This window comes from Capricornis sumatraensis, chromosome 8, assembly GCF_032405125.1.
Source record: "Capricornis sumatraensis isolate serow.1 chromosome 8, serow.2, whole genome shotgun sequence".
Taxonomy (NCBI): Eukaryota; Metazoa; Chordata; class Mammalia; order Artiodactyla; family Bovidae; genus Capricornis; species Capricornis sumatraensis.
The window spans coordinates 65328660-65611841 of NC_091076.1; the positions used below are offsets into that span (position 1 = coordinate 65328660).

A 283182-nucleotide genomic window follows, 5' to 3' on the forward strand; every position below is an offset into this window, starting at 1 on the left:
CAAACATCATTTGAACTGTAGCTTTTACGTAGATAATCTTTACCAGACTAAAGGAGTCTCCTAATTTTAGTTTACTGAAATTTTTATCATGAGTTGTTTAATTTTATCCAGTGTTTTCCCTGCCTCTATTAAAAGAATCATTTTTTTCCTCATTCTGTTAATGTGCTATATGGAAATGTGATGCATGCTAGACATATCAGAGTCGTCTCTGGGAATTTTGCTGGGTCACTGAGAATGATCCTTTCTCTTCTCTTGCATAATTATGAACTATAACAACTGTGTAGGAATTCCCTGGCGGTCCAGTGGTTAGGACTCTGTGCTTTCACTGCCAAGGACCCAGGTTCAAACCCTGGTCAAGGAACCCACAAGTCACGGGGGAAAAAAAAAATAAATAAACTATGGAAATCTGGAGCTTTCCAAAACTATGGAGCTTCTGGGGACTATCTCACCACATGGAAAGAGCTTGCCAGAAATTACGCCCTACCCAGAGGAAATAAAAACCAAGATGTGGGGGGGTGAGAGAAAAAAAAGAATATGGGTGACAATGTTTGAACACTAGTTCTAACAACGTCAGCTCTTTCCCTGTATTGACAAAATATATGAACAAATGAATTTCTTTTCACCTGAAGTACTTTGAGTTGATCTTATTTATATTCATCACATCCATCTTGCTTAGAAGATTTCCCCAAGCAAATTGCAAAAGTCACGTCAGACTATTGAACATCAGCTGTATTTCCATCATAGTTAGGTGAAAGGAATGCACACAGGTCTGGGACGGGCGCTGCCGCTGAAACATGAAGTTACAGGCAGCCCTATTCAAACAGCAGGAGAGACAGGGTATAAACACCAGACAGACCAGCATCCAGGTACACCAGCACTAACCTTTATAGTCACACTACTTTACATATTTATAGTAGGACCTGTCAGCTCCTACTCCACCACACAATCCAGTTCCAAAATGTAAAGAACTCCAGTCCATTATCCCGGCCTTTGGAATGGGTACAGAAAGAATTATCCAACCTGCCTTCCTAATCACAGATGAAAATTATTCTAGGAATTTCTGGAACTTGACAGATGTTAAGGAGCAAGAGAGCTAATGAAATATGCAAACTTTCCTAGAACAAAAGGGAAGATGTACAACTCAGGGAACAATCCACAGTCCTTTTACATGGACACCTCATCGTGGCTGCAAGGATCCCTAACGGAACTGATACCCCAAGAGTTCTCAGCTCAGAACTCTGCACAGTTACAGGAGCAGCCCCAGTTTCCCTCTGGGCCCCTGTCTAAGACACTGGTTTAATGAAGCCATAATCCATGCATTTGACAAGACATTCCCGAGCTGTCTGAACCACCGCTGCCCGCTTCTCGTCTGGCTCTTGCTTGCCCACCACCGTCAGGATCTCCAGCAGCTCACTCTCCACCAGCTTCTTGGCCAACTCAGCATCAGCCGCCAGCAGGTTGTAGGCAATGACCAGGCCCCGGTGTTGAACTGACAGCCGGTCATGCAAGCAAAGCCGCTGTAGAATCTCCAACCACTGAGTTGTCTGGAGGCGGGGAGGAGGATAAAGACAGATTGGAGGAATCAGTGGAGGGGACAGAGAAAGGAGATTCTGGACAAAATAAACAAAGACACTGGCCAAGCCCAGATTCTGAACTCTGAAAGGGCAAGTGTATATCTGATTATCTCTATGGTCTCAGCGTATGCCCAGCTGAGGCTCTTGGAACTGGCTGGATGATGCCCATCTCCTTACCAGGGCAGGAGCTGGAGAATTAGAAGAGACGTGAAATTATCCAGTCCTTTTCATTTTGTAAGTGGAGGGACTGAGGTTCAGGGAGAGGAAGTAACTTAGCTACAGTCACACATCTGGAAATAGTACAGAATAAACATCCACCCATCCACTTAATTTTTAAGCATCATGAGAAGCAGAGGGACAGGCCTGCTGCATGCCTAAGCGGAATGGGGATGGAGGGTGTGCAGAAAGGAGGATTCTAACTCTGGGCACATGCACAACGGCTGCTTCTGCCAACCCATGTGCCCTGAGAAACGCTACTTTAGCGCAGCAGCCTGTGGTCCCCAGGCTGGAAGCACCCCGCCTCTGACCTACTCAGTCAGAATTATCCTGGGGAAAGTTTTTTAACCAGCCCTCCAGATGACTCTTACACACCTTACAGTTTTGAGAAACCTGCCTTATGGAAAAGGCTGAAGGCCAGGGACCAAGCAGGATGAGCTATATCCAGGAAAGAGACACTCTCCCGGCGCCAGGAGAGTATAAGCCTCCATGGAACTTAGAAAACACACACACACATACATAGCCCCACCTTGAGCTGGCTATCTAAAAGAGCTTGCCTTTTATTCTTTTTTTAAATATATATTTTTTAAATTAGAGGATAATTGCTTAATAATATTGGGATGTTTTTTGACACTCCGCAACACGAATTGGTCATAGGTATTCATATGTCCCTTCCCTGTTGAATCCTCCTCCCAACTCCTCCCCATCCCACCCCTCTAGGTTGTCACAGAGCACCGAAGAGCCTGCCTTTAAAGCAGACTTGCTTTAATACATTTGAATTGAGATGTTTACATCTTTTCACCATCAGTTTTTCACAAACTTCAGTTTGGTGAAATAAGGAAAGTTTCATTTTGCACCCCTATGTTTGCAGCTATGTCGGTTATCACTCTCATTACACCTGCAGAGATGGCCACAGTCCCACAAAGGGTCTGGCCACCATGTGCTCTTAAGAGAATCTAAGAGCCTCTTTGCCCAACTGTGAGCTCCTATGGTACCCCATCCTCATCCCCACTGCTCTTGAAGAGCTTATGGACTCCATGGCAGTAGTTACTGTTGTTATTATTGTTATTATTCTTGCGTAATGAGTGATGAGCACGACCAAAGTGAGTTCGCACATTTAGGGTGTCCAGATAAGGAGTGTAGAGGTCGCAGCATGAACATCCCCCTCTTGCGTTGGCAGGAACAGACACCCCGGGGCTGGCCTTCCCCGCAGAGGATCACACAGGGCAGTGTGGTCTGGGGCTGGGGGTCCCCAGGGCCTGCTCTCACCACTTCAGTCATCTTGAAGCACAGTTTCTTATGCGATGCTGTCAGCATGGCCAGGGCCCCCGCAGCCGCGTTCTGCAGCTTGTCGTCATCCTCACCACAGAGCAGCACCACCAGCTTCAGCCGGTCGTTGCCATCGGCCAGGAACCTCTCCTGTACCTATGGGAGGCAGGTACGCGGCTCAGAGAAAAAAGCCCCCACCTGCCCAGCCCGGGGAGGGAAAGACGCATCTGGAGCCATGTTCTCTGACTCAAGATCACTCAGAGCTTTGCTTTGAGCAAAGCACTCATTGACACCTCCTCCAGGAAGTCTTCTCTGACTAGCTAGATGAAAAGACTGCAGACTCCTCCAGTTTAAACGTTATAGAGAATAAGGAATTCCTTACATAGCATTCGCTGTCACCTCTGTTTGCATTCAGCTCTCCACCCTTGGGGAAAGGGCAGGTACAGACTCCTGAAGGGTGGATGTTGCCTGTAGAGCCCCATCTCTTCCCTTTGGAGAAAACTGGAATGTTTCTCCCACAACAGAGGGGCCTTCATGTCTGCCATAAAATGCCTTTGGGGTCCCTGAAGGCACAGAGGCTTGGCAAGAGCATCTCTGGGTAGTTGGGTAGTTTGCACGGTAGTCAAGAGCTGCTGTATCATTTACCAGGTGGGGGATGAGGCTTCCCAAGGTGCCCAGAGCCAGTAGAAGAGCCTCCTGCCCCTCTGCTTTGCATTAAAACCTGGTTGGTTAAGTTTAAGGGCATTTTTGCTGGGCGGCGTGTCCTAGAAGTGAAATGCTAAAAGGAGTCAAAGGTCACAGCTGCTCAGGTTATAAACCTCTACCTGCACGAAGCTGGAGCAGTGGTCCTCAGAGGTAAGAGTGCAGTGATGCTCAGTACAGTCCCCTCACAGGGACAGGTGGGACAGGGAAGCAGCTGCCCCAGAAGAACTACGTGCCCACCTCTTGCACTAACTGTGGCCAGGACCTTGCTCTCATCACAGGACGTGAAGGGAAGTGATGTGTCACTGCTAGGCCACCATGGCAGAGTGCTAGGGGAGTCTCTCCCATGGGCTGTCTGCCCATCCCCATCTGAGTGGAGACCACTCCCAAGGGGCAGCGGGGGAGACAGTCCTTTCTTTCTTGGATGAGGGCAGGGTGACGATCGAACAAACCTGCACCCCCAAGTCACTGCTTGGAAGTAAGCCACCTGACCCCAACGTGAGCAAGAAATGATGTGAAATGAATCAAGATTGCCGGGAGAAATATCAATAACCTCAGATATGCAGATGACACCACCCTTATGGCAGAACGTGAAGAAGAACTGAAGAGCCTCTTGATGAAAGTGAAAGAGGAGAGTGAAAAGGTGGCTTAAAGCTCAACATTCAGAAAACTAAGATCATGGCATCTGGTCCCATCACTTCATGGCAAATAGATGGGGAAACAGTGGAAAGAGACTTTTATTTTCTTGGGCTCCAAAATCACTGCAGATGGTGACCGCAGCCATGAAATTAAAAGACGGTTGCTCCTTGGAAGAAAATCTATGAGCAACCTAGACAGCATATTAGAAAGCAGAGACATTACTTTGCCCACAAAGGTCCGTCTATGGTTTTTTATAGTCAAAGCTATGGTTTTTTCCAGTAGTCATGTATGGATGTGAGAGTTGGACTATAAAGAAAGCTGAGTGCTGAAGAATTGATGTATTTGAACTGTGGTATTGGAGAAGACTCTTGAGAGTCCCTTGGACTGCAAGGAGATCCAACCAGTCCATCCTAAAGGAAATCAGTCCTGAATATTCATTGGAAGGACAGATACTAAAGCTGAAACTCCAATACTTTGGCCACCTGACGTGAAGAACTGACTCACTGGAAAAGACCCTGATGCTGGGAAAGAAGGCAGGAAGAGAAGGGGATGACAGAGGATGAGATGGTTGGATGGCATCACCAACTCAATGGATATGAGCTTGAGTAAGCTTTGGGAGTTGGGAATGGACAGGGAGGCCTGGCATGCTGCAGTCCGTGGGGTCGCAAAGAGTTGGACATGACCGAGCAGCTGAACTGAACTGAACAGAGAAATGAACGTCCATCCTGTTGGGACCAGCATTCATTTGGTTGTTCGTTGTGACAGCTGGTCCTCCCTGGGGGAAAGCTGCTCCCCTCCCATCACTATCCCCTCTGCTGTCTTTGGACACACTCTCTTCTCCCGTGCGGCTGCCAGGCCTCCAGCCCAGCCTCAGACCAGCTCCCTGGTGGACCATGGTAGCTTTCTTTTGACTTTAAAAGGTTTTCATGGATCAAGTTTTCCTCCTTTAACAGTGAGAACGTCTAGGACTTGAATTAAGAATTGAGGGGCGGGACTTCCCTGGCGGTCCAGTGGCTAAGACTCTGCACTTCCAATGCAGGGGGCGTGGGTTCAAGCCCTGTTTGGGGAACTAAGGTCCCACATGCCACAGGACACAGTCAAAAAAGTTAAAAAAAATTAAGGGGGAACGAAGTGGGTCTCACACTTGGACCCAGGAGGGCCACTTGGCCAGGATGTCACATTCACAAAGGGCCTCAGATTTCAACCCTGTTGTTACCTCTAATGAGGTTCAACCTACCAGCACAGCAGTGCTCTGCCAGGATGGAAAAGAAGAGACATTCGTTCATCATGTGGTGATGATTTCTCCTAGTACTGGACTGTGAAGCCATTGATGTGTTCTGAATTCATTGTATTTTTACAAATTCTATAATTAATCTGCGACAAATGGTGTTATAATGCATTGCAGTTTCTATGGAAACAGTGATCTGTCATTAAATGTTACCATTTAACATAATCCAAAATTGCTTGCAACTTGTTGCATTTCTTCATTTTTTTATATGTGTGGCACTTCAACAGCTGCAAATGGTCTAACCTCTCTTGACTTCCAAGAGACCCTGGCCTCGTCTTTTGCTATGAGACTATTTAGTAAATAACTTGGGGAAATGGGACTCCCCCCGCCCCTAGTCCTGCCCAAGCTTTGGGATCCAAGCTTCAGCTAGGGATAACATCACTTTGCATATTTTCCTTCGTCTCCTTTGGGGCCCCTCAGGGAGGAGAGCTGTCATCTAGGCCCCGCTTTCCACGCTTTGGTCACGTGCATCCTGAGCCCCCTCACCTCCTTGTTCACCACCATGTTGCACATGCACTCAGTGGCCGCCTGCCGCAGCTGGTCATGGTTCTCAAACATGTAGTTCTCAATGTCCGGCAAGGCCTTCTCCTTAAAGATCTTCTTCCTAAGGTGTGAGGGGTGGAGGCAGAGAGCCTGCTGAGTCCTCTGTAAAGACCACTTGGGGTTTTAGCCATCCTCAGCCAGCACCGTTTAGATAGTGATAATCCCACCCCTGGGCTTCCCTGGTGGTTCAGTGGCGAATAATCTGCCTGCTAGTGCAGGAGATGCAGGTTCGATCCCTGGATTGGGAAGAGCCCCTGGAGAAGGAAATGGCAAGCCACTCCAGTATTCTTGCCTAGGAAATCTCATGAACAGAGGTGCCTGGCAGGTTATAGTCCATGGGGTCTCAGAAGAGTTGGACACGACTTGGTGACTGATACAATACCAACAATCCCACCCCCAGGAGGGGTCGCCAGTGACACAGCACAGCATCCTGGCCATAGCATTGGGATTTCGGATGAACATGTCACCTAGCTGGCGATCCTCCTATATTATCGCTGGAGAATGTCTTTCTCTCTTCTGCTGGAGATAAAACCATGATGTGAGGTCTGGAGTAACCCTCATGTGATCATGAGAAAGGGGAAAAGTCTGTCTGAGAATTAAGACGATACAGACAGCAGAGGGGGAGAGAAGTAGATTCTGGGACAGCTTTGTAACCCTGCATCAAGCTGCCCGAGTCTGGATTATCCTAGAGGAGACATTATGACTCCCAATATCCTGAATCATTAAATTCCCATTATGCTGAGACCACCTGGAGTTGAGTTTTCTGCCACTTAAAAATTTCAGCCCAATTCCACCACCTCCTTGCTTCCAAGGAGGAATACACTTTATCCCACCCCTCATCCACCTGATATCTCTTTTACTACTTCAGAAGGACGTCTTTCCAGTCGCCTTTGGCTTTGCACCTTCAACTGCTGTTTCTCCAAGCGCTAACTCACATCCTTCCCACCACCATTTCTACCCACGGCCTTCCAGCTCATCCTCGTAGGCGCGCGCACACAGTTCCTGGGACATTTCCGACACTTGAGGCGACACCGCTCTCCACCCGTCCCCTCCACGCCCCCACTCACCGGAGCTTGTCACTCCGCCCAGATAGGTTGGTGAGGCCTAGGAGAGCCTCATAGTTCTGGAGGCCATCCCTCTGTGTGTTCAGGAGACTCACGAGGGGCCGCACCACCTCGTACACCTACGCGGAAGGGGTCGAGGCGCCGTCAGATGGAGCCCATCTCCACCAGTCATTTTCAGGTGCCCGGCTCTGGAATTTCCTATGCACTTGCCCACCCTTGCCTGATTCCACCTCCACAATGATCCTGAGGGGTGGGGTTATTTCCTTTACTTTGCAGCCTTGTTTGTCAGAGCCAGGGCTGGAATCCATGCCCCTCCAACTCATCGCCCTCTTTGTGATGGCACCGTGCCCCCTCCCAAGCCAGGGGGAGGTGATAAGGAGAAAGGCCCCTGGGAGCAGACTCCTCCCATCACCTCCCCGCCCCTCACCCCCGGCCACCCACCCGCTCCCCGGGGAAGGCGATGTCTGGGTTGGAGACCGCGGCGATCTTCGCTAGGCCGTGGGCTGCCTTCACCTTGCCCACATCTGTGCCCTCCAAAGCCAGGGGAATCAGGGCCTGCAAGGAAAGGGCAGAAGCACTCCTCGGTCACATACATAGAAACCTCTCTCCCCAGCCTCCCTGGCCAGCCACTGTCTGTTCCATCAGAAGTTCAAGAAGACTCAGCAACAGATTCAACTCCCAAGCATCACAGGAAACAGTTAAATTCTTAATCATCGATTCACTCCCCCTGGTCCCCAGCGCACATGGAGGTCTCTGCAGGCACTCTCCCCAACCCACATACATTCATTTGGCTTTTGGAAAAATCAAGACGCTGATGTTTTCCTTTCTGCCTAAGTCAAAGCTAATCATAAGAGCAGCCATTCACTGAGCACCTCCCATGAGCCAACACTTTTAAGTGTATTTTCTCTAATCCTGTGACATTCTACAATATGACTGTAGGATGTTTTCCCTTGTTTTACAGAGAGGAAACTATGACTCAGAGAGATAAGTAATTTGCCCAAAGTTGTGCAGTTAAAAAGGGACAAGCAAGGACTCAATGACAAGCCTCCCACACCAACGCCCATGGTCTCTATCTGCACTGTTTGCTTCCACTAGCAAGGAGGATAAATGGGATTCCACAGTAAATCCCATGACACATCACAGACTCAGGCACAGACAAGACAGGTTCCTGAATAACCGTATCCCAAGAGGTCGGGCAGGGGCAGGGGGTGCATTATTTTTGGGCCAGGCAAAGATTATGCACACACACATACACACAGATTACACACATGCACAGACACAGACACAGACACACACACACAGATACACACACAAACACGTGAGAGAGCTCCTCCCCAGTGGAGCACCTTCTTGGATGGCAAGAACCTTATCCCTCTCAATTACCTTACCACCACCTTGAGCCACAATGGTGCCTCGGTCCTTTGGGTTGTCACACAGTGCCAGGAATACCCTGGAGGGCAAGGATACAGGACATGCAGGACGTGAGCACACCCTTCCCAGGCATCAGCAGGCCAACCAGTGAGACCCAGTAAAACCCTGGAAAGCATTCCCACTGTGCACCTGCCCCAGAACTAACCTTGGGAAGATACTGCCGTGGACCTGAGTGGCTGGGGAGGAAGAGAGGCCAAAGGCAGCTGCAAAAAGTGGCCCCATCCCTGCTTAGGGAGATACCAAATGGCTCACTAGGCTTGCCTGGTGGCTCAGATGGTAAAGAGTCTGCCTGCAATGCAGGAGACCCAGGTTCAATCCCAGGGAAGATCCCCTGGAAAACGAAATGGCAACCCACTCCAGTATAATTGCCGGGAAAATCCCATGGATAAAGGAACCCTTCAAGCTACAGTCCATCACCCAGGAAAAATTCTTTTGCCTGGAGGGAGCCCGGAACTCCATGATCTGGCCCTTGCTTTCCTCTCTGGTCTTATCTAGCACCACCCTCCCCTGTGCACTCCATGCTCCAGACACATTCCTGGAGAACTGTGACCTCATTCATTCCTTCTCCCTCTATCCTCAGGGTCTTTGCATATGCTGTTCCTTCCACCTGGAACCCTTCCCACCGCTGCATGTGAGCAGCTTCTTTCTTTCCTCCAGGGTTCCCTTGAGTTGTCACATCCTCTAGGAGGCCTTCTTGGCTGCCCACCTACATACCCTCCCCTCTAGCCAGTGGGCTGCCACTGCTTGTCTCTCTTTATCCCCATCACGGCACCCGCTGTGTTGTAGCTGTGAACCTGTCTGCCTCCCCATCAGGCTGTATGGAAACTGTGCCTTTCCCCTCTGGCATGTCAGGGTCTGGGAACCAGGTCACCAGAAAGGACAGTGACCTCCTTCCTCCCAGTGCAAATTTGCACCCGGGAAGGCCCACCCTGACACGTCACTCTTCCATGTGGATCCCGTTCAGCCTCCTCTCCAGGCCCCAGTGGCTCCCTTCCTCCCTTACTCCCCCAGCCATCGCTATGTCCCCACCCAGCCTCCTGCCTGCAGGCCCTCAGACCCCAGCTCCGGACCACCGCAGCAGCACCTGGCCAGCAGCTCTTTGGTCTGGTCGGTGAGGATGGCATTGTCAGCTTTCACCATGCAGACCAGCGCTGAGGTGACGCCGGCCTTCAGAAGCCGCTTCACTCGCATGTCCACGAAGTCCTTCTTGTCCTGGGGAGATGAAAAGGTGGCAAGGAGATCAGTCCTGGAATAAGGAAGATCATCCCAAACAGTAGATGACCTGTGTGTTCCTTTTCTTGCCAAAGGCTGGCTTTTCATTAGGCTATGCGTGGGGGCAGAGTGAGAGGGTAGAGAGAGCAGATAAAACCGACAAAACAATGGATTGGATTTTGCCAGAAACCCAGAGTCAGCCTCAGGGTTGAATAGTAAATGTCAAACCACTCCAGTACTCTTGCCTGGAAAGAGGATCCTGGTAGGCTACAGTCCATGAGGTCGCAAAGAGTCGGACTGAGCGACTTCACTTTTCACAGATAATCCTCAGAGTGTCTGAGAAGAGGCTGCTGACAGCTGTGGACCGTCTCTGGTAGCCACATTTGAACTTCACAGAGGCAGAACATGCTAGCTATACGCCCTTGCTTGCGTGAAATCCTATGCAGCTTTGAAAAATTATTCAGGGACTTCGCTAGTGGTCCAGTGGCTGAGTCCGCCTGCCAGTGCAGGGGGCGTGAGTTCAATCCCTGGTCCAGGAAGATCCCATATGCTGAAAGGCAGCTAAACCCCTTAGCCACAACTACCGAAGCCCATTGGCCTAGAGCCTGTGCTTTGCAACAAGAGAAGCCACTGCAATGAGAAATCTGTGCACCACAGTGAACAGTAGCCCCCCGCTCGACACAAATAGAGAAAGCCTTGCACAGCAACAAAGAGCCAGTGCAGCCAAAAATAAATGTTAATTAATAAAAAAAAATTATTCAGTGGGACTTCTAGTGGTTAAGACTCCAAGCTTCCACTGCAGGGGGGTTTGGGTTCAATCCCTGCTGAGGAAACTGAGATCCTGCATGCCTAAAGACCTGAAGTATTTCCCCCAAACTGGATACAAGATGATAGATACATTCTGATTATAACTTTTTTTTTTTTTAAGCACACAGGATAAAAGCCTCTGGTAGTTAATGCAACACACCAAAATCCAGATATCCCAGAAAATAAAATCTGCATGAATGTTGAAAACATGAACTATAACAAACTGTCTTGTGTCCGTGAAATCAACCACATACGTTGCAAAACATCCATCGTGGCTTCCTTTGGTTTCCCAGACTATAAATTGTTGATTCCCCCTCCACCTCAGTGGAACATTTAAACTAAGAAAAACACAAGTGCCACCTAGTGGGGGAAATTGACCATGCTCCTCTTCAATTTATCTGCATGCCTGTGTGCGTGCTGTTACTTCCATCTGTGTCTGACTCTTTGCAACCCTTTGGGCTGTAACCCGCCAGGCTCCTCTGTCCATGAAATTCTCCAGGCAAGAATACTGGAGTGGGTTGTCATCTCATTCTCCAGGGGATCTTTAAAACCCGGGGATCAAACCCGGGTCTCCTGTATTGCAGGTTTTTAACCATCTGAGCCACCAAGCCTGCACTTTATCTGCATCATCTGCCAAATCCTCCCAGACACACACACACACGCACACACACGCATACACACACGCACACACACACACACCACCCAAATATCACTAACTTTCCGTCCCACCTCTCTGGTGGTCCGGTGGACAGCCTCCTCCCCCTCTCGGCTGTCCTCATCCCCACCTTGGGGTGCTCCTCAGGCACATGCTGCTTGGAGAACTTGGCCAGCTGCACCAGCTCGGGGATGACCTCCTTGACATCGTAGCTGTTGGTGCAGTTCACCAGGGTGGTGGCCACTGAGTACAGGATGGTCTTGTCGGGGGTCTGGAGACAGAGGTGGTGGATGGTGGGGCGGGGGGGGTGGAGACAGGAAGAAAGGAAACCTGAGAACAAACCACTGCTTCCCAGAGGCTCCCTCGCAGGCAGGCTGCTTTGGGAGGAGCGTGGCTGGTGAGGCCCCAAGGCAGAGGAACTGGCTCTGCTCGCATGAATTTCTCCTGCCCGCCTCACCAGCACCCAGAGCATGCATGGACATCCTCTGAGTGTTCCCATTGCTTTGTGCTCCTTTCAAAAGCCCAGTGGGATGGGGTGGGACCTGGACAGCCTCTGATGGAAATGCCCTCCCACACTTCTGCCTTTTGTGGTGAGAAAGAGCCATTGGTGGGGGACACGGGGTCCAGTGGTGGTCCAACAGAGGAAGAAAGGCATCTGGGAGGGACTGGGAAAGAGGGAAGGGGCCAAAAAAAGACCTCTTGGTCCCTGAAGACCTCACTCCCCGAAGGGGTTCCAGGGAAAAAAGACTACCGCCATCTTACTCACCCTCCCACTGCCTGGAAGGCATGAGGAGCTGTGAGTCCATTTCACGGTCAGGAAAGATGAGGACCAGACAGAGGGAAATGACCAACCCAGGTTTACATGATGAGAAGGGGGTGGAGTCGGGATGAGGAAGGGAGGACGTCCAATTTCCCAGGCTCAGCAGACAGCCCGCGGGCCTGAATCCAGCAGATCCCGGGGCCAGAGGTCAGGGCCACACTTGCCTTGGCCAGCTCGAACATGGCCTGCAGGGCAGGGATGTCCTGAACAAAGTCGTCCTTCACGTCTGCGTCCAGCGTGAGGTAGGCCAGGCCCTCCACTGCCCATTTCCGGGTCCGGGTGTCTATGGATGCATTGCACAGCCACCTGGGGGAAGGGAGGCACTGGGGAAGGGTCCCGAGGCTCGGGCAAGAGCGAAACTATCCAGGGGAGCAGGCAGGTGGGCGGTCTTTCAGGATCTGGCGTCCACTAGGGCACATCCCTGAGAGGAGATGGTGGGCTTGGGGAAAAACCCTTACTTGCGACACTGTTTGGCCAGCTTTTCTGTAGAGCCTTCAGCAAACTGCCTGAGAGCGTAATCTGTGCCGCCCGCCGAGCCGAGTTTACAGAGTCCCTGGGGAGGAGGAGAGGATTGCAGGATTAAAGACACCAGGCTTGGGGACCAGGCCCTGCTCAGACACGTCCCTGAGGCTGGAATATTTTGCCCCCTTGCTTTGCCTGGATCAACCTCTCTGCATTCTACAGAACTCTGGTCAGGTGGCACCTCTCCCAGGATGCCTTCCCTGAGGCTTCCAGGTTAGGGTGAATGCCCACAAAGCTGGAGGCTTTTACTCTATCCCTTGCCCCCTGCTCACTATTTTGTCCCCATAGGTGCTTCGTGTCGTGTCGTTTTGAAAAATTAGCTAGGATGATACTAGTGTTAGTCGCTCAGTCGTATCCGACTATTTCCAACCCCATGAACTGTACCCACCAGGCTCCTCTGTCCATGGAATTCTCCAGGCAAGAATACTGGAGTGTGTAGCCATTCCCCACTCCAGGAGATATTCCTGACCTAGGGATTGAACCTGGGTCTCCTGCCTTGCAGGCAGATTCTTTACCATCTGAACCACTAGGGAAGCCCAAATATTAACACAACTGAAACCTCAGTGATAAAACTTATGGCACAAAACCTGGTCATGAAATCACTTTGGTGGGGGGAAGATTCAGATGTGCAGATTTTTACCCAGGAAAAACTGGACTCTTGCTGGGGAAAACAAAAGTCTGTCTTCCATAAGAGAAAACTCACAATGGTAGAAGCTAAAATCAGTTTTTTTTAAATAAAACTGATATAAACTAAAAAAGAAAAACAGATCAATGACTCAAATCTTCACTGTAATTGTTGACAAGAAAAAGGTCAATGAAAGTGATTTCTATATAATTAAAATGGGAAAAAATGCAATAGGTTTAACTGTGCTATATAGAAACCAAGTAAGGAAACTGAGTTTTTGGAGTCTGCACTGAAAGTACTTGCTGGACAAAGGCTCATCAGTGTTTGAGTCATTCAATGGCGTCGAGCAGGGACTTGTTGGTGATCCAATGGTTAAGACTCTGCTCCCAACGCAGGGGGCATTTGATCATTGTTGGGGGAACTAAGATCCTGCATACCCCATGATAAAAAAAAACAAATTAAGGAGACAGTCATTATACAGCATGGTTTCCCATTCTGAATCCACATTCTCACAGTCTTCTGCTTACCACTCTGCTCTGCAGAGGCCTGTGGGTGGGTCTGGGTGCCTACAGCTTGGTTTCCTCAAAGACAGGGGCCACATGCCATTCATTCTGGCATCCCTGGTACCTGGCGCAGGGTCTGGGACCCAGCCCACTCACCACCAGTGCGCGGATCTTGATCTTCTCGTTTTTGGTGGTCTTGTAGATCTCTTTGAGCAGTGACACACCGTTGGTGATGATGAAGGTGGCGCGGCTAAGCTTGGTGGAGGCGTGGATGAGGGCCTCCACGGCCACCAGCTGGTCCGTCTCACGCTCCGAGCCGCACAGCGCCACCATCATCTCCATCACACCTTTCAGTCCCAGCAGCTGATTGCCCAGGTCAAAGGGGCCCTGCAGGATCCCCGACACCGTCTGGATGGCAATCACGTTCTTGTCCGTGTCCTGGGGGTCAAACGTGCCCCTAAAACGGAAGGCCAGTGTGGTCAGGGGAGTGGGAGATTCGGGGGCAGGCAGATTTGGTTGTGCATCCTAGATCCACAACTCATATGCTGTGTGGCCTAAGGCAAGTCACTGAACCTCTCTGAGCCTCAGCTCTTGATCTGGACACTGAGGATAGCACTACTGCTTCTCAGAGTTATGATGAGGATAGATGACAAAACGGATGTGCCAGGCGTTGTGTTCCTCAAGAATCCCACCCAGATGAGGACTGACACTCAGGACGTTTGTTAGGGAGAGAGCTCGGGATCAACGCCTGTTGGGAAAGGGAAGAAATCAGGACTGGATGGAAGGAGGCGCTGGACTGAGATGCAGTCATGACGAAGCCTCAGCTTGCAAAGAGTTCCAGAGCTGAGAAACCATTCAAAGTTGTTCCAGGTTGGAGAGAGGGATGAACCACTGGGTGCTGGCTGCCCTGGGAAGGTGAATAGCTGTCCTTAGCTGAACCAAGTCCCCAAAGAGAGGTGACAGGTGAGAGCTGTCAGCCAAGAGGCTTCCCAGAAGCTGGGATGTCTGGTGGGACAGGACAGCAGCCAGGGCTACCAGGGTGGCTGGCACACCACCGGCCTCCCCGATGCGGCTGAATCATGACGCCGCCTGGCCCAGTCGCTCCCCTGTCTGGTCCTAGTCTTTCTCCCGTTGAGTTAGGGGGAGGGGTTGGACTAGAAGAGCTGGAAGGTTCTGTGTTGCTTTCAAAATCCACTATCATCTACTCTACAGGAAGACCTCTGTCTGGGGACACCCGATCCTTCTGAGATCTGCCCAGGTTTGTTCGTTGTAGGGGATCAGGGCAGATGTACACAGTGTAAAAGCAGAGGGGTATAAGTGAAAGGAGAACATGGCGCAGGAGTCAGAGACCTGGGCTCCGGTCCCACCTCTGCCTCTGGCTGGGCGAGTGGGTGGGTCCTTCTAGGGGAGAGGGGCAGGCTTTGGGAGCTCCGAGAGCCCCTCCAGCCCAGAGAGTCCATGCCCTGTGCTTCATCTTCCTGCTCGGTGCTGGGGCACCCAGAGCCCTTCCTGGTTGTGGCCTCTGTGCCCCAACTAGCGCTGGTGCTCTCGAGCCTGAGAGCCGCACTACTGAGGAGCCCCACAAGGAGGAGCCCAGGCTTCACAGCTAGAGAGCAGCCCCCGCCTGCAGGAACTAGAGAAAGCCCGCACGCAGCACCGAAGACCCGGTGAAGCCATGAACAAATAATTTAAAAAAATAATAAGGAGTTGAGGTCTGCCCTTTAAACCAATGCCAGCTGGCATCTGAACTTCCACCCAGCCCCTGGCCCCTGACAAAGCACCCCCAGGGGGTGGGAGGTGGCAGCCTCAAGCTCCACTTGTTGAAGGTGGTAATCCCCCGACTCAGTGTCAGGTGACCACAGAGGCAGCATTCACAGGCAAACCGCTATCCAAACTTAACTGGCTGGGAGATAGTTACTGGAACTCAGCTAGGGCCTTCATGAAAGACTCAAGTTAGCTGCAAACACTGAAGCTGAGGTGGAAAAAGACACTGAGAAGCCCTGAGAAGCCTTAAAAGTGACTCAAAGTCGGGATCAGGAGAAACGATGGGATTGAGCCAACTTTGTTGGGCCTTGGATCCAGGAAGCTGAGAACGTTTTTTACATTTTAAAGTAGTTTTGTTTATTTTCTTTTTCATTGTGTTAGAGACCTACATGTTTCATAAAACCTAAATGCACTCGCTGGCCCTTTACAGGAAAAGTCTGCCAACCCCTGGAATAGAGAAAGGAAAGCAGAGTGAAGGGAGAGTTTCCACCCTCCCAAGACTCCCCGAGTGCTTTTAAAACATGCAGCTTCCTGAGCCACAACCCAGACTACTGAGTCCCAGAAATCTGAACAGTTTCCAAGTTTGAGGATTATTGGAGTAAAGGAAAAGAGAAGCCAGCTACCGTGAGCAGAGATCCACACGGGGAGGAACCGTGGCTTCCGCCCAAGAGCGAGCACCAGTGTGCCAGCCACTTTGATGCAACGTCTTGGAAGGTCTCCCAGCCCCGGTCCAGCCTTCGGATGACAGTAGCCCAGGACAACATGTGGCTAATGTGTAAGCCCCAAAGCCAGAACCCCCCAGCCGAACCTCTGCCAAATTGCTGTCCTATTGTGAGATAATAAATTACGTTTCTTGTTTTACGCTGCTCAATTTGACTAATACAGAGCCCGACTGAAATGGAGCAGGACCCTATGGTCCTTCCCCACCCTGTCTTCAACCTGCCTTTGGTCTGTGGAAAAACTCTAGCCGAACAACAAATTTAATCAGAGAAGTGGGAAAATGCAGTCACAAAGGAAAACAGTCAAATGAAACCAAATAATAATAGTTTAGTCATTAAGCTAAGTCAAGGGTTTAGTTTCTCCTCAAGGGTCACAGATAATATTCTGAGCCATATCTTGTGAGCTGTCTTAAAGATACTGAAACCCTTGCCAGGTGGAAGAAGTCAATTACGTGATGACTGGACTGTGGCCGTGATAAATGCTGCCACGGTTCTGAGAACTGACCTCAAGGAAATGGGAACAAACTGACCCTAAAGACTAACTGGACTGAGCAAGATGATGCTGGTCAGACCGCTGATGACCAGTTTCCAGGTGACTGTCAGAGCTGACTGTGCCGTTTCTGTGTGTAGCACCCCTCCTTCCATCTCTAAAAATTCTTGCCCACTGATTGTCAGCAGGGTGGTGGTGGGGCGGGAGGGGAGGTCAGCCTTTGGACAGGAGTCCACCCTCCCCTCCACCCCCAGGTTGCCAGCCTCTGAAGTAAAGCAAGCTTTCCTTCCCACCAGCCTTGCCTCTTTATTGGCTTTTGAAAGGCCAACAGCCAGACCCCCACTCGGTTACATGACCCTCCAGGAGACTCACGTGATGTACTCCTCGCAGATCTTGCGGAAGTGGTCGCGCTCAGGGTCACAGCGCAGGTCATCGTAGAGCTTGTTGATGAGGATCGAGGCCAGCATGCGGGTGTTGTCAGTCAGGGGCAGGCAGGACGGCAGATCTGGGACCTGCCCCACCACCTTCAGGATCTTCCTTAGGCCTGCAGGACAGATAGCAGCAAGTGTAAGATGCCGGCCAGGCCCTGTCCTCACAAACATCCCTCCTCGCCCAGCTCTCTGCAGCCCGCCTTCTGGCAGCACGCGGCTCATCCAGCGTGAAGGGCACTGAGATGCAGCCTAGAGACCCAGGCTCCACACCCGCCTCTGCCCCTACCTGAGCCATTCACCTCCCATCAGGGGCCTCATTTTCACATTTACACAGTCAAGACTAGTTGAGCTCAGAGGACTCTACATGGCATCACCGACTCGATGGACAAGAGTTTGAGTAGGCTCCGGGAGGTGGTGATGGACAGGGAGGCCTGGCATGCTGCAGTCCATGGGGTTGTAAACAGTCGGACACGCCTGAGCGACTGAACTGACTGACCAGCGCTAACGTTATAATCTTCTTCAAATACTGTTTTATATTCTCTTTTCCCCAGGCTTCAATATCTTTTTTTGTAAAATGGGAACGATACTACCTACCTCATAGAGTTTGAGGATTCACCAAGATAATGTACGGAAACATTGGCCTAGTGCTAATCTAGACACATCATGACACTAAATATATATTAATTATTTAGCAAATAGGATATTTACCATTATGGTTATTATCCCTTCTCCTGTTGAAGAATCTTCAAAGGCTTCCTATTACCCACCAGGCTAATTCAGCCATTACATATTTGTCGAATAAAAGAATGAATGAGTAAACGAGGTGCTAGCTACCAAAATAAAGGACAACCCTGATGTCAAAAAGCTCACAATACAATAGAGAAGACAGATGTATAAAGATTACAATAAGGTAATCTTACTGTGTGCCAAGAGCTTTCTACACGCTATCTCACTTAATCCTAACATTGACCCTACTGGTGAGCAGAAATTAATATTGCCATTTTTCAGAGCAGAAAACCAAGACATGGAGAAGTCAAGTAACCTGCTCAAGACCACAATGCTGGCAAGTGACATAGCAGGGACCCGCTCTGATGTAAAAGACCACGATGTTAACTGTGAGGCTCCACTGCCTCGGGGACGATAGCTTGATTTCAAAGCCAGGTCGTAGTGGTGCCTAGGAGCTGATCAGACCTAGGGTAGCACATGGTGAACACTGGGCGGCATGATACCCTGGCCCAGGGCAGAGGCAGTGAATGTGCCTGGCAGTAAACTTTGTGCTCTGTGTTTAAGCACACACACACAGAAGCACTGGCAAGACTGGGCCTGATGAACCAACCCCACCTCCCAGCCTGGCTCTCCAAAGCCTTCAGCAAATGCAGCTGCTCCACGTCCCCAGCCTCACCTCCTAGCTTTCCCTTCAGTCGGCCCTCATCTTGAGCATCTCATTTCTCTTCTGCTAGAACACCCTGGACCTCCCCTTTGTCCGTGTCTGCCCCTCCCTGAACCCAGAAACTCACTTCAGTCTTGACATCCTGGGGACTCCCCTACCCAAGTCCCCCAGCCCAATTTTCACAACAAACAACTTCCACATTGCAGCTTTTCACCAGATACCTAGATATTTTAAAGTCTACACTATTTTTAACCTAAATGCTATTCATTTCGGTGCCTAGAATAACAGATACTGCTCCTCACCCACTCTGTCCCATAAACCGTGTTGCTGGGCCTAGATCCTAGTGCAGAGAGAAGTATATTGTCAATGCCCAGCCTTTGTGATATGTGCAGAGAAGACCATAGCTGGGATGGGGAGGGAGGGGAGTGTTGAGTGGAGGAGGCTTAAGCGCTAGAGTAATATGTTCAAGTCTAAGCACATGAACTTTGCTGAGATCTGTGAAAACCAAACAAGAGAAGTGCTGTATCAAAACAGAATAAAGGTCAAGGTGATAAAAGCTGGCTTGAACATTTTAGAAAAGGTATGGTCTAAATGTCATGATACCTCTGGGAGAATTTATCACAGCAGATCATAAAGCCATAAGTATGATTCCTGAACAACTGAAAGTGATTTAGGGTATCTCCGGGGTGATGCCCTGGAGCTGACGAATTTAATGGATGTTTTCTGGAGCACTCTTATTGATCTTTGTATAAAGTACACGGATGCCATTTCTCCCTTCTGGAAGGCCTGCATTTTGCCAGCATGAGACTTCAGAAACGTTACTCCCATTGGTGGAGTTTGGTTTGTTTTTTTGGTGCTTGCCATAGGAAACTCCGCCCAGATGTTTTTGACTGTGTTCTGTGTGCGTTCAGGCTCTGAATTCAGAGCCAGGACCTACGCCTTCACCAGCCCACTGGTGGATCCTAACATGCTAATGTCTTTTCCTGGCTTTTCAGCTGGGAATGAAGACCTCTCTCAGACAAGAGCCACACTCCTTCCACCTTCTGCTTGTTGCCTGGTTCCCCAGTGCCCACTGGAAAGGTTGGCGTGAGCCCCAGACCCTCCCACCTCCTCACCATTATCAACCACGTAGATGGTGCGGGAGTTGTCGTGAATGGCGAGGTCCTTCCTGGGGACGTTCTTATTGAGCAGGTTCAGGGCCTGATCCCTACCCTGGCCAGACACCTTCTTACTGACCAGCATGTCGAGCAGGTGGTTGGTGATCTGCTTCAGGTCCTTCTTGGAGTCTGAGTAAGGAGAGTTCAGGGGTGAATGGAGAGGACTAGGGCGTCTGAGGTATATAGGACCAGGGATGGCTGGGGCTTCTGGAAGGACTCTGGAAATATCGAATCCACTGCTTCCCAGATCCTGGAATTTCCCGGGAGAGTATCCTGTATCATTCCAAAGAAGGCAGGGAGGATTCTAGACAACACCCCCAAGGGTGATCAGAAAGGGTGTGGCAGAGGATGAGATGGTTCAATGGCATCATCAACCCAATGGACGTGAATTTGAGCAAATTCCAGGAGATAGTGAAGGACAGGGAAGCTAGCAGGCTGCAGTCCATGGGGTCACAAAGGGTCGGACATGACTTAGCGACTGAATAACAATATCCAAGTTGAATTCCAGCTTCATTAAATAGATATTTATATGAATGGATAGGAAAAACAAAAGACTGGAAAGGGACTTCCCAGGTGGTACAGTGGATAGGAATTGGCCTGCCAATGCAGCGGACACAGGCTCAACCAGACATCTTACTGGGAAGGTCTGGGAAGATCCCACATGCTGAGAGCAACTAAGCCCGTGCGCCACAATTAATGAGCCCCGGTCTAGAGCCCGCGACTCCTAAAGCCCATGTGCCTAGAGGCTGTGCAACAAGGGAAGCCACTGCCCCGCAACGAAGAGCAGCCCCCACGCACCACCGAAAGCCCGTGCACAGCAGTGGAGATCCAGCGCACCCAAAAATAAAATTAGGAAGCTAAGTAATGTGAAAAATGTGTTTTTAAAAACAGAAAAAAGACTGGAAAGTTTCACATGGCAGTGATGATAGTAGTTATCTGGAGGGATGTTTACAGGTCACTGGGTTGTTTTTTTTTTTCATTTTACATATTTCTAAAATTTTCCAAGTTTCTCCAATAAGCCTCTGTTACTTTTAAAAATAATTTCGTTTGTTTTTGGCTGGGCTAGGTGTTCGTTGCTGCGTGAGCTTTTCTCTAGTTGGGGTGGATGGGGCCACTCTATAGTTGCCAGGTGCAGGCTTTGCTTTGCTGTGGCTTCTCTCGTTGCAGAGCACAGCCTCTAGGGTGTAGAGGCTTCAGCTGATGCAGCTCCCAGGCTCTAGAGCACAGCCTCAATAGTTGCTCCAAGGCGTGTGGGATCGTCCTGGATCAGGGATCAAACCCACGTCTCCTGCACTGGCAAGTGGGATCTTCCCCACTGAACCACCAGTTACTTTTAAAAACTTTTTCAAGTTGCAAAACTGAAATTCCCATTAAACAACTCATTTCCTCCTCCCCCCGTCTCTGGCAACCACCATGCAACTTTCTGTTTCTATGATTTTGACTGTTTTAGAAAACACAAGGAATTGCTTGGTGGTCCAGTGGGTTGGACTCTATGCTTCCACTGCATGGGGCACGGGTTTGATCCCTAGTCAGGAAACTAGGGTCTGCAGCTGAAAGAAAAACAAAGAAAAGAAAAGAAACCTCCTATATGTGGCATATACAGTATTTGTGTTTTTGTGACTGGGTTATTCACTTAACATAAGGTCCTCAAGTCTCATCCATGTTGTAGCTTGTGTCAGAATTTCCTGCCTTTTTAAGGCTCAACAATATTCCATTGTAGAGACACACACCACCTTTTATTTCTCCATCCATAGAGGGGCACTTGAGTTGCTTCCACATTTTAGCTCTCGTAAATGTGACTGTGCCTCTGTGACTTTTATAGTAAAAAAAATAAATGGAAAAATATAACCGGGCCACCTCCACATACACGAATGCTCAGTCTGAGGTAGTAACTGGCACTTCTTTGCCCCCAGCCCCCCGAACCAAAGCTGAAAACCGTCTCCTACCCAGAACCAGGGCCTCTTCCTTCCCCCGATGCTCCTGCTTGTCCTCGCCAGACAGAGCGTCGATGATGGCCTGCAGCAGGTTGCAGACGGCCAGAGACATCTCCTCGCTCTCCACCGCCATGAGGCTGCAGATTCGGTCTATGCGGACTGCGTGGAGGATCGCTGTGGCCTAGACGCCCCCAGCGGGAAGCACATGGTCAGTTGACTGCCCCTCCCTTCCAGCTGCCGTGCAGGTTAGGGAGCGGGTGAGGGCCGCCCCATGCAGTCGGGACAGAAGCCCAGGCAGCCGGTGTCTCACAGGGCCTGTGGCCCCAGCAAGCCCCGGACTCAAGCCATGCCCCTTTCCAGAGGGATAGAGCTGCGCCCTCCAGTACCGTGGCCTCTGGCCCCAGGGGGGGCACTGAATGTGCGTAACGCAGCAAGTTCACACTGAGATGGGCTGTGCATGTAAAACACACACTGGGTTTTGAAGATTTAGTATGAAAAACAGTGAACAGTCACAGCCATTGCATTCAGCTCTTCCACAGAAACCACTTTCAATAAACTCATCTTTGTTTAAGTGTGAAAGCGTTAGTCACTCAGTCGTGTCCGACCCTGTGACCCCATGGACGGTAGCCGGCCAGGCCCCTCTGTCTGTGGAATTCTCCAGGCAAGAATACTGGGGTGGGTAGCCATTCCGTTTTCCAGGGGATCTTTCCAATTCAGGGATCGAACCCGGTTGCCTGCGTTGCAGGCGGATTCCTTACCATCTGAGCCACCAGGGAAGCCCTTATTCTTTGTTTAGTCAGACCCATTCTCAGCTCAAAGAAACAAACCAGAGGATCAGTCTCCGCTGAATCTGGGACCATACAATCGAGGTTGAGGGGGGCCGCTTTAGACGTCGTATCAGCGTCTATCCACGCCAGCCATGCCCTGCCCACAGGTCAACGCCCCATCCTCAGGCTGGCAGCCCTTTGCTCCACGAGCCCCGCCCCTGCCCTCACCCTAGCTTGGTGGCTACTGCACATGCCCGACAAGGTCCGCACGGCAGCCAGCATCAGCTCAGGCCTCTTCGTGTCCAAAAGCTGCATTAGCAGGGCCATGCCGTTGTTTTGGAAGATCCTTTCGGCCCCCGCTCCCTCACGACTGAGGACAATGAGATTGTTGGCGGCCTGAAGGTGCAAAGGAAACAAGAAAGGTCAGGAGCGAAGTCTGGCTACTGAGGCCTTGACCATGAGCCAAGTGCAGGGGCTGGGGCAAGGACCAGGTCTTCAAAACTTCTTTATATTCTTTTGCCCTATAACCCTGCTCCTGGGAATGTAGCCCAAGAACATAATTCAGAACAAGAAACAAAGTAACTTGCAGTAAAGACCAGCTGGATGAAAATATATTGCAGCCATCAAAGACATAAATGAGAAGACTCAGAGGCAACTTGGAAAAAGCATTGGTTTGCAGAAACAGAATTGCAGGTTCACGCTGATGGCACTTTGGGTAAAATAAAACTGTGCGTATCTGCTTGTGGGTAAGGATTTATAAAAGGTAGGAAAGGGACTTCCCTGGTGGGCCAGTGGTGACGACTCCACTTTCCAATCCTTGGGAGGGGAACTAAGATCCCGCACTAACCCTAACCCTGGTTGGGGAACTAAGACTGCACACGCCGAGGAGCAACTGAGCCTGTGAGCTGCAACAAAAGACCCCACATGCCGCAACAAATTTCCCGTGGGCTGCAACGAAGACCCAACACAACCAAATAAAATTTTTTTTAAAGAAAAGGGTAGGGAAATGTTAAGTTAATTAATCAAGGAACCCATTAGTCTGAAGTGGCTTCAATGCCTAAGCAACTAAGTAAGAAAACCCAAACCACACTTTGCTATACAGCAGAAATTAACACAACCTTGTAAATCAACTGTACTTCAATTTAAAAACAAAACAACAACTAAACTAAAAAACCCTAACCCTGTATTGTCTCAAGGTTAAGACACTGAAGGACAACCTATCACAAATAGCTAACGAGCCTTTCCCAAATAATGCTAACTGCTTAAGCTATAGCCCGAGCTTCCCAGGTGACCCTAGTGGTAAAGAATCCACCTGCTAAAGGAGACACAAGAGATGTCGGTTCGATCCCTGGGTCAGGAAGATGCCCTGGAGAAGGAAATGGTAACCCACTCCAAGTATTCTTGCCTGGAGAATTCCATGGACAGAGGAGCCTGGCAGACTAGTCTCGGGGGTTGCAAAGAGTTCGACATGACTATATATACTATGTATGTATATATATATATGTATATAAAGTATATCCTGAATATTCATTGGAAGGACTGATGCTGAAGCTGAAGCTCCAATACTCTGGCCACCTGATGTGAAGAACTGACTCACTGGAAAAGACCCTGACGCTGGGAAAGATTGAAGGCAGGAGAAGAAGGGGACAACAGAGGATGAGATGGTTGGATGGCATCATCGACTCAATGGACACGAGTTTGAGTGGGCTCCAGGAGTTGGTGATGGTCAGGGAGGCCTGGTGTGCTACATTCCATGGGGTGGCAAAGAGTCAGACATGACTGAGTGACTGAACTGAACTGAGGATATAAAAGAAGGATATAAAACCTTCCACCTTGAGGATGCATTCACAATCTTCCCTCAGTATCCACAGGGGATTGCTTCCAGGACCCTGGTGGATAACAAAATCTACGGATGCTCAAGTCCCTTACGTAAAATAATGTAGTACAGTTGGCCCTCCGAACTACAGGCATCCAATTGTGTGTTGAAATCCTTTAAAAGGCTCCAGATCTAGAGAGGAGGGCTTGAGGAGGACCTGAGACCCTGAGATTGGGCAAAGAATTCATGATGCAAGAAAAGGAGGAGGTGGGCAAACAGGCAGAGAGTAAGAGGTTGGTGCGCATGCTTAGTTGCATCTGACTCTGCGACCCCATGGATTGTGCTGGCCAGACTCCTCTGTTCACAGGATTCTCCAGGCAAGAATCCTGGAGTGGGTAACCATTCCTTTTTCCAAGGATCTTCCTGACCCGAAGACTGAACCCCCTTCTCCTGCATTGCAGGCAGATGCTTTACCATCTGAGCCACCAGGGAACCCCCCAAGAGGCTGGGGAGCAGGCTGATTAAAGAATTTCAGGCAAGCATGAGCAGAACCATCATCACTCTATCAGTCAAGGGCTTTGTACTTTTCAGGGTACAAAGTACTGCTTTCATATATATATAACAACTCATCAAGTCCTCATAAGAGTTTGTTATAAAATATACTTGCATATTAAAAAATTTTTTTGATTGCACCTGCCACATGTGGGATCTTAGTTCCTCAACCAGGGATCAACCCCAAGCTGCCTGCATTGGAAGGCAGAGTCTTAACCACTGGACCACTAGGGAAGCCCTGATATTTGCATATTATATGATTACTGATCATAAAACTAACAAAAATTCCCCATGCATCTCTGTTAAATTCTTATATTCATATATTCATTTTTTCCCTCTGAAGGAGGAAAAAAGAAACATTTAAAAATGCAGCAAATTTGGTTAAGAAGATATTAGGAATAAATATCCTCATAATTCAGAATCATGCTGCAGAATGATCTTCATAATTCAGAATGATGCTGCTCCATTTTGAAATGGAGTAAAGCATTATTTTGACGTGTCATTGTTTCTCAGGCCCAAAACTAGGGTAAGGCAAGTAAGACACTTACCTTGGGTGCAGATTTTACGGGGTACAAAAAACTTCTGTAATCAAGATAAATGGTATTGAATGCAATGTTTTAAAATATCAAAATCCATGCACTGCAAAAAACAATACACGCTGAACAGAAGAGCAGAAATACAAAGACAGGATTCAACCCTCATCGTTCTAACTGTTGAGCATGACTCAACACGAGCACCTCCTCGTGTTGCACATGACTCTCTTCGTCGTTCTCACCCTCTCCCTGGCCCTTCTTAGAGTTCACACTGTTGCCTAAAGTGCTTATCGTTTGGCCCATCTTTGTCTCCCTTCTCCAAGGAGCCGCCCACCGGCGCGAGTCGGGGACGTTACGGTCCGGACACAAAGGCGGAGTCCGCAGAGGAAGCAGTTACCTGCGCGCCCCGAGAGCGCCCTCCTCTGGTTCGCTGCTTGCCCAGCACTTACCTTCTCCAGTTTATCCGCTTCACTGTTTCTGTCCAGGAGAATCTCAAACATCGTCTGAACCCTCGAATCAGTGGAGAACTGCACACGGAGCTGAGGAGAGAGGAGGGGAGTGGGGAAGAAGGCAGGCGGGCATCCCATCATTTCAGTCAACTCCACTCAAAGGTCATCTCAGGTAATATTAGGGTATGCTCTTCGTGCCGGCCTCCATCACTCTTTCATCCATCCAACAATCATCTAACTGAACTGTTATTACTACGGGTGGGACGAGAACAAAACTAAGTCTTTGCTCCACAAAGCTTACAGTTTAATTACATTCGAGGTCCCATTTAGTCTTCACAAGTCTTGGAAGGCAAAAAGATCATCACCCCAATTTTGCAGCCTCACTGTTAGACATTTAAATATGGGCTAAAACAGGAAAGTATCTCCAGGGTCAGAGACATGAAGCAGCTTTCAAGTACCACTTGAAACAAATGTAAACCATTTTTTCCTTCTTTATTCCTTTTTAAACGTTCATTCATTCATTCTCTTGGTTGTGCCCAGGTCCTAGTAGCAGCAGCACACATGATCTTTAGTCGCAGCATGTGGGATTCAGTTCCCTGACCTGGGATCGAACCCAGGCCCCTGGATTGGGACCGCTGAGTCTTAGCCACTGGACCACCAGGGAAGTCCCTAAACGGTTATTTTGGAATGTCTCCATCCCTCACTCTCCCAACCCCAACCCCAACCCCAGTGCTCTGAGCGTTGCTCTGCTGGGCCACAGTGCCACCTATTTCCCCCCTGCGGTCATTTCCTTTCAGGAAGTCGCTCAGTCACCACCCCTTCACTGATCACTCGTTGGTCTGTATTTTGACAGCTCTGGAGTCTGCACTCTGGACAGAACACTGTGGTCCCTGCATGGGGCTGCCGCAGGCATCCAGACGTCACTGCGACCCGGAGCAAGGAGATGCGTGATCAAGTTACCCTTCTGCTCTCAGGGTAGGGAAGCCGGCACCCCAAGGCGTCCCTCAGAAAACTGGCAGCTAAGTGAGGACAGAGGGTGCAGGACCCTTATCTCTGGTCGCAGTTCCCTGAGGCCACTCCATTTTCCTAGGAAAGAGCCCCTGTTCCTGCTGGTTCCTGGCTCTCCTGCATCCCCCAGCAACATCCTCCCCCCAGTTCCCAGGTTTCTCACGCTGCCTTTGTCCTCCTAGAAAGAGAGGAAGATCATAGTGAAGACATAGTAAGTTGCAATTTGTTTTTTAAGCCTCCATCTGGAATTGAGAAGACTGGTATCCTAGTCCGGTCTGGCTTGTACCCTTGAACAAGCATCACGGCGACTCTGATCCTCACAGACAGGGGCACCGGCCCAGCTGTTCTGTGCCACGTGACCACTCCATCCAAGGGAGTGGAGGTAGGCCAGCCCTGGTGTCCCGCTGCCCTAACTGGTCCCTACTAGGAATGGGGAGAGGTGGCCGAGGCTTGTAGGAAGGGCCACCTTCTGGATCCAGCTCACCTTCTCCTGGATGCTGGTGTTGAGCCTCCTCAGTGTCTCCTGGAAGCTCTGGTTCTGTGGCTCCAGAGTGGCACAGCGCTGCACATCCTTGAAGGCCTGGTCCAGCTTGCCCAGGTGCTCCAGTGCCTGGCATCGCCGGTACAGAGCCTTGATGTCCGAGGAGTTGATATCAATGGCTAGCGAGGGAAGCAGGCAGAGTCTCAGGGGGCCGGGAGGCAGACCACCTTCCTTCCTCCCCCACAACACCCCCCCAACTCCAGGGCTTCCGTCTCTCCCTTGGAGAGTGTGCTTCCTTGTAGACCAGTTTCGTGGAAGGCAATTTTTCCACGGACTGGAAGTGGGGTGTGGTTTGGGGATGATTCGAGTGCATTACATTTATTGTGCACTTTATTTCTATTATTATGCCATCAGCTCCACCTCAGGTCATCAGGCATTAGATCCCGGAGACTGGAAGTCCCTGAGGTAGACCATCTGGTCCTAGGCTCCCCTTAGTTAGGGAGGTGGTAAGAATCACTGTCTCAAGGTTGGAAGGGAGCTTAAGGGCCATCTCATTCAATTCCTGACTCTCCAGTCTTGGCTCCTTGATCCCTGCCAAGTACCAATCCAGTTGGTGCTTGCATACCTCCAGCTGTGGGGAGCACCTTCCATCTCGAGGCAGACAGCTCCTTCAGAAAGCCCTTCCCTCCTCCAACCTGAAATATATCTCCCTGTAACTTTGCCCTTTTGTCTTAAGTCCAGTCCTGGAAACTTTGAGATGAAATCCAATCCTTCTTCCTTGTGACAGCCTTTCAGGAATTTGAAAGCAGCTCCCTGTCCCACCTGGGAGTTCCTTCTCTGAGCTAAATATTGCCACTTTTCTGCTCTTCACAGGATGGGTTTCCAGTCCCCTCTCCAGTTAAGTCCTTCCCTTCGGAACTCACTCCAGACTATCTCTGTCTCTCCTTAAAAATTAGTGACCCGATCAAAAGCCAACACAGACCTATGCAGAGGAGAATCCCCTTCGTTCTGCATATTATAACCCTAAAAATGCAGCCAGAAGTCTTCCCATTTTGATCATGCTCTTAAATCTAAGTTCTCCCAGAACCTGAGGCACTCTGAAAATAGTGTTGATGGGTGTTTATTTCTCCTAGTGTCTGTGGAATAAACTAATACCTCCCTCCTTCCCTCAGGAAACCCAGTCCCCACAGAGTGGTTTTAGGGAGCAGCCCCTCCCCCAGGAACATATCCTCACCTCCACCAAAGTGCCTGTGTCCTTGCTGTGACAAAAGGATTTCCAGGAGCGGCCCCAGCACATTTAATGTGTAAAGATGTGACTTAGGGATGGCTTTCCTGGAGCATCCTTTCACACAAGGTCCATCTGAAACCCTGCCTACAATGTCCAGGATAGCATTTATACAATCTGTGAGTGTCGAGAGCCTCTTAGACTAAACAGGGATGCTGAGGGGGAGGGAAGGAGGGCAAGATCAGAGAGCGTGAGGGCTCACCTCTCGAGGCATCAGAAGCCGCCTGAACATAGCTCTCCTGAGAAACGGGGAAGGAAGACACTTGGTTAACGTCGGCCCAACACAGAGACAGCCAGAGAGGGTCCCGGAGGTGAGGAGACAGGGCTTGCTGGCCACTGCCACTGTCAGAGGCCAGAGGTTCCTTGCTGAGCGTGGAGAAGTGGGCACACATCGGGCACACTCAGGCTTGAACCTGGCTCTGCTGCTGACTGAGGAGGGCGTGGCCACCCGCTCCAGTATTCTTGCCTGCAGAATCCCATGGACAGAGGAGCCTGGCGGGCTATCATCCATGCGGTCGCAAAGAGTCAGACACAACTCAAGTGATTTAGCATGTACACACTGCTGCTAACTACCTAGAGCTCTTGGGGAAGTTACTGAGCCCTCCTCTTGAGTCTTGAGCTTCCTATCTGCAATATGGGCACAAGAGTAGCAGCGACCTTGTGGTCTGTGGCTAAGATGCCATGAAATAAGCTCTGGAAAGCCCTGTCCGGACGCCAGTTCCCACGAGATGAGAACTGTCTCCATGGATGACTTCCCCATCTCCCAGAGGAGTGGGTCAGGCGATGGGTACCAGAAAGCAGGGGAGGCTCTCTGCTCCAACCTGAGGGCTCCAGGAGAGAGCACTGGGAGGACAGGCGTGACTGTCAGGAGGAGGGAGCTGCCCCCTCACCTGCATCCCAGTCCCGCCCTCAGCTCTCCACCCCTCTCCTTCCCAGACCGTTTTCAGGCCACAGGCTGCCCGGTTCCGATAGAGTGTGGCCAGCAGGGCCTTATCCTTGGTCAGCTTCAGGGCCTGGCTGTAGCTCTTGGTGGCAGCCTTGTAGTCCTGGAGCTGGAAATGCTGATTCCCCTCCTCCTTCAGCTGCATCGCTTCCGCCTCGGCCATCTGTCAGGACAGGAGAGCTCCCTCCAGACCTGGGGCTGGGCTCCTGGTCTGAGTCTGGAGCTCCAGGGTCCCCACCTACCGGGATGGAAGGGGGGATGATGCCCATCCTCTCAACCCCCGCCAATCCACTGCCCAGGAGGACATCACAGCGTCTGCTAAGAGTGGGGCCCAAGTTGAGAGGGGTCTCAGAGTCTCTGTTCCTAGGGAACCCTGCTCAATATTATGTAACAACCTAAACAGGAAAAGAATTTGAAAAATAAGGGGTTTCCCTGGGCAGTCTAGTGGCTAAGATTCCATGCTTCCAATGCAGGGGGCCTGGGTTCCATCCTTGGTCAGGCAGCTAGATCCTACTTGTTGCAAGTAAGACCTGGTGTGGCTAAATAAATAAAAATAAATATTTTTTTTTAAAAAAGAATAGCTATATGTATAACTGAATCACTTGGTACACCTGAAGCTAATGCAAAATTGTTAACTATACTCTGATTTTTTTTTTTAAGAAGAGTCCCTCTTCCTCCCTCCATCTCCCTCCCAGCAGGATGGGTATAGCCACCACACCAAGGGCCTGAATTCTCATTGCAGGCCTTAAAATGTCTGGGTCCCCCCCTCCCCCGCCCCGGTCCCAGGAACACTCCAGGCCAGCTCACTTTCTCTCAAGGACAATGTTCTTGGTCCGTCCTCCTGGGGTGCAGCTCCTCTGTGTGTGAACCCCCAGCCGGCCAGCGTCAGTCTGCCCCTCCCAGCCCCCACCCAGGAGACTTTATCACCCCAGCCAGTGGCTCCAGACCATATTTGGCCACAGGGGCAGGTGCCCCTGGCATCTGTCATTGATACTCCGGGACCTCCCCCTCCCCAGACTGGACAGTCATTACCACGTGGAGGTTCCAATGAACCTCTGTCCCCGCATCCCACTCGGGGCCAGTCCTGGGGGCACAGGGGCTCCTAACTCCCCAAAGAATGATAGAAAGATCCAGAGGGACAGGAGCACCCCCAGCAGACCCCCGCTACCTAGGCACAGCTCGGACGCCCCCTTCTCCACCTCCTTCCCAGATAAACAACCTCCTCTCCCCTCCCCCCACGCCTGCTATTTTGGGAGCAGAGTGACAGCTGAGGGGCTGGCAGGCTTGGACATGCAGAGCAGCTGCCCAGGTCCCAGGCCCGCTGGAGACTTCCAGAAATGCCCTTCTGGAGGGAAGAGGGAAGAGGAGGGAGGGAGGAAGTTTCCTTCCCCTCTTCCCCTTGTCCACAACGCCCCCACCCCTTCCACCCATTGAAAACGTCCTTGATTTTCAGAAAGATCCATGGACTTGCTGTCTCACTTGAGTGGAAGTGGGTGGTTTGTTCCACTCTGCACATCTTCGGCGGCTCTTCCCTGTCTGCACGGAGGGGCTGTATTTGGTCTCCCTGCCCCGGCCCAAGGCTAGGAGCTCCCTGAGGATGGGCTCTGTATGTCCCCCACCGGACTGAATCTTCTCCCAAAGACTCCCAGGAAGCCTGGGAATTCCCTGCAACCAAGGACTGTGCCCACTAACTGACTGGGACTTGCTGAGTCCCCCTCATCAGAGGGGCGGGGGTGGGGGCTTCCTGGGACGAGAACTGTATATTCACTAAGAACTACGAATCACTGTGTTGCACACCTGACACTTATACACTATTGTAAATCAACTATACAGTGATGCTGAAATTTTAATTAAATTACAAATTCTTAATTAAAAAAAAACAACATCACTACATACTTGCCACCAGAGAGGGTCTCCCCTGGAACAGGAATTGTTTCTCCTTATTCAACTGAGACAAATTTATGAGGTTGTCCCCCACTTGGATTTAAAATTCTCCCAGCTTTCTGTGTCTCTGAGACTAGGCGGTGAGTGCCCTCCCAGAGGACAAGTACAGCGTCTCGTGCAGTTTGATTTTCCCTGGCACAGAGCCTGGAAGAATCAGTGCCCAATGCATGTTCTTAAATGAATGAATGAACGAATGAGTTTTCCGTGCTGACGCTTTGCTTCACATCACTACCATTCTGACCCCCTCTCCCATATTGCTTCAAACTGACCTGACCGCAGCTGAGAAAAGACACTGAAGGAAAAAAGCGTAGGCGGGATCACTCACACTAGATTCTGCTCTTAGCTCTGTGACCTTGAAAACACAGCTCTGTGACCTTGGACAAGTCCTACTGCCCTGCTGGACACAAAGTCCAGCCCTGATAAATGTTTGTTGGCTGAATAAATGAATGAATGGATGGATGGGTGAATTCCCTGCCCTCATGGTGTCGCCAACCCTGAACCCCTTTGCGGACAGCTCTCTGTAGCAGTGACATAAAATGTTACAGGATCCTGCTGTTGGTGGAGATTGACTTCAAGTCCAGGGGACTGTGGATTAAAATCCTGATTCAGTAATTCATTCCACAAGCATTTCTTAAGCATTTGCTATCTGCCAGGAAATCCCTTGTAGCTCAGTTGGTAAAGAAATCTGCCTAAAGTGCCGGAGACATGGGCTCAACTTCTGGGTCGGGAAGATCCCATGGAGAAGGAAATGGCAACCACCTCCAGTGTTCTTGCCTGGAGAATCCCATGGACCGAGGAGCCTGGCGGGCTACAGTCCATGGGGTTGCAAGAGTCGGACATGACTGAGCGACTATACCACTATCATGTACCAGGAACTGTGAATGATTACGGAAGCAGCAAACACTCCTGGGCGTAAGGATTTGTGTGTTTTGTTCACTCACACATTCCAAGTGTCTGCAACAGTGTGTAGTATGTAGCGGGTGTTGTCTTAGTCGCTAAGTCACCTCTTTTGCGACCCCAGGGACTGCAGCCTACCGGTGCCTCTGTCCATGGGATTTCCCAGGAAAGAATAGTGGAGTGGGAGGTACTAGGTGCTCAATAGCATTTGTTGAATGAGTGCATGAAAGAATTCCATGTATCTGTGATTTCTGACGTATACCAAACAGTTTTCAAACCTTACAATCAGGAATCATGACATTATTTCAGAGAAAGTTTCCCTGAGGAAATGATTAAATGAGTTAACATATGTAGAGCTCCTAGAACAATGTCTGGCAGAGACCTTTGTTAAATGATTGAACGAATATTTAAGGCAAGACCTGAAAAACAAGGAACTATTTCTGCATGTGATCGTCAGCTCAGGCTGCCATTAACAAAGTACCACTGATTGCACAGTTGCACTCATCTCACACGCTAGTAAAGTAATGCTCAAAATTCTCCAAGCCAGGCTTCAACAGTATATGAACCATGAAATTCCAGATGTTCAAGCTGGATTTAGAAAAGGCAGAGGAAACTGCCAACATCTGCTGGATCACTGAAAAAGCAAGAGAGTTCCAGAAAAACATCTATTTCTGTTTTATTGACTATGCCAAAGCCTTTGACTGTGTGGATCACAATAAACTGGGGAAAATTCTTAAAGAGATGGGAATACCAGACCACCTGACCTGCCTCCTGAGAAATATGTATGCAGGTCAGGAAGCAACAGTTAGAACTGGACATGGAACAACAGACTGGTTCCAAATAGGAAAAGGAGTACGTCAAGGCTGTATATTATCACCCTGCTTATTTAACTTCTATGCAGAGTACATCATGAGAAACGCTGGACTGGAAGAGACACAAGCTGGAATCAAGATTGCTGGGAGAAATATCAATAACCTCAGATATGCAGATGACACCACCCTTATGGCAGACGGTGAAGAGGAGCTAAAAAGCCTCTTGATGAAAGTGAAAGAGGAGAGTGAAAAAGTTGGCTTAAAGGTCAACATTCAGAAAATGAAGATTATGGCATCCAGTCCCATCACTTCATGGCAAATAGATGAAGAAACAGTGGAAACAGTGTCAGACTTTATTGTTTTGGGCTCCCAAATCACTGCAGATGGTGATTGCAGCCATGAAATTAAAAGACACTTACTCCTTGGAAGAAAAGTTATGACCAACCCAGATAGCATATTCAAAAGCAGAGACATTACTTTGCCAACTAAGGTCCGTCTAGTCAAGGCTATGGTTTTTCCTGTGGTCATGTATGGATGTGAGAGTTGGACTGTGAAGAAGGCTGAGCGCCGAAGAATTGATGCTTTTGAACTGTGGTGTTGGAGAAGACTTTTGAGAGTCCCTTGGACTGCAAGGAGATCCAACCAGTCCATTCTGAAGGAGATCAGCCCTGGGATTTCTTTGGAAGGAATGATGCTAAAGCTGAAACTCCAGTACTTTGGCCACCTCATGCGAAGGTTGTGGAAGGTGGAGTCTTGCCTACATGAAATGGGGGACAAAAAGGCCTCTGTGCCTGGGAGCCCCAAAGGGCCCTGCTTGGTGTCAGTGTGCCAATGGAGATGGAGGGAACAGATTCTAGGTAGGGTAATGAGGCAGCCCTGGAGGAGCTTGGCACGCCCTGGATCCAGGGGAGGAAGAGAGACAGGGACGGAAGTGGGAAGGAAGGAGACAGAGAGAGAGAGAAGCTGACCGAAGATCCTAGGTTTCCAGTAAGAGTTCTTCTGGTCTGTCTCTGCTTCAGTGCCTCATCTGTAATATGGGGTGAAAAGAGTCATGAGGATTAAATGAGTTACATATGTAAAGCACTTAGAACAATGCCTGATACATTGCTATTATTATTATTTGTTGTTGTTATTATAATTGTTAATAACAATACATATTGTTATTATTATTATTATAGCTGTACACTGTTGAAGACTGCAGGAGTTTTTTGCTTCTATACTCACGTATTATTAATTTATTTCAGCCATTTAAAAAAGAATACTAGGACTTCCCTGGTGGTCCATTGGTCAAGAATACGCCTGCCAATTCAAGGTGACGGGTTTGATCCCTGACCTGGGACGATTCCACATGACTTGGAGCTACTAAGTCTAAGCACCACAACTACTGAGCCTGCGCTCCTGAGCCCATGAGCCATCACTAGAAAAGCCACCACAAAGAGAGGTCTGCATAGGGCAATAGAGAGCAGCCCTCGCTGGCCTTAACTAAAGAAAGCCCATGCGCAGCACCCATTACCCAGAGCAGCCAAAAATAAAAATTAATTATTTTAAAACTTAAAAGAATCCTAATTTCTGCCTTCAATCCTATGGGCTCTGGTTTTATAAGCCATTCCCATTTCCTATCTCTGTGATCTCAGGGGAAATCAACTGGCCAGAGCCTTGAATTACTCATTGGTAAAACTGGGGCTCCAAAATCACTGCAGATGGTGACTGCAGCCATGAAATTACAAGACGCTTACTCCTTGGAAGAAAAGTTATGACCAACCTAGACAGTATATTCAAAAGCAGAAACATTACTTTGCCAACTAAGGTCCGTCTAGTCAAGGCTATGGTTTTTCCAGTAGTCGTGTATGGATGTGAGAGTTGGACTGTGAAGAAGGCTGAGCGCCGAACAACTGATGCTTTTGAAGTGTGGTGTTGGAGAAGACTCTTGAGAGTCCCTTGGACTGCAAGGAGATCCAACCAGTCCATTCTGAAGGAGATCAGCCCTGGGATTTCTTTGGAAGGAATGATGCTAAAGCTGAAACTCCAGTACTTTGGCCACCTCATGCGAAGAGCTGACTCATTGGAAAAGACTCTGATGCTGGGAGGGATGGGGGCCGGAGGAGAAGGGGACGACCGAGGATGAGATGGCTGGATGGCATCACACACTCGATGGACATGAATCTGAGTGAACTCTGGGAGTTGGTGATGGACAGGGAGGCCTGGCGTGCTGCGATTCACGGGGTCGCAAAGAGTCGGACACGACTGAGCGACTGAACTGAACTGAACTGAACTGAACTGAAAACTGGGGCTCAGTCCTGGGTTTTCATTCGAAGGCCTGATGTTGAAGCTGAAACTCCAATACTTTGGCCACCTGATGCGAAGAACTGACTCATTTGAAAAGACCCTGATGCTGGGAAAGATTGAGGGCAGGAGGAGAAGGGGACAACAGAGGATGAGATGGTTGGATGGGATCACCGACTCGATGGACATGGGTTTGGGTGGACTCCGGGAGTTCGTGATGGACAGGGAGGCCTGGCGTGCTGCGGTTCATGGGGTCGCAAAGAGTCGGACATGACTGAGCGACTGAACGACTGAACTGAACTGAAAACTGGGGCTAAGAATCGCTATTCTGAAAAGACTAAAGGTTGTCAGTATCCTGCAAAGCACTGGGAGAGATTGAACGCCGAGGCGGCCACCTGTCGGCCAAGGGTAGGGTGTGGAGGCGGGTACCAGCTGAGCCCACGCCCAATGCCAGAGGCCTGGCGGGGCGCGGCACTTCCCCGCCGCGACACCAGGGGGCGATGAGGCGGGCTGCGGCGCCGCTGAACCACGGCAGCGGCGCTCCATCACGCCGGAGTTACCTCCTCCACGTGGGGACGCAGGATGGCGGCCACGGCCGAGGTGGGTGTGCGTGAGTGCGGGCGGGGCCCGCGGCCGGGCTCTCGCGCCCGCTTTCCCGAGGCCGGAGGGAGGCGGGAGTGGTGGCCCTCGGGTAACCGAGCCGCGGGAGTGACGCCCACCGCGCTTGTCCGTACAGGACGAGGCGGCGACGCGCGACGTGCAGCGGCTGCTCGTGCAGTTCCAGGATGAGGGCGGACAGCTGCTGGGCTCGCCGTTCGACGTGCCGGTGGACATCACCCCGGACAAGCTGCAGCTCGTATGCAACGCTCTGCTGGTCCAGGTGAGCTTCGGGCACGCGGGGGATCGGAAGGCCGAAGGTCTTGCGTACCAGGGCCCCCTCCGCTCCCCCGAAGTGCTGACAACCCGGCCTTGCGGTCTTCCCTTGGGGAGGGTCGGAAGATGTGATTCGAGTGAGCGATTTACACGCCCATCTTCAGGGCCCACCTGCGGAGAACACATTGGGCGCATCATCAATCACAGTGATTCCTTGTCGCAGCCCCCCACTGTCTCCCCGTTGTCATTAATTTCCCCATTTTACAGTGTTCAGTTCGGTTCAGTTCAGTCGCTCAGTCGTATCCGACTCTTTGCGACCCCATGAATCGCAGCACGCCAGGCCTCCCTGTCCATCACCAACTCCCGGAGTTCACTCAGACTCACGTCCATCGAGTCCGTGATGCCATCCAGTCATTTCATCCTCGGTCGTCCCCTTCTCCTCCGGCCCCCATCCCTCCCAGCATCAGAGTCTTTTCCAATGAGTCAGCTCTTCGCATGAGGTGGCCCAAGTACTGGAGTTTCAGCTTTAGCATCATTCCTTCCAAAGAAATCCCAGGGTTGATCTCCTTCAGAATGGACTGGTTGGATCTCCTTGCAGTCCAAAGGACTCAAGAGTCTTCTCCAGCACCACAGTTCAAAAGCATCAATTCTTCGGTGCTCAGCCTTCTTCACAGTCCAATTCTCACATCCATACATCACCACAGGGAAAACCATAGCCTTGACTAGACAGACCTTAGTCGGCAAAGTAATGTCTCTGCTTTTGAATATACTATCTAGGTTGGTCATAACTTTTCTTCCAAAGAGTAAGCGTCTTTTAATTTCATGGCTGCAGTCACCATCTGCAGTGATTTTGGAGCCCAGAAAAATAAAGTCTGACACTGTTTCCCCATCTATTTCCCATGAAGTGATGCCTACAATCATTCGATTGTGTGTAAGATGCTGTGCCGTAGGTGGTAGATTTGGAGTTGGAACTCAAAACGTCAGACTCAAAACTTCTGCTCTCCTAAGCTGCTCAGTCAGCTCAGTTGTGTCTGACTCTTTGCGACCCCATGGACTGCAGCACGCCAGGCCTCCCTGTCCATCACCAACTCCCGGTTTTTACTCAAACTCATGTCCATTGAGTCGGTGATGCCATCCAACCATCTCATCCTCTGTCGTCTCCTTCCCCTCCCGCCTTCAATCTTTCCCAGCATCAGGGTCTTTTCAAATGAGTCACTTCTTCGCATCAGGTGGCCAAAGTGTTGGAGTTTCAGCTTCAACATCGGTCCTTCCAATGAATATTCAGGACTGATTTCCTCTAAGCTGCTGCTGCTGCTAAGTCGCTTCAGTCGTGTACGACCCCATAGATGGCAGCCCACTAGGCTTCCTCGTCCCTGGGATTCTCAAGGCAAGAACACTGGAGTGGGTTGCCATTTCCTTCTCTAATGCATGACAGTGAAAAGGGAAAGTAAAGTCGCTCAGTCGTGCCCAACTCTTGGTGACCCCATGGACTGCAGCCCACCAGGCTCCTCCGTCCATGGGATTTTCCAGGCAAGAGCACTGGAGTGGGACGCCACTGCCTTCTCCACCCTAAGCTGCTAGTGTTTATCAAGATGCTGCCCTCTGTTGGCAGTGGGCTTCTCTGGTGGCTCAGTGGTAAAGAATCAGCTTGCAGTGCAGGAGACATTGGTTCGGTCCCTGGGTCAGGAAGATCCCCTGGCAAAGGAGATGGCAAGCCACTCCAGTATTCTTGTTTGGAGAATTCCAAGAACAGAGGAACCTGGTGGGCTACAGTCCATGGGGGCCCAAAGAGTCAGACAGGATTTAGCAGCTCAACAACAACAACAACGACATTGGAGGTGGGGGAAATTGCTTAAAAATGCAGTACCTGGGCCCCACCCCCACTTACTACACCAGACCCAAGGGTGAAGCAGAGAGTCTGCATTTTCAATCAGCTTTTTGAATGCTTCTTGCACATTATAGAGCCTGGTGTGGTGGTTTAGAAAATGCCTTAAATGCTATATACTAATTCTAACCCTGGACTTCTGTCTGAAGAACCTGAATTAGTCATTAGCAGTAGGACATTGGGCGAATCACTTGGTTGCTCTATTTTTTCAGTATGAATGCCTATCTGTCAGGGTGGTTGTGAGATGCAGATAAAGGATTCTAAAGTGATTTGTAAATATTCTGGAGGTGATCTTGAAGGACTGAAAAGGTCTTGCTCAATGGGTAATAATGGGGGTATCCCAAGCAGGGTGGCTGAAAAGAAGGCTTTGCCTGCACACAGCTTGCAGAGGGTGGGGCGGGGAGGGTCCCCCGGTGGAGGCTGCCCTGCCCATCCTTTGATAGGGGGTTTCCCTTTTCTGTTGTCCTCCAGGAGGATCCCCTGCCACTGGCTTTCTATGTCCATGATGCCGAGATCGTCTCCTCGCTGGGGAGGACCCTGGAGTCCCAGGCGGTGGAGACAGAGAAGGTCTTGGACATCATTTACCAGCCACAAGCTATCTTCAGGGTTCGCGCTGTGACCCGCTGCACCAGCTCCTTGGAGGGTCACAGTGAGGCGGTCATTTCCGTGGCCTTCAGCCCCACAGGAAAGTAAGGACAGCTGCAGAGTCATGGAGGGGAGTATGGGTGCAGCTGTTGGCTGGGGTGGGGGGACCCCCAAGTTATGCTCAGTGGGGCCTCTGGCTGCCTTTCCTTGACCCAAGCTCTGGGCTCAGGGTGTAAGTAAGTGACTCATCCACTGAAATTTTGTCCCCAAAGGCCAAGGACACCTGCCTTGGAGGAGCCCTTCCTGGACTTGCTCTCAGAAGAGCTGAGCTGCAAGCTCACCTCTGCCCCTTCCTTGCTTTGTGACCTCAGCAAGTCACTTAACCTCTCTGAGTCAGTTGTTCCTCTGAGAAACAGGGTTTATTTGCTTCTCACAATCCTCTGAGGATAATAAGAAGCTTAAACTGGTTATGGTTGTGGCCATTCCTTTCAGGAAGGACAAGGAGAGAAATTACCTCCTAGAGTCTTCTCCCAGATGGCCTGGGTATTATAGTTCTCCTTTTCAGAAGAGAGAGAAATTTCCGCTCCCAGATTCTGTTCCCAAAAGACAACTGAATAGGCCGCTGGAATGTACATGTGCAGTGTTTTGAGTGGGGCCAAACCCAACCCCTTGTCCCCAGTGCAGAGGTCAGGCCACCCCTCTTCTTCCCCAGGTACCTGGCCAGTGGCTCCGGAGACACGACAGTTCGCTTCTGGGATCTCAGCACTGAGACGCCACACTTCACATGCCAGGGTTGGTACGCACGCAGTTACCCACAGAGCGGGGGTTGATACAGTGGCAGGCTGGTGATTCGTTCAGCTCTTTAATTCCTGGGAGGCCCAGAGCACAATCCAGCCTGTTAACATCCAGTTAGTGGTTGCCAGTTCCTAGGTTGAGACTTTACCCTTGAGCCCCACTAGCCACTTACAAACAAGCAGAGACTGGACCCAAAAGTCAGTGTGAGGATGCGGGCAGGGACTGGCTGGCTGGTAGCAAGGAGAACTGGGCTTAAGTCCGGTCTCTGCCATAGTAGTCCTTAAACTTGAACATGCATCAGAATTACCTAGAGGGCTTGTTAAAATACAGATTTCTGGGAACCACCCCCAGAATTTTTGTCTCCTCCGGTCTGGGATGTGGCCTGAGAATTTGCATTTCAAGTTCCCGGGTGGTACTCATGCTGCTGGCCTGGGAGCCTCACACTAGTGAGGTGACCTGTGTGTAGGCCTCGCTTCCTTTCTAAGCTTCAGTTTTCTCATCTGGAAAATGGGAGTCATACTTATTGCATTGTCCCATACTCTAGAGTTTCGTGAGAATTGTAAGGGGGCTGACGTGTGCAAGAATTTTATACCACGTGGCACGTGAGGAGCTGTTAGAAAGTGGTGGTGTTATCTGTGCAGCAGGTGCACGGCTCTAGCCCTTGGGGAGGGTTTGCCATTTGCCTAGGGAGTCTCATCCCTTCGATCAGTGTTTCAGCGTTCATTTATTTGGCAGCTAGCTGTAGCGCTTTCTGCAGTATGCCAGGCATTGCTGAGTGTTTGGGATAAAGACAGGTGTGGCCCCCCTCTCTCCCCTCCCTGCTTTCCTAGGACACAGACACTGGGTCCTTAGCATATCCTGGTCCCCAGACGGCAAGAAGCTGGCTTCAGGCTGTAAGAATGGCCAGGTAGATGATACTTGGGGTACTTAGGTGGGGACCCTGGAGTCCCTTCCTGGGAGTACCTCAGAATGAGGTACTGGGGTCTTCGGGGAGGGGTGCCTGGGGGCTATGGGCAGGGGACCCTGGGTGGGGCCAGGGGAAGGTTGCGGAGGGTTATTTGATGAGCTTCTGTCCTGCAGATTCTCCTGTGGGACCCAAGCACAGGGAAGCAAGTGGGTAGGGCGCTCACTGGCCACAGCAAGTGGATCACAGCCCTGAGCTGGGAGCCCCTCCACGCGTAAGTGACACTGACAATTGGGGTGAATGGGGAGCCAGGGGTTCAAAGCTGTACCCTACCCGTGCTCGGTGCAGAGGAGTCTTAGGGGACAGGGTGGGGGCTCTGACTGGCAGTGACAGCGTGGCAGGCAGCGGGGAAGGTTGTCTGCACCCGGGGTGGGGGTGGTGGTTGCTCATCACAGGCCCGGGGAGCCACCTTGCAGCGCCACCAGATGGTGGGGTCAGGAAGCCGTCGAGACGTTATCCCCAGCCTTCGAGCTGGGCATCGGGAGGCAGCATGGGAAGACAGGCATTGCCTGCTCAGAAGTGAGGACCCGTCTCTTCCTCTCCAGCAACCCCGAGTGTCGCTACGTGGCCAGCAGCTCCAAGGACGGCAGCGTGCGGGTCTGGGACACGACCGCAGGCCGCTGCGAGCGCATCCTCACCGGGCACACACAGTCAGTCACCTGTCTCCGGTGGGGAGGGGACGGGCTTCTCTACTCAGCCTCCCAGGACCGCACCATCAAAGTCTGGAGGGCTCATGATGTAAGAGCTGGGAAGGGTCCGGAACCAGCCTGGGGAAGTCACTGGTCAGGATGTCAAACCAGTGTTTCCTGAACTTGTTCCGGGAACTGCTCAGGGAGGTGCTTTTGAACAGTGGGTCCTGGGGTCGGTGCCACGTTATAGCGGAGAGTCCAGGGCCCCTGCGCATGGTCAGGCTCTGGAATTTCCTGCTGTTGGAAGCCTATTTAGGTTTGTCAGGCCTGCTGTATCGCAAACTTACTGGACTAGAGCCCTTTTTCCCTGACATTTCTCTTCTGTGAAACATACTTTCAGAAACACTGATCCAACCAAAGGGTTTGAGTTTTGATTCTGATCACAGTGAGTGATCTGATGGGTGATTTGATTCAGATCACAGTGAATGAGGACCCTGCTTCTGAGTCCTGTGGGCATCCCCGTCTTCTGGGGCTGACCTGGACGTTCATGTTCCCAGGGGTGCAGACTGCTCTGTGGGCATCTGACCTGTCTCTGTCCACCCTAGGGCGTGCTGTGCCGGACTCTGCAAGGCCACGGCCATTGGGTGAACACCATGGCCCTCAGCACCGACTACGCCCTGCGCACAGGGGCCTTTGAGCCCGCCGAGGCCTCAGTGAACGCCCAAGACCTCCGAGGGTCCTGTGAGTGAGCGGGAGGAGGCAGGGAGGAAGGGCTGCTTGAGAAGGAGCCGGCTCTCTGGCTTCACGTGTGAGGGGCCAGCCTCGGCTGGGTGGGGGGGTGCTTGCTGTCCATGTTGAATTTTCTCATCAGCCTTGTTCCTTCTTCCCTTTGGTGCCTGGTCACAGTGCAGGAGTTGAAGGAGAAGGCCCTGAGCCGCTACAACCTCGTGCGGGTGAGCATCCCCAGCACCCCCAGCTCCATGCGGGGTTTCTCCTCGTCCCCCAAACCCCAGACCCTGCACAGGCTCAGGCCCCTCTCCCTTCTAGCCCCAGTACATAATATACTGTTCCCCCAAAGTTCTTCCTTTACAATTCTAAAATCTTAGTGTGCTGGGGATCATTTTATTTCACTTTGGTTTTTTTCTTTTTGCTTATCTATTTATTTGTGATTCTAAGGTACCTCTGTTTATTTATTTTGGCCTCAGAATTCAGGCTCTTAGTTCCCCAGTCGGGGACAGACCTCCTGTCCCCTGCCTTGGGAACATGGAGTCTTAATCACTGGACACCAGAGAAGTCCCTCTCTTTTTAAAATTTCATTTAGTTTCAGTAACACATTCAGATAGTCTAGGGTTCAAAGAACACAAAAAAGGAGGTGGTGGAGAGCCTTTCATCTCTGTGGCTCCTTCTGGAAGCATCCAGAGCTCCCAGTGTCTCGTGTCTCCTTTCCGAGACTTCACATACACGTGTATGTGTACACTACACACAGTGCAGACAGACACGTACACAAGCCCACATATAAAACCCTACCCCCTTTTAAGATACCACTGTGGGACGTCCCTGGCGGTCCGGTGGTTAAGAGCCCGCGATTGAGCAGACAGTGGTGTGTTCGCCTCTGAGGTCGGGTCTCCTCCCTGAGACTGTGTGCGCTTTCTTGCCTCCGCAGGGCCGGGGCCCAGAGAGGCTGGTGTCTGGCTCAGATGACTTCACCCTGTTCCTGTGGTCCCCGGCAGAGGACAAGAAGCCCCTGGCACGGATGACGGGGCACCAGGCCCTCATCAACCAGGTGGTCTTCTCCCCAGACTCCCGTATCATCGCCAGCGCCTCCTTCGACAAGTCCATCAAGCTGTGGGACGGCAGGACGGGCAAGTGAGTGGGGGGTGTGGGCCCGGAAGGAGGGGCGCTCCCCCTCCGGACGGAGCTCGGCTCTGCTGCTTTCTCGCTGTGTGGCTCTGGCAAGTGGTTGGATTTTTTTTTTAATATTTATTTATTTCGTTTTTGTTTTCGGCTCTGCTGCACCTTCGTTTCCGCTCGCGGGCTTTCTCTAGTTGCAGTGAGCGGGGGCCACTCTCTAATCGTGGCGTGCGGGCTTCTCATTGCAGTGGCTTCTCTTGTCGTGAAGCAACAAGAGAAGGTTCTAGGTGGGTGGGCTGAGTAGTTGTGGCACGCGGTGTGGGCTTAGCTGCCCCGAGGCATGTGGGATCTTCCCAGACCAGGAAAGAAGCGAACCCATCCCCTGCGTTGGCAGGCGGATTCCTAAGCACTGGACCACCAGAGGAGTCCCTGGATTTTCTGAGCCTCTGTTTCTTCTTCTGAGTGTGCAGACCCCTTACTTTTCAGCCTTATCACAAGGATTAAAGGAGGTGGTATGTTCAGCACCCTCACTAAGCGGAGGTGGAAGATGGCTAGTTCATTGTACGCCTAGGGAGCGAGATGGTCTGAAAGCCGGCCAAGGGCCGGGGATGCAGCGGGTAGTATAGGCCTGTGGTCTAGTCGTTATCTGGCCCTCCTTACAGTGGAGTCCACAGATCTGACAGTGTGTTACCTGTCTGGGAGCTTGATGGACTTGCAGAACCCTGGGCCCCAGCCCAGAGCTTGGGGATCAGAACCCGGCACTTAAGGCCACCTTTCAGGCTGAGAAGCAGTGGTGCGATGAAGCGCAATGCCCTTGCAGCTGACAGGGGGCGAGGTCGAGGCGTGGGTTGGGGGAGGAGCGGGGAAACACTCCTGAGGCCAAAGGGGGACTTACGTGTCCGTCTCTGTGTATCTCCACACCGAAGTCCTTGAAATGGGCTGTTCGGTTCCCTTTTTTTTTTTTTTTAATTCATTTACTTGGCTGGGTTGGGTCCTAGTTGCAGCGTGAGGGGTCTTCATTTCGGCATGTGGCCTTCTCTACTTGCAGACTTGGGCTCAGTTGCCCCATGGCGTGTGGGATCTTAGCTCCCCAGCCAGGGATCAAACCCGAGTCACCTGCATTAGAAGGTGGATTCTCAACCCCTGGACCCCCAGGGAAGTCCCCAGCTCCTTTTTAAGACAAGGAAACAGTCTCAGGCCCAACGACTTGCACCAGCAGACACAATCATTCTGTCCTGACCAGGTCCCAGTGGCCCGGCCCACTGTTCCTCCACGCCACCTGTCAGCAGGCACCTGCTGGGGTGGGCAGAGCGGGGCGTGTCGTGCAGATCGGCCAAGAGATGGGGGCATTGGAGTCCAAGGCTTGCAAAACTGAGCAAGCGTGGAGGCCCGGCAAGAAGCATCCTAGGAGCACTTTTACAAAATCGCAATGACCAGCAGAGATTAAATTGATCCGGGGTGGGGGCCAGGCAGTGAGATTTTATACAGGTTCCCAGGTAATTCTGACATGCAGCCACAGTTGAGAACGACTGCTGGGGGCCTTGAGGACCCTTCAGACGTGTTCCAAGGTCTCACATCTGTCCTCATCCCCCTCCCCCCGGCCCAGGTACCTGGCCTCCCTGCGCGGCCACGTGGCTGCCGTGTACCAGATCGCGTGGTCGGCCGACAGCCGGCTCCTGGTCAGCGGCAGCAGCGACAGCACGCTGAAGGTGTGGGACGTGAAGGCCCAGAAGCTGTCCACGGACCTGCCGGGCCATGCGGATGAGGTGCGGCCGACCCTCGTGGGCTGAGCGGGGGACTGAAGCCTGCCCCCCAACCCCAACCCTGCTCACTGCACCGCTATCTCCCTCCCCTGTTCAGGTATATGCTGTCGACTGGAGTCCCGATGGCCAGAGAGTGGCCAGTGGTGGGAAGGACAAGTGCCTCCGGATGTGAGTTTGGGGGTAGCGTGGGGCGCAGTGGTGGCCGGTGTGCTTGGCTCTCCCGCCCTTGCCCTCGTGGTCGTCCCCCGTGGTGGAGAGTTCCACGGGCTCTCCACCTGCCCAGGCTCTCCCCCATCGTGGGCTCCTGGGACTGTGCGGTGCCTCCCTTTCCTGAGCTGGGGTCACCATCCCATTCCCTGCCCTTGTTCACAGATGGAGGCGATGAGAAGCCCCCCAGGTCTCTGGGATCCCCACCTGGACTCAGCCTCCGCCCGCTGCCTGCTCTGACCGGAGGCCTCAGGCTGGGCGATGACCTTGAGAACGAGCGTGGCCTGCTGTCCTCGGTCAGACCCCACGGGGGTCCCTCCGCAGAACGGGAGGTCGAAGGTCGCAGGATGTCGTCACTGAGCCCAGTCCTTGGCCATCATTTAGTACCTTGCTGGCGCAAGCAGCTGTGAAAAGCTGGGCGATGGCCAGCTGCTGCCTTTTCTAAATGCTGTCTCTCTTCAGGGTCAGGCCCCGGATTCTGTGACCAAATAAATAATTTATATTTTGTGTGTTTGGGTTATGATTCCTGTCCTCAATGCCCAGGGGTCCACGCTGGGTCAGTTCATGCAGCTGGGCTACTCCAGTACCATGCTGAGCAGGAAGCGACCTTTCCTTTCTTGCCACTGTGTCTACGAGGGAGAGGCTGGGGTGACCTGCTGAGGCCCGTCTCGTAGTAGCCAGAGGAGGCTCTTAAGGCTGTGTTGTCCCTTTTGGCGGCATGAGCCGCGTGTAGCTGTTTGCGTGAACTAGAATTCAGCCCAGTTAGAAGTGCACTTGTCGCGCTAGCTCGAGGCTACTTCCTGGTCTGGACTGCACGGGGTGAGGACGCTGTGACCACCACAGGGACTTGTGCCAGCCCTGCTGCTCTGGAGGGCTTTCCCTGACCTCATTCAGGGTCACTGGGCTCTCGGGGTTCAGAGAGGCGGTCCCCGAGGGCTCCCCCTAATGGGCCGTGCAGTGGTGCAGGCTCGGGCAGAAGGGATGGTGTGATGGGGAGGGTGGCTCTGCCCCCCAGAGACTCACAGGGAGAAGGGAACCCCCACCAGGACGTGCTCAGACCTTGGAGCAAGGTCTTAACCCCCGCTCACTTCTCTTCCAGGATCAGGTGCCTCTACCCGGGTTGAATTCCAGCCATCCTTGTATGGAGCACTCGGGGCCACAGCCTTGTTTGACTTCTTGGTCCTCCTCCCCCTCCCCCACCCACATCTGTGTTTTTATGATTTTGCACCTTGCCTGGCTCTGGTTCTCGGCTTCCACCTGCCTGGTCTCTGCAGTGGGACTGCGTGTGGGGTGAAGGGAGGCAACGGGCTCTGAGGTCCCACTCTGTGCCAGGCTCCCTGCTGCTGGGCTCTCACTTGAGCCTCACAGTGACCCTGCAGCCGTGCCTGGAAGGACCATGCCACGTCCCCAGGGTGGGGTACAGATGTGAAGAAACAAAGAGCCAAATAGGTTTCTAGCCTTCCTTAGTATTCCTTGGACACGTGATGAATGTAATTCACATAGGAGGGGAGGGGCATTTTGTCGTCAACCGCTTGGGAAATGCTGGCTAAAGCCAAGTAAAGCAGGTTTCTGTGCTGTCACCGCCCCTCCGCCCCAACCTTTTCTTTTTGGCCACGGCACACAGCATGTGGGATCTAGTTCCCTGACCAGGGATTGAACCCTCACGCCTTGCATTGTAAGTGCAGCATCTTAACCACTGGACCGCCAGGGAAGTCCCACATCCCCGTACTTTTGATGAGGAAATCCAGCCCCAGAAGCGTGAATGGTTTGTCTGAGCCGTCACATCCAGGAAGAGCCGAAGTGAAACAGAAGGGATTAAACCCTCCCATCAGAGCTCGGGCACTTTGCCCCATGTCCCCATGAGCTCAAGTCGGGCTGACAGTATGCAGGCTGTCACTGCCTCTGTCCAGCATCACTGTTTTTCCTGGCGAGCGCTGTAGTCTTTGGGGACCATCTCTTTCTCTCATGGGGAAAGGGTGATGGCATCTCATGACCCCATGTCCCCTTGACCCACCTGGACTCTTGGTCCTGGCAGAAGCCAGAAGGGTGAGGGGCCGCGGCTCAGCTGAGGCTGTCACTGGCACGAAGCAGAATCTCAGGGTGCTGGGTGACCTGCAGGTTTTAATGAGGGACCTGGACCAGCCCAGATCTGGGGAAGGAAGCCTAGCAGCTACGGGCAGTGGAGGCTGATCTGGCCTGGCCTGCAGAGGCTCCGGATGAGCGGAGCTCCCCTCTAACCTCGGCCCCAGGCCTGGGACCAGCAGGGTGGTCGGTGGTTCCCTGGCTAAGGGCTGGTGGTACATCTCGTGGTTCTGACTGCTGAGGGCCCTGGGCCGAAGCTGAAGGTGGGTGAGGGGCTTCCTGGGGCCCTCTCCCTTAGTAGGGAAAGAGGTGTTCCAGATCTTCGAGCCTGCGCATGTCCTCCAGCCCGAGGGACACGGTCTTCCGCTGGGGCTCCTTGCGCTGCACGGTAATCTGGATGGGGTTGTTCTCGGGGAAGCTGTTCAAGTCAGTGGCCACGGTTGCAAACTGAAAGAAACGAAAGTCCTCAGAACTCCTTGGCAGAGCTGACCCTGACCTCACCTCTTCCACACTGCCACCCCCTCGTCTGTGAAATGGGGTCCCCGAGTGCCCTCCAGCCTACTCACTGACATCTGTTTCTCCCTGGTTGTGTGCTGTTTCCAAGCTCAGCAGTGTCTACTCGGGCCTGCCCTGCCACCCCCAGGCTCTTCCCTGCTTTGCCCCCTGTTAGCCTCTTCCCTCTGTTTTTCCCTCGGTGCCCTTGACTTCCCAACCCACTCACAATCATTGATACCTAAGTTGAAGAATCCAGAAGCCACTGGCTTTGAGAGACACACATTAGGGATGAATGAACAGGTCAATTTCCAGGGGGCCCCAAAGTGACTTACTCCTTAACCCTCTCCAAGGAGAACAGCCTGGAACTGAGGCTTATCTGCCCAGGGAGAGGGAAAGCCAGCAGGAGGAGAGGTCCTGCGGGTACAGGGGTGTTCCCAACCTCTAGGGCCCCTGACCCTCAGGCCCCTCTTCTCCCAGGGCTCACTTTGTAGGGCTTGCACCATGTCCCCACCCCAGCGGTGTTAGCTGCACGGACAGTGAGGCAGTAACTCGTGTTCGGCTTCAGCTCCATCAGCTTGACGGTGGTGCCCAGGATCTTATTGAAGATCCAGGGGCGGTTCTTTGCCTTGGGCATCTCACCGCTGTTTTTCCTGACCACCTCCTGTAACAGGACCTGGTAGAAACTGACCTGCTGCTTGCCAGGGGCATAGGTCCAGGAAATCTAGAAGGAGAGAATCCCCAAGGCTTCCTCAGACCTGGCCTGGCCTGGCCTCCCCTCACCACCCAACCAGCCCCTCTGCAATGTGCGTCAGAAGACCCCATTCCCACCCCTGCTCCCGCTGGAGCTGAGGCATGTGTGTCCGAGGGTGGTAGGCACACCTCACGTTAGATGAGGCCCCACCAGCCCAAAGCCTGAGCCATTCTCCAACCGCAGCCGCACCAACCTCAGAGGGTACCCTCAACTCCATACTCTATAGACTGTGTGTCCGTTGAAAGGGACCTTAGCAATCATCTCGTCCACCTCACTCATTGCAGATGGGGTTACAAGTTCAGAGAGAGCAAGTGCCCGGCCTGCAGCCACACAGCAGTTAAGTGCCGGAGTCAAGGTTCAGATCAGGAGCTCCTGAGTCCACTTTGTACTACCGCCATGGCTGCCAAGCCAGGCTAAGGACTGCAGAGGGCTTTTCTAACACTGCAGGTTCCTGGCCCTGCTGCCACTTGCCTTGTCTCCCATTTCCAGTTTCTCCTCCATCTAAGCTAGTCGTTCTCAAACTTTGGTATGCATCAGAATACCCCAGAGGACTTGCTAAAACAAGGACCGCTGGCCCCTGTGCCCAGTTTGATTCAGCAGGCCCAATCAGGAGGGTGGGGAAAGCAAGGATTTAAATTTCTTACAAGTTGCCATATGATGCAGATGCTACTGGTGGTCTGGGGACCACACTTTGAGAAACGCTGTGCTGGCCTATCCAACAATGGTCCTTCCAGATTTATCTTCCAAAGTAAGTGAAGTCACTCAGTCAGGTCTGACTCTTGGCGACCCCATGGACTGTAGTCCACCAGGCTCCTCCGTCTGTGGGATTTTCCAGGCAAGGGTACTGGAGTGGGGCGCCATTTCCTTCTCTAGGGGATCTTCCCGACTCAGGGGTCAAACCCGGGTCTCCTGCATTGCAAGCAGACTCTCTACTATCTGAGCCACCAGACGGTATTTTCCAATATGTAACTCATATCACATCTCTCACCTGATAGAAAACTTTGCACAGAGCTAGTCCTCTTTGCTTACTGAAAAATCCATACAGTAGCCTAACATTCGGAGAAGGCAATGGCACCCCACTCCAGTATTCTTGCCTGGGAAATCCCATGGACGGAGGAGCCTGGTAGGCTGCAGTCCATGGGGTCACTGAGTCAGACACGACTGAGAGACTTCACTTTCACTTTTCACTTTTATGTATGGGAGAAGGAAATGGCAACCCACTCCAGTGTTCTTGCCTGGAGAATCCCGGGGACAGAGGAGCTGCTGTCTATGGGGTCACACAGAGTCGGACATGACTGACGCGACTTAGCAGGAGCAGCAGCAGCCTAACATTATAGGACCTCTGGAAAATGACCCCCTCCTGCTGTTCCCTTCCTGTATCCAGAACAACGCTACTCAGCATGTGGTCCGTGGGCCATCAGCACCTACTGGGAATGTGTTAGCAATGCAGAGTCTCAGGCCCCACCCCAGACCTACTGAGTCAGAACCTTGAGGAATGAGGAATCTTCTTGGTAACATGATGATCAGATCTGCAGGTGCCAGAAAGTGTGAGCAACCCTGAATTAGGACATGGATGTTTCCTCCCACGTCCTTTGCTAGTGTCAGTCCTGCACAGAATGCTTTTCCTCATCTCTAGATGTTTAAGTCCCAGCTCAAATGTCACTGAACGCCACCAAAGCTTACTCCCTGCAGCTGGAAGGAACGTTTCTTTCCCTCTGAATCCCCAGTGGCACTTGGTTTGAACTTTCCCTACAGCACTGAACCTTCTCTAGCTTGCACTGGAGTTCTTTACAGACACGCCCTCTCTCCTAACCCATGCACTAGAGCTAAGGATGCAGGCAGTAGGCATCCACACGCTCCCCAGTGAGCTCAGCTCAGTGCCGGGCATGTGGAGGGGATGGAGGGGGCATCAAGCCTTTGCCAGATGCACCTGGGGGGAAACTCACCACAGCTGTGGAGTCGCTGACCGTGTGTTCACAGATGAAGGGTGCCTCCGGCACATCCAAGACCACAGAGGACTCCGAGGGCGTCGAGGATGTGTCTGTGTCCACCTCAGGGTTGTCGAGGTCCAGCAGGCCCCCAGGGGCCATCTGGGACTTAGACTGGGGGCAGAGGGCCAGGTGCCCCTTCTCTGTGCTCTTGGCTATCGAGGAGAGGCTGAGTTTGTTCAGCTCGCCCTCCAGCATGCCCGCAAAGAAGCTGCTGTTGGGCTGGGTCACGGCCAATTTGATGGGATTCAACAAGGTGGATGACATGGGGGAGATGCTGGTGTCATCGGAGCTGCATTCGGAATCCTCCATTGGCATGTGCTTCCTGGAGAGGGAGGGGAGAGGGGAGACAGATGGAGGCAGCTGCCCCAGCCCCTGCCGCCTGGAAGCTCCCAGTGGCAAGCAGGCCTTGGGCAGGACTTACCAGCGCCCTCAACTGCTTTTGAGCTGCTCAGAACATTCTTGCTCTGCAGCAGTGGGTCACACTCACCAGGACACTTACTAGTGGAAAATGCACATTCCTGGTCCCTGGTCCCCAGCTGGGATGGCACTGGGGAAGCTGCTAAAGCATCTTTCATAAGATCCTCAGATGATTCTGATGCAAGTGTTCTGAGAACCACAGTTTTAGAAACACCACTAAAGCTCCAAGTCCTTCCTCCAAGGTAGGGTGCAGACACCCCAGGGAATGACCATAACGATCTACTGGGATATGGAAAAATATCTAAAAGTATCTAAAAGAAAAATAATGAGTTTTATTAAGTATTTATTTACTGTTGTTTAATATGTAATTACTACACTTATTTACTTAGATTTTTATGACACATCAATATGTATTAATATACAGCATGTAAAATTAACTGCACAGATAAGTATATATTTATTGGGGTGAATGCTCAAAAACTTTTCTTCCATTCTAATTTTTTTATTTTTAAAAGTTATTTCTTCATGTATGTATTTTTGGCTGTGCTGGGTCTTCATTGCCGCACGGGCTTTCTGTAGTTGCAGAGAGCAGGGGCTACTCTAGTCGCGGTGCTCGGCTTCTCAACGCGGTGGCTTCTCTTGTTGCGGAGCACAGGATCAAGGGCGTGGGGGCTTCAGCAGTTGCAGCTCCTGGGCTCTACAGCACAGGCTCATTAACTGTGGTGCACGGGCCTAGCTGCTCCGTGCCATGTGGGGTCTTCCAGGACCAGGGACTGAACCCATGTCTCCTGCATTGGCAGGTGGATTCTTTACCACTAAGCCACCAGGGAAGTCCTCTAATTTTTTTTTTAAATTATGAAATATTTCAGTCTCATTCAAGATATCAAGGATAACATGTTCATGGGGACGTAATGTACAAAGTGACACGACTTAGTGACTAAACCACCACCACCACACCAATGCACAAAGTGGTGGCTATAATGAACAATATTGTATTGTATATTTGAAAGTTCCTAAGAGACTAGGTCTTAAAAGCGCTCATCTCACACACAAATATTTGTAACTGTGTGGTGATGGATGTTAACTAAGCTTATTAGGGTAATGATTTCACAATACATACAATTATCAAATGATGTTGCATACTTTAATGCAATGTTAAATGTCAACTGTGTCTCAATAAAACTGGAAAAAATGATCATATTATATTAAGCTTCCATTTAGCTTCTATCCAACTCAGAACTAAAGCTGTATCAGTGTAGCTAAAGCCCCTTGTGTACTCTGCTCCCCTACCCCTCTCCTGATCCTCTCCCTCAGAGGCAGCCTGAGCAGTAAATTTAAAATTTTGTGTTTATTATTCCCCATGTGTTTTTATAGGTTTGTTAGATGTGTATGTTATTTTGCATAATTTAAACTTTATATAAATAAATGGCATCATTCAGTACATATTCATGTGCAGTGAGGCTGTTATTTTACTTAAAACATTGTATTTTTTAGATTAATCTGCTCTGGTTCAGTCACTAACTGTTGTATAGTGTTCTGTTACATGGATATTTGTATTGTTACCAATTCTTTGCTGTTACAAAAAAAAAAAACCTTGCCCATGTTCCCCCACTGTTTAAAATTTTTTGCTGATGAAGTACAGGATCAAAAAAAAAATTAACTTTTAGGCTTCCTTGGTGGCTCACAGATTAAAGCATCTGCCTGAGATGTGGGAGACCAGGGTTCGATCCCTGGGTCAGGAAGATCCCCTGGAGAAGGAAGTGGCAACCCACTCCAGTATCCTTGCCTGGAGAATCCCATGGAGGGAGGAGCCTGGTGGGCTACAGTCCATGGGGTCGCAAAGAGTTGGCCACGACTGAGCTACTTCACTTTCACTTTCAAGGTAAGAAGGAGGGAACACAGCTCTACCCATCCACAGAAAATTGGATTAAAAATTTACTAAACATGGCCCTGCATATCAGAATAAGACTTAGTATCCCCCTCAGTCAGTCTATCCCATGGAAGCTGTCATAAGCCTCTTATCCTTCTCCATCAGAGGGCAGACAGACTAAAAACCACAATCACAGAAAACTAACCAATCTAATCACATGGACCACAGCCTTGTCTAACTCAGTGAAACCATGAGCCATGCGATGTAGGGCCATGGTGGAGAGTTCTGACAAAATGTGGTCCACTGGAGAAGGGAAAGGCAAACCACTTCAGTATTCCTGCCTCGAGAACCCCATGAACAGTATGAAAAGGCAAAAAGATAGGACACTGGATGATGAATTCCCCAGGTTGGTAGGTGCCCAATGTGCTACTAGAGATCAGTGGAGAAACAACTCCAGAAAGAATGAAGAGATGGAGCCAAAGCAAAAACAACACCCAGTTGTGGATATGACTGGTGATGGAAGCAAGGTCTGATGCTGTAAAGAGCAATATTGCATAGGAACCTGGAATGTTAGGTCCATGAATCAAGGCAAATTGGAAGTGGTCAAACGAGATGGCAAGAGTGAACGTCGACATTCTAGGAATCAGCAAACTAAGATGGACTGGAATGGGTGAATTTAATTCAGATGACCATTACATCTACTACTGTGGGCAAGAATCCCTTAGAAGAAATGGAGTAGCCATCATAGTCAACGAAAGAGTCTGAAACGCAGTACTTGGATGCAGTCTCAAAAACGACAGAATGATCTCTATTCATCTCCAAGGCAAACCATTCAATATCACGGTAATCCAATTCTATGCCCCGACCAGTAATGCTGAAGAAGCTGAAGTTGAATGGTTCTATGAAGACCTACAAGACCTGCTAGAACTAACACCCCAAAAAGATGTCCTTTTCATTATAGGGGACTGGAATGCAAAAGTAGGAAGTCAAGAAACACCTGGAGTAACAGGCAAATTTGGCCTTGGAATGCGGAATGAAGCAAGGCAAAGACTAATAGAGTTTTGCCAAGAGAACGCACTGGTCATAGCAAACACCCTCTTCCAACAACACAAGAGAAGACTACACATGGACATCACCAGATGGTCAATACCGAAATCAGATTGATTATACTCTTTGCAGCCAAAGATGGAGAAGCTCTATACAGTCAACAAAAACAAGACCAGGAGCTGACTGTGCCTCAGATCATGAACTCCTTATTGCCAAATTCAGACTTAAACTGAAGAAAGTAGGGAAAACCACTAGACCATTCAGGTATGACCTAAATCAAATCCCTTATGATTATACAGTAGAAGTGAGAAATAGATTTAAGGGACTAGATCTGATAGACAGAGTGCCTGATGATTTATGGATGGAGGTTCATGACATTGTACAGGAGACAGGGATCAAGACCATCCCCACGGAAAAGAAATGCAAAAAGGCAAAATGGCTGTCTGAAGAGGCCTTACAAATAGCTGTGGAAAGAAGAGAAGTGAAAAACAAAGGAGAAAAGGAAAGATATACCCATTTGAATGCAGAGTTCCAAAGAAGAGCAAGGAGAGATGAGAAAGCCTTCCTCAGTGATCAGTGCAAAGAAATAGAGTATAAGAACAGAATGGGAAAGACTAGAGATCTCTGCAAGAAAATTAGAGATACCAAGGGAACATTTCATACAAAGATGGGCTCGATAAAGGACAGAAATGGTATGGATCTAACAGAAGCAGAAGATATTAAGAAAAGGTGGCAAGAATACACAGAAGAACTATACAAAAAAGATCTTCACGACCCAGATAATCATGATGGTGTGATCACTCAGCTAGAGCCAGACATCCTGGAATGTGAAGTCAAGTGGGCCTTAGGAAGCATCACTACAAACAAAGCTAATGGAGGTGATGGAATTCCAGCTGAGCTATTTCAAATCCTGAAAGATGATGCTGTGAAAGTGCTGCACTCAGTATTTACTGCCAGCAAATTTGGAAGACTCAGCAGTGGCCACAGGACTGGAAAAGGTCAGTTTTCATTCCAATCCCAAAGAAAGGCAATGCCAAAAGAATGCTCAAACTACTGCACAATTGCACTCATCTCACACGCTAGTAAAGTGATGCTCAAAATTCTCCAAGCCAGGCTTCAGCAATACGTGAACTGTGAACTTCTAGATGTTCAAGCTGGTTTTAGAAAAGGCAGAGGAACCAGAGATCAAATTGCCAATATCCACTGGATTATGGAAAAAGCAAGAGAGTTCCAGAAAAACATCTATTTCTGTTTTATTGACTATGCCAAAGCCTTTGACTCTGTGGATCACAATAAACTGTGGAAAATTCTTCAAGAGATGGGAATACCAGACCACCTGACCTGCCTCTTGAGAAATCTGTATGCAGGTCAGGAAGCAACAGTTAGAACTGGACATGGAACAACAGACTGGTTCCAAATAGCAAAAGGAGTATGTCAAGGCTGTATATTGTCACCCTGCTTATTTAACTTACATGCAGAGTACATCATGAGAAACGTTGGGCTGGAAGAAGCACAAGCTGGAATCAAGACTGCCGGGAGAAATATCAATAACCTCAGATATGCAGATGACAGCACCCTTATGGCAGAAAGGGAAGAAGAACTAAAGAGCCTCTTGATGAAAGTGAAAGAGGAGAGTGAAAGAGTTGGCTTAAAGGTCAACATTCAGAAAACAAAGATCATGGCATCCAGTCCCATCACTTCATGGCAAATAGATGAAGAAACAGTGGAAACAGTGTCAGACTTTATTTTTTTGGGCTCCAAAATCACTGCAGATGGTGACTGCAGCCATGAAATTAAAAGACACTTACTCCTTGGAAAAAATGTTATGACCAACCTAGACAGCATATTCAAAAGCAGAGACATTACTTTGCCAACAAAGGTCCGTCTAGTCAAAGCTATGGTTTTTCCAGTGGTCATGTATGGATGTGAGAGTTGTATTGTAAAGAAACCTGAGCACTGAAGAATTGATGCTTTTGAACTGTGGTGTTGGAGAAGACTCTTGAGAGTCCTTTGGACTGCAAGGAGATCCGACCAGTCCATCCTAAAGATCAGCCCTGGGAGTTCTTTGGAAGGAATGATGCTAAAGCTGAACCTCCAATACTTTGGCCACCTGATGCAAAGAGCTGACTCATTTGAAAAGACCCTGATGCTGGGAAAGATTAAAGGTGAAAGGAGAAGGGGACGACAGAGGATGAGATGGTTGGATGGCATCACCAACTCAATGGACATGAGTTTGTTTAAACTCTGGAAGTTGGTGATGGACAGGGAGGCCTGGCGTGCTGCAGTCCATGGGATTGCAAAGAGTCGGACATGACTGAGCAACTGAACTGAACTGAAAGTAAGAAATACATATTTCTTGACAAGCTAGTACACGAATGCATGTAACCGCATGGACTGTAGCCTGCCAGGATGCTCTGTGCATGGGATTCTCCGGGCAAGAAAACTGGATTGGAGCACCATGCCCCCTCCAGGGGGTCTTCCTGATCCGGAGATTGAACCTGAGTCTCATGTCTTCTGCATTGGCGGGTGGGTTCTTTACCACTAGCGCCACCTGGGAAACCCCAGTGTATGCACACACACACACATGAAACTAAAATGTTTCACAAATCAGTACTAACTGGTTTTTCAAACCCATACTTACTGTGTGTGTGATGTACACTGGAATTTAAATTCTATTTCGCTCATTTTTGTAATACTAGTCTCCATCAACTCAGATGAGTTCCTGACACATTCATAGGTCACAGCCCTCAGCTGGAAGAGCCCTGTCTAGAGAAAGTGGCCACAGGGCCTGTGGACACCAAGCACCTTGACTGAGGTCACCTTGGTAGTCGATGGCAGAGCTGGAACCAGAAGCCGGATCTCCTGGGCCCCATACTACACAGCTCCTGTCTGCCCCTGGTGCTTTCTGGCTCCCCTCCCCTGCTTCCTTCCCCACCTCCCCCGGCTGCTCTAGCCAGATCCAGTGACCCACACATACCCCTAGATCCCTCACACCCGGCCAGCCTCCAGCTTTGAGGTTGATTGATCAAGGCCAAAGTTTTCCTCCCTGAGCCCCAGCCCCATCAACTTCCTCCTGCAAAATCCTGATCAACCCAAACCTCCTATACTAGCCCTTGGTGGACGCTTGAAATAGATGACTCTCCCTCCAAGGCCCTTCGTAGGCCCAAGAGTCTGGGTATGGATGTCAGTTATACTATAGATTGTCCTGTGCTATGTGCTAAGTTGCTTCAGTTGTGTCCAACTCTTTGTGACTCTAAGGACCATAGCCCCCCAGGCTCCTCTCTCCATAGGATTCTCTGGTCAAGAATACTGGAGTGGGTTGCCATGTCCTTCTCGAGGGGATCTTCCTGACCCAGAGATTGAACACGAATCTTTCATGTCTTCTGCATTGGCAAGTGGGTTCTTTACCACTGGCGCCACTTGGGAAGTCCATAAACTGTCCTTCAGTTCAGTTCAGTTCAGTTGCTCAGTCGTGTCTGACTCTTTGCGACCCCATGAATTGCAGCACACCGGGCCTCCCTGTCCATTACCAACTCCCGGAGTTCACTCAAACTCACGTCCATCGAGTCGGTGATGCCATCCAGCCATCTCATCCTCTGTCGTCCCCTTCTCCTCCTGCCCCCAATCCCTCCAGCAGCAGAGAGTTTTCCAATGAGTCAACTCTTAGGAATCTCTATTTTACTTTTTTATTATTTTTTAAAAAAATTATTTATTTGGCGGCACCAGGTCTTAGTTGCAGCATGTGGGGTCTTTAATTGCAGCTTGCAGACTCTTACTGTGGCATGTGGAATCTAGTTTCCCAACTAGGGATCACACCCGGGCCCCTCTGCATTGGGAGTATGGAGTCCTAGCTACTGGAACACTCGGGAAGCCCCAAGGAATCTCTACTGAAGATTTACTTGTTGGAAACACCAGTGCTGAAGGGGCAGCCAGGCATTGGACTACACGCTGGAGAAAAACTCCTTGTGATCGTCACAGCAGCCCTGCTGGATGGTGCTGGTCTCGTTTTACACATGGGGGACCAAGGGTCCCTGATCTTAATGAACTTGTCTATGGTCATATATCTAAGTGGTAGAACTTGGATTAAAACTTGGTTCCCAGTCTAAGACTTTCTTATACCAGGAAGTTTCCTACTTGCATCTGCCACTTTAGCCATACCTATTTACTGACAGGTACCTAAGGGAGTAACCACTGTATCCCCTTTCACGTCATCAGGACCAGCTACATAATTTGTGGGGTCCCTTCTTCAGAAATTATTAAGACCTTCAAAACAGTAACATCCAAGCATTAAACTAAACAGGGTCCTTCCAAGTGTCAGGCTGTGTTTAATTGCACAGGTCACATACCCGTGAAACTTCCTGACAGACAGTTCCCTCAGCCCACGTCAACCCACCCCTCTGTCCTTCCACTGGCTAACTCCTTCCCTTCCTCTGAGAGTCACCTCCTCCACGAAGCCTCCCTTAACTTCACCCCCTCCCAAACTATACTAAATTCCCTCTGTTTCCTCCAGTTGTCCCTGTCATAGCACAGACCATGCTGTAATAGCCTCAATTCTTGTCTGACAGCCCCCCACCCCAACCAGCATACACACACACACACACACACACACACACACACACATACACACACACACATACCCCATGCTGGGAACTCCTTGAAGGTAGAGACTGCTTTCCAGCTCTGCATTCCCAGAACTTAACCTTGGACCAGGTACCTTGTAGGTGCCCAAAGAGTTTTGTGAAATGAAGTGAAGGAAACCCATCATCACTGAGGAGGAACACAGACCTCAGTCTGAAGGCAGGCAGGCTCCTGGGGGTTGGGGGGAGGACATAACCAGGCTCCTTTCCATGAGCAAAAGAACCATGGCGAGAGGAGAGGGGCTTCATGGTGAGGACCAGATAGGATGACGAGCACTGCCAATCCATCTACAGTTAATCCCAGAAGGCTTCCCGGAGCTGGAGGCCGGCATGTCTCCAAGAACTGATTTGGGGTCAGGAATCCACAGGCAACCTGCTTACATGCTCTTCCCTGGGAGTCTCGACTGGGATAGGTCAAGGAGTGGCGCCTCTTCAACACCCTCTTCCCCGCGCCCCCTCCCCCCCTCCCCAACTCCTCCGCCCATCCAGCTCTGGTCTTAGAAAGCAGAAAAGGACCAGACTCGTGTCTTACGGTAGATTGATGGCATCCTCCTCTAAGAAGTTCACCAAACTGCCCCTCGAGGAAAGTGGGAGGCCTTTGGTCGTGACGGTCCTGTTCATTGACTTGGGGTTTGGAAAGGTCTTCGGCATTTGACTGAGCGCATTCAAGACATTGAGGGTTTCCTTCCTCAGCATGGCCTCCTCCCCATCTCCCACTTTGTAGAATGTCTCTGATGCCATTGAGTTTGTTTGGGACCGCAGCCGGCACCATGGAGGACAACCAAGCTGACAGGAAGCAGAGAGAAACTGGAGGCAGCAGACACACCCTTAGTTGCGTGGGATGGGGGTGTGATGAGCTGACTTCATAATTATCACAGAGTGTAACAATTAGGGCTACGCTCCCCCTTGACCGGGGGCTGCTGCAGCCCAGGGCCAATGTCAGGAGCGCGCAGAGCCCCAGAATAGTCGACGACACCACTTGGGCTAAGGCTCTGTGGTTACAGCAGCCCTGCTCTTCTCTGAAGATCTCAAAATGCTCACCACCTGTGCCCTTCTGATCTGCCCTGAGAAGGAGGAGGTGGATGGTGAGACAGTGGTGCCTGGGCGTGGAGGGAGCAGGCAGTACTGGATGGACTGGGTCCCTGGGAGTGGGACACCTTGCTGATAGAATTCTGAGACTTCATATCCAGACATCGGAGGCAGCAAACCCCGTGTCCAGCTGTGTGGGCACAGGGAAAGCTGGGATGGCTCATGGGGTTTAGAGCGCCCACATACCCAGGTTTTACTGCTGGAATTCTAAATTCTGTCTGACCTCCACTTCAAGCGTCTTCAGGTACTGAGTGACCACGGTGGGTGCAGAGGCATACAGAAATCGGCCAGAGGTTGTTTCTGTTCTCAGGGAAACCATGTCACAGGGACGAAAACATACACATAACTTTGTGGGGTGAGGAACCCGGCAGCTGTTAAAACAGCAATGGCTTTGCACCTGGGTGGGGATTCGTGAGCTCTTCAGTCCAGCTCTACCCACAGCTTCCTAGGCTGTGAAGCCTTTGACAAATGATTTCACCTCCGAGCCTCATTTTGCTCATCTGTAAAACAGGGATAAACATAGCACCTACCTCACTAGATGGAGAAGGAAACGGCAACCCACCCCAGTATTCTTGCCTGGAGAATCCCATGGACAGAAGAGCCTGGCCGGCTCGCCAGTTCATGGGGTCGCAAGAGTCAGACCCGACTTAGCGACTAAACCACCACCACCGCCGCCTCACTAGACTGTGCGGAGCCAACCTTGTAAAGTTGTTTCTTCCAGAGGATGAGGTCCAGCCAAGGACGTTTAAAATTCGTATGTGTGTGTGTTTTCTATACACTCAGGGGTTTTATCGTTGTATACGTAAAAATTCTTTTGTTTGGAAACTAGAGAAGCAGATGCCCTCTCTGTGCTCTCCTGCGTTTTAGCAGCCATCATAATCTCGGTAATTATCTGATTTATTTGATTTGCTCTTTATTGCCTTCTTTCGCTAACAGGTAGGTCCCTGGGCGTAGGGATGGCCGATCCGATAGAACGTCCTGGCCCAGCGTTCAGAACCGAAAGCCGCACCGGGGGGCGTGGCCCAGGAGAAGGCGGAGGCGCACGCGGGCCGCGACCCTCCGAGCCGGGCGCGTTGACCTCTGCGCTGGGAGCCCGGCTTCACGCAGCCCGAGCTGTCTCCGCCCCGACCGCCCGGCCTGCGCGTCCGCGCCGCAGCCGGCAGGTGGCGCCGCAGGCCCGATCCTGGCGCCTGAAAGCCGGAAGCGGCGGCGTGGCCGGGGCGGGCTGGCCCTGGGTGCCCGAGCTCCCGAAGGGTCCGCCTTCTCCGCGCGGTCGCTGCCTCCCGGATTCCTCGCCCGTCCAGAAAGGGGCGCCGGGGGCGGGGTGGGGACGACTGGAGAGGGCCCCACGGATGCCCCTAGGACGAGCGGCCCTAGGCCCCCAGGGAACATGGGCGTGCTCCGGGCGGGACTGTGCCCGGGCCTCACTCAGGACATGGTCCAGCTCTTGAAGAGCGGCGGGATCAAGACAGGTGACCGCGGGCGCGCGCCAGTGCGGGCCACAGGGCTGGCCCCGGCACTCCCGGAGGGGCCCTTCCCCTCCCTCCTGCGCCCCCGGGGAGCCCGGAAACGCGGGCGTGGGCGAGCCACGCCCCTGGGAGGGTAGAACCCCCCACCGTGTGCCCGGCACCGCGCCAGGTCCCACGGTTCCGCCAGTACGCGCGGGCGCGGGAAAGTCGAGTGCGGACGCCCCGGGCCTCCCTTCCTGCCTATCAACCCCACGTGTTTCGTTTCCAGTGGTGGAGCTGGTTTCTGCAGATCTGGAGGAGGTCGCCCAGAAATGTGGCCTGTCTTACAAGGTGAGCTGACCGTCTCCACGCTCCACACCTGGGTGTCTCTAAATGCCCATCCCTGAGCAGAGGGGTTCCTAAGGATTGATAACGGCGGCGTTTGAGACCCTGGGAGGCCCCCTCCTTTGACGGGTCGTTGCCAAACACTTTTGGGCTGCTGCAGCCCGGATCCTGAGCTGCCCCGCCCCTTCCGCAGGCCTTGGTCGCCCTGAGACGAGTGCTGCTGGCTCAGTTCTCAGCTTTCCCTTTCAATGGCGCTGATCTCTACGAGGAACTGAAAACCACCACGGCCATCCTGTCCACCGGCATTGGAAGGTTTGTGTGTGTACGTGCGGGACAAAGTCAGAGGCAGGGAGACCTGACTGCCTCTCGCTGGGCTTTCGATGCTGGAGTCTGGAGCCAGCAGGCCCTTTCAGACAGTGCTGAGAACTTCTAAGTTCTCTTACCCTGTAAGAACGTTTCTCGTAACTCCTAACTTTGGGGGATGCAGAATTATTGGGGTGGGAGGAACCTGTCCTGCGTGTTTAGTAGGTCATTTGGCAGCTTCCCTGGCCTCTGCCTGCTAGATGCCAGTAGCACCTCCCTTCTCCCCTTGTCTGATAGTCAAAAATATCTCCAGCTGTGATCCCTGGGTGGGCTGGGGGCAAAATCTACACTGGTTGAGAACCACTGAAACACAAGATGTCAGTATTTCATTATTATTCAGCAAATCAGAGCCACTCTTCTCTGGCCCTACCGCCCTGTCCACTTAAGGATGGATGGGGCAAGAGAGTGTGGCAGGACTAGGTTAAGTACCAGCCATTGACACGTAGTAGATTATACAATGAAACACTGAAGAACTGATGCCTTCAAACTATGGTGCTGGAGAAGACTCCTGAAAGTCCCTTGGACAGCAAGGAGATCAAACCAGTCAATCTTAAGGGAAATCAACCCTGAATACTCATTGGAGGGACCAATGCTGAAGCTGAAAGTCCTGTATTTTGGTCATCTGATGCAAACACTTGACTCATTGGAAAAGTCCCTGATTCTGGGAAAGGTTGAGGGCAGAAAGAAAAGAGGGCATCAGAGGATGAGATGCTTGGATGACATCACCAATGGAATGAACATGAACTTGGGCAAACTTCCAGAGACGGTGAAGGACAGGAAGGCCTGGCATGCTGCAGTCCATGGGGTCACAAAGAGTCGGACACGACTGGACAACTGAACAACAACAAGGTTATACAATAGGTTGTATAATCTCTTCGTGATCCTGTGAGTTCGTGATTATTAACCCCACTTGAGTTTAGCACAAGAGGAGCTAGGGGCAGTGGTGGGGCTCCAGCCCTGGGGTACTTGTTCCTGAACTTGGTTCACTCCTTGTACGCTGCAGCAGGAAGGGGTGAGAGTAGTTTCCTTCTGCAGTGTTTGGAGAGAGAAAGAGTTGGAAGAAAACAGGTGGCTTCTGGCCAAGGGAGGCTGACCTCTTCCCTGGCTTGTTTGTGTGGAATTTGATAAAGAACTCTGCCACCACGAAGGTCTTTGGTCTCTGTTTCCAAAACACGCTGTCTTGGCAGGGTTCACACAACACAGTGCTTGCTTTCCCTGGGTTGAGGGTTCAGGCCTGTCATTCATCAAGCACTAGCCAGTGTCAGGCATGGGTACCGGAGATGGGCATGGGTGAGGCCCCTGCATTTAAGGAGCCTGGGGTCCACTGGGTAGACAAGAGCAGGTGGACATGAGAGAGGTGTGAGCATGTGTGCAAGCAGCTAAGGAGGGGGTGATTAGCAGGAAGCAGGCCTGGCCTTTGGGAGTTTATAAAGCCAGCATATACAGAGAGAGTGGTCAGGTGGTAAACTGGCAGGATGGCAGCCACCATGGGTCACTGCAGAGGAGATCAGAGAGGTTCAGGACCGCTCTGTGCAGCGAGGAATGGATGGGCCTTCTCTGAGTGCTCATCAGGAAGCAGGCACTGTTACTCTAGGTACATTATTTCATTTATCTTCACTTTATCTTATCTTCTTCATTTATCCATCTACTTCCCTGATGGCTCAGTGGGTAAAGAGACACAGGAGATGCAGGTTCAATCCCTGGGTCAGGAAGAGCTCCTGGAGAAGAAGATGGCAACCCACTCCAGTATTCTTGCCTGGAAAATCCCATGGACAGAGGAGCCCGGTGGGCTGCAGTCCATGGGGTCACAAAGAGGCGGACACGACTGAGCGGCTAACACTTTGACAACTACAGTGAGCCTGTTGCGATGAAAATCACCATCCTGGGGCCTCGCTGGCAGTCCAGCGGTTAAGACTTCGCCTTCCAGTGCAGGGGGTAAAGGTTCAATCCCTGGATGGGGAGCTAAGATCACACATGCCTTGGGGCCAAGAAACCAAAACATAAAGCAGAAGCAACATTGTAGCAAATTCAGTAGCGACTTTAAAAATGCTTCATTCACGTCAAAAAATCTTTAAAAAGAAATGAAAGCCATCATCCTGTAGATAAGGAAACTGGGACTCAGGTTAAGAGACTTGCTCAAGATCCCCCAGCTAGGGATTTCCCAGGTGGTCCAGTGGTTAGGACTCCTGTGCTTCCACTACAGTTTGACCCCTGGTTCGGAAACTAAGATCCCACAAGCGGGGTGGCACAGCCCAAGGGAAAAAAAAAAAAGATCTTGCAGTGGGTAAGTGGCGGACCAGGCCCTTGAGGTCACACCTGTCACACTGTTAAGCCTAAGAACTCAGCTCTAAGGCATCTGCCCTGTTGCTCCCTCCAGGCAGGAGGCTGTGTTGTGAAAGTAGAGTTACAGTTAGAGGTGGGCGGGGTGGATGGGGCAGGGGAGGCTGGCAGGAGAGGCCCAGGAGGATACAGCAGGGGAGGGTGTTGTGAGCGGATCTGGGGTGGGAGACAGCAGGAGGCATACTGCAGAAATGCTCTGAGCCTTCCTGCTGGGGGGATGCGAAAGTGGCGAATCAAAGATGACCCCTAGGCTTCTAGTCTTTGTCATAGTGGTCTTTGGACACTGATGGGTATTAACTGACACAGGAGGGGAGGGGAGGGGAGTTCTATAGTCAACAGCTCACCAAATGCTGGTTAACCAAATGAAGCAGGTTTCTCTGTTGTTTTTTTTTATAGGCCTTTTTTTTTTTTTTTTTTTGGTCATACCACTTAGCATGTGGGATGTTAGTTCCCCAACCAAGGATTGAACCTGAGCCTCCTGCCTTGGAAGCAAGGAGTCTTAACCACTTGGGCCACCAGGAAAGTCCCTCTGCTCTAGGTCTTCTCACGGCCTGTAGTGCTGGGGACATCTTTACAAGTGGGAGAGCAGGCAGCAAGCCTCGGAAGTAGCTGTATTGACCGGGGAAGAAGGGTGGTTCCTTGAAGGCCCGAGCTGTGTCTTGTTCATCTCTGCCTCCGGCTTGTTTTAGAAAAAGGCCTTTAGGAAATGTGAGACATTCAGGCGATGTTTGAATGAGTGACTGAAAGAATGAATGAAAGCCAGTTTGGGGGGAAGGTGGAGGATAAATTCCAGACAGCACTTGTGTTCAAAATGGGGTTAGGCTCAGTTGTACTTCTGTTCCACAATGCAGGTGGCAGGGGGGCGGGGAGGGGGTCTGTCCATGTCGAGGTGGATTTGGGAATTCCTTATGGAGATCCTCATGGCCAGGAATGCAATTGATTCTTGATTGTAGAGTCCAGACCTGTGGTTTAGCCCAGGCTGCTCATTAGAATTATTTGGGAAGCTTAAGAAATATTCATGCTTGGGTCTCTTTAGAAATTCTTTGTTTTTTGGCCACGCCATGTGAGATCTTAGTTCCCTGACCAGGTATTGAACCTGTGCCCCCTTGCATTGGGAGCGCAGAGTCTCAACCACTGGACCGCCAGGGAAGTCAACATTCTTGAAATAACATGATAATAATGGAGAACAGATTAAGCAGTTGCCAGGGCCTGGCTAGGGATTTAGGGGTGAGTGTGGTTATAAAAGGGTGGCACAGGGAGCCCTGCCGAGATGGGAATGCTCTGCCTCGATTGCAGTGGTTCCATAAACCCACATGTGGGGTGAAACGGCAGAGAACTGCGCGCATGGACGCACGTGGAAGGAATGAGCTGCAGCTCTCTGGACTGCACCAGTGCTGTTTTTTGCTGTTGCACTAAGATGTGGTACAAAACATCTTAGAGTGAAAGATGCTACAGTTGGTGAAAACCAGCTGAAGGGTACACGGGACCTCAAGACATGGTTTTTTTTTGGTTTTTTTGCAACTTCCTGTGAATCTATAATTATTTCAAAGTTTAAAACATGACAAATTATGGGCAGTGCTATCAAGGAAACCCAGAAGGGGCTGTGATGGAGATTGAGAGGAGAACCATTGAATGGGGCAGCGAAGAGACCTCCGGAGAGAAGTGATTACCCAGAGGTGATCTTTAAGGCGAGAGTGAAAGGATGAGGGGCCAGAGGGGGAACACTCGGCCGTGCCGGCTTTCCCCAAAGGAGACTCCACAAGGAGGAGCCTCCTGGCCAGAGATATCAGAGAGTCTCTGGACAGAACAATGCTTGGAAGGAATGTCTTGCTGTTCCTCCATCCCTCCTTTTCTCCCACCCGTCCAATCCCTTCCGTTGATGCTCTTCCCTCCTCTTCTGCCATCAGCCTGGACAAACTGCTAGATGCTGGTCTCTACACTGGAGAAGTGACTGAAATTGTAGGCGCCCCGGGTAGCGGCAAAACCCAGGTACAGCTTCAGCCAGCAGCCAGGAGGGTTGAGGGAGGTGGATGCACAGTCCTGGATCTCTGGGGAAGCTTCTGCCAGGATCCTGTGATTTCAGAGCTTGGAAGAGAGAAGACAGGTGGTGAGGAGTGGGACTTGAACTCGCGTCTCAGGGCCCATTCGCGCCTCTGGGATCTGGATGAGATTTGGTGGGGGGCTCCCGTTCTGGGCCCTTCTTGAGGGCTCAGGTTCACCCAATGGCCCGTCTCTACTCAGGTATGTCTTTGTGTGGCAGCAAGCGTGGCCTATGGCCTGCAGCAGAACGTCCTCTACATTGATTCCAACGGAGGGCTCACAGCCTCCCGCATCCTCCAGCTGCTTCAGGCCAGGACCCCGGACGAGGAGGAGCAGGTAAAGGGCAGGAAGGGTGGGTTTCTTGGAGGTTCTGACACCATAAGACCCATTATCTAACACGGCAAGAATTTGGACCATTTGGGTGACTAGTCATTTCTGGCTTTGAAACTTGCTGTTCCACTAATGTTTCCTGTATTGTAAAGCCTCCCCTTTATGACGTCATCCCAGTTGGATGCTACCCACAAGGATCCTTCCTAGAAACCCAACCCCTGGCATCCCCTCTGTGTTTCTCCCCCATATCTTGCCCAGGGGAGACACACAGATCACTGCCACTCCTTCCCATGGAGCTCTGCCTTGGCTCTGCAGCTCAGCACCCAGGAGCCAGCATGTTGTGAACTGGCCCAGCAGACAAAGCCCACTGCCATCTGTACCTGAGTCCTTGTGTCTAAGCGCCTCTTCTCTCTCAACCTCAAAATCCCTCTTCATCGTGCGCGACCCCCGGCTCTTCTTCTCCAAGGCCCTCCCTTCTCTCTCCTGCCCCCTCAGGCAGGAGCTCTCCAGAGGATCCAGGTGGTGCGTGCGTTTGACATCTTCCAGATGCTGGGCGCGCTGCAGGACCTGCGAGGCGCTGTGTCCCAGCAGGTGAGCCTGACCTTCTGCCTTCCCTGCTCCCCGCAGCCCACCTATGCTGTCTGAGTGTGGGCAGGTGTGCAATCTGGTGACTCTAGCTGTGCCTGCCATTCCCAGGATGGGTCTGGATGCTTAATTCTTTCTTTCCTCAATTCTTTGCCTCCTCGTTCACAAGCCCATCTTCCCCACTAAAGACTAAGCCCCTTCCTTGAGTTCAAGGATCAGTTCCTGTTCATCTCTGTATTCCAACTGGGTCCATTCAGCTGCACATAATAGTCTATCTGACAGACACTTGAACTTGGAGGACATTTAATTATCTCACATAAGTCTGGAGGTTGGCACACCCATAATATCAGGGCTCTACGTTGGTGTGCTTGATTCTCTGGCTCTTCCCCCTTATGATTGCAGAGTGGCTGCCGTGGCTCCGAGCATCATGTCTTCACACATCCATATCCAGGGCAGTGATAGATGCCTCTTTTCTGTACCTCTTTCTCTGGAACCCACCATTGCACTTCTCAGTTCCCTTTACATCTAACTGGAAAAAACTGAGTTATGTTTTTATGTCCTAGTCCAGAGGTTGGGTGCACCTTCCCTGATGTCAGATTTTCTGCCCAGTGCTTGAACACATTCAGAGGCCTGTTGACAAGGGAGAGAGGTTAGGAATGGCATTTGCGTTGGTACCCTGATATACCTGATGGGTGCTTGGATAGGATATGGTGCATGATATATATACCTTTACATTTGGGAGAAACCTTAGAGAGACTAGTTTAATTTATCTTAAACTTTACCTCTCACCCAAAGGATATCATGTTTCCCATGGGCATACCTAGGGTTGTATGTAACATAAATCGTTTTAACAAGCTTTAGACCATATAATGGTTGAACGAATACTTGGCATAGGAATCATAGCAGGTTATGCCTCCCCATGTGTTGAGACGTGAAGTAGTCCTGACCTAATCCAACCCTCTTGTTGGAATCGAGCAAAGTGGGGGCCAGAGACATTCAGTGCGTTGCCCACAGTCACCGCATATTTAGGATAAGAACAAAGCTTAGGGACTTCCCTGGTGGTCCAGTGGTTAAGACTCTGCACTTCCATTGCAAGCGGCACAAGTTTGATCCCAGGTTGGGGAACTAAGATTCCACATACGTCATGGCCAAATTTTTTTTTTTTTTCACGTTAAGAGCAAAGCTTATAACCCAAACCTCTCAACTCCCAGGTCAAAAGACTTTTTTTTTTTTTCTTTAACTGTAGCACTGTTGCACTGTTAGATGATATGTATTCTATTATTGCATAACAAGTTACTGCAAACTATGACTTAAAACAACATGTATTTGTTATCTCAAATTCTGTAGGTCAGAAGTCTGGGCACAGCTTGGCCTGGTCCTCTGCTTAGGGTCTCATTACGTTGTGATGAACGTGGTAGGTGGGCTGTGCTCTTATCTGTAGACTCAGCTGGGGAAGAACCACTTAGAAGTTCATTCAGGTTGTTGGCAGAATTCATTTCCTAGAGGTTTCAGCTTCTTGCTGGCAGCTGGTTGTTGGCAGAGGCCATCTTCGAGTCCTCAAAGCTGCCAGTATTCCTGCCATGTGGTGCTTTCCATGGGCAGTTCACAGCAAGGCCGCTTGCTCCTGCAAGACAGCACACATGTGAGAGCAAAATGCAATAGGTTGTCCTGTGTAACAATGTGATCATGGGCTGGCAGTGCATTCCATTTTACATATAATGAAGCCTAATCAAAAGAGTGACATCTGGGGCTCCCCTGGTGGTCCAGTGGTTAAGACTTCGCCTTCCAATGCAGGGGGTTACAGGTTCAATCCCTGATCGAGGAGCTAAGATCTCAATGCCTCGGGGCCAAAAAACTAAAACATAAACCAGAAGCAATATTGTAAGAAACTCAATAAAGAGTTTAAAAAGGGTTGACATCAAAAAAATCTTTTAAAAAACAGAAAAGAAAGAAAAAATTTTCTGATCAGGGACCATAGGATCTGAGCAGGGATTTCTCAAATTTAATTAGAGTATCTGATATCCTGTGATTTAAACTCTCTCGGTCCATCCAAGTCTTCAGTGAAAGTGCAAGTGCAAGTCACTCAGTAGTGTCCGACCCTTTGCAACCCCATGGACTATACAGTCGGTGAAATTCTCCAGGCCAGAATACTGGAGTGGGGTAGCCTTTCCCTTCTCCAGGGAATCTTCCCAACCCAGGGATCAAACCCAGGTCTCCTGCATTGCAGGTGGATTGTTTACCAGCTGAGCCACAGGGAAGCCCAAGTCTTCAGTATAATCTATTATACATTCACATGAGGGTGGAAGGAAAAGGCTTTGCTAGAGTTCCATCTTATTTGGGGTGATGGTGATGGTGAAGTTGCTCAGTGGTGTCTGACTCTTTGCAACCCCGTGGACTGTAACCTACTAGGCTTCTCTGTCCATGGAATTCTCCAGGCAAGAATACTGGAGTGGATTGCCATTTCCTTTTCCAGGGATCTTCCCGATTCAGGAATCGAACCCGGGTATCCCACATTGGAGGCAGACGCTTTAACCTCTGAGCCACCAGGGAAGTGGGGGAGGTTATTTCCTACCAGTTTTTGATAGAGGAGCAGGTTTGTCTGGTAACGGGCGCCCCCTGGAGGCCAACTGGTTGGTGGCACCTGCTTCCCATCACTGTCCCCCATCACTGCCCCCCAGGTCAGCAGTTCTTCCGGGACTCTGAAGGTGGTGGTTGTGGACTCGGTCGCTGCGGTGGTCGCCCCACTTCTGGGAGGTCAGCAGAGGGAAGGTGAGTGGTGTGGCAGAGCACAGGGTGGAGGGTCGTGATCTTGCCTGCCTGCTCTGGAGTCCTGTCTTCGGCCAGCCTGGTCCCCGCTGCCCACCCTCTTTGCTTTTTCTCCTCCAGGCTTGGCCTTGATGGTGCAGCTGGCCCGAGAGCTGAAGACCTTGGCCCGGGACCTCAGTGTGGCAGTGCTGGTGAGGAAGTGGGCTTGGCCAGCCATGCTAGCCTTCTCTCTGGTCCCTGGACTTCACCAAGTGGGGAGGTGTTCTTTCCAGGTGCTCTTTATTTCCTTAAAACAGCAGCTTCTGAACCCCCAGAGTGACCCTTCGGGAAAGGCTCATAGCCCAACTTCTGTGGGTCTTCTAGAGTGCCAGACTGTGAGGGGCTCAGACACATAAATAGCCAGGGGATCAGGCAATGTCATTTTTAACACTTCTAAAAAACTAATTATTTGGCTGCGCTGGGACTTAGTGGCAGCCTGCAGAGTCTTTAGTTGCGGCACGCTGGATCTAGTTCTGCAGCCAGGGACTGCCTGAGCCCCCTGCATTGGGAGCGCATAGTTTTAGCCACCAGGGAAGCCCAGGGACAGTCTTGTTTTTCTTTTTACTTTCTTTAAGTCAGGTTTCTTGAGATGTAATTCACACAGAGTAACTTCTCTTTGTTTGAGGTTTGATACAGTCGTATCTGGTGAGATCAAGATACAAGAAAATTTCAATCACCCCAGAAAGATCCCCCAGCCCCAGACAACCACTGATTTGGTTTCTGTCCCTTTCTATGAAGCTCTGGAAAAGGCAGAGCTTCATAGAAAGGGATCTTTTTTGCTTTTAGAGTAACTTTTTCTGCTTATGGAGTAATTTTTTGAAAGTCTTCATGCTTCTCATAGAAGAAAGTAACGAATAGTTAAATATAAGTGTCCAGTTTGTAATCAGTCTCCACATCCACAGAGACCATATTAGTTTTTTTTAAATATACCTTCATTGAATCTTTTTTCTCTGCCTATATACATATACTTTTAATCAACTTTCCAACTAAACAGTAATCTTGTGTTGTTTTTTTTTTTAAAAAGACACCATTTCTCGAATCTTTTAATAGATTCTTTAAGAATGCCACTTTTAGCAGCTGCATATTTGGGGTGGGGGGCTGCGCTGGGTCTTTGTTGCTGGGCACGGGCTTTCTCTAGTTGCGGCGAGTGGGGACTACTCTTCGACGCATTGTGCAGGCTTCTCACTGTGTGGCTTCTCTTATTGTGGAGCACAGGCTCTCGAGCATAGGCTCAGTAGTTGTGATACAGGCATTAGTTGCCCTGCATCATATGGAATCTTTCCGGAGCAGGAATCAAACCCATGTCTTAACCACTGACCACCAGGGAAGTCCCGGCATCGTGGTTTAGTGGCAAGAGCTCTGTGCAGGTCAGGAGCCCAGGGTTCTGACTCCAGACTGGTGATGAGTCATGGAGCCTTGGGGAAATTGTTTCCTTGTACCTGGCCTCAGCTTTCCCATCTGTAAAATGAAGCCATAGGAGCAAATGTCCTCTGTACCAGCATTATGGGTCTATATAAGCCTTTGATTCTTTCTGCTGCAGGTGACCAATCACATGACCCGAGATAGGGACAGCGGGCAGCTCAAACCTGCCCTGGGACGCTCCTGGAGCTTTGTGCCCAGCACCCGGCTTCTCCTGGACAGCACCCAAGGCTCAGGATCTCTGGACAGCCGCCGCGTGGCATGTCTGACCAAATCCCCCCGCCTGGTGAGCCAGCCCCAGGGGAAAGCCAGGAATCCAGGCCCTTGAGGGTGGCTTCCGTGCCTGCAGATGTCTGTGAATTCCTGAAGGCTGAGACCCTGCAGCCAAAGAAGCTACCCACGTGGGCTGCTCAACTCAAACACTCACGCTTCCCTCCTGTCTTCTTCCAGCCAACAGGTTGCCAGGAGACGGTGGACTTAGGGAGCTGGGGGACCCCAGCGTTCCAGGGAGATCACAAAGGACATTGGGAGCAGAGCCCAGTGTTCCAGGGAGATCACACGTGACGGTGCTGTTGATGGGGGAAGGGGCAGGCCGCTAGGCCCCCAACTCACCTGCACAGTAATGCCTGCTGCTCGATGCCGGCAGCCCCGCTCCCTTGCTGGGAAGCCATCTCACCCTCAGCTCCTCTCTCTGGAAACACAGTGCTCCTGGCAAGAGAGGATGCTGTTGTGGAAGGACCCAGAAATTCATGCTGGTACCAAGTTTTCTTCCCTTGTTTCTACCACGTGTGTTTCCAGTGGGAGCCAGGTTCATGGACTTGGACATCTCTGAAGAGGCACTCTGGTGCCTGGACGGATTAACCCTGTACATCACCATCCTACCCTCCATCCTGACACAGTGACTGAGCTTGAGGCCTCTGGCTTGCCTTTGTTTCCCTTCTTTTTTTTTTTCTTTGCCTCTGTTTTTCCATCTGTAAGATGGGGCTTCTTTCCCCCTAACTCTTTCTTTGACTTACTGGGTGGAAGTAACCTTGTAAATGTAACCCATGTTGTGTGCTCAATTGTGTCTGACCCTTTGCGACCCCATGACCACCAGGCTCCTCCATCCATGGAATTTTTCAGGCGAGAATACTGGAGCAGGTTGCCATTTCTCCTCCAGGGGATCTTCCCAACCCAGAAATTGAACCCATATCTCTTGGCGTCTCTTGTGTTGGCAGGTGGATTCTTTACCACTAGTGCCAAAACTCTTCCTTATCTAGATCCTGCTCTTAAAAACATTAATACAAAAGAAATTCACTGAGCTGCAGAGTCATCTGTTTTCCCCCAGACAGTGGCTTTTCAGTCACCGAGTGAGGCCCCAGAGAACCCCTGTTCCTCTTTCCCTCTTGTCGGTTTGGTTTCAGACACCTGCGTGCATCACCGTGACCAGGTGAGACCGGGAGCTCACTGCAGTCCCAGGGATATAATCTAACAGGAAGGGAAGATGTGACCTGGCCCCAGTGAATCCAGCTGCCTGTTAAACGTGCATGGTGCTTGTGGGGCCCCTCCACGGTACAGAGTAAGCCGAGGTGCTGAACCATGGCCTTGCCCATAAACGGGAGAATTTGCAGTTAGTAGAGCCAGCTGGGAAAATTGATGGTGGCGTAAATGATACACGGCAAATCTAGTCCTTTATGCAGAAATTCATTGCCGGTGGCTCCAAGATGCAATGTAATTACCCTTCTCTTCCTGCCAGCTGTACCACACTGTATGAAATAGTCCCCCCACCCCCGCCCTGCCCTGGTCTGTTACGGGTGCTGGGACCATTTCTCTGCGAGCTGTAGCCCCGGCTGGGTGGAGGGGAGGACAGCAGGGAGGGGGAAATCAAAGGCAGAACATGATCAGGATTGTTTACTGACCACATTTTTTTAAAGGAAGGTTGCCTTTCTTGGTTTGAGAGCCTGTTGTGTAGTTAATTAGTTGTGTCTTGGCTGCAGGAAGCGGGGTCAGAGTTAGAGGCAGGAGATATAACATTTACAGATGATGAGCACAGGAGGGAGAAAAGGAAGAGGTCTGGAGGACTGGGAGCAAGTGGCAACCCAGCCCGAGGGTATCTGCCTGAGTGAGGACAGGCTTGGTGAGCCAAGACTGGAGGAACCCTGGCGCTGGTGCTTCCACAGGCTCTCGGGAGAAATGAGCCTGCGGCCTCCTTGCTAGGAGCAGTGAGTACAGAATGGCAGCCTTGTGCATGCAAGCGAAGTTGCCTCAGTTGTGTCTGTTGCGACCCCATGAACTGTAGCCCACCAGGCTCCTCTGTCCATGGGATTCTCAAGGCAAGAATACTGGAGTGGGCTGCCATTTCCAAGGGATCTTCCTGACCGTAGGACTGAACTCCTGTCTCTTACATCTCCTGCATTAGCAAGTGGATTTTTTATGACTCGCACCACCGAGGAAGCTCATTGCAACCATAGTAGCAAACAGAATGTTAAGCTGGGGATGGCACATCCCTGTCATTTGTCCCATTTGGGAATCTTGAACCCATGCAGGCATCAGCAATAAATCAAGCGTTCTCTTTCGCTGAGCTTAGAGACCTTTGCAATTTTCGTTTTTCTCCACATGACACTCCAGGCAGCCACTACCAGTCAGTTGAAATTGATGTTCAGGGTGGAGCCTGGTTGCCATCTCTGCCCTGGGCACATCTGCATGTTTCCTGAATGTGGCGTCAGGTGCTTTGTCCCTGACTCAGTACCCTAGAATTGTAGATTTGAGAGGCCTGTAAAGATCACATGCCCTGGGATTTCCCTGGTGGGGTGCTGGTTGAGAATCAGTCTTCCAATGGAAGGGACGCAGGTTCGAGCCCTGGTCGAGGAACTAGGATCCCACATACCGCATCTAAGACATGAGGCAGCCAAATAAATAAAGACCATATGCCCCATCTTGTCATTTAGCTGAGAAGGAAAGTGAGGTCCAAGAGCAGAAATGACAGTCCCAGCGGCAGAACAGGGGCTGGAACCTAGGACTCTCGATTCCTTGGCCAGGATTCGGTGTCCACGTTGCCTTTAGTTTTCAACTGGTACAGTTCCACCCTCAGTAGGGACTTATTCCAGCTGGAGAGCCTCCCCCAGGCAGCCTTTCTGGCCACGAGGAGGAGCACCGTTCACTGTTGCTCCAGACAAGCCCGTGACATTCCAGCAGGACTTTGCCCCTCACAGCTAGCCCTGGGCCTTAGTCGTGGCATGTGGGATCTAGTTCCCTGACCAGGGATCAAAGCCAGGCCCCCTGCATTGGGAGAGCAGAGCTGTGACCATAGGACCACCAGGGAAGTCCTGTCCACATCTTATTCAGTGCATCTCGGGGCTGAACAAGTGCACTTGACCTGCTGCACAGACTTGACTCCTTGAGTAGCCTTTGAATCCTAGCTCTTCCCTACGTCCCTAGTTTCTGGGTGTAAGAGTCTCAACATAATCCGGGGGTTTGCAGGAAGACAATAGGTATATGGTGAAAAGAATACAAAGTCAAGGAACAAGATTTACATCTCCTCTAACTTGGTCTTAGCTGTGACACTTACTGTATGCCATCGGATCAATCAGCCTCTTGAAGCCTTTAGTTTCATCCACTGGGAAATAGGGGAAAATAATGCCTATTGCATAGAATTGCTTTAGGGTCATATAGCTTATGTAAAATGCCAGATACTTTCCCAGGCATATCATAGGCCCTCAGTTGCATATTCCTTGAAAGGCTTCGGATACCTGGGAGAAACTGGCTTCCTTCTGTCTAGGCAAGGCCGGCTTCATGGTAGTGTGACCAGTGCAGTTGCACAGAGCCCTGAGCTTACTTTAAAGCTCTGCTATCCATCAACAGAGGAATTGCTAAAGAAGATGTAGTACATAGATACAATGGAATATTACTCTGCCACAAAAGGAACGAAGTTGGATCATTTGCAGAGACATGGATGGACCTAGAGACTGTCATATGGAGTGAAGTAAATCAGAAAAACAGATATTGTATATTAACACATTTGGAATCTAGAAAAATGGTATAGGTGATATTTGCCAAGCAGAGACAGATGTATGGATATCGAAGGGGGAAAACGGGGGTAGGAGGAATTGGGAGATTGGAATTGATGTATATACACTATTGATACTGTGTATAAATAGATAACTAATGAGAACCTCCTGTATAGCAGAGGGAACGTGACCCGATTCTCTGTGGTGACCTCAATGGGAAGGAAATCCCAAAAGGAGAGGATATATGTATACGTAGAGCTCTTCACTTTGCTATACAGTAGAAACTATCAGTAGAAACACAACATTGTAAAGCAGCTATGCGTGCGTGCTAAGTGGCTTCAGTTGTGTCTGACTCTTTGCGACCCCATGGACTGTATCCCTCCAGGCTCCTCTGTCCATGGGTTTCTCCAGGCAAGAATACTGGAGTGGGTTGCCATGCCCTGCTCCAGGGAAAGCAACTATACTCCAATAAAAATTAATTAAAAAAATGCTTTTCTGTTGCCATTCAGAAATTCTTACTACTATCTGAACAAGGGTCCCACATTTGCACTGTCCCCTGAAAACTCTTATTTATTTAATTTTTGGCTGTACTGGGTCTTCATTGTTGTATATGGGTTTCTCTAGTTGCCACTAGCAGGTGCTAGTTTCTAGCTGTGGTGAGCAGGTTTCTCGTTGTGGTGGCCTCTCACGTGGTGTGTGGGCTCTAGAGGGTGGGCTCAGTAGTTGTGGCACACGGGCTTAGTTGCCCCGTGGCATGTGGGATCTTCCCGGACCAGGGATCAAGCCCATGTCTCCTGTGTTGGCAGGTGGATTTTTAACCACTGGACCACCAGGGAAGTCCTGAGTTGAACTCTTGTATCAGCCCTTTGTTTTGGCAAACACCCTACCATTGATTTCTTAGGGACTGACTCGATGGACTTGAGTCTGAGTGAACTCCGGGAGTTGGTGATGGACAGGGAGGCCTGGTGTGCTGCAATTCATGGGGTTGCAAAGAGTTGGACACGACTGAGCGGCTGAACTGAACTGAACTGAATTGAATTCAGCCAGAGGATAATTTGCAGTAGAAAAACTGGAGTTAGCATCCTGTGTCTATCGACTGATAGACCTTAGTGTTCCATTCTGGGATAACCTACATAGCCTCTCTCAGAAAGCAATACTTTATATTTTATACAACTTATTGGTTAAGAGAAGTTGAGAGGGGGCTGATGAAATGGAATGATGATTTGGGATTTGGTAGGTTAGTCACTAAGTTGTGTCTGACTCTTGTGATCCCATGGACTACAGCCCACCAGGCTCCTCTGTCCATGGGATTTTTCAGGCAAGAATCCTGGAGTGGGTTGCCATGTCCTTCTCCATTGGGATTTTGGAGTCAGGAGAAAATCTAGGTTCAAAACCCTGCTGGACTCTTCCTGGCTAAATTACCTCGAAAAGGTAATGTCTCTGTCTCATTGGTAAAATATATGTTGCAGAGGAATTACATTTTCCTCATTGGTAAAGTAAATGTCTTAAGAAATGAAACAGATAATTTATGTAAAGTGCTTGCTGCAGAGTCTGGCACATAGTAGGTGCTCAGTCACCATTAATTCTTCCAGCTCTTGCCAAACATAACAAAAATCAGGGCTCTAGGACTTACAAGCCACTCTGCTGCTAATACAAGAAATAATATGATTTATTTTTTCATTGCCATTTGGGGAAAGGTACGTGCTTCATAAATATGTATCGGAAAGTACTTAGCAAATGAGTAGAAATAATAAAAATACGTCAAAGTAAACAGCTCCTATAAATATGTCACTTGGCAGACAAATTAGTGTTTTATTACTACTAAATACTATTGCTTGCTGAAAAGGATTTCAGATTACTTGCACAACGGGTACATTATGGAGTACCTCTGTGGAAGGGCACGATAAAGATGAAAAATAATGATGGTGATAATATGAAAGGTGGAGAAAGGAGGTGTGCGGGTAAATGCAGCTCTGAGCCTCTCCTTGCTTTAGCGACACGCATATTAGTTAGCAGCATTTCAGTGATTTAGATGTAATACAGACCAGAGGGCCCAGAAAAAATGATTTCCATAGGATGTCATGAATTCTGACTTCAATTATCAGGCCCATCAGTGGCTTAAGTGCACTCCCTTTCGAAACTGTGCACTTAAGCTTAAAAACTAAGCTTACAAAAAGACATCTCTGGGTCTCACCCCATCCTTGTTCTGGACCTATTAACTTTCTATGATAATAATTAACATCAAGAGAAGGAGAGTTTGGGTGGGGAATAGATGTGCCTTAATCACGGGTTACAAAGCCCTTTCAGAAATAAGAGAGGATGGCATCTAAAGAGAAAAGGAGTCAGAGAAGGGAAAAGAGACAATAAATGCCTTTGCAGGGGGAAGATAAACCCCTGGGGAGAAGCAGAGGCAACAAGGCAGTGCATCAGGAAAAGTGAGCAAAATAGCCAGACAGGAAAAAGATGGGCACGGTTAATTCAGGTGCTGGAGGCCGCTAGCAGGCCAGTCTGTCCATGTGTTCCTGGTGGTGGAATGACCTGGTTTCAAATTCCAGTTTGGCCTTTTCCTAACTGTGTGGCTTTGGGTAAATTTCTTAAAAGGAAGATCTTCATTAATAACACGGGAATAGGTTCGTGACATTGTACAGGAGACAGGAATCAAGACCATCCCCAAGAAAAAGAAATGCAAAAAAGCAAAATGGCTGTCTGAGGAGACCTTACAAATAGCTGTGAAAAGAAGGGAAGCGAAAAGCAAAGGAGAAAAGGAAAGATATACCCATTTGAATGCAGAGTTCCAAAGAATAGCAAGGAGAGATGAGAAAGCCTTCCTCAGCGATCAATGCAAAGAAATAGGGGAAAACAATAGAATGGGAAAGACTAGAGATCTCTTCAAGAAAATTAGAGATACCAAGGAAACATTTCATGCAAAGATGGGCTCAATAAAGGACAGAAATGGTAGGGACCTAACAGAAGCAGAAGATATTAAGAAGAGGTGGCAAGAATACACAGAAGAACTGTATAAAAAAGATCTTCAGGACCCAGATAATCATGATGGTGTGATCACTCACCTAGAGCCAGACATCCTGGAATGTGAAGTCAAGTGGACCTTAGGAAGCATCATTACGAACAAAGTTAGCAGAGGTAATGGAATTCCAGTTGAGCTATTTCAAATCCTGAAAGATGATGCTATGAAAGTGCTGCACTCAATATGCCAGCAAATTTGGAAAACTCAGCAGTGGCCACAGGACTAGAAAAGACCAGTTTTCATTCCAATCCCGAAGAAAGGCAATGCCAAAGAATGCTCAAACTACTGCACAATTGCACTCATCTCACATGCAAAATTCCGTGGACTGAGGAGCCTGGTAGGCTACAGTCCATGGGGTCGCAAAGAATCAGACACGACTGAGCAACTTCACTTCACTTCACACTCTAGTGAAGTAATGCTTAAAATTCTCCAAGCCAGGCTTCAGCAATACGTGAACCATGAACTTCCAGATGTTCAAGCTGATTTTAGAAAAGGTGGAGGAACCAGAGATCAAATTGCCAACATCTGCTGGATTATCAAAAAAGCAAGAGAGTTCCAGAAAAACATCCATTTCTGCTTTATTGGCTATGCCAAAGCCTTTGACTGTGTGGATCACAACAAACTGGAAAATTCTGAGAGAGGTGGGGATACCAGACCACCTGACCTGCCTCTTGAGAAATCTGTATGCAGGTCAGGAAGCAACAGTTAGAACTGGACATGGAACAATAGACTGGTTCCAAATAGGAAAAGGAGTACGTCAAGGCTGTATATTGTCACCCTGCTTATTTAACTTATATGCAGAGTATATCAGGAGAAACGCTGACTAAGACTGAGCTGGGCTGGAGGAAGCACAAGCTGGAATCAAGATTGCTGGTAGAAATATCAATAATCTCAAACATGCAGATGACACCACCCTTATGGCAGAAAGTGAAGAGGAACTAAAGAGCCTCTTGATGAAAGTGAAAGAGGAGAGTAAAAAAGTTGGCTTAAAGCTCAACATTCAGACAGCTAAGATCATGGCATCCAGTCCCATCACTTCATGGCAAACAGATGAGGAAACAGTGGAAGCAGTGGCTGACTTTATTTTTCTGGGCTCCAAGATTGCTGTAGATGGTGACTGCAGCCATGAAATTAAAAGATGCTTACTCCTTGGAAGGAAAGTTATGACCAGCCTAGACAGCATATTAAAAAGCAGAGACATTACTTTGTCAATAAAGATCCGTCTAGTCAAGGCTATGGTTTTTCCAGTGGTCAGGTATGGATGTGAGAGTTGGACTATAAAGAAGACTGAGCGCCGAAGAATTGATGCTTTTGAACTGTGGTGTTGGAGAAGACTCTTGAGAGTCCCTTGGACTGCAAGGAGATCCAACCAGTCCATCTTAAAGGAGATCAGTCCTGGGTGTTCATTGAAAGGACTGATGTTGAAGCTGAAACTCCAATACTTTGGCCACCTGATGCAGACTTGTTCGAAAAGACCCTGATGCTGGAAAAGATTGAGGAGAAGGGGACGACAGAGGATGAGATGGTTAGATGGCATCACCGACTCGATGGACATGGGTTTGGGTAAGCTCGGGGAGGTGGTGATGGACAGGGAGGCCTGCCGTGCTGCGGTTCATGGGGTCACAGAGTCGGATACGACTGAGCAACTGAGCTGAACTGACTGACGGACTTCCCTGGTGGGGAAGTGACTAAGACTCTTCACTCCCAGTAAAGGGAACTGGGGTTCGATCCTTGGTCAAGAAACTAGATCCCACATGCTGCACAATTTAGAGTTTACATGCCACAACTAAGACCCGTCGCGGCCAAATAAACAAATATTGAAAAAAAAAATCGTGGGAATAATAGTACTCAGTTTGCTGGGTTGTAAAAACTGGAAATAATACTTGTAAAGTGACAGAGTCTGCATGTATAAATGATATCATCTTACTCCAGTTTTCTTTGTGATATTACTTATGTTAAAATACAAATTGTTCAGGACAACCCTGAGAGGTCTCCATAGGAAACTAAGGCATAAGAAAATTAGTCCACCTTGGGTAACAATTCTCCGTGCAACTCTAGTGCTTTGTATTAATGGTTTACTGTGTGTATGCTCAACTGTTCAGTTGTGCTTTGCGACCCTACAGACTGTAGTCCACCAGGCTCCTCTGTCCACGGGATTATCCAGGCAAGAATACTGGAGTGGGCTGCCATTTCCTTCTCCAGGGGATCTTCCAGACCCAAGAATGGAACTCACCAACCTGCATTGGCAGGCAAAATTCTTTACCACCAAGCCACCAGGGAAACCCCCTTATAGTTTGCTAAGCACTTCTGAATATATGTATTGGTTTATTTAATCCTCATAACAACCTGCCTCACACCAACAGTACCAATTTCTTCAGGGATGAGGCAAGGAGAGTTCAGAAATGTTAAGTACCTGCTGAAAGGTACCCAGCTGATGATGAACGGCTGGGGTGGGTTCCTCCCTACAGAGTCATCTTCATTCTACCAGGGCCTCCCTCTGAGGAGTTTCCTCACTTTCTTAAGGTGAAATTAGCTAACTCTTCGCCCTTAGAATGGGAAATGCTTGAGAGGGAGGTGCCATAGAGTGCATGGGACAAACATGGGTTTTGATGTCCTTCAGATCTGGCTTCTAATACCTCCCAACCATGCGACCTTGAATTAGATAGTGAACCTCAATGGGCCTGGGTTTCTTTCATTGTAACTTGGGGGAGCCATCACCTGCTGTTAGCCGTTGTGGTGAGGAACAATGGGATATGGAAGTGAGGCAACTTTTAAAATTTTCTTTTGAAACGAGTTCTGAGATGTTACAGGGCTTAGGCTCTCGAAGCTGGACCACGGTTTGGACCCTTCAGCTCCCCGCGCAGAGTGCGGTCACCCCCGTCGACTTGGAAGCAGCAGATGCCCCGACAGCGGAGTAGCGTCGCCACACACATGGGCTCAGGCTCCTGGGCCGGGGTCGGCCGCCCGCGGCCCGGGGCTCCGCCAGGGGGCGCGCGCGCGCGCGCGCGGAGGCCGCCCTCTGGTCTGCCGCGCGCCTCTCGCCTCTCTATGGTGGCTCGGGCGCGGCAGGAGAGGCGGCGGCGCGCTCCCGAGGGGCGGGGCCGCGCCGGGGGCGGGGCCTGCGCGAGGGGCGGGGTCTGCGCGAGGGGCGGGAGCGACCGGCCCCGGCGGCTGGGGATGGCTGAGGGGCGGCGGGGGGGCCAACTTCCTGAGGCCGCCCGCGAGGATGTGGCGACCGCCCCCCGGCGCCCCTCAGCCCCAGAGACGCCGCCGCGGCGCAGCCCGCAGCGCCCCTGCCTGAGGCGCCCGCGGCCCGGATCCGGCCCCTCCCCTCCCCTCCCCTTCCCCTCCCAGGTGCGGGGCCGGGCAGGCGGCCGCGACAGGTGAGGAGGCAGCGGCGCCCGCGCTGGGGTCCGCGGGGCGCCCGGCCTAGGCTGGGCTTCTGGGGGAGTCCGGAGTCGGGGAGCGCTGCTCGGCCTCGGGGTCTCGCCAGGCTGTGGTCCTGGGTGGGGGCGGGGGCGCCTCCTCTGTGCGGGGCGCGGCCTGAGACGCTCGCTGCCCACAGGGAATGAGGGGAAGCCCTCCGTCGCTGAAAAGTCTGCGCATTCAAGGTAGCCCGCACCTGTCCCATTAAAAAGTGCCCCTCACGGAAGCACTTCACCTGTGGGGGCACTAACGGGAGACGTGTGTTATCATATATTTCCAAACGCACTACCCGATCGGCAGGTTCAGTTGACTTGTGGGGGTTGGGGGGAAAGATGCGGCTTTTGAAGCAGAGGAAACTGAGGCAGGTGCGCGCGGCGGCCTGCGTTCAGCAGCTAGCCTGACCCTACTTTCCAGGGCAGGAGCCCCGCGGGCTTCTCGGAAGAAGGTGGAGGCTGGAGTTCGGAGGCTCGATGGAGAAGTTTGGGGATATGCTTCTCCCACCCACGTGCCCCCCTCCCCACCTAGGGGCCACTGGTGGAAGTTGGCTTCTGTTCCCCTGAGGTAACCTGTATGGGGCCGCCAGTGGCCAAGACGGAGAGGAACGGTGGGGCCTCTGCAGCTGGGTTGCCCACGAGACATTTGACCAGACATGGGGAAGAGTGCTGGACCCGGGGAGCCACAGCCTCGCAGGCTTCTGTCTGCTCAGAGCTTGATGTCAGGCTGGCTGAAGATAGAAACAACAGTATACTTTTTCCTTTCTGTTGGCCTGTCATTTGTTCTAGGGGAAAAACAGCCTGTGTAATCAAGGAAGAGTGCACTATGCTCCTCCCCGTCTACCCCAGGGAAGAATTACTGTTAGCTCCGATAGAGGGCTTCACCCACAACTGTCACTTTGCCCCCTGGCTAAAGGCCACCAGGAATTAAGGAACAAACATCCCCAGGTGTTATGTGGCCTTCTAAGAAAGTAAGTTTCTTGCCCATCCTGTTTTACACATGGTTTGGAGGGCAGACACCTCCTGTCACCCCCTGTTGGCTGCAACTGTGTGGGGAGTAGTTGTTTTCTCAGTGACGGTTCAAGATAGTGTGGCCAGGGTTGTCCACTGACGGGAACATTTTTCTAGGAATGGAAGCAGGCAGGGGACACGGTGCTGGCCGAGTTTGTTTGGAATTCTAGGGTTGGGAGCTAGTTCAGGGGATTTCAGGTTTGACGACTTCTTTATCCTTTTTTCTTGATTGTTTTGCCTCACATTCAAGGAAATAGATGATGGCAAGCATTTCTGAAACTCTATAGCGTATTTCCTGATAATTCCGGACTTCAGAGTACAAGTCATAAATTACAGTTTATTTAGAGGTGTTATTTTCTTAAGTTTGAAAATTGGGTATGACAATTACAGTTTGATGTGGCAAGCCTAAGTGTAATAACTTGATTGTGCATGAAGAAGGTTTCCATGTAATCTTGGACACACACACACATTTTAATGTCTGTTTAGGAAGATCAGCCCACTAGAAACTTCCATATTGATCAGGGAGACAGCTGTTATCCAGACTGTTTACCTTGGGTTCAGGGATTGTAAATCTTGGAAATTGACTTAATTTAACCCATTGCTAAAATAGCATACACAAAAAGAGGGCTGTTCTCAAAAAGGCTAGAAATTAATTTGTTTTCAAAATTTTATCATGACTAAGCCAGTTAATACCACTCTGCCTAGCACTGTCTTAAGACAGCAGTGGAAAAACCATTTTCAGTGACCAACATTTAAAAAGACAAACAGCAGCAATAACAAAGAAAGGGTACAGTTTCTTCCCTAATTACCTGTCCATTGTGATGTTTAGTACACAAAATGTGTTGTGCCTAGAACTTTCTGAAAACACCCTCGTAAACCCAAGGAGTGTTAAGGAAACTAATTCCACCTCAATTTTTTATTCTTAGAACCTTTAATAAATACTGCTGTTGTTTTAAAAGATTAGAGACTTTTGTATGAAACTTGTACTGGCTATAGGTTTATGTTTTGAGAGCAAAGATTTAACCTCTGCACCTTAAAATCTCATAACCTCTGCAATACAGAATTGAGTTATAATTTAGAGTTTAAGGAGAATGCATAGTTTAAATTGCTGTTGCTGAAGCCGCGAGGTGTGAGCTTCCTCATTATTGTTTGGTAGTGGTTACTGGTTATTATTTTTGTTTGGTTACTGATTATTGGTAGGTGTGACTTGTGTTTCTGTAAGAAAGATTCTGGCACTCTGAAGGACAGTCTTTTTCTAGGCAATCACAAATTCCCATTCCTTCAGTAGGGAGATGGTGTGGTCCCTTTCTTGTTTTGTGAGTTTATATTACTTGGAGTTTTAAACCCCTAAAACCTGTTGGGCTCTTAATAGAGTATCCTATTGTATCTTACATGAAAGCTGTCCTAGATGGTTTGGAATCATTGGCCTCACGTGTTGAAAGACTTTAGCTCTCCCAGTTTCCAGGATTTATCTGCTGTGGTCAGGACAGTGGTTTTATCTAATCCTCATGATGCCATTCTTCGCTTAAACCCATTATCCTCCTTTATCTTTGTTAAGACTGTCATGAAGTTTCTCTGCTTTCTCTAGTTCAGGGTGACTGGGCCCATTAACGTCCAGAATTGGAGTGGTTGGTTAAGAGAATCTACCTGTTTTTAAACATTTTCCTTTTTCAAGGCAAGCATAAAAATCTTGAGTTTCCTCTGGGGATAATCAGCTCTTTAAAAATCTAATAGGAAAACAAAATCTGGTTTTTCCAGCTTTTTACCAGTATGATTATTCTTAACCTTTTCTTCTATTCTGGTTTTGCCAGTACAGTGACTAGTGAATGATGATCCAGAGGCACGGGAAAACCCAAGATCTCCCAAATCATCAAAAGAAGGTCACATTGTATTCAGTGTAGCTTTAGCCTTTTTAACTAAAAAGTGAGTTTTATTACAAGGAGTTCCCAAAGCCAGCCACTCCTTGAAAGATTCGCTACAAAGCAGTTTTGTCACTGAGGGGTTCTTTAAAAATACAGATTTCCCAGCTCCACCTCCTGAAGTGTTTTTTTGTTTTTGTTTTGAGTGGATAAGTGATGACCGAGAATCTGTATTTTTTTTTTTTTTTTTTGAGAATCTGTATTTTAAAAGCCACTCTGGGCAGCTACTTACAAAAAGCTCCCCGAGTGATTCTGATCTGCAACCGGGTTTAGGAACCAGTGTTGCATTGCTTTGAAATTCTTTATAAATTGGTAGTCCCTTTAAAAGCGTCATTATGTTATTCAGGATGTTTGATTTGCTAGAATAGTCCATTTCTGAGTCATGACAGATAACAAAGAGCTTTTATAACTTTTATGTAAATTACTTTCCAGAGGGGCCCTGTCTGCCGTATTATCTGTCAGGAGTCATGAGGGAGGGTTGGTGAGAGTAGCTTCCTGTATTTCCTGAGTGGACAAATGAATGATAATGTGGAAACCACTGGAGGACTGAACGGGTAGTCAAATCTAGTTCTGATCAGTGTTGCATAGGAGAGCTGCCTGGTCAGCCTCTGTATGTAAGATTTTAAAATATAGCCAGTTTGCCAGATGTTTCATTTCTACATTAACTGAAGCGCTTATTGGATATGATGGATGCTTAATAGGCAATAAAATTTAGTCACAGGTCCTTTGCTGAGTTCATGGAAGGAAGAAAAGGTGAAATCCAGAGCCCTCTGAGTTAAAGCAGAATGGGGCACTTAATATGTTAGGGAATTAAATTTGGGGGAAATGTAACAGTTTAGAAAAGAGACAAAGCTGGCTTTGAGCCCCAGATCCTCCACCTCCTGGCTGGGCTTCTTTCGTTGTTGTTTAGTTCCTAAATTGTGTCTGACTCTTTGTGACCCCATGGACTGCAGCCCACCAGGCTCCTGTGTCCATGGGATTTGCCAGGCAGGAATACTAGCGTGGGTTGCTATTTCCTTCTCCAGGGGATCTTCCCAACCCAGGGATCAAACCCACGGGTGCTTTAGACACGTCACTTAACCTCTGTGGGCTTCCTTTTCTTCATCAGCCAGATGAAAATATCTGGTGGCATTGATCAGCGGATGAAGAGAGAGCAAATCTCTTCTTTGTACATTGTATGGAGCTCAATGAATGTTCTCTTCTCAGAGGATTTTTATTCTGTAGGCTTCAGATATCTTTCGAAATCCAGCCTTCCCCCGTCTCCTTCCAGGAATATCTACTCGGTCAGCTCTTTTAGAAAATGTATGAAAGAGTGAGGACTCAAGAAGGAGAGAATATGGTAAAGAGGAATGCGTCACAGATACTTGAAAAAAATTTTTTTCTTAGAACGAGTGGAGTGTAGGCATATATCCAGAATGACTGCGGGAATAAATTCATGACATTATCCAAATTCTGCCTCCAGTGTCTGGGCCGTAGCCTGAGAGCTCAACTCAGGCTCCCAGGCTTGGGTGGGGAGGGGGGTTCTTTAAATAGCACCTGACAGCCCTTTCTTTTCTCATCTTCCTCTCCCCCTTCCCTTTTTGGTTTTTTCCTTCTTTCTCTCTCTCCTCCCTTTCCCCCTTTTTAAACTGCCTTTCCTTTCGACTTGCCAATCATGGCCACAGTAATCACAGATCAGGCCACTGGAACTCTGAGGCTAAAAAAGGTTGCTGGTTGCTAACACCTGTCCACCCAGCTAGATGAATAGGATCTTTTGTGGGCAGGAGGTTAAAAAAGCTGATTAGTACAATATTGGCTTAAAGGACCTATTAATGATCTAACATATGTCAATGACCAAGTGATTTTAAGCCATTTTGGAGATTTGTTTCTTATACTCTACGCTCATTTTTTTAATATTGAATTAGGATGTTGGGTGGATTTTTCCACGTGTGAATCTGCTTATTGCCCAGACAGACTAATTTTTGTCATATTGATTGGGAACCATTTATATTCTAAAGACGCTTCTGCCCTTACGTGCCTTTGTGTTGTTCGGCAGTGTCTAACTTGTGTGTAATACAATTAAGGTTTTGTTCACTGTGCTGCTGACATAATTAGTTTAATTTCTGCTCCTTATATATTTCTCTTGGCAGCTGGGAAATTAAAATACAAAATTTTGCATAAAACTGCTCTTTTGAGGGGGTGATTTTACTGTGAGTCCAACGGACTTAGGCCCGAGGGTACAGTTTTGAAGATGTCTTACTCAACATTCCTGTAATAGTCTCTTTTTCTTTCTTAGAATTAATGTATTAAGACCCATAATTGGCTATTCAGGCATTCAGAAGAGACAATGTTTGGCCTTTACCCCGTGATTCTATTTTTTCCTATATCTCTTTTGAGGAAATGTGTGTAATTTTTGGAAACCCCTAAGTATATTACAGTTACAGTATATTACATGAGCATGTGAACTTTTTGCGAAGACTAGAGAATGGAGTGGTTTTCTCTGATAAGCTGTATTAATTCTCTCCTCAAATCACCACTCTGTTCTTTTTAGATCATAGCGTGTGCAGACCTGATGTGAAAGTGAAAAGGCTGTGATGCCTGGCAAATCCTCTTCACAATTTTTTTCTGTGATGCGTTTCACGGAGATGGCTGTAGTCTTCAGGAGCAGAAGTCTCTCTCAAGGAGACTTTACATTTAATTAGGCTAATCCGCACTTAATTTCCTACAGCGTTCTTGGAGAGATTCTCCCTAGGCTGCTGATTTCATGGAGTTATGACCTATGAAGGTTTTTATCTCGGTTAAGCCTGCTAACTTTTTTTTTTTTTTTCTGAAGGGAAAGTGACGTTGGTCTGGTAATTTCTCCATTGTCCTCTCCTGTAAAAAGATAAGCAAAATCTTTTGGCTCTCTCAGCCTCTTTCAGCACGCATGTGCTGAATTTGAACTTTACAGAATTTTTTTGAGCTGGTGTTACTTGACTTTTAAAAGCTGCCTCTTCTCTAGTGCTACAGATTAAGCCTACATCTCCTAGTTTGACCTTCACATGGTTTTTCTAGAACGGCATGTAGGAACACGGTTTCATTATCTCTGGGTTGTGGACTGAGTGGTCATGGACAGAGGAGCCTGTCAGGCTACAGTCCATAGGGTCGCAAAGAGAGGAACAGGGCTGAGCAACTGAGCGAGCATCCAATGGTCGGGTCTCCTAGGACAACCGTTTGTTTCCACCAGGCCAGTTCTCAGGGTAGGGGAAGCCCACCCCATTTGAACTACTTGGAGCCAGATTGATTTGCTGAAACATTTTAACTGTCTTGATCCACTTTGATGAAATACTGCCTAGTCATCCTGAAATTTACAGGAAGTTAGGCCTACTGGAGGCTCTGCTGCCCCCGCCCCCACCCCCAGTGGTTAAATGTAATTAGTTAGTAATCAGCACCATTGTTTGTTTGCAACTGCTGGATTATGTTAAAAGACTTAGAAGAAAAGCTTTTCTTAAGGAAATGGAGCAGCCTCCTCTCCCATCCTGGCTTTTTCTTGTTTTCCCCTATTCATTTACTTTGAAAAATTTTTCCAGTCTTAGTCCTGATAAGGCATATGAATCAGTATATTTTATGCAATAAGAAAGCTTCTTGTCCCTCCAGCAATTTCTGCGAATTCCACCTCCCCCTCCCCCCTTAAAAAAAAACAAACCGCTTTCTTCCTGATTAAGATATCTGCTTGAGAAATAACCAGACCTCATCTTATGTTGTCTTCCAACCTTTTCCTGGGTCTTGAGTCAGTGGTTCCGTAGCCAGTGAATTACACCCCCTCTTGATCATGCTGAATTATTATCTTCAAGGCGTGGAAGAAGATCCACTAGAGGGTGAGCCTTTATTTGAAAATGCTGGATGAAAGGAGTGTTCTGATTTGGGGAAAGAGGGCGGAGTGTTTTCCAGGGCTTTGGAGAGAGTGGGCGCAGCTTTATTCAGCCAGTTTGAGGAATCTTCAGTCAAGAATGTCTCTCAGGAAGGGGGTGGAATTGCCTTGGGAATGATTTTTGGAGACCAGCAGCTGTGGTTTGGGCAGTTTGGACTTTATGAAAGTGCAGAGGAGCAGTTAGGGGGTAAAATTTTGTGCTGGGGGCGTGGGGTGGGAAGGAATAACTGAGGGACGAGGAGAATTCTTGGGCCTTCTTCTCTCACTTCTGTCTGCCTCTCTACCTCTTGGCGTGATTAGATTTAGGTGCCATTCTTGGTCATTTTGTCCTATACTGATGGAAAAACCTGCATAGTCATCCTGTGTCACATCTGAAGTTTACCTTCGCCAGTGTTTGCTGCAGAGCGGGTGGGGAGGGACTACCCCAATGCTTCCAGAGGGCTTGACAAGGGCACGGCCACCCTCCCTAACTCCCTCACCATATGGAGTCACCACTCCCACGCCCATTGATCTAGTTCAGTGTTTCCCAACTGTCTGGACTGGTGACAGAGATGCAGACTGGCAGCTTGAGGAATAGTGATGTGAACCAGCCAGTTAGTGGGGTATTAGACACTTCTGCTGGAGAAGGCAGTGGCACCCCACTCCAGTACTCTTGCCTGGAAAATCCCATGGATGGAGGAGCCTGGTAGGCTGCAGTCCATGGGGTCACTAAGAGTCGGACATGACTGAACGACTTCACTTTCACTTTTCACGTTCGTGCATTGGAGAAGGAAATGGCAACCCACTCCAGTATTCTTGCCTGGAGAATCCCAGGGATGAGGGAGCCTGGTGGGCTGCCATCTATGGGTTCGGACAGAGTTGGATACGACTGAAGTGACTTAGCAGCAGCAGCAGCAGCAGCAGCAGCAGACACTTCTGCAGCTTCACCCCCAGATGCTCGTCATTAGATTCCTAATTTTTATTTATCTGAATAAACTTTTCTGTACAGCACATCACCATGTCTCCTGTACTACCAAAACTAATATTGAAAATATCTTGACATTTACATCTAATTTGGTTTTTGAGATACCAACTATCCACACCTGCACTGTTATTTGTGGAAACGCTCAGAAATAGCTCCCTGAAATCTCTCTTCTCAGGTTTTCAGAAACAGCACAGACATAAAAATAAGTTACTAGTTTTGTTTGCAAGGGGACTGGTACAAAATTTGAGAGTTCTGAGTATCATGTCAAGAAAGCAGATCTTGATACCATAGCCTGTAAATGTTTACGTGTATTTTAATATACATTTGGTCTTCCCAACCAAACAGCATTTTTTTCCCCTTAATGGGGAAAAGTTGAAATTTGTTGTTACGTATTACTGATATTATAAAAGCACGTTAAAATATGCTTTCTGTAAGTTTTCTGTTTTTTTAGTTTTGACTCTGCTGGGTCTTCATTACTGCACGGGCTGCGAGTTGCTGCGAGTGGGGGCCACTGTCTAGCTGGGTTGCAGGGGCTTCTCATTGCAGTGGCCTCCCCTGTTGCGGAGCACAGGCCCTAGGGTGCAAAGACTGCAGTAGTTGGGGCACACGGTCTCAGTAGTTGCGGTTCCTGGGCTCTAGAGCACAGGCTCAGTAGCTGTGGCGCATGGGCTTAGTTGCTCCTTGGCATGTGGCATTCTCCTGGATCAGGGCTGGAACCCGTGTCTTCTGCATTGGCAGGTAGCTTCTTCACCCCTGAGCCACCAGGGAAGTCCGCTTTCTGTAAGTTTTAATATACTGATTTAAAAAATACTTTTTACCTAAAGTAATTATCAGGGATTTCACTCAAATCGTGACCTTTTAAAAAAAAATTCTTAGAGGCATTAGATTATTATTGCAGCAGATCAGAGTTTTCGTAAGTATCAGAGTCTCCTGGGTACTTATAAAAACTGCCGTCGGGTCCTTATAAAAACTGCTCTTTCCTGGTTGCTAGCCCACAGCTATAGAATCTGGGAATTTGGGAACGAAGCTGGGGATTCTGATGTAGCTTATCTGCAGACCACACTTGAAAACAGTGTTGCTGTCAGAAGGAACCACACATTTAAAAAAATGAACAATGTTGAGAAATGCTGATATTGGGGGGTTGCCTTTAAAAATTCTGCAGAGGAGGAATTCAAGGCATAGGGAAGTAAAAAAAAAAAAATCTCCAGTTCACCCAGAGTCTCCAAGTTAGTTGGACCTTGCAGACCAGCAATGAGGTCTGTTGAGTCTAAGCGGATACTGTTTCCATGAGATTACACCAGGGTGTATCTCCTTATTGGTTTCTCTTCACTAGTGTGTTCATGGCCAGTCCTGTTTGTCTGACTCTTTGCAACCCCATGAACTGTAGCCCGCCTGGCTCCTCTCTCCATGGGATTTCTCAGGCAAGAATACTGGAGTGAGTTGCCCTTTTCTTCTCCAGGGGATCTTCCCAACCCAGGGATCGAACCCGGGTCTCCTGCTTGGCAAGCAGATTCTTTACCACTGCGCCACCTGGAAAGCACATTGATTTCTCTAATTGCCCTTAAATCAGAAGCTGTAGGATAGGGCAAGAATGCTCTGATTCCTTCAGAACAATAAACGACACAACTGGCATTTTTGTAAGTGAAAAGCTAGTGCTTCTGAAACTGTGGTGAAGGACCAGCTTTGTGAAGTGCTTATCCGGTCTATTGCCAACTAATATTTTTATAAAGTACAAGAAAAATGAATTACCAGGAAGTCATACACTTGGATGCACAGCAGTGTATACCTACTATGAATTTTTTGTGTTTACCTTACTACGGATCTCCATGGATGATGTGTGACTGCACACTTTGAGTAGCATTGTTCTAGGTAGTTCTGAGGACATCTTAGGACCTTGACGTTGTTGTTCAGTCGCTAAGTGGTGTCTGACTCTTTGAGACGCCATGGTCTGTGGCACACCAGGCCTCCCTGTCCTTCACTATCCCTCGGAGTTTGCTCAGATTCATGTCCAGTGAGTTGGTGATACTGGCTAACCATCTCATCCTCTGTCACCCCTTTCTCCTTTTGCCTTCAATCTTTCCCGGCATCTGGGTTTTTTCCAATGAGTAGGCTCTTCCCATCAGGTGGCCAAAGTATTGGAGCTTCAGCATCAATCTTTCCAATGAATATTCAGGAACTTGATAGGCTACCTGTAATTGAAGCAACCAACTAAGAACTCCCTTACCTGGGGAGAGTTCTACCACTTGGTGACCTGTTAGATGAGAAAAGGTGAGGACACCTTTTTTTTTTTCTTTTTTCCTGACTGCAGTGAATCTTTGTTGCTGAGCGCAGGCTTTCTCTAGTTGAGGTGAGCTGTGGCTACTCTAGTTTTGGTGTGCAGGCCCCTGTTGTTGCAAAGCACAGGCTCTAGGCGAGCAGGCGCCAGTGGTTGTGGCCCGCAGGCTTAATTGCCCCAAGACTTGGATCTTAGTTCCCTGCAGAGATTGAACGCAAATGCCCAGCAGCGGTAGGAGGATTCTTAAGCACTGGACCTCCTGGGGAGTCCTAGGACTTTTATTTTTAATGTATTTGAGAATATGTTGATAGACCTTGCATCTGGTACCTACATCAGAAAGGATATTTACCTCTTTTGACTAAATATTAGAAAAGCATTTCCAACTTTTCTGGCCTGTAACTTGACTTACAGTTAATAAAGATGCTTAAAGGTGGGAGACTGAAAATAATGTTTAAGGGTGTGCCGTTTCTTTGAGGCACTTCAGAGTACTTGGTTTTTAGAACCCTTTTATAAATAGGGTTATTAGTGTTTGTGGCCATAATGTAAAAATGAGTGTTGATTTGGAGCAGGGGGCAAGAAAAACCTCTCCATCCATGCGTTGCGTCATGGTTTAATTGCTTGGTTGGATGAAATGTCAAACTTGATAGATTATTAGAGCTGTTATTTTGGTGGTTAAACAATAATGGAACTGTTTGGATGTTTGCAAGGAACACTGCTCCCTGTGTTTGGACTTTGCTCTGGAGAAAGTTTCAATTGTTCAGAAGCAGTACTAGTTACAAAATGCAGCTTCTGTGGCTCCTAGCACAGCTGTCTAAACTACTAGCTCTACTGGGGGCTTTGGACAAGCATTGTTTAACACTTTGGGAAACAATTTGTGTTTCTGCTTCCAGAATGTCTATGGTTGTTCCTGACTAGTTGGGAGACCAAGAAATGGGAGAATGGTGTTACGTGTGTCTTAAGTTAAGTCCAGCTTTTTTTTTCCTTTAAGCATCTCTAGAACAAACTCTGTCTTTCTCACTGGGATGGGGATGGATAGAGGGGGATTATGATGAGACTATTGATTCCCTGGGCCTTTTCTTTCCTAGTTAGTGACTGTTCAGTAGAATAGCATGTTGTTGGGCTGTGTGCCCACCTATGGAGGACTTGGGTCATTATAACCATACAGTACTTCTCCTTATATCTTATTTTACCCCAGGGGTTCTCGTGTTGTAAGTGATGGTGGAGAAATGGAGGTAGATCACTTTCAGGAAGAAGCCCAGATGAGCATAGAAAGTAGAATTTTGAGCTTGAGGCTTGTGTCCTTTGAGGCGTGTGTCCTGCTTCTATACATGTGATGACTGGCTGAGAGAATCGCAGAGGAAGCATCATTGACATTTTTCCGACCAACCTCACCCTCATGTTTTAGAGACTTTTGTAGCAAAAGCTATTTGTAGTAAGAAGCCTGTCCCATGTGAAGTGCCTACCCGATCTGGTAACCACATCTTTCACAGTTGATTTGTCTAATTGCCGTAGTTCTCAGATGCTTTTGAGTTCAAGCAGGGCACTTTGGGCTGCATGCTGAGCTGAAATTGCGGTGAGAGTTCACTCTGCGTGGGTTACCTCTGCTGCCTCCTGGCTCTTTGCTTCTGGCCCCGGGGAAGCTCTGATAAAGCCCCGGGAGGGATGGGGCGCAGGCAACATCTGAGATACACTTCAGATGGTTGAGCCAGCAACCAACCCACACTTAAAGAATCTTTTTTTCTTTTTTATTTCTGGCGTCGAAGGGACAGCAGAATAATACGAAATAACATGCTTGCCTTACAAACGATTCGCCTTCCTTATTTCCCCATAGTGGTTGGATATTTGGACGAGTAATTGTAATTGCACCTTTATGGTCACGTACGTCCCTTTCCCCCAACATCTCTAAGCCTTGGCAGTAATCTGTGCTCTATCTCTATAATTTTATCCTTTTTGAAATGTTATGGAAATGGAACTGTAACAGCATGTGGCATTCTGAGATTGGCATTTTTCACTTAGCATGACGCCCTCCATCCAAGTTGTATTTAGTCATGTTGTATTTAGCTGTATTTAATAATGCTTTCTCCCCTCCCCCGTCCCCCCACTTGCTCTGGTCATAGCAGTGCTGTGGTCCACAGCGTGTGTCCACTAAGTCGGGTTTGTGCTTTGTCTTCATGTTTCATTAAATGGTGTTTTCCCCCCATAGCAGTAAGTTGAATTGGTGTATCACTATGCAGTTACAGGAGAAGGCAATGGCAACCCACTCCAGTACTCTTGCCTGGAAAATCCCATGGACGGAGGAGCCTGGTAGGCTGCAGTCCATGGCGTCACTAAGAGTCGAACACGACTGAAGCGACCTAGCAGTAGCAGCATTGCTAAATAGCGTAAGTAGTATGGATGGGTCACTATTTTTTTTAAATTGTAGTATAGTTGGCTTACAATGTTCTTTTCATTTCTGGTGTAGAGCAAAATGATTCAGCTTATATATATATATATATATATATATATATAAATATTCTCTTTCGTATTCTTTTCCATTATGGTTCGTCACAAGATACTGAATATCGTTCCCTGCACTGTACAGTAGAACCTTGTTTTATCTATTTTGCATGTTGTAGTTTGTATCTGCTGATCCCAAACTCCGAATTTATCTCTCCCTCGCCTCTTTTCCCCTTTGGTAGCCATAAGTTTGTGTTCTATGCCTTGGATGTATCACAGTTGTTTAACCATTTACCTATTGTAGGGCATTTGAGTTGTTTCCAGTTTGGGGCTGTTACAGATAAAGCCATTATGAACATTTGTATACAGGTATTTGTGTGGATACAGGTTTTAATTTCTCTGGGTTAAGTGCCCGGGAATGTAATTGCTGAGTCTCAGAGTAAGTATATCTTCAGTCTCTTAAAGAAACTACCAGACTGTTTTGCCCAGCACTGTACCATTTTGCAGTCTGTCCCACCAGCAGAGTATGAGATCTAGTTTCTCTGCATCCTCGCCAGCATTTGGTATTGTTCCCACTTTTTAACTTTTTAAAATAAGTAGCGTATCTGGTTTTTAAATTCATCAGATTACTTGTAAAACTGATTTGATTGCCAGAGAGCAGAGATTTTTGAGTTGTGGTTAGCCCTCCATGTGGCTGTGTCTCAGGACAGTGGTCAGTGGTCTATTGACCTGCTTTTTAATCCTTTGCCCTGATGAAGAATCCACCTGCAATGCAGGAGACCCCAGTTTGATTCCTGGGTTGGGAAGATCCGCTGGAGAAGGGACAGGCTACCCACTCCAGTATTCTTGGGCTTCCCTGGTGGCTCAGCTGGTAAATAATCCGTCTGCAGTGCGGGAGACCTGGGTGCAATCCCTGGGTTGGAAAGATTCCTGGAGAAGGGAAAGGCTACCCACTCCAGTATTCTGGCATGGAGAATTCCATAGACTGTAAAATCCAATGTGGTCACAAAGAGTTGGACAGGACCGAGTGACTTTCACTTTCACTTTGGTGTCCTCGAGAGAGGGAAGACTAACCAAGACTAACCTTGAGGGACCCTGAGCATGAGATTCACATTCCCCCTTCCCTGGCAGGACCTGGCACATCTCTGCATCTGCCTCAGAATGACAGCTGAATGAACCAGCTGCTGTCCCAACACTGAATTCTGGTTAATTCTTTACAGGTTTACCTCAGTGAATGCAGCCTTAAATATGCTGAAAATTTGGCCCAGAATGGCCCTAAGAACTTGTTCAAATTGTTCTGAACTTGTTCAGTTTTTCAAACTGAGCAATTTGTCCTTCAAATTTCATTTTCTTTGTCCAGTGATCTTAGGTACTTTATTTACTTCATTTCTGATAACGTTGATTAGCTTAACACTGCTCATTTAAGTACTAAAATAGCACAGACGTGTATGTAGAAAACAAAGAATAAACCTTCACCCCTACCAAAAGTAACTGCTGTTGAGCGGCTCTAGACTTTTGAACTATGTTTTCTGTCTCTCTCTATATGTATGTATGTCTTCTGTGTGTATGTGTGTGTGTTTTCCACCTGCTGCCTGTACTGACCGCCCCCCCCCCCCCCTGCCCCAACCCCCATGGATGGAATATTGTGGGCATTTTCCCCTGTGATTCATTTTTTAATGTTCAAGTGAAGTAAGTGAAGTTGCTCAGTCGTGTCCTACTCTTTGTGACCCCATGGACTGTAGCCTACCAGCCTCCTCCGTCCATGGGATTTTCCAGGCAAGAATACTGGAGTGGGGTGCCCTTTCCTTCTCCAGGGGACCATCCCAACCCAGGAATTGAACCCTGGTCTCCCTCATTGCAAACAGACGTCTGAGCCACCACAAAACTTTGGATTCCTTTCTCTATTGTAAAAAAGATGAGAGTGATAACTTTAAAAGACCCAAATAATGTCTTTTACTCCTTGTTAATTGAGTTTGAATTGAAATAAGTGTGTGGCTTTATTTGCAAGTAAATCCTTAGAATTCTAGGTGTTGGGCTCTGTCTCTCCAGTCTGTTGTATATAATGCAAGTCTGACTTTATGAGGTGATCTCTTGCAGAACCTTGAGGGAAGCAAGAACTGTGAGTGCAGTAATCATTAAGAGAGTGTATAGTCCTCTGGGTGTTTGTCCACTCTTTGGCTGCTTAGTCAGATGGAGTGTTTTCTTAAGTGCTGCTGAAATGCGCAACTTGGTTTTTATTTTGAAATCTCTCCTTCTGTCTTCTCTGTAATGGAAGACATTACTTTGATTACCTTGATGGGACATTCGGGCTGTGAAGTCTTACCCTTTTTATTTCCATAGCCTATAGAAGCCAGTATGAAGGGTAACTGTAGGTGAACAGGTAATTTTATCTGCATGGCTTAGCAATCACCCATCAAGATGAAACACGTGTCAACAAAGGTCCTCTAGACTTAGGAAGCTGAAGGAAGGTGACTTTATCTGGTGGCATTCTTAGTGGAAACCCGGGTGAAAAATTTAGGAACTTTGACTTACTGGAGGCAGAGCATGAGCAAGGAGAGACAGAATGAGAAGAGGATGGAGAGGGGAAAGAGAGAGAGAGAATGTGTGGATGTGTATTTGGGGAAGAGACGAATCCAGAGCTACAGAGTAAATAAGAAATATGGGGACTTTCCTGGAGGTCCATTGGTTGAGACTTTGCCTTCCAATGCAGGGAGTGGGGGTTGATCCCTGTTTGGGCAGTTAGGATCCCACACGCCTCAGGACCAAGGAATGAAACCATAAAACAAGCAATATTGTAACAGATGCAATAGAGACTTTGAAAATGGTCCACATCAAAATAATCTTTTTTTTTTTTTTTTAATTTATTCGTCTGCACTGGATCTTAGTACTGGTCTGCAGGATCTTCAGTCTTCCTTGAGGCATGTAGGGTCTAATTCCCTGACCAGGGATCAAACCCAGGTGTTAGCCACTGAATCCGCAGGGAAGTTCCTAAAAACATCTTTAAAAGGAAAAAAGAAAGAGTTATGAATTAAGGAAATCTTCAAAGTTGAATTACAGGATCTTTGTTCTGAGACGGTGGCTCCTGGGGAATAGGACATGAGCTTACCAGTCACTTCATTATGAAGCTATTGGGGTTGCTTAGGTGATGGAGTTAGATGACAGGTGCCTTCTCCCTGCCCTTCTTCTATATTAGCAGCTCAGGGGGGTAAAAAAATTAAGAAATAGCTTTGTATAGAAAATTACACCCATCCAGTGACTTCCAAGATTTCTGTTGCCAGGTTTCTAAAGAGAGCTGTCCAGGATAGCAGTTTGGTCATGTCGCAGACTTCCTTTCTCCCAGACTTGTCATCAGGTCGTCAGACTGTGTCCCGTCAGCTTAGGAGTCTCCTTCCTGTGGTCTTGCTCCTTTTTCAGTTCCCAGCATTTCACTGTGCCCGAGGTAGGCAGTTGCAGTGCCCTTGGTATCGGATACCTTTCTGTCCTTTGAAGTATTACGCCGCAGTGGATAATAAAGTGCCCAGATTGCATTATAGAACAGGTTGTGGGAGCTGTACCCCCGGGGACAGGCTTGGCTTGCATCCACACCCTCCTGCAGCTCGCGGGTGGTTTTGCAGCACAGTGCTGTGAAGCGGGTTGAGCCTCATTCAGTGTCGGTCCCTATATCCAGACACTAAAGTGGCTCGTTAAAGATTAAAAGGACCGACTGCCTGGTCCTTCTGGCCCCAAGATGGAAAGATCCCTGCTGTGGCGACAGCCTCTGACTCCCAGGAGAGGCCATCTTATCCCACAGGGTTGTGCTTCCAAACGTTACAGAAAGCCTGCGGCGGCTGATGCTGTGGTGATAAGTTGGCATCTGGGTACTTGCAAGACATATGAGCTCTATAGCACCCCATGGTTTGAATTTCTGGGCAAAACTGCCTCATCAGAAAATCGAAAACCTCTCCTTTCAACCCATGCCTTCGGGGAGGTTTTCTCCTTTGTTGTATTTGACTATTCTGTTGAGCCAAGTGAACTTTAATTTTCACAGCTGTAAAAATTCCATTAAGCCCCTTGTATTGCATCCCAGGTGTGAAAACGTCTCTGTCTAACAGGGCTGTGGGTGACAGCGAAAATCCTTAAGAGTAGTTAGGATAATTGCCTCTGGAGGCTTGAAGAAAATACCGGTCCAAAATAAATACAGTTCAGTTGTTATACAGTCTTATAAAACAATTATTTATTTTTCGCTGTGCTGGGTCTTTGTTGCTGTGCACGGGGTTTCTCTAGTTGTGGCCAGCAGGGCCTGCTCTCCGCTCTCTCAGCGTGGTCTTCTCCCAGCAGTGGCTTCTCTTGTAGAGAATGGGCTCTAGAATGCGCAGGCTCAGTAGTTGCTCTGAGGCATGTGGAATCTTCCAGAACAGGGATGGAACACCTGCATTGGCAGGCAGATTATTATCCACTGTACCACCAGGGAAGTCCAGTTGTTATATTCTTGATGGTTCTTGTGGGTGAGGGGACTAATGTCTAAGACCTGCCCTGTGAGACTCCTGTTCAGTTTGGGGGTCTTTGGTGGGTGTGGGGGATAGGGGGAGGGAGTGGTAACCATACTACCAAAGGAAACACGCTTTATTTTACAGCGCTTAGGGAACAGAACTATGACCTGTCTCTCAAAACATGACATGGCTGTTTGTATCAGAGTCACTTAGGAAAGGGAGATGCTTATTAAACATTCCCATTCTGGGGCCTCCTTCCACTTCTGCTAATTCAGTGTCTGAGAGACTGGATTGGGAAGTGATAACTTTTCAGTAAGCACCCCTGCTGATTCTCAAGTACCCCTAGAGTTGATTCTCAAGTATCCTAAAGTCCTCTTCATTTTCATGCTTAATTTCTGTGATTTATTAGATGATTGCTATTTGGTTGACATTCATTGTCTTTTTTGAAGAGTAGGTACTCTAAAGAAAAAAAAAGAGGGGAGTTATGAGATTCCTAAACATCCAGGATTATAATTTGTCAGTGTCTCTAATTATCAACAAAGTAGGAAAGCCACTGGTTCCTGGAAATTTTGGTTTATCAATTTACTGTCTTCTCAATCGGTAAAAGGATGTGGGGGAAAAAATAGAAGAAGGATGTGGACATAAATAAGATTAATTTTGTTAAAAAGAGGAAATGTGCAGTATTACTTAGGATGCCAGAAATGGGGAAGCAGGTAAAAGGGGTGCGTGGAGAGGAAAGAGAAGGGGAAAAGATTCAAGTAGTTTATAAACAGTAAACAATTTAAAACTTTAAACTGGATTTTAAATTTGTTGTTCAGTTGCTCAGTCATCTCTGACTCTTTGGGACCCCATGAACTGCAGCACGCCATGCTTTCCTGTCCTTTACTATCTCCCAAAGTTTGCTCAAAGTTGTGTCCATTGAGTCCGTGATGCCATCCAACCATCTCATCTTCTGTCCTCTGCTTTTCCTCCTGCCTTCAATCTTTCCCAGCATCGGGGTCTTTTCTAATGAGTTGGCTCTTCCATCAGGTGGCCAAAGTGTTAGAGCTTCAGCGTCAGTCCTTCCAATGAATAGAGTTGATTTCCTTTAGGATTGACTGGTTTGATCTCCTTGTAGTCCAAGGGACTCTCAAGAGTCTTCTCCAACACCATGGTTCAAAAGCATCAATTCTTTGGTGATCAGCTGAGGAATATTTGAATATATGCTTGTTGCAAAAAGAGCATTCAGACATTGATAAAGCTAAAATACCTCCTTGATCTGCTCCCATTTCAGTTCCCCACCATATCTTTTTGTACATATTTGGTAACTTTCTATGGATTTGGAAGAATACAGAATCCTAAGAAATGAGTATTTTAATTTCTTTTGACACCTGCTTGTTTAAAATGTTAAGATCTATCAGAAAAAAAAAAAAACCCAAAGGTGGGCTATAAATGACACTACATATTTCTGTTCACGTAAAACAATGGGTATGATGTTTGCAGAGAGTGAGTGTGTGTGTATATGTACATACACACAAATGCATACATACACACATGCATATATTAAATATCTCTTATTACTACACATCAGAAGTAAACCTATAGCGCTTTGGGTGCTGAATTACTTGTTTGAGTTTTATTTTTTAATTTATATATATACATTTTTTGCTCTGAGTTTTAAGATAGTATATTGAAAGAACTTAAGCACAAAGCCACGATTATCTTGTTTATTTCTCACACAGTCTCATATTCTTTTTTTTTTAAAGATATATTTTTTAATGTGGACCATTTTTTAAAAGTCTTTATTGAATTTGTTACAGTATTGCTTCTGTTTTGTTTTGTTTCCTTGACCATGAAGCATGTGGGATCTTCACTCCCTGACCAGGGATCGAACCCATGCCCTCTGCACTGGATGGCCAGGGAGGTCCCCCAGTCTCACATTCTTAGAGTTTCCCTTTAACCTTATAAAATCTCAAGTGCCTGAAGCTATTAGTTCAAATGTAACGTCTTTTTAAAGCTGTCCATCTGTAATTTTCAGCCTTTTCCTGATTAAAAGAGGGAACACGAATGGAGTGTGGTTATATGTGTTGGGGGGGGGCCCGCAGGGAGAACTGTTCAGAACTGTGCAGAATCCCACAGAGGGAAAGGGTAATCTGAGACAGCCCTCCTCACCTGCTGAGCGGCGCTTGTCTTAGCAGAATTAGGAAGTTCCCATGCTTCTGTTGCTCCTCACATCGTTTACATTTATTTCCTGGGCACAGAACCATCTGGACTTTATCTTCCTCATTTAAAGTTTGCTAATAGAGAATGAGTCAGAAGGGTCTAACAATCCTCTGTCTTTGTTTCCGTATTTGTCTCTACTCTGTGTACCTTGAAAGCTGCTCCATCTTAGGATGTTTGTGACTTATCGTCAATGGCAGAAATATGTTCTAAAGTGTGGTCTGTGAGATAATGGCTGTCGACCGCTGTAAAGATGCTTCTGTCATTGGAAGGACTAATTAACACATACCATAGGAAAACTTCTTTAAACACAGCTATTTTCTGAAAAAAGGAAAACACTGAGGAGGAGGAAATAAAGGAGGGAACATTTTATAAAACCTAAAAGCCCAGCATGGTTATCCTGCTGGAATAATGTAATTAAGGGACATTGAGTTGGATAAATACCTTTTTTTTTTTTTTAACTAGCTCCGTGAAAAGGAATTGAATTAAATAGCATAGTTTTTGAAACCCTAATTCTGACAATCTACATGTACAATTTAATGAATCCTAACGTTTACCGAAGGACAGACTGGATTGGCAGCTACATCCAGAGTCCGATGCCTTGAGAGACCTACCTGACGGGATGAACAAGGCTAGGTGTGGTGGCTTTGAGAGTCCATGCTGAGGAATAGCTGATGACTGTGGGAAATTTGGAGCAGGGAACAGAAGGATCTGGTGTGAACTCTAGTTTCTTTCTTGTCAAGTGAACACCCGGGGAAGCAAGGACTTCATCGCTTGTTTTCTTTGTCTGGCACCGCTGCCAGTTCTCGCCTGTCAGGGCAAATTCAATAATAATTAATAGCTGTTGATGAGCCAGTTGTTCTAGAATCGATTTTTTTTTTTTAATAAGCTGACCAATAAATGAGACTTGCCATAAATTTAAGGATTCTTTTTTCTTTTAGAAGTGTCAATGTGATTTTCATAGCCTCCTATGGTTCCTTAAACATCTAGTAGGTGTGATGGTGGATAATTGAGCTTTAGCATAGAGAATATGTGGCAGCTGATTAAACAACAATAACAACAACAACCCTCCCGTGTATCTGTGTTAATTAGAGAACATGAGTTGTCTCCGGAATCAGAGAGGTCAAAGAAGGCCTGGTGGGGAAGGAGCCACGAGCTTGGTCGGTACTGACAAAATTCACTCTAATGATTTGACCAGCTAGCCCTGCCTGGGCACGTTCCCTCAGTCCTCTGACCCAGATGCTCCAATTTGTAAACGTGAAGTGACTTCCTTATCAGCTTCTTGGGGTAATCTGCAGAATTTCAGTAATCTTGCTGTCCAGAGCCCCGAGGCTCTCAGATGAAGTTTCAGAAGGTGACTGGCCACAGGAGCTTCCCTGATGATCAGCAGCCTGGGAATAGGTCCACCGGCCTCCTGATAACCAGCTTCATATTTAAAAAAGAATCAGTGGGGCACCTCTTCTTTTCTGGGTTGCAGTTGATTGCGGTTGGCTCAGGCTGAGTTGTTTGGGAAATAGAGTCTTGCCTGGCATGAGTCAGCACTGCCCTGGGTAAACCGCCTGCTCTGTTGTAATCTTGCTTACCAAAGATACGTCCCCAGGCAGCACCATTCACTGCCTGAAAGCCACTGCTGTTGGTTCCCGAGATGATCTCATCTCAACGGGCCTCCAAAGACCTCAGTAGCGGCAGGAACTGGAGGCAGCTGGCTGTCTGCCCTGGCCATGTTTTGAAATAGGCAAAATCAGGTAACCCCTGACTCTTTTCTCTTGAGTGTCATAAGCTAGACCGAGCTGCAGCAGAAACTGGAGTGAGTCTTAGTCTTCAGACGTGAGTCAACGCCAGATTGATTTGGTTGTCTGAAAGTCAGTCCTTGAGCTCTTCAGAGGGGATGTGAGGGGAAAAGTTTCATTTTGTTTGGGATGTGGTTTTGGACCTAATAAGACCGTTTTTTATATAACTTCAGAGAAACAAAAAATGTTAGGTTTACAGCTTTATCTATCTTTTGCTCTCGTAGTCTCTGTTCTTTCTGTGTCTTGTAAGAAATAGTTTAGTCACAATAACCCATTGTTAGAGAGGGGTGGACACATTTGCTTTTCTGCTCACTGACTGTGATACTGCACTGCAGAGAACACGATCTTAGCAGGCTGTTTCCGACGTGTTATGAAGAACCTCCCCTTCTTCCCGCTCTCTGTTCAGAATGCTGCCCGATTTCCTTCCTGTTCTTCACCTCTCAACTTCATAGAGCTCCAGCCTCATCACTGGGCAGTAATCCATCTGCCCCTTCAAGTTTGCCCCTGCTCCTTGCAGTTACCCTGTAGGGTCTGTGTTCTCTTTTACTTCAGGCCTTTGCACAAGCAAGCCATCTCTGAGACACCCTGACCCAGCGTACGCCGGCCAACTGGCTCTAGCCTGGACATCACTTCTGGGAAGTCTCCTCTGCCTCAGCAAGACTGGATGAGTGCTCGGGAGAACCCTGTGTTTCCCTCATCACAGGACATGTTTGAGAAGCAGCACCAGTTTTGTTAGCGTTACATCCAGCGTGCTTGGCACAGGTTCGGTTCTCAGGAAGGGGAGCGTGATCATGAACTGCACTGAGCTTCCTCAGCTCTGATCCTGTTAGAAGCTCTTCGTTACTTTGACTTCTGTCCCCATCCCCCTGCTTCTGTTTTCCTGAAGATTGCAAGGAAACTCCTAATTTCCAGACCCAGTGTCCTGGTCCTGATTTCAGCCTCCATCTCACTTAATCTCTGCCTACCATTTGGCACTGTCGAACTGGTCTTTTTATCCCGCCCCCAGCAACCCTCTTCCTGTGGCTTTGAGGCTCCAGAGCATCCTTCCATTGTTTATTCTCATTTTCTTTTGGTTAGTCCATAAATGTCGGCATGCTCCAGGGCTCTGTCTTGGGTTTCTTTTCCCTCTTCTCCCGCCCGCTTCCTTTAAAGACCTCAGATAGGTCCATGAATTCAGCTGTCTGTCCTCAGTGTGCCTTACCAGCCCAGTTGTGTCTCCCCAACTTCAGATCCTTACTTCCAACTTGACAAGTCTTTTTAAGAATTATTTATTTATTTTTAATTGGAGGATAATTGCTTTACAGTATGGTGTTGGTTTCTGCCATGTACCAACATGAATCAGCCATAGGTATACGTGCGTCCCCTCCCTCTTGGACCTCCCTCCCATCTCCTACCCCATCCCATCTCTCCAGGTTGTCACGGAGTGCTGGCTTTGAGCTCCCTGTGTCATATAGCAAATTTCCACTTGCTGTCTAATTTTGCATACACAGGTTTCAGCGCTCTTCTCTCAGTTCATCCTACCCTCTCCTTCCCTTCTGGTGTCCACAAATCTGTTCTATGTGTCTGCATCTCCACTGCCGCCCTGCAAATAGGTTCGTCAGTGCCATCTTTCTAGATTCCACATACATGCGTTAATATACGATAGTTGTTTTTCTGACTTCTTTCACTGTGTATAACAGGCTCTAGGCTCATCCACCTTATTTATTAGTTATTGAGTCAAGTGCATTCCTTTTTATGACTAAGTAGTACCAGCTTGACAAATCTTGACAGGCTCTGTCCAGCTGGGTCGTTCAAAGCTACCAGGGTCATTCAAAAGCCATTTTAAATTCCACACGTACAGAACAAGTCATTTTTCTCCCCTCCCCAGTATCTGTTATCTGCTCATGTTGCTGTGTGTTTGAAGTCTGTTGATTGTATGCACCAGATCTTCCTCTTTCATTCTCCTTGTGCCTCACATCTCTAAATATGCTAAATCTATGGTTGCTCAGCCCTTTCGATTATATCAGAGTGCTGTTTGATGTGTGTCTTTCCTTCATTCCCACTGTACTGCTTTCATTTATCAGAGGTCAAAAACTAGATATTTTGTTTAACCAGCCCTGAAGCTTAAAATTTTGCGTGTGAACACTTTTACGCAAGGCCTGCTCTCCACCTGGGTTACAGATACTCCCCGGTCTTACACAATGAAGATGTCACGTTTTACATACTTTGCCTCTAGGGATTTGCTTTTGTAGCTTCTGATTCAGAGCCTTATCAGACCTTTCGTGCTTTTGTCCTGTCACCCTGCACCTTCCTCTGCTCCAGTGCTTCTCATTTCTTGTTGCCAAAGTTGTGTTGCTGCTGCTGCTAAGTCGCTTCAGTCGTGTCCGACTCTGTGCGACCCCACAGACGGCAGCCCACCAGGCTCCCCCGTCCCTGGGATTCTCCAGGCAAGAATACTGGAGTGGGTTGCCATTTCCTTCTCCAATGCATGAAAGTGAAAAGTGAGAGTGAAGTCGCTCAGTCGTGTCCATGTGCGACCCCATGGACTGCAGCCCACCAGGCTCCTCCATTCCTGGGATTTTCCAGGCAAGAGTACTGGAGTGGGGGTGCCATCGCCTTCTATGAAAGTTGTGTTACTAAAGACCAAATCTACTCTTTTTATCCTCAGGATGTCAGAGTGGCGTTGGGTCCCTGTTTCCCCCTTAGCTGGAGAGGTAAAATCCTTTACAGTTTGACCATACCCTACCTGTTATTCTTGCTTGTTCTATTTTTAATGTTTAGATTTTATTTACTTTTCCTTTTTTTACTTTTTGGCTGTACTCTGTAGCATGTGGGATCTTAGTTCCCCAACCAGGGATTGACCAATACCCTCTGCATTAGAAGGCAGAGTCTTTCTTAACCACTGGACCACCAGGGAAGTCTCAACTCTTGTTTTATCTTCCTCCCTCTCCTTTCTCCTTTCTTCAACCTCACTGACCTTTCAATTTTTCCCAGTCCCTGATTATACCACGTCCTGTTAGGACACTGCCTTTTCCTAGGGGTTCCCTCCTTTTCTGACAGGCAAAGTTAGTCATCCCCTAGGAGACCTAGGACATACGTTACACCTTCCCTGACTTCCTCTGGTAGAGTTCTTCCTTATTTGAACTTCTGCAGCAAAGCCTGTCTCTTCTGCTGGATTGTTGAATTCCTTCACTGAACCTGGTCCTTGACCTAAAGCTCAGCACCATCAGACAGTGGCTGAAGGTCAAACCACTAGCCTGAACATCTTTATTAGACTTGGCAGTATTAGAAAACCCATAAGCTCTCTATTTAGAAAGTGTGGTTTTGGTTCCTGTTTAATGAACTTGAGCCATAGTGCTTGTTCCGTATATGTCACCTGGAACCCTCAGGTAACCATCCAAAATTAATTTGAAGATTGATAGGACTTCCTGAAACCTAGTTCTAGATCATCACCTAAGTAATACAGTACCTTACAGAATTATTCCCTTGTGTCATTTTATTTGATACCTATAAGACCCTGTGTTGGGTAGGCTTTATTATGCCTATTTTATCGGTGATTGTAAAGCTACTTCTGACATTGAAGCATACATTCAAGTAAGATTCAGAGGGAAAACATGTTTTTACACTGCTGTAAGCACCTGGCTTCTCTCTTTGTAGTTAAATATACCTTGTTGTGTTCCATAGAAAAGGTGGTGGTGGTTTAGTTGCTAAGTCATGTCCATACATGTGACTCCAGGGACTGTAGCCTGCCAGGCCCCTCTGTCCTTGGGATTTCCCAGGCAAGAATACTGGAGTGGGTTGCTATTTCCTTCTCCAGGGGATTTTCCTGACCCAGGGATTGAACCCGTCTCCTGCATTGGCAGGTGTCTTCTTTACCACTGCACCACCAAGAAAGCCGGACAGAAAGGTGCCTTTGCTCAATAGGTGAGTGTTAAAGGTCTTATCCTTTTGTAAGGTCACTTTATCTTCACGGTGGATGGAGGAGGTGCCTAGAGCCTGCTTGGCCTTGAAGAGGCCTGGACCGTGGTCGGAGACCTTGCTCGAAAGGAATGGTACTCCCACTCCAGCCTCAAGCTTTTCTGTTGTGCTTCAAATATCTAGAAGTTATTAAAATCTACTCAATAGTGGAGTGTCAGACCAGGTTGAGGAATGAAGGGACTCATCACAAAATGGGATAAGCTGAGTGTTAAGAACAGACGGAGTTTCACATTAATTCCAGTAAATGATTATGTTTATTCACAACTTTTGGGGGACTAACATGCCATATGTGGGACTGTGGAATTTGATTATAAAAAGAGGAACCATCAGGGACATAACCTCTGGTCTATACTGGCATGTGGGATCCAATTTTGGTCCTCCCATACTTAAGAGAGCAATAAAAATAATTAAAAAGTTTTTTAAAAAGTCCTTATTGTTATATGTTAAAAAAAAAAAAAGATTTTAGCTTACAGAAGCAAGAGCTGAGGGGTGGCTGATTACCATCTTCAAGTATAAGAATAGTTTTTGCCAGGAGGATTTTGATTAATTGGTCTTCTTGTACTTCAAAGATTTCAGAGGAAATGGGCTTCAGTTGAAGGAGGAGTGATTTTAATGAATATGAGAAAGAGTTTCTTGATCATCAAAGTTGGGAAACCTTTGAATGACTGCTGAAAGAGCGTTGAATTTCTGACTGTCAGTTATCTGTGACTATGTAACAGAGCGTCCTAAAACTTTTGGTGGCTTCAGATGACATTTTGTTTGTGATTCAGTGCATTAGTAATTCAGAGGAGGAGGACATACCACTTTGCTCCATTGATGTTCATTAGATTGGAGGATCCAAGATGACTTCACTCATGTCTGGGCCTTGGTGCTGTTGGCTGGGACATTTTGATTGTCCTCCGTGAGGTCCTTGTCTCTCACGGCCTCTCATCGTTCATTAATCCAGGCTGGGCAGCTTTTTCATGTGCTGTTGGGCTTCCCAGGGGGCCACCGTGCAGCTGCAGGTCCTCTTAAGGTCTAGGCCCGTGTTTCATACAGACACTTCTGCCCCATTTTTTTGGTCTAAGTCAGTCACGCATGTAGCTCACATCCAAGGGGAGGGGACGTGGGCGCCACCTCTTACAGGGTAGAGTGTCAGTCACACTGCAGGGGGGCATGTAGCATGCTTGGGATTATTGTGGTCAGTTCTGGAAACAACTGGCCACACTGACCTTAGAGATTTTAAGTGAGATAATTATATCAATGCATATTTATTGAGTAGGTGGTTTGGGCGTATACTTTACACACTCGGCTGCATATCAGAGTCATCTGGGAGATTTTTATAAGCACAGTCTCCTTAGGCATCACACATGTGACTCAGTATCTCCTGCGGGTGTTCACACATTCTGCGTCCTTTCTCTCAGGTAACTGTCAGTAAAATGAGGCTGGAGTGAGGGGAGGGAGCAAGACCGATGGAACAGGTATAGCATATGAAGCAGAACGGCAGGTGGGGACTTCCCTGATAGTCCAGTGGCTAAGACGTCTGGCTCCCAATGCAGGAGCCCTGGGTTGATCCCTGGTCTGGGAACTGAAGCCCACATGCTGCAACTGAAGATCCCACATGGCACAACTAAGGCTTAGTGCAGCCACTTAAATAGGGAAGCGAAGGAGAAGAACGGTAGGCGCCTTAAAATAGGCCTGCTGGCGTCCTCGTGCTTCTAGGACTTGGCTGATGACGCCTTTGCCTTGCAGCCTCCACCTTCCAGGCTGGAGCCTGTGAATTACATCTCATTGAGTCAATAGAGCACCGAAGGAGTGTTTCTTGATGCCTCGCTTATGTTTTCTCAAAGTTCCTTTTCCTTCATAGCACTTTCTCCTTCATAGCAATTCCTAGTTTATAATGAAATATTTGTGTGATTATTTGACTGGTATATAATAGATAAAAGTAGGTCTGCTTTGCTTTCCAGTATCTTAACATAGTGTCTGTCTCATAAAAGGTACTCAGTAACTATTTGTTGAATGAATAAGTGGTTGATTGAAAACGTGAATGAATGAAGTGAAATTTAAATTTGGTTTTCATGGGTGATTAGAATTTTTGGACAGGTGTAGCAAATGAATGGGAAATTCACATTCCTGAAGCAGAAATTGTGGGTTATGTTACCCATATAATTTCAGAAGATTGGAGGAACTTGTTTGGGAAAGATGAAGGGTTTGGTTTTGAGTGTCTTTGGTGTGCTAGATTTGAGGTCTGGATGTTGAGCAGCCATTTGGAAATTGCTGCTAACACTGAAGGGTGAGACTGAGTCCAGATACTTAGATTTGGAGTTGTCTGACTAAGACGGAGGAATCTGTTCACCAAAGACTTAGTGAGCTTCCACTGTGTGCCAGACAACAGCGTTGTCCGGAGGGTGAGCTGAAGCCTGACCGATAAGGAGCCGACTTTGTGAAGAGCTCTGGAGGATGCTCCTGGGAGGAGAGGAGCCACAGTAATACCTGAAACTTTTTTTTTTTTTTGAGGGAGTCAAAATAAAAGGAGACCACCAAGGGTGTAGAGTGAGGTGAACGGGAATGATGGCGGGTGAAGAGGGTGGGTGTGTGTGTTAGTTGCTCAGTTGTGTCCGACTCTTTGCAGCCCCATGTAGCCTGCTTCTCTGTCCATGGGATTCTCCAGGCAAGAATACTGGAGTGGGCTGCCATTTCCTTCTCCAGGGAATTTTCCCGACCCAGGGATCGAACCCGGGTCCCCCACACTGGAGGCAGGCTCTATAGTTTGAGCCACCAGGGAAGCCCCGATGGGAGTGGGCAGCACCGGGTAAAGTGGGAGAGGCAGGCAGGGCCCAGATCACCTGGGGCCTCTGAAGGCCATATAGGGAGTGTAGGCTTTACAAGAGGGCACGGTGGCCTTCAAACAGGAGAGTAACAGTATTTTGTATTTGATTTATTTTTCCAGAATACATATTTTAAAAGAGAAGTTTATTTTGACTACTGTGTGGAGAATAGAGTGGCAAAGAGGGCGCTAGGGTCTTCCCTGGTGGCGCAGTGGTTAAGAATTGGCCTGCCAATGCAGGGGACGAAGGAACTAACATCTCACACTCCGATGGGGAACTAAGCCCCCGTGTAGTGACTGAGACTCGATGCAGCAAAAGAAATGAATAAATAAATATAAAAAACGAAACAACAACAACATGAAGGGGTCAGTGAGGAGGAGTTTGCTCTAGTTCTTGAGAAAGATAGTGACATGTAAGACAGGGTATGGCCATGGACACAGGCAGGATGTTTGCAGGATATATTTTAAAAGTAAATCCAACAGCGTTCACTAGAGAAGGAAAGCAAGAATGGTTAGTGCAGAGCCCCAGGGGACATTTAGGGGACAAAAGGAGGAGCCAGGGAAGGACAGGGAGGAAAATGGCTCTTCAAAGGAGAGCCAGACTATTGTGTTTTCAATGGGAACCAAAGGGAAGAAGGAGGTAGGTCATTGGTATCTGGGAGGTTGTCGAGGTTTGATGTAGGAAAAAGCCACGCATTTAGTTATCACAAGATCATTGATGACCTTGGAGAAAGGGCTTTTAGCAGAGAGGAGCAGAGTTCATGAACAACTGTGTGATGTGGAAGTGAAGTGGAGCACCATCTGTTCTGGGGGAGCAGGGGGAAGCTGGGGATTGAAGAGGAAGAGAGACTGAACTGAGAGCTCAGTTTGTGCAAACGTGTGTGTGGAGAGAAATGTGTGTGTAGAGGCAGGTTTTCTAAAATCTTTGATGGACCAGTATTTACTGAGCATGTATGCTGTATCATTCACAGTGCTGGGAGCTATACCAAGTCTATTCTGTTTACCTTTGTCTCAAAACAATTTCCATAGAAGTATGATGATCTCCAAGATGAATTTCCAAATTCTTGGGACAGATATAACCCTCCTTTGGAGTATGGGAAGAAATTATTAGAGCTAAGTTTTTCTTTATTTTTATCTTACCCTTTGAAATTTCTTCTTAGTATTATGCTTTAGATAGAACACAGTTTATTTGTGTATTATTGTTGATCAGTTCCTAAGTTGTGTCTAACTCTTTGTGACCCCATGGACTGCACCATCTTTCAGAGTTTGCCTCAAGCTCATGTCCATTGAGTCGGTGATGCCATCCAACCATCTCATCTTCTGCCACCTAATTCTCTTCCTGCCTTCAATCTTTTCCAACATCAAGGAAAGATGTTTTCCCAACTCTTTACCAATGAATTGGCTCTTTGTATCAGGTGGCCAGAGTATTGGAGCTTCAGCTTCAGCATCAGTCCTTCCAGTGAACATTCAGTACTGATTTCCTTTAGGATTGACTGGTTTGGTTTGATCTCCTAGTAGTCCGAGGGACTCTCAAGAGTCTTCTCCAGCCCCACAATTTGAAAGCATCAATTTTTCGGTGATCAACTGAAAGAAAGAATTGAAAGCATCAATTCTTCTTCTTTTTTTTTTTTTTGCATCAATTCTTCTTTATGGTCCAACTCTCACATGTTTACATGACTACTAGAGAAACCATACTTTGTCAGCTTTGACTATAGAGAAACCATAGCTTTGACTGTACATACCTTTGTCTTTGCTTTTTAATAAATATGTTTGCTACATTTGTCATAGCTTTCCTTCGAAGTAACAAGAGTCTCTTATTTTCATAGCAGCAGTTACCGTCCGCAGCGATTTTGGAGCCCAAGGAAATAAAGTCTGTCACTGCTTCCACTTTTTCCTTTTCTATTTGCCATGAAGTGGTGGGACCAGATGCCATGATCTTAGTTTTTTTTTAAATTGAGTTTCAAGCCAGCTTTTTCACTCTCCTCTTTCACCCTCATCAAGAAGCTGTTTAGTTCCTCTTCACTTTCTGCCATTAGAGTGGTGTCATCTGCGTATCTGAGGTGGTTGTTATTTTTTCTGGCAGTCTTAATTCCAGTCTGTGATTCATCCAGCCTGGCATTTCCCATGATGTACTCTGCATATAAGGTAAATAAACAGGGTGACAGTATACACCATGATGTGCTGCTTTCCCAGTTTGGAATCAGTCAGTTGTTCAATGTCCGGTTCCTAACTCTTGCTTCTTGACCTGCATACAGATTTCTTAGGAGACAGATAAGGTGGTCTGGTATTCCCATTTCTTTAAGAATTTTCCATAGTTTGTTGTGATCCACACAAAGGCTTTATCGTAGTCTATGAAGCAGAAGTAGATGTTTTTCTGGAATTCCCTTGCTTTCTCTACAATCCAACAAATGTTAGCAATTTGATCTCTAGTTCCTCTGCCTTTTCTAAACTCAGCTTGTACATCTGAAAGTTCTTGGTTCATGTACTCCTGAAGCCTAGCTTGAAGGCTTTTGAGCATAACCTTACTAACACGTGAAATGACCACACTTGTACGGTAGTTTGAACATTCTTTGGCACTGCCCTTTTTTGGGATTGGGATGAAAACCGACCTTGTCCAGTCCTGTGGCCATTGCTGTTTTCCAAATTTGTTGACATATTGAGTGCAGCACTTTTATAGCATCATCATTTAGGATTTTAAATAGCTCAGCTGGAATTCATCACTTCCAATAGCTTTGTACCTAGTAATACTTCCTAAGGCCCACTTGGCTTCACACAGCAAGATGTCTGGCTCTAGGTGAGTGACCACACCAATAACCCAGACCCACACATCTGGTTCATTAAGAGCTTTTTTGTACAGTTCTTGTCTAATTTGCTGTTAAATATAAATATATTGGAGATGTGCTAATTTTTTTTTTTAATCAGTGGTCAAAAATGGTGGATTCTACTGGTCTGGTGATTGAGATGGAAAGAAAAGCAAAAGGAGAGAGAAGGATGGGAAATTAACATGCCAGTTAGGCTACACAAGAAGCCTGTGAAGTTGTTTCCCCTATTTTACAGACAGGAAACTGAGGGCTAGAGAAATTAACTTGCCCTGGATCACACAAGTTCAGTGACAGGACTGGAATGTGAAACTGGATCGGTTTTACTTGAAAGCCTTATCACTTCTCTTATTCTCCCCGCTCTTTTTCTGCTTACTGCTTTTTCATATTTTTCCATTTAAAGCTGACAGTGATTCTACAAGGAACAGATTAAAATAACTATTCTGCAGGTTGAGGAATCTGAGGCTTCAGATGAACTCCTGACCCCAGCGTTCTCCACTGTACCACCATTGCCTCTCCAGTGGATGGGACCCAGCTGAATTGTTTTGGGGAAGTAGGAGAGATTTCTGGTTATCTGACAAAGAAAGAGTGGAAGAGGGCACAGGAGTTGGAAGATTCTTAGACAAAGCCAGAAGAGTAATGGTTTCCATATTTTGAGCTCTTACTGTGTTGTTAAGGCTTTGGGTTCATTACCTCATTTAGGTCCTGCATTTTACAGATCTGAAAGGTGAAGTTTAGGGAAGCTAAGCACCTCAGCTGAGGTCACACAGGAAGACTGAGTTCTGTCTGACTCCAGGTCCCATGTCCTAAATCCTGCATGGCTTTGCTCTTCAGAGAGATGCTATGAGACATTAACTAGAGATGAATAAAGATTTCCAAGCCCAAGAATGGCTGGGTCCCAGTTGTGTGAATTTGTTGGAAACCCAGTAAATAAAGTCTTCTGACTTTTCTGTAACATTTGGTAGCTCAGGTGTGGAGAGATTGAGGAAAAGAGGGGGAAGAAAGGGCTAGAATAAGAATTCAGTAAATTGGAAGAGGGCCTCAGAATATGGGAATGGTAGATCAAAATGGATCTAAGAAAAGTCGTATTTGAAGTTCATTGTTATGACAAATATTTATTGTGGTTCTGTTTGATGCACAGCATTTTGGGATGTGGAGCAAAAGAATGCAGAGATGGATAAGATTGGATAAGATAGGCTCTGTGACCTGTAGAAGGTGAGAGAGGGAGATGGATAAAGTGTTTCACCACAGTGTGTGACTGGAGGGTGTGCGAGAGGTGGAAGGCAAGGAGAAGTGTGGGAGCATATTGTCCAGGTTGGCTCATTGGAGATTGGAGGTGGCATCACATAGGACTGGCCTGCTGAGCTCCATATAGCATCTCAGGAAGCCGTCTGAGCGTTTTGGTCGTTACAATTTAGGTCTAGTTCTCCTGAATGGATTTCGTTTTGTACCTGGAAATGATCAGGATTTTGGAGACAGGATTGTGTTCAGACTTGAGTGACTGAGCTCAGAGTGGTGGTGGTGGTTTAGTCGTTAAGTCGTGTCCGACTCTTACGACCCCATGAACTGTAGCCCACCAGGCTCTTCTGTCCATGGGATTCTCCAGGCAAGAATACTGGAGTGGGTTGCCATTTCCTTCTCCAGGGGATCCTTCCCACACAGGAATTGAACCCGGGTCTCCTGCATTACAGGCAGATTCTTTACCAACTGAGCTACGAGGAAATGTGGAATGCCAGTTTTTATTTTCAAGTGGATTCCTTTCCTGTTGACTTGATCCTGGATTTGTCTGGGACATTGCTGTTCATATCAAGAGATCTGAAAGCTAATATTTAATAATAGCAGGCTTGCTTTCATGAGCATGGACTTAATGTGATAGGATAGTTGGTAGGAGAGAACACAGTTACAAAAAAGCTGAGATTCTTGATGGCACGCTATATGCTGGGTAGCACCCCAAATGCTTTGCCTGAAGGAGGACATTTAACTCTCCCAGTGATCCTCCTGCAAAGGAGACACAGTTATCCTCAGTTTACAGATGAAACCAAGGTTCTGTTCAAACTGGTAAGAGGCTGAATTGAGATTGGAACCAAGTCCCTCTGACTCCAAAAACTCATAACCCCTGCTGTTGTTGTTCAGTTGCTAAGTTGTGTCTGACTCTTTGCTACTCCAGAGCCTGCAGCATGCCAAGCTTCCCTGTCCTTCACTATCTCCCGGAGTTTGCTCAAATTCATGTCCATTGAGTGGGTGATGCTATCTAACCCATACCTGTAACTGCTGCTATATGATGTTTCCATTAAGCTTCATGAAAGAACCTTGTCCCACTGCAGGAAGGATGGCGTGTTACCTTACTGCAGTATTTCTCTGCCTTGGTTGGTTCTGAGTCAGTGTGGCCCCTTCGATTTTTTTCTAGGTTCCTTTGTTGACCACACTTTGATGTGACCACATTCTTGGTTTAAATATATGAATGCCATCATCCAAGCCTTTCTACCCTCCTTTCTTCATTGCTTTTAGTTTGGAAGACATTGCATCTCTTCACATGGACTTAAGGAATCTGCACACATTGATTTTGTGATGATTTTATTATCTTAATTTTACGGGTTAAATTATGGGATTCCTTGAGCTCCAGTCCCCGCTCCCGTCCCTTCTCCACTGGGTTTAAATTCAAATTCTGAATCTGATTTTGGAATACTCAGTTTGGCTCCAATCTAGCTGTCCAGTTGAGCCCTGGCTCTCTGGATCTTTTAGCTATTATTATTACTACCATCTCTCTCTTCATGGCCACTTACATCTCTAATCAAATCTAGTTACTCACCGAAACTATGTGTCCTTGATTTCCTACTTGTGTGCCCTTGTTTCTGTTGTGTTTTCAGCTTGAAATGTCATTCTTCCTATGAAGCCTTGTCTTATCTCTCCCTGGGAGTAATCATTTCCTCCTCTGAGCCTCACCGTGGAGGATTCTTTTATGTCTCCTTTATGGCACAGCACACTTTATGCCGTGTATTTCAGTTGTTTGTGTGCATACCTTTCTCTCTCCTGCTAGACCATGACATCACTGAACAGGTCTATCTGGTTGACCTTTGTTTCTCCTCTAGACTCTTGTTCTGTTCCCTGCACATGGTAGGCAGTGGATATCTGTTGGATAAATGGATAAGCAGAATTTCAGATTTAAGAAAAAAGCTCACTGGTGTAGCTTTTTTCCCTCTTGCTTGCTTCTCTTCTTCCTTTGCTTTCCTTCTTTCTTTCTTTGCACTGACTCACTGAACTTGTGTTCACCACTCCCTTTTCTTACCCAGATTTGTCTCATTCTTTCCCCATTAGTAGTCACTGTGTGGGAGGGAGTACCACATGTTGTTGGTCAGTTTTCTCCATCCTTTGTGGCTTCAGATTCTCTCCAGGAATCCTATGACCAACATGGGAACCAAGTGGTAATTACATTCCATTCTTAATGAAAAGACCATGTGTAAAGAGGTGTCCTCAAGGTTTGTTAATATATGGCTTTCAAGTGGGAAACTTTCTGATATCCATTTCAAGGGAATGGGATAAAAAAATCCTTGGGTGCTCAGAAGGTAGATCAAGGTGTATATTCACACTGCAGGGTATGGGATGTTAGAGGCATCTTGTTGACCAAGGGAATAATGCAGGAAGCCACGGAATCTTCTGCTGTTATTGATGAATCCCTGCATTTTTTCCACAGCTGGAAGAGACATTAGAGATGAATGTAGTGCAGTTGTCCTCTTTTGCAGATGGAAAAGCAGATGCAAAGAAGCTAAATGACTTGTCCGTAAAAACTGGGGTATTCATTGTCCAGCGTTTATTCCCAACACTGAATGTGGCTTGGGGGAACCACGGGCTCTTTGAAAACAGTGGAAGTTTGGCTTGAAGTGGAGGCTCCAGGTCTCTGAAACCGAAGGCTTCTGCAGTGCTGAAAAGTAGACTGAGGTTGGTAGCAGGTTGGATCAGGGACCGAGTTCACCAGAAGGGTCCTGTTAACTGTTGTGATCGCTCGGCGAGGTTCCCTTCTGAGCATCAGCTCACTGAGGACTGGCCTTTGACATTTGAAAAGAAGCCAACGTTTAATAATGAAAACATCTCCAAGTTTTCTTGTTCTTTTTCCCAGCCCTCACATCCTAAGTTTCGTTCCAGGCTTACTTTTCTTATCTCAGCACTATTTGTGTTAAGTTTTTATTGTTTACTCGAAGTTGGATGTCAGTATGAAGAAGCCTGGGAAATCCAGGAAGTGTCTGAGAGGCTGATGATGGGTTTTGGGTGCTTTTTAGGTGCATCTTTCACCCGACTCCTAGAACTGTGTATTCTGTTGTCACTGAAATGCTGTCCAGTGAACCAGTGGTTTGGCAGATATGAAAGGTTACCCATTAGTGGCTAGGGAGCAGCCCTGTAAAGCGATCAGACGGCCCAGAACAGGAAGTCAAGTGCAAACAGGATGTGCTTGTCTTTACTGTGACTTGTACGCCTGCATTTTGAAACTTGGTGTGGTTAATAAGTCAAGAGTTGAGCTTAGCTGAAGAGTCTCTGTTTCTGCTTTGAAAAGGAGCTAAGGCAAGAAGACCCATACTGCCCTTGCCTCAATAGAGGTGCAGATCTTTTTTTCTGGGGATCAGGTCACTCTTCCTGGCGCATGTGGTTCTTCCTAGCTTACACCAGATTGCATCTGCGTTTTACAAAATGAAACCCCTGAATTGACTGCTAATCTGTTACTTTTGATAGATGCAAGATTCACGCTGTATTTGGTTATTTATTTATTTTTTGATAACAATAGGAAATTTTAGCCTCTAAGTCACTTTTTAAATTACAGGTTCCTTTTATTGAATTCCAGGATTTCTAAATCTCCTTTTGAGTGTTTCCTGAGTTAGGTAGTTTACAAATAACCCCAGGGTCTTTTTAGTCTTTCAAAATTTCCTTGAGTTTGGAGGCTGGATCTAACTGTAACTGCTGAACTGTTTTACACCTCGGCAAGTTTCTGGAATAATTTGCTTGGGGGTCACTCAGCTGGTAAACAATCTTCGGAACTCCTGTTTTCTGACTCTCCATTCCTCATTGCTTCCCACTGTGGAATCTGCTTTATTATGTCTCTCTTGGGGTCTTTGTGGATTATTAAAAAATGCTTGAGTTATTTTAGAACAGCACCATTGTGGTGAACTAATGAGTTTAGGGCAGGTGAAGCTTTGGGTAATATTATTTTGTGTAACCTGTATCCTTTCCACATTGCAAAGAATACTGTCCTGCTACTTTGTATTGATAACTCCAGGAGCAGATGGATAAAAATAGCAGTACATCCCAACATCTATGAAAACAGCATCTCTTCCTGGTATCGGGATGGATGTCTGTTATCTTGAGTCTGTCAAGGAGTGGTGAACATGAGGCAGTTTGCACTGTGTTGTGGGATATATAGGCAAAGAGTGAAACTTGAAGGCCAGGTAAGCACAGGTTTTCTTCACTAGGAGATAGTATGGAGTGAATACAAGGTTTTCTTTGTGGTTCTAGGTGAACTAGAAATCTCCATTTCTGCTTCTTGAGATAGATACTGGGCATTTCACATCCTGGAGTGAGCAGACAACATTTCAGAAACTTGGCATAATTTTCAGATGGAGACATCGAACCACCCAAAGGTCTTTAGGGGTTGGTCTGAATTTGTTCTGCCTTTATCCCCGAATCCCGTCTGACCTGAGTGCAGTACACAGTTGCAGAGCACCGGCTGGGGGAACCGGAAGTGTGTATCTTCCATTCCTCTCTGAATTTGGTTAACTGAGAGGCGTTGAGGAGCTAAGGGAGAAAAGTCTAAGCTGTCTCTGGGCTTTGGGGAAAATTGATAAATTCATTAGCAATTGGGTTGAATTGGAAGGAATGTAGCAGTGTAGGGCTGCACTTTAGATGGTTTTCCCAGGTAGCTCATTGGTGAGGAATCTGCCTACCAATATAAGGAGATGCAAGAGACGTGGATTTGATCCCTGAATCGGGAAGATCTCCTGGAGTAGGAAATGGCAACCCACTCCAGTATTCTTGCCTGGGAAATCCCATGGACAGAGGAGCCTGATGGGCTACAGTCTATAGGGTTTTGAAGAGTCAGTGACTAAGCAGGCTGGCAGGCACTTCTGATAAACTACTTCTGACCACCTTGGAGACAATTCTTAAGGGATTATAAATTAAGAGCTGGTGAGAGGGAACTGGAGTCATTTAGTTCTAAGGTATCAGAGTTTGTTTTTTGAAGTAGGGGATATAGCAGATAAATTGTCACAAGTAACCTTAGAAAGATTTTCTTTAAATTATTTTATTGAGCACCTATTATGTACTAGGTTCCAGTGTAAATGCTTGTTATTTTAGTTCTTTCAATTACCATTTCAGTGAAGCAGGTTCTTGAGGAAATGAAGGTTTGAAGAAAGTAACAAGGAATCTTGGAGAAGGCGATGGCACCCCACTCCAATACTCTTGCCTGGAAGATCCCATGGACGGAGGAGCCTGGTAGGCTGCATTCCATGGGGTTGCTAGGAGTTGGACATGACTGAGTGACTTCACTTTCACTTTTCACTTTCATGCATTGGAGAAGGAAATGGCAACCCACTCCAGTATTCTTGCCTGGAGAATCCCAGGGATGGCGGAGCCTGGTGGGCTGCCATCTCTGGGGTTGCACAGAGTCGGACACGACTGAAGTGACTTAGCAGTAGCAACAAGGAATCTAGAGTCTGTTCTTTCCACACCCAGTACATTTGGTTACATCACGTACATCATTTTGATACCAGACAGGATCCCTGTCTGGAAGTTCTGGCTTTCCCCAGGGCACAGGAGGATACAAACCCTCTCAACTGGTCCCTCCCTCTGAATGTTTTTCAACTTGATTACCAGTTTGTCAGTCCCAGTATCTAGTGAAAGCAAATTCTTCAGTCAGAAGGTGCAGAAGAGCTTATCTGGTAAATTCTGTCCCCCCCACTGAGAGAACAAGGAGAAGCAGTCTTTTGCATCTTGATGGTCTTCCTCATCAGTTTTGATGGAAAGAAGCATCCTCAGTAATTAAACTGCAGATCCACTTATTCTGTTTTCAGTGTTGTTGAAGACTTCACTCTGCGCTGCTTTCTTCCCTGATTGACTCGCCCTTCGGGGCAGAATGCCCGGGCTGAAATGAAATGTGTGGGTTTCTCCGTCGCACTGTTCAGTCTGTCATCTCTCCTGAAAGCCGGGTGAAGAAGCAGCCATCTAATCGGTCAGACCCCAAGGGTGCTGTTTTGGCGCAGCTCCATAGGTTAGAATTACTTTCCCCTGAACTTCAGAGCAGATGCAGAGGTCCCTCTGCAGATATGTGTCATCCACTAGTTGGAACCAGGGAGTTTCCAGGAACATTTATAACTTGTGATTATTATGTATGTTTTTCAGTTGTTTACAACAGTCAGTTACCACTTCAGAAAAAGAACTCATTTGTTACTGGTGGAAAGTTAAACCCCTCTCCTCCTTCCCTTCTTGCTGTCATTGTGATCCTTTCTCCCCTTTAGACCCTGTGCTGTTCTGGTTCTTACCTGCCTTTTGTCCTGTTTCTGTCCCACCTGGCTCAGGCTGTGGGCTCAGTAGCGACAGGCAGATGTCTGCTTGGACTGTGTCTGCTCAAAGTCTGTCTCATTTCTTTTCTCTGTTATCTTCTCCGTGTGCTGTTTTCATCTTTGTGTGTATTTTTGCCGCTCCGTTGCAGCACCGTTTCAGACCACAGCCTCCAGGAGGGCACTGATGCCTTCTTTGCCTTTAGATGGCAGGGGCAGGATGGAAGTGAAGAATGTGTCCATCTTCCAGGCTCTCCCTTTCCGGTTTTTTAATGTGATAATAACTGCCAGTTGTAACATTTTTCTATTACTTTTCGAAGGTCAGTCTGTTCCCGTTCTTTTTTCTTTTTTTCAAGTAATCTTAGCAGACGCCTAAATTATCTTCAGCATGTGTGAGGTAGGCACGTTATCATGAGAGCTTTCCTTAAAGGGACTGCTGTGGTTCTATGGGTTGAAAACCCGTCATTTGCTCACTACCCTGGAATTACGATGGTGGAGTTTTCAGGAGCGAATGTTTGTCCCTTCCCCCCAGTTTTGAAAGCCCTGGTGCTGTTATCATTAGTCAGACTTCAACAAATACCTGATGATCACATTTGCCTGGCACTGAGGCTGGGAATAAAGCTATAAAGTGACTCGCTTTTGTTTCCTGTTTCACTTTCTGCTCCCTAACCACGGGAGACGGACACTCTAGAGAGAATCATACAAACCATCAGCCAGGTGCTTTACAGGGCGCTGCCGCAACACTCACCCTCTGAGAATGCACTCGCCGTGTCGCGTGGGGACCATGCCTGGTTTTGTCCTTTTGGGATCACTAGTGGCTGGACGAGGGCTGAGCAGATGAATGCGTGACAGTTCTCAGGAGGCGTTCAAGACTCTGTGAGAGCAGAGTTGGGGCCCAGAAGGTTCCCCTGAGGACGTAAGTGCCGCTGGAGGAGGCAGGGTGGGAGCAGGGTCACCGGGGCTGAGAGAGGGGCTGGGGGGAGGGTCCTGGGGGCTGAGAGAGGGGCTGGGGGGAGGGTCCTGAGGCCGCCGTAAGCTTGGCGTTTGGGGAACTGATGGCGTAGCAGGGTAGCTGGGCCCCAGAGCACCAATGACTGGTTTTCATTTATTCAGTGGTTACCAGTGAAAGCACTTCTTAAAAGGAAAGTTAATAGAGCATTGGTTGTACTTGAGACAATTAAGTCAGAAAGCCCTCCGTCCTCCACGGGAACAGCACAGGTAGGCAAGAGTAGAAACTGAAACACATTCCAAATGTCAAGGAAGAGCTTCATCTTCAGGAAGTGGATGTCTGTATGACGCAGTGGTGCCCGAAAGTGGTAGTGAGCAGGAAATGAAGATGACTTTCTGGACGTATGAATTAAAATTCTGGCTTCCCAGGGAGGGTTTTTCTGTCTGCGGTGCCTCTCACAAGGCCCTCGAGTGGGGAAGATTGCCTTGGTGCTTAGGTGCCCCTTTGGGCGTCCCTGGACGGGGGCAGCATTTGGTGCGATGGACTTCTCCCCACTGCCCCCTTGAGAGGCTGTCCGTAATCTTCTCCCGGCCGACCGTTAGTTGATGGTTCACCTCCCTCTCCCAGTGCACAGGCCCTTGAAGCCCTGGTGCTCAGGGTGGGGAATGTGGATGGTGAGAGCAGCCCCTCACCCCACTTTCTGTAGGACCACAGAGGACTCAAAGAACCTGAACTTACATCTGGTCGCCGTCTATTGGTGCGACCCTTGTCCCTCTTGAGCCCAGTGTTCATTTACAAAATGAGCATTTCAGTTCTGATGTTTTTGGCTGCATTATTGTATTAAATGAGACACGAGATGGAAATATAACAACTCACTTGGCTCATGTTAAGTATTCTGTAGTGTTTTTACCTTTTCCTTAAAAAATAAAAATTTCTAGGATCATCTGAGGAGGGACTTCAGGACCCTCGAATCTGAATGCCTCCCTCCAGCTTTCCCCTTGCCTGTGCCTCAAATAACAGCACAGGCAATTCTCTCTCCCACCCAAGCTTTTTTTTTTTTTGGTGTGTGGTGCTGGCATGCCGGATCTTAGTTCCCTGACCAGGGACTGAACTTGTGCCTTCAGCAGTGAAAGCGCAGAGTCCTAACCACTGGACAACCAGGGAATCTCCTCACCAGAAGCTTTGATCATTTTTGTACTGAAGTGTAATGTGGGGATTGGAGGAGAGGGGAGCCAGACCCAGGTGCCTTGGAAGGACGTCTTGGTGTGGATGCAGGCTCCGGAAGTGGTCTGGAGAGAGGCACACTCTCGATCCCCATTAGTTCCATGCCTTATTCTAGTGTCTGCCGTTCGTTGAACGGCTAATGCTGCCTTCCGCCCGTTATGCGAAACTGAAAGCCCAGTAAGATCTGCTCCTTCCATACTGAGCACCTACTCTGTCCAGCCCAGGAGGTTCAGGCAGTTCACTGTAGTTCATTGCAGTGACACTCAGAGAAGCAGCTTCCTCAAGCTCCTTCCTTTCCTCACTGCTAGGGTTTAAGGTCAGGTCTGACTGAGTCTGGGCTTCCCAGGTGGTCCAGTGGTGAAGAATCTGCCTGCCTATCTGGGAGACACAGGAGACATAGGTTCGATCCCTGGGTCAAGAAGATACCCCCAGAGAAGGAAATGGCAACCCACTCCAGTATTCTTGCCTGGAAAATCCCATGGACAGAGGAGCCTGGAGGGCTATGGTGCACGGGGTCGCAAAGAGTCGAACACAAGTGAGCATGCACACACACACTGATTGAGTCTAAAACCAAAGTAAAACATAGTTGGTAAGTTTATTTTTTTCATATATATACTTTTACTCTTCTGTTTTCTAAAAATTCAGCCTGAAAGGAGAATTCTTATCTAGGAAATGCATTTTCCGTTACCCACATCTAAAGGACTGCCTTGGAGGATGGAAGACCCCCGTTAGCTTTGGAAATGTTCCAGCCTTGAAGTCTCTCCTCTTTACGTCCAGCCCGTACACCACCTCAGCAGAGTTGTTGCTCCCGTTCAGGTCTTGGAGTTCTAAAGTTGCACAGGATACTTGTCACCTCTGTGACTTAGGTGTTCTGAGTTCTTCATTCTAAAATAAACATCTCAGAGATAGTCCCAGTACCACAGAGAACATGCTTCCTCAGCCCGTGCTCAGCAAGAGAGAGCAGTCTAGTGTGGTGAGCCCCGCAGGGTGCCTGCTTACAAGTGTACAGCACCCTATTTTATGCCCATTGTGTTGTCAGCAGCATTTTAAATCTTCCCCTTCTGAGATGGACCCCAGTCAACCGGCAGGTTTCCTGGAAAATTCCACTTGCCACTCCAAGATCCTGTTTTTTTCACATTAAACAATTTTCGAGGGAATTCGAGTTTCTTTCCACACTAACTTCTTTTTTAAAAATTAGCAGCCTTCCAAGCTGAGAGATGATTTTAAACTTCAGGTGAGTTCTCTAGATAATGATCATGTCTTTGTTGTGTGGGTGATGTGATAGCTGTGTCAGAGGCCCCGTCCAGCCCGGTCCCTTGGGCCTTGGGGAACTCGGGCTTTGTGTGACCAGAGGGAATGAGGGACATTGGGATTGCCAGCCAATAATCGCCATTGGACAGCCTGTCTGTTGCCATTTTACACTTGTAATGATGTATAGTTCAATGACCATTTATTTTGATTTGCTATTTGTGGAGCACATACTGTAGGTTGGGCACTTGGTTATTTCTCATCCCTGTAGTTACCAGCAGGGGAGGTGTTACCCATCTCATACAGGTGAGAAAACAGACTCAGAAAACTTAAGGAGCTTGTCCAAGGCAAGCTGCCTTTTTTGTTGTTGTTTCTTTTTTAAGAAAAAATACTTATTTTTTGGTTGCACTGGGTCTTCGTTGCTACACTCGGGCTCTCTCTTTTGCGGAGAGCAGCGCCGTCTCTCCAGCTGTGTGCGCGGGCTTCTCATCATGGTGGCTTCTCTTACTGAGAAGTACAGACTCTAGGCAGGCGGGCTTTAGTAGCTGTGGTGTACAGGCTTAGTTGCTCTGAGGCCTGTGGAATCTTCATGGACCAGAGATCTAACCCATCTCCCCTGCACTGGCAGGTGGATTCTTACCCAGTGCCCCAACCAGGGAAGTCCTGTTTCTTTTTTGCTTTTTAATTTCTTTGCCTCACCGTGCAGCATGTGGGATCTAAGTTCCTTGAGCAGGGATCAAACCCGTGCCCCCTGCATTGGAAGTGTGGTGTCTTAACCACTGGACTGCCAGGGAAGGCTCATGAAAGTCAAAGTTGCTCGGTTGTATCTGACTCTTTGCAACCCCATGGACTATACAGTCTGTGGAATTCTCCAGGCCAGAATACTGGAGTGGGTAGCTGTTCCCTTCTCCAGGGGATCTTCCCAACCCAGGGATAGAACCCAGGTCTCCTGCATTGTGGGCGGATTCTTTACCAGCTGAGCCACCGGGGAAGTCCAAAAGCTACCTTTGTTTTTGATAAAGGACTTTGTTGTAGTCACCTTATATCACTATAAATATTGGCAAAATGCTTTGGGCTCTAAGGAGAGATAACTAGTCCTTGTCTCAGGCTGTATTGATAGAGTATGGATTATTTCTCCATTTGTTCATTCTGCAAGTTATTTGGGGGCCTGCTATAAAGTAGCCCTGTGCTAGCTGACATGGATAGAAACGTGAAGACAGATGAGGTTCCTGCCTTTGGAGTTTACGCTGTAGACAGACAGATGTAACTACAGATTATGATCATTCTCCTGAAGGAAACCGAAAGGGCACTGAGCAAGTGGGTGACAGGAGGACGCCTCCAAACAGGTGCCATCTGAGCAGAGACCGCGGTTGGGAAGGAGAGTAATAGCAGCAGGGGAGCAAGTGTGGGTCCCGAGGCAGGAGTGAGCCTGGCGTCCCTGAGGAACCGAAAGGCTAGCCTGTCTTTGACTTTTATGTAAATAGAATAATTTAATGTGTATTCTTTTGTGCCTGTCTTCTTTCACTCAGCATTATAAGATTCATCTCCAACCCATTGCATAGAGCAGTAGTTTCATTCTCATCGCTGTCTGAATAGACCTTTTTGTCCTTTCTACTATGGATTGATGTTTGGATCTTTTCCAGCTTGAGGCTCTTACAACAGTACTGCTACAAACATTCTTGTATACTTCTTTTAAGAAACATGTTTCCGTTTGGCGTATACCTGGAAGTGGAATTGCAAAGCCCTGTGTGTGTAAATCGGAGAAGGCAATGGCACCCCACTCCAGCATTCTTGCCTGGAAAACCCCATGGATGGAGGAGCCTGGTGGGCTGCAGTCCATGGGGTCGCTATGAGTCAGACATGACTGAGCGACTTCACTTTCAATTTTCACTTTCATGCATTGGAGAAGGAAATGACAACCCACTCCAGTGTTCTTCAGACCTGGAGAATCCCAGGGACAAGGGAGTCTGGTGGGCTGCTGTCTATGGGGTCGCACAGAGTCGGACACGACTGAAGCGACTTGGCAGCAGCAGCAGCAGTGTGTGTGTAAATATGTGTGTTTTCCAAGGGGTGGTGCCAGTTCACTTTTCTGCCAGCTGTGTTAGAGTTCCAGTTACTCTGTATCCTTGTCAACACTTGCTGGTATCTGTCGTTTCCATTTCAGCCATTCCAGTGGGTGTTCAGTGATAACACTGTGTGGTTGTAATCTGTACTTAAGACAGGGAAGAGTCTTTTGAACTGGGAGGTCCTGGACAGTGCCTGTATGCCAATGCGAAATCTCCAGTAGAGGTAGAAAACAGGTGCTCAGAGGGGAATGGGCGGCAGGGCAGACAGACTGGTTTTTTTAAAGTTTATTTATTTAGGACTGTGCTGGGTCATCACTGTGGGCTTTTCTTTACTTGCAGTGGTTTCTCTAGAAGAAGTGGGCTCTTCTCTAGTTGTGGTCTGCAGGCTTCTCACTGCGGTGGCTCCTGTTGTTGCAGAGCACGGGCCTTAGGGCTTGGGGGCCTCAGTAGCTGCGGCCCCTGGGCTCTGGAGCACAGGCCCAGTAGCTGTCGCGCACGGGCTTCGTTGCTCCTTGGCATGTGGCATCTTCCCAGACCAGGGATCGGACCTCTGTCTCCTGCTTTGGCAGGCGGAGGGAGTCTTTACCATTGAGCCACCGGGGAAGCCCTGATTATTATTATTTTTTTTTGCGAGGGTAGGGTGGAATTGAGAACACTTTTCTTGTGATTTACAGAGTGTGGGATTTAGGGTCGAAGTGACTTAGGTTCACATTCTGGCTTTACTATCTTCTGGGTATGACCTTTAGGTAAGCAAGTTACTTATGTTCTCTGAACCTTGGTTTTCTTACCTGAAAATGGGACTAGCTAACCTGCCTTGCCAAACTCTTGTGAGGACCATATGAGATAACACCAGGTGCTGCCTAACCCAGCTCAGTGCCTGGAGATGAGACTTATTCCTCCAGTGGAGAATGGTACTTTCTTCTTTACTTCTTAGAAAATGTAATTACTTCTACAGTTATTTCAAAGAGGCATGGCTAAGCCATATTGATAGGTTTTTGTAGCATTTTCTTTCAAAGTCATTGCAGTTCTATGTTAATTGCTTTTTAAGGATAATATACAAGATGAAGCAAGGCCCATTCTGTATTAACGATGCAGAACCTGGGGGTACTTTCCTTTCTACACTTAGTAGCATAGACGCTCTTGATAATTCTAGCAGTACGGTAGTGACAGCAAGCGAGTGAGTGAGTGAGTGAGTGAGTGAGTGAGTGTCGCTCAGTCTCGCCTGACTCTTCGCGACCCCATGGACTGCAGCCCACCAGGCCCCTCCGTCCATGGGATTTTCCAGGCAAGAGTACTGGAGTGGGTTACCATTTCCTTCTCCAGGAGATCTTCCCTACCCAGGGATTGAACCGAGGTCTCCCTCATTGTAGGCAGACGCTTAACTGTCTAAGCCACCAGGGAAGTCCGATAGCAAGCAAACCACCCTCAAGAAACTGGAGATGATTCTGTAAGGCTTGCAACTAGCCATTTTCTCATTTGCTGTGTCTGAAAGTGAAAGTGTCGTTTGCTTGCTGCTGCTAAGTCGCTTCAGTCGTGTCCAACTCTGTGCGACCCCAAAGACTGCAGCCCACCAGGCTCCCCCGTCCCTGGGATTCTCCAGGCAAGAACACTGGAGTGGGTTGCCATGTCCTTCTCCAGTGCATGAAAGTGAAGAGTGAAAGTGAAGTCGCTCAGTCGTGTCTGACTCTTAGCGACCCCATGGACTGCAGCCCACCAGGCTCCTCTGCCCATTGGATCTTCCAGGCTAGAGTACTGAGTGGGTCGCCATTGCCTTCTCCGGTTGTTTGCTTAGATGTGTCCAACTCTCTGTGACCCTGTTGACTGTAGCTGGCCAGGCTCCTCCGTTCATGGAATTCTCCAGGCAAGACTACTAGAGTGGGTTGCCATTTCCTTCTCTGAGGGAATCTTCCTGACCCAGGGATCGAACCCCAGTCTCCTACATCGCAGGCGGATTCTTTACCATGTGACCCACCAGGGAAACAATGTCAGAAAAGTACGTATTAAAAAAATAAAAAATACTTCTTTGAGGATAGGGGCATTTTAATTAGGTTTTTTCCAAGAGGATTTTTACAATGTCTTTTTAAAGAAATATGAATTTATTTATTTTAATTGGAGGTTAATTACTTTACAATATTGTATTGATTTTGCCATACATCAACATGAATCCGCCACAGTACAATGTCTTATATAGTGCGTTCGAGAGGGCTTCCTGGTGGTTCAGTGGTAAAGAATCTGTCAGTTGAGGAGACATGGGTTCAATCCCTGGGTCAGGAAAATCCCCTGGAGGAGGAAATGAAGACCCACTCCAGTCCTGTTGCCTGGGAAACCCCATGGAGAGAGGAGCCTTGCGGGATACAGTCTGTGGAGTCGCAAAGAGTTGTACACGACTTAGTGACTAAACAATGGTGACAACATACAGTGGGTTCACTGTATCTTAATTCCAAGATGTTGCTGTCTGTGTATCAGGGTAAAGCCTGTTTTTGCAGAAGTACCTTGGCTCACAGAGCAGTTAACTAAACTTGAAAGAAACTGGATGAGAACCTTGGGGACCTCAAGTGTAACGCCTTGGATTTTGGTGGGTTAGCAAGATGGTTGTAAAGTTGCATTGCAAACTTGGAGATTTTCCTCGGATACTGACATTCTGACCCTTCTCTCTTCCATGGGAGAGTCCATGGCCACCCCTGATCCCACTTAAAATCGTTTGTGTTGGGTGGGCGGACAAGTGGAGAAGTGATTGTTTTCAAATTACTCAGGATTCTAGGACTTCACAGGGACAAATCACATGATCTGCCTTCTCACCTCTAACTGGCTGTACTCAGTCTGCCTGGAATAGGTCATTTATCTTACCCTGTTGTTAGCACTGTTATTTTCCTGTTCAACAGGGTTTGGTCTACCAAGCTCACAGAACCCCATGTGCCTGCTAGCCACTCTGGCCTCAGACCACAGGGTTCTCCACAGGGAATGCTACATTTTCTTATTTACCCCAGCCCTACAGCTACCACCTTTTTTACCCTTTAGGCAAATTGGAAGAGGAGAGCCTGGTAGGTTTCAAACAAACTTAGTAGTAAAAGAGCAGTCAGACTATATTTGAAAATTAAATCGCCAAGTCCATTTTTTTTTCTGAAGAGGGCGAGGGAAGTTGGGGAAGGAATTTTCAAGCCCTTGGCAAAGATTAGGTGACATGGGTTCTTTGCAGATTTTCTTTGCAGATCAGGAGGAAGCTTGCAGATCACAGAGGGAGATTGTTCGAAGCTGTCAATGTAGGGAGAGTTCCTTTTATCGTGTATGGGGGTATAGCTGATTCACAGTGTTGTGCTAGTTTTAGGGGAGCAGCGAGGGGACTCAGCCAACCACATACATGTATCCGTTCAGGGAGAATTCTGTTTTATTTTTTTGGGGAAAATTCTTTGTATACCCCACAGGTGGTTCCACTTTCTGTCTTTAAGGAACATAATTGGATGCCACATGTGTGTCTCTGTTAAGAGCTGAAGGACGAAACATATTCCCCAGAGAAAAGTAAAGGTTTCGTTTGGCAGTGTTAAAATAATAAACCTTTTGCTTTCCCTTCCTGAAATAACCCTGGGTATAGTTGTTATTTGGGCTTCCCTGATGGCTCAGCGGTGAAGGATCTGCCTGCCAGCGCAGGAGTGTGTGTGTGTACTTAGGCATGTCTGACTCTTTGGTACCCCGTGGACAGCTCACCAGGGTCTTCTGTCTGTGGAATTCTCCAGGCCACAATACTGGAGTGGATTGCCATTTCCTCCTCCAGGGAGTCTTCCTGACCCAGGGATCAAACCTGCATCTTTTGAGTCTCCTGCATTGGCAAGTGGATTCTTTACCACTAGCGCCACCTTGGAGAAGGTAATGGCACCCCACTCCAGTTGTCTTGCCTGGGAAATCCCATGGCAGAGGAGCCTCGTAGGCTACAGTCCATGGGGTTGCTAAGAGTCGGACATGACTCAGCGACTTCACTTTCACTTTTCACTTTCATGCATTGGAGAAGGAAATGGCAACCCACTCCAGTGTTCTTGCCTGGAGAATCCCAGGGACAGAGGAGCCTGGTGGGCTGCCGTCTATGGGGTCGCACAGAGTTGGACACGACTGACGCAACTTAGCAGCAGCAGCAGCAGCAGTGCCACCTGGGATGTAGAAGACGTGGGTTCGATCCCTGGGACAAGAAGATTCCCTGGAGGAAAAAATGGCAACCCACTCCAGTATTCTTGCCTGGGAAATCCCACAGACAGCGGAGCCTGGCGGGGTCGCAGAGTCCATGGGGAGGTGTCCATGCAGAGCAGTCCATGAGGTTGCAGAGTCGGATGAGACTTAGTGAGTAGACAGCAGCATCATAGTTGTTATTTAGGTTTATGGCTTTCCATTTTGGCACAACTCTCATTAAGAAATGTGTCTTGGTATTTAAATACACGTCACAGAGAGTCGAAGCCTTGTCTGCTAACCTTGGTGAACCTGTTCTGTTAGGCTGGGCAGGCCTCAGTTATTTTTAGCACTGGAGTCTCTTCCCCAGTGACCCCTTGCCCACACGCCCACATCCCCAGAATGAGGCCACATTCTCCACCCACAAATGGGGCCTGTGGAGTAACCACGGGGCAAATTTCACATCTTCCCACAGAGCCAGTTCCTTATAAGTGCAGCCAAATACTCAGACAGGCTGACAGCTTTTTCTTTCAGAGCTGCTCAGAGGAGGCAGTTGAGATTAGAGCCAAAGTTAAGAGGATGAAAATAGTGCTGAGGAAGACAGGTCCCCTTGACTCCCAGCTAAGGAAGAGCTTTCTTAGCTATTGTACCCAGAGAGCTGAGCTGAGCTATATATATCATGCCTGATGGGGCCAGAGTCCCTGGGGAGGGGGGGGGGCAAGGACCTTGTGGAAATCACTTTTGGTCTCCCTGGGGCCCAGCACCTCTGGTGTTTCCCATGCACTTGTAAAAGTACAGGAATTGAAACACTACACAGCTGGCCACCTCTCCACTTTTCTCTTCCAAATGGTACCTTACCCAGTGGGGTCTCCCTGTGATGTGGCCAAGTCCTTACCTCTTTCTTTTTTTTAAATTAATTTTTATTGCAGTATATAATTGCTTTACAATGTTGGTTTCTGCTGTACAGCAAAGTGAATTGGTTATCCGTATACATACAAGCCCTCTTGGTCACCACTGAGCATTGAGGAGTTTCCTGTGCCCTACAGTAAGTTCTTGGTTATCTATCTTATTGTTGTTGTTCATTCGCTAAGTTGTGTGCAACTCTTTGTGACCCCATGAACTGCATCACACCAGGTTTCCCTGTCCTTCACTGCCTCCCTGAGTTTGCTCAAACTCATGTCCATTGTCAGTGATGCCATCCAACCATCTCATCCTCTCTTGTCCCCTTCTCCTCTTGCCTTCATTCTTTCTCAGCATCAGGGTCTTTTTCAATGAGTTGGCTCTCTGGCATGAGGTGGCCAAAGTATCTATCTTATGCATAGTATCAACAGTGTATATAAGTTTCAGTCTCCAGTTTGTCCCGCCCTTTGTTTTCTTGTGGTTAAATATTTCATCCTTCACCTCTCTCTGCTAGTGCTGTCAGCTTAGCTTTGATTCCATCTGTCTTCACCCCTGCTCCAGTCTCTGGGGAAAGAGGTGACCTTTCTCCTGCCCTAGGGGAGTCCACCCCCATGTCTTGGTCACCTTTCTCTCCCTCATGGCCCTTGTTCCCATATTTATTGCCAGCTTCCCTTCCCTTCCTCTATCAGCTTTGAGTCTTTGTGGGGTTTCCTCTGTGGTCTCTGAATATGTCTGCCTTTCTCTTATCTTGAGACCTGCTGCCTTCTCTCTTCCCGTCACTGTCAAAAGTTTCGAGAGAGAATAATTTATCCTTGGAGTCTGGCAAATCCTCACTTCTCACTTGCTTCCCAACCTATGGTTATCCATCAGCTTCTCTCTTCCTAAACAGCTGGGGCATGGAGCACACTCAGTTTCCTAAAATTAGGTCCATCATGTTCCTCTGCGCATTCTACTCTCTGGGTCGTTTGCCAGCGTCGAACATTTCGTTTTGAAATTCCAGACAGTCTTCCAGTTCTCTCACCTCTGAGAATGGTTCCTTCCTTTGCGCCGGTTGGTTCTCCGCTGCTTGCGCATTAGATCACATGTGCCTAAGAGCTCCCCCAGGCCGTCCTCTCTTCTGCCCCAGACGGTCTAACCATCTTCCTGCCCCTCTCTGGCTTTCGGTACTTTCCAGTAGGCGAGGATCCCCAAGCCTGTATCTTCAGCGGACGCGGTGCTGCGTGTACATCCGCAGGCACCCACAGGTACTAAAACTCAACTCAGAGTCTTAACCTGCCCCTCCTCCCGCAGACGTGCTCCTCCTGAGGGCTGTCGCTCAATCAAGGGTTCTACTCGCTCCCGCTGTGTCACTCAGAGAGCTGGTCTCTTCCCCCCGCAACCCCGCCCCCCGCCCAGCCCTTCGGTTCATGGCCACATCCTGCTAAGCCTGTCGCAGATCTCTGTCCCTTTCTCTTCTGCCTGTATCCTCATATCTTGCTTCCCACCCGCCCCCTCACAGATTGGTCCTCCACACTGCTTACTGCTGTAGCAGCTGTGGCCTCAACCTTTAATGGTGTCCCGCAACCTATAGGATAAATTCTAGCCTCCTTACCAAGGAATACAAAGTTTTGTGGGTGGTTTTTTTTTTTTTTTTTTGGGGGGGGCTGCTGTGGGTCGTAACTGCTGCACGTGGACTTTCTCTAGTTGCAGAGATCGGGGGCTACTCTCTAGTTACGTTGTGCACGGGCTTCTTGTTGCGGAGCAGGGGCTCTAGGCCCGCAGGTTTCCGTAGTTAGCGCTTGTGGGTTCTAGAGCGCAAGCGCAATAGTTGTGGCACATGGGCCCAGTTGCTCTGCGGCAGGGGGGATCGTCCCTGACCAGGGGTTGAACCTGCATCCCTTGCATTGGCAGGCAGTTTCTTAACCACTGGGCCACCAGGGAAGTCCTGGAATAGGTTTTGAGTGGCTGCTTGTTTACTTGCTGTACTCTCATCCATCCCTACCCTTACCTTTGACCCAACCAAGCATTTTGTAGTTTCTTTGATGTCCTGGTCCATGCTGTTGGTTTTTTTTTTTTTAAGTCTTTTTTCTCTTGACTTTCTGGCCCATAATAGTGTTACTGAGCAGGGTTCTTGGTCTCCTTAATAGAAATTGATCAGAGACCAGACAAGAAATCCAAGCAAGGCTTTATTAGGGCCCCTGCTGCAGCAGGGGGCAGTGAGACCAAGCAGCAGGTTACCTTGCCTGCTTGCTGAGGGGCATGTAGAGCTCTTCCTTCAATGGGTGCGAGTAGGGAAGGGTGGCTCCTGGGCTGGAGGGGTGGCCTGGGTGGTTGCCTGCCCATTGGGTGGCATTGTGCACAGAGGGCAGGCTCAGTGCCCTGCGTTTGCTCCCAGCTCTTCAGCAGTGGCAGTTGTGTCTTTGGTCTTTTTGTGTCTTGTTGCCCATAATTTGCCCCAACACATGCACAAGGTTATTTTTAATCCCTTACAGTTTCCTTTGTATTTTGTGGTTCGAGGAGATGTTTATCCTGGCACAGGCATTGCGACAAAGGGTCTCATGTCCCAGCTTGTCTCAATAAGGTCTGTCTTCCCTGGTCGCTCCACCCCGGAGGAAGGAGCTGATCATTGTTCTCATCTTTGTCACCCTTTCCCTGCTCCCCTCACTCCCCCAGCCCCCAGCTTCCCAGGTGCTCAGTGGGTGAAGAATCCGCCTGCACTGCAGGAGATATAGGAGATGTGGGTTTGATTGCTGGGTTGGGAAGATCCCCTGGAGGAGGGCATGGCAACTCACTTGAGTATTTTTGCCTGGAGAACCCCATGGACAGAGGAACCTGATGGGCTACAGTCCATGGGGTTAGACACTGCTGAAGTGACTGAGCATGCACACACCCCCTTGCACTGCACAGACCTCTGTTAAAGCACCCTGAAATTTCAGTGTTTGGTTTTACATTTCTAATTCCCGTATTAGACATGAGCTCCATGAGGGCAGGCGCTCGATCACACTCGCCTAGCACAGCAAAGCACTGGCCCCTCTAAAGGCTGCAGGCACAGATGAGCGGAGGTACTGACAAGTTTAGTGAACCACCCACAGCCTTGTCTCCAGGCTGTTCTGCTACTCCCCTCCCCCTACCTCATTCTGTTAATTGACACATCCTGCTGACTGTCAGAAATCTGTCCACATTTGGGACAAGCCTGGAAAGCCAAATGGTAATTGTGGTGAAATCACAGGGTTTAAGTTAAAAAAAAATATACTTATTTACTTGGCTGTGCCGGGTCTTAGTTGTGACACACAGGATCCTGGATCTTCATTGCAACATGGGGGATCTAGTTCCCAGACCGGGGATCGAACCTGGGCCCCCCTGAGTTGGGAACGTGGAGTCTTAGCCGCCGTACGGCCAGAGAAGTCCCTCTAGGCTTACTTTTTACCTGCGCCTTCCCAGAGAGATTGCAGTGAAAGCATGATTGCAGTGCTAGTGGCGGTCACTGAGGTTCATTCAGCGCGTTACAGACTGAAGAATGTCCAGCCGAGAAAAGTGAAGCCCAGAAAGGCTGTGACTCGTTGGCAGTAGGTAGTAGCCCAGGTCTTCTGGTTCCAGGTTTTATGATCTTTGTATTATTCCACACTGTTTCAGATGTTTCCATCAACATCTTTTTTGGGGATTTTTTTAAGGTCTTTTTCTTATATTTTTTCAAGAATAATTTTATGTATTTATTTTTGGCTGTGCTGGGTCTTTACTGCTGAGCGGGCTTTTCTGCAGTTGTGGCGAACGCGGGCTGCTGTCTAGCTGCTGTGTATGGGCTTCTCTCTTCGCGGGCCTCTTGTGGACCCCGGGCTCTAGGGTGTGCAGGTTGCAGTAGTTGCAGCTCCCAGGCTCGAGAGCACAGGCTCAGTAGTTGTGTTGAGCAGGCTTAGTTGCCCTGAGGCATGTGGGATCTTCCTGGATCAGGATTGAATCTGTTTCTCCTGCATTGGCCGGTGGACTTTACCCCTGAGCCATCAGGGAAGCCCAACAGGTGATTTTTTTTTTGGAAGAGTTACAAACTTCCTTTTTCAAAGGGCTAATACTCTGCTGTTGCCTCCAGTCTCTTGCCAACAAATAGCTCGCTTATTTAAGTGCTCTTGGCTGCATTATACCATGTGAATTCATAAGGCAGGTTAGGTCCCTGTTTTCTGGGAACTGAGAGTCTTGAGACGAGTCGCAGTGAGCCAGAGGGACATGTTTTTGATGTGCAGGAAACAATGCATGTGTGGCTAGTGAAGCTTTAAATACTGCGATTCATTCATCAGGAGTCCTAGTTGAGCCGCCCATCTGCCAGGGACTGCATGACCGCCATAGACCCTGCTCTCGGGGTCACAGGCAGGCAGCCGAGACAGGTGCTAATGGGACATGACTGCAGAAGTGAATGCATGTGTTGGAGGCAGTGTTAGGAAGCTGGAAAGACTCTGGAGTAATCATGAGGTCGAAGGTCATATCTGCATGAACCAGGAAGCTCTTCACTGTCCTCGGCCTTCCTCTTTTCCTCTTAAAAAATAACTAAGGTGGAACCAGTGGCTTCTTAGTTCCTTCCAGCTCACTATGGTCTTTGAACTCCAGTCTAACAAAGGCACTTTCAGTGAGTAAGGAGGCAGAGCTGAAAGTACCCTTCTTTTGTGTGAGCTGATTATGAATACGCTACATGTTTCATTCATTATCCCCTTGAGCGGAGAGTTCAGGCCTACAAGGTCACCCTGACTGCCTTGGTCTACTGAGAACAGCACATCTTACTTTATCACAGCAGCAATTGGCATTTTAGTGGAACCCCTCGTAATGCTTAGTTTATTCTGACATTTGAGAGAGTGGATCTTCTTTGTTCGGTGATCTCAAAAAAAGCATCAACCCCCTTGCCCCTAATTCCTGTATTTGATACTTAGAATGGGAATAATAACCCAAAAGATCTTATGAAGTCCGCAGAGGCACTGATTCAGCAAGGAAGCCGATAACTGTGGAGTGTCTGCTTTGTGCCCAGGACTGATGTGAATAAGTGGTCCCTGCCCTCAAAGAATGGATGGCCTAGGCGTAGAAAAAAGCATAAGTATTACAGGTGCCGTGGTGGCAGCTGATGTCGAGTCGGAGGCACACATGTAAGAGCTGTCAGCGAGTTCTGCTGGCTGGTGGGCGTGGAAACCAGGGAGCACCGTAATACAGGGGAGAGAGTGTTAGGTGGGGGGTCAGAAGAGCTGGGCTTTCTGAATCTCAGTTCTCTGTAATTAGGTATGACGCTGATCCCTCTGAGCCTGGGTTGCCTCATCTAAGTAAAGGAAATACTGATCCCTCCGCCTCATGTCAGTCTGAGTGTGGAAATGCAGGATAGAGTTCTTTCTGTCTGAGCTCTAGGGGCAAGGTTATGTTCTTGAATGAGAGAGCTGTCAGGCCACGTGTAATCGCTAAGACAAAAGATGTTATTTGAAGTAAAGATCTCAGATGAAACCCAAAGAGACATCAGCACCCTTTCAAAGGTAGCAGGTTGGCTCGGCCGCTTGAGCTGGCCTGTCCTGGTGGGTCAGCTGTCTGTGTGTGCCTTTACTGGAAGGGCAGCCGAGGGGAGGTGCTGATGTGGCCCCTGAAAGCCCGTCCTCACCTTGCCTCTGGCGGCAGGTGCAGACCTATATGGCCCTTCACCTGTGCCCTTGGGGGTGGGAATCCAGTCGAGGTGTGTCTTTTTAATTCTGACCTTTCTCCCTTCTCTTCCTCATATCAGATCTTATCATGTGGGCAGGCTGCTGCAACTGGTTTTGCCTGGATGGACAGTCTGAGGAGGCCCCACCGCCCCAGGGAGCCAGGACACAGGCCTATTCCAACCCTGGGTACAGCTCCTTCCCTTCTCCCACGGGCTCAGAACCAAGCTGCAAGGCCTGTGGGGCCCACTTCGCAAGCATGGCCAGGAAGGTGAGTGTCGACTTCTGGGCCTGCTCAGCCACTGTAGCCATGGGTCCTCGGGCAGCCCTCCCCTCCTTGATGCCTGCCCTTCCTTTGCCGGTGCAGAGCTGGCAACCCAGACCTGACCCGTCCTTCCACACGAGTATTAGAACTAACTAAGCAGAGGACTTCCCTAGAGGTCCAGTGGTGAAGACTGTGTGCTTCCAGTGCAGGGGGCGTGGGTTTGATGCCTGGTTGGGGCACTAAGGGCTTCCCTGGCTGGTGGCTTAGCTGGTAAAGAATCCGCCTGCAATGTGGGAGACCTGAGTTCGATCCCTGGGTTGTGAAGATCCCCTGGAGAAGTGAATGGCTGCCCACCCCAGTATTCTGGCCTGGAGAATTCCGTGGACTGTATAGTCTTTGGGGTTGCAAAGAGTCAGCACTAAGATCCAAAATGAGTTGGAGCTAAGTTGAAACTTGCAAAGAGTTGGAACTAAGATCCAACATGCTGCAAGGTATGGCTGCTGCTGCTGCTGCTGCTGCTGCTGCTAAGTCGCTTCAGTTGTGTCCGACTGTGCGACCCCAAAGACGGCAGCCCACCAGGCTCCACCATCCCTGGGATTCTCTAGGCAAGAATACTGGAGTGGGTTGCCATTTCCTTCTCCAGTGCATGAAAGTGAAAAGTCAAAGTGAAGTTGTGTCCGATTCTTAGCGACCCCATGGACTGCAGCCTACCAGGCTCCTCTGCCCATGGGATTTTCCAGACAAGAGTAAGGTATGGCTAAACGCCCCCCAAAAAACTAACCAAGCAAAAGCAAAGCATCTCGGCAGAGATTTGGACACAGCTGATCTGAATTCCGGAGAAGGCGATGGCACCCCACTCCAGTACGCTTGCCTGGAAAATCCCATGGACGGAGGAGCCTGGTAGGCTGCAGTCCATGGGGTTGCGAAGAGTTGGACACGACTGAAGCGACTTAGCAGCAGCAGCAGCAGATCTGAATTCAGATAGCAGCTCGGCCACTTCCTAGCTGTATGACTTCACCTCTTGAGATTCATTTCCCAACTGTGAAGTGGGGATATCATAGTTGTATGTAAATCACATCTCAGTGTCCTGGGAATAAAGTGAGCTAAGCTGTTCAGGGGGCCCGGTGCGATGCTTGGGGTGCAGCAGGCACTTGCTGTTTTCTTCATTAGCTGCCGTCGTAAAAAGCCTGACACTAGATGAACTTGTTCTTTTAATTGAAGGCAGTGCAGGGACATCTCAGATACACCAGGACCCTGACAAGGTGAAGACTGGAGCTTATTTATTTACTGTAGCCATGTTATTTAAAATCCATGACAGCAGTTTCCAGAGTAGGGGCAGGAAGTGACATTGCTGGCTGGGCCAATGGTGTGCATGGGTGTGGGCTTCCCCTCTGTCTGGGCAAGCGTACCGGGGGGGGCAGAAGGTGAGCCCTGACCTGGGAAAGAACTCTACAGAATGAGAAGTGTGCAGCCCAGAATGTGATGTTCCAGTGACGATAATGGGAAATTTGAGAAGAAAAAATACTTTCTAAACCATCTGCTGTGGGCCAGGGACTATTTTAAGTGATTTGTAGAGTTTTGGTTTCATTTAATCCTCGCAATACCTCTATGATGTAGATTTTTTGTTTCGGGTTTCTTTTTGCCGTGCCACATGGCATTTGGGATATTAATTCCCCACCTGAGGATTGAATCTGCACTTGCTGCATTGGAAGCGCAGAGTCTTAACCATCGGACCCCCAGGGACGTTCTCTGATGTAGGTTTCAGGGGCCCTGACCTCCCACTTTATGTATGAGAAACTAAGGCTTAAAGTTTAACAGTAAAAGGAAACTGTGTCTGTCAAGTTCCTGACAAATAGCTTCCTAGACATGAAAATACTCATTCTTTCCCCTCTGCTTAGGTAGTGCCCCACAACTGTGTGGTTATTAAAAGGCAGAGCCAGGATTCAAACATATGTCTCTGGCTCTCAAGTCCTCCCGCCGAAGACAGCGTGTCAGACTTTGTGCAGCTCGCAGTGTTGACCAGCCACCCCTCTGTACCTGTAAGACGGTGGAGGATGGGCAGTTTGCCTCGTCGGTCGTATTTCGCCTGTGCCTCACTGCCATGCAGGGAAGGGAGCACACAGCCAAGCTCTGTTGTCATTTGCTTGGCTGCCCCAGTCACTGAGAACTCGGCGGGAGAGGCTGCCAAAGCCAGGTGGCTGTGGCTCCGTGGGCAGGGGCGCCCCTCCTCTTACACATGGACTGAGGGGTTCAGTCCGAAAATGGAGACTGAGGTGGAGAGCAGGGGGAACTCAGGGCCATGCGGTCTCAGTGCTGCTGGGGGTGGAGACTGTGGATGGACTGAGCATCGGAGGTGATGGAAGGAGGGCCGTGGGGTCCTGTTCACGTGCCTGGCACCAAGCTAGGCATTTCAGATGCGTGGTGTCCCTGCATCCTTACACCACCCCGTGACGTTATGCTACTGTTGTGTCTTCCCATTTAACAGAAGAAGAAATTGTCCTCCTTATCTAAAGCAGTCATTTCAAGGACTCGTTAAGCACATCAGAAGTCTGTTGGATGGCCAGAGCTTGTGCTGTTTTCGTCGCTACGTTGTGAGCAGTGCTAGGAACGACCAGCAGAAGTGGCAAAGTAACTGGCAGGAAAGGAATATGGAAAACCCTTGTCTGAATGAAGCAGCATGGGAAATTCCCTGGTGGTGCAGCGGTTAGGACTCTGCACTTTCACAGTTCATTCACTCCCTGGTTGGGGAACTAAGATCCTGCAAGCCATACAACACAGACCAAAAAAAAAAGCAGCAGCGTGAATTTGCAGCTTTTTTTTAAGGTCAGTTATACTCTGGAGTGGAAATGGAGAGAAAGCACAGATAAGTGGTGATAACTTGGGAGCTTATCTGAGAGAATAGCATTGAAACATACATTACCATATGTAAAACAGGTCACCATTGGGAGTTTGACGCGTGACTCAGGGCGGCCAAAACTGGTGCTCTGTGACAACCTGGAGGGTTGGGGTGTGGAAGGGTGGGGTACAGGATAGAGAGACAAATGTTTGCCTATGGCCGATTCATACTGAGGTACGGTAAAAACAGTCACAATATTGTAAAGTAATTATCCTCCAATTAAACAAACAAACAAACAAACTTGGGAGAATCAGGAGATCTAGCACGTTTTTGACGTTGGTCAGCCAGAAGAGAGAAAGTGGATGGATGAGGGGACCGGCCCCAGAAGAAGAGGGATGGTTGGGTGGGGGTGGGAAGGTGCTTTATTTTCTTCATAGCGGTTTTCACCACCCAGCATACATGTGTTTGTGGACTGCCTGTCTTCTCAGATGATACACAGAGTAAGGGATTCTGCCGGTTTTGTCCACAAGTTTTTCCCAGTGTCTATCTAGACTGATATGATAGGTGGGCAATACAGTTTTTCAAATGAATGAATGAATGAATGAATGAATGGACTGTTGAGAAGAATTTGCAAAAGAGGAAGTAGATCAGAGAGTGTCTGCTTTCACTCTACGGCTGGCATTTCCACGCTGAAGAGTTTCACTGAGGGCCCGGTTCTGTCCCAGCAGCGTGCTAGCAGCTAGAGGTCACGCTTTTGTGGAGAGAGGGCCAAGACATAGGGCATTCCCCTGGGGGAGCTTGCTGTCTGGTTAAGGAGGCCCCCATTTACAAAGAACTAATGAGAGTCAGTTGTATAAGTTAAGTATTAGGGCACCAGGCACTGTTGGTGAATGGATCATTCTAGCCACGAAGGAAGGCTTGTTGATTGGCAAAGCAGTGGCCGAGGTAAAAGCACCAGAGGCGGAGCAGATGCAGGCTGGACCTGGGAAGAGTGCGTGGCCTGTTCCAGGGTGCAGGGGACTGGGGAGTGAGGGCAGCAAAGTTGGCCTCGGTAGTAAAGGACCAGGGCTTCTGCAGTAAGGAGCCTGTAGCCACCAGGCCACAAGGAGGCACTGAAGGGTTCTGAACAAAGCAGCGACCTGGCTGACCCTGTTTCAGGGACCGGACATGGCTTCACAAGGAGGGAGGTTTGCTGGAGCCGTAGGAGAGGCGCTAAGGCAGCTCTTGCACACCAGTGGGAAGTTCCTAGAGCCTGGTCTGGGGGAGGCCGATACCGATCCAGGCAGCTTCTATCTGGCGATCAGCTCTTTGTGCCAGAACCCTGTGAAGGAGTGGTTGTCAACCCATTTTACAGATGAAAAAGAAGAGACTCAGACACAAAGGCACTTCAGCTACTAAGATACAAGGGCACGCGACTGACAAAGACAGATGAAATGGAGGAGGAGAAGGTCGAACTGAAGAAGGCGGGGTATCAGTCTCACTAAAATAAGGCATGACACTGAGTAAACTAAGGAACTCCAGGGACTTCTCTGGTGGCTCAGCAGTTAAGACTTTGTGCTTCCACTGCAGGGGGTGTGGGTTTGAGCCCAAGTCAGTGAACTAAGATCCTGCAAGCTGCCTGGCGTGGCCAAAATTAAAAAATAAAGTAATTTTCCCCTTATTTAGTGAAAAATAGATTATTCAGTATCTACGGCGTGTTAGGTGTGCCTGGGGTGGAAAGGTAAAGATGAAGAGAGTCATCCCTCCACAGTAGGGAGCTCGAAGGCTGATGGGAAGAGGAGGGCAAAGGCGCAGCTGTGTGAGGAGGCGGGAGGAAAGCTTCTGTACCAAGAAGAAGTTTTTTTAAAAAAAGTAATTGCTTATTTTTAGTTGTACTGGTCTTTGCAGCTGCAATTGGGCTTTCTTTAGTTGTGGCGAGTGGGGGCTACCTACTCTGGTTGCGTTGCTTGGGCTCCTCTTGTTGCGGAGCACAGACTCTGGAGTGTGGCCTCAGTAGTTGGCAGCACATGGGCTCAGTAGATGCTTCACTGCATGTGGAATCTTCCTGGAGCAAGGATCGAACTTGTGTCTCCTGCAGTGGCAGGCAGATTCTCAACCCCTGGACCAACAGGCAAGTCCCAAGAAGAGCTTCTGTAGGGGGAAAGGAAGTTCCAGTTGGAAGGTAAAAGATGGTTATTGGTACAATATTTTCTTGCCACAAGGGGACGAATTAATTTTGTGTAATTCACAGTGAATTCTGTGAATGTTAAGGATGTTTTCTCCTACGAGAGTTTTGCACTTGTAATTTCATGCTTAAGTGGATCGGCATCTTATCTCAAGGGTTTGGCATTTAACAGCTGCAAGCTTTCAAAATGTCTTTTCTTGAAGTGGTTGAATTGAAATGATGACATGGATGCTCTTGTCTCTTTTTCCTTTCTTCATTGTGGTCAGTATTTGCTGAATGCTCACTGGTACAAAGCCCAGCTAGCACTAAGGACTTTATAAGAGAGGCCATGAAAAATACGGAGCCCTGGCCTCCTAGAGCTTCCAGTCTCGGAAACTGCAGGACAGGACTGGCCGGAAGCGACATATCCTGCATGTGGTTTAGCAGCAGCCCTGATGGTTTTGGAGGGGGTTTGGCGCCCAGCCTCTTTAGTTGACCAACTGGAGGAAGGGGAGGATAGGGTGGCCTGGCAGGGAGGTTGTGTTTGTAGACATGGAGAGATAATCAAGTCTCAGAGTAGAAAGAGGGGGTGGCTCCTCGGTCTTGGCCCAAGGGGAAGGGAACTAGAGGTGACTGTGTTACTGTGTGGGGTGCCTACTGCATTCTGAGGTTCACTGTGCATTAGCTCATGTGGTACCTGAGCAGCCCTTCGAGGCAGGCTGAGCATCCGAGTTTCACTTTAGTCGCTTGTTTACTATTCGGGGCTGTGCTGGGTCTTCGCTGCTGCGCGGGCTCTTCCCTAGTTGCGGTGCATGGCCTCTCATGGCGGCGGCTCCTCCTGTGGACCACGGGCTCTAGGCCCTGAGGCTCTAGAGAGCAGGCTTAGTGTAGGCACATGGGCTTAGTGGTTCTGCGGCATATGGGAGCTCCCTGGACCAGGGATCGAACCTATGTCTCCTGCATTGGCAGGCAGATTCTTGGCCACTGAGCCACCAGGGAAGTCCTGAGAACCTGGCTTTGCAGGTGAGCATCTGAGACTCTAGGAAGTTGTCTGTTTTGCACAAGTTCCCCCAGCGGGGATGCAGCCAGCCAGGACTTAATCCTAGCGTGTCCCTGCTGCCCTTTCCCTCCCAGAAGGGGCTGCCTCTCGGCAGGACGGCAGGAGGAGGGCTGAGAACGTGGGCCTGGCCTGTGCCAGGGAGCGGGGCTGGGGTGGGGGTGGCAGAGGAAGGGTGGGTCGTCAGGGGGAGCCACACGCCGGCACCCCTACCGGCCCCCATGCTCCGGGTGTCTCTGCGGGCACCCGGGCTCCTCTAGGTCGTCTTTCTCGCCACCTCACTACTCTGTGTACCATTTGCTGGAATTTATATTTGAGTGTTTCCTTTACTTGTTCTTCCAGCGTTTGTTGACAGCTGCTTTTTCCTTCTCCTTTGTTCTCTCCTGACTCTTCAAACTGGGGTTTTAGCCTCAAGTGAGCACTGCTTCCTGTCGGGTGTGTTTCAGATGCCAGGACTTCAGAGCCCCTGAGGGGTTGGAGAAGCTGGGTGGGTTGCTGTCTTTGCTTTCTGATCTGGTATCCAGTACGCTGCACACCATAGAAGACTGTTGTTTAGATCTGGCTGATGGAGCAACTCGGGGCTGTTCAGTTGTGTCAAGCGTGCTGTGATTCATGGGGTTGCAAAGAGTCAAATACAACTGAGTGACAGAACTGAACTGAAGTCTTATCAAACTGTACCAGTATAAGCAATGTTCCATGTCAGGACCTACAGCTTTATGACATGGAAGCCTTGTAATTTCACTGTGTCATCCTAAACACATCTCATCACCCACTAGAAAAGCTTTAGATGTGCCCGAACCCCCCAAATACCCCAAAACATCTCCTTTCCATCTGAGTGGTGACTGGTCCCAGAACTGTTCTAAAGCACGTGCAGCCGTGTGAACATTGTATTGTGTGGTTAGCACTGTGTGGAGAGTGAGGGAGCTTGACATGTGTCCTTCCGAGTGTCAGCAGTCACAGCCTTTGTTCGCTTCACTTTACTGCTTGAATGACACTTAGAAAAGTCTAAATATAACCCCCTCCACTCTGCATACTTCTCCTTCAGCGCCACACCAGAGGGCCTGTGATTTCGACTCTGGGAATGTGAGTCTCCTGGGCATTCTTGTTTGCTTGAACAGCTTTCTATACTTAGAAAAGAGGGGGCAGAAAGATTTAGGTTAATGCTGAAGTCACCCTAGGATGAAAAGTTGTTAATTTCTCTAAAGGGTTAGTGAGTGCCCCTCCAGGACCAGCGCTGGGGGCCCAGGGCTCACCCTTGTGGTGGTGTGTGGCCCGCTCGTGGCCGTAGGGCTCATCGGATGACCCTGTGCTCGCTCAGCCTCCGGGCCGAGGGGCCAGGAGCTGCCTCCTGGGGGCTGAGCACGCCCTCGTGCCCTGTGTTGTCCGCGATCCTGGGAGCAGCTGCTGCCAGGCGATGCCAGCTCGCCTGCCCGGCCCTCTCGTCAGCCGCCCGAGACACCCTGTACTTCCACAGACGAGAGCTCCCCCTTCGTGTCTGGAGGGCCTCCTGTCACTAAGTATTTGTCTTGGGTTTGCTCTCAGGCAGCCTCGCGCTCCCAGCACTTGGAGCCGGCCTTCCCGGGGTAGGGCGGGGGCCTGGGCCCCAGTGCCTGCAGACGGGGCCCTGGGCCGGGAGTTCCGAGAGGGAGAGCCAGGCCCTTGGCTCAGCACGGCTGGGGGCTGGCGTGGGGCTGAGTCAGTCCCATGGCTTGGTGGAAAGAGCACAAGTGTGAGCACCAAACCCAGACCCCCTCAGGTGTGGACCTCAGACCCGCTGCTCCCTGCCCGCCCTTCAGGACGCGCCTTCCTCTCTCCAGGCCGCGGACGCTCTGTCCTGGAAGCAGGGAGGCAGGAAAACACCTGCTTTCAGGGTTGCTTTCAGACCTGAATGATAAGCCAAGTCCAGCTCTGGCACATAGTAGCCCCTCAGTCGTTTAATAATATATATATTTTTGGAGTAGTAATTATCAAAGATTATAATTGTACAGTATTGAGAAGTATAGAACAAAATACAGTTATTGAAGGAGGGTTGCTCCACGATACTGATTTGAATCTTGAGTCTCATCATTGGCTTGTATTTCCTAGAAATAATAATTAAAACACTAAGCACTTATGGAAGACTCACGTGTCCGATATGCTGAGTGCATTATCTCTTAACTTTACATCAGTCCTATGAAGTAGTTGCTTTCATCACCCCCTACGTTACAGATGAGGAAACTGAGGGCCAGAGAGGCTCAGTTACAGCCCCCAAGGTGACACCACAAGAGACGGGGAGGGAGACTTCGTAAAGGCAGGGCTTTTCTTACCCTGAAGCTGTCACTCTCAGTTAGCAGCCTCTGTTTCTCTGCTGGTGAGTAGCATGAGTGGTGTGAGCCTCCAGTGGAATCCTGCCCGCGGCGCCCTGCCTGTGGCGGCCGGAGACCCGTGGGGGCCCTGCTGCCTCCAGGGGCTTTGATCCTAAACTCTGCCTGGCGGCCCGACCCCTGGGTAGAGGAGGAGCTCGGTGAAAGGGCAAGTCACAGGGGCGGTCGTGCCCAGCCCTTGTCACGCTCTGTCTTGTCCTCACGGCCTGACATGGTTTCCTTTGTCTCTCGCTCTTAAGCAGCAGACCTGCTTGGACTGTAAGAAGAACTTCTGCACGAACTGTTCGAGCCAGGTGGCTGCCGGGCCCCGCCTCTGCCTTCTCTGCCAGCGCTTCCGCGCCACGGCCTTCCGGCGGGAGGAGCTCATGAAGATGAAGGTGAAGGACCTGAGGGACTATCTCAGCCTCCACGACATCTCTACCGACATGTGCCGGGAAAAGGAGGAGCTGGTGTCCCTGGTGCTCGGCCAGCAGCCCGTCATCTCCCAGGAGGGCAGGACTCAGGTGCCCCCCTTGGGCCCCGACCTCCCCGAACAGCAGGCCTTCCTCGCCCGGCCCCACACCAGCGCCGTGCCACCTACCTCACCCGGCCTTCCATCCGCACCCCCCGGCCAGGCGCAAGGCCGGCAGCAGGTAAGGCCAGTGCGGCCTCCCCTCTCTCCAGGGCGGGCTCCGGTTCCTCTCCCCCCACGCTGTGGGAGAGGGGCTGCACAGGTGACGGGACGCCTTTCTGGAGTTTTCTGGACTTTAGACTCATGTTTGGGCTTTTCTTAGAGAAATGGATGCACGGTACTGGGTTATTGTGTTTTTCTGTTTCTTTGTAATAGGTTCCTATCCCAGTTAGTTTTAAAAAATTGGTTGTTCTAGAAACATTTTGAGAAAAATCACTGTTAGGTCTTCACATTTGGTTCTGATCAAATTACCCTCCTGCTTTCTCGCCCCATGGCCTTCTTGGGCCGACGGGGACCTCGGTCCCTCAGTGATCGTCACAAGGCACCAGGGAGAAAAAGGACCACGCAGGACTTCCCTGGTGGTCCAGCGGTCATGACTCCGAGCTTCCAGTGCAAGGGGCACAGGTTTGATCCCTGGTTGGGGAAATTCTGCGTGCCGCGTGGTGAGGCCAAAAAGAGGATGTGGAGGCGAGGCAGCGGAGGGAAACACTGTGACCGAGGCGCGGGCCCGGCCGCTCCTGCCCGCGCTGGCTGGGCTGGGGTGTGCTTGCAGGGCTGTTGAACAGTAGGCGGCCTTATCTGCATCCCAGCAGGGCCTGGGGACGGAAGGCTCCGGGCAGCACGGGGACTGAGTTATGAACCGGGCCCGGAAAGCACAGAATCGAGGATTATGTTGCTTCTACGCTGAGAAAGCCCCCCTGAAGGGAAGGTAGATGTGGAAACCAGCTGCTGCATTAGAGTGATGCCAGTGGACCTCAGGCTTCCCAGGTGACTCAGCGGTAAATAATACACCCACCGATACAGGAGACTTGGGTTCTGTCCCTGCGTCAGGAAGATCCCCTGGAGAAAGAAATGGCAACCCACCCCAGTATTCTTTCCTGGAGAATTCCATGGATAGAGGAGCCTGGTGGGCTACAGTCCATAGGGTTGCAGAGAGTCAGACACGACTTAGTGACTAAATGACATTGTTATTATCACTGAGGAGAGGGTTGCTACTACTGCTACTGCTAAGTCACTTCAGTCGTGTCCGACTCTGTGCGACCCCATAGACAGCAGCCCACCAGGCTCCCCCATCCCTGGGATTCTCCAAGCAAGAACACTGGAGTGGGCTGCCATTTCCTTCTCCAATGTATGAAAGTGAAAAGTGAAAGTGAAGTTGCTCAGTCGTGTCCGACTCTTGGCGACCCCATGGACTGCAGCCTACCAGGCTCCTCTGTCCATGGGATTTTCCCAGCAAGGGTACTGGAGTGGGGTGCCATTGCCTTCTCCAGAGGAGAGGGTTGAGGGGGGTGAAAGAGGAAAGGATAGGGTGTCAGCAAGACTTGTGTCAAGTTATAGGAAGCAAACACCCACACACTCGGTGGGGAGCAGGGGAGGACCCAGCACCGGCGAGGCAGGAGGCTTCAGCCAGAGGCCTGGGGTGGGGACGGCGGAAGTGGTGCCCCGCCTCCAGTGGGAGAGGCACTGGACAGAGGATAGGAAGTAGCTGGAAGCTGTGGGTAGCCCCAGGGGCCCCTGTAAGGTTAGGACCGACAGGATGTGGGCAGAGGGCCAGCTCTGCAGACTAGGTGCCCATGGTGGGGAGAGGGAAGGGTTGGGGGAAGAAGTGGCAGCCTCTGGCTTTCGGGTGCTGGGTCTCTAGGAACTGTTTTTCCATGTGTTCGTTTATTCAGTGAGCATGTATCCGAAGTGCCAGGATCACTGTCATCATCGGGGCGTGCTGACGTCCTGTAGCTATACTTCAGTGAGCCTTTTACTCACTGACTTGGGCAACAGTGGGAGGATTAGGACCTAGGAGATCCAGTTTCCAGCTGGGCACTGACTCTCAGGTCACTTGGGGGAGGTTTGAGCCTTTAACAAGGTGATGAGGTTAGTAATCCAGGCCACTTTGGCTCCTGCCAGGATGTGGGGACGACTGACTGGCAGCGTGACCCCACGTCTGAAGGGCTTTGAGCCGCCAGAGCCGGCATGCGCCAGTGTCGTCGTCTCCCACACAGGATGTGGAGGGCTGCCGTCTCCTGTTCTGGTCCCCGCCTCTGCTGGGACGGGGCCCCTGCTTCAGCTCTGACGAGCACTGAGCCAAAAAGGCCGCTGTGGTCGCAAGCTTCAGCTGCAGGACACGCACGCAGCTCCCTCATCGGCCTGAGCTGGCTTTCTCCCCAGCGCGGTCTGGGGCTTCACTCTCCCTCGGCTCTGCTCTGTCTGCTGGACAGGCTGGGCCTCCTGCCGTGACTTCCTCCCTTTGCTTGCTCCAGGGTTTTCTCTCTGTTTATGGGGAGTCAGGAGAGTGCCTCGAGGAAATTTTCTCTTTTTCCCTGAAGGAACCTTTAGGTGGGTTCCTTTCATTAATCAGAAGTTGCAGACTGCACGCGTAGGTCACACCGTGTACCAGGGCTCATTGGGTGCTTCTCCTCTGATGTTTCCAGAAGGCCTTCAGGTCAGCTCACATCCCCTGTTCTGGTGAGGCCTGCATTTTGCCAGCCAGAAAAATAGGGCAAGCGCAGTAACTCGTGCGGGGCTGCCTGACGGTTCTGCAGCGAGCGGCGCGCAGGCTGTGTGTCTGCTGGCAGCAGCGCTCACCTCACCAGGGCCCCTTCCTGTGCCTGTAACCCCCTGGCAGTAGTTGCTAGTGAAGGAAGCACATGGAATAAAGCCAACTGCAGACAGACACTCACTGTAGATTAGGGCTCAGCCAGTGGACATCCTGAAAAGACAGGAGCATACTTTGCAGCACAAAAGAGTTTCTCTTTTGTGGAAAAGAGAAGACATACAGAAACTGTCTGCTTAGGAAAAGGTTAGGCTCTGAATGGCTTCTTGTAACTCCAAGGTGACACCAGGAGGCCGGTGGGTACCACACTGACGTAAAGCTAAGAGAAAACTGGACGTTGTCTGGGAAGCATCTCTGCCCACATGTGCTGTGTACAGGAGCTTATCGTCACTTGGCATTTTTGGTGACGGTTGTTATTTCTACTCTTCATTTCTGTGTGGTTGCGTGCCTTTTCTTAATTAGCTCCATATTATGCATTCTAACCTGAGGTGAGCAGCGGGGGCCAGTGAGTGACTGGTTTCCCGGGTTGTCCCTTTGCTGGTTCTCTGAAGAGTCCAGTGGAAAAGGCCTGTGAGCTCGGACACCTCTTTGCTCTGGGCTCCCCCCAGACCCTTCGCCTGTTTGGGAGCAGTGGGTGGAGAGGATCTAGGAAGGGATTTTTGTGGCTTAAATGGTGATGGGATTAGGTGGCTCCCAGTTCTGACTACTCTGGCAAAACCAGAGGAAACCTTTTGAGAGGTTAGAATTCTAAGCCGAATGAAACTTCTTAAGCATAGGCATTAATTAGTCTTATATAGTCTCAGGCTAATAGACTATTTGATGCCTTAAAATAATTTTTGACTGGGTTTCAAGACAGCTCTTAGTAATAGTCTGCCCTACTGGTTGGAGCATATTTCTAGAATTTCTAATGAGAGGAGCGACTAGCCAGAAGAGAGAGGGGTGGGGTGGTGAGGGTCTGGAAACTTTGATTTCATCTGGGCCAGATGAGGAAGCCGGGGAGATTTCGTGTGGCAGAAGCGAAGACATAGTTTGAACAGTTGGGGAGAAAAGAGTTGACACGGGTCTGGGTGCAAAACCAGGGATGGCGGGCAGAAGTTGTAGGGTTGGCATTGTGGCGTGTCAGGAACGGACTTGACGGTGGTCCGGCAGAGGAGCGGCCGTGGGATCTTCCTTCCACTCGGAGTGTGCAAGCTGAGCCGACACTGACGGTGAGTGGCAGTTAATGCCATCCTGGCTAGAGTTGAAATATATGCATATCGCTTCCCTGCCTGACAGAGTCAGGCTTCTATAATGCTGTTATGCGAGACTCCAGGTTCCCGGGGAGATGAGAATGCATTTGGATATGGCATGAGCTGGCAAGAGCCCCATGCCATCCGTGGGACAGCTCTGTGGATGTGACGGCATCTTTCTGTCCCCACAGGCCAATGGCCATGTGTCTCAGGACCAAGAGGAGCCCGTCTACCTGGAGCGCACGGCCAGAGCCCCTACTGAGGACGAGACCCAGGTGGGCCCTGTGGGGTCTGTGCCTCCGCCTTTGCTCTCACCGCTGTTCTCGTCAGGACCCTCTGGGCGGCCTCACGGGAGAGAGGGGAGGAGCAGGCTGTGGTGACAGTCCTGAAATCCTGTCTGCGGGGGCGGCGTTTAGTGTGAGCATTCCAGGTGAACCTTGGGAGCGTCCGTGTCCCAGTGGAGGCTGCGGAGCGGCCCAGCCCGTTGGTTTCCAGTCTGCTGACTTGCTGAGAGCAGCTGGAGGGCAGGCTCCTGGCGCCGCTGAGCCAGTCTTGTTCTTCTCCTCTGCTTCCCAGCACACAGTGGCCATTGTCAGGGGAAGGAGGTCAGATAATCAGGAGGGAAAGATGAGAGGGCACTGCTGTGAGGCCGCAGAGCTGTGGTCTCCAGTGTGCAGAGAGGATGCTTGTGCGGGAAGCAGGCTTCTGTGGGAAAGCAGAACTCTCTCCAGGTGAGAAAGACCCAGACCACGTGCGGTAGTTTCTCGTGCTGCCTCGTTTTAATATCCATGGGAAGCCTGGGGCAGACGGGCTCAGGGAGGTGAGCATCGTGCCCGGTGCTGCTCAGCATCAGTCAGTGGAGCAATCGGGATCCAAAACCTCTTGCCTCAGCTGGTGCTGCTCCTCCCGCCCAGCCACTGAGGGTGGGGCTGTTGCCGGCTGGGCCTGAGCACAGCTCTCGGGGCAGGAAGAGACGGAGGTCTGTCTTGTGATGCATAGCTGGCGCCATGTAATCCTCCATATGCCCCCATTCCTGCTTCCCTTGAGGCCAGTCACCAAAAGCACAGAGTGATGAGAGCTCTGGGGTCCTGAAAGTGAGAGCCGGGGCGGGGGCGGGGGAGTGGAGCCCACCCATCCCATCTTTGCCTTCGCAGTCCGTCGACTCAGAGGACAGCTTTGTCCCAGGCCGGAGGGCCTCTCTGTCTGACCTGACTGACCTGGAGGACATCGAAGGTCTCACCGTGCGACAGCTCAAGGAGATCCTGGCTCGCAACTTCGTCAACTACAAGGGCTGCTGTGAGAAGTGGGAACTGATGGAGAGGGTGACGCGGCTGTACAAGGACCAGAAGGGACTCCAGCACCTGGGTGAGGGGCCGTGCCTGCGGCAGCGGCATAGAGCTGCAGGGCACCTGTTGCCGCGCGTTAGAGGCCACAGCGACCCCACTCCATTCCCATGCTTCAGCCGAGGAAGGGGCCACCCTGCGCATTTGCGTCGTCTAATAACAACTGTCCTTTGGAGCTGATGCCCGGGTGGGGGTCAGGCATCGTGTGTATGTATTTAATCCTCAGGGCAGCCTGTGAAATAGGCCTTGTTAGCATCTTCCCTTCACTGGAGAGCCTAGATTGGCCCTGAGGATTTCTGGGTCTAAGTCCATGGCCCTTCCCGCTGTATGTCGCCCCGTCAGACTCATCACTGCCTTTGGCCGTGCTCAAACTCTGTACACAAGGTACTGGCACCCTGTGTGTGTCCTGCCTGCCCCGGGGCTGTTCATTTTCCAAAGCATTTGCCATGGTATCATTTTCAGTGATGCAGAATAAAACAAGGTCTGTGGTCAAATGAGTTTGGGGAAGAAAAAAACTTGGTATTATGTCCGTGCTGCTGATTTGTGGTAAGATGAAGACTGTACCAGTCAAGGCAGAGAAGCCCTGCAGGCGAGAGATGAGTCTAGCTGTCTGGAACTCTGCATTTCCTGAAATGACTTCACCTAGTCGCTCCCCAGCTGATGGGCTCCTGCAGGTCAATGTTGTGCTGACTTGCCTGCTCACGGTGGTTGAAGTCAGATTCAGGTTCTCCTCTCCCAGGAGCTCAGATTCATCAGAGTTAGGGGACATCTACCTGGTCACCTGATCACAGGCTCTTCCCTTTTGGATGGTCCCCAGAACCTCCAAATGAGGGACGAGGAGATGGCTCCTCTGGGGAGTCACACCCAGACTCCCTGGCCAACCAGGGCAGACTGTTCCTCCTTTCTTGACTTTAACTCCGGCTTCCGAAGTGATAGAAGAAAAGAACACTGAGCTTGTGCAATCTCCTTCCTGCCTGGCACTTTTGTTCACGGCAAAGCAGTGGAAGCCCTTATTCTAAGACTAGACCAGACACCCCAGCAGGGGCGGTGGGTGAGTCTCCCGTGTGTGGAGGGTCTGAGGAGGGTGGCCTGGTTCCCAGCAGGAGAGCAGTCTGAGTTTGGAAGTGAAGCCAGGGTGGCTGGATGCTTTCCTTGATGTCACATATTCAGACACCTTCTTTCCTTCCCTCTGCAGTGTGCAGCGCTGAAGACCAAAACGGTACGTGGCTGTTCCTGTTTGCTATCGGGCTGAGGCCCTTCACTCTCCTCTGCTTCCTCCCCATCAGCCTTTGCTCCTGTTAGCCGTCTGAGAACTCTGAGCATATCCACATCCTGGCGGGGGAGCGGTACTGGGGGGGATGTTCCCTGGGAACCAGGACTCCTCAGCATCTTTAGAAATTCCCATCCCCGTCCCTGCGAAGGGAGGAGTGGCAGGACACCTCGGGCAGCCTGATCTGCAGGCCTCTGGTTGTCAGAGCTCAGAAGCCAGCCTGTGTAAAATCTTTGGCAAAGCCAAGGGCTGGCACTTCTGGTCATTGCCCATAGTCCTGGGGCTCAGGCACCATAGCTTTTACTCCATCTTGGTCTGTGTGGGAGGGTCTCTGTGTGTACCTTCAGGGAAATCACTTGGGATGTTCATCAGCTTCTGGTACCAACTGAAAAGCACGGGTGGTGAGCTAAGAGCCTTGTATGTATAGCGTGTTTCGTGGCACTCAGCTGCCATGTACCAACCTGTATGTTAAAGACCACCCACAGGTCTCTGGGCACCCCCAGAATGCACTGCAGGAATCTGACTGCAGATACAGTCACTCTAAAACATGCTAGACCTTTTTCTGAAAGCCTCAAGGCTATACAGCCATTTTACTAAGTGACAAATTTGGAGTGTGTTCTGAAAAACTTTTAAAGTGCTTTTCAGGCCCCTACACTACTCTGAGAACATCCTTTCTTGGGGAAGAGCTCTCACCATATTGCTCAGAATGGGGCACGGTCTTCTGGCTGATACATTCCCAAGAGCTGAGCATTTGGAGTTCTAGACCCTCACCTGATACCAAAGTTTGACCATCCACTTGGGGTCTTTCTGATTCCCTGGGAGAATGCTGGCAACTGAGTTAATGAATTTGTTAATCTTGACAGAAGTAATCTGTAATGAAACTCTGTAAATTACACCAGCCCATCTATATATTTATGGATGAGCTGTTTATATAGCTCATACCTATTATATATATAAGTATTCCTATTTATATTTATAGGTGTTTATATAGTTCAGTTGTTTCCAAATGTTCCCTGTTAGGGCCACCAGCTCCTCACAGGAGTAAATAGGTTTCACTGCCTCACAGCCTGACTTTCTGAATAATCCAAGGAACAGGTAAAGAAAGCGCAGGAACAGTGGAGTATGAGAGCTCCCTGTGGGACCTAGAGGCGGCTGTTATAAGACCAGTTCCCTGTTTATGGCTACCTGATTCAGGCTGCCATTTAAAACATGCTGGGAAGCTTGGGTTTGGGGACATGAAGGTTTTTCTGTTCCTACAGCTGACCCCGGATGTAGGTCATGCCGACTGTGTCTTCCCACTCGCACAAGCCAGTTAGCCTTGTTGAGAACTGTGCACTGAGCAGTTAGTACTGTCTTCGCAGCCCCTGCCCTCAGGCCACTTTCCTAGAAGCCAGCCTGCCTGGATTTGAATCTCTGGGCAAGCTATTTAACCCTTTGGTCGCACTTGCCTCACCTATAAAACGAGTAACGAGAGCACCTACTTCACAGCTTCTGTTGGGGCTTCCCAGTGGCTCAGTAGTGAAGAATCTGCCTGCCAGTGCAGGAGACGTGGGTTCAATCCCTGGGTCAGGAAGGTCCCCTGGAGGTGGAAGTGACAACCTGCTCCAGTATTCTTGCCTGGAGAATTCCATTTACAGAGAAACCTGTCTGGCTATAGTCCATGGGGTCACAAAGAGTCAGACTAACATGTTCCCCTTCACCTCAGGACTGGTTTCCGGCATTCAAGATGACTATCAGCCCTCAGAGCACACAGTAGATACTAAGTATATTATTATCTCAATAGAAATTGATTCCATTTGTTGAATTTAGGAGCCCGTCTGCTAGTCGGGGAGACAAGGAGCAAACTCACAAATTCTGAAAGCACTGAGCAGCAGTCACAGTGGTGTGGATGAAGTGTGTGTGGGAGGCAGAGAGGAGGGAGCCATAGTCTCTGCTGGGCTCTGGCACCACGGCGTCTCCTCCGGGGAAGCAGGCCGTGGCATGGCTGGGGCCCTGCAATCCTTGGCTTTCTTTATTCAGTTGGGGGTATGTTTACAGAGGAGTCGCATGATCCTTCATGAGCCGTTCGTTACAACTCTGTTGGTACCTAAACTCTTCTCAGCCAGTTTTATATCTTTTCAGCACGTTCTGCCTCAGGGAATATCGAGTCCCTCCGTGGCACTCCCTGGCTTTATTACAGCCTCAGTTGTCTGAACGTTACTTCTTTTTAAGCTTTGAGGCCTTTGCCTTAAACATCTCATGTTCTGGGAAGTCTTTGATCTACAAGTACTCGACTCTTCAAACCTATAGCCTAACCTGTGGAGGTGCAGATTAAACAAGCAGGTGGAGCTAGTTCCTGGGGAGGTGCTTCCTTCTCCCTGAGGGGAGTGTGTGGATCTGGGGGCTGCGCCCCTTACTCTCCTCTCTGCTCTGTGTCCAGGGGGAGCAGTGCCGTCCAGCCTGGAGGAGAACGTGTGTCGGATCTGCATGGACTCGCCCATTGACTGCGTTCTGCTGGAGTGCGGCCACATGGTCACCTGCACCAAGTGCGGCAAGCGCATGAACGAGTGCCCCATCTGCCGGCAGTACGTGATCCGAGCCGTGCACGTCTTCCGATCCTGAGGGCCCGTGCCAGCTTCTGCAGTGCCTTACAGGGACAGAGATCCAGGTGTCTGGGCCCACGGTTGGCCGGCTTGCAGACGGGCAAGCTAACCAGAACATGCGCAGTGTTCCCAAGACCAGGGCGAGCAAGGATGCTGTGTCATCTCTGGGCATGCCTGGTCTTGCTTCAGAGGTACACTGTGCGCTGGCTGAGCCCCAGGCCAGTGGAAACTGGTACAGATCGCACAGGCCAGTCCCTGTTGTGGTGATCTTGGGGTGACGATGGTAACTGGTGGAGAGGACTTTCCAGAATTTTGACTGTATCTTCCTCCCTTCCTCTGCAAACCTAAACAGTCTCACCCTTCCTCCTGTAGCCCGCCCATCCCCCTGAGCGGCGTTCCTCGGTTTCACCCACCATGAGTCCTGGTGGGAACGGCTCTCTTCCTCCCCGGCACACCTGGATTCATTTCTGGTCTCTGTGGCTCTCTGTGCTTTAACCGACCTTTGCTAAAGTCTCTTGATACCTTACCTAAAATCCATTTGTTTCTTTAGACCAAAAAGATGGTAGCTTACCAGACCAATAGTGATCCTCCTAGGGACAGAAATTTGTACCAGTAAACTTATTTCTGGTGAGAAATGAAACGCAAATGCGATTGGAAAACCTTAAGTCATTAAGAATTGCTTCCTTAAGTGCTGGGATGGGAAGCTATCCCTCTCCTGAGCTGACCTTGGGAGTCAGCAAAGCGTCTGGCTTTCAGACTGCTGGGAGATTCCAGTCTGAAGGACAGTACGTGGGTCACCTCTGCTTCTCCTCCTGGGGTCTGACTTTGTGCCAGCCTGTTTTAGTTGATGAGGAAAAGGGAGAGCGTTGGGTGCAAACAGTGGCTCTCTGCTTGGCTTTGACGTCTCCAGTGGACAGCCTTAAACCACTTTCCCCTGAGCATGAGGTCCCTCTTGCCCATGGAGGTTTTAAACATGGTTTCACTTGAAGACACGGAGACTTAGGCAAAGGGCCTTATTCTGCTCCAGTCAGACAAGCATGTAAGACCGAGCACTCAGAGGTATGAGCCCTTGAGCAGACAGCTGCACGTCTCTGTTCCCCAGCTTGGGAGGGACTCCCAACTCCCACTTCCTTTCTCAGCCTGCTGCTTTAGGGGCAGGTCAGGAAGCAGCATTCCCTTGGCTCTTTAGGAAGGGCCGTGCAGTGAGTGAGTCTTGTTCTTGAGCCGTCTCAGGGTCTCTCCACCACTGGAAGAGCTCAAGTTTGCTGGAGAAGCTTAGCCAAGCACAAACATACATGCTGTGCACTATCCGAAGAGCTGTGTGTGCCGCCATTACCGTTGGACATTACCGCTCTGCACACCCTCAGACAGCTGAGGGCTTTGGCAGTCACCCCTGCCCCTCCCCTTTGCAGCTGAGCTCTCTCAGACCAGAAGAACCAATCATGACTTTGGAAAGCCTGTAAGGGCACCTGTTGGTTGGTACAGGATATGCTTAATGCTTTCTCTCCACCAACCACTAAACCACCTACCTTGACATTATACCAAGTCCTAGATAGTTTGATTCCGGGCTACAGCCTTTGTAGGAACTGGGGGTGGGAGGTGGGGGGTGGCGGATGGAGATTTCCCGGTAAAGATACCATCTTTCTGCTGGACAGTAAATACTATAGTTTACGGTGCCTACCAGTTTAACAAAGAATTCAGCTCCTCCTTAGTTCCACTGTGAAACAAACAGGTCTGCACATAGCAGCTCAGCTACAACCTAGCAATAACTTCAGGGCAGAAGCTGGCTGTTTCCCTGCTTAAAACTTGTTTTCTCTGCTGAGGCCTTACCACTCCCTACCTCCCAGTTTCCCTCTTAGACATGAGTTAACAATATCCTGATGGTTGGTTTGTAACCTCAGCCAGAATCAGAACTGAAGGCATTTACTCATCTAGGAGAAAGAATTTGCCTTTAAGTCTTCTAATCTCTTTTGGTGAAGGTTTCCATTTAGAAAAAAGGTGTTAAAACAACCTAACCCTAACCGCCGGCCCCCCCCCGCCCCCGCCCCTTCCCACTTTGTATCTTCTTTATTACTACACCAAATAAAGGCTGGGAATTCTTAAGATCCCATTTCAGTTACTATCTAACCTAGGTAGCAAACTTGATTTTCATCCTTGGATGCTCTCTCCTGCCCCTCATGGATCCTTAGTCTTAATTACCATGGAAACATCTAATTCTTCCATTGTCCCATGGCTTTTGCTGATTGTTCTGAGATTTCAGTTGTGACTTGTTTTAAAAGACAGGACAGCTGACTGGTTCATAATACATTGGAATAGCTGGATCCAAACTAGAAAGAATAAGCTGTACAGGAATTAGTGCTCAATGCATATTGTATAAATTTGTTGAAACCTTTTGGACGTGAATGTGTTATTTCAAGTGGCTTATATTTTCTCAGACTTACTTGGGTGTTAGACCAAACCCAAATGTGTATTTTTTGTTACAGAGCTCTGCTTTATAATTTTGTAATAAAGTTTCAACATAGATGCCTGTCCGATCTGGTGTGAGGACGCCAGAGGTCTGATAGTTAAGACTGACATGAGTTCACAAGCCACAGGCTAATCCCAGGCGGTATGCACATAGGCCTGCTCTTGTGAGACTGCGTTATTTTTGGAGATGCTTGGGTCATGTGGCCTTGGACATGGGAAAGCCTAGTAGAGGATGGGAACTGGGCAGGAAAAAGGACCAAGCCCAGATAGCAGCATCAACTGAGTTCAGCCATGGACACCGATCTGGTAGAAGCAGACCTTAAAGATGTGGGTGGGAAGGAGTCTGAGGCCAGCTGGGGTGCCCTGGCGTCTGCAGGTGACCCTGGGAGATGGCTGGAGTTGTGCAAACAGCTGTGTTGGCTGGACTGTGGCTCAGAGGTTGGCCTGGCCTCGAGGGCAGGGTGCCCTGTGTCTCCATGCAGGTCGGTATGCCTGTCAGACCAGGTGCACAGGGGAGGGGACTCCTGAGAGCACAGCCTTTGGGAGAGCCGGACTGAGTGCAGATCTGCCCTGTGACTGGAGCAGGAAGGGATCTTGCCCAAAGGGCGCAGAGGCTCAAGGCTGAGCCACAGCACTTTGTCCTCGTTGTTCTGGGAGGCTGACCCGTTCAGCACCCAGGGTGACCTCTTGCCTGCTGCCAACCAGCAAGTAAACAAAGGCTCAAAGGAGGGCAGGCCTCCAGCACCCTGGTGGGGAGGTTTAAGATGATGTTGCTTATGGTCTGTGAAATACATGGATACAAAATCATATATAATCTCAGCAGCAAAGAGAAACATGGATCAGAAAGACTGGAAGGAAACCAACACCTTGAACAGTAAGCTGAAGGTAACACACCCGGCAAGGTGAGGAGGGGCCGAGCTCATGACCGAAATGACCCCCTCTGCTGCGCGGGTGCACCCCTCTGGAGACCAGCCAAGCCAAAGGCAAAATCCCCAGAGGAGAGCTCTGTCCAGCTGCTTGGCCTGAGGAGGCTGGAGAGGGGGTGAAAATTTATGTAGGTCAGTGCTCAGAGGAGCAGCAGCTTTTGTCTCCAGAGAGGATAGAATAAAAAGTGTCTTATTCTCAGCAGTGAAGCCAGACTGAATGGTCCCCATTCAGAAACCCCAAATGTCCTGGCCTGCTGTCAGGGCGCCTCCCCCGCCCCTTCCCCCTAACACTGCAGACAGCAGGTGGGAACCCAGGTCAGACAGGCTGAAGCGACCTTAGCTGATTACCCTGGAGGGCAGGGGGTAGGCAGTGGCCCCTGCTTAGCCTCTTACTCAGGTAAGCTCCAGAGCAACCTCACTTCCAAGAGTCGGACAAGCAGCCTGCCAACTTGTCGATAAGGAGAAACAGGATGGACCCTCAGCACCAGATGCTGACGTGAGGAGCCTACACACAGACCAGAGTGCTCACAGTAGGACGCGGGCGCGAGGCTGTGGTGGTGTCTGGCAGCCCTGCAGGCAGAGGTCAGGCCCACACAGCTGGGCTGATTTTCCTTCGGCTCACTCACTCTTCAGCAGCCTTACGACTCAGGTGCACTTCCAGTCTGCACCTCTAGGGCTACAGCTGTTCAGTTTCAGGGCTTGCTTCGAACCGGCTCTGTCTACCTGCAGTGTCCCTGGTGAGCATCGTTAGCCTCACGTGACTACTTGAAGCTGATGAAGATGTAAATTCAGCCCCTCGGTTGTGTTACCAGCATGTTTCACTTGCTCAGCAGCTGAAGGTGGTTGATTCCCGTCAGCCAGTGGAGGTTTCCAGGACACTTCTTCCAGTGCTGTAGAAAGTTCTACTGAACTGGACTCGTCTATGCTCAATTGTTTTCTCTTCAAATAAATCCACCTCAAGTGGCACAGGAGCCGTTCTCTGTAAGCAGGCTGTGGAGATCTGTCCTCAGGTGGGTTTCTAAAGAGCGGTCTTGTTTGCAGATGGGGTGGGGGCAGCTCCTCCTGAGCCTGTGGCCCCGGAGCCCACACCACCTCCCTGTCCTTCCTTCCTGGTCCCCTCCCTTCAAACCAGGACCCACACACTGTTTAATAGGAGAACATGGAAAAGTGAGACATAAAAATCCATTTTGTTTTCTTTCAGATGCAATTTCATTCCTGGCAAAAATGGCCAGGCTGAATACAAGTTCTGCCCACTATAAGCATTTCTGAGGATACTCTTATAAATACAACTTTAAAAGGAGCCTGGAAGTGGAAGGGGAACTTCAACAGCCAGCCTCCCCTCCATTCCTTAATCACTAGAATTATAGGAGGTGTTTGGGGAAGGACACAGATAACTCTGAGAGGGTTCCATTTTTCTTTTTTTAAAAAAAGCTTTTCAAAGGAAAAAAAAGGTCAAAACCAGCACCCAGATCTGAAAGACCTATGTAAACTGGCAGGAGAACCTGACTTCATTGGTGGCACACAGCAACTCACTCCAGTCTGGAAGACAGCACGCGGGGCTGGTGGGCTCTGGAAGATGCATAGCTTGGAGAAGAGAGCTGCCCCCACCCTGGGTCCGCCCAGCGCCCATCCGCCCAGAAGCAGTGCGGCGGGGAGTACACCCAAGGGAGGGGCAGGCGGCAGTCCTAGCAAGGAGCCACCAGCCTCCGTTTCCGGATACATGCCCAGATCCACTCCGGGGAGACCTGCTGGGCCTCGGGGTTCCTGTCCCTGCCACCCAGCACGTGTGTGGCTGAGGCCACGTCAAATTCTTGCACCAGGTCCCCATCGAATGCCACAAAGTAGCGTCTGAGGCGGCTGAAGTCTGGCGTGGAGGGTGGCAGGTAGAGCCGCACTCCAGTGAAGATGTCCAGCAGCACCTGCAAACGCACAGCAGTCAGGGCTGGGCTGGGGCTCTGACCCCGCTCCGGAAGGAGCTGTGAGACGGAGACTAGCGGCTGGGACGCGGGGAGAGCGTTTACAGGAGAAAAGATAACGGCCTAAAGCCCCCATCCTGGGACTTCCCTGGGTGGTCCAGTGGCGAAGACACCGAGCTCCCAGTGCAAGAGGCCCAAGTTTGATCCCTGGTCAGGGAACTAGGTCCCACGTCCTACAAGTAAGGGCCCTGTGTGCCACAACTAAGATTTGGTACAGCCAAGTAAAGATAAAAACCCCAAAACCCCCATCCTCCGGCCACTCCAGGTTATGCATGACCGACATGCCTTTCCATCCTTGCTGAGAGGAAAAGGGCGAAGGGATGGGTCCCCATGAGGGACCTGGAAAAGGGGAAGCACACGTCTCAAGAGCCACCCAAGGACTGGTGGGCAGGGCCTGTGGGGCCTGGAGTGATGCTGCCTGACCCACGAGCAGTCCTGTGTGCGCGCCGAGGGGCCAGGAGCCCTGCTCGTGACTGATGGAGTCCAGGGCTTCAGGTAGGGGAAACACGGCAAGGTCCTCTGGGTGACATGGTGACTGGGTTCAGGGCCTGGGTGTCGTGACCTCCACGCTAACTGCCAGGGGCGGGGGGTGGGGGTGGCACAGCCTCCCTGTCGTGACCAGATGCCGACACCTCTATCTGCCTCTGAGCCATCAGTGCCTCCAGGGTGGAACCCAGTCACTGGCCTTGGTAAGTGCTCAATAGCGGTTGTCAAACTAAACTGACAGCGGAGTAGGAGGGGAGAGGAGGAGGCCAGTCACTGAACCAGCGCTCTCCCGCTTCTCACTGGCTGGCCCCTGTTCACAAACTCACACGGCTGCACTCCCACACCCAGGCTGGGCTTCCTCCCCTTTAATGTCAACTGGGATTTGGGACCAGCAGCTGGGGGGGGTCCTTGCAGCCTCCCCGCTGTTCTATCTCCTGCCTGTGGGCACAGCTCTCCCTCTCTGCTTGCTGGCTGGCCGCCTCTGCAAGGCAACAAGAGGGCACAGGGTGGAGCCAGCGGACTGCAGCCCTGCCTGAGGCCAGGGTGCTGCAAGAGGGCGGGGCGGGGGGGGGGGCAGGCAGTCAGTCCGACCACACCTTGCCCATTGCGCAGCGTCCAAGTGCAAAGAGCTGGGAATGTGAGGTGCTCGCCCTCACCTTGGCTTGGCACGGGGTCACATCAGGAGCCTTCCGCTTCACCCCCACTCTCACAGGGGAGGGCTTTGCAGCTGGTAGGTTGCCTGCAGGCGAAAGCTTGGGGTGAGAACCAAGAAGAGGGCAGAAGCGGTGATGATGGTCCCTGAAGTCAGGGGAGCTAAAAGTAGGGCAAGCCCCTCTGCTATCAGCATGGGTGAGACAGGAAGGGCTGTCCACTGAGCCCTGAGCTCAGAGGCGGCTCATCCTCAGCTCCCATGGGCTCTCGGGGACCCTGTCTGGCAGGTGTGCAGAGCAGGAGGGTAACCCACAGATCAGCGGCTGGCCGTCAGATGCACACACAGCAGGAACGCAGCCATTACAGCGGCAGTAGATGGGGTCCCAGGATCTCAGGGCTGGGCTGGGCGGGGAGACGGGGTCCCCGTCCACTCCTCAGTGCCCCAACCCCTCCCTCCCTCCTTACCGCCTCTGCTGGTGCAGCTGCCCGGCTTGCCCCCAGCCTTCTTGGCGTTGGCGGGAGGCTGCTTGGGGGAGGCCCTCGGGGCCTTGTGAGGCACAGCTGGCTCTGAGGTGCCCTCGTTCTCCCCGCTGCTGCCTCCTGCAGCGGAGCTCCCCTCATCCCCGGCCATTATGGCGAAGGCCGCCCGCTCCTTGGACAGTTGGTACAGCTCCTGGGAAGGGGAGAATGCCGCGCTATCCCTCCCTTCCCAGCCTCGGGGCTCAGGCAGTCTGTGTGGTCTGTTTTAGGTGCCCGGGCTGAGGAAAATGAGGGGAGGAGGACACACAGCAGGCCAAAGGAGCTGGCTTCCTCGGTGCTTCTCTAGCTCTGGCCCTGTTTCTGGAGTAATCTGCACAGATCACTGTTCTCTGTTCCCCAGTTCTTCTCAGCAATGTGGAGACAAGCCTGGGGGGCAAGTCCTCCCCAGGAGGCTGTGAGACAGGGCCCAGGGCTGCCCAGGGGGCCTGATGCAGGCGGAGCTCTGTCCTGGGGGATGTGCTGCTCTCCCTTTCTAGTAGCTGCCCTCCTGGCCTCTCAGCATGCTGGAGAAAGGGGAAGGGGAGGACGCAGGAGGCCAGGTGCCGGCAGAGTGGGAACAGGACACGCGCGCAGCCCAGTCGCCTGCACCTTGAGTTGGGGGAGGTTCGTGGCAGACTTCCAGTCCTTATCATCACGGATTCGGGTGCAGCGAGGGAATCGGATGGAGATCCCATCGGCTGTGTGAGCCTCAGATTTCGAGAATTCAGCCCCTGTGATCTCCCACACGGCAGCTTTCTGTCAGGAGAAGTCAGGTCACTCACTGGTTAAGTAGAAAACACCTTCCAATCAGGCGAAAGCAGTGTTGCTGCTGTTCAGGTGCTAAGCTGTGTCTGACTCTCTGTGACCCCATAGACTGCAACCCGCCAGGCTCCTCTGTCCATGGGATTCTCCAGGCAAGAATACTGGAGAAGGTTGCCATTTCCTCCTCCAGGGGATCTTCCTGACCCAGGGACTGAACCTGTGTCCCTGCTTGACAGGCAGATTCTTTACCACTGAGCCTTACCTGAAAGCCCAGCTAAAAGCAACAGAGCACAATTAAAACCGAAACGGCAGTGGGTAACCACAGGGAGACAAGTTCTAGCCCCACTGCTGATGCTGTGTGGCCTAGGGAGTCCTGGTTCTTCCCTGGGCCTCAGCTCTCTGTCAGTGCAGGGAGGACTGGGCCAGGCCATGTCTCGAACAGACCCTCTGCCTCAAGGAAGGAGAGGCCGTTCCTGTCTGCTGAGGATGGCCCCTCAGCATTGACTGGTCTTTTCCGTGCCTGTCACCTGGCTCCCCATCCCCGGGTGGACTGTCACTGATGCTGAGATGACGTCTCTGTGGCAGTAGAGAATGTACAAGCTCATTTTGGGGGCTGGAGGACCCCAGGCCACGGGATAATACCTTTGGGTCTGGAACGATGAAGTCAGGGTAGTAGATCTTATTGATTTTCAGCCAGTTGGGTATCTTGCTGGGATCCTAGAGGAGAAAGATGCTGTCCTGGGCTGTTGCCAAAACAGGACTTAAACGCGCTCTTGGTCGCAGGCTTGTGAGAAGAGGTGACTTAGCACAAAAGGCAGCCCCTCACCCCTGGCATCCTCCCTGCCCAGAGAGGCTGTGGCCTGGACAGCACAAAGGCCAGTTTCCACAGGGTAGGTCCTCAGAGAATTTGAGAGTCTAACACTGCTCCTATGCAAGCAGCAGCTCTTTTCTGTGGAGACAGACAAACGAGACCTACAGCTTCCCCCCCCACGCCCCACAACACTGCTCGTCTCAGAAATGATGGCTGGTCCAGAGGCCAGGGCCCCAGGGCCCCCCTCACCTTGCTGATCTTCACCATGTCCAGTTCGGTCTGCAGGCGGGCGAGCGTCACGTCGTCGTGGCCTCCTGCACACTTGGTGACGGTGCACCACTTCTGGCTGCTCGGGTCATAGCAGCCCATGAGGAAGATGGACATCATGCCACCTGGGGGGAGGAGGCTCTATGAGAGGCAGCCTGCGGAGGAAGGGCCTGGGCCTCAGCGTCGGAGCGCTGGTGATCTCCTGGACCCACACCAGCCGTGTGACGTTCACCGTTTGAGTCCCAACTTCAGTGAATTCGGGACAATCACACTGAATGCTGGACTAAAAGGAGCTGAATAGCGTCTGGCGGCCAGAAACAGATGCCAAGACTACTAGTTCCTGAGACCCAGCTTCCCCTCCAGTTCAGAAATGGGAGACTTTCCCTGAGGAGAAAGCCACCAGGCCTTGGAGACACAGTGGCTGGAGTCTTTTTGGGCCAGTGAGCCCAGGGCACTCTCACCTGACCACTCCCTGCCTGGGTCTGCAGCGCTCCCTGTTCCTGCCTGAGGCGGCATGGGCAAGGTCAGGGCCCCTAAGCCAGAGCTCCGATGTCACGACTGGCCGTGCTAGCACGTCCAGCCAGGAAAAGGGCCAGCCTATGCCTTGAGTGGTGCCTTTCAAAGAAGCACCATCCCAGGGGCCAGAGGCCACCGACCTTTGCTCCCTTGCCCGTAGAAGGCCCCAAGCACCACCAGGTCAGCTGTGTCGGCCATGGCACCCTCGTTCAAATAGTCTTTCTTCACTTTCAGCCAATGCCGCTTTCCAGGCTCATATGTACCCTGAGGGGAAGCAAGCAAGAGAGAAACCACAAATGAGAGTGGAGGCTCTGTGAGGGTGGGCTTTTTTACCTGCTCACAAGACACCCTGGATGTGTCGCAGTGCCCTCCCACTCCACCAAGGCACTTTAGGAGACAAACACAAATCCAGCCTTTAGATCCAAAATCCTGCAAAGGCACCACCCCCTCAAGCACCTCAAACTGCCACAGCCACGTCCTGGTTAGGGCGGAGGAAAGCAAAGGATGTGACCATCTTACCTTCACGTCCTTCAGCACCAGCCCTTCCAGCCCCTCTCGGATCACCCTGTTGATCATGTCCGCCAAGTCGGAAGCTTTCTGAGGGAGAACAGGAGAGACACTGAGATTGATGTGAGAACAGAGAAGGGCTATGGAAGCGAGGCAGAGGTGGTTCCTTTTCACACACTAGCAAAGTGCCTGCTAGAAACACCCCGACTTGAATACAAGGAACAAAAGGGCCAGCGGAGCAGGGACCAACCAGAGAGCTGCTTCAGCTGCGACTCTGGGCGCCTACCTGGGAAGGACCTTTCACGCCCTGCTCTCCCAGGTGGGGACTAGCACACGAATACTGGCAGAGCCTGTCTTACTGTGCTTTGCTTTACCACATTTTGCAGATACTGTTTTTTCTTTTTTTTTTTTTTTTTACCAAAATGTTGTTAGATGATGGTAAGCACTTTTTTAGTATTTTTAGGTTAGTTTTTTTAGTTAAGTAGTATTTTTAGTATTTTTACCTTAACTGAAAATGTTATTTTAGACATAATGCTATCACACACCTAATAGACTAGAGTGTTAATGTAGCTTTCCTATGCACTGGGAATTCATAAGTTACGTGACTTATTTTCTTGTGATACTGCTTTACTGTGGTGGTCTAGAATCGAACCCACAATATCTCCAAGGTCTGCTCGTATCCACAGCAGCCTTCCTCTTAAAAAAATAACTAAGACTCATCCTCCCAACCACATTGGACCCATGGGGGGTTCTGCTCTGTTTTCAAATCATGAGGACACTGCGAGGGTGGGATCCTCACTCACTGTGACTTGCTTCATTTCTGAGAACATGATCCGGTTGGGAATTTCCACCATGTTGTCATAAAGAAGCTTCCGCCGCTCACACAGAGGCCTGAGGGGGACAGAAGAGCTGAGGTCAGGCCAGGATGCTCCTCCAACCCCCCAGAGCTCTGAGGAGAGACAGGATAAGGATGGACTGGTTTCCTGAGAGGTCTGCCATGGCTCTGGGCCCTCGTGTCTATCAGTTCTGCCCGCCCAGGGTGACCAGGGCTCTGTCAGGACCAAAGACGGATGGTATGAGCTGCGGCAGAGTTACTTTATTGTTATAGGTCCCGTCTCTACCTCATCAGCCCAGACAGCCTGTGTAAACCCTGGTCCCCTTTGAAAAATAACCCTGACTCTCCTTTGCTGTATCCTGTCTCATTCTAGGCCCTAGGCGGGCTGTGCTTGGGTCAGAAGGCTGACAGGCCTCAGGACCTCAAGCCCAAACCCCAGCTCCTACCCTGGCAGTTCTGTCTCCTTCCATCTCCCTCCCCCTCCACACTCAGGGCTGGGGGCTGGGGTGGGGGTGGGGGCAGGGATGCTTCTCTAAGGGAAGAGGGGGCCAAAATGGTTTCTGGGACTCAAGAGGTCAAGACTGCGAGTTATCCCGAAGGTGGTCCTAACCACAGAGCCTGACAATCCCAAGCTTCTGGTTGGCAGCCTCTCCCAAGACTAAAGCCTCTGAACTGAAATTCATCTGCCTTATGCACCCGGAGGCGCTTTTGAAGAGAGAAACTGAAACCCTACAGCGCTTGTAGTCGGGTATCTCGTCAACAGTCCATTCTGCTGTGGGTGGCAGGGTTTCCTCTGTGACTTAAGCGTTCAGAGTCGAGATCTAGTCAGCACACTGGCTCTTCCTAACACTGAATGGGGAGCCGGCTGTGCAGTAATGGTGCTCCCTCTCGCTCCTTCCTGCTGCAGCTCCTAGGCCCAGAGGCACTTCTGCCAGCCCCTTGCCCTCTCTCCTTTCCAATCTCAAGCCCCCACCTCCCTACCCAGGAATCAAAACTAGATTCCTCACCTATCCATCAAGCTGACATCATTGAAGTAGATACAATCAAAAACAAACAGGCAGACATTAGCATCCTGGAAGGCAGCTTTCTGTAAGGGAAAATGAGGTAGTAGGTACATGAGGGACACACGGGAGAAGCAGTCCACTTTCACAGACCCTCTGAAGCGTGTGGAACATAATGCATGTTTGTGCTGTGAAGCCCCTGGGCCATAAAGGCACTTGGCAGACACGTCCTAAGTGGAGACTGACCCAGTTATAAGCCAGGTGCCACTATAAGGTTTTTTTATGCAAAACACAAAAACAAAACACATCTAAACTTAGGGCTGAAGTCAGTACCAACTCAAAGATGAAGATAAGCTTGACCCCAAGTAAGCAACACATCCCTCTGCATCTGGACTGAAAGCACACACTCATGCACACACTCACTCTTGCTCACTGGGCCTGAGCAAGTACCTTGTGCACTCCCAGAGTCCCAAAGGGCAGTGGTCTGCCTGTCCTGTTGTCAATCAGGAGCACCTCAGAGTCCAAGATCATGCTGTGGCCCCCAGGGAAAGCCTGGGGGATGAAGTCCTTAAAGTGGGCCACCTGGAGGCAGAAGGGTCACTCAGAGGGAGCCAGGACACAGAAAGCAAAAGCCGGGCCCCCAAGGGAACATGGAGCACCAACACAGCCTAGCTGATGTGCAAAACAGACTCAGGTCTTGGCAGCTGGCCAGACAGGAACAATCAGCCATGTTTCAGGACCTCAGCCCAGACCCTGGAAGAGGTCAGCTCACATCGGGGTCAGTTTCTATTGGCTGCAGAGAATTTGCAGGAAAAAGGAAAAGATTGAAGGTGAAAATGAGGGGAAGAAGGGAGGCAGACAAACATGGAACAGAGGGAGGGAAGGTGGGCAGGCGGGATTCGTGCAGGAGAACACACCAGTGGGAAAAAGGATGGAAAGAGAGAAATGGACTCCCTGAGAAGCAGCGAGAAAACATGAGGAGGGTCTTCACTAATGCTCGCGAGGAGGTCCTGCTCAGCTTTCAGAAACACTTGAAACTGACGGCCTGGCCTGACTGCCCAGGCGGGCGAGGCTGGGCAAGGGTGTATGCGTCCCCTCCCCCGGGACTCTGAGCAGACAGAAGGGGGAGCAGGCGCAGGAGGGCCACCCACCCCCCAGCTACCAGAGTCAGCTGTCCCCACTGCTTTTCCCTGGACAACCCCCAAGGGCTCCCAGAGGCCCCGGGAGCTGAGAAGGGCCAAGGGGCGAGGTTCTCAATGCCCCCTGATTAAAGGCAGGAGCTGGGGTCTCAGAAGCTCCCATGGGATTGTGTTCACATTTGAATGTAAGCCTCTGGAGGCACAGAACTTCTGTCCTTTTTTGAAATTTTTCATTAAATGCCGGATGCCCACTACCTTATACAGTGCCCAGCATAAACCCTTGATAAATATTTGTTGAACAGGGGACTTCCCTGGTAGTCCGGTGGCCAAGACTCTGCGCTTCCACTGCAGGGGGCACAGGTTTGCTCCCTGGTAGGGGAACTAACATACTGCATGCTGTGTGGCACAGACAAAACGTCAAAAAAAAAAAAAGAAACTTGAACAAATTAATGACTGACTGCCTAACAGTTCCTTGTACCCGAGCCACAACATATCTCAGGGGGAGCACACAGGACCTAGAAAGGCAGAGGACAAGCATGCAAGTTGTCACCAGCTGAACTCGCTGTCCTGGTGTCACTGCCCCTAGGCTCCACGATGGCTGACCCCCAGCTACTCTCTTGTTCCTCCTGAACAGCCCCACATTATTGGAAGATTCCAGAAATGAATAAATCAATTCATTCTTCCATTCAACAAATACAAAACAGATTCTATTTTGCATGAGAGCTGGAATGGCAACGGAACACAGGCTTTGAGATTCTTAGAGACAGGTAGAAGAGCCCCAGCAGAAAGGAAGGGGTCTGTACCTTGTGTGGCAGGACGGGCTTGAGACTGCGGCTGAAGTAACTGAAGTGGTCCCCCTTTTTATGCACCTGGACTCGCTCCCCGTCATACTTGATCTCAGAGAACATGCCGTTCGGACACTTCTTCATGGCATACTCGATGGACTTGCAGGCCTCAGCCTTGGGGGCAGGGGAGGGGGAGACAAGCCTGGAGACTTAGGTGCTCTTCCCAGAGAGGCGGCTCGGCAGGGACAGCGCGAAGCCCGGGGCCCCTCAGCCAGAGTACACCCTCAGGGCAGGAGGGAGTGAAAAGGATGGGCAGCGTCATATTCTGGTATATTGTTTTCACTTTATGAATGAGAAAACTGAAATTCGCAGAGGTTGAGTGCCTACTTTCTATTACACAGATAGTGAAGGGCAGGAATGAGATGTGAATCTAGACCCAACTCCAAAGCCTGGGTGGTTGACCAGTAAGCTGTGTAACCTATTGTTGCTGTTTAGTCACTAAGTTGTATCTGACTCTTTTGTGACCCCATGGACTGTAGCCTGCCAAGCTCCTCTGTCCATGGTGTTTCCCAGGCAAGAATACTGGAGTAGGTTGCCAATTCCTTCTCCAGGGGATCTTTCCGACCCAGGGATCAAACCTGCGTCTCCTGCATTGGAAGGTGGATTCTTTACCACTGAGCCACCAGGGAAGCCCAGTATAAGCTATGCCATGCTTCAAATGAGACCGTGGAACAGATTCCAAGAAAAATTCTTATAAAAATCGGAAAGTCTACTAATGGCGGCAACTGGTCCTGTCCTTCAAGTGGAGATCTTACTATTTTGGTGCCGGCTATCCCAGCACAGAACCCTAGACCAGGACTTCAGGAAAACACCATAGAAAGCATTGCTTCATAGAAAGCAGTGCATCCCACTGAAGGAATACAAAGGCTCTCAGAGCAGGCACAGCAGCAGGCGTGGACTGTCCTGCTGCACAGGAAAACCCACACCAGGAAGGACATCCCATTCATCATGAAAGAAGCAGAGGCCCAAGGAGAGCTGGTCTTCATTCCTGAAGCTTCTTCTCTTTCCAGATAAAAAAGGAGACCTAAGGTACCCTCTCACAGGAAGGCTGGCTCTGTCACCAACTCTCAGAGTTACTTTGGGGCATGTCATAGAGACTCAGGAGTTACTGCACACATCCACCTGACTTCAGGAAAGAGGACCAATGAACCGCATAGGGCAGACACTTCAGATACCATTCACATAAGAAAACTAAGGATCAAGAGAGACTAAGGACCTCACCTAAGATTCCACAGCTGGCTGAGGGCAGAGATGGCTGAGTTCTCAGGTCTTTCCACTGGTCACACTATCTCCCCCTCTGCCATACTCCTCCAGGAGAAACACCCCCTGCAACTCTACTCTTCCTTCTCCCAAATCTTCCAGCCATCTTTCTTGCACAGCCTTCAGCATCATACCCTCTCAGATCTCACAGGGGAGGGTAGTAACCTCACACAGGAGCAGAAAGCAGGCCAAGAGCAACGTCCTTACCAGCATGGGCTGCACTGGGGTCATCAGAGAGGCCTGGACACTCAGAGCTCGTCTCTGGCCTGGCTCCTTCTCCACCTCCTGCTCATTGCGGAGGACCCGCTCCACCACATCCTGCAGGTTGCGTGAGGCTTTGAAGGCTTCATAGGCATTGGGGTCTAGGGCATCTAACCTGCCGAGGCCAACAGGAGCAAGGAAACAAACACCACTGTTCTTGACCTTATCGCTCTGGATAGCAGCAATATGCTGCAACATATCATGTCTGGCAACAACAGGACATAACCGCTTCCCCATATATTGGGATCTAACAGCTTCCCCATATATTGGGACCCCATGAATCCCAATACATGGGGAAGTGGTGATGTCCTATTATCTAAAGACTGTCACAGGAGAAAGAGATCTTGGAAAACTCAGCTCTTTTGAGATACCATGCTACCTGGATGCTGCCCTAGCAAAGAGGGGGCTGGAGTGGGCAAGCAACTTTGAACATATTCCCTATGTTTGACTCTAACAACTCTGTGAAAAGGGTACTGTTATCTCCATTTAACATGAGAAAAGGGAGGCTGAGCTAGGTCAACTGACGGGTCCCACAGGAAGGAAGGCGGCACAATCAGGTCAAACCCAAATCGGGGCTTCCAAGTCTCTGACACCAGCTGACAACACAGGGAGTGGGCAGCTTCCACCATCAGAGGACCTGGTACTTACACGTGTTTTGCACCCGAGTTCATCTTCAGATCGTGCTTTATCAGCCTGATGATGCACTTAAGGTCGTTGGCTGTACACCTAGAGTGATGAGGCACATTCAACTTACAAAGCTCTGGACCCCCAAACCTTCCTCCCCTAGTGATTCCATCTCCCCAGGCCCATCCCCAGTGGGCGGTGCCCCCACCTGGAGGCGATATCCTGCAGGGCCTGTTGCTGCTCATCCTCCTTGGTGAGCTTGGAGAGCCGCAGGAGGAATTCGTCCACCTCCTGGATGGTAAGGAGGCTCTTGGCAGCTGGAGGGAAAGACTTGCTCTGCTCAAAGAAGACTCTGATTGTCTCTGACACGTCACCCTGTCTCCAAAAACCAAAATACCATGCAGCAACCCCAAAGTGGCCATGTGTAACCCCCAAGCTCTCATGACTACAGGTGAATTAGAGATTTCAATCACTGCTCCTGTCCGAAACTCACAAATATCGACTTCACTGTTTAGAGACTATATCCCACCCACAGCTCCTGGAAAGGGCACCTCCATCCTCCACAGGATCTGGCCCCCTGCCTCAGCTGAGAAGTGATGTAAGAACTAATGCAGGGCCAAGCCAATGTGAGTTCTGTTAGAACCTGAACTACGAGACAGACACAGTCATCAGATTACGGGGGTGTTTGGACAGCAACTTCTAGGTGTCAAGGCTGGAGTCATGAATAAACCAAAACTGAATGGCAAGCCCAAGTTATAATGGAAAAAAAAGCTAGGAAAACACAGGGCCCAGAGGGAATCCCCTGCTAGTGGCTAAGACGCCAAGCTTCCAACGCAGGAGTCACAGGTTCGATCCCTTTTAGGGAACCAGGACCCTATTAATACATGCCACATGGTGCGGCCAGATAAAGGTCTAGGACAAGAGCCCCTGGAGAGAGAGTGGGAAGTCTAAGATCCACCCTCGCAGTCTAGGTCTTTCTCTGAGGCTCAGCAGTAATGTAAGTCTAGTCTTCAGAACCTTGTGAAGCTAACAGCTGGAGCCTCCTGTTCAACTCCTCTCATAATGAATGCTTGCTCACGTGGGTTTCAGTTTTCTGAAATAGTATGTGCGCCACCAGGAAAAAGTACGGGTGACGGGCTCAGCAGAACCCCCCTTGGAGTCCACTTGCCCTCCCCTTCCTCTGACCTGCTCCAGGTCTCGTGTCATGTCATCCACGCTGCAGTTAAAAATGCGGCTGAAAAGCTTCACGATCTGCTTATCATTCAAGTTGTAAACACTCTTAATGACACCCGGCAGCAGCAGCTTCACTGTTAGGTACACGTCACCGTGGAAACCATCTGGAGGAGACAGAAGAAAGAAACCTTTCTTGAGACATGGAGCTTAAACAAATAAATACATAAACTCAAAGAACCAAAAGAGCTGTCTGCATCGCTGGCCTCGCTGCACAGGCCCTCAGGGGAGGGTGTGCATTCACCACAGCAGCAGAGGAAATGGCCTCCGGCAGCTGGGGGTCTGTGCATCTGCCTCCCTGTAGCCCCTGGATGAACCCCTGCAGGGCAGAGCCATGACTTTCACTGTCGTGTTCCCAGTGATGGGCACATCACAGATGTTCAACGATCATTTTTTAGACAAATGAAAAGGAACACAGTTGGGAGATTCTATTCCAAGCTGTGCCAAGTGGCTCACAAAACCCAAATCAAACAGGAGAGTGAATTTTCCTTTTGGTCAAATGGGATAGGTTCTTCTGGCCTCCTAGGGGGCAGAGTAAGGAAGGAAGAAAGATGCCCATGTGTTTGGAACAGATCTGGCTACACACTGAATTTCAAGACAGCAATACAGCAGAGCATTAAACCAAGCACAAGGCCTGTGCAACTGTACAGTTCACGTGCCCATGAAGTTGGCCATGACTCTGAGCTCTTGAGAGAAGCCCATCCAGGATGCTCGAGGCCCACCTCCTGCTGAGCCTTTCTGAAGGAAGTCCTGGATGATCTGGGTTTTCGTGTTGTAGCTAGGATTTTCAGCCACCATGGCACACAACTTCCGAAACTCACGCAGCAGACAATCCTTGTGTTTCGGGTCACATTTGCTTGAGGACAGACTTGTCTTAGGGGTCTTAGGGGTAGGGCTGGAGTGGGCTTCCCCAGAGTTGTTGGGCTTGGCTGTTAGAGAGAGAAAAAGGGAGAGATGATTCGTTTGGCCTTGCTGAAAAGGAAGAGAAACTACTAGGCACTCTGCTGGTTCTCTACGTGTAGCTTCACCTAATCTCCCCAAAGAGCCCTTTGGGAGTAGATATCATTGTACTATTTTGTGGGTGAAAAACCAGAGGTCAAGTGATTTCCTCAAATCTCACAGCTATTAAGAGTAAACAACTGCCTCACACTGAAGCAAAGGACCAGCTGATGTGTATTTCTTATATGAGTGCTTACTGAAGAACAAGGGCCATTTTCAAGCCAAGAGTGGTTAGGACGATCTCAGAGCAACTGTAAAGCTGAACCCAGAAAAGTTGGAATCAGGAAGGAAAAAGAAATCAAGGGACGCCTTAGTTACTCTGAAACTACTTCTGCAGATTGTTGGAACTGGAAGAAACCTTCAAGATGATCTAGTTCAACCTCTCCTTATGGGTGAGGAGACCAAGGCCTGAGGATAGAAGCTTGCCACTAGCCCCCTGCCCCTCCCCACCACCCCCATCACCACTTTTTCTTCTTTCTTCTTACAAAAACAAAAGGAGGCTTCCCCTGAGGCTCAGTGGTAAAGAATCTGCCTGCAATGCCGGAGCATGGGTTCAATCCCTGGGTCAGAAGGGACTCCCTGGAGAAAGAAATGGCAACCCACTCCAGTGTTCTTGTCTGGAAATCCCTGTGGACAGAGGAGCCCGGCAGGCTACAGTCCATGGGGTCACAAAGAGTTAAGACACGGAGCGACTAACAATAACGAAAAGTTCTAGGTTTGGAACTTCCCTGGTGGTCCTGTGCTAAGACTCCACGTTCCCAGTGCAGGGGCCCAGGTTTGATCCCTGGCCAGGGAACTAGATCCCACAGGCTGCAACTAAGACCAACACAGACAAATAAATAAATAAAAATTTTAAAAAAGGTGGGCAACAAGGAGGACTTTTCTCCAGACACCCCAAACAACCCTCAGGTGATCCTCTGTTACCTCCTTGTGACCATTTACAAAGTAAATTTCACCCTGAAAGCTTGCAGCAGACAGCCATTAATTACCACACTGTCTGCTGATGTAAGCGTCTTCTTGCCTGGGGTTTGTAAATTAGAAATCTATCCGCATCTCTGACCTGGCATTTAAAGAGAACTTTAAGGGACAAAATCTCCAAAGTGTCACTGTTCGGCAGCTTGGAAAAAATGGAACACCCGCCCTCCCCGAAATTCCCTCCCAAGAACTGGCTCTTCCAGAAATACACTGCCCTTACTGTCACCTGAACTCTTCTATATTTCTATCTTTGGCTGACCACTAGGCAAAAACCAAGCAAACCTCAGAGTTTAAAAATGATAAAAAATTGTAGAGTCAGGCACTGTTTTTGCAACTTTCTCTTCTTTATTCCTTGTGAGACACCGTGGGGTCCACAAGGCAGGCGCTGCCATTCCCACTTCACAGATGATGGCACAGAGGCCCAGACCAGGACCCAGGTCTTCTGACCTCAAGTCCAGGCTTCTTTTACTCACGCAGAGCAACCTCCTGGAACAACTTCTGAGCTCCTGAGTTCTGACTTTATTTTCTTTAGCTGAGGCAGTCACAAGAATGTCTCCAAATAAAACAGGTAACAAGTTGGAGGGTAAAAAAGCACAGGTATTGAAGTGTAACTATTAGAAACTCCATAATGATGCTGAGCATTGGTTTTCTCATTCATAAAATGGGCCTAATAAAAGTACTTCCCACCGTTAAATGAAGAACAAATGAAACCACACATGCAAAAGCCCCAGCCCAACGCTGTCTGCTACACAAGGACATGCAGGAAGGACATCTCCATCTCTACTTTCATCTCCAATTTGGGCAAGTAGAGGGATACAATTTCTTCCATTATCAGAAAGCAAGGAAGTGGGACTTCTCTGGTTTTCCAGTGGCTAAGAATCCATGCTCCCAATGCACGGGGCTGAGGTTTGATCCCTTGTCAGGGAACTGGATCCCACAGGCTACAACTAAGAGTTCAAATGCCAAAACTAAAGATGCTGCATTCCGCAGCAAAGAGGAATGATCCTGTGTGGCACAACTAAGACCTGGTGCAGCCAAATAAATAAATAAATGTTAAAAAAACCAAAAACCCCAAAACAAGGAAGTAAATGGCAGGTTGTAATAACGTCTGATCCGGGTAAACTACTTCAAGGGGAAGAAGTCTTGAAAGAACAAACATCTTTTTGCTGCAACAGAGATTAAAATATACTAAAAAATGCGATACATGTGGGGCGCTGAGAATTAGCTGGCCATTACCTCTCTGCTCAGATGAAAGCAAATTACAGTTGACTCTTGAACAACATGGGTTTGAACTGCATGGGTCCACTTACACACAGAGTTTTTCAATAGCAAATAAGTACTATACAATCCGCAATTGATTGAACCCAGGGATGCGGAACTGAGGGCATGGTGGAACCATGCATAAAGTGGAACCTCAGATAAGAAGGCAGACTATAAATGACATCTGGGATTTCAACTGCGCAGGGGATTTGGAGCCCCTACTGCCTGGGATGTTTAATAGTCAACTGTATTAAGCAGGCTAGATGGCATAGAATGGTCACTCTTAACCGGAGTACCAAATCTTGGTCTCCCAGGATACCTAATTAAAAGGACTGCAACAGCTCACGTAGCCCTAACCTCTCTTACCTGAAAAGCCAGAAAACTTTCGGGGATTGGAATTGGTGACAAATGAGGCACCTTTCACTGGAGATGCTACTTGGCCAGTGGCTGTCAACTTAGCTTGGACAACAGCTTTCTTCTTTGGTGTGCTTGTTGCCTTGGAAGTTAGATCTGTAGGACCCCAAAAAGAAGGGAAAATATCTTTCAGTGAAAAATCCCTGAGAAAGCTTTCAAAGACTATCAATTGCTCTTACAGCCTGGCTAGGTAAGTTACTACCATGGTATTAACCGAAAGGTGACTGTTGGCTGGCTGGTCTTCTTGACTGGAAGTACTAGGTATTAGGGTATTGGGGAGAGGGTGTTCTAGGGACAAAAGACCCAGTTATTCTTTACTTTTATTAGTAACTTAAATATTCATCAATACTCTCCACCCCTTATCTCATATATAACCTTCAGATTATTCAGAGGAAGTCAGAAATCATGTGTCAACAGATAAAATGTGAGGACCTCAGCTTATGGAATTAGCCTCAATTTAAAGATAACAAGAAAGTAAAATGAAGCTGGATAAACAGAGCATGTTGATCTGGTACATGCAGGAAAACTTGCAGCTGCTGAGTTATTTGGGCTGTGTGACAGTTTAACTCTCCCTTGTATTTTTCTTCCTCTGAATGAGCTGGGTCCAGAAGTAAACAAGGGTGAAGCCAATGGCTAAGGCTGGGCAGGGCAGGAGGGAAGCTGGAAAAATAAAATGTATTAGTTTTCTCCCTGAAGTCACTGTCCTCTCAAAGAAAAAGGACAGAGGTCCATTTTAGTCCCCCTATACTGACTAGAACGAAACTGAAGACATGAATATTACAATGACATTGAAGGTCAAGAAAGGTCTAATTGGATTTACCAGTGTCAGATTTCTAAAATACGCATACATTTGAACACACATGTATGTGCACATAGATGTTTTTGTGTATATACAAACATGTATTTTCCAGTTCTGCCTGCTGAAAGGGCCCAGAAGCACCCAGGACACACAGCATCAACATTTTTGTCTCTATTGCCATTTCCCCCATAAGAGGAACAAGGACTCTTCAGAGAAACGGCTGATTTCACGGCTGAGATAGGTAATCCTAAGAGCGAGCATACTGTTAGGCCAGAAAGCAAGGGAGTACTTTAAAACAATTTTTAAAAAGTGATCTGGACATCAAGGACAAAAATTAGCTCAAAGGGGTTCCCAACTGACCAAATATGGGACAATTTAGCACTAAATTAATAAAGTACAGGACAATGATAAGCCATCAGGAAAAAGTAGTAATCTGAGTCCATACAGAAAATAAGTTGAGAGAGAAAAGGGAGTAGTGTAGGTACTCTTTTCTTCAAAAATGTCAGTGTCATGAAAGAAAACAAAGACCTCAGAGATGTTCCGGATTAAAGAAGGCCAGACTCGACAACTCAGTGCAATACCTGATCTTGTATCAGGATTCCATACTGAAGGGAGAGAAAAGTTATAAATTATCTGATCAACTGACAGAACTAGAATACAGGCGGTAGATTAAAGCATTATATCAAAGATAAATTTACTGGTTGATAGCTGTATTACAGTCACGATATCCTATTCTTAAGATATACACATTGAGGTATTTAAAGGCAAAGGACCATGACGCATGCCCAAATCGTTCTGGGGGGAAAAAGTCACTTGTGTGGAAGGAGAGAGTAACAGAGAGCGAAAAGAGTGAGCCCAAACATGAACACAAATGATAAAGCAGAGAGCAAAATGTTAACAGGTAAATCTGAGGGAATTCCCTGGAGGTCCAGAGGGTCAGGACTCTACACTCTCACTGCTGAGGACCTGGGTTTAATCCCTGGTCACAGAACTAAAATCCCACAAGCCTAACAGTATAGCCAGGAAAAAAAAAAAAAAAAGGTGAACATGAGCATTCTTTGTACTATGTACTATTTTTATTCTTGTAACATTCCTGAGTTTGAAGTTATTTCTGAACAATAAACTTAAAGAAAGACAGACAGGAAGAAAGAAATTGGGTTCTACTCTCATCTCGTTGCCTCTCAGAGCCAGTAAGATGAGAAAGCAGTATTCTCCACCCCACCTGCAATGTGCTGACTTATCTGCTCTTTCTCATTCTCTTCCAGCTCTTCCCAGCCTTCCAGCTCGGTGAGGTCCTCAATTTTTTTTGTGGTGGCCCGGGCCCGCTCCAGTTTCTCAAACATACATTTAATGTGGTACCACTCTTTCATATCGCCCCCGGACTCTGAAAAGGGATTGGGCACCACTTTGCCGATTCGGCATACGCCCTTGACAATCTTTTCCTTGCATTTTTTGCAGCCGGCGGTGCCACGCTTGGCGTAGTCCACACAGAAGCGTTGTTCTGCCATCTCACAGGGACCACTGCAGAGTCCCACATGCGACCCTGGCAAGAAAACAAGGCAGGTGGCACGTGGTCTTAGGTTGCTTTCCCGAAAGGACGGAACAGGCTTTCTTCTCTGGAGGTGGTGGTGTCCACGAAGAACTGTCTCTGACCACTGGCCAAAGTGTCTTATGTCAGGCCGGTGATGTTGTTCTCGGAATAGGCACAGTTCTTTTTTCCTGAGTGCACGGAGAGTTGGTGGGAAGAGGATCTTAAAAGCCAAAGTCATACAGCTGCATGGAAGGGGAAGAGGCAGAAAAGTGAGTTACAGAGGAGCTAGGCTTCTAATTTCCTCAAAGGCTGACATCCTAACACAATAATCCATCCTGACCAACCAAACATTTCCCAAAGTATGAAGGATTTTTTTTTTTTGGCTGCTGTCTGATCCCTGACCAGAAATCGTACTTCCGCCTCCTGCAGTGGAAGCTCGGAGTCTTAACCACAGGACCACCAGGGAAGACCAGGTATGAAAGATTTATTGCCTACAGGATGAACAATTCCAGTACAGAAAAATTCAGTCTGCAACAGGATGTTCAATTACATAATTGAAAATTTAGATATTATCTAATGTATATCTAGTAAATCACAATCAAGAGAATTCAAGTAACATAAAACCCTTTCTCAGGCCACCAGCAAACCCTAAGCCTTAAAATGGATGGTGACCCTTTAGCATAATAAGATTCTAAAGTTTCTTTTTAAACATCAAGAAAAACTACATCGGGAGTTCCCTGGTAGCCTAGTGGTTAGGACTCAGTGCTTTCACTGCCACGGCCAGGGTTCAAACCCTGGAGGAGGAACTCAGATATTGAAAGCCAAGTGGTGCAGTTAAAAAAAAAAAAAAAAAAAAGACATTATTTTCAGGAAGCCTTTAATGTGAAATATAAAATATTTGTTATCCTCAGAAAATAATTAAGCCACTATATAGATCTGGGATTTAATCAGAAGCCCTATTTTGAGAGGCAATTAAATGGAGCCTAAAACCTAACCCCCTGGTTTCAAATCCTAGTTTACTGGTCATAAGACCTTGGGAATTTCCTTAATCTCTCAGTTCCTCAATTTCCTCAACTGTAAAATGTGGATAATAATAGTACCTAACTCAGAGAGTTGTCATTCTAAGAATAAAAACCCTTATATAGTCAATGAAGCGATTATCCTTTAAGCAAAGGCTCCCTGTGTGCAACTAGCCGGGTTATAACTCAGCAACTTCAGTCTGGAAATGCTGAAGTAACTGGACAAGCAAGAATCAAAGGAACGGCTCAATCAATCCACATGGTAACAAGGACCATATCCACATAGTATCCCCCACTTTCTTTTATCCTTATTTTCTAAAGTATCCTCCCAGTTCCAGCTTTCAACAGACTGGAAGTTATTTTCAGCTTGTACCAGGCTTTGTCGTCAAACTGCTTGCGGATGATAATGAAAAGCAGGCTTTACTTGCTGAAGTGAAACGTGATGCAGAGAACAGCAGGTAACTGGGAATCAGAGACGCGAGCACAAGTGTGACCGTGCAGTTCTGAGACTATGTTATCTTTTGAGAATTTCCCTTAACTTCCCCGAGTCAGCTTCCTTATTCCTAAGAGGGAAAATATCTACCTCAAGGGAAGGGGGGAAATGACACTGGGTCCGTGCACGGGCGAATGGGAGTGGGGGGTAGGGCTCTGAACTCCCTTGCAAATGTATTCAAAAGGTGCGCATTCAGCCTTGTACGTTTTGGGGGAAGAAACAGTCAACGTTTTCATGAAACTTCACAAAGGGCTCTGTAACCCCTAGATGCTGAACCACAGAGTATGTGAAAGTAGAGCAGGCCCGTAAGAGGCGCTCAAGTAAAAAAAAAAAAAAAATTAGGGTCCACCACCTTCCTGGAAAGCGATTTATGAAAAGCCGCCCCCAGGACGCCAAGGAGCCGGGGGGAAGGCACCTAGCCGCGCCCCTCCTCCGCAGGGTCCGGGAGGCGCTGGGCCACCAGGAGGCTCGGAACCGTTTGGGGAACCCCGCCTGGCTCACAGGCCCCTCGCGGCCGCCACTTAGCATTTCCTGAGGGAGCCGAGAAGGGAAACCGTTGAGGCCCGAACGCAGCCGGGCCGGGAAGTGAGAGCCCCGCGGCCGCTGCTCCCGGAGGGGCCTCCCCTTTCGGGAAGGGGTACCGGCTGCCCGCCGGGGCCGCGGGGAGGGCGAGGGGCGGCCAGAGCACAGCCCTGGGCTGGGCTGAAGGGGACGCGGCGGGAAGAGAAAGGCTCCCAAGCTCCGTCCGCAGCGCACCGACTCGGGCGGCGGCTGGGCGGACCCGGCCAGAGGAGCCCCGCGGGGGCGCCCTGCCTCCCCGGCGTGGGGCCGCGGGGGTCCCGGGAGCCAACCCCCGCGGGCTCCCGGGGGGCCGCCACGTCACGGAGGGTGTGCCCCCGGGCTCTGGGAGCCGGCGGGCGGGGGAGGAGACCACGGGGCTGGCTCCCGGGCCGCGCCGAGCCCCGCACTTCGGCCGCCCCCCTTTCCCGCAGGCCGGCCCCGCCGCGCCGCCCCCTCACCTGCCTTCCAGGCTCCGGCGCCACCTCAGGCCTCGGACCAGGCGCCCACAGGCCGCGCGCAGCCACGACGGTTCTAGTGCCTGTCTCTTTAAATCCGGGTCCTCGAGCTGGCCGCAGCACGCAGGCGCAGAGGCCCAGGCCCCGCCCCCCCGCAGCCGCGCCACGCGTCCCAGCCCCTTGCCTGCCACGTGGGAGGTGGCCCGGGTGCTCAGAGTGAGGCTTGGTCCGTGGGGTTGGTTCGCGAGGTGCCACTGCGGCTGGAGAAAGCAGAGGTGCCGACATGTGGCGGCGCCCTGAGGCGCATCCTGTTCTCAACTTCTGAGAATTTACCCCACCCCCTCCCAATTTACCCCATTGGCTCTTAGTGTTAGAGATTATCTAGTCCTTGAAGGTCCTGGTTGAGAGACTATATTGTAATGAGCTTGGGGAAAGCAAAGATTCGTTCTGTTTTTCTGTATTCTCTCTGTGTCCCGCAAAGTGCCTAGCACATGGTAAATATTTGGTAAATATTATTGAATTGAAAAGGGGCACTGGATAGATACAGTATTAAGGAGTCATGGGTACAGTAAACCCTTGATGGTGTATTAAGTGTATTTATTTTAAACCTCAGGTTAGCTTTTAAGGTCAACTTTTTGAGAGATTGGAACGGCTGTTTTTACAAAAGGATAGCGGACTCAGAGGAGGTGAGAGAACTTGTTCACGGTCTAGGAAAGGTAGAGCAACTGGGCATTGTTAGGTAAGCAAAGGTCAGACCCTGGGGAAAATTCTGTGCTCTGTGAAAAGGATCCTGTCGTTAAGACTCCCGGCTTCCACAGCAGAGGGCACAGGTTGGGTCCCTGGTGGGGAACTATGGTCCCGCATGCCCTGGAGTGCAGCCAAAAAATTTTAAAAAAAGGTCATGCCCTTTGTTATGTAGAGGATGGAGAGCCATTAAGGGGCTTAAGAAGCAATGAGGGAATTAGTCAACCAGTGCTGGCTTGGGCAGAACGTGAAAATGGAATGACAGAGATCAGCATGGCACCATACAAGGCTGCATCATTAACTCAGTGGGCATGAGTTTGAGTAAATTCTGGGAGGTGGTGAGGGACAGGGAAGCCTGGTAAGTTACAGTTCATGGGGTTGCAAAGAGTCAAAAGACTTAGTGACTGAACGATACAAGGGTCCCATAAAAATTCGTGAAGAGGTTCACGTTTTTAAGGAAAGTTTTCTGTTTTTGTTTTTTATTGTATCTATATTAAACCATGGAGAAGGAAATGGCAACCCACTCCAGTATTCTTGATTAATTCCCATGGACAGAGGAGGCTGGTGGGCTACAGTCCATGGGGTCCCTAAAGAGTCAAACATGACTTAGCGGCTAAACAACAGCAACATATCAAACCACTATGCTGTATACTTTAGACTCACACAGTGACGTGTGTCAGTTACTTCACAGTAAAACTGGGGAGGAAGAAAGGTGCTTGTAGTGACCCATGTGAAAGATGAAAGTAAGTGCCCTGCACAACCTCAGTTAGTTGGGATGGATGCATTGTTTGATAAGCATTTAAAATTTAAATTATCTTCTGGGTAAAGTGCTCATTTGTTTAAAGATGTAATATAGATGACTTGAATGAACAGATAGATAATGGTGCCATTAACTGAGATAGAAAATGAGAGAGCAGGAGGTATTTTGAGTAAGAGGATGAATTTTGTTTCAGTTGGTTGAGGCCGGCCATGAGGTCACTGTTTGAAGTGGGCAAAGTCTCTTGTGTATGGCAGCATGAACAGGTCTGGGGCTAGAAGGTCCCTGGAGGTTCAAGTCCAACTCTGGAGGTTGAGCAATCCTGAACATAGTGTCACTGCGTTTACTACACTGTTTTGAAAGTCCACTAGACTGCGTCTGACTTTTTCCCTGTCCCTGTGCTGTTAGATGCTGTCATCACTGTTGAGCTCTTGAAATGTGGCCAGTCCTTTTTGAGATGTGCTGGGTGAGGGGAGCAATAAATTAGGAGTTTATCCACAGTATATATAAGACAGATAAACAAGAAGGATCTGCTGTATAGCACAGGGAACTATACCCAGTATCTTGTAATGAACTATAATGGAAAATAATCTGAGAAAATAATCTGTATCTATAACTGGGTCACTTTGCTATACACCTGAAACTAACAAAACATATAAATCAATTGCACTTCAATTAAAATCCATAGGGAGTTCCCTGGCAGTCCAGTGGCTTAGGACTTGGTACTTTTACTGCTATGCCTGGGTTCAATTCCTGGTCAGGGAACTAGGATCCTGCAAGCAGCATGGCAAAAAAAAAAAAAAAATCCAAATCAAGATGTGCTATAAGTGTAAAACACACAGTAATTTTTGAAGACATATTATCCAAAAAAGACTGTAAGATACATTGTTAATTATGTGTTGAAATGATATTTTTGATATGTTGGGTCCAATAAGAATATATTATTCACATTAATTTTAACGGTTTAGGTTTTGGAAAATGCAGTGAGGAGAGAATATAAAACTGCAAGAGAGGGGGACTTCCGTGTCGGTCCAGTGGTTAAGACTACACACTTCCAATGCAGGGGGCACAGGTTGGATTCCTAGCTGAGGAACTAAGATGTCATGAGGTGGCCAAAAACAAATTGCAAGTGGCCCCAGCACCACTTCTGTGGTGCTATCCAACAGAACACCACCCCAGACTTCACAAACCTGTTTGTGAAGGGTGACATCAGTGCCTTATGCATCTTTTTATCCTCAGTGCCTAAAACAGTAGCTGGTGCATAGTAGGCACTGTGCAAGTGTTTATGAGTACATGAATGAAACCTATAAGTGAATGAGTCTGAGAGTAATAAACCTCCCTCAGGAGGATGTTCATTATGTTGTATCTATGTTGTATCTAATGTTGGATGTAAATGTGCAAAAAGGCTTAGGCTCTAAATGTTCTGCTTGCACTTCCCTGGTGCTCCAGTGGTTAAGAATCTGCCTGCCAGTGCAGGGGACATGGGTTCCATCCCTGGTCCAGGAAGATCCCACATGACTCAGGGCAACTCAGGCCATGTTACACAATTACTGAGCCCGATCTTTAGAGCCTGGGAGAAGGCAATGGCACCCCACTCCAGTACTCTTGCCTGGAAAATCCCATGGATGGAGGAGCCTGGTAGGCTGCAGTCCATGGGGTTGCTAAGAGTTGGACATGGCTGAAGTGACTAAGCAGCAGCAGCAGAGGTTTAGAGCCCATGCTCTGCAACAGGAAAAGCCATCACAATGAGAATCCCATGCCCTGCAACTAGAGAGCAGCCTCTGCTCACTGCAACTAGGGAAAGCCCCCTGGCAGCAATGTAGACCCAGCACAGCCAAAAATAAATATGTGAACCTGTTAAAAAAGTAAATATTAAGCTTCATTAGAGCTCCAAGGAACCCCTTAATGATCTTTGACTCAGACGCCAGCCATACAGTTGAATGAGGTGTGAAAGCTGGCAGTTGCCTGACCTTCGAGAAGTGGGAGCTGCCACCAAGGAGAAGGAGGTGATGTGTGATGGGAATAGTGGGACTTTGGAGACATACAGACTTAGGTTTGAATTATGTTCCACTGCTGGCTGTGTATAACTTTCATTTATTTTAACTTCTCAGGGGCTCAGTTTTCATGGTGAAATGGGGATAAAACTCTCTCTTAGGATTGTGTGTGGCAATTAAACGAAATGACATATATTAACTAGCAAACTGTTTGACACTTGGAGGGATTTCAGAAAATATGCATTCCCCCCGACTCCCCAGCCTGGATACATTCATGGCGCTGCAGAGTTTAATCATTCAGTTAGTCATCAGTCTGTCAAGTATTGATTGAGTGCCTGCTCTGGCTTAGACACTATTCCAAGAACTGGAATACAGCACTGAAACAAAGCAGACAAAATCTCTGCCCTCCTGGAGCTAACTGGTTAGTGTGGGAGATAGATAGTAAACAGTAAGGAAAAGGCACGTTCATATTCGCTTGTAGCTCAGCAGTAAAAATGCTGGAGACCTGGGTTCGATTCCTGGGTCAGGAAGATCCCCTGGAGAAGGAAATGGCAATCCACTCCAGTATTCTTGCCTGGAGAATCCCATGGACAGAGTACCCTGGCAGGCTGGGGTCACAAGAGTCGGACACAATGATGGGTGTTATGAACAAAAAGAAAGAAGAGATGGACAAGAGGTGTCAGGCAGGGCAGGATAGGGATGGATGTTTATTATTACTATTATTTTTTTCATTAATTTTTTTGGCTGCACTGTGTCAGCTTGTTGGACGTTTTATAATTTTAGCAGTATCTTGTTATTCAATAATTATTAAATTACCATTAATTAATATTATTATATTTTGATTTACAATATTATTAATATTGTAAATTGGGCTTCCCTAGTGGCTCAGCTGGTAAAAAAATCCGCCTGCAATGCAGGAGATCCCAGTTTGATTCCTGGGTTTGGCTGTGCAGTGCATAGGCTTATGGGACTTTTTATTCTTGAAATTATTATTAATTTTAACAATATTTTATTACTCAATAATTATTAAATTATTATTATATTTAATTAATAAACAGTTATTAATATTATATGCCCAGCTGTGTGGGTGTTCGTTGCTGCTCGTGGGCTTTCTCTAACTGCGGAGAGTGGGGGCTTTCATTGTGGTGGCTTCTCTTACTGCAGAGCACAGACTCTAGAGGGTGGGCTCAGTAGTTGGGGTCCATGGGTTTAGTTGCCCCACAGCATATGGAATCTTTCCAGACCAGGGATTGAACTCGTGTCTCCTCTATTGGTAGGCAGATTCTTAACCACTGGACCACCAGGGAAGTATGGCTTGTGGTATTTTCGTTCTCCAACCTTAGGGCCTCAGAGATCAAACTAAGGCCCTCAGCAATGAAAGCACAGAGTCCTAACCACTAGACTGCCAGGGAGTTCCTGCAGGTCGCAGTTTCAAATACAGTGTTTCAGATACAGCAAACTTGGCACTTGGAGGCATTTCAGAAGATGTACATTCCTCCTGACTCCCCAGCCCGGATACATTCATGGCACTGGAAAGCCTTGCCAACGAAGGGACAGTCGGCTACACCGGAAGGAATGAAAGAGGGAGCCAGGTGGAGAGGGAGTAGCAAGTAAAGGCCCAGAGCCAGCTTGTGCCTGTCCTGTTGAGATCACAGGGAGATGGGGGTGTCTGGAGCAGCAAGAGTTAAGGCTGAGCAGTACTGGAGATGAGATCCACAGGAGATCTGAAGACAGACCCTGGCCTATAAACCACTGTAAAGAAGCTGTTTTATTGCAGGTGAAATGGGAGACTAGTGGGTAACATTGAGCAGGGAAGTAACATGATCTGATTAGGTTTTAACAACATTGCTGTCACTCTGCCTGCTGTGTCGAGAAACTGGAAAATGAGTTAGTTGATGATTGTGAAAGGGAGAAATGGGGGCAGCTTGGGTGGTAACAGTGAAAGCAGTAATAACCGAAGGCTCGTGGACCCATACGGGATCTGTGGGTAGGCTCAGGTGTCCTTGAACCCCTTGCAGTTTTATATAAATATTTGTACGTAGTGCATTTTTGGAGGGAGAACTACTGGAGTCTCAAAGCAGTTCCATGATCCAAATCAAGAAGGACTTTGGGGGAATTCCCTGGCGGTCCAGTGATTAGGACTCCACCTTCACTGCTGGGGGCGTGGGTTCAATACCTGGTGGGGGAACTAAGATCCTACAAGCTATGCAGCATGTCAAAGAAGAAGAACAAGAAGAAAAAGATGGACCTTGGTAGCAAATATGTGGGATTGTTGTTGTTGTTTGGTTGCTAAGTCAAGTCTGACTTTGCGACCCCATGGACTGTAGCTCGCCAGGCTCCTCTCTCCATGGGATTTCCCCGGGCAAGAATACTGGGGTGGGTTGCTGTGCCCTCCTCCAGGGAATCTTCTCGACCCAGGGATCAAATCTACATCTCCTGCATTGCGGGTGGATTCTTTACCTCTGAGCCCCATGGGAAGCCCCAATATGCAGGATGCTTGCTGGTGATTCAAAATCCCATGCTTAAGTCCTTCCCTGAGACCTTGATCCTAAATCTTCCAGGCCAGTGATCCTGTTTGAGAGTCTCTTAGAGCTTCTGCCATCCCCTTTAGGACTGTAGTATCCCTGACCTCCGGTTTTCGCCCATTAGGATTGTTCAGAAGAAGAAGAAAAAAAAAAAGTCACAGGGAACTGTGTAGACTGTGTTCTTTTTTATGCCACCCACTGTGGAAGCTTGGAAGCCATGGGCAGTAATAGGGAAAAGGCTTCACACCTGCCTAGAGACAGCCTGGGGGGACTCGTGAAGCTAGTTTGCACTCTGTGGATTCCCTTTTTAATAAGCTCTGGTCTATGAATCACATAAATCTCAGCACTGAGAGCTGATTTTACGGTTTGGTTTGCTTAATAGTCACACAATTAAAATAAGTTGTAAAAAACGGTGGTGGTGTTTGCCAGGATAAATATTTAAAAGGGAACAGCTGTAGAAAGATGTAATAATTCATATCGGCCCATGGCTCTTCATTCTCAATAAAGACTGTGGAGGTTATTTTATTTTTTTTGGCCACACTTTGGGGCACACAGGATCTCAGTTCCCTGACCAGGGAGGAATCAAACCTGTGCCCCCTGCAGTGGAAGCATAGAGTCTTAACCACTGGGCCACCAGGGAAGTGTCTGGAGGTTGGTTCTTAACCAGAGGACTTTCCCCCTCATCCTCTTTCCTTTGAACATCTTTGTGGTGCAGCTGCCAGGTTGAAGCCAGACAGCTGAGAGGAGTCAGGTGTGCCTTTGATCCATTGCACAGAGTCGGGGCTTCTAGGCAGGACTGGGGTCACAGATATAGAACAAGGAAGACTCAAAGTTACTACCATCCTCCTTGAACTTTTGGTTGAGTGTTCTAGTATGAAGTCATGGGGGTTATGTTTTTTAAGAGGTGTAAGTTAACAATTTTCAAGGGGAAAATTGATTTTACCAAGAGAGACTATTTGGGAAGTAAGTTCTCCTCCATTGGACTGTGGGCTGGTCGATGAGCACTGATGACCGCTGGTTTTCCGGTGCTGATGTGCAGCAGAGGTTGAAGGCTGGGTTCCTTCCTCTCTTATTCCTTGTGTCATTTACTTTATACCAGGAGAGCCCCAGGCCCTCTTTTCTGGAAGGTTCCTCCCGAGCTCTCCTACCGAAGCCTTCTGACCAAGCAGCCCGCTATGCTTTCTCTCTTCTGCCTTCAGTCTTGCCTTGAGATTTTAAAAGAAAAACCTCTTGTTTACGTTTGCTTTATACACAGTACTCTGAGTACTACTTAACTCTGACACCAGACGTGTGGGTTTTGCAAATGTCAAGCAATCCTGTGACACCAGTTCAGTGTTCAGAAATTTATTGTTTTTGTTTGTTTTTTGTTTTTGGCTGAGTCCCAAAGCATGCAAGATCCTACTTCTCCGACCAGGGGTCAAACCTGAACCCGTGCCCTCTGCAGTGGAAGCCCAGCATCCTAACCACTGGACTGTCAGGGAATTCCTGGTGTTCTGTAACTTAATTCAGTTTTGATGCTCTCGACCTGGAGCTAGAGTCACGCCTCACATTTAAGGGCTCAGTTACCTGAGACTGCCCCCTCCCACCACGTGGATGCCAATCACAAATCCAGATTGTTACCTGTGCTTCTGACTGTCTATAGATCAGAATTTCCCAAGACCACATCCTTGGGGTTTGATTAATTTGCTAGGGCAGCTGACAGAACTCAGGAAAGCAAATTAATTACTAGATTCCCAGTTTGTTATGAAAGGATGTAGCTTAGGAACAGCCAGACAAAAGAGATGCACAGGGCAAAGTATGTAGGAAGGGGTGGAGAGCTTTTATGCCCTCTCTGGGCATACAATCCTCCCAACACCTCCCTCCCGCACCCTATGTTCCCCAGTCCAGAAGCTGTCTAATGCCATACTTGGCTTCTGATGGAAGCTTCATCATATAGGCATGATCGGTTAAATCAGGGGCCATTGGTGATTGAACGTAGTCTCCCCTCCCCTCCCCTCCCTGGAGGTCGGGTAGTGAGAGTGAAAATTCTAACCCTCTAATCAGGGTCGGCTTCCCATGTAAACAGCATCTATTCTTGTTGCTCAGTCACTAAGTCATGTCCGACTCTGCAACCCCATGGACTACAGTGTGCCAGGCTTCCCTGTCCTTCACTATCTCCCAGGGTTTGCTCAAACTTTTTTCCAGTGCATTCTTTGCCAATCCATTCTTGAGGGCCTCATTAATATAAACTCAGGTGTGGTTGAAAGGGACTTATATATATATATATGTATATATATATATATGTGTATATATATATATATATATATATATAGCGCAAATGACACCATTGTCACTCTTCTTTCTCTAATCACTGGAAATTGCAAGGGTTTTAGGAACTCTGTGCCAGAAATGGTGATGAAGGCCAACATACATATTTCTTATTACAAATCACAATATTAATAATAAAGGCGAGACTGTCCTCAGGGAGTACTCAGACTCAGAGAGAGTAAAGCCCAGTACCCAGAGAGAGTAAAAGGAAGGCTGGGGGAGGAAACTGACTAGGTATTAATAGATACCACATAACTAATGTGGAGAAGGAAATAGCAACCCACTCCAGTATTCTTGCCTAGGGAATCCCATGGACAGAGGAACTTGGAGGGCTCCAGTCCATAGGGTCGCACAGAGTCAGACACAACCGCAGCGACACGCATGCATGTAACTAGTGAGTGGGAGTATTCTGACCCTAGACTTTTGATCAAAGTCCTGCTGGATATCTTTCCCTTTTTTAAAAAAAATTTAAGTATAATTGATTTATAATGTGCTACTGTCTACTGTACAACAGTGAATCAGTTATACGTACACATGTATTTAATCTTTTTTGGGATTCTTTTCTTGTATAGGTCATTGCAGAGGACTGAGAAGTTTCCTGTGCTATAGTAGGTCATTATTGGTTATCTATTTCATATATAGTAGGATGTATATGTCAATACTGATGTCCCAATTTATCTCTCCTCCTGCTTCCCCCCGGTACCTGTAAGTTTATTTTTATTTTTATTTTTTTATTTTTATTTTTTTCATTTTCCATGGACATGGGCTTTATTTGGACTCTACTGGGGGAAGGGGGCAGGGGGAGAGAGAGAGGCTTCTCAATTTGCTTTTTAATTTAGTGCATGTTGCCTGGAGGTTAGGATGAGTGAGAACAGCTGTGGAAGTGAGAGGAGAGGAAGAAGGAAGGTCAGCGAGTGGACACTTTCCTTGGGGAAGAGTGCCAGGACCAGGATATGGGGGCTGGAGGTGGGGAGGAAGGCACCCCTCATACATTGAGACTCAACCAAGGTCACTGCTTGCTGCTGGCTTCCCCAGACCCCTGGCCCCATCCCAGCCCGCAGCCCAGATGCCTGCTCTGCTAGTTCCCTCAACTTGCCTTGGACAGGAGCGGAATGAGGATGTGGGGAACAGTGGCACCCTTCTGCCTCCAACTCCCTTGTCAGGAAGAACTGTTCATTCGCCTGCCCTAAAGTCCCAAACAGAGTCAGGAGATCAGGAAGCCAGGACCAGCAGTGGGACAACTGTGCCCCAGGCCCCCCGCCTCCTCCCACAGGACCCCTCACATGAGGTTGCAGCTCTTGGCTCTATCCTTGTGTATCTCGCCCTCGTTTCCGTTCCCATTCCCATTCCCCCGGTCTGGCCGTCCTGCCAGCTGAGCAGATCGCTGTAGTCCCCGGCGTGAGTCAGTACGGCGCAGCTGCCTGTGGCCACGGCCAAGGGAGGCCACGGTGGCCACGTGGAAGACATCTCTGACGCTGCGCTCAGAGGACCGGGAAGAGCACTCTACATAGGACACAGCCCCCACCTGCTTGGCCAGCACGGTGCCCTGCTCATGTGTAACAGGGATAAGCCTCTGCTTGGACAGCTCCCTCAGTGTGGCCAGGTCAGTCCGCATGTCCAGTTTACAGCCAACCAGCACAACCTTGGCATTGGGGCAAAACTCTTGAGTCTCCCCTTGCCACTTCTTGAGGACACTGTCCAGTGTTTCCGGTCGGCTAATGTCGAAGCAGATGAGCACAGCGTCCGAGTCAGGATAGGCCAGAGGCCGGACGTTATCATAGTAAGAGGAACCTGAAGTGTCCCACATGTTGAGCTCAATGCGGCGCTTGTCGATCTCAAAGCTCGCGGTGTAGTTCTCAAACACGGTGGGGACGTAACTCCCGGGGTAGGCGTCCTTGGCGAACACCTGCAGCAGAGCCGTCTTGCCGCACTCCGCGTCCCCCACCACCACGATCTTGCAGCGGCCGCTCTGCCCCTCCATAGTCCCGGCTACGCGCCGGCCCCCCGCGCAGCCCCCCTCCCGCGCTCCGCTGCCGCCTCCCCCGTCGCTGCAGCTGCAGCCGCTCGGGCCGCCGACACCGGCATCTCTCGGGCCCGCGCCGAGCCCCCGCCTGTAAGTTTATTTTTTAATCTGTGACTCTATTTCTGTTTTGTAAACGAGTTCATTTGTACCATTTTTTCTAGATTCCACATGTAACTCCTGGGTTTCTTACACTGTTTACAATACAGCCAGGTTACAGTTTTCTTGATGGTAAGGGCCATGTCTTAAATTTATTCACTTAAAAAATTCCATTTACTACTTATTTTTTGCTGTGGTGGGCCTTTGTTGCTGCGACTGGACTTTCTCTAGCTGTGGCACGCGGGGGCTGCTCTGTCCTTGTGGTGCTCGGGCTTCTCATCGTGGTGGCTTCTCTTGTTGTGGAGCTCGGGCTCGAGGCGTGGGCTTCAGAAGTTGCTTTGCATGGGCTTAGTTGCTCCATGGCATTTGGAGTCTTCCCGAACCAGGGATCAAATCCGTTTACCCAGCATTGGCAGGCAGATTCTTAACCACTGGACCACAAGGCGAGTCCAAGGGCCATGCCTTCGATTATTTACTCAACTAACATTATTTGCGTGTAGGTACTAAAAACATTTACATGCTTTTAGCTCAATTAATCTTCTCCATAATCCCAGAAATAGAAACTGTTATTCTCTGTGTTTTGTAGTTGAGGAAAGTAAGGGTGAAGTAACTTAATCAACGTCACCCGATTTAAAAATAGTGGACCTCGGGCCTGGTGTATCTGTTGTTTCCCAGTTGGAATGTCTGGGAATTGAAGTCATCCTTCTTGCTCTGATCAGAGACCACTAGCAGTACAATTTATTGCTGGTGAAAGGGGAGGCGGGTAAGGCAGGGCGATGTGGAGAGAATGTGATAACAAACTTCAAAATATTTGACTTCCCAGGACTTCCCTGGTGGTCCAGTGGTTAAAAATCCACCTTCCACTGCAGGGGATTTGGGTTCAATCCCTGGTCAGGCAACCAAGATCCCACATGCTGCAGGGCAACTAAGCCCGTGCTCTGCAGGAAACAGCCTGCAAAGCAAGAAAAAAAGAAAAAAAAAAATTTGGCTTCCCAGCCCAACCAAGGTTTCTGAACAGCACCAAGTTTCCTTAACCTTGACTGTAAACTTTCCAAATCTTAACTTGCTATTTGCAGGTATCCCCTCCCATTTCCCACATTTCATTATTAAATAGAGAACAGGGACTGGGAATCAAGTTACACCTACACTTACTTTGGCAATTAACTTGCTGAGTTACCTTAGACAAACAATTAGACATTTAAAATGGAGGTGAAAATAATTTTCTCCAGGGGATGTTGAGACTGGAAGAAAACTGGGCTTCCCAGGCAGTGCTAGTGGTAAGCTGCCAATGCAGAAACAAGAGACTTGGGTTCAGTCCCTGGACTGGGACGATCCCCTCGAGGAAGGAATGGCCACCCATTCCTGTGTTCTTGCCTGGAGAATCCCATGGACAAAGGAGCCTGAAGGTCCATGGCGAGTCCATGGGGTCGCAGAGTTGGACACGACTGAAGTGACTTAGCACGGTCTGAAGGTTGCTAAGTAAATAAACCTCTCACGATGCAAATACAAGGTAATATTTAATAATTTGTTGTTGTTTAGTCGCTAAGTTGGTGTCTGACTCTTTAGTGACCCCATGGACTGTAGCCTGCCAGGTTCCTCTGTCCATAGAATTTTCCAGGCAAGAATACTGGAGTGGATTGCTATTTCCTACTTCAGGGGATCTTCCTGAATCAGGGATCGAACCTGTTCTCTCCTGCAGTGGTAGGCATTGGCGGGCGGGTTTTTTTTTTTTTTTTTTTTACTGCTGAGGCATCAGGGAAATGATGCAGGGCTGAATTCCTTTACTTCTGAGCATCAGTTTTCCATCTGTAAGATGAAGATACTGTATACCTTACAAGGTTGTTGGGATGGTTAGAGATGGTGTATGTTAAGCCCAATGCCAAACACATGGTAGGAATCTAGTGAATGGTAACTATTATTAATAATAACTTGAGAACCTGGTTTGATACTCTTGTATCACCACATTTGGCAGAACAACAAACAAGCAGTACTCACACACACAAAAAGCAACAACCACCACCATCAACTACCCAACCAGCATGGTCCGCTGAACTCCCCTGAAGGTGACCGCTGGCTCCCCAGGGTGCTTGAAGCCCACCAAAGGCTGTGGCAAACTGGAGGTGCAGCCAGATGGAACTCTGTTCCTCCTCTGAGGCTGGGAATGCTTTCAGTGCAGGATGATGGCTTGGTGCAAAGACTCACTGGGAAATAGCTTTGACTGCCAAGTGACAGAGGTGAGCCACACGAGATGGTAGCAGGGAAGGGGCTGAGGGCAGCTGGGAGACGATGGTCTTAACTCTGCTACCGAATCACTTTCTTCCTCCTTCTCTCCGCTTGAGAGGCCTCCAGGCCATCAGGGCTGCCCACCCGCTCCTGCTGACATATGGACATCCTTCTTCCCTCTGAGCTTGTTTGGTGCCAGGAAGGATTTGTTTTAGTTGCTAAATGCAGAGATGGCACATTGTACTATCGGGGCTATGGTGTATACATTCCTTGCAGTGCTGCTCTCAGTATAGATGAGGGCTTTCATATGTCTGAGAAAGGAGACGCAGGACAGATTTGGCTTTTTTTTTTTTACCATGCCAGGTGACTTGTGGGATCTTAGTTCCTTGACCAGGGATTGAACCCTGGCCCTCGGTGATGAGGGTGCGGAGTCCTAACCACGGGATTCCCTGTGAAGCAGATTTCTTTCTTGTTTTTTTCAAGTATTTATTTGGCTGTGCCGGGTCTTAGTTGTGGCACATGTGATCTTTAGTTACAGACTGTCAGTTGCAGCATGTGGGATCTAGTTCCCTGACCGAGGATCAAACCCTGGTGCCCTGCACTGGGAGCGTGGAGTCTTAGCCACTAGACTATCAGGGAAGTCCCAGAGCAGATTTCTCATCCCTTTGTTTAAGTACTGAACTGACTTCTGTTTGGGTTCCGATGTCCATGAGTCAGTTTGATCTTTTGACAACTTTTCCAAGCCACTTCCTGCCTTATGGGTATTATTCACTCCACAGATATTTACTGAGCCTTATTATTTGCCTGGCATTATTTCAGATTGTGAATAAGACAGATGACCTCCCTGCCCTTGTGGAGTTTACATTCTGGTGAGGAGATATGAAATTTATGTATCAATAAACAAGCTAATTTAAGATAGTGGTAGCAACCCACTCCAGTATTCTTGCCTGGAAATTCCCAGGGAGAGAGGAGCCTGGTAGGCTACAGTCCATAGGGTCACAAAGAGTCAGACATGACTGGAGCGACTGAGCACGCAAGTTTACTGAATTCATAGGGAAAATGTGATAAAATGACAGAAAGTGGGGGGTGGGATGGCTGTTTACATCATTTGAGAAAGGGACATTAAGACTGAGAACTGAATGATGAGAGGACTGTCATACTATTTGAGATAGGTCCTGAGCATAGGGCCAGGCACAGGTCCTGAAATGGCATGTTTGAGGAAGAGAAGGTTAGCTGCTGAGACCTGGGACACAGAGAATAAAAGGGAAGTGTGAAGCACATGAAGTTAGAAAGTAGTTCACAAAGTGGGGGTCCCCTGGATCATATTTAGCTCACATGCTGTTATTGAGATTTCACTAAAAACAAAAATAATCCTGACTTGCAATTTCTCTTGGAAAAAAAACAAAACTAAACTAAACTTGGCCATGCCAGGCCTCCATTCTTAAATAACATTTGATTTCAACACAGAGCAGTTATATGCTCACTTATCCGCTCCCAACCTCCTTTAATGAGGCTCAAGGTCAGAAGTAGGTCAAATAGTAAATATTTGAAGTAGGAACTTCAGAGCTACTAATTGGACTATAAAGAAAGCTGAGTACCAAATAATTGATGCTTTTGAACTGTGGAGTTGGAGGAGACTCTTGAGAGCCCCTTGTACAGCAAGGAGATCCAGCCAATCCATCCTAAAGGAGATCAGTCCCGAATATTCATTGGAAGGACTGATGCTGAAGCTGAAACTTCAATAACTTTGACCGCCTGATGCGAAGAACTGACTCACTGGAAAAGATCCTGATGCTGGGAAAAGTTAAAGGCGGGAGGAGAAGGGGACGACAGAGGATGAGATGATTGGTTGGCATCACTGACTCAATGGACACGAGTTTGAGCAAGCTCTGGGAGTTGGTGTTGGACAGGGAGGCCTGGTGTGCTGCAGTCCATGGGGTCAAAAACAGTTGGACACGACTGAGCGACTGAACTGAACTACAGAGCATCTTGTAGGCTGGGAAGGGCCTAGATTCTTTTTTCCCCCCAAAGTGTGATGGAAGCATATAATGAAGGGTTTTAAGTGACAGAGTGACTTGATCTATTTCACTCTACTTTGTAGATAACAGATTGTGGCTGGGAGGGGGACAGCCAACAATTAATGCAAAGGCTGTTGGTGGTGGTTAGGATCAGTGGAGGCAGAAAGAAGTAGACAGATTCTGGGCATATTTTAGAGGTAGAGTTGCCAGGACTTAACTAATGCCTTAGATTTGGAGAAGAAAAGGTAATGAAGGATGCATCCCAGGAGAAAAGTCAAGCCTGGGGATATAAATTGGGAGTCATCAGTATATGGGTGATACTATTTTTTTTTTCAATTTGAAGTGTAGTTGATTTATAATGTTGTGCTCGTTTCTGCTGTACAGCAAAGTGAACCAGTTATACATGGACATATATCCACTCTTTTTAAGGGTCTGTTCCCATAATGTCGTTAGAGTGTTGACTAGAGTCCTCTGTGCTAGGCAGTAGCTCCTTACACTCTATTTAATATTTAGTAGCGCGTGTGTGTCACTCCAGTCTCCCAATTTGTCCCTCTTTCTCTCTTTCCCCTCTGGTAACCGTAAGTTTGTTTTCTATATCTGGCACTCTGTTTCGGTTTTACAAATAAGTCCATTTGTATCTTTTTTTCAAAGATTCCACCTATAAGCAATATCATGTATCTATCTTTCTCTGACTTACTTTACTTAGTACGGCCTTCTCTAGGTCCATACATGTTGCTGCGATATGGATGATATTTAAACACACGAGGGACTTCCCTGATGGTACAGTGGATAAGAATCCACCTGCCATTGTAGGGGACATGGGTTCGATCCCTGGTCCGGGAAGATTCTACATGCTACGGAGCAACTAAGCCCATGTGCACCACAACTGCTGAAGCCATTGCGCCCTAGAGCCTATGTTCCCAGCAAGAGAAGCCACCCCGGTGACAAGCCCGCCCACCACAACAATGAGTAGTCCCAGCACAGCAGGGAAGACCCGGTGCAACCAAAAATAAATAAATACTTTAAAAAACCAAACCGAAACAAACCTGTGGGAATGAATGAGGTCACTGAGGGAGGAAATGTAGATAGGAAATAAAATGCAGAATTAGAGGAATTTTGTTTTCCTGTTCAAATTTAAAGTATCTAAATTCCTGGTATCATGCGGGCTACTAGAATCTCAACCTTGAAAAAGCAAGCTAAGGTCATCTATCTGGCCACCATTCTTACCCACATATGTATTTAGTCAAACCCCTCTACAAAACGTTCCACCAAGTTGGCGCATCATTGTCAAGAAGCATACTATTTCCATTAAGACCTTCCATTCATTAGAAAGTGGCTTTTCCTCCTGTCAAACTTTTACATAGATGAATATATATATATATATATCTCCAAAAGGGACAGTGTTGAGAGTAAAAGAACAAACTAATCATAATTATACCAAGACACCTGGGACTTTCCTGGACAAATCTGGTAACAATACCTTAGCCATCTCTGTCTCTAGACTGTCAACTGGATGACTTCGGAGCAAGTGAGTGATAGTCGCTCAGTTGTGTCCGACTCTTTGCGTCCCCATGGACTATAGCCTGCCAGGTTTCTCTGTCCATGGAATTCTCCAGGCAAGAATACTGGAGTGGTTTGCCATTTTCTTCTCCAGGGGATCTTCCCGACCCAGGGATCAGAGGTCTCCTGTACTGCAGGCAAATTCTTTACCATCTGAGCCACCAGGGAAGCCTACTTTTAAGAGACATTTCTAAGTATAAAGACAGGTCAACTTAAAAAGTATCAGCAGGTACATGCTTGACTTTATCTTATAATCTATAGATAATACATTAGAATATGTAATGAACCTGTACACCTTTTCTATAGAAAGTCCCCATGTGTACACAATTATATCCATGTATGTCTATGGGATTCTCCAGGCAAGAATACTGGAGTGGGTTGCCATTTCCTTCTCCAGGGCATCTTCCCAACCCAGAGATTGAACCTGCACTTTCTGCATTGGCAGGCGGCTTCTTTACTACCGAGCCACCTGGAAAGCCCCAAAGAGGGAATTAGGGGCATTAAACTATTAGCCTAAGATCAAGTTAGCATAACTTAAATTAGCATAACTCAAGTTAGCAAATTAGTAGTAGCATGGGGCAGGGTTAGACCAGATGCTACTAGTTGAAATACTTTCATTGCTTTATTTATAAATTTCAGTTTATAAACCCCTTTCACATGCATGCATCATTAGACTTTCACTACACTCTGCCAGGTATCATGATCATTTTCTAGCACAGCAAACTAAGTTTCAGAGAGGCCACTTACCCAAGATCACTAGATGTTAAAAAGTAGAGGGTGGGGCTAACTCTGTTCAGTATCCTGTGGTATATCATAATGGAACAGAATATGAGAATAAATCTATATAACTGAATCACTTTGCTGTACAGTAGAAATTCACACAACATTGTAGATCCGCTATACTTCAATAAAAGAAAAAGTAGAGTGGGAACTTGAATTTGTCTTTTGTTTTCTCTTGACAGGTCCTGTGTTCTTTCCATTACTCCATACTAATCTACTGAGTGCTACATTAAAAGTTTTAGGCCTAAATTATACTTTTCCACACAGTTTTCATTCCATAGCATCTAATTTTGCTCCCTGGTGTGTAAAAAGTAGTCATTACCTATCATTAAATGAGATATATGTGAAAGTATTTTATAAATCGTAAGGCACTGGACAAATAAACATTTGAAGCCTAGTTTGGAGATTGGCATTTTTTTCTTTCCCTCCAAGTTAGGGGGAATACATTCAGTTGATAAGTGAAAAGGGTGAGAGGTGTACAGAGTAGTACTTACAATCATTCTAACACAGGCATACCTCATTTTATTGCACTTTGTAGTACTGCTTTTGTTTTTACAAATTGAAGGTTTGTGGCAACTTTGCATTGAACTAGTCTATTGGTGTCATTTTTCCAACAGCATTTGCTCATTTTTGTGTCCCTGTGTCACATTTTAATAATTCCCACAATATTTCAAACTTTTCCCATATTGTATTTGTTCAGTTCAATCGTGTCCGACTCTTTGCGACACCATGAACTGCAGCACACCAGGCCTCCCTGTCCATCACCAACTCTGGAGTTCACCCAAACCCATGTCCATTGAGTTGGTGATGCCATCCAACCATCTGATCCTCTGTCATCCCCTTCTCCTCCCGCCTTCAATACCTCCCAGCATCAGGGTCTTTTCAAATGAGTCAGCTCTTTGCATCAGGTGGCCAAAGTATTGGAGTTTCAGCTTCAACATCAGTCCTTCCAAGGAACACCCGGGACTGATTTCCTTTAGGATGGACTGGTTGGATCTCCTTGCAGTCCAAGGGACTCTCAAGAGTCTTCTCCAACACCACAGTTCAAAAGCATTAATTCTTTGGTGCTCAGCTTTCCTTTATAGTCCAACTCTCACATCCATACATGACCATTGTTATGGTCATCTATAATCAGTGATCTTTGAGGTTACTACTGTAGTCACTGAAGGCTCAGATGATGGTTAGTATATTCTACAAGAATTTTTAAATTAAGATATGTATCAATACTTTTTTTCAAGACATAATGTTATTACACACTTGATAGACTACAGTAACTTTATGTATTGGGAAGTCAAAAAATTTGTGTGACTTGCTTTATTGTTTATCACGGTTGTCTGGAATGGAACTTGCAACGTCTTTGAGGTGTGTCTGTAAATGCTGGATGCATTAGTGTGTGTGCCCGTGTGTGCATGCTCAGTTGTGTCCATCTCTTTTGTGACCTCATGGACTGTAGCCTGCCAGGCTCCTCTCTCTATAGGATTTTCCAGGCAGGAATACTGGAGTGCGTTGCCATATCCTCCTCCAGGGAATCTTCCTGACCTAGGGACTGAAATGTCTCTTGTATCTCTTGCATTGACAGGTGGATTTACCACTTCGCCAACTGGGAAGCCCTGGCTGCATTAGGGAAAAAGTGAAAGTGAAAGTGAAGTCACTGTCGTGTCCAACTCTTTGCAACCCCATGGACTGTAGCCCACCAGGCTCCTCCATCCATGGGATTCTTGAGGCAAGAGTACTGGAGTGGGTTGCCATTTCCTTCTCCAGGGGATCTTCCTGACCCAGGGATCGAACCCAGGTCTCCCGCATTGTAGGTAGACACTTTACCATCTGAGCCACCAGGGAAGTCTTTAGGGGGAAGTTTCTAAAAAGACAACATGACAAGACATCTTTGGGAACAATTCTTAGAATTTGGGAACATGGTTGGTATTTGCAGTCTAATGCAAAAGCTGTTTCACATAGCTCTAAGAGGTATAAAGAAGCTCTCCAGGGCATGGAGGATCAAGAAGGATTCAACAACTCCTGTTGCTGTCTATATCAATCTCAGATTTAACAAGAATTCACTGGCTTTTGATCAAGGACCCATTACTCATGCTCTGAGTTTTGAGAGCTTTTGGGTCCTCCTAAAAACCCAGTGGGGGGTTTACATGCTTGGCACTCCTTAAGCTCTTCTTCAACTGTTACAGTAAAGGACTCAATGACCTCAAGGCTACTCAACTGTTGACTCAGTGAAAGTGCCAGCTCCTTGGAGAACGGCATTCAAGGCCCTCCTTGGTTTGTAACCTACCTTTGCAATTGCCCCTCCCTTTGCAATTCCTGTTGTCAGGAATGAACACTGTTCCAGTTAAATCAAGCTGCTCACTACCTCCTGAGGATGTTCTATTTTCCATTTGGATACCTTTATTTTTCTGGCTGTTTGGTGCAACATGTGGGATCTTAGTTCCCTGACCAGGGATCCAGCCCATGCCCCATGTGAAAACTAATTTCACATTCTTTTTACTTTTTCATGTAGGTACTAGAAAATTTAATATATGTATGTGGCTTGCATTTTATATATGTGTATGCTCAGACGCTGCTGTATATGACTTTGAGACCCCAGGACTACAGCCCGCCAGGCTCCTCAGTCTGTGGAATTCTCCAGGCAGGAATACTGGAGTGAGTTACCATTTCCTTCTCCAGATTTACCTGACCCAGGGATCGATCCCACATATCCTGCACTGCATGCAGATTCTTTACTGCTGAGCCACTGATTTTTAATTAAGAATATGTTTTTTTAAAAGATTTCTTTTGACGTGGACCATTTTTAAAGTCTTTATTGAATTTGTTACAAGATTGCTTGTTTTATGTTTTGGTTTATTGTCTGCAAGGCATATGGGGTCTTAGCTCCCTGAGCAGGCATCAAACATGCACCCCTGTATTGGAAGGCCAAGTCTTAACCCCTGGACCACCAGGGAAGTCCCTTGAATTAGTTTTAATATACAGCGCCCCTCTAGATCATTAGCCCACTCTCTTAGGCCCGTGTAGAAGTGAGCCCACCCTTCAAGCCCTACCTTGTACTGTCTCACATCCTGAAATAATATGATAAATGATAAAAAAAATTCTAAGTTTGGGTTCATATATTTGATGCAGACATACCCTTTACATTATCAAACTGAAGTTACTGTCAGATCAGCTGGACACATCAGGAAAGCAAAGCCTTTTTGCCAAAGGCATAGGACAATTAAAATGCTCTGGAAGCATTAAGATAACTTCTTACAGGCACCCATACTAGAGAAACTCCAAACCCCTGAATTCCATCTGTTCTTCACTTCTAGTCACTAAGATGTTAGCTCTTCCTATGAAATTCTTCAATTCTATTACCTTTCAGTACATACCTAGTCTTAGTTGCTTTGCTTTTAAAATCTAGTTTCCAAGTAGTTTCCCAGCTTCCTGCCCCCTACCCATGTTCATTCCATTCTATATACTGCAACTAAAATAATCTTCCGTATTTTCTGCAGATGTAACTCTTGGCTTGAAAACTTTCTTTTTGCGCAGTGTCTGTAGGAAGAATTCTTTTGTTCAACATTCAAGGCTTTTTCATACCTTAACCCTGGACCTAAAACCTGGGTTTCAGGGAAATCAGACTGAGCTTATGTAAATCACTTAGAACTCTGCCTGGCTTATATTTAAAGAAAGTCTTAGCTATTACCTCCTTCTTACAACTGATAGAACCTGTTAACTCTAATTTACCACAATATTTAACAATAAAATCTAAGATTAGGTGGAATATACATAAAACATAGTATTTCTGTTATGTGACAGTAAACTTGTGGGATTTGTCATTTAAAGAAAAAATAAAGCCTGGGAAAATGTAAATGTGTTCTGGATTTAGCACAGTGGTGCCCAAATTTTAGCCTTATTAGAATAATGGGAAGCTTGCTTTTTTTTTTTGGCCAAGCCTCACAGCTTTCCGGGATCTTAGTTTCCTGATTAGGGTACCAGAGATTGAACCGGCGCCCATTGCAGTGGAAGTGCAGACCCCTGACCACTGGACCATTTGGGAATTCTCACAGAAGCTGGGAAGCTTTCAAAACTAATACAGGTGTCTGAGCCCCACTCTAGCTTTACTGAATCTCTTCAATGGTAGGGGCACATGAATTTTAAAAAAAGCTTCACACGATTCACGTACACTTTTTAAAAAACTTTGCATGAAATTTTCATGTGCACCTACAACCAAGAATTACTGGTTTAATACAGAAACTCTGGATTAAGGTAGTTGATCATGCTTGGCATGTATCTTTCACTATGTTCTCGTGGAACATGGTTTTATAAAACAGAGAACTAATTAGCTCTGAATAACTTGTTATTCATGAGCACTGTTTTTAAAAAAAACAAAATAACCTTGAATTTGATTTATGGAGTTGGAAAAGAACAAGTCATATATACCGCAAACGTCACACTTGGTTTTCATTTAAAAGCTCGTCTGTTAGTCTGACTTCTATTAATTTATAAATTTCAAACCAGAATTCTTAAGTAAATATATATTTAGTATGTACAACATTTACAGTTTTTACAACCCAAACTTTAGCTATATAAGTGTGTGAAAAAACTGGCATTTAAGTATGTAATACTTCAAAAACACCTCTACCTCAAAAATATTTTACACCAATTTTCCGAAGTGGTCTCTTCGCAGGCTCATTGTATCTCAACAATCCAGTTAGGTTACCAAATCTCTAGGCATGGAGTAAAGGGTACTGTACTGAGACAGCACTTTCTACACAACAGTACAAAATCGTGGGTCTCTGAAACCCTATAACAAAGCTCCCTTCACTCTCCAATCCTGAGACAATAAATCCTGTAGCTCCCCCTCGTCATCGCTGTCAACATTCTCCTCTTCCTTTTTCTGCAGTTCTTTTATGGTCAGAACCTCTTTAAGCTTATTTTTTATTTCATCCTGGCGATTCCGCAGCTTTTCCACTCGACGGTAACACTCAATCTGCTCATCGATCTCCCCAATCTGTCGGTCCAACCGTCCCTCCTCATCCTCTTCGGCAACTATGGCTTCGGAAATAGTGTTGACCTGTCTCATAGCTTTTTGAAATTCGTCCCATTCTTTGTCCATCTGGTCCTTTGGGGCATCAACCTTTCGTACCCTCGCATCTATCTCAGGGTCGTCAAAAAACCCTTCCGGTAATGCTTCCGCAGTGTTTTCTCTCCTTTCCACTACTTTTTCATGTATTTCTGCTTTCTCAATGGACCCGGAATGAGGGATTAAAGGGGCCTTGGGAGGATTTGTATCCGAGAAATTGCTTGGCAGCCTACTACCAGATGCTTCCCGCGAGGAGGAAAGTGAGTGTTCCTTGCTCTGTGACTTGGACGGCTGCTTACAGGCATCCCCTTTCTTCCCTTCTCCTCTTCCGCCTCCCTCCTCCTCCTCCTCGTCCTCCTCGTCATCATAATCAGGGAGTAAACCGAGTCCCGAAGCCTTACCGACGGTCGCCCTAGTGGACTCCTTCCCGGCTTTGTCAAAGTTGGTGGGCAAAGCGGACGTGGAGGGCTGTACCTGAGGAACCAGGGAGGCCTTCGCCCTTTTGGCATCTTGGCTCTCAGAGTCCGGCGGCTTCCTCTTGGTGGACTGAGGCACTGCGCTGGCGGACGGGCCCTGGGCTGCTTCCTTCGCGCCTTTCAGCTCGGCCACTTTCTCTCGGTGCTGCTTTCCCAGGACGTGAGTCTGCCACAGGAGCTCGCTCTTAACCGGAGTGTTACACAGGGCACAACTCAGCTGCCCCAAGCGGTTGTACTTCGCGAATGGAGATTCTATCCGTTTCCGGTTGGTGCTCAGACGCTGTTTCTCCTTCATCAACCGCCGCAGTTCGTCCTGATTCACCACTCGCTTCCCCGCGGCAGGCCGAGCTGAGGCGGACGACGCCATCTTTGCGATCCGACCGGAGGCGATCCTGGCTTCCGTCCCGGCGACGCCTGATGACGTAACGTCCTGTCCGGACGCGGATTGGCTGAGGCTCCGGGACGTAAGCGGTGGCGCCCAGATTTCCTTCAGTAACGTATATCCCTTCAGTAACAGGCGATTTTTGCCTGTAGGGTCGCTTCTCCGATATTCTGTTCATGGCTGCGATAAAGGCCATAAACTCCAAGGCTGAGGTGGCACGGGCCCAGGCAGCCTTGGCCGTCAATATATGCGCCGCCCGAGGGCTGCAGGATGTGTTGCGGACCAACTTGGGTCCCAAGGGCACCATGAAAATGTGAGACGGCCTTTGGAGCGGCGGTTAGGGCATCGGGGTTTGTTTGGCATCGGGGCGCCCTGTGAGGCAGAGGTTCCGCAGAGTTTGGAGCGATGTGGACGCATTTGTGGGCCTGCTTTCCCTCGTTTTCATTCTTGCCCTGAGTTCATCTCCTGCCTGGTTGAGGAGGAGAAATGCTCCCCGAAGAAAGGGCTCACGAGTGAAGCGGCGACCACCCCCCGCCCCCACCCCCAACTTCTTGTTTAGGTTCATATGCAGTTAAAAGTTCATTATGTGTCTGGAATGAAACATAAGCTCTCTAGCTCTCTTGTCTTTAAAGAGTTTGGGTTTTGTTTGGCAGTGTGCTGTAGTGGAGAGGGCTCGGGCTCTGGAGCTTGGCAGGCTTGGGTTCAAATCCAAGTTCTCCTTTAGATTTTAGGTCCTTAGGCAAGTTGAACGCTCTGTGCATACGGTTCGTCATATCTGTTCATCCTTTAGCATGTATTTATTTAGGACCATTATTTGCTTTAGAAGAGAGTGGGGATGGGAAAAAGACTTCCCTGGCTGTCTACTGGTTAAGACTCCCGGCTTCCACTGCAGGGGGAGCGGTTAGATCCCTGGTGGGGGAACTAAAAGATCCGTCATGCCGCGTGGTGTGACCAGGAAAAAAAGAGTGAGGGGAAGAGACTAGTGAGGGCAGTGATGAGTTGTAAGAGGAGAGATACAGTCTCAGAAGAATGAGCAGAGTAATTAATATTAACAGTAAAAGAGGGCACTGATTATGTCTAGTTGGGATGCTGGGAATATAGAGATGACCAAGCTACAGTTTCTGTTCTGAAGGAGTTCTGGTAGAGATGAATGTGCTAATGGTTTTATATATATATATATATATAATGTATAGCATATATTGTACTGAGGAAAGGGATTATAATTGATGACAGAAGGGAGAAAGGAAAGCTTCTCAAATAATAGAATTTTTCCTCAATCTTGAAAGAGGATTAGAGTTCACCAGTTAGAGAAGGGAGTAAAGGCCGTCTAGGTAGAATAACTTCAGGACCAAGAAAGCCCAATGGTATAAATCCAACAGAAACGAAACCAAACATGATTTATTAAGGGAACCACAGGATTTTCCCACAAGATCTCACTTGGTAGAAGAAGTAGAAAAGGATAGACATTCCCCAAATTGGGAAAGGTAAACTATGTCATTGTAAAATAGCTTGGATTTTACCTTGAAGGTGATGGATAACATGAAAATCGTGGAAGGAATTTTTTTTTTTTCAGGTAACTTACTGAATCACATTGTCTTTGAGCTTATAAATGCAGTGTGGAGGGTAGATTCCAATTCAGAAATATCAGGATGCTAAGTAGTCCAGATTAGAGATGATGATGACAGCGGAAATGGCAGGAGAGGGTAGATTCAAGAGACCTTTAGATTGTAGGGTTGACCGAACTTGATCTTATAAACATGAAAGATAAAGGAAAAAATAGTTCAGTGAATGAATGTAACATTTCACAAAAATAAGAAACCTGCAGAAAATTCACAAATATGTGGTTTTTAGACTTCCAAGTACTCTCCCAAGTACCAAACCACTGTTCATAACTCATCAACTGCTTCTATCCTTAGACTTGTAAATCCTCCTTTGGAAATGAAATCACCATTGCAGTCCATCTGGGGAGAAGTGATATTGTGGGTTGCAAATGGTGGTAATTACTGTGGTATCCCCCATGATATAATGGAAGTTTTCCACACCCAGTTACTTATATTAAAGATAGTGGAGTGGCAAGTACTGGAAGTGTCTTGTTTGGCTCTTGCCATATGAGGTTAATAACCACTGTTTTCTGAATAGGCTTGTTTCTGGTGCAGGAGATGTCAAACTCACCAAAGATGGCAATGTGCTGCTCCATGAGATGGTGAGCTGATGTTGCTGACTTAATAAACCTTGATAAGTCATAACTGAGGACATAGTACAATTTGTATGTCTTTAAACCAAGGCCATCAGCTAAATACTGCTGTCATGAGATATGTTTGTTGGATAAACCTTAGGGGGGAAAAAAGTCTTTTGACTGTTTTCAAATCTTACACATAATAGCTTAGGGATACTTCCAAATTAGTTACATTTTTTAAAGGCACTGCAGTATGTTCTTTGTAATCATGGGGAAAAAAATTCCTTGCAATTTTAGTAAATATATTCATCTTCAAGATTGAAGGATTTAATCTTATTTTGGAAATGTCATTGCATTCTGAAGCAGAGATGCTTTTATAAAATGTTCAAACCTCATTAGTTCTCAGTTTTTAACTTGGTTTTGACATTTATTATGTATGATAATACAGAACTTGTGAACTAATAGAATGAAGCTTATTTAACTTCTTAATTTTACTTTTGACCCTTATGTTAGCTTGCTTGTGGTGGACTCTTTCTCTCATTCTTTCTGTTTTGTAATCTGCTTACTTTTTTCAGCAAATTCAACACCCAACAGCTTCCTTGATAGCAAAAGTAGCAACAGCCCAGGATGACATTACAGGAGATGGTACTACTTCAAATGTTCTAATCATTGGAGAGTTACTAAAACAAGCTGATCTTTATATTTCTGAGGTATTAGAATTTCATAGAATGCACATTCATGTGGTATTTTTGAATAGAAAGTTATTTATTTTTTGTTAGTAAAATGGTTTAATTTTAGACTGCAATAATTAATTTTTATCAAGATGCTTTTGGACAGTTATGAATAGAAATAACAATGAGCCTTTTTGCCAAAATAATGCCTTTTTATTGAAGTGATATACCTAACCTTAACCCTAAAAAATAAAGTATTTGAGATACATAAAAGTTAAAAAATTAGCCATGTACCCATGACTAATGGCCTAAGAAAGAAAATATCACTGATAAGGCTGAAACCAAATTATGGACCTTTTAAAAAAATAACTAGAGGAAAATTATTGAAGCTTATCCACACTGTGAATTTACCTACCTTTCTAATTTCAGTTCCCTTTGTAAATAGTCTACTGTAGCCAGATGCCTTTGTTCACTGGCCTGTGAAATAATTACATACATTTCTACCTCTGTGCCTTTGTTCAATTTGTCTTTTTTTTTTTTTTGTATTATTTACCTGTCTTTTCTAGTTAAGTAGTTGAATTTCTGCTCTTTATAGGGCCATTTTAGCAAAGCGTAATCTGGTCAAAGTGCTCAAAGGATCACTTCTTTGTGTTTCATTTAGTATTGGGAATTGTCTATTAATTCAGTGCATACAACTTAGGATGCTTTTGGCTGTAAGCAGTAAAAACTTGACTAAAAGTCACTTAAACAGTAAAAAATTTTCTCCCATAGCAAAAAATAGAGCAATAAAGCAAGCTTCTAGGGTTCATTGATTAAAAATTTAGCAAGTCATCAATTGCCCAGGTCCCTTCTGTCTCAGCTCTTGCACTTATGATGCTGTTTCATCATGGGCTTATTTCCATCCTGAGTGAAAGACTGTCAGAAGAGATCAGGCGCCCTGCTTCCCTTACTAATCCTCAGCAGGAGAGGACAAGAGAAAACAGTTCAGTCAGTCATGAGCTAGAAGTCCTTCCTTTATATGATTGGGCCAGTATTGGTCTTATGTCCATCCTAAACCAATGACAGTTTTTGGGAAATTGACTTAATCTAAAGGTAATCAGGAAGAACTCTCTGCAGGAAATAGGCCTGGGCTGAATCTTTAGGATAAGAAGGAGTGAGCCTGATGAAAGAGTGACAGGGGAGGAGAATGACATCCAGGCAGAAGGGACAGCATGAGCAGAGGCACAGAAAAGAGAAACAACTGGTGTGTGTCCACAGCTTGCAAGCAGTTTGGCGTTGGTGGAGTTTAAAGTGATGCAGACAGTAGTGAATAGGCACTTAATATTAACCAAGAAGAGTATTCATATTAACATATTAATGAGTTAATTAATGGTCAGATGGGCATTTCAGATATTTAGGGGACAGTTTAAGAGAGTCAAGACTGATGTTTTTCCTAGTAGTCCAGGTGAGAAGTTGTGAGGTCCTAGGCTGAAGAAATGTTTTGAAAATGATTAATAACACAGGCTCAGGCATCAGGTCTTGTGGGTTTAAATCCTGACTCTGGCTCTTACTAGGCTGGTGATCTAAGCCTTTAAGCCTAAATTTCCTCATCTGTGAAACAGGAATAATATCAGCACCCAGTTCATAGTGTTGAGGGGACTGAAATAATACATGTAAAGTCCTTAGAACAGTGCCTGGTACAAATGCTCAATAAATGTCAACTTTTGAAGTTACTGTAGGACTGATGTAAATGAATGGAGGATGGGAATAAATTAGAACTAGTTCCAGCCTTCAATAAGTTTATGTATTACTTTCCACAGTAAGCAATAGTGCTTTTTCAAAAAAATTTTTGTTATAATGTCAGACCTATAGAATATTTGCAAGAATACTTCAAAGGGTAACATTTCTCTCTTGTTCATATATATATATATGTTATATATATATACCATATATTTATATAGTAATATACATATTTTTTCTAATGGTATAAGAATAAGTTCCAGACATGGTGATCTAAATATTTCAGTGTATCTTTCTTAAAACCACGGAATTCTCATCTATAACCACAGTATAGTGATCAAAACAGGACATTAATATAAACACACTGATACAGTACTATTATCTGATCTGCAGGTTTTGTTCAAATTTCATCACTTATCCCAATACTGTCCTTTATAGCAGAAGAAAATTTAGGCTCATGCTTCATATTCAGTTGTCATATAGCTTTAGTCTTCTTTAAGCTGGAATAGTTCCTAAGCCATCTGTTGTGTTTCATGACATTGCTGACATAGCTACTTTTAGATTATAGGCTGTTTGTTTTTTTTTTTTGAAGAAAGTCCCTCAGTTTGGATCTGTCTGTTTCCTCATGATCAGATTTGGGTTATGAACTCTCGGCAGGAATGCCATGGAAGTGCTCTTGAGGTCTTAATGCAATCTATCAGGAGGCACATAGTGTGTGTGTGTTCCATGCTATGGTGTTAACTTTGAACTTTTTGTGAAAGTGCTGCCTATCTGTCATTTTTCTCCAAACTGTGCCGGTTCTTTTCCTCTGCATTACAGGGAGTCTTGTGCTCATTTGGAAGAGTACTACACAACAATGTGTTATAGTTTTCAAAAATAAGAATAACTTTTGTAGTTTTTTGTACTGTCATATAATATAAACAATTTTTCTGTAAGTTTGAGATTGTTTTAAATATGAAGCACTGAAAGAGTACTTTTATAAATTACATACCTACACTTATATTTAGTGGCAATGATGTGAGTAATTACCTTTTTTGGACAATCCTATTAATAGGAAAGGATTGTTAATTTTACTTTGTATAACTTACTTTATAGTTTTATTTTGTTGTATTAGGGCCTGCACCCTAGAATAATAGCTGAAGGCTTTGAAATTGCAAAAATAAAGGCACTTGAAGTTTTGGAACAAGTTAAAATTAAAAAAGAGATGAAAAGAGAAATCCTTTTAGATGTGGCTAGAACATCTCTACAAACTAAGGTTCATCCTCAACTGGCTGATGTGTTAACAGAGGTATGTAGTTAAACCTTTGCAGAATGAGTGCAGACTAACACATGGTGACATTTTTCTTTTTCTTATAAGATAATCAACTATTCGTGTGTGCTTGTGTGTGTCTGTGTGTGTGTGTGCGTGCACGTGCGTGCGTGTATGCATGTGCGTGCGCTCAGTTGTGTCCTACTCTTTGCAACACCATGGACTCTTTGCTTCTCTGCCCATGGAGTTTTCCAGGCAAGAATATTGGAGTGGGTTGCCATTTCCTCCTCCAGGGGATCTTCCCGACCCAGGGATGGAACCTGCATCTCTTATGTCTCCTGCATTGGTAGGTAGATTCTTTACCACTGTGCCACCTGGGAAGCCCCCAATAAACTATGACATGTGGTTCTTTTGAACATACAATAAAATATAGAAGACGGACATTTATTTATAGGCTTATTTATAGAATAGATTTGATTGGTCAGAATAGTATGTGTAATTTTTCAAAAGTGTCATATTAAACCTTCTGTTAAAAAAGTTGGGCTTGGCTGCCTGTGGATCACCCCCTCTGGACACCATTGGAGTTATATACTGGTTTCCTAAAGCTAGAGGTCCATATTTATTATGCGAGGTTGGGGACATAGTTTTGACAGTGTACCTTGTAATTGAGATTACCACTTTAATGAACATGAGGGAGTTGATAGATAATATTCAAATCTGGGAAATGTATACTTGTTTACTTATAAAGGTAGAATATATAAATATAATATCAGGACAAAGTTGTGGATTCTGGGAAGGTTTTTTTTTATCAGATACCTATAGTTTGATGATGTTATCATTGTTCTTCCGCTTTACTGTTTTTGAAACTTGAGTGTTAGTGTATCAGGAATGAAGAGATCATAAGACATTGACATATAAATCAGAATTGTATCTTACTAATTTACTTTGAGAAATACAAATACCAAATGGACTGAAACACCTGAGTTCTTTCTACTCAGTTCTTCAGTCAGTTCAGTCGCTCAGTCGTGTCCGACTCTCTGCAACCCCGTGCGCTGTAGCGCAATAGGCTTCTCTGTCCATCACCAACTCCTGAAGCTTGCTCAGACTTAAGTCTATCGAGTGAGTGGTGCCATCCAACCATCTCATCCTCTGTCGTTCCTTCTCCTCCTGCCCTCAATCTTTCCCAGCATCAGGGTCTTTTCCGATGAGTCAGGTCTTTGCATCAGGTGGCCAAAGTATTGGAGTTTCAGCTTTAGCATCAGTCCTTCCAATGCATATTCAGGACCAATTTCCTTTAGGATGGACTGGTTGGATCTCCTTGCAGTCCAAGGGACTCTCAAGCGTCTTCTCCAACACCACAGTTCAAAAGCATCAATTCTTTGGTGCTCAGATTTCCTTTATAGTCCAATTCTCACATCCATACATAACTACTGGAAAAACCATAGCTTAACTAGATGGACCTTTGTTGGCAAAGTAGTGTCTCTGCTTTTTAATATACTGTCTAGGTTGGTCATAGCTTTTCATCCAAGGAGCAGCGTCTTTTAATTTCATGGCTGCAGTCACCATCTGCCGTGATTTTGGAGCTCCCAAAAATAAAGTCTGTCACTGTTTCCACTGTTTCCCCATCTATTGCCATGAAGTAAGGGGCCAGATGCCGTGATCTTAGTTTTCTGAATGTTGAGTTTTAAGCCTGCTTTTTCACTTTCCTCTTTCACTTTCATCAAGAGACTTTTTAGTTCTTCACTTTTCTGCCATAAAGGTGGTGTCATCTGCATATATGAGGTTATTGATATTCCTCCTGGCAGCCTTGATTCTAGCTTCTGCTTCATCTAGCCCGGCATTTTGCATGATGTATTCTGCATATAAGTTAAATAAGCAGGATAACAATATACAACCTTGACATACTCCTTTCCCAATTTGGAACCAGTCTGTTGTTCATGTCCAGTTCTAACTGTTGCTTCTTGACCTGCATACAGATTTCTCAGAAGGCAGGTCAGGTGGTCTGGTATTCCCATCTGCTGAAGAATTTTCCACAGTTGGTTGTGATCCACACAAAGGTTTTGGCATAGTCAATAAAGCAGAAGTAGATGTTTTTCTGGAGCTCTCTTGCTTTTTTGATGATCCATCGGATGTTGGCAATTGGATCTCTGGTTCCTCTGCCTTTTCTAAAACCAGCTTGAAATCTGGAAGTTCATGGTTCATGTACTGTTGAAGCCTGGCTTGGAGAATTTTGTGCATTACTTTGCTAGCGTGTGAGATGAGTGCAACTGTATGGTAGTTTGAACATTCTTTGGCATTGCCTTTCTTTGGGATTGGAATGAAAACTGACCTTTCCAGTCCTGTGGCCACTGCTGAGTTTTCCAGATTTGCTGGCATATTGAATGCAGCACTTTCACAGTATCATCTTTTCGGATTTGAAATAACTTAACTGGAATTCCATCCCCTCCACTAGCTTTGTTTGTAGTGATGCTTCCTAAGGCCCACTTGACTTGCCCTCCACTAGCTTTGTTTGTAGTGATGCTTCCTAAGGCCTACTTGACTTTGCATTCCAGGATGTCTGGTTCTAGGTGAGTGATCACACCATCATGGTTATCTGGGTCATGAAGATCTTTTTTGTATAGTTCTTCTGTGTATTCTTGCCATCTCTTCTTAATATCTTCTGGTTCTGTTAGGTCCATATCATTTCTGTTCTTTATTGTGCCCATCTTTGCGTGAAATGTCCCCTTGGTATCTCTAATTTTCTTGAAGAGATCTCTAGTCTTTCCCATTCTATTGTTTTCCTCTATTTCTTTGTATTGATCATTGAGGAAGGCTTTCTTATCTCTCCTTGCTATTCCTTAGAACTCTGCATTCAAATGGATATATTTTTCCTTTTCTCCTTTGTCTTTTGCTTCTCTTCTTTTCTCAGCTATTTGTAAGGCCTCCTCAGACAACCCTTTGCCTTATTGCATTTGTTCTCCTTGGGGATGGTCTTGATCACTGCCTCTTATACAGTGTCATGAACCTTCATCCATGGTTCCTCAGGCACCTTGTCTATCAGATCTAATCTCTTGAATCTGTCTGTCACTTCCACTGTATAATTGTAAGGGATTTGATTTAGGCCATACCTGAATGGTCTAGTGGTTTTCCCCACTTTCTTCAATTTTACGTCTGAATGTGGCAATAAGGAGTTTACCTGAGCCACAGTCAGCTCCTGGTCTTGTTTTTGCTGACTATATAGATCGTCTCCATCTTTGGCTGCAAAGAATATAATCAATCTGATTTCAGAATTGACCCTCTGGTGATGTCCATGTGTAGAGTCTTCTCTTGTGTTGTTGGAAGAGGGTGTTTGCTATGACCAGTGTGTTCTCTTGGCAAAACCCTGTCAGCCTTTGCCCTACTTCAGTTTGTACTCCAAGGGTAAATTTGCCTGTTAGTCCAGGTGTTTCTTGACTTCCTACTTTTGCATTCCAGTCCCCTATAATGAAAAGGACATCTTTTTTGGGTGTTAGTTCTAGAAGTTCTTATAGGTCTTCATAGAACCATTCAACTTCAGCTTCTTTAGCATTACGAGTTGGGGCATAGACTTGGATTACTGTGATATTGAGTGGTTTGCCTAGAAGCGAACAAGATCATCCTGTTGTTTTTGAGATTGCATCCAAGTACTGCATTTTGGACTCTTTCGTTGACTATGAGGGCTACTCCCTTTCTTCTGAGGGATTCTTGCCCACAGTAGTAGATATAATGGTCATCTGAGTTAAATTCACCCATTCCAGTTCATTTTAGTTCGCTAATTCATAAAATGTTGACATCGCCTGTTTGACCAGTTCCAATTTGCTTCGATTCATGGACCTAACATTCCAGATTCCTATGCTATATCGTTCTTTACAGCATCGGACTTTACTTCCATCGCCAGTCACATCCACAACTGAGTATTGTTTTCACTTTGGCTCTGTCTTTTCATTCTTTCTGGAGTTATTTCTCCACTAATCTCCAGTAGCATATTGGACATCTGTCTACCTGGAGAGTTCATCTTTCAGTGTCATACCATTTTGCTTTTTCATACTGTTCATGGGGTTCTCAAGGCAAGAATACTGAAGTGATTTGCCATTTCCTTCTCCAGTGGACCACGTTTTGTCAGAACTCTCCACCATGACCCATCCGTCTTGGTTGGCCCTACATGGCATGGCTCATAGTTCATTGAGTTAGACAAGGCTGCTGTCCATGTGATCAGTTTGGTTAGTTTTCTGTGATTGTGGTTTTCATTCTGTCTGCCTTCTGATGGAGAAGGGTAAGAGGCTTATGGAAGATTCCTGGTGGAAATGACCTACCGAGGGGGAAACTGGGGCTTGTTCTTATGGGCGGGGCTGTGCTCAGTAAATCTTTAATCCAGTTTTCTTTTGATGGGCAGGGCTGTGTTCCCTCCCTGTTGCTTACCAATAAGAAAACTGACTGGGGAAATCAAACTAAGAAATTAAGGCATTTTCTTGCTAAGCAGAGTCTATATGAAGACTGCTATATTTTCTGCTTTTAGATTACATATATCACTTTGCCCAGCATCCTCCAGCTATCTAATTAGGGCCCCCATTCTCTTTTGGAGCTATAAAACACTGTATACTCTCACCTTCCAGTGCTTTATCATTATTCCTCATTAGGCATCAAACCCCTATATCATATTCCCTCAGTAAACTTTTCGAAAATACAGATTTTTTCCCCTTTATTTATATTTTAGGATGGTTATACTATAGCACTTAATTTCTGTAGTCAGTTATTTTCATATTACTTTCTGAGTTAAGCTATAGGCTGTGTTGTGTTGTGCTTCTCAAATTTCATACCCCTGGGGATATTTGGCAGAATAAATGAGACATATCTTTCTGGAGTGTCAATTTTACTTTACAATTTTGAGGAAAAGCATTATTTTCACATTAAAACAAATGTGCAAAACAATGCTGTAAATCAACTGTACTCCAGTAAGAATTAAAAACAAAAAACAAATATATATTGTGGCATGACATGGAAAAATTTCATGGTAAAAGAGAAGACTTAAAAATTTCATGTTGTTAGAGTGAGCAAATTTGACCTCTTTCCTTAGATTACATTTCCTTCTTGTCCACTAAGGTGTCCTTTGGTGGAAAAGTCTGAGTAGTGTTGGTATAGTAGGCTTGGCAGTTAAAGACACCTCTGATTTCTAGTCCTGACTCCACTACTACCTGTTAGACTTTATTTAAGACCATAATTCTTAAAGGGTTTGGGCCTGATAATCTCTGAAGTTCATGTAGGCTCTAAAATATCCATTGGGATTGGTTGTCATTAGAGTCCCTGCTGCTGCTGCTAAGTCGCTTCAGTTGTGTCCGATTGTGTGACCCCATAGACGGCAGCCCACCAGGCTCCCCCATCCCTGGGATTCTCCAGGCAAGAACACTGGAGTGGGTTGCCATTTCCTTCTCCAGTGCATGAAAGTGAGAAGTGAAAATGAAGTCGCTCAGTTGTGTCTGACTCCTAGCGACCCCGTGGACTGCAGCCCACCAGGCTCCTCCATCCATGGGATTTTCCAGGCAAGAGTACTGGAGTGGGGTGCCATCGCCTTCTCCAAGTGTCCCTGAGAAAGCGGTATTTTTTTGACTTGCCCTGTGTTTTGGAGGCTGAAGCACTTTATCTGCTTAGTCTAGTGATCAATTTACTAGGGCCAGTGGTTTCTTTCAGTAGACCAAGTAGTTGACTGTTGTAATTCATTTCTCTTTCAGGCTGTGGTGGATTCTGTTTTGGCAATTAGGAGACCGAATTATCCTATTGATCTCTTCATGGTAGAAATCATGGAGATGAAGCATAAATCGGAAACAGATACAAAGTAAGTGACATAAACTTTGACAGTGCATAGAGTCTAGAATACTTGATTATCTGCAGATATTCTGTCGTTAATTTCATTAGTTACTTTTATTCAGCATCTTTCCATTTGTTTAGCATATATTAATTGGATACTTAACCAGCAACCATTCACTTGTTTTAGGTGCTAGGAATGAAGAGTAAACAAAACAGTTTCTTTAAGAATCTTACATTTCCAATTGAAAGAGATAGTGAGCACATCCTGCTAATAAGTGCTGTAAAGAGGCTAGAGCAGTTGTGTGTGTGAGCATGTGTGTGATTTTAGGATAGTCAAGGAAGAACATTGTGATGAGAAAGTAAACTAAATATCTAAAGCAGTCTTTGAAGAAATTAGGGGGATAGCCGTGTGAACATCTGGAAAAAGAGTGCTCTAAGCAGAGGGGATAACAGTGGAAAATGTCCCAAGGTAGGTGTGTTTTGAGGTGTTCTCGCGTGCCTGGGTCATAGGAAGAGAAAAAAAGAAGGTGAGGTCAGAGAGGTAAGATGGTCAACACTGTCTAAGTATGTGTGTAGTATGTACTCAGAGTGAATAGCACCTTGTTGATTTTGGACTTAACTTATTTTAAACATTCTATTCTGGAATAGTCTAAACACATACAAAAGTAGAATAGAATAGTGAATGAACTCCCACATATCTGTCACTCATCTTTATCAATTTTCAACATATGGTTTGTCTTATTTTTACTTTATATGCCCCCTTCTCTTTCTTTCTATACTTCTCTTTCCTTTATTTTGTCCCAAATTTGGATTATTTTGAAGCCAATTCAGATGTTGTATTTTATCTGTAAATACTTTATTTTCAATATATGTGTGGGTGTTTTTACGTATTTATAGAAGTTCTGTTTGGTTTGTCCTTTAATCTGCCTTTTCATTTTGTATGGTTTCCTGTTCCCTGCAGATCTTTTCAAACTTACTTTTCACTTCTTTAAACAGAGTTCACGTTTAATATTACAATGTTTAAAGTTTTGTCTTTTCTATTCCTGTTGTTCACTGTATTTTGTTGGTCCTCACTCATTGTGCTTTGTTTCCAATGTGTGCCATTGATTGTGTTGAAAAAAGTATTTGTAGAAATAAGAGACCTAGGCTGAAGCTGCCTTTGTACGAAGAGGATTTGAGTTTGCTGCTGCAAGAAGCCCAGAGACTGCTTTAAACTAAAGCCACAGCTTGAGGTTTTTATTGAATATCCAGTTGTTGGGAATTCTAACTACAAGTTCACATGAGGGCTGCTGGTTTATACCCTGAGTATGTAGCCTTTTAAGTTCACTTAATGTGAAAAGAGTCTTCTACAATACTCTCTACTTTGGGTAATCCTTGAGCTTTTAATTCTTTCCCCCTCTCATTATAAGATCAAAGTTCAGATATGCTTGAATTGTGAGATGGCTTTAGGGTGAGTACCTGCAGTTTTCTAGTTACCCTCTGGAGTTTCTATTTTGTTTTCTGTTTTGGAAAGAAAACTTTTGTGGCTCTGTATGTTTTGTGGCTCTCCAGTATTTTTAAGGGTTGTCGTTGTTTTTAATCCAGCATTTTTAGTTGTTTTTGGTAGTAAAGTTGGTCCAAATTACTATTGCTGAGGGCAAGAAGTTCTTGGTTTATATTTCAGAAGAATCTCAGTGGTTGTTCTGTGGCAAGGACACTGTGGAGCAGGGAGTATAGTGCAAAGGCAGAGACAGGAGATCTGTTAGGAATCTGTTGTAATACAGGTGAGAGATGGAAAAAGGTTTGCATCAGGGTACACTTAGAAAGAAGGAGCCCCAGGATTTGTTGATGGTTCCACATAGAATGTGACAGAAGCAGAGGATTCAAGGATGTCTCTTGGGTTTTGAATGAGCAGCTAGAAAAGCAGAGATGCCATTTCTTGGGAAGCAGCAGGTGTGAGGCAATAATCAAGAGCTTGGTTTGGGGACTGTTATGTGTTAGGTGCCTATTAGATGTCCATGTGGAGATGCTGAGTAGGGATTTGGAGGGAGGTGTCAGGAATTCAGGTTAGAGGTCTGGACTGGAAATATATATTTGGGAGTCATTGGTGTATGGATGACTGAAAGCTCTGAGAGTTAATTAGACCATCTGGAAAGTGATAAAGGTAGAGAAAAGAGGAAGTTTAAAGGTTGAGCCCTGAAAACTGCAGTTTTAGAAACTGAGAAGATGAGGAGGACTGAACAAGGAGACTGAAAAAGGGTGGTCAGTGAGAAAGGAGGAAAGCCAGGAAAGAGCAGTGTTCCAGGAGCTGAGAGGATAAAGGGTTTCAAGAAGGTGAGAGTAACCTGCTGTTGACAGCTTGAGCAAGTTGCGAACTAATTGGCCATTAGATTTGGAGAATGTTTAAGGGGTGAGGGTGAGAGTCAGATTGAAGGTGTTCTCAAGAGAGAATGGTTAGGAGAGAAGTGAGGATGCAAACACCGACAACTCAGAGGAGTTAGCTCTAACGGGGAGCAGAGAAGTGGGGCAGTAGCTCGAATGGAACATGGGAATGGGGTCGAGGGGGAATAATTTTTTGTTTTAAAGATGAGAATTACTATGGCAAGTGTGTACCCTGATGAGGATGCTCGTGGAGGCAGGAACAGTTGATGCAGGGGAAGAGGGGACAGTTACAGGAGCCAAGAGGGGAAATGGAATTCAGTCCACAGGTCGGGGAGTCAACCTTAGAGAGGAGGGAGCATGGGCATTTCATTTCTGTTTCTAGGAGCTTGAGGTTCAAGTGCTGGTAGAGGTCGTGATGGGACAGAGTGTTTATTTTCCCAAGCAAAGTCATTTGCTGAGGGTGAAAAGCAGTAGAAGAGTGAAGGAGACTTGAAGAGTGAAGAATACTGAACATGTAGTTTCTTTCTTTCTTCCTAAATAAAATGTCTTCACATTCAGTTAGGAGTTGGCGTAATCCAGTTAGAGGAAAATTTTGTAAACTTCCCTATAATTATGTTCAACTATTTAAAAAATCACTTCTTTACATTAATGAATAACAAATATTGGTTATAAAAGATTCATAAGTAGAAATGCATTTCCTAGTTGGGTGTAAATGAATTTTTGAAAGTTACAGAAATATTTGCTCTTGAAAGGTCATTTGGAAAACAGGAAAAAAGCCCCCCGCTCCCCGCCGCCCCCCATCGATTATCTCTGTTCCTACCACCCAGGCATAATCCTACTCTTAGTTTTCTTCTGGTTTTCCTTTTCAATGCCAAGGAGCTTATTAAGAATAGTGATAATCATACTTTATAGGTGATTTGTCATTCTCTGCTTATAAATAAAGCTACCCCTGTAAATATTTTTTTCATGTTATTACGTGGTTTGCATGACTAGCCCATAGTCAAGTCATTGTCTGCTGAGCAATGTCTTATTGTTGGACATTTAGGTTAACAGTTTTTAGTTTTTCCATATAATTAGTTTGAACAAATGTTCCTTAGAAACTCATTGTGTATCTCCCTTTCATTACTTGATCAGCTGTGTCACATGTTTTGAGGCACATAATTTAAAGAATAATTCTGGATTGACTTTTCATTGTCACTTCACAGTCACACTGTGTTAAAATAGGTTCTCTTTTCTAATTTTATTAATTATGTGTTGGGTTTGAAGCTGGTATAAGGCAATAGTGTGTAACAATTGCTATGGCAGTTCTGTTACCATTTTAAGAGTATAATTTTAATTTTATACTAAATTTAGAGTGTATATTCAAAATAAGAAACAGTGCATATTTTTACTAGGTTGATCAAAGGGTTAGTTCTGGATCATGGTGCCCGTCATCCAGATATGAAGAAACGAGTAGATGATGCATTTATCCTTACCTGTAATGTATCACTAGAATATGAAAAAACGTAAGTGTCCCAGTTACTCTTTGTATTCTTTGAAATTGTTTTTTTTCTAAAACTGTTTTTTAACCCCTATTTTTACCTACCAAATGTTTACTATAAACCCTTTCTACCTTCCTGTTTTTCCCTGCCTTACTTTTACTAGCTTGTCTTTATTAATCTTCTAGTGAGGTGAGCTCTGGTTTCTTTTATAAAACTGCTGAAGAGAAAGAGAAATTGGTAAAAGCGGAAAGAAAATTTATTGAAGACAGAGTACAAAAAATAATAGACTTGAAAGACAAAGTCTGTGCTCAGTCTAATAAAGGATTTGTTGTCATTAATCAAAAGGTGAGAAAAAAGTTTAGATTTTTAACTGTTTGTAAATATTCCTCAGTGTTTTTCCAAGTGTGGTTTGTGGGCCCCATGTTAGGGCATATCTGTGAGGTCAAAACTATTTTCATAATAGTAATAATAATGCCTTTTACATTTTGTTGGTGTCTGCAATGATGATGCAAAGCAGCGATAGGTAAAACCGCTGGCACCTTAGAACAAATCATAGCAGTAGCACCAAACTGTACTACTCATCATATTCTTTATTGCCAAATCACCCCACATACAAAAAGGGCAGTTTCATTTAAGATTGTTTTGATGAAATGGGAAAACTTAAAAATTTTATCAAATTTTGATCCTTGAAATTGCACCTCTTTATTTTTTAATTGAAGTATAGTTGGTTTACAACATTGTGTTAATTCCAGGTGTACGGCATAATGGGCTTCCCTGATAGCTCAGATGGTAAAGTACTCGCCTGATTTTTGTGGATTATACTCCATTATAGTTTATTATAAGATAATAGGTACATCCCTGTGCTATACGGTATATCCTTGTTGATATATGTAAAAGATAAAAGATATAAAAGATAGAAGGCTTATCTATTTTTTAAAAACTTAAAAGACTTCTTTTTATGTTTGGCTGTGCTGGGTCTTCGTTGGGCATTTTTTTTTAGTTGCAGTGCACAGGTTTCTCACTGGTGGCTTCTCTTGTTGTGGAGCATGGGCTCTAGAGCGCAGGCTCAGTAGTTGTGGCACACAGGCTTAGATGCTCTGTGGCATATGGGAGTTAGCCCATGGCATATGGGATCTTCCTGGATCAGAGATCGAACTCATGTCTCCTGCATTGGCAGGCAGATTCTTTACTGCTGACCCACTGGGGAAGCCCTTATCTGTTTTATGTATAGTAGCTTGTATGTGTCCATCCCATACCTTGATTTGGTTCTCCTTGCTTTCCCTTTTCCCTTTGGTAACTACAGGTTTCTTTTCTACATCTGTGAATCTGTTTCTGTTTTGCACATACATTGATTTGTATTACTTTTTAGGTTCCACATATAAGTGATATCATATAGTGTTTGTCTTTCTCTAACTTATTTCACTGAACGTAATATTCTTTCAGTCCATTCATGTTGCTACAGATGGCAGTATTTCATTCTTTTTTATGGCTCAGTAATATTTCATTGCATATATATACCTCAATTTTATCCATTCATCTGTTGATGGGCATTTGGGTTGCCACCATGTCTTGGCTATTGTAAATAGTGCTGCTGTGAACATTGGGTGCATGTATTTTTTTAAATTAGTGTTTTCTGGAAATATACCCAGAAGTGGATGTATCCTTTTATAATTCTGTGTCACAAAATTTGAAAGATGGACAAAATACTTCTGCTACGTATCAAAATAAGGGTCTTGAAGCTCTTGTGTAATTGAGTTGCAAGCTAACATAGCCACTTTTTTCATGGAATGCCATTTTTACTTGAAAGAATGACTGACAGGATGGTTGTTTAGACATGGGTATTTGGTAGGTTTTTCTCAAAAATGACTGAAACAGTCTTGCCACTTCAAGGAAACAATAGACAGTATGTATTGGCAATAATAACATTTGAGCTTTCAAACAAAAGTTAGAATTTTGGAAAACTTGTACCTGTCACTTTGAGCTTGACAATTTTCCAATACTTGAAAGACTCTTCTGATAATATTAGTGATGATATTAGCAAATGTGATATTTTTGATGTTGTATAACCATGAAAATTCTTAAAGAGATGGGAACACCAGACCACCTTACCTGTCTTCTTAGAAACCTGTATTTGATTCAAGAAGCGACAGTTAGAACCTTACATGGAACAACAGACTGGTTCAAATTTGGGGAGTATGACATGGCTGTGTAATATCACCCTGTTTATTTAACTTATATGCAGAGTACATCATGCAAAATGCCAGGCTGGATGACTCACCAGCTGGAATCAAGATTTTCAGGAGAAATATCAACAACTTCAGATATGCAGATGATATCTCTTTAATGTCAGAAAGTGAAGAGGACCCTCTTGACGAGGGTGAAAGAGGAGAGAAAAAGCTGGCTTAAAACTCAACATTCAAAAAACTAAGATCATGACATCCAGTTCCATCACTTCATGGCAAATAGATGGAGAAACAATGGAAGCAGTGACAGATTTTATTTTCTTGGACTCCAAAATCACTGTGGATGATGACTGCAGCCATGAAATTAAAAGATGCTTGCTCCTTGAAAGGAAAGCTCTGACCAACCTAGAAAGCATCTTGAAAAGTAGAGACATCACTTTGCTAACAAAGGTCCATGTAGTCAAAGCTATGGTTTTTCCAATAGTCATGTATGGGTGTGAGAGTTGGACCATGAAGAAGGCTGAGCTCCGAAAATTGATACCTTTGAACTGTGGTGCTAGAGAAGACTCTTGAGAGGCTTCTAGTGACTGACCTGAACTGAATGATTTTATTTTAAAGGGACTAATAAATATTGCAAAAATGTCCATTTTAACTTTAGTCAGTGCAGTTCAGTCGCTCAGTCGTGTCCAACTGTTTGCAACCCCATGGACTGCAGCAGCATAGGCTTCTCTGTCCATCTCCAACTCCTGAAGCTTACCCAACCTCATGTCCATTGAGTAAGTGATGCCGTCCAACATCTCATCCTGTCGTCCCCTTCCCCTCCCACCTTCAATTTTTTCCAGCATCAGGGTCTTTTCAAATGAGTCAGTTCTTCCCATCAGGTGGCCAAAATATTGGATTTTCAGCTTTAGCATCAGTATTTCCAAGGAATATTCAGGACTGATCTCCTTTAGGATTGACTGGTTGGATCTCCTTGCAGTCCCAGGGACTCTCAAGAGACTTCTCCAGTGCCACAGTTCGAAGGCATCAAGTCTTTGGTGCTCAGCTTTCTTTACAGTCCAACTCTCAAATTCATACTTGACTACTGGAAAAACCATAGCCTTGACTAGACGGACCTTAGTCAGCAAAGTGATCTCTCTGCTTTTTGATATGCTATCTAGGTTGGTTATAGCTTTTCTTCCAAGGAGCAGCGTCTTTTAATTTCATGGCTCCAATCACCATCCACAGTGATTTTGGAGCCCCCAAAAATAAAGTCTGTCACTGTTATCATTGTTTCCCCATCTATTTGCCATGAAGTGATGGGACCAGATGTCATGATCTTAGTTTTATGAATGTTGAGTTTTAAGCCTACTTTTTCACTCTCTTCTTCCACTTTCATCAAGAGGCTCTTTAGTTCTTAATTACTCTCTGCCATAAGGGTGGTGTCATCTGCATATCTGAGGTTATTGATATTCCTCTCGGCAGCCTTGACTCCAGCTTGTGCTTCATCCAGCCTGGCATTTCGCATGATGTATTCTGCATATAAGTTAAATAAGCAGGATAACAATATACAACCTTGACGTACTCCTTTCCTGATTTGGAACCAGTCTGTTATTCATGTCCAGTTCTAACTGTTGCTTCCTGACCTGCATACAGATTTCTCAGGAGGCAGGTCAGGTGGTCTGGTATTCCCATCTCCTGAAGAATTTTCCACAGTTTGTTGTGATCCACACAAAGGCTTTGGTGTAGTCAATAAAGCAGAAGTAGATGTTTTTCTGGAGCTCTCTTGCTTTTTTGATGATCCAGCGGATGTTGGCAATTGGATCTCTGGTTCCTCTGCCTTTTCTAAATCCAGCTTAAACATCTGAAGTTCATAGTTCACGTTCTGTTGAAGCCTGGCTTGGAGAATTTTGCACAGTACTTTGCTAGCATGTGAGATGAGTGCAACTGTATGGTAGTTTGAACATTCTTTGGCATTGCCTTTCTTTGGGATTGGAATGAAAACTGACCTTTCCAGTCCTGTGGCCACTGCTGAGTTTTCCAGATTTGCTGGCATATTGAATGCAGCACTTTCACAGTATCATCTTTTCGGATTTGAAATAACTCAACTGGAATTCCATCCCCTCCACTAGCTTTGTTTGTAGTGATGCTTCCTAAGGCCTACTTGACTTGCCCTCCACTAGCTTTGTTTGTAGTGATGCTTCCTAAGGCCCACTTGACTTTGCATTCCAGGATGTCTGGTTCTAGGTGAGTGATCACACCATCATGGTTATCTGGGTCATGAAGATCTTTTTTGTATAGTTCTTCTGTGTATTCTTGCCATCTCTTCTTAATATCTTCTGGTTCTGTTAGGTCCATATCATTTCTGTTCTTTATTGTGCCCATCTTTGCGTGAAATGTCCCCTTGGTATCTCTAATTTTCTTGAAGAGATCTCTAGTCTTTCCCATTCTATTGTTTTCCTTTATTTCTTTGTATTGATCATTGAGGAAGGCTTTCTTATCTCTCCATGCTCTTCCTTGGAACTCTGCATTCAAATGGGTATATCTTTCCTTTTCTCCTTTGCTTTTCACTTCTCTTCTTTTTTCAGCTATTTATAAGACCTCCTTAGACAACTGTTGTGCCTTTTTGCATTTGTTCTCCTTGGGGATGGTCTTGATCACTGCCTCCTGTACAATATCATGAACCTCCATCCATGGTTCATCAGGCACTCTGTCTGTCAGATCTAATCTCTTGAATCTGTCTGTCACTTCCACTGTATAATTGTAAGGGATTTGATTTAGGCCATACCTGAATGTTCTAGTGGTTTTCCCTACTTTCTTCAATTTAAGTCTGAATGTGGCAATAAGGACATGATCTGAGCCACAGTCAACTCCTGGTCTTGTTTTGCTGACTGTACAGAGCTTCTCCATCTTTGGCTGCAAAGAATATAATCAATCTGATTTCGGTATTGACCCTCTGGTGATGTCCATGTGTAGAGTCTTCTCTTGTGTTGTTGGAAGAGGGTGTTTGCTATGACCAGTGCGTTCTCTTGGCAAAACCCTGTCAACCTTTGCCTTGCTTCAGTTTGTACTACAAGGCCAAATTTGCCTGTTAGTCCAGATGTTTCTTGACTTCCTACTTTTGCATTCCAGTCCCCTATAATGAAAAGGACATCTTTTTTGGATGTTAGTTCTAGAAGTTCTTATAGGTCTCCACAGAACCATTCAACTTCAGCTTCTTCAGCATTACTGTTCGGGGCATAGACTTGGATTACTGTGATATTGAATGGTTTGCCTCGGAAATGAACAGAGATCATCCTGTTGTTTTTGAGATTGCATCCAAGTACTGCATTTTGGACTCTTTCGTTGACTATGATGGCTACTCCATTTCTTCTATGGGATTCTTGCCCACGGTAGTAGATATCATGGTCCTCAGAAGTACATTCACTCATTTCAGTCCATTTTAGTTCACTGATTCCTAAAATGTCAATGTTCTCTCTTGCCATCTCCTGTTTGACTACTTCTAATTTACCTTGATTCATGGACCTAACATTCCAGGTTCCTATGCAATACTGCTCTTTATAGCATCGGACTTTACTTCCATCCCGAGTCACATCCACAGCTGGGTGGTGTTTTTGCTTTGGCTCTGTCATTTCATTCTTTCTCGAGTTATTTCTCCACTGATCTCCAGTAGCCTATTGGACACCTACCGACCCGGGGAGTTCCTCTTTCAGTGTCTTATCTTTTTGCCTTTTCATACTGTTCATGCGGTTGTCAAGGCAAGAATACTGAAATGGTTTGCCATTCCCTTCTCCAGTGGACCACGTTTTGTCAGAACTCTCCACCATGACCCATCCGTCTTGGGTCGCCCTATATGGCATGGCTCATAGTTCATTGAGTTAGACAAGGCTGTGGTCCATGTGATCAGTTTGGTTAGTTTTCTGTGATTGTGGTTTTCATTCTGTCTGCCCTGTGATGGAGAAGGATGGAAGATTCCTGATGGGAGAGACTGACTGAAGGGGAAACTGGGTCTTATTCTGGCTTGGTAAATCTTTAATCCAATTTCTGTTGATGGGCGGGGCTGTGTTTCCTCCCTGAGGCCAAACTATGGTGGAGGTAATGAAGATAATGGTAATGAAGGTAAATCTCCTTCAAAAGATCTGGTGGAGGCTCTGCTGCACTCCCCGACCCCGACCCCGCAGTAGACCACTGCCGACCCATCCCTCTTCTGGTGACTCCTGGACACTCCAGGCAAGTCTCAGTCAGTCTCTTGTGGGGTCATTGCTCCTTTCTCCTGGGTTCTGGTGCACACAAGGTTTTGTTTGTGCCCTCCTAGAGTCTTTATCCCTAGTCCTGTGTAAGTTCTGGCGGCTCTATGGTGGGGTTAATGGCGATCTCTTCCAAGAGTGTTTATGCCATACCCAGCTCCGCTGCACCCAGAGCCCCTGCCCCTGCGGCAGGCCACTGCTGCCCTGTACCCCTGCAGGAGACACTCAAACACTCAGAGGCAGGCTCAGTCTCTGTGGGGTCTCCTGGTGTGCACAGAGGTTTTATTTGAGCCCTCAGAGCATCTCTGGTGGGTATGGGGTTTGATTCTAAATGTGATTTTGCCCCTCCTACCATCTTGCTGGGGCTTCGCCTTTCCCCTTGGATGTGGGGTATCTTCTTTTGGTGGGATCCCACATTCTACTGTTGATGGTTGTTCAGCAGCGAGTTGTAACTTTGGAGTTCTCGCAGGAGAAGATGAGTGCACGTCCTTCTACTCCACTATCTTTTTTCCCCCTTTTTTTTTCCCATATTATAATTTTAACTTATAATATGATAAGTATTATAGATACAGATCACATAAACGAAAGCTCTTTGGGTTCTTAGTAATTTTTAAGATTGTGAAGCAGTGTTGAGACCAGAAAGTTTGAGAACTATTGCCTTAAAACATGCTTATAATTTTTATGCTAATTTGATTATAGGGAATTGATCCATTTTCCTTAGATGCTCTTGCAAAACATGGCATTTTAGCTCTTCGTAGAGCAAAAAGAAGAAACATGGAAAGGTAAGCTTGCTGATAATTATGTATCTTAAGTTTTTTTATAGATTAAATTGAAATTATCCTGTGTGTATTCCTTTTAGCTTTTATGTCAGTGTTGTTGAACAAAAAGTAACATTCAGTTCAGTTCAGTTGCTCAGTCCTGTCTGACTCTTTTTGACCCCATGGACTGCAGCACGCCAGGCCTCCCTGTCCATCAGCAACTCCTGGAGTTTACCCAAACTCATGTCCATTGAGTCAGTGATGCCATCCAACCATCAAATAGTAGCATACACATTTCAAATTTTGTTCAGTTTCAGTAAATAATGGAAGTGTTAAAAATCAAGATTGTTAATACATCTCAACTTTTTCTCATGAGATCCTCAGAAGGTTTTCATCTTAAAACAGATTTGAAAATAATACAATATAATGACAATGCAGTCTTCTGTGTTAGATTGTCTTTTTCACCTTTAACAAATTATTCTGTATATTTTTCATAACCAAAGCTATGGTGTCATATATGTAATTTCAGACTCTCTCTTGCTTGTGGTGGAGTGGCTGTGAATTCTGTTGAAGACCTCAGTGTAGACTGCTTGGGACATGCTGGTCTTGTATATGAATATACATTAGTGAGTATTTCTGTGGGCAGTGGTTATAATGTGAACAGCAAACTTAAAAAAAAAACTAAACTTTTAAATTCACATTTTATGTTATGAGAATCCACAGGATAGATTTTACAGTTTATCTTTCTAAATGTTTCTTAATAGTTCAGATATAACTTAACTGCTTTAACACATATTTGATTAATGCTATGTGATGTGCTCAGTTGCTTCAGTTGTGTCCGACTCTTTGTGACCCTGTGAACCTCAGCCTGCCAGGCTCCAATGTCCATGGGATTTTCCAGGAATACTGGAGTGGGTTGCCATGCCTTCCTCCAGGGGATCTTCCCGCCCCAGGGATTGGACCCGTGCGTCCTGCGACTCTTGCATTGCAGGCAGATTCTTTACCTGCTGAGCCATCAGGGAAGCCCACATTTAGTTATACTTGATAAGAAAGATTCATACAAAGTTTGGATTCTGATAGTATCAGCTAGGTCTTGATTTCATAATGGCTTTACGTATTAAAGATATATCTCCTTGTATTACCCTTTAGGGTGAGGAAAAGTACACTTTTATTGAGGACTGCATTAACCCTCGCTCTGTCACCTTGTTGGTTAAGGGACCAAATAAGCATACTCTCACACAAATCAAGGATGCTGTAAGGGATGGACTTCGTGCCATCAAAAATGCCATTGAAGATGGTAAGCTCTTTTTTTGTGATAGACACGAACCTCGCATATTTTTAAAGTAGTAATAATCTATTATGGGATGCATAGTATTTTAAAAGATATGAATGATTCAGTTCAGTTCAGCTCAGTCGCTCAGTCGAGTCTGACTCTTTGCGACCCCATGAACTGCAGCATGCCAGGCCTCCCTGTCCATCACCAACTCCCGGAGTTCATTCAAACTCACGTCCATTGAGTCAGTGCTGCCATCCAGCCATCTCATCCTCTGTTGTCCCCTTCTCCTCCTGCCCCCAATCCCTCCCAGCATCAGACTTTTCCAATGAGTCAGCTCTTTGCATGAGGTGGCCAAAGTATTGGAGTTTCAGCTTTAGCATCATTCCTTCCAAAGAACACCCAAGACTGATCTCCTTTAGAATGGACTGGTTGGATCTCCTTGCAATCCAAGGGACTCTCAAGAGTCTTCTCCAACACCACAGTTTAAAAGCATCAATTCTTTGGTGGTCAGCGTTCTTCACAGTCCAGCTCTCACATCCATACATGACTACTGGAAAAACCATAGCCTTCACTAGACAGACCTTTAGTTGGCAAAGTAATGTCTCTGCTTTTGAATTCTCTTATTTCACTTCAGACTGTTTATAGTGAAGTTTTCTCCTTTGGGGTAGTCTTTTCTATAGTTCATTTAATTAAAAAGGTTTTTTTTTGACTGTGCTGGGTCTCTGTCTAGTTGTAGCGAGCAGGGGTGGTGCACTGTGGTGCACGGGGCTTCTCATTGTGTTGGCCTCTCCTGTTGTGGAACACAGGCTGTAGGTGCACAGGTTCAGTAGTTGTGGCACATGGACCCTAGAGCTTGCAGGCTGCAGTAGTTGTGGCTCAGCAGGTGCGGCTCACGGGCTCTAGAGCACGGACTCAGTGGCGTATGGGTTTAGTTGCTTCGAAGCATGTGGAATCTTTCCCGGCCAGGGTTGGAATCCATGTCCCCTGCATTGCCAGGCAGATTCTTATCCACTGCACCACCAGGGATGTACTGAAATATTCTTAATAGTATGCTGCCTTTTTAATTAACTTCTATTTATTAAATGAAAAAACTGATTTAATATTGTAGTATCATTTTTTATTTTTAGAAATTTATTTTTAAAATCATGAAAATGCTTTTACAGCTTAGGACCCATTCCATTTCCTCAGTGCAGTATAATTTTAAGAAAGATTAGGAAAGAATATTTATTGATAATTTATTACCAGCTTCCTTCTAAAAGGAGTTAGGGTTAGATAATTCAATAACATACTATGTAAGTGAGAATAGTAAACACATCATGATAAAATGCTCAACATCATTATTAATTAGGGAAATGAAAATCAAGACCACCCAGAGATACTGTTTTATGGTGATTGCTGCTGCTGCTGCTGCTAAGTCGCTTCAGTGGTGTCTGACTCTGTGCGACCCCATAGACAGCAGCCCACCAGGCTTCTCTGTCTCTGGGATTCTCCAGGCAAGAATACTGGAGTGGGTTGCCATTTCCTTCTCCAGTGCATGAAAGTGAAAAGCGAAAGTGAAGTCGCTCAGTCGTGCCTAACTCTTAGCGACCCCATGGACTGCAGCCTACCAGGCTCCTCCGTCCATGGGATTTTCTAGGCAAGAGTACTGGAGTGGGGTGCATGATGGCAGTAATCAAAAACCTGGACAATAATGATGAAAATGTGGAGAAATTGGAACCTTTATACGTTGCTGGTGGAAACTGTTGAAAAACAGGCAGTTCCTCAAAGATTAAATATAGTTACTCTGTGACCAGCACATCAGCTCTTAGGTGTGCATACAAGTAAGGTAAAAATGTGTCTGCACACCAAAAATACACATGAATGTTCATAGTAGCCAGCCAGTGGAAACAATCCAAATATCCATTAGCTGATGAATAGATAAATAAAATGTAGTATATCTATACAATGGAGTATTATAAAGGAATAAATACTGATATATGCTACAATATTGATGACCTTGAAAACATTCTATAATGTAAAAGAATCTAGGCACAAAAGTCTGTGTGTTATATGATTCCAGAAAAGGCAAGGCCATAAAAAGTAGATTAGTAGTTGTGATTGTCAGGGGCTGGGGGAAGAGGAAATAGGGAATGATTGCTAGTGGGTACAGGGTACTTTTAGGAAAGTATTTTGGGATTAGAATGGAGGTGGTTGCAGAGTCATGTGAATATACTGGAAACTACTGGGAAGTGCACTTTTTTTTTGGCCGCATAGCACAGAATCTGGGATTCCCTAACCAGGGATCGGGCCCACGCCCCCTGTGGCAGAAGTGTAGAGTCTTAACCACTGCACCAGTGTAAAAGGCTGAATTTTATGGTATGTGAATTGTATCTCAAAAAAATAGAGTAACTCTATAAACAATATATCAGATTTGTCTGATAAGCAAAAACATAAATGTGAAATAATGGTAGAACAGAAGCTGAGATGGAAAATTAGAACCTAGGAAAATAGAATATGGATATAGCACACATAATAGTCACTGTAATATTTAATCTGCCAGAACATAGAGATACAATCAGCTATATAGTTTTCATTATTGAAAAGGAGAAATCACAGCAGTTCCTAAATTGAAAAAATATGGGAGTTGGTATGAGAGCCTACTTCTTATAGTCACTTTTGATGAAAGCTAGTAGTATTTTTTAAAAAAGATAAACATATGATTCAGCATGAAGGCTTTGGTAGTTCAACCTGGTTCTTAGGCTTTAGAATACAAAGACAAATGGACTATTAAAAAAAATCACTTCAACCTCTTAGTTTTTTAAGAAATAATTTATCTAGGTAATTGACATATTATGAACTACACATGTTTAAAGTATACATACAGCCATGAAACAGTCCCCTCAGTCAAGATAATGAATATATTTATCACCCTGAAAAGCTACCTCATTGTCCCTTGGTAATCCTTCCTTCCTCCTCTGCCTGTGTCACCCTGCCCGTAGGCAGCCTCCTGGGCGCAACAGGAAGTCAGCTTTCTGTTGCTATAGATTAGTTTGCATTTTTTAGAATCTTGTATGAGTGGAATAATACACTATGTATTCTTTTTTTTTTTTGGTTTGGCTTCTTTTACTCAACATAATTATTGTAAATTAATTAATGTTATTATATTGATCAGGGTTCATTCATTTTATTGCTAGATAGTATTCCATTATATTAATATACTACAGTTTATTTCATCAAATTCACCTATTGATGAACATTTGGTTGTTTACAGTTCTTGGCTATAGCAAATAAAGTTATTATGGACATTTGTGTACAAGTCTTTGTATGGACATATGCTTGATGGACATAAGTTTGGGTGAACTCCGGGAGTTGGTGATGGACAGGGAGGCCTGGTGCGCTGCAATTCATGGGGTCGCAAAGAGTCGGATACGACTGAGCGACTGAACTGATGCTTTCATTTGCCTTGGGTAAATGGCTAGGAAAGCAATGCTATGTTTTAACTTTTTAGAAATTGCTCAACTGTTTTGTCGTGTACTATTTTACATTTCTGTTGGTTGTTCTGCATCCTTACCAATAGTACTGGGTATGGTCAGTCATGTTAACTTTAGCCATTCTAAAATTTTAAAAATGAAACTGTAATTTTAATTTGCATTTTCTTAATGATCATTGATGGTAAGCATCTTTTCATGTGCTTACTAGCTATCCATATCTTTGGGGAAGTTTCTGTTCAAATCTTTTGCCCTTTTAAAAATTGGGTTGTTTGTTTTCTTATTGTTGAGCTTGAGAGTTCTTTATATATTCTGGATACAAATACCTTTTCAGATATGTGATCTGTAAATATTTTCTGCTGCTCTGTAGTTTGTTCTGTTATTCTCTCAACAGTGTATTTCAAAGAAGAATTCTTAATTTTGATGAAGTATAATTTATCGGTTTTCCTTTCATGGATTATGCTTTTGGGTGATATCTAAAAAATCTTTTATCTACCCAAGGTCGCAACATTTTTCTTTTAGAACTGTCAGTCTTTGGTTTGTGCAGTGTCTACCACCATCTATCACAGAACATCTTTCATCTTGCAAAACTGAAACTCTGTACCCGCAATAACTTTCCATTCTCTTCTCCCCCAACCCCCGGAGACCACCATTCTACATTCTGTCTTTATGATTCTGACTGTTCTATGTACTTGATATGAATGGAATCATACAGTTTTTGTCCTTTTGTCAATGGCTATTTCGCTGAGTATAATGTCTTCAGGGTTCATCCATGTTATATTATTAGCATGTTTCAAAATTTCCTTCCTTTTAAGGCTGAATAATATTCTATTGTAGATATATACCACATTTTATTTATCCATTCTTTGTTTTTTTCTTGGCCACAGCTTGTGACTTGAGGGATCTTAGTTCCCTAACAGGGACTGAACCCGTGACCACAGTCCTACCCACTGGACTGCCAGGGAATTCCCTATCCCCTCATCTGCATTGGCAGGCAGACTCTTCACCACTGAACCACCAGGGAAGCCCTGGAGTTTTCTGCATGGGAGGATTCTAACCACAAATTCAGTCTCTTTTATAGATACAGGACTGTTCAGGTTGTCTGTTTTTCTTGAGTGAGCTTTAGTACTTTGTGCCCTTCAAGAAATGTGTCCACTTCATCTAAGTTAAGATCATACTGCCCTGAACTAATCTGATTTGCTGCCTATTTGTGGTAGAAAAAGTTATATTGGAACATAGATGCCCCCGTTTACTATGTATTGTCTGTGACTTTGTGCTATGCTAGCAGAATCGAATAGTTGCAGAAGAGATGGCATGGCCTACACAGCCTAAAATATTCATTACCTGGCCTTTTGCAGAAAGTTTGCTAACCCCTGATCTTTGTTTTCAAATTTACTGGCATTAAGTTGTCTGTAATATTACTTTATTATCCCTTTAATATCTGTAGAATCTGTAGTGACAGATTTCTACACTGTTCTCATTTCATTTCATGGATCATTTTTATTTCATTGATTTCCACTTTGATCTTTACTATTTTCCTTCTTCTGCTTACATTAGTTTTCATTTGTTCTTCATTGGTTTGAGACCTTTGTGCTTTTCTAATATGGGTGTTTAGTGATGTAAATTTCTCTTCAGTTACTGCTTTAGTAACTTCCCACACTTATTGGTATGTTGTGTTTTTACAGGAGAATGGGATCTGGGAAGTTTTCAAAGCTACTGGTAATGTTCTGTTTCTAAAACTGGGTGGTAGGTACATGGGTACATTTATTTGTATATTTATTCTTTATATCTTATACATGTAAATACTCTTTTGTGTTTATTCAGTATTTAACAAGGAGCTTTTAGAAAGTGTGAATGGGAGGTGAGGCTGTGATAACCTTGTGGGTAGACAATTCTCTTGAGCAGTTACGTTGTACAATGAAGCAGAGAAAGGGGGTTGTAATTAAAGAATGATGTAGGATAAAAGGAGAGATTCTCTTTGTGTTTATTACTTTAAACATGGATGATTCCAAAGCAAGTTTACTAATTCAAAGAAGAGTAAATAAACTTTATAAAACCATACCAGCAGGTGTAAGAGTTATATCCTCAATTGAAAATTGATGTGTTTTAACCAGAGCTTTTGCCTTAAAATAATAACACCTAATTTTTTTCTCAAACAGTTTGGGTCTGCTTATACAAGGAAGCAAATACTTCCTTGAGTTCTGAGAATTGCATACCAAAAACTATGGCCAGTTTATGTTGGCCTAGCATTTTTTTTCAAATCAAATGCTGTTATTAGTTGTCTGCAACAATAAATTTTAAGTAACTACATTTTAAGTGTAGTTATAAAAGAGAAGGATGAAGGTATGTCTGCTTTTATAAACAATGAAATAAGCTGTTTGTAGCCAGCTGTTACCTGTTCAATTCAGTCCAGTCACTCAGTCGTGTCCAACTCTTTGCGAACCCATGAACTGCAGCACGCCAGGCCTCCCTGTCCATCACCAACTCCTGGAGTTTATTCAGACTCAAATCCATTGAGTCGGTGATGCCATCTAACCATCTCATCCTCTGTCGTCCCCTTCTCCTCCTGCCTTCAATCTTTCCCATCATCAGGGTCTTTTCCAATGAGTCATTTTTTCTAATCAGGTAGTCAAAGTAGTGGAGCTTCAGCTTCAGCATCAGTCCTTCCAATGAATATTCAGGACTGACTTCCTTTAGAATTGACTGGTTGAATCTCCTTGCAGTCCCAGGGACTCTCAGGAGTCTTCTCCAACACCACAGTTCAAAAGCATCAAGTCTTTGGCACTCAGCTTTCTTTATAGTCCAACTCTCACATCCATACATGACCACTGGAAAAACCATAGCTTTGACTAGACGGACCTTTGTTGGCAAAGTAATCTCTCTGCTTTTTAATATGCTGTCTATGTTGGTCATAACTTTTCTTCCAAGGAGTAAGCGTCTTTTAATTTCATGGCTGCAATCACCATCTGCAGTGATTTTGGAGCCCCCCAAAATAAAGTCTGACACTGTTTCCACTGTTTCCCCATCTATTTGCCATGAAGTGATGGGACCAGATGCCATGATCTTAGTTTTCTGAATGTTGAGCTTTAAGCCAGCTTTTTCCACTCTCCTCTTTCACTTTCATCAAGAGGCTCTTTAGTTCTTCATTACTTTCTGCCATAAGAGTGGTGTCATCTGCCTGTCTGAGGTTACTGATATTTCTCCTGGCAATCTTGATTCCAGCTTGTGCTTCATCCAGCCTGGCATTTCTCATGGTGTACTCTGCATATAAGTTAAATAAGCAGGGTGACAACATACAGCCTTGACGTACTCTTTTCCTGATTTGGAACCAGTCTGTTGTTCCATGTCCAGTTCTAACTGTTGCTTCCTGGCCTGCATACAGATTTCTCAGGAGGCAGGTCAGGTGGTCTGGTATTACCATCTCTTGAAGAATTTTCCACAGTTTGTTGTGATCCACACAGTCAAAGGCTTTGGCATAGCACATCTGTACTGTGCTTAATTATTTACTGATGTATAACTTTAGGATGTTTCATAAGACATCTGAGTAATCACCGAGCTGTGTGACTTATTTTATTTCTCTCTGTATTTAAATATGTTTTAGATGCAGGCAAGATAATAGACCATGAATATCTAGTTGCATTTTTCTCTGTTTCTTCTGTGTGGTATGTCTTGCCAATCATTTTTCCCCCCAATAGGTTGTGTTGTTCCAGGAGCAGGTGCTGTTGAAGTGGCAATAGCTGAAGCTCTAGTTACATACAAGCACACAATACAAGGAAGAGCTCGTCTCGGAGTCCAAGCTTTTGCTGATGCTTTACTCATTATCCCTAAGGTACAACTATCCTAATGGCCAAAGAATAATTGGTTGGACATAAGATGTCTAATGAAATTACCCATAGTAGGTATCACAGTAGAGTAGAAAGACAGGTGTTTGCTTGTATTTCCCTACATAGTTTTAGATGAAGCAGTGAAGTTTTTAGTATAACAGCTCTGAATACTTGTAGGAGTTTCATGAGATGGCTAAATTGCTACTTTGCTTCTGTCTCTGAGCTCCAAAATTTGAAGTTAACTCCAAAAATTTCTTTCAAAAATACTTCATGATTAATCATAATGAAGAAGTTTAGAATGTAAAATTTAACTAGATTTTGAGTAGATCTTTATTTTGTTGGTGGTATCCAAAGTACGAGCACTTTAAATTATGGGAAGTGAGAACTTTTGGCTGTTTAGCACTTCCAAATACAGTACTAGAAAAGGAGAGAAACCCGTTTTTTTTTTCTCCGTATCAATAGAAGGATGGAGAACTACCATTTTTTTCCCCTTTGCCTTAATCTGTTTGTGAACCACTTGGAAATACAGAAAACTATTTCAAATATACTATTAACATGACTTAAACCATCTTACTAAAATATTAGCAAAATCTCTTTGATAACTGCTTTAAAATTATTCATAATTTGTTGAATTTTTGTGAATTAGATATCCATAGTTTTCTTTCTCTGAAGAGGCAAAGTCAGTAGTAGTTGCTACACATTGGTAAATTTGAGTATACATTGAGTGGTACCTCTCTACTCACCTGCTGTTGGTTTAGGACTGCTTGGGAATGAACTTGGCTTGCATTGCAGGTATCACCATCTCTGTTGCTAGAAGTCATGACTCCTCATGTGAACAAAGGGCACAGATATGTTACAAATAAGCAGATTTCCTTTAGCAAATGCTCAGGAAAAACCAGAAAACGTGTGGCTAGAGGGACCAAGCAAACAACAATACCTTCCTACTTCTTCCATTAAAAAAAAAAAAAATCTTTTGCAAAGAGTTGTTATGGAGACGGACCCTGTCAAGGGCCCTTGCCTAGTCCTGGGAAACGAGTTGTCCGAGGAGACACATGCACTGACAGAGCAGAAGACTGCACTGGGGAGGAGTGGTCAAGCGGAAAGCAGAGTATGGGAACCCGGGAGACCTGCTCCTCCTCTTGACTCAGTCTCGGCTTTCTGGTGCTGGGGTTAGTTTCCAGGTTGTCTGCGGCCAGTCATCTTGCTTGTGCTCCTATTTGGTCCAGCCCAGGGCCCTTTCCTGGTGGGCGTGCGCATCTCTCAGTCAAGATGGAGAGTTTCTGGGAGGTTGTCAGGACATATTGTGGGCTTATGTGGTCCCTCTTTTTGGCCCCTCCCAGAGTGATTGGTCTTGGAGGCACCTTGTCAGTTGCCTGTTCTCTGTCAGGACCTCCTGTTGTGAAACAACTTATGCAAGTGGTTATTTTTATGCCTGTCCAGGGTGGATGATTTAGTCCTTAACAGAGGGAAATTAATTTAGCAGGCTGGGGTTGGGGAAACTCTAATGTCTTCAGAATTCAGTGTGATGTACATAGGGGAAATGTTGAAGTGAATATAATAATTACTAGGTACACAAAATAATTAAATTTACATTAAGAATGAAATTCTTCAAAAGGTGATGATTACTACATTATGGGTGTGTTTTCACAAGACTGGAAAGCAGTGCCTTATGTTTTATCTGATATTCTAATATATATGAAGACATTCTATCCATATATTTATTATTATTTTTATTTGTACAGGTTCTTGCTCAGAATTCTGGTTATGACCTGCAGGAAACACTAGTAAAAGTTCAGGCTGAGCATTCAGATTCAAAACAACCTGTTGGCATAGATCTGAACACAGGTAAGACAGTGAGGAAAACTTAGCTGCTTCATAAAAAAGAGGTTATGCTACAGTGACCCAGAATTTATAATAAGGGGGGATGTGGAGGTTTGGATGACTTTTTTATATTAAAAAAAATTATATTTATTTATTTTTGGCTGTACTGGATCTTCATTGCTGCAAGTGCTTTTTTTTTTTTTTTTCCCCTCTAGTTGTGAAGAGCAGGGGCTGCTCGCTTTTGGTGGTGCTTGGTCTTCTCATTGTAGTGGCTTCTCTTGTTGCAGAGCACAGGCCCTAGGGCTTTCAGTCTTCAGTAGCTGAAACACATGGGCTCAGTAGTTGGGGCTTCCAGGCTTGAGACCACAAACTCGGTAGTTATGGCTCACAAGCTTAGCTGCTCTGAGGCATGTGAGATCTTCCCGGTTGCAGGGAACCTGTGTCTCCTGCATTGGCAGGCAGATTCTTTACCAATGAGCCACCAGGGAAGCGCTGACTTTTATATTTAAAGAATGGGTGCCTTTAGTTTACTTTTGAACTTCTTAAAAGCAGATATTCATTATTTAAGCAATAAATAATGAGTTTATTGAGTGCTTGTTATTTGACCAGGGATTCATACAGAACAAAAATAGACAAAAGTCCCTGCCCTTCTGAGCTTATGTTGCAGCAGGAAAAGATAGGCAGTAAATATCATTAATAAGTAAGTACCTTTAACATTTTTAAAAGTAATAAGTTATATGACAGAAATAAAGGAACAGTATAAGGATGATTGTGAATCCTAGAACAGGAGCATGGGGAGGGTGTTTTAATTTAAAGAGAGTGATCAGAGTAGCCTCAGTGAGAATGCCTATTGAACAAAGTCAAAGAAAATTAAGAAATTAGCTACGTGGGAACTAGGGAAAGAATGTCCTAGGCAGAGGGAATAGCCAGTGGGAAAGCCAGTGTCTGGTGTTTTTTGAGGAGGAGATGGGAGATGAGAGAGGTGATAGGTCAGATCACAAGAGGATGTGTGGACCAGTGTGCAGAGTTTGACTTTCTGTGGTGGAACAGGGAGCAATTTTGAGCAGAGGTGTGACATGGTCTGAATGTATTTAAAAGGATCACTCTTGCTATTCTGTGGTGAGGAGTCAACTGAACAACTGAAAGGAATTGCCATTGGCGTTGGCTGCTTTGGAGAAGACTGTGTGGAGCAGGTTGTGGCTAGAGGTCAGCGTTGAGTTCCGACAAGGCTAAGTTTGAGGTTATCTGTTGACTTTAAAATAGACAGTTGGATGTATAAGTTTGAAGCTCAGGAAGGTGGCCCAGATTGGAGATGAAAACTTGGGAGTTGTCAGAGAGAGTGTGTGTGTGTATTTAACATTAGATCTTTTGTTTAATTTGGGTCTTGGTTGCACCACGGGAGATCTTTCATTGCCGCAGTCAGTCTTAGTTGCTCCGTGGCATGTGGGATCTTAGTTCTTCGACCAGGGATCAGATCCCTGTCACCTGCAAGGCAGATTCCTGTCCACTGGACCACCAGGGAAGTCCCAGAGTGTATGTGTTTTAAATCCAGTAGACTGGGTGAGATCACCTAGGGAGTGAGTATAGAGAGAGAAAAGAATCTAGGACTGAGCCTTCGGGTACTCCAGCATTAAGAGCTCAGGAGGAAGGGGAAGAACCAGCAAAGCAGACAGTAAAGGAGCCACTAGTGCAGGGGAGAGACACCAGGCAATGTGGCATCCTGCAAGACAAGTGAGGAAAGAGCAGTGAGGAGGCTGCAGTCGGCTGTGCCAAGTGCTGCTGATGGATGAGGCCTGAGACTCGACCTTCGGGTTCGGCACCATGGAGGCCATCGGTGACCCTGACAATAGTAGTTTTGGCGGTACATGAGATATTGTTAGAATATATAGTCAGTATTAACAGAATATGTCAAGACTGTAGTATTGAAATTGTTTTTGCTTTGCAGGTGAGCCAATGGTAGCAGCAGATGCAGGAGTGTGGGATAACTATTGTGTGAAAAAACAACTTCTTCACTCTTGGTAAGTTTGTATTAATAAGACTTTTAGGGACATAATTGTTAACATTAAGATTTTTCTATTATTTTTGCCACGCTACAGTGGAAAATGGTGAAAAGGCATGGTATCCAGTTATTAAAACTAGCTTCTGTTGTTTTCCAGTCCCTTTTACATTTTAGTTCTAACTGTGGAAATTATAGGAAATGTTAATATTACTGTTTATTTGAGAGGGAAAGGAAGGAAGTTTACTGAAATAGTACCACATGCATAGTGGGAAAAAAAATCAAATGATGTGCTAAAAATGAGTTCAGTTTTGTTGGAATATAAGATTAGGCTTCTACTTTATCAGCAAAGGAGATGGAATTATAATATAGGAGTCTTTATTTATAATGTCTTTGTCTTATCTCACACCAACATCATTGCAGAACAAAGTACCTTTAGTAGCTGGAGATTTCTGGGGGGAAAGGTAAGAGTGAGTTGGTGAGCTTTACTCACCCTGTCATCTTTTCCCTCAGCACTATGATTGCCACCAGTATTCTCCTGGTTGACGAAATTATGCAAGCTGGTATGTCTTCTCTCAAAGGGTGACTGAGTTCAAAATCAACTCTTCTAGAAGCTGAGACTTAGCACGTCTTACATCCAATTCCCATTATGGAGCCTGAGCCATTCTTAATTTTTACACAATAAATGCAGTTTATATTTGTTGGTCTTATTCATCAAGGTATAAAGAACATAAGAAATATTTTCACAGGAAAGAAATATTGACAAAAATAGTTTTCCCTTAGAAGTTCTAACTCCCTACCCTTTATTGTATGTATGATATTTTGATATAACAAGAAAAACATATTTGGTCTTTATCCCTAGTTCTGGCACAAGACCTGCTAAAACCTTTGTAATTTCCTGAGTAATGGGGGTGATGGGAACATTTTTTATTATAGTATTTAGTCTTTGTCCCTGGTTCCTAAGATCTTCTAAGACCCTTGAAATCTCTGGAATTCGTAAGAGTGCTTTTTGTGTGCTAATAAGGTGAGTCTTGATGGCCCCCTAGATGGCTTCAGGCTGGGGGCTGGTTACCAGAGGAACCAACCATGTGATCAGAGAGTTAGGACTTTAAGCCTCATTGCCCTGGGAGGTAAGGGAAAGGGGCTAGAGATTGAGTTACTAATCAATTATACCTATATGATGAAGCTTCTATAGACTAATCCCTAAACTGTGGGGTTTGGAGAGCCTCATAAAGAGCTTTTGGAGAGGTTAGTGCAAATATCCATGTGCTGGAAGGGTGGTGCATGCCAACTCCATGAAGACCAAGCTGCTGTACTCAGGACGCTTATGGACCACCCCATATATACTTCTGCATCTGGCTGTTTATATTCTTTGTAATATCCTTTGCAATAAACTGGTAAGTGTAAGTAAGCGTTTCCCTGAGTTTTGTGAGCTGCCATAGCAAATTATCAACCCTGAGATGGAGGGGATTATGGGAACAGAAGTTGGACAGAGGTGTGAGTAACATGTGGACCCACTGCTTGTTGATTGGTGTCTGAGGTAGGGGGTGATATTGTGGAACTGAGCCCTTAACCTGTGGAGTCTCTGCCAAGTCTTGGTAGTTAGTGTCAGAATTGAATTGTAGGACACTCAGTTGTGTCTGGAGAGCTAGAGAATTAGTTGGTGTGGGAAAACCCCCACACATTTGGTTTCAAATGTTGTGAGTAGAGGAAACAATTTCCCTTTAATATGCTATTGCAGTTTCCATAAAATATAATCTATTCTGATTCTTGCAGCCTTTGGGCAACTTTTAATGAAGAAAATATGGAGCACAGGTTTTAGAGCACTCAAGTCAATTTCCAATTTGTCAGATTCTCAGAGAAAAATGTTTTGTTCTCTCAAAATTCCTCCAGTAACTTCCTGCTGCCACTCTTTCCGCTAATAAACATGACATCACTTTGTGAGTATAGCTTTGCTTTAGTGATCCCTGAAAGTTTATTCTAAGTATAGTTTTATTAGATTTTACCTTGCTCTTTGGTGTGTATGACCAGCAACTTACGTCACTGTTCTGTTAATAGCTCTGGTAGCTCTCTGACTGGATGATTAGATAGAACAAGTTTCATCCGGAAAGGCTGGGATTGTTGGCACCAACACTGGGAAATTTTTTTTTGGCTTTGAATATAGCTATTCTGTATCAGTATTATTGCAATCTCTTTCTTATTCAAAATACTAGAATTAATATATTGTAGTTTTTATTATTTTGGTTAATGTCTATCCGTGGATGCAAGTTGATGAGATTAAAATATGGCAGGTGCATTAATGGAATGTTGGCCTATTAGTGCATGTAGGGCAAAGTTCATTTAACCATTTGATGCCTTACTTGAAAGCATGTAGTCCTATAGTCTGTTTTTCTCCCCCACTTAATGTGTTGTCAGTATCTTTCCAAGTTAATAGCTACACTTGAAATTTATGTGTTCATTCATCCATTCACTTCATTTTTAGCTGTTTCTGAGTATTCCAGTGTATGTCTGTACTATAATGTATTTATACATCAATGGGCCTTTTGATTATTTCTAATTTTACATCAGGGCTTCCCTGGTAGCTCAGTGGTAAAGAATCCCGCCCGCAATGAAGGAGACAAAGGTTCTATCCCTGGGTCCTGAAGATTCCCTGGAGGAGGAAATGGCAACTCCCTCCAGTATTCTTGCCTGAGAAATCCCATGGATTGAGGGGCCTGGTGGTCTAGAGTCCATGGGGTTGCAAAAGAGTTGGACACGACTTAGTGACTAAGCAACAGCAGCAATTTTACATCATTTAAACATCATAGCATTGAATTTTTATCTACATGTCTCCTTGGACACACATGTGAGAGTGTTTGTAGAGATTATACCTAGAAATGGAGCTGGGGTTTAGAGCTCTTCATCTTTATATTTACGAAGTGGTTATACCAGTTTACATTCTTCCCAGTTTAGTTCCATGTCCCTACAACCTTGCCAAGTCTTGGTATTTTTAAACTTCAAATTTTTGCCAATCTAAAGAATATAAAATTATATCCCCTCGTAACAGCAATTGCCTTGATTACTAGTGAAATTGAACATATTTTCATGAATATTTTGACCATTTTCAGTTCTATAATGTTATCTATTCATATTGTTGCCCATTTTATTTTTTTGGATTTGTTTTTCTGGAATTAGATTATCTGTCTATATTTCACAATATTTTCTCCCAGATTGAAACTTTTTCACTTTTGAAAAGTATACAAAAGAATTTGGTACACATACTTTTATATACTGAAATTTATCATTTTTTCTTTTTAGTTTATATTTATTGTGCTTCTATGAAAAATTTTTTACTGCTTCATAATATTTTCTTATATTTCATCAGTTTTAAAAGTTTAATCACATTTAGGCTTTTAATTCATCTGGAATTTATTTTTGTATTCTATGGTATATGTTATGGATCCATTTCTCTCCCCCCGTCCCCCATATTGTTAACCAAATGTTCTTACACCTGTTGATTTGTGAATATATACCAGTGTCCTTTGCATTCCATTTGACTGAATTATCTTTACTTGGGTTTTTGTTTCTCATTTAAATATTTTGTTCCATTGGTCTAGTAATTGTTATTTTATCAATACCACATTGTTTTAATTCTTAAAACTTTATAAATAAAGTCTTGATGTGTGGTAGGATGAGGTTACCAATCCCTTCTTTATTTTCTTCAAAATTGTTTTGGCTCTTCCTAGATCTGTTTTCTCTCTTTTAGGATCAGCTTGTTATATGTTGTATGTTTTGATTAGAATTTTAGAATTTCAATGACTTTATAGTTTATATCAGGTAGAAATATATGTATTCTTCCCACTCATAAATATTTTATATCATTTTGTATCTTACTAAGTGCTTCATTTGTTTTTTTTTAAATTTTAGTAAATGTTTTCATGAATCTCTAAGTGTTTCCTATAAAAATGTATTACATCTCTGGTTAAATTTATTCCTATATATTTTTTAAAGCTATTATAAATACCATCTTTTATAAAATTTATAGTTTTAATTGTACATTGCTGTACTATGGGCCTTCTGTGGCCTTTAATATATTGGCTTTTGTATTTCATAACCTTGCTAAACTGTCTTATTAGTGCAATAGTTTGTCTGTAGTTTATTTTGGATTACCTGGGTTGATCATAACAGGTTAGTTCTTTTTTCTTTCCCACTTTTTATATTATCTCTAGTATTTTCCTGTTTTATTGAGCTGCCTAAGACCTTTGTATAATATTGAACAGAGGCAATGATGGCAATTATGTTTATCCTGTTCTTACATTTAAAGGGGATGTTTCTAGCATTTTACTGTTTTTTGTTCATTTTGTTTTTGCTGTGAAATCTTGGCGGGTAGTCAGCTGTGTAAAGTTAAGACTATTCCTTTGTATTTCTGTTTAGATAAGAGGTTTTTAAAAAATGTTGTGATTGTTTAGCTTTATCGAATGATTTTCTTCATGCTTTGAGTTGTTTTCTTTAATAAGTTTTCTTTCTTTTTTTTTTTTTGATAGATAAGTGATTTATTAGGACACTTGTGAGGCTTACAAGCGGGCAGGTGAGAAATGCCACACCCTGGGAACTCACTGGGCTACAGTTTTATAATCAAAGGAAAAGTGGGGAGGGGGAGAAGAACTTCTTTGTCTTTCTTGAGTAGATGTCATGCTTCCATCATCAATTCCTCCTCCAGGTTGAGCAGGGAAGTTTTTTTGTTCCTACATTGTCAAACTAGTCCGCAAATCACGGCTTTTCATGTGTGCAGAGAGCATGTCCTAGGGATCATGAACTTGCTGAGCTCACGGGTCAGCATGTGTGGCTCTCATGCCACCATTGTTTATTGTTTGGGGCATGTCCCGTGCTTCTGTTGCATGGTTTTGTTGCTAAGCAAGCCTGCTTGTTTAATAAGTCTCCTAATGTTAAACTATTCTTGTATTCCTGAGATAAGTCCTTTTTGATTGTGATGCTTGATCATGTTTGTTGATTCTAAGATGCAGACTTTTTACATTTTAACATTTCTGTAATTAGAATATGTTTTACAGTCAGTGGCATCTTCTAATTGCTCTTGCTTGAACTTGGTTACCAGGTCAGTTCAGTTGGTCAGTTGTATCTGACTCTACGACCTTATGAACTGCAGCATGGCAGGCTTCCCTGTCCATCACTAACTCCCGGGGCTTGCTCAAACTCATGTCTATCGAGCTGGTGATGCTTTGAGTGGTTTTAGTTAACAACCATTTGAGGAAGGAATAGGAGTCTTAACTGTGGCCTAAAAACTTTCTGTTGTTAACTTCTGGTAAAGAAAATTTCAGCAGCAAAACTTTCTGAATATGCATCAGGGACTTAGAAGAAAATGCAGAAACTATTTTATGAAATATTACATACCACCCACTCTTGATGGCAAGAATAAATATGAAAGCCTTTGAGTTGAAAGTGATTTAAAAGAGTTGGACTCCAATATGAAGATCTTAACATTATTTACTTTGCTTATATTTTCCTCATTATGAATGTATAAGAGTGATAGATAATAAAAGTAAGTGTAAATAAGTCTAAAAAACCCTTTCAGTGAGTGTAAAATAAAATGTGGGTGATAAGAAAGCATTATGTTATGGCTGAAGTGACAGGATTTTTCTTTCTTAGTATAAAAGTAATGGTATATCTTACAATCAGTGATATTTCTGATGTGGTGAAATATAGTATTAACATTTTATATATTGCTGGACTTGATACTAATATCTATTTAGGTTTTGTATGTATTCATAAGCAAGATTGGTCTATAATTTTACTTACTCACTATCCTTGTCCAGTTTTGTCATCAGTGACATACTAGCCTCATAAAATGAGATGGAGAATTATTCTTCTTTTTCTTTTCTTTGAAACAGTCTGAGTCAGTAAGATGGAGGATTATCTCTTTCTTGACAGCTTGGTCTTGGCCCAGTAGTTTTTTAAGTGGGAGGGATAGATTTTGACTCTTGATAAAATTTTCTTCATTGCTTTAGGTCTTGAGTTTTCTGTTTCCTTTTGAGTCTGTTTTCATAATTTATATTTTAAAGGAAATCTTCTATAAAATGATGCTTTTACCCTTTGTGTATTACTGTAGAGATGCTGTCTCTTTTTGGTATGGTGAGCTGGTGGGTTGGGGTTGAGAGAGGGTAAGATTTTTCTAGTGTGTTTACTTTCTTTGTTTTTATTTATTTAAAAAAATTAATTGAAGTATAGTTGATTTTTAAAAATAGTTTATTTTAATTGAAGTACTTTGTTTTGAGAAGAATGTCTCAAAAAACAGCCTATAGCTAGATTTTTATTATTTTAATCACTTCAGTCTGACATTTCTTTTAACTGGCAAGTTTAGTTAATATTTTATGATTACTGACCTACTGAATTTACTTCTACCATACAATTTTAATACTTTCTGTTTGTCCTTTTTAATGCTTTTTCTCCTTTACTACCTTCTATTGGATTGACCACATTTTAAAATTTAGTTTATTAATCCTTCTTTTCCCTCTGCTAGTTTGGAAATGATATATCTTATTACTTTAAAAATTTTAACTTGTTAACTTAATATAGTTAATAACTCTCTGCTCCCCCCAACAATACAAAATCTTTAAAACATTTTAAATATAGTCATCCTCTCTTGTTTACCATGTGTTCTCATTCAGTATTTGATTTCTGTTTTGTCTTTTAAATCCCCTAAATTAGTCATAATAATAATAATTATTGTTTTATACAACAATAAAACAGTTTCTGTTTATATTTTCCATTTGTTTTCAGTTCACTTCTTTGTTTGCCATTCTTCCTTGCAGCTGTACCCTTCCAGCGGGGCTCACTTTCTTTCTGATGTATATCCTAGTCCTAGTGCGGATCTGCTGGTAATACTCGCAGTGTTTCTTCCCTCTAAAGGCCCTAGCTGCCCTCAGCTACTGGATAGTAATTTATTTACGTATCTGACTTCGTGGGTCTTAGTTGAGGCATGCAGGGCTTCTCTCTAGTGGTCTGCAGGCTTCTCGTTGCGGTGTCCTCTTTTGCTCCAGAGCGCAGGTCTAGGCTCACAGGCTTCAGTAGGTGCAGCACAGGCTCAGTAGTTGTCACTCGAGGGCTTTAGCGCGTGGCCTCAGTAGTTGTGGCGCCTGGGCGTAGTTGCTCCAGGGCAGGTGGAATCTTCCCAGGCCAGGAATCGAAACTGTGTCCCCTGTATCGGCAGGCGGAGCCTTCCCCACTGCACCGTGAGGGAAGTCTAGCTCCTACCTTCTGATTATTGTGAATAATGCTTCTGTAAACACGCGTATGTGAGTATCTGTGTCTTTATTTTCATCTTTTTGATGTATATCTAGAAGGGAAAATTTTAGATATTGATAATCTGTGTTTAATTTTTTGAGGAACTACCATATATTTTCCTTTTTTTCAAAATTATTAATTGAAGTAGAGTTGATTTTTTAAAAAAACAGTCTACAACAGTTTTAATTTTCCTCCATCCTCCCCAACACTTAGTATTTTTTGTTTGATTTTAAAAAATAATAACCATCCTAATGAGTATGAAGACTTCCCAGGTGGCACTAGTGGTAAAGACTCTGCCTGTGAATGCAGGAGGTAAAAGAGATGTGGGTTTGATCCCTGAGTTGAGAAGATCGCCTGGAGGAGGAAAATGGCAACCCACTCTAGTATTCTTGCTTGAAAAATTCTGTAGGCAGGAGGAGGGCTGTAATCCATGGGCTCACAAAGAGTCGAACGTGGCTAGTGACTGAGCACGCATGATGAGTATGAAGTGGTCTCTCATAAGCCATGTAGCTTTAAACATGCTGCATTTTATATGGCGTTTCCCTGCGTCTGTGAATTGAGGGTGAGGTGGAGGGTTGTCCGCATTGGCTAAATCTGCTTTGTGTTACAACTGCCAGGCCTAGCTATTTTTAATGCAGGTTGTTTAACTAATTTTCTCTTTTGGAGAGTAGCCAACTTTTGAGTACATAAAAAATTCATAACACTTCCATTAAAAATAAAAAAGACTTTATCCTAAGTTTGTTTCATAAATCTCTGACTTTCACTTAAAGAATCATGAGCCAAGAACTGTTATCCCCCTGCCTGCCATTCTCCCACTAACAGTTTGTTTCCTACCTATATATTTTTTTACTGTCCTTTCCATGACAGTGCTGTTTCTCTGAGATCACTTTATTGGTGCCATCACTATTGCTTTATGTTTTGATCCTGTCTGATAGTCATACATTACTGCCCTCCCACAATACCACTGTCATCCCAGGGTTTTGGCTCTTGAACATAATTCAGTTTAATATCACCAAGTATTAAGGCCTTGTAACAATCCATTCACTCTTCCTTTATAGCTGCCCATATAATTGTCAACGAGATCTAGAGGAACAAGGGTATAATCATTAGGGACATCCCCAGTGATTCTGTAAATAGCCGTGCTTTCTTTATCCTATTCTGGATTGAGGTCTTTAAGTTTATCAACCTGGAAACCAAGTGTCTCATGAATTAGATGTAATCTCCAATCACACTTTACCTGGTCAGATGTTTAGGCCACATAGGAAAGGGACCGAGTTGGGAAACTGGAAGATCAGTGTTGTTGTGTTTAGAAAATCACTGATGTAGTGCTTTAGTGAAAAACAAACATATGCTCCTAAGCTACTTATACAGGTTGCCTTGCAACATGAACTTGATTGTGGATTCTTAACTATGCTGCTCTTTAGTTATTTCATGAATATTAGCCTGTCTTTAAAAAGGAGACTCTGGGACCTGAATTGGAGCCTTTACTGCAGGGCATTTTGTTAGAGGACAGAGAGGGAAGGGAAGTACCAGGGTGCTGGTATGTTCCTAGAGCCCACAGATGGTCAGAATTGTTTTCTCATGACCTGACTTGCCACCTTCTCCATGCTCAGCAGAGTCCTTGACAGTACAGAACTGAGCTGATGACAAATCACAATGAGCAATGACCACAGTCTCATTCCTTCTGGGACTTTCTCAACATTTCTCAGTTGCTTAGTCCAAGAGTCAGCTGGCATAGCCCTGTGTCTACTCATTGCCTGGGCCAGGATGGAGCCAAGTGTCTTGTTGGACAAATAGCCTGTGGGCCTGAATCTGGCTCCTCTCCATACCTTGGAGATAAATCTTGATGTGAGGTTGAGGAACAGGTTTGGGCCATATGCTTGCCTGGCAGGTGCTTCACAAAAGCTCAGGATAAATAAAGTAAGGCTTTAAAAGCAGTGAGCTTCAGAGGATCTTTCCCATTGCTCCTGCTATCTCCCTGGAGCTGTGTACAAGAGCCGGTTTGCTGTGCTGTGTTTGTTAGTGACAGTGCTGTTGACGTCTGGGAGGCACTGTTTATTGTGTTGTTATTCTATCCACTGTGGAATGTTTCATATTCTTGGCACCTGGGCACTAATGGCTGGTATACCCCTATTCTTCGTGACAGCCAAGAATGCCCCTGCATTTCCAGAGGTCCTCTGGAAGATGGTCCCACTGAAGGAAGCTTGAACTGTCTATGATCCACTCACTTGTGTATCATTGCTTGTATGCTTTGTCTTCACTAAAGTTCAGCCTCAATTAGTGCTCTTTCGACCTCACCCCCAGTCCCAGTCAGAGGATGTGACGGGCTATCCTGTGGGGAGGACAGTGTTGGAAACCCCAGGTCGCGGTGTTGTCTTTGTAAAGTGGGGTTGTGCTGGCAGTTGCATGGGATCTCACTCCGTCTCTGCTACCTATCTGCTGTGTGACCTGAGGCCAGTTACCTAACCTCAGTTTTTCCATCTTTAAAAGGGGGCTAATATTGTTCCTATCTTACAGGACTGTTGCGGGGATAAGTTTGTGCAAATTGCTTCACAGACTGTTCAATTCATACTTTGTGCTTGACAACTGCTTAGCCATTATTATTATTTTTTATGACCATCAATGATATGCGTCAGAGAAGGGTTAGAGGTACAGTTTGTGACACCCATAGAGTAAAATCGACTAGTGCAGGATAATCCTGCAAGCGTCTAGCTATCGCCAATAGAACTCAGTAAGTGGTCAGCATCGCTTTGTCTGTAGGACCAGGATCACGCTGCCTGGAGGCGGGTTGGATGCCTGGCCACGTGCCAAAGGGGGTGCCAAATGAGTGTTTACTCTCCTGTTTTCCCTTGGGCACACCTTAATCTCTACCCCAGACTCTGACTGATGAAACGTGGGCAGCTCTGGGCAAGGGGGTAGGAGACTAATGTTGCTGAAAGACCAAAGGCCTGTAAATCCATTTTCCCCTACAGTGCTGGGAAAGTATTTCTCCCCAGACACTGTACAACATGAACTGAGGGGTCTTTTTCTGTCAGTCCAGATGGAATGTTCCAGAGGCACAGGCTTGAACTTTCCACTTTCATGTGGTAAGCTAAAGGAAGTGAATTCATGGCACCATGAACGTTATGATACTCAATCCTCCTGACCTCCTGTGGGTAAAATTCCAACATTAGCATTGAATTTGTTTGTATTAAGCATTATCTGCTTTCTGGGTTTTAGTTATAAATACTAATGTGCAGACAAGAGTTAACACAGCAGGCCTGACGCCTGTCCTTTGAAAGGCCTCCACAGTAGGTCCTTGGTTGGCATCTGGTACCTTGGATTTGAGGAGTATCCCACTGCCCTAGCTGATAAGAGAGGCTCACTGTGCCTTAACCGTCAGCAAGACGGCTTAACATTTGCCTTCCTCTGGGAATCTGGAGTTTGGGTATGTGTCAGGTACCAGATGCCCATATGACCAGACTCTAATAAAAACCCTGGATTCCAAGTCCCTAATGAGCTTTCCTGGTGGGCAACATTTCAAGGTGGTGTCACAGTTTCTTGCTGGGAGAATTAAGAGCATTCTGACTCCACTGAGAGTCCTTGAAAACTTGCACTTGGCTTCCTCTGGACTTAATCCCATATGCCTTTTCCTTTGCTGATGTTGCTTTGTATCCTGTTTCTGTAATAAATTATAGCTGTGGTATGACTGTGCTGTGCCCTTTAATTTTCCTAGTGAATCATTGAACCTGGGTGTGGGTGGTCTTGGGGGTTCTCCAACACAGCAATATTCCCGATATCTAAGAAAACTGCAGAAGAATATCTGAGCAAAAGTCCTTAATAAAATATTAGCAAGCCAAATCCAACATCACATAAAAAAGATTATACACTATGACCAACTGGGGTTTATCCCAGGCATGAAAGGTTGTTTTGATATCCTCAAATCAATGAATATAATACTCCATATTAGTAGGATAAGGACAAAACCCACAGTCACCTTAACATGCACACAAAAAGTCATTTACAAAATTCTTGATATGATTCAGTAAGCTTAGAGTGGAAGGGAAGTTCCTTAACCTGATAAAAGGCACCTGTTAAAAAAACCGACGGGAAGCAACATAGTTAATGGTGAAAGCCTGAATGCTTTCCACCTAAGATCAGGAACAAAGCTAAGCAAGGATGTCCACTCTCACCTCATTGATTTATCATATCACTAAGGTTTAGCTAGTGCATGTAGACAAGAAAAGGGAATAAAAGGCATCAGATTGCAAAGGAAGTAGAGCTATGTTTATTCACAGACACCATTATCTGGCATCTAGAAACTTCTAAGGAATTAATATACACAAGTTTTTAACTTAGAGTAGAGCACATTGTCAAGTCTGCACAAGAATGAGTTTAGGGGACTTTTTCCCAGGAGTCCTGAAAAGGCCTGGCAGCTTGGGCCTTGGAGGCAGATGAGATGTTACATGGGAGATAAGAAATCTGTCCTCTGTCCAGTATAGAGTTAATTGATCTACTAGAGTGTGTATTGGGGAGGAGGACCGTCTGCTCTGATGGGCATCCTTAAGACCAGAGCAGGGGATGTAGGGGTTGCTGGCCGTTTAGAACTCTACTGTGGACTTCCTCGGTGGTCCAGTGGTTAAGAATTCACCTGCCAGTGCAGGTGACGTGGGTTTGATCCCTGGTTCGGGAAGATTCCACATGCCACAGAGCAACTAAGCCTGTGTAGCACACCTGTCAGGCCCATGCTCTGCAACAAAAGAAGCTGCTGCAATGAGAAGCCCCTGCACTGCAACTGGAGAGGAGCCCCCACTCTCCGCAACTAGAGAAAGACCCATGTAAAGCAAAGAAGAACCAACACAACCAAATAAACAGTTTTAAAAAACCTCTCTACTGTATTGCTTGTGCCTTCTCATGAATTAGAGTGAACAGGCTCTTACCAAAGGGATGGGAGAATTGTGACTTTTGGAACCATGCAAATTCAAGTTTGAAAGCTGCTGCTTTCCCTTGCTTAGCTGTGGGATTTGGAGCAAACTGCCAGCTTCAGTTTCCATATGGGATGATGGTAATGACTACTGTATCTGTTAAGACATGCACTTGACTTTCAGCAACTGGAATAAGTAACTTTAGCCATGTAGGAGTTTATGTCTTGAAAACAGGGAGCTCAGGGCTTGAATGGGGTTCCTTAGTATCCTCTAAGGAATGTTCACTGGTAGGTGTTCATTGGCAGGACTTGTTCATTGGCAGGATTCTAAGGGTGTTCACTGGCAGGACTTGTTCATTGGTAGGATTCTAAGGGTGTTCATTGGCAGGACTGATGTTGAAGCTGAAACTCCAGTACTTTGGCCACCTGATGCGAAGAGCTGACTCATTTGAAAAGACCCTGATGCTGGGAAAGATTGAGTGCAGGAGGAGAAGGGGATGACAGAGGATGAGATGGTTGGATGGCATCACCGACTCAATGGACATGAGTTTGGGTGGACTCCAGGAGTTGGTGATGGACAGGGAGGCCTGGCGTGCTGCAGTTCATTGGGTCGCGACTGAAGTGAACTGAACTGAGTATCCTCTGGGATCCAGGCCCCTGATCTTTTTTGCTCTACCATTGTGTGCATGTGATTTCCATTTTTAAAGTTGCCTTTATGATCTGTGATGTCTGTCAGGACTTCAACCATCATAACCAGTTTGGAACAGGAAACAGAAGGAAAAGGAGAAAGGGTGCAAAGAGCCCACCTCATGAGTCTATCATTGTTTTGTGGAGCCTTTCCAGAAGTCCCCCCAGTGATTTCCTCTGTAGTTTGTTAGCCACAGCTTAGTCTTATGGCCATACCTAGTTGGAATAAAACTTTGAAATGTCATGTTTAGTGAGGCACGTGGGCACTCTAGATAAGACCAGGGTTCTCATGATGAGAGGTAGGGAAGCATAAATGACTCTGGGTAGGCAAAGTAGTCCCAGCCACATCTTCCCCTGCTGAGCTGATGGAGGGCTCAGTGATGTCACCCCTGAAAGTACCAAGCACAGAGACCAGCTCATGAGTGTTCTTTCCTTCCTTCCCCCTGGCTCTAGAGTGCTTTAGCCAGGAGTAAGACGAATGTCCTTTATTCATAGAGAGGGGCTGAGCATAGAGTGTAGGAGACAGGGTCGTTCACTAACTAAGGGATCCTCCCAAAGGCATTGTCTTTCCCACGACTGAATGCTTGGTCCAGTGCCTGCCACTTTATAATGTTGGTAAATGCTTTTTGGATGAATGAAAGAGCGTGGAATTTGGAGTCAGGCAAACCTGTATTTGAATTTTGGCTTTAGCACTTCCTAGTTAAGGTTACTTAACGTCTTGAGTCTTAGTGTCCTTATCTATAAATTGGAGAGGATGATAGTACCTGCTTCATAGTCATTTTGGATCAAATAGGAAAGCACTTTGTTAAATTCCCAAGCACTGAATGGGTAGCCTCACCATTGACTTTTATGGGGAGGAAATAGGATGAGAGGCAAAATCTGTCCCCTGAGGTGCCCTCCTCCTTGCTCAGCCTGCTTCTCTTCACTCCATCTTTGTTCTGTTTCTGCAGAGCTAATGAGTGTGGACTCTGAAGCCAGCTTGCCTGGGTTGAGTCTCGATTCTCTCACTCGACAGGTCGACTCTCAGTGAACTGCTCTGTGCCTCAGTTTCCTCATCTATAAAATGGGAATCATAAAATAGCACCTAATTGGATTGTTTGGAAGGCGAAAAGACTGAAGTTTTAAGAAGAGTGCCTGGCACATGGTGTTAGCTGCTATTATTATTTGGCATTCTCTTTCTCTCAGCCTACTTTGTCTACTGTTTTTTAAGATGTTTTTTTATTTTTTCCCTTCCCCATTGAAATTCACACCCCTGTCTCATGAATGATGAAGCACCTCTTCCTCAGTCCTTGCACCCGTCCAGTCAGCTCCCCCTCACCATTCCGCTTCTCTTTGGTGATGCCCCAGTGGATGACAAATAGTTGGCCACCTCCTTGTTCCTGCAGAATCTTAAGCAGCTGCAGAGCCTGAGCTTGGGAGTGGGAAGGCTTTGCTGTGGCCAGACTGGGAGGAAGACTCCTGCCAAGGAGGGGCTCCTGTATCCCCTGCCCCCACCCACCATCACAGTGACCTCAGAGGCCGTACATCACACAGCCCCACCTGCCTCTGCTGCCGCCTCTCTCACCTTCCCCAGCCCCTCTACTTCTTCCCAGCCACACTGGCCTCCTTCCTGATCCTCCTGTCAAGCTTGTCTTAGGGACCTGGCTTTTTCTCAGCCTAGAACACTCCTCCCCCAGACCCTTGCCTAGCTGCTCCCTCACTGAATTTAATTACATTTCCCTTTTTAAAGAAGTACCCTGCCTTGGACCTCTCTGGTGGCTCGGTGGTCAATGCAGAAGACACCCTCTTCCCTGGTCTGGGAAGATCCCTCATGTCGCAGAGCAACTAAGCCCGTGCAGCACAGCTATTGAGCCTGTGCTCTGGAGCCTGGAAGCTACAACTACTGAGCCCACCTGCTGCAACTGCCAAAGCCTCCAGGCCCTAGAGCCTGTGCTCTGAAACGAGATAAGCAACAGCAATGAGAAGTCCGCACACTGCAACAGAGAGTAGCCCCTGCTTGCTGCAACTAGAGAAAAGCTCGAGCACAGCCAAAAACATTGTTTTAATTGCTAAAAAAAAGAAGTACCTTGCCTCCTGCCATGCTCTGTATTGTCTGCTTTATTTTACTTCAGACTACTCATCCCCTCCTGAGATTTAAATAAAATGCTGATTTGTCCATTGTTCACCTCCCTTGCACCAGAATGGAAGATGGCTTTCTGTCCCCCTTTCTGTCCCCAGTCCTTCAGTGCTTAGAACAGTCCTTGGCTCAGGGTGGGGGCTCCAGCAATCTTTGTTAATCTAGTGATGGCTAGTTAATGCTGACCTAGGCACACTTTCGGAGAAGGCAATGGCACCCCACTCCAGTATTCTTTTTTTTTTTTTTTTAACAATATAATAAATATTCCATTTATTCATTTTAAGTATGCTCAAAATGTCATTAAAAAAAAGACATTAACCATCTTGAAAAAATACCACTATTGTGACACAGGACATAAGAAACTTTGAGAGAATACAGACCTACAATATCTGTTTTCAGACAAATAGGGAAAGGGGTTTTCAGGGTTTAGGGTTTTATGCAATTTTATATAATCATGTGAAATATAAAAAGTTCCTTTTGTTCTAGAACCCTGTTCCTCAAAGTGTGGTCTGACTCCAGCAGCACCAGCAACACTGGGAAGCGTCTTAGAAATGGTGAGCCTCAGTCCCCACCCTAGACTCACTGAGGCCAGAATCTGCATTTAAATAAAGTCCCATGAGTTTCACCTGCCTCTGAAAGTGTGAGCAGCACTGCCCCCAGAAAACAATGTTAGCAATGGTAGTGTTCTGATCGCCTCAATCCCTGTTTAGTTTTTGTCATCTACATTTGACACATATATTTACTTACTCATATAATGAAATCATGGTGTATATAAATGGTATAAATGTACATGTATTTACCAACATAGAAATATTATCATATAATTATCATATCAAAAAAAGTATTTAACCATTTTATATGGTTCCTTTAAGCAAAAAGTATACAAATCCAAGTTTACATAGAAAAACATCTAGAAGTCTCTACTCCAAATATTAATAGTGTGGGGGGAGGGAGATAACAAATTTTTTCCTTTCCCATTTTTCATTGTTTTCTAACTTCTAAAATGAACATGTATATATATATTTTTTTAATAATGAAAGTGAAAAAAAAGTAACATGGGATAGAGGTGCATCAGGACACATACGGCTCAGCAAGCATTAAAGGCAATGCATTCTCTTGTATCTTGGATGGACGGTTGAATCCCATGGCATAGACTCCTTGGAGAAGCTGTGGTTTCAGCCGCAGCTCCTCGAAGGACTTGACTGAGTAGAGTGGGGAGTTGGGATCCCGCTGCAGGACTTCCACTTGGTTGGTGTTATCGACAAGGTTGCTTCTGATCAGCTTGTTGAGTAAGGACTGGGCGGCTCTGTCCTCTTTCTCTTCTTCATCAGCCTTCTCTGCATTAGCATTGGTCTTGACAACAGCACCATTGGCATCTGGTTTTATTTTCTCTTCCTTAAGATGCAAGTTGCTCAGCGACTCGGCTGCCGCTTCCTGCTCGTCCACCGCCAGGGCCCATGAGTCGGTGGCCATGGTCACGGGCACAGGCTGGGACGCAGGTGCTGGCGAACGCGGCGGCTTGTGCGGCGCGATCAGCAATCCTGAGACTCCGGCCCTGGGGAGGGGGAAGTCACTCTCTCTGGAGCTGGGGACCCACTCCAGTATTCTTGCCTGGAAAATCACATGGATGGAGGAGCCTGGTAGGCTGCAGTCCATGGGGTCGCTGAGTCGGACACGGCTGAGTGACTTCACTTTCACTTTTCACTTTCATGCATTGGAGAAGGAAATGGCAACCCACTCCAGTGTTCTTGCCTGGAGAATCCCAGGGACAGGGGAGCCTGGTAGGCTGCCATCTATGGGGTTGCACAGAGTTGGACACAACTGAAGCGACTTAGCAGCAGGCACACTTAATGTGGCTGTTTTCCCATTTGTTGAGCCCAAGAGGCATCTGAGGTAGATTAGGGGGTGGTGAGTTACCGCCTGGTGGGGCTTCTGTAGCAAGACTTGGGGTGCTGTTTGGGGACTCTGTGTTGGCTGACCACCCCTACTTTCTCCACTTCTGGCCCCAGATCATCTTTTCTCATAATTAAAGATAGTTACAGTCAGTTTGCAGAGCAACTTTGTATACCACATCTCCTTCTTAATTTTCCACAATGATCATACTTAGGGAGGCAGAGTCCACCTTATCGTAAGGTTGACTTTTGTATCAGAGTTGACTGTGGGTAAGACTGGCTGCTGTGTGACACTTGGAGGAAGTGGGGCCTCGGCCTTGGTGACCAGGCCACCTCTTGGCAGGAGAAATTCGGTAGGTATACAAGCCCCGAGGGTAGAATAGTTTGGATTTTATGATTCTTCCAAGCCTGTAGTTTATGATTCTCCAATCCTTATCTTCCCCATGAGAATATTAAGGCTCAGAGACATTAAAAGACTTGCTTAAGTTGTAGATCCGGGGAAAGGGGTCGTTCGGATGAGAGGGACATAAAATATCCTGAAGCAAGGTGTGCAGAGGCTGTTCATGTCCTTCTAGTTTTTACAGAGCTGCTTGCCCTTCCATGTGCCTTCCTTTCCTGTGTGCTGGTGTGGGGCCCAGAGAACCCAAGGTGCAAGGCTTGCTCATGGTGGGCTTGAGAAAGCCCAGGGCTGGCGCGGTGCTGCATGCTGGGCTGGCTGTGGAGAGACGGGACTAAGAGCAGGGCTCCGTCTCCAACCTGGACAGGACTCCCTGGCTCAGAGTCTGCCCGGGCCAGCTCCGTTCCACCCCTCCCCAGCCTCTACATTTTGCGGCAGGCTATTAAGGGTCCCCATCTGCACATCTCTCATTAATTAAAAATGCTACAAACCATCTGTTGGAGAGGAAGCCTCTGAGAGGGGCTGCCTGCCCGAGGCAGCATTCTCTCACACCTCTCAACTTTAATTGAAAACTTATTTTTAGAATCAAACCCAGGCCCATAAACCCTTCTTGCTGCTGGTGGCAGTGATGATGGAGGGGTTGGGGCCATGGAGAGCCCTTAGGTGCCAGCGGCTCTGTCTGGAGTCAGGGACTCTGGTGTCGGGCAACATTTGGGCCAGCCTTTCAGAGAGGATGAAGACACAGAGGCTATGGTACACAGGGGCAGAGAGGAGCAAAGATGAAAGCTAGAGGGAAACAAGGGCAGAGATGTAGTGGAAGTGCAGTTTAGAGGAATGCCGCTTGAGCCTGCCAACAGCCTGGAGGCCCAAGTTGTCTCCTAATTGCCCCGACTGGGTGTGGGCCAGGTCCACTTGCCCAAGTCAGTCACATCCCCTGGCTGGGATATGGAGTCGGGATGGGTCCTTGATTCCTGCAATGGGGTGGTTTAGAGATGGGCATACACTGGAGGATCCAGTCCCCCCACTCGGGACCACCCTCAGGGAGTGGGGCAGAGCCCCGTTCTTCATCCTTGCTCTGACTCCGCTTCCTTCTATCCTGGGTCCATTTCCCCCTTGTCCCTACCCTACGTGCCTCCCTGGGAATATTTTAAAAGCTTTGTGGTCACAGTCACTCATGAGATGGGGACCCGGGTGGTAGAAATTTCAGCCAAGGCCTGGCCCCCTGGGAACTCTGCCCCCTGGCTGGAGTTCTTGGAAATGGGCAGGGCGGCTCCCTGGCAACTGAATAATCCTTCTCCCCCATCCCCATGCAAAAGGCCCTTGGGTTCACAAGAGGCATTCTTTTCAATTACTCCCCTTGCAAGACAGAACAGGAATTATCATCATCTGCATTTCCCTCATATCCTAGAGAAGAAGACTTTAGAAATAGCAAGTGACTTGTCCAAGGTTACGTAACAGTTAACAGCCAGAGCTGGTTCCAGAAACCAGCCCTTGGCGCCAAGGCCACTTCTCTTTCCACCCCATCTCACTGCCTCTTCTGGTCCTCTCCCTCCTCTGGGTCTTGGAGCAGAGGGGATGCTGGAGCCGGGGCCAGTGTAGTCTGAACCTGAGGCCAAACTGGTCCAATCCACGGTGAGCACAACTTGGCTTTGGCTTCCCTGAGGGTAATCATGCCAGCCCAAAGCAGCTAACTCCTATCTGTGTCCCGAGTGACGACTGCAGAGCCTCGTGTGGTTCTAGTTATGGGTATTGGGAATGAATGGATGAGGAAAAGGAGGGAAGGCAGTTCGTCCTCTCCAAGAACAAAGCCATTCTGACAGCTTCTGAGACTCAGCCGTTCAAGCTGGGAGAAACCGTCGGTGAGCCTAGACGAGCTCAACCTGCTCATTTTAAAGACGAGGCTCAGATACAAAGTGGCAGGCTCGAGGACACAGGTCCACCACCGCAGAGCCAGCCCTGGAACCCAGATCTCCTGATGCCCACTCTTTCCCCTTGCCCTGGGCAGGGATCAAGGACGGGAGGATCCGAGCCGCTTAGAATGGGCTTCATGTCAAGTCACACCAGCCTCTCTTCACCTAATCTCCCCAAATCAATTTGCAAAACTTCCATTAATACTGTCAGGAAATCTGCAAGCTGTTTCCAGCCAGGGCACCGCCGTAACTGCTGGCATAACAGCTACCTGGGGGGAGACGGACATTAACGGCATAATTAAAGATTAGTGTGGCCTTGGGCAGTTCAAACAAAATTTACCTTTCTCTGCAGCCAGTGGCTTGGAGGAACTTTGACGGTGGAAGAGCCTCGCAGCCACTAAAGGGCTGGGTCAGGTGGCTTTGCATCCCTCCTATTAACACTGCTTGACCACAGGAGGTGGAGTTCTCTGGGGAAGGGGACAGTGGAGCAGCAACTTGTTTTGCCAGGTAGAGCGAGGCTGATCAAAGTTTTCATAATACCGTAGAGCCAGGCTTCTCTAACTGGGTGGGCAGCTACATCCCCAGGACAGCCTGTGAATACAAGGTCTCATTCAGAAAGACTGAGGTGGAGCCTGAGACACTGAATTTTTAACAGTCTCTCAGGTGATGCCCAGGCGGCTGGTTCTTGGAACACACAGTGAGAAACAGAGCTGTAGAGATAAGTCCAGAGCTGAGGACAGGAGCTGTGACTCAGACACGAATGGACGCAGGATGAAGAGGCCAGCTACCAGGCTGTTTAATGGTGTTTCCGAGCCAGCCCTGACACAGGTTTCTTTTCTTACACAGGAACTTGGGGCACAGGGAGTGAGACAAATGGCTCTGAAATTTCAACTGCCCCAGTTCAGAATCCTGGCTCCCACATTCTCCGCCCGGAGATGGAGATAATGATAGTACCTACTTTATAGCGCTGTCGTAAGGACTAAATGAGATCATTCATTTAAAGCATTAGCTCTGAGCATGTAGGAAGCACTCTATGTCAGTGTGAGATTTCTTTCAATCTTCAAAGACAGTTTGTATGCACAGAAAAAAAATAACCAGAAGATATTTTGATGTTTTTTTGTAATTGGAGGATAATTGCTTTGCAGTATTCTGTTGGTTTCTGCTGTACTTGGGTTTTAAAAGGATTATTTAATTTATTAAAGTTATAAATTTCATAAAAATCTAATTCCTTAAGTTTTGAGATTTAGCTTATAAATTTTATTTTTTTTTCCCAAGGGGCTTTAGGATGATGTTTGTTTCATTTACCAACCTATTCAAACACATTCACAGATATAAAATGCTATTTGAGAAATTTAAGAAATTTGAGAAATTATCTGACTCATAAACCTTCCCAAGTAATTTTAAGTAATTCTTATAAATCCAAGAGAATATGAAATTATCTTAAATGTTCCAAGACAGTATATGAGTTTGATGATTTGTTTTCAACTTAAAATCACATATCTAACTCAATTTTTACAATTTAGATTGGCATCAAAGGCTGGCTTGCTACTCAAATAAGCCAAATTCTCCAACATTACAAATACTGAAGACACCAATGTGCACAGACTCTTCACTTCAGCATCTAAAAATATTCATCCTGTGGGGTTGAGTCTTTCAAACTTTTCTGTATTTGAGAATGAAAGATCTTTACACATTAAGGAGGTAATTATGCTTTTGCAAGTAGTTTTGGGGGTCACCTTCTCAGATGGTTGAGGTTGTATAATAGAGTTATTGGCCACAATGCTGACTGGATTCTTATCAGTGGCATTGATGGACCCTACTAAGATCCAGCCTAAATGTTCTGTCAGGGACGCCACAAATTAAAAAAGAAGGTGGTTGGGCCTTGCTTGATAGTCCAGTGGCTAAGACTCGTCACTCCCAATGATGCGGTGGCCTGGGTTCGATCCCTGGTCAGGGAACTAGATCCCACATGCCACTACAAAGATTGAAGTTCCTGTGTATCCCAACTAAGACCCAGCACAGCCAAATGAATAATTTAAAAATAAAAAAAAGAAGGAAGGAGGTGGTCATGCACTCTACGCCCCAGGCAGGCTTTGAGTCCCTTCACTATTCAGTTCTTCAGTCCACTGCCGAAATGGGTAACCCCTTCCTGGGCTACCTCCACAAGTAATCAGACTTTGCATCTGTTGGCCTTTGAGATATTGAAATCTCCTCCTATCTCCAGGCTCCAGAAACCCTTGACCTTGAGGAGATTCTGCAGTTCTGTTTTTATGATTTCTATTTCTTAGGGTCGTACTTCCCTTAATGTTAAAATGGAATCCCTCGGAGTTCTGGTTTTCTCTCGCGGTCTGGTTTAACTCTGTGATGACAACGGCCAGAATCTGATAAATCAGTGTTAGTGCTAAATTATTATCATTGGCACTAACCATCTTAAAAATGAGGATGAGGGCCTCTCTGCAGAGCCCTGGGACGTTCAAGAGGAAGCTGCAGAGTGACCCTCGGGCTGCTTGGGTCCCGATGACCTCTGTTCCTTTTCTGAACATTTATGGTGAAAAAGAATGAGTGACTCAGGGGTCAGGTGAGAGACCTTGGGCAAGTAGCTTCACTTCTCTGGGACTCAGTTTCCTCCTCTACACAGTGGGGGTTGTAGTATTTCCTTTGATGGTGTTGTCAGGGGAGCCAGTGAGATGGACAGATTATCACCCAGTACATTGTAAGTGCTACAGAAAGTCATATCCTTGTTACTTGCCCTTCAGTCCATTTTCAAAATAGCAACTGATTCGATGTAGCATATATATATATATACACAGAGAGAGAGAGAGAGAGAGAGAGAGAGAGAGAGAGAGAGAGAGAACGAGCCATAATTATAAGGCAACAGTGAGACCAAGCCACCAGACAAGACATCTTTCTATAAAACACGAACCATACCCACTGTAACACTGACTGCCAGGATGAGACTGTCATCTTGGGGGCAGGGGCTCTCTCAGCCCAGACCTAGTGTGTGTGGATTGGCCTGGGGCTGTAGCTGACCAATATTAGGGAGGCCATGGCTATTTGTCCACATCCCTCCTTAACTCTACCTGGACTCCATCCTATTCTTGCAGCCTCCCTGGCAGTATCCTCCTGGGAAGCAAACTGGCATCTCTAGGGTTATAGAAACAGCACTGATCTTAGAGTCATATAAACCTGAGCTGGAATTTCAGTTCTGTTACCAACTGACTGTGGAGACCCAGGAAAGCCATCTCTGCTGTTTTTTTCTCTCCAGAATGGGTGTGATAGAATAATCCCTGCTTCATAGGGATGGCGTGAGGTTAAATGAGATGACGAGTGCAATAGCACCTTGCTAGCTGTAAAGCCCAATACATGTTTTACCACTGTAGTATTAGAATGCAGTTAAATTTAAAACGTTTTTGTTAAATGTCTTTATTTATCTGCTGCATCATGTCTTAGTTGCAAACTCTTATGCTGTGGTGCATGGACTCTAATTGTGGCATGGTGGCTCAGAAGTTGTGGGATCTTAGTTCCTTGACGAGGGATCAAACCTGCATCCTCTTCCATTGGCAGGTGGATTCTTAACCCCTGGACCCCCAGGGAAGTCCTGAGAATGCCATTATTAAAGTGACATTTTCCCTTCCCAGGCCACCAGCCTGGTGAATTTCTAAGAGGCTGCACAAATGCCTCATTCACTGCAAAACCTCCCATAGCCAGAGTGAAGCCCTCCCATGTCCTTGCTCCCTCAAAGCCTATAACTTTTCCCTATCAGAGTTCATGGAATTCTGTAATCTGTTGGGTTGCCTAATAGATTTGGGTGTTTGGGTGTTTCCATAACATCTTATGGGAAAAGCTGAACAAACGTTTTAGCCAGCCCAGTTGTTGGTGGCTTATAGATCAGTGTCTTCCCTTACACAGTGAATCCTGGGTCATGTGTTTCCCTTTCCTGTCTGTCCAACATACACCAGGGCCTGCCTCAGTGGGTTCCAGTGGAGTGGAAGAGTGATGACCGCAGCAGAGCGAGCTGCATCCTGAACCCCTGAGATTTTCCTCTTGAGCCTTTTCCCCCTGCTCTGTCTTTCCCTGGATTCTACCTGCCCCTCCCCACCTGCTCCCTCCCTCCTCATTATGTGCACAGAACCAGATGTGTAGCTCCTTTTTCCTGCCTGAAGAATTAAATGCTGTGATGAGAAATGTGTTTTCTTATTGTTTTAGGAAGCCAAGCAGAGTAGGGGTGAGGGAGGAAGAAATTGAATCAGAGACAACAATTTATCTTGTGCAGAAGGGACTACGAAGATTCCGGGAAGCCGTGCTCTTACAGTGCACCATCCCCCTCCCCATGCTGACCCCTCCTTTATTGGGAAGGTAATTAGCAGGACAGCTGGCAGCCGTGTGTGTGTGTGTGTGTGTGTGTGTGTGTGTGTGTGTGTGTGTGTGTGTGGTGTGTGTGTGTGTGTGGTGTGTGTGTGTGTGTGTGTGTTTGTGTGTGTGTGTGAAGGAATGGGGCGCCATAGCCTCAAGTGGAATTCTGGTTCTGCTCAGGGACCTCTTGCCATTGTAGGAGCATGTGGAGGGCTTCATTTCACCCTGCCTGCCAGCACAGCGTTTGCCTGGGCTTCTTCGGCATTGGGGCGCTATGGAGAGACGTAGTAGGAAGGAGCGAGGGTGAGCTGGTTCTGCTGTTGCTGGCAGTGCCGCTTTGAGACCGTTTCTTTCTGAAGACAGAAATGAGGACAGAAATGGGAGTCTCACACAGGCTGAATGGGCCCCATGACCTGGCCCATGCCTCCTAAGCTCCAAACCCATTTTTCCCCTGCTTGGCCTTGCAGCAAGGCATATGGGATATTAGCTCCCCAACCAGGGATCAAACTCACACCCCCTGCAGTGAAAGCATGGAGTCCAACCCCTGGACGACCAAGGAAGTCTTCCAACCCCAATTTTGTTCTTGTGCTCAGAGAGGCAGTGAAAGCATGGAGTCCAACCCCTGGACGACCAAGAAGTCTTCCAACCCCAATTTTGTTCTTGTGCTCAGAGAGGTCCTGCATCTGGGGCTGGTTCACAGTGACAGATACACAAAAGAAGCAGATGCACATGAGCCAAGATGCTACTCTGTGGTTTAAGCAGAGAAAGACAACAAAATGCCTACCTGGGCAAGGCTGGGGCAGCAGAGACGCAGGCCCAAACGTGGGCTCTCTGACTTATCTGCTGTGTGAATGTCCCCAAGTGACAGCCTCAGTTTCCTCTTCCATAAAACAGGAAGAGTAAGTAAACCTTACTGAGCACCAAAGAATTGATACTTTTGAACTGTGGTGTTGGAGAAGATTCTTGAGAGTGCCTTGGAGAGCAAGGAGTCAATCCTAAAGGAAATCAACTCTGAATGCTCATTGGAAGGACTGATGCTGAAGCTAAAGCTCCAATACTCTGGCCACGTAATGTCAAAGAGCTGACTCGTTGGAAAAGACCCTGAGGCTGAGAAAGATTGAGGGCAAGCGGAGAAGGGGTGACAGAGGATGAGATGGTAGGATGGCATCACTGACTCAATGGACATGAGTTTGAGCAAGCTCCGGGAGATGGTGAAGGACAGGGCAGCCTGGCGTGCTGCAGTCCGTGGGGTTGCAAAGAGTCAGACATGATTTAGTGACTGAACAGGAGCAACAATAAACCTACCGGATGGACTAGTATGAGGAATAATGAATGTTATTATTATGTTAAGTGCTTAGGTCTGTATGGCATTTAGAAAACACCACACGATGTTAGCTGTTAGGGGGACTTCCCTGGTGGTCTAGTGGCTAAGACTCTGCTCTCCTAATACAGGGGACCTGAGTTTGATCCCTGTTCAAGGAACTAGATCCCACATGCCGCAAATAAAGATCCTGTATGCTGCAATGAAGATCGAGGACCCTGTGTGCTGCAACTGAGGCGTGGTGCACCAAATGAATAAATAAATGTATAAACAATGTTAGCTGTTACCGTCATTACTAGTTGGCCTCAATTAAGCCGGGCTTTCACCCATCACTGGGGTAGACTTTCCAAGAAAGGAGGAATAGCCAAAATGCTTTCTCCCAGGATGAGAGCAGGGCGGGCATTGTCAAGATTTGCTTCTGGGAAAGCCATTTTTCCTGTTTATATTGCTGACCAGGCTTCTGTAATTGTTGTTGTTGTTTTAGTCTCTAAGTCGTGTCCAACTCTTGGCGACCCTATGAACTGTAGCCTGCCAGGCTTCTCTGTCCATGGGATTCTCCAGGCAAGAATACTGAAGTAGGTTGCCATTTCCTTCTCCAGGAGATCTTCCTGATCCAGGGATTGAACCCACATCTCCTCCATTGACTGGCAGATTCCTTACCACAGAGGCACCTGGAAAGCTTCTATAATACAAAGGGCGTAATACAAAGACTGGGTTTCTACTTACTCAGCCACAGTTGGAATCTCACTTTGCCTTCCTGAGATTCCTCCTTAAAGGAAGATAATGAGTGATTCTCAAACCCCTCACTCCTACCAAGAGAGCCAGTCTCTAGTTTGGGTTCCACTAGTAACCACATTAATTATAATAGTGATACGAACGGTAATATTTGCTGAGCACTCACCACACCCGGGGTGACTCTTTGAGGGGCCTTTTGTACATATTTGACAACAATCTCTGAGGCAGTTTCCATTATTATCCCCATTCTACAGATGAGGAAACAGGCCCAGAGAGGTTAAGTAATTTTGCCCATGGTTCCTCATTAGGTTAATTATTCCCACTGGTGTGGATTTATTATACAATGATACCCTTGTACGTAAGTCATTCTGTACACATGGAGTGAAATCTGTAGGATGAATTTCTAGAAGTGGAGGTGCTGAATCAAATTTTGCCAAATCGTCTTCTATATACGTTGTGTCAATTCACACTAGCAAAGTGTGAGACTTCCTATTTCTCCAAAAGACTTAACAAAGTTTAAAATGAAAAAAATTTTCTAGCTTCATTGAAGTATAATTGACAGTTTTTAAAAAATGGCGGATGAAAAGCCATGGACATCCTGATCCAGGTTTTGTGTGTTTCCTTGTTAATGAGGTTGAGGATCTTATCATATGTCTGGGAGCTATTTTCGTCCTTTTCTGTGAATGGTCTTATCATATTCTTTACCCATTTAAAAAAACTAGGTCTTTGGCATTTTCTCATTCATTTCCAGTTCTTTAAGAAATTAGCACTTTTCTCCCACCCAAGTACTAACCAGGCCGGACCCTGCTTAGTTTCCAAGATCAGATGAGATCGGGAGTGTTCGGGGTGGTATGGCCATAGACAGGCCTTTTCTGAAATATGTTTTAAAGTGTATTTTCCTTGATTTTATCATTTGTCTTTTAATTTTATCATTTTTTTCATGTAAAAACAAGCCATTTTATGCGGTTGACTTCATTCATCTTTTCTTTTTGGTTTTTGGGTTTTGTGTCCTACTTATAATGGTGTTTTGCCCACTTGAAGATTCTTTGTTTTAGCACATTTATGGGTTCATTGTTTATGTTTAAATCTGAGATCCATCTGGAATTTATTTTGGTGTGTGGAGTGAGGTAAAGACCTAAGTTAAAAAAAATTTCCCAGATGGCTAGTTCCTCAAATCCAAAAAAAAAAAAACACACAAAAAAAACAGAAGTCCTTCATATTTGAACTCAAACCCAGATAAGTCAGAGGCTGTGATTTGTTTCGATTCTCACAGATCATGGGCTCCACAATAATTCTGGGTCTTTCTTTTTTTTTTTTTTTAATAATTAATTAGGCCGCCTCGGTCTTAGTTGTGGCACCCGGGGTCTTTGAGTTCTACGGGATCTTTTGTTGTGGTGCTCAAGCTCTCCAGTTGTGGCTCTCAGACTCTGCAGTTGCACCATATAAGCTTAGTTGCCCCATAGCATGTGGGATCTTAGTTCCCCAACCAGAGATCGAACCTGCATCCCCTGTATTAGAAGGTGGATTTTTGACCACTGAACCACCAGGAAGTCCCAATTCTGGGTCTTCCTGACCATTGAGAGGCTGTAGTAATGTAACATGTCCCCCAGGTGACCTCCCAGAACCCAGTGAAGGTTCAGGCACTTGCTACAGGAATTGCCTGGGCGCAGGCAAATGATAACCCAGATAAAACATCTCTAGAACCTAACATGGTTAACACCTACTGAGTGCTGAGGGTCAGGCAGTGTTTTAGGCGCGTTACAGGTATTCACTCATTTAATCCCGGTAACACTGCTAGGAACTAGTATTATTATTCCCATGTTACAGACTTAAGTTTGGAGAGAAGTGACTTGCCTGGAGTCCCCCTGCAGAGGGGCATCCCTAACGAAGTCTCTGCTGCCTCTCTTCTAGTGTGAGCAGTGGTAACCCCCAAGAGACTGAGCCCAGGGTTTCCCAACCCAGTGCAGTGGGTGAGCCTTGGAGACCCTGGTTCTCCTGCGGGTGCACATCAGAACCTCCTGGGACCTGGGAAGAGTTAACACGTAAAAAAGAAATTCAGCCTTATGATCTTTGGAAATGAATCTCTTCTTTGGAAAACAGAATTTTGTTTTGGAAAACAAGCAAACCTCCAAACCCTTTATTGTTTTTCATAATACTGATCACAGAAAGGGTATGAGATTTTAATGTTACTTATAAAGGGCATACATTGAAAAAAGTATTTTAAGAAACGCTGGACCAAACCATTTTGCAGAAAAGAAAAATTAAGATTGTAAGAGGCACCCAAGGTCATGGGATGTGGTTGGGAAGAATGTCAGCTTTGAAGTCAGGGAGGCGAGAGGGTCAATGGCGTATATGCAGTGAAATATTATTACTCATCCATAAAAAGAAATGAAATTGGGTCATTTGTAGAGACGTGGAAGGACCTAGAGGCTGTCATAAGAAGTGAAGTAAGTCAGAAAGAGAAAAACAAATATGTATTAATACATATATGTAGAATCTAGAAAAATGGTATAGCTGATCTTATTTGCGAAGCAGAAGTAGAGATACAAATGTAGAGATCAAACATGGATACCAAAAAGGAATGTGGGATGGGATGAATTAGGAGACTGGGGTTAACATGTACACACTATTGATAACATGTGTGAAACAGACAACTAAAGAGAACCTACTGTATAGCGCAGGGAACCCTACTCAGTGCTCTGCGGTGAGCTAAACGGGAAGGAAATCCAGAAAAGGAGGGTGGTATGTATACATGTAGCTGATTCATTTTGCTGTACAGTAGAAACTAACAATGTTGTAAAGCAACTATATGCCGATAAAAATTAATTTTAAAATGCCCTACTAACCGCATGGCTTTGGGCCAGTCCCATGGCCCCTCTTAGGAGAGCTCTCATCTGTAAAATGGGAAGAAAGTTCACTCAGCTCTCAGGGTGGAGGGAAGCGAGGAGTAATTGAGATTTTGTAATTCCAGTGGGTGGTCCACTTCTCCATGCATGCTGGGCTCTGTTATGTTGTTACTGTTTATTGGAGGCAGAGCTTTAACAAACAAGCCCATCTCAGGCTCATTGTCAGCTGCTCTGTGTGACCTTGGCTGAACAGGTGTGGTGGATCGAACCTTGGGGGCCCTGTCCTGTGGTTCTCTCCTCTGCCTTCTGCCCTAGCTCTGACCCTTCCCCTCTGCAGCCCGCTTACCCCTAGAGTGACGATGCAGGGTGAGCCCCCCTGCAGGAGTGGAGGGAGAGGGGGCGCTGTGCTCATGAGAAGCTGGTCAGTGGGGGTGGGGAGCCTGCCTTGGAACTGGTCAGAAGCTGCAGCTGCTGGTTGGAAGTACAGACTGCAGCAAATTTGTCATCTCTGGAGAGACATTGTGTTTGGCAATTTCAATGTTTTTCGCGCTTTGATGCTCCCGTCTGTTTAAGGGGAGGGGAGAAGGTGTGGAGAGAATCTAACTGGGCTTCAGTGAGAGGGGGATAGAGGCTGAGAAGTGAGCAGGAGAAACAACCAAGGGGCTCTGGTGGCCATGATTTTTTTTTTTAATGTTTATTTTTATTTGTCTGTTCTGGGTCTTAGAGGCCAGAAGATCTTTGGAAGACCCAGCCCAAATGTGGGATCTTCAGTCTTTAGTGTGGCATGCAGATTCTTACTTGCAGCACGTGGGATCTAGTTCCCTGACCAGGGATCGAACCTGGGCCCCCTGCATTAGGAGCTCGGTGTCTTAGCCACGGGACCACCAGGGCAGTCCCCAGCCGTGATGGTTTGAAAAGGCTCTTTGCTGGTCCTAGTGGCAGGGTGGGTAGGTCTGGGCTCTGGGGCTGGCATCTGTTGTGTGGGCCATCCTCCACTCTGGTCATGGCGGGGGAGCAGCCTGGGCTCACCGCCACCAGTCACTGTCCCTTGGTGGTGCTTGTCCACAGGTGGGGTCTTGGGCCGATGATGTAGTAATATAATGCATCTGGCTGGACAGGCCTTCAGTCTAGTGGTTAACATTCAATTGTTAGATAAGAATAGTTAAGAAACAACAACAAAAACAATAGTTAACAAAGTGCTTTGATCATAGCACTTACTCTGTGCTCGGTCCTACTCTAAGGCCTTAGATCTATTAACTCATTAATTCTCACAGCAATTCTATGTTGTTGCTCCACCGCTAAGTTGTGTCCGACTCTGTGACCCATGGGCTGTAGCCTGCCAGGCTTCTCTGTCCATGGGATTTCCCAGGCAAGAATATTGGAGTGGGTTGTCATTTCCTTATCCATGGCGACTCTCTCTCTGGAGGGCACTATTATTTTTAAAATTTTTGGCTGTGCTGGGTCTTCATGGCTGTGCCTGCTTCTCTCTAGTTGTGAGCAGGCTGTACTCCCTAGCTGTGGCGGCTTCTCTTGTTGCAGAGCGTGGGCTCTAGGGAGTAGGGCTTCAGCAGCTGTGACCCGTGGGCTCAGTAGTTGTGGCTCCCGGGCTCCAGAGCACAGGATCAGCAGTTGCAGCGCACGGACTTATTTGCTCCACGGCATGTGGGATCTTTCCAGATCAGGGATTGAACCCGTGTCTCCTGCACTGGCAGGCGGATTCTTATCCATTGAGCCACCAGGGAAGTCTCTGAGAAGAGTACTATTATTTCCCTCATTTTATAGATGGGAAACCTGAGACCCAGAGAGGTTAAGTGACTGGCCCAGGGTCACGCAGAAAATTGGTGGCAGGAGCTCATCATGTCTCTTGACTCCTGTCCTGGATTTACTGCCGACTGTTACCTGTGAGGTCAGACTGTTACCCTGCAAGACCAGGTGTGGGGGCAGGTAACCAGAGTGTTCTAAATCAAGAATTGTTTGGGTCCACCTGGTTTACCCTGGGGGTTTCCTGGAGCAGGAGTGATTTCTGGAGCAGTTAGAATGATCTGAGAGGTTTACCCAGGTTGGTGTGGTGGGCACCCCTGTGCAGGCAACAGCTGGGCAGCTGGAGTGGGGTTATTAAGCAAAGGGGACTTGGGTAGCTTAGCAATCTGGGAGGTTTATCTGAGGAAGAAGGGGAAGAGACACCGGTGAGCAGAGCATTAGCACCTGGGTTCCTTCGTTCATTCATGCATGCATCCATGAATCCATGAATTCATGAATCCATCCACCCGTCCATGCATGCGTCCATCCATTCAACGTTTCTGAAGCTTCTGCATAGCAGACCCTGTGCTGGGGATATAACAGTGAACAAGACCCAGTTCTGGCCTTGGAGTTGATTGTAGTCTTTGTAAGACAAGCTTGTAATAAAGTCAATTGTAGTGTTTTGTGATAAGGCTGTTGATAGGTGGAGGTATCAGGGGACCCGGGAGCTCAGAGGAAGGGCATCTAGCCCAGACTGGGGGATAGAGGGATGGTTAGGAGGGAGTTGACTTCTGAGCTGAGGTCTGATAAAAAGTAGGAGTTCCTCCAGTTGGAACCCTAGAATCCCTAGACAAGGTTTAAAAAATGCTGATGCCCAGGCCCTGCTCAAACCTATGGAGTCAGAATCTCCCTGATGATTCTAATGTGCAGCCAACAGTGAGATCTGATGAATTACAGGAAGAAAGGAGGAGCTGATGGGGAAATGGGTGACAGGGTGAGCCTGGGATGGCATGAAGGTAGGGAGAGGGAGGCGTGTTCAGGGGGCTGTGAAGCAGTGGACAGAGGATGGATGCAGGGAGGGTGTGAGGTTGCAGATGGGGGGAGCAGGTGCCCACCCGACACCCAGGTCCTGTGCATGGAGCCTCCATGCCGCCAGCCCACCCCATGCCCTGCCCTGAGGGGCCTGGCTGCCTGGATGAGGGGCAGACACTCAGCTAATACTTCTGTTTCCATCTCCGCCTCTCCAAAGAGCCAGCAGCCATCCCGCCCGCCACGTGCAGAGCCTACCTCTTGGAATGGTGCTGGATCAGTAATAAAGAGCCCCAGCCTCTCAGAGGCAGCTCAGGACTGCCGGGGGTGCAAGGAGGTCTCCTGGGGTGGATGGTTATTGCCTGTTAGAGACCCTGGGACTTGGGGAGTCCCTTGGAGGAGCCCAATGATTCATCATGGTGGCCCAGAGCCCAGGGCTGGTGGGAAGTGGACACCACCATCCCTCGAGAGGAGAAGAGGGCACTTAGCCCTGAAATTCCAGGCCTTGAGGTCAGGCAGATCTGAGTTCCGACCCCAGGGCTGCTGCCAATGTGCTCTTTGACCAAAGGGGAAGGGACCTCGCTCCTCGAGGCCTCGGCTGCTCTGAAGGAGAAGTGAGGTTCCAAGTCCCAACCTTGAAAGGGTTTGTGGATAGAGATTCTGTGTGCGTGTGTGTGTGTGTGTGTGTGTGAACTGTTTGGCACACAGTATAAGCTCAACACAGTTTTCCTCTTCTTTCCCCTCTTCCACTCTGGCTTTCCCCAAAACTCTGATCGCAGACATTAAGTAGCTGGGTTTTCACAGCTGTACCTTCTGAAGCGAGAGCTCAGGTGGCCCTGGGTCCTCTCCTTTGTCCTTGCTCAGGGTGGGGTTAGGGGCCTCGTCCTGGGCCCTGATCCTGACTGTCCCAGGCTGGTGGCCCCTCCCCTCCACGTGGGACACCCAGATAGTCATCCCTTATCCAGAGCCTAGCACCTTGGCCATTGTCCCTTCCTGCAGTTTTCCTGGCCCTGGGAGGTGGGCCTGGAGGGCAGGGGAGGCGTGGATTTGCAGGTGAGGGCAGCTTGTGCCGGGGGGAGAAGGGCGAGGGGAAGTTATGGAGGGCACTGCTGGGCAGAAGACTCTCAGCAGTGTGGGGAACATTCTGGAGAGAGGCTTGTTGTTCGGTGACCAGCAGGGGCCGGGGGAGAGGCGAGGAGGACTGCGTCTCCCCTGTCCCTTTGACTGTTCGCTTCTGGGTGAATCCCTGTCCCCTCTCAGGTCCTGTCCTCTTCCTGTTCTCCCGCTTCCCTGTCTCTCTCCGTCTAGTGCCATCAAAAGCAGAGGTTGCAGGGATGGGACCAAGCCCCAGGTTGCTGGCTTGAAGTTTTTCTCTTTTTCTCTTTTATGAATATTCGCAGTATGTGTTGTGTGTATATATGTTTGAGTGGGCGTGTTTGTGCACATGGGGTGTATATGCATCTGGGTATGTGTGAAAGAAGACAGCTTACAGAGGGGTGGCCGTGGCAACTGCTTCCCCGTATTGTATGCTCATCGGATACCAGGCACTTCCTACATCCTTGTCCCAAACTCCTCTCCGTTATCTCCCAGAATCCTCACAGCCATCCTGAGAAGTAAGCAATTATGTTCTCATTTAAAGATGAAAAACAGAGGCTCAGAGATGTTGAGGGGGTTTGTCTCAACCAGGAAGTAGAAGAGCCACGATTTGAACTCAGATCTGCAGTGCACTCTAGCACCGAGTGACATTCGGTAGAGACAGGGCTCCCCAGCTCAGTGAAGCCATTCCTAGCCTCAGGAGAGAGGCAGGTACTAGGGCAAGGCCCTGGCCCAGGACTCAGTAGGTCTGAGGTCCTCTTCAAGTTTCGCTGATGACTCCTTGTTCTAACCTGTGAGTGGTCCTGTTGAGTTGATGCCATGGCTCTCTCCTTAGAAGTGGATGGGTCTCCAGCCATGACCTGACTCCTTTAGGTCTGGGGGCTCGGAAGGATCCTCTTAGCCCAAGGACAGGCCAGCTCTGGAGGCTCCCCAGGACAGCCCTGAACATAGCCAGGCAGAAGCTCACCCCTCCTGTCCTCCTGATGGTTCCTGGGCTCAGAGAGACGTAGAGTACAGCTGATGTAAGGGTCTCAGGGCTGGAGCTTGGGGTGAGCGCAGCACTGTGTGTGGGTCTGAGATGCAGCCAGGGTGCTGACTTGTCCACGCTGACTCTGGGGGAACCAGTGGTGACGTCAGTGGTCCACAGGCTCATCTTGCTTCTGCCCTGATGAGGCTCGGGGGTTCTGACCCTGGAGTCCAGGGCCCTGAAACATGGTGCGTGCTGTGCTAAGTCATCTCGGTCATGTCCGACTCTTTGTGACCGTAGCCCACCAGTCTCCTCTGTCCATGGGATTCTCCAGGCAGGAATACTGGAGTGGGTTGCTGTGCCCTTCTCCAGGGGACCTTCCTGACCCAGGGATGGAACCCCTGTCTCTCATGTCTCCTGCACTGGCAGGCGGGTTCTTAACCACTAGTTGCCACCTGGGTGGTGGATGGGACTATTCAGATGAGGGAAACTGGAAATTGGAGGTGCTATTGGGAAACCCCTCAGCTGGTTTCAGCGTGTTAACCCGAAGTGTCAGGGTTCCCTGCTCTGCTGGAAGATAGGTTCATGGCATCTGGTTACCAATAATCCTGATTCAGCACAGACCTACTGTGTGCCAGAGGCTCTTACATGTGCTGCCTTACTTAAGTGGAATTACAGCCTTGTGGGGGGCATTGGGTAAGAGGGTAAGTGATTTTCTAAAATATCTATTTATTTGGCTGCACGGGTGTTAATTGTGGCATGCGGGATCTTTAGTTGCAGCATGTAAACTCTTAGTTATGGCATGTGGAATCTATTTCACTGACCTGGGGTTGAACCATGACACCCAGCATTGGGAGCTCAGAGTCTTAGCTGCTGGACCACCAGGGAAGTCCTGAGGGTAATTTCCCCAAGAACACTGAATTAGTTGGCTGAGATGGTTTGGAGCCCAGTTGAGCCATCCCTTGAAGACCTTGTTCTTGGATGTGTGTGGGGGACTGAGCATGTCCCCAGCTTTGCGTGGAAACCTTCCAAAATGCTACCGCGTTGAAATCTTTTCAAACACCAAATAAGGCAAGAATTATTCCTCCTCCCTAACAGATGAAGAAACTGTGACTCAGAGGAGTGGTAGACCTGGGGTTGGGACCAGGTCATGCCAGGAAGAAACGGCCACATTGCGGTCCTGTCCTGCCAAGGGGTGGGCTCACACCAGCTTCTATGAGCTGCTTAGTGGTGGTTCCTATCCATGTGGGCAGGTGCTCCTTGCCAATTAGGCACAAGAGCAGTGAGGATAGTTTCTTTATGCAAATGGAGCTTTGAGCCGAAGGCAGTGGAGAGATTCATCTTAAGGAGATGCTCTGCTTTCCGCTTTGCTGCCCTCGGACTGAAGATTTCTCCTGGGGCTCTCCCCACCCCACTGGCTCCCTTCCAAAACTTGCTGTGCCCTCTTCTCCAGTTTAGGCAGCCCTAGGGGTGTGACGCTGTGCTCATTCACTCATCTCCCCTCCCCTGACCAAATAGGACCAGAGCATTCGGACCTGGGCTTCAGTTACAGCAGGAAAGATTCTGGGTAGATCCCAGGAAGCACTTCCAGACAATTAGGAGTGGTGGGATGGTGCTCATAGGATGGGATCTTTAGGGACAGTGAAAGGGGTGGTGTCAGAGGGTGGCTTATGACCTCGTACCCTGCACGGGGTTGTGGGGAGTAGGGTTCTGACTCAGGGGTTATACGCATGACTTGGAACCCCTCCACCCATACCCTCCCCCTCCCTCCCCCCCACCCACCCACCGCCCACCGCTCTGAACCTGCCCCTAATAGCCTTTAAACAGGTTTCTCCCAGCCTCCGGGTCCCAGGGACAATCCAACAAAGAGATTCTGACAGATCCCCACCCTATCCCCTTGCATACAAAGAGATTTCAGAGTGAAGCAACCTCCTCCCCTGACTGCCTGTGGGGGGCAGCCTTACCCCACAGACCCTCTGTAGAGCCTGGAGGAGCCTGGCTGCTCTCAGGGTTAGGTGGGGGAGAGGAGGGGCAATCACGGCTGAGGGCACCCAGAGCACAGTTGAATGTTTGGGCAGGGGCACCTGGGGATGCTGAGGGCAAGGCTGGCTCAGGGGGGCCTTCACCGCGTTCCAAAGCTGTCCAGTTCCAGGCTGTGGCCACGCCAGGCCCCACTCTGCAGGGCCCTGATGTGTGCCCTGAAGACACTGTTTGGCCGTGGCCGTGGGGAGAGGAGGTAGGAGTCGGTGGCTACGTGGACAGGGAGAGATGGGAGCCCTGTGGCAGGGCGTGTAAGGCAGGGCGTGGTCCGCGTCCAGCCTCTGGTCACCTCTCTGCCCATCCCCCAGGCACCCAGACATGCAGGGGGTGCAGGGTGTTCGGGCTCAGGAAGACACAGCTGGGATGGGCTGGAAGTAACCGGGAAGGGACATGAGAGGACCCTGTTCAACTCCCTACCAACCAAGAGACCTTGGGTTTTCTTGCCTTCCATCTCCTGGTGCACCCACAAGACTGGGACACCTGCTCCCACCCCTACCCACCACTGCCTGGGCTGCTAAATTAAGAGAGAGGTGAGGAAAGTGCTTGAACCATAGCAGGTGCTTTTCCAGGGGCAGCTTCCTCTGGCCATCTTGTCCAGACTGGCTGACTCCCTGACCTCCTTTCTCCCCCTCAGACCATAGCTCTAGAGAGGCAGTGAGGTCTCATGGTCAGAGCAGAGCCTGGGGCCAGACCGTCCTCCTGCACAAGTGGGCACAGCCGCACACTGCCTAGGGATCTTCTGGGTCTCACTTTTCCCATCTGTAGAATGGGATAATTGTTCCCACTTCAGAGGGTTCCTCTGAGGATAGAATAGGTTACTCTGCACGAGGCATTGAGAGTAGTGCCTGCTCCACATGAGCCCTCTGCGACAGTGAACTGTCCCAGAACCATACGTCTGCATGACCCTCAGGTTCGTGCACAGTTTTCCCCCAAATGTGCTGCTTGAACTCCGCACAGCAGTGTCTACTGAAAAAAAAAATAGGCACAGTGTGAGAGTTGCAAGTTAAGTTTTATTTGGGGCAAGATGAGGACTGCAGCCTGGGAGACAGCACCTCAGCTAGCTCTGAGAGACTGCTCTGAAGACAGTATATATGTGATTTTGGTAAAGGTGAAATACATGCAATTAAGCACGTATTTTTTTTCACCAAACTTATTTATTTAAAAAAATTTTATTTATTTTTAATTGAAGGATAATTGCTTTACAGTATTGTGTTGATTTCTGCCAAATATCAACATGAATCAGCAATAGGTTTACGTACATCTGGGGCTTCCCTGGTAGCTCAGCTGGAAAAGAATCTGCCTACAGTGTGGGTTGGGAAGATCCCCTGGAGGAGGGTATGGCAATCCACTCCAGTATTCTTGCCTGGAGAATCCCACGGACAGAGGAGCCTGGCAGGCTGTAGACCACGGGGACACAAAGAGTCGGATATGACTGCGTGACTAAACACAGCACAGCATGCATATGTCCCCTCCCTCTTGACCCCCCTCCCACCTCCCTCCCTATCCCACCCCTCTAGGTTGTTACAGAGCCCTGGTTTGAGTCTCTGAGTCACACAGCAAATTCCCATTCAGTTCAGTTCAGTCGCTCAGTCGTGTCCGACTCTCTGCGATCCCATAGACTGCAGCACGCCAGGCCTCTCTGTCCATCACCAACTCCTGGAGTTCACTCAAACTCCTGTCCATTGTGTCGGTGATGCCATCCAGCCATCTCATCCTCTGTCCTCCCCTTCCCCTCCTGCCCCCAATCCCTCCCAGCATCAGGGTCTTTTCAAATGAGTCAGTTCTTCACATCAGGTAGCCAAAGTATAGAAGTTTCAGCTTTAGCATCAGTCCTTCCAATGAACACCCAGGACTGATCTCCTTTAGGATGGACTGGTTGGATCTCCTTGCAGTCCAAGGGACTCTCAAAAGTCTTCTCCAACACCACAGTTCAAAAGCATCAATTCTTCGGCATTCAGCTTTCTTCACAGTCCAGCTCTCTATCTCACACATGGTAGTGTATATGCTTCTATGTTACTCTCTCCGTTTGTCCCGAGTCCGTTCTATATGTCTGTGTTTCCATAGGTGCCCTGTAAATAGGTTCATCAGTACTATCTTTCTAGATTCCATATATATGCATTGCTGCTGCGAAGTCACTTCAGTTGTGTCCAACTCTGTGCGACCCCATAGACGGCAGCCCACCAGGCTCCCCCGTCCCTGGGATTCTCCAGGCAAGAACACTGGAGTGGGTTGCCATTTCCTTCTCCAATGCATGAAAGTGAAAAGTGAAAGTGAAGTCGCTCAGTCGTGTCTGACTCTTAGTGACCCCATGGACTGCAGCCTACCAGGCTCCTCTGTCCATGGGATTTTCCAGGCAAGAGTCCTGGAGTGGGGTGCCATTGCCTTCTCCAATACATGCATTAATATATGATATTTGTTTTTCTCTCTCTGACTTACTTCATTCTGTATAATAGGCTCTAGGTTCATCCACCTCAAAAGAACTGACTCAAATGCATCCCTTTTTATGGCTAAGTAATATTCCAATGTATATATGTACCAGAGTTTCTTTATCCGTTCAGCTGATGATGGACATCTAGGTTGCTTCCATGTCCTATTTCGCTATTGTAAATAGAAACACGTATTTTTTGCACAAAGTTTCTGCTGGTCTCATGAAGCTTCTGCTAGTCACAAGAAACAGTCATCACCATGAAGGATTTCAGTGCTTTTCTACATGAAGAAATATAAGAATTGGTCTCATAAAATCAGCTCCTGAGAATATCTAAGTATCTGAGGACCTGCCCTGCCCATTTTCCCAGAGAACAGAGTGCCTCATTTCTGCTTTCCACCTTGAACTCCTTCAAGAGCTGTTGAAAATCAGCGGTTGCAACAGCACATGATTTAATCCTTGTAGAGGTAGATGGCAGGGACCCATGGCAAGGACCAGCTTGTGGTTAACAGGGCCATAAATTTGACAGCAGCATCTGAGACAGGTCTGCCAGGAGTCCCACCCATTTTATAGGTGAGCTCACGGAAGCTCAGAAGATGAAGCGATTTTCTTGTGATCACACTCTTTTTAAAATTTATTATTTATCTTTTGGCTGCACCACACAGCATGTGGGATCTTAGGCCCCCAACCACCGATTGAACACACGTCCCCTGCATTGGAAACTCAGGGTCTTAACCACCGTACTGCCAAGGAAGTCCCACCATCCCCTTCTTTTAAAAGTGACTTTGAAATTCTTTTAAGTGTTGTGGCCCTGAGCCCCCACCAATTCACCTCCAGCTTGGAACCTCCCCCACCGGCCATGCAGTCCTTGAATCTTAGGGCCGGTGAGGATGACTCCTCTCCCTCTGGGTTGTCCAGGGGTGGGATTATCAAGGCGTGGGGGGTTGGTGCAACAAGGCAGGCAGGTTCAGGAAGAGAACAGAGGCCTGGGTGGGTGGAGCTGAGGGAGGCAGGGCCAGGTGCGCCTGTGGGGCTCAGTCAGGAGTTTCAGCCGCCTCTGAGGCCTGGGCTTCCCTGTAATTACCATTTGCAGGTGGTTGGGTGCCAGGGGTAAGGCTTTCATCTGACAGGTGAGGCTCATTTCCTGGAGCTGGAGAATTGACTCTGTAATTGACCAGGGTGTTTTACCTTTGATGGGGTGCCCTGGCAGTCTGAGTCCCGGCTCACGGGGCAGGGGTGGCACTATCCGTCTTGGCCGAGCCTCTGGTCCTTTTAGTCACGGACTCACACAGACCTCAGACCCAGACCGCAAGGGGAACACTGCGCAGTGGAGGTGGGTGTGAATGCCCAGGGTGGGCTGGCGACTCCAAGGGCAGACCTGAGTTAAGTATCGGCTCTGCCACTGAGCAGCTGTCTCAGCTCGGTCAGCTTAATTAACCTCTCTGATCTTCCATTTCCCCACCTGAAAATGGGCCTAATGGTATCCACGTGACTTAGTTATTATGACGAGTAAATAGGATAATGGGTGTGAAGTGCTTAGTGAAGCGCCCAGCACCCTAGTAAGTGCCCAGTTAAATGCTGTCCTTACTCACTGTCTGTGAGTGTGGTGCTGAGTGCCCACGCAGTGCCTGGCTCTAGGTGGAGTCTGCCCTTGTCCCTGTGGCAGTGCTAGATCTAAAAGGCTTGAGGACCACCCCTCCTGAGGGCTCCCACCCCAGGGAGCCCAGTGGGCCCCTTCACTCCAGAGAAAGGGAGAACTGACCTGAGTGCCTACTGTGTGTTGGCCCCGTGTGTGCCAGCAAGACCCTGCCATGCTGCCAAGGAGCTCGGGCTCCTGATGGGGATGGCAACAGGAGGCGCATTGTGGAGGGCACTGAGGCGGGTTAGAATGAACCTCGGGTCATTGTGGGTGGCTGCACAGACGGGTGAAAGTGAGGAATGAAAGTGTTAGCCACTCAGGCATGTCCGACTCTTTGAGGCCCCGAGGACTGTAGCCTGCCAGGCTCCTCTGTCCATGGGATTCTCCAGGCGAGAATACTGGAGTGGGTTGCCATTTCCTCCTCCAGGGGATCTTCCTGACCCAGGGATCATACTGGGCTCTCCTGCATTGCAGGTGGATTCTTTACTGCCTGAGGCACCAGGGAAGCCCACAAATGGATGAAACTATCTACATTTTTACTGCACTTTTTTTTTTTTGGCTGTACAGCACAGCACGTGCAGTCTCCGTTCCCCGACCAGGGACCGAACGTGCACCCCCTGCAGTGGACGTGAAGAGTCTTAACCGCTGGACTGGCAGGGAAGTCCTGTAGTGCGCACTGAAGCACCAGAAAGAACTGGGGGCAGGGAGGGTGGAGTGGGTCCCCTGAAAACAACACAGCATTTACACAGGCCTGGACGTAGGGAGTTTAGGCAGCCACTCCACTCTTCCAAGAGCCTCAGAGAGGCTCCAGCTCCAGCAGAGGGACCCATCCCAGATGGCAGACGTGGAGCTGGGCAAGCTGCTCAGGAAAGGCTCCTTCTCTCGCAAGGGTCAGTGGGAGGCCAGGTTTGACAGACTGGCTACAGGATCAGGGAGCTCGGGAGGTGGCCCTGCTGCCTGGCCTACGGAGGCTTATTTATTAAAAAAAAAAATTATTTATTTACTTTGAACTGCGCTGGGGTTTCACTGCTGCACGCGGGTCTTCTCTGGTTTCGGTGAGTGGGGCTGCTGTTTTTTTGCGGTGTGTTTCTCACTGCAGTGGTTTCTCTTATTGCAGAGAACAGGCTCGAGGGCTCGCCGGCTTCAGTAGTTGCAGCATGGGCCCTCAGTAGTTGTGGCCATAGGCTTAGTTGCTGCTCGGCGTAGGCAGGCGGATTCTTCTTTGCTCGATCACCAGGGAGGTCCCATAAGGAGGCTGCTGCTACTGCTGCTAAGTCACTTCAGTCATGTCCGACTCTGTGCGACCCCATAGACGGCAGCCCACCAGGCTCCCCCGTCCCTGGGATTCTGCAGGCAAGAACACGGAGTGGGCTGCCATTTCCTTCTCCAATGCATGAAAGTGAAAAGTGAAAGTGACGTCGCTCAGTCGTGTCCAGCTCTTAGCGACCCCGTGGACTGCAGCCCACCAGGCTTCTCCGTCCATGGGATTTTCCAGGCAAGAGTCCTGGAGTGGGGTGCCATTGCCTTCTCCGCATAACGAGGCTAATTTATATGAAACAGAAATAGGAGGGTGAGGGTAGGCATGGGAAGCAGGACAAGTCTGTGCTCTTGCTCTCCTGTGCTGGGTCACAGGGCAAGGGTTTGAGGGTGTACCCAGCCTCTCACTTCCAGTGGGGTCCCAGGATGAGGGTGCAGGATGCTGAAGAGACTCACTCATCCAGGTGGCAGAGAGGCACCTGCCAACCTGAGCCTGGGAGCCTGGCATTGAGGGAGTAAAGGATCGGCTCATCAAGCTTGAAGGGCTTCTTGATTAGTCTTACGAGAGGCCTTCATCTCCATGTGTCTCTCCTTACCAAGATTCCCTGGGGAAGGAAGGGAAGAGGGGTGCAGCCATCCAGAGAATCTTCCCAAATCCTTATGCCTGCAGTGTTTGCCCGGGCCCCACTTGCCTCTTTTCTCACCTGGAAGAGAGACCCCGGGACCAGAGCTGTGGAGGGAGGAAAGACAGTGGTGGGGCATCTGCCTGCCAACTGCAGACACTGGATGCCCGGGTAGTAGGGACGCTGGGTTGGCAAAAGCCTGAGGACAGGCTGCCATACACTTCCTAGCTTTGCCACATGCCAGCTGGGTGGTAAGCATGACCTGTAAGCCTCTGAGAGTCAGTGCTGGTGTCTACAAAGTGGGGCAGTACTGCTTACCATCCGTACTCATTCTGAGGATGGAATAAAATCCAGAGGAGAGATCTAGCACAGGCCAGACAGATCCAGTCTTCAGCTTTGACATACACTGGCCTAGATGACATCGACAAGTGCCAGGTGAGGGGTTGGCCTTGGTGAGGTCTGTCAGCAGGGGGGTGGGTTACTAACTGAGGCTATCCACCAGCTTTAGGATACATGTCTCTATTGTAAATCCATAAAATGGAGTTAATAATAGTACTTACAAAGTTGTGTGAAGACTAAATGAATTATAAGTCACAGTGTTTGGTTCTGATTTTGTTATTGCTATTAGTTAGCTTCCCTTGTAGCTCAGTTGGTAAAGAATCCGTCTGGAATTCGGGAGACCTGGGTTCAGTCCCTGGTTTGGGAAGATCCCCTGCAGAAGGGAAAGGTTACCCACTCCTGTATTCTGGCCTGGAGAATTCCATGGACTGTATAGTCCATGGGGTCGCAGAGTCAGGCATGACTGAGCAACTTTCACTTTTCACTTTCATTAGTTAGCTATTGAGGCAAGCTCTCAAGCTCAAGGGTTTGGTTGCAGATATCAGAACAGGGGCCCAGAATGGGACTTGGCCTCAAGAAGGAGGCAGAAGACCACAGAAATCTGGGTCCCAGTGAAGGCTGGGACCTCCAGGTCATGCCCAGGCCTGGATGTGCTGTCAGATCTGGGGGGTGTGTGCGGGGCGGCCCTGTGGCTCACTGTCACCCCCCCTTCTTCAGAGGTCTACATTTCCTGCTCTCCTTGGGTGCCAGCCAGAAGGGCCAGACTGAGGTCCCCGCGCCCGGACGCCTGCTTCCCAGGAAGCTCTACACGGAGCTCCCACATGGCCATGCTCAGCAAAGAGCAGGCCCAGCTCTGTGGACAGAAGTGATGTCCAAGAAGGGGACTTTTCATCTTCTTAAGAGCTTCCCACTGGAGGATGCTCCTTTCCTCACAGGAGGGGCTGTGTCAGGAGAGGCTGTGGGGGCTGCCAGCCGGGACTGGGGAGTGAGCCAGCAGCCTCCAGAATGGCCTAGGCTCTGATCTAGCTGGCACGTGTGATAATGACCCTTCTTACTCCAAGCATCTGTTTGCAACCATAGATTCATGGAAGAGTAAGACATAGTTGGGGTGGAGTGAGGGGACCCAAACCTTTAACTGTTCACAATTGAGGTTATATATTCAGAGTTGTGTCTTCTGGACCAATGGAAGGGGCAGTGGAAGTCAGGATGCTGGGGGATAGAGGGGTCCCTGAGAGAAAATTCATCACAAGGGGCTGAAGAGTTCTGGTGTTGAGGGCTGGCTGCTATAGCATGCCTGAGGTTTGGAGGGGCAGTGGTTCTGGGCACAGGTGTGTGGCTGGTCACCAACCCCTAGAACCCATTGACATAGGGAGCCTAAGTGTCCCCAGAGGGAAAAAACCGTGTGTGTTGGCTGAAAGGATCATTTCATTTAGTCTCTAACCCTTTGCGAGTCAAGCAACACTGAGCTGGGACTCCCTGCTTGTATGTGTGCCTGCGTTGCTCAGTCGCTTCAGTTGTGTCCGATTCTTTGCAACCCTGTGGACTGTAACCCATCAGGCTCCTCTGTCCATGGGGTTCTCCAGGCAAGAGTGCAGGAGTGGGTTGCCATGCCCTCCTCCAGGGGATCTTCCCGACCCAGGGATCAAACCCGAGTCTCTTATTTCTCCTGCATTGGCAGGCAGGAAGTTCCTGGGAACACTGGGAAGTTCCCTCCTACCTGAATCTGAACATAATGCCGATCGAGGGTAAGTTCCTCCCACCCTGCAGGAGAATGCTGAGTACTTAGCATTCTTAGTAGTACCAGCTTCAAAGTAAGTGGTCCAGGGACTTCCGTGGTGGTTCAGTGGTTAAGAGTTTGCCTTCCAGTGCAGGGGATGTGAGTTCAATCCCTGGTTGAGGAACTAAGATCCCACATGCTGCAGGGCAACTAAGCCTGAGCCCCACAACTAGGGAGCCCATGGGCTGAGGAACTAAGATCCCACATGCTGCAGGGCAACTAAGCCTGAGCCCCACAACTAGGGAGCCCATGGGCTGCAATGAAGACCCAGAGCAGCCAAAAAAAAAAAAAAAAAAAAGTAGGTTCTCTGCAATACTTGGTTAAAGTAATAAGATACCATAACCGCCCGCGGCCCCCCCCCCCCCCCAATTTATTGGAGGGTTTTGTCATAGCAAAGTTGGAAAGCAATCAAGGGAATGAAAACACAGGCCTATTCATGAGTGAGCTACCCCCCGGGGCTTCCAGGTGCAGGGAGGGGATTTGCAAAGGCCTGAATCCCTGTTGGCAGACAGGTTCTTGGAACTAGCAATATTTGGGTGTTGTTAGTGCCATTCACACCCACAGGCTGGTGTAGAAAGGGCTCTGTCAGTGTTTCCTGATGAAGAAAGAGTGGTGTGCCAACTGGTGAGATGAGATCCAAGTGACAGCAATGGAAATCATTTGTCCACGCTGCTAAAGCATCACACGTTCGCAGCTCAAGGGCTCTTCACGTTTCTGTTCTTTTTCCTGCCAGGCTTCCTGATGCACTGAGCCAACCGTATTCACGTGGGTCCTGATGTCCGGGCCAGGGTCCCCTAGTGAGGAAGGATCAGGGGGCCTGCCAGCATCCGGACTATGGGGGTTGTCTCTGAGGAGGCTTGACAGTCCAGATGGGTCACAAGGGGCTAAGTAACTGGCTCTCCTCCTTTCCCATCTTCTGGTTCCCAGTCCCCTCATGGTCTTCCCCCTCTCCTCCTCAGCAGTGTAAGATCAAAGACTGTCAATTATTCAATCACAGTTGAGTGGAGCACATTCCAGCCAGGGCTGCTGGGCATCTCCGTCTCAGAGTTGCAAGGGTGAAGACCCACATGTCTGGGCCCAGCAGCTCTGCCCAGTCCCAGCCCTGAGATCTGGAGCCAGCGCTGCCTGAGCCCTGGCCTTCCCACCTCTCTGATTTCCTCCCTGACTTTGCCTTGTCCAGGTTTCCTTGCCTACCTTATCCCCGAGGAAGCACATTTGTTGTGGTGGTTCAGTCACTAAGTCGTGTCCAGCTGTTCTGTGAGCCCATGGACTGTAGCCTTCCAGACTCCTCTGTCCATGGGATTTCCCAGGCAAGAATACTGGAGTGGGTTGAGATCTCCTTCTCTAGGGGACGTTCCTGACCCTGGGATCCAACTTGTGTCTCCTGCATCAGCAGATGGATTCTTTACCACCGAGCCATCTGGGAAGCCCAGTGTCGGTGTTACCACCTCCTGGCCAGGCAGGCATGGCTGTGGGCTCCAGGGACTCCCAGGCTACCCCTTTGGGTGGGAGCGGGGAGCCTGTGTGTTTAGAGGAGTGCCTAAGGTGTGCCAAGCCCCGGACCAGCAGTCCTGTTAACAATCACTACAGCAAATATTTGTTGGATGTGCTCCACGCGTCAGACATTCCTTTTAGCATTTTTTATGTGACATCCCTATTGTGCCTGAAGCTTCCCTGATGGCTCAGACAGTAAAGAGTCTGCCTGCAATGTGAGAGACCCAGCTTCGATCCCTGGGTCAAGAAGATCTCCTGGAGAAGGAAATGGCAACCCATTCCAGTATTCTTGCCTGGACGGAGGAACCTGTAGGCTACAGTCCATGGGGTCACAAAGAGTGGGACTGGACTGAGCGACTTCACTTTCACTTTCCTATTATGCCCACAGCAACCCTGGGGGCGAGGTACTGTTTCTACTCAGCTTTTACAGATGAGGAGACTGAAGCACACAGAGGTCAAATGACTTGCCGAAGGCCATACAACCTGCAGGTAGCCAAGCTGAGGTTTGACTCCAAGGACCTGAGAGCAGGGTTTGTGCAGTGCGCCATTCTGTTGCAGCGTTTGCTGTTGCTGTTGTTGTTGTTTGTTTGTTTACCTGTGTGGGCTTTTCGTGGCAGTGCTTGGGCTCTAGAGCACAGGCTCAGCAGATACGGCACATGAGCT

General features: G+C 47.3%; 9 protein-coding genes across 12 annotated transcripts; 4 read left to right on the plus strand and 5 right to left on the minus strand.

Moving 5' to 3' along the window:
• Positions 1–1283: 1283 nt before the first annotated feature.
• UNC45B (unc-45 myosin chaperone B) lies at positions 1284–29752 on the minus strand. The gene is made up of 19 exons (XM_068978220.1): positions 29585–29752; positions 28849–28885; positions 27365–27540; positions 25873–25962; positions 22751–22918; positions 21768–21936; positions 19780–19950; positions 17216–17387; positions 14027–14327; positions 12679–12773; positions 12385–12526; positions 11531–11671; positions 9811–9938; positions 8679–8745; positions 7737–7850; positions 7299–7414; positions 6175–6292; positions 3060–3215; positions 1284–1544 (listed from the first exon to the last, which is right to left on the minus strand). The coding sequence occupies exons 1-19, from the start codon at positions 29750–29752 to the stop codon at positions 1284–1286; spliced, it is 2790 nt and encodes a 929-aa protein (XP_068834321.1).
• A 6355-nt stretch (positions 29753–36107) lies between these two features.
• NLE1 (notchless homolog 1) lies at positions 36108–45460 on the plus strand. Its single transcript, XM_068978283.1, has 13 exons — positions 36108–36125; positions 36262–36405; positions 38755–38972; positions 39581–39660; positions 40494–40570; positions 40744–40841; positions 41173–41365; positions 41862–41997; positions 42163–42209; positions 42920–43122; positions 44714–44873; positions 44968–45038; positions 45243–45460. The coding sequence occupies exons 1-13, from the start codon at positions 36108–36110 to the stop codon at positions 45253–45255; spliced, it is 1458 nt and encodes a 485-aa protein (XP_068834384.1). The 3' UTR covers positions 45256–45460.
• Positions 45461–47453: 1993 nt separating this feature from the next.
• Positions 47454–59108, minus strand: FNDC8 (fibronectin type III domain containing 8). Its single transcript, XM_068975840.1, has 4 exons — positions 58900–59108; positions 50352–50718; positions 48139–48375; positions 47454–47606 (listed from the first exon to the last, which is right to left on the minus strand). Exons 1-4 carry the CDS (start codon positions 59106–59108, stop codon positions 47454–47456), a joined length of 966 nt encoding a protein of 321 aa, XP_068831941.1.
• A 1622-nt stretch (positions 59109–60730) lies between these two features.
• Positions 60731–72161, plus strand: RAD51D (RAD51 paralog D). Of its 2 annotated transcripts, XM_068978146.1 has the most exons (10): positions 60731–60928; positions 61194–61255; positions 61443–61561; positions 65860–65941; positions 66194–66328; positions 66818–66913; positions 69586–69676; positions 69794–69864; positions 71253–71417; positions 71582–72161. In XM_068978146.1, the coding sequence occupies exons 1-10, from the start codon at positions 60847–60849 to the stop codon at positions 71693–71695; spliced, it is 1017 nt and encodes a 338-aa protein (XP_068834247.1). In that variant the 5' UTR covers positions 60731–60846; the 3' UTR covers positions 71696–72161. The 2 variants fall into 2 exon arrangements, with proteins under 2 accessions (XP_068834247.1, XP_068834248.1); XM_068978147.1 differs by lacking the exons at positions 61443–61561; positions 65860–65941; positions 66194–66328.
• A 9255-nt stretch (positions 72162–81416) lies between these two features.
• Positions 81417–156554, plus strand: RFFL (ring finger and FYVE like domain containing E3 ubiquitin protein ligase). 2 transcript variants are annotated; one of them, XM_068977015.1, is made up of 7 exons: positions 81417–81525; positions 135892–136079; positions 144712–145104; positions 149111–149194; positions 150074–150284; positions 151458–151481; positions 153952–156554. In XM_068977015.1, the coding sequence occupies exons 2-7, from the start codon at positions 135900–135902 to the stop codon at positions 154131–154133; spliced, it is 1074 nt and encodes a 357-aa protein (XP_068833116.1). In that variant the 5' UTR covers positions 81417–81525; positions 135892–135899; the 3' UTR covers positions 154134–156554. The 2 variants fall into 2 exon arrangements, with proteins under 2 accessions (XP_068833116.1, XP_068833117.1); XM_068977016.1 differs by having other exon boundaries at positions 144715–145104.
• Positions 156555–158821: 2267 nt separating this feature from the next.
• LIG3 (DNA ligase 3) lies at positions 158822–179783 on the minus strand. Its single transcript, XM_068977045.1, has 20 exons — positions 179706–179783; positions 176866–177416; positions 174797–174940; positions 171919–172125; positions 171152–171303; positions 170175–170341; positions 169991–170068; positions 169289–169457; positions 167780–167935; positions 166288–166419; positions 165844–165923; positions 164805–164892; positions 164014–164091; positions 163635–163758; positions 162961–163103; positions 162543–162617; positions 161748–161894; positions 161085–161292; positions 160625–160707; positions 158822–159425 (listed from the first exon to the last, which is right to left on the minus strand). Exons 2-20 carry the CDS (start codon positions 177410–177412, stop codon positions 159192–159194), a joined length of 3012 nt encoding a protein of 1003 aa, XP_068833146.1. The 5' UTR covers positions 177413–177416; positions 179706–179783; the 3' UTR covers positions 158822–159191.
• A 9525-nt stretch (positions 179784–189308) lies between these two features.
• On the minus strand, positions 189309–190010 carry LOC138084684 (rho-related GTP-binding protein RhoN). Its single transcript, XM_068979048.1, has one exon. It carries the CDS (start codon positions 190008–190010, stop codon positions 189309–189311), a length of 702 nt encoding a protein of 233 aa, XP_068835149.1.
• An 11309-nt stretch (positions 190011–201319) lies between these two features.
• Positions 201320–202634, minus strand: ZNF830 (zinc finger protein 830). Its single transcript, XM_068978682.1, has one exon. The coding sequence runs from the start codon at positions 202632–202634 to the stop codon at positions 201513–201515; it is 1122 nt and encodes a 373-aa protein (XP_068834783.1). The 3' UTR covers positions 201320–201512.
• Positions 202635–202825: 191 nt separating this feature from the next.
• On the plus strand, positions 202826–238242 carry CCT6B (chaperonin containing TCP1 subunit 6B). 2 transcript variants are annotated; one of them, XM_068978351.1, is made up of 14 exons: positions 202826–202962; positions 204789–204852; positions 205401–205535; positions 208330–208503; positions 214188–214291; positions 218019–218129; positions 218291–218450; positions 225214–225296; positions 225802–225898; positions 226422–226569; positions 233711–233844; positions 235582–235684; positions 237606–237678; positions 238170–238242. In XM_068978351.1, the coding sequence occupies exons 1-14, from the start codon at positions 202826–202828 to the stop codon at positions 238240–238242; spliced, it is 1596 nt and encodes a 531-aa protein (XP_068834452.1). The 2 variants fall into 2 exon arrangements, with proteins under 2 accessions (XP_068834452.1, XP_068834453.1); XM_068978352.1 differs by lacking the exon at positions 205401–205535.
• The last annotated feature ends 44940 nt before the right edge of the window (positions 238243–283182 follow it).

Excerpts from the sequence above, each read along its gene's own strand:
- ZNF830 (XM_068978682.1), bottom strand. The coding sequence starts at position 202,634 with ATGGCGTCGTCCGCCTCAGCTCGGCCTGCCGCGGGGAAGCGAGTGGTG.
- LIG3 (XM_068977045.1), bottom strand. The coding sequence starts at position 177,412 with ATGACTTTGGCTTTTAAGATCCTCTTCCCACCAACTCTCCGTGCACTC. Across the intron at positions 169,458-169,990 it reads AACTCGGGTGCAAAACACGT|GTTAGATGCCCTAGACCCCA; the intron begins GTAAGTACCAGG and ends TGGCCTCGGCAG. Across the intron at positions 164,092-164,804 it reads CAGAAATGAAGCAAGTCACA|AAAGCTTCCGACTTGGCGGA; the intron begins GTGAGTGAGGAT and ends GTTCTCCCTCAG.
- NLE1 (XM_068978283.1), top strand. Across the intron at positions 39,661-40,493 it reads GCCACACTTCACATGCCAGG|GACACAGACACTGGGTCCTT; the intron begins GTTGGTACGCAC and ends CTGCTTTCCTAG. Across the intron at positions 40,571-40,743 it reads CAGGCTGTAAGAATGGCCAG|ATTCTCCTGTGGGACCCAAG; the intron begins GTAGATGATACT and ends TCTGTCCTGCAG.
- RAD51D (XM_068978146.1), top strand. The coding sequence starts at position 60,847 with ATGGGCGTGCTCCGGGCGGGACTGTGCCCGGGCCTCACTCAGGACATG. Across the intron at positions 61,256-61,442 it reads AATGTGGCCTGTCTTACAAG|GCCTTGGTCGCCCTGAGACG; the intron begins GTGAGCTGACCG and ends CCCCTTCCGCAG. Across the intron at positions 69,865-71,252 it reads ACCTCAGTGTGGCAGTGCTG|GTGACCAATCACATGACCCG; the intron begins GTGAGGAAGTGG and ends TTTCTGCTGCAG.
- CCT6B (XM_068978351.1), top strand. The coding sequence starts at position 202,826 with ATGGCTGCGATAAAGGCCATAAACTCCAAGGCTGAGGTGGCACGGGCC. Across the intron at positions 208,504-214,187 it reads TGGCTGATGTGTTAACAGAG|GCTGTGGTGGATTCTGTTTT; the intron begins GTATGTAGTTAA and ends TTTCTCTTTCAG. Across the intron at positions 226,570-233,710 it reads CAAAAATGCCATTGAAGATG|GTTGTGTTGTTCCAGGAGCA; the intron begins GTAAGCTCTTTT and ends TCCCCCCAATAG.
- FNDC8 (XM_068975840.1), bottom strand. The coding sequence starts at position 59,108 with ATGGCATCAGAGACATTCTACAAAGTGGGAGATGGGGAGGAGGCCATG. Across the intron at positions 48,376-50,351 it reads TCAGCGACTCCACAGCTGTG|ATTTCCTGGACCTATGCCCC; the intron begins GTGAGTTTCCCC and ends CTCTCCTTCTAG. Across the intron at positions 47,607-48,138 it reads CATGGTGCAAGCCCTACAAA|TTTGCAACCGTGGCCACTGA; the intron begins GTGAGCCCTGGG and ends CGTTTCTTTCAG.
- RFFL (XM_068977015.1), top strand. The coding sequence starts at position 135,900 with ATGTGGGCAGGCTGCTGCAACTGGTTTTGCCTGGATGGACAGTCTGAG. Across the intron at positions 136,080-144,711 it reads TCGCAAGCATGGCCAGGAAG|CAGCAGACCTGCTTGGACTG; the intron begins GTGAGTGTCGAC and ends CTCGCTCTTAAG. Across the intron at positions 150,285-151,457 it reads GAAGGGACTCCAGCACCTGG|TGTGCAGCGCTGAAGACCAA; the intron begins GTGAGGGGCCGT and ends TTCCCTCTGCAG.
- LOC138084684 (XM_068979048.1), bottom strand. The coding sequence starts at position 190,010 with ATGGAGGGGCAGAGCGGCCGCTGCAAGATCGTGGTGGTGGGGGACGCG.
- UNC45B (XM_068978220.1), bottom strand. The coding sequence starts at position 29,752 with ATGGCCGAGGCGGAAGCGATGCAGCTGAAGGAGGAGGGGAATCAGCAT. Across the intron at positions 11,672-12,384 it reads CCATGTTCGAGCTGGCCAAG|ACCCCCGACAAGACCATCCT; the intron begins GCAAGTGTGGCC and ends CTCTGTCTCCAG. Across the intron at positions 1,545-3,059 it reads GCTTCAAGATGACTGAAGTG|ACAACTCAGTGGTTGGAGAT; the intron begins GTGAGAGCAGGC and ends CCCCGCCTCCAG.